This window comes from Schistocerca piceifrons, chromosome 1 (assembly GCF_021461385.2).
Source record: "Schistocerca piceifrons isolate TAMUIC-IGC-003096 chromosome 1, iqSchPice1.1, whole genome shotgun sequence".
NCBI classification, from domain to species: Eukaryota; Metazoa; Arthropoda; class Insecta; order Orthoptera; family Acrididae; genus Schistocerca; species Schistocerca piceifrons.
In genome coordinates, this window is record NC_060138.1 from 470077309 (window position 1) to 470365666 (window position 288358).

At 40.2% G+C, this 288358-nt stretch overlaps 2 protein-coding genes across 4 annotated transcripts; one reads left to right on the forward strand and one right to left on the reverse strand.

Annotated features, from left to right (window-relative positions):
* Positions 1 to 26452: 26452 nt before the first annotated feature.
* Positions 26453 to 156577, reverse strand: LOC124798501 (DNA ligase 1). 3 transcript variants are annotated; one of them, XM_047261959.1, is made up of 18 exons: positions 156490 to 156577; positions 139368 to 139439; positions 138997 to 139107; positions 122226 to 122404; positions 110084 to 110160; positions 97464 to 97725; positions 75624 to 75813; positions 74178 to 74350; positions 55135 to 55358; positions 53882 to 54010; positions 53612 to 53751; positions 40305 to 40506; positions 31492 to 31698; positions 29183 to 29399; positions 28817 to 29052; positions 28521 to 28718; positions 26847 to 26939; positions 26453 to 26757 (listed from the first exon to the last, which is right to left on the reverse strand). In XM_047261959.1, exons 1-18 carry the CDS (start codon positions 156507 to 156509, stop codon positions 26677 to 26679), a joined length of 2811 nt encoding a protein of 936 aa, XP_047117915.1. In that variant the 5' UTR covers positions 156510 to 156577; the 3' UTR covers positions 26453 to 26676. The 3 variants fall into 3 exon arrangements, with proteins under 3 accessions (XP_047117915.1, XP_047117906.1, XP_047117899.1); XM_047261950.1 differs by having other exon boundaries at positions 97464 to 97722; positions 156486 to 156551; XM_047261943.1 differs by having other exon boundaries at positions 156486 to 156551.
* An 82565-nt stretch (positions 156578 to 239142) lies between these two features.
* Positions 239143 to 259018, forward strand: LOC124794354 (holocytochrome c-type synthase-like). Its single transcript, XM_047258089.1, has 6 exons — positions 239143 to 239292; positions 239409 to 239582; positions 239664 to 239729; positions 248579 to 248701; positions 254820 to 255052; positions 257746 to 259018. The coding sequence occupies exons 2-6, from the start codon at positions 239424 to 239426 to the stop codon at positions 257990 to 257992; spliced, it is 828 nt and encodes a 275-aa protein (XP_047114045.1). The 5' UTR covers positions 239143 to 239292; positions 239409 to 239423; the 3' UTR covers positions 257993 to 259018.
* The last annotated feature ends 29340 nt before the right edge of the window (positions 259019 to 288358 follow it).

Here is a 288358-nt window from a genome sequence, read left to right on the forward strand (position 1 = left end):
CTGAGGTCAGAAAAATGTTGGGCAACACTTCTACATTAAAAATAAAATACTTGTATTAGTTTGTGAACACTGTTTGTATGTTTCACAAAATTATGTTTCCACATTTATACCAACAGCACAAATACATATCTCAATAATTACAATATTATCAAAACAACTACGTTCACTAAGCTTACAGCTGCAACCCACAGATGGCATGGGATGGTGGGTAGACTGCGCCATCGATTTTAACTTCTGTGGCCTAACGAACAAAGCATGTCATTCAAAATAAAGATAAAAGTTGCAATGTCACATCATAACCATGGGAGGTAAAAAGTAATGCCTCATTATGGTATATGTAAATGATCTTCTGCTACCAGTGCACATAATTTTGGAAAGAAAAATGTATAATTCTGCCTTCCAAAAGGGCAATTAATGAATTATTGAAAATATCAATATATAGTTCATGGCAAATGTATTATAATTAAAACTTTAACAAGATTCAGTAATTATATTACAACTCCACAACCAATAACAACATTCTAATCACACAATGAAATGTGAAACATATGTGGTGCTCAGACTTGGGGACTACAGATACATTAAAATCTTCATTGACAAACTCCCATTCTAGAATTAAAGAAGACACCCAGCTCATCTACATTTTCAACAGCTTAGTTACAGCTGACTTAAAAATTAAGAAATTCATTTATTCTGCAGGTTTCCATTCACTAAAGAATTTAGCAATATCTTTATGGGGTAACCCTTTGTAGACAGTATTTTCAGAATAAGGACACAAGTCAATTATAGCTGATGATGACGATGAGGTCCCATACTCCGAGGAGTGTAGGGGACGATGCGCGAGACCCACACCGCCGGCTAGGCAAGGTCCTAGCGGAGGTGGTTTGCCATTGCCTTCCTGTGACCATAATGGGGATGAATGATGATGATGATGATGATGCAACAACACCCAGTCATCTCGAGGCAGGGAAAATCCCTGACCCACCGGGAATCGAACCCAGGACCCCGTGCATGGGAAGCGAGAACACTACTGCAAGATCACGAGCTGCAGACAATTATAGCTGATACTCACTCTAAAACATAAGTTGTTGTTTTGACAACTATTTGACAACACAAATATTCTTTCATATCCATCATTGTTAGGAATGTTTCTCTTTTCTCAAGAAATAATGAAAAACATGATAATAATACTAGGATCAAGAACGCCGTTTTTAAGTCTTCAGAGATTTAACAACTCAGTTCCCATCCTGGACTTTCCACTGTTTAAACTTTATCAAGAGTAACATTTAGACAACTCACAAGTTGTGTCAGGCAGACATCAGGAAGTGGGACATTACTCTATATGAACTTGACAGCCTGCTGAGGAAACAGTGGTTCTGTAATGGCTAAGTAAGGACAACACTCTTGGAAACCAAAGTAACTAGCAGATGCTAGCATACAGCCAGAATATTCAAGAATATTCCAACATGTTCTGGAAGAATCTCTGCCCTTAGGAAGACCTTCAGAAGAGTCAGAGGAAAACTTCTCTGAGGGAGAAACTTGCACAAGATTTCCTGAAAAACCAATGTATAAGTGACTAGGACAGAGGGCCAAAAGACAGTCAGCAGTCAATACCTTGAGTTAGAAGAAGAAGAATCTCCTGAAACCAGTCGAGTTAGTAGTCATTGGGAGCAGTAACACTACCAAGCCATAAAGCCACTATAGTAACAACTCAGTGCTGCTGTAGTAAGACACCGTGAAGATGACACATTCAAGTTAAGATAACAGAGAACCCAATAAGTATCCAGCAGCAGTTATTGTCTTGTCTTCTGTCTGTTAAAGAAGAAGCACTGCAGAATTTGCCTATAGCAGCAATGAATAATGGTTGATACTTTCTGTATGTCAGAATATGGGGAGCAGAAAGCACTGTCTCACACTTGTCTCCTAGTGTGAATAAAATAAGTGACTGTGCATTGTCAGAATGAGTTGCAAACAGAGCTCTCATCTGTGATCCAGAATGACAGAATTCATAAACAGAGTTGTTGGACAGACCTAGCATAAAGGAGCGGTAGAGTGTACTCATTTGCAAAGATATAAGCCACTTCAGTGACACTCCTGTGAATAAGGTTGAACTATTGGGAATATAACTGTTCTTAAATTGAATCAGTATGTGTTTGCATCTTGATTCAGTTCCTACATATCAAAACTTCTCCTTTCTCTTCCAAAATAACCGGTGCTAACCATCCTAGGAGATTTCCCCCATCTCACTCCATTACAGATGATACAGTAACCACACTGTCATCAATGTCCTGATTGCCCTACACAGCTCACACCTACGTTCAACTTCGTGATACGACCTGCTCCAGCACGACACAGGCTGCAACACAATTAATAACAAAACTATAATCTTTCATGAGAGAATTTAATTATATTGCAGTTACATAAAATGTACATACTTGATTTCTTGTAAAATCCCAGTAATCTCTCTATGGGATCCATGACTTACACAAGTTCGTAGAACCCTCCAACAGTAATACTGGAATTCAATATGGTGTTGGCCCACCCTTAGCATTGATGACAGCTTCCACTCTAGCAGGCATACATTCAGTCAGGTGCTGGAAGGTTTCTCAGGGAATGGCAGCCCATTCTTCATGGAGTGCTGCACTGAGGAGAGTTATCAATGTCGGTCGGTGAGGTCTGGCATGAAGTTGGCATCCCAAAGGTGATCAATAGGATTTAGGTCAAGGCCAGTCCATTACAGGGATGCTGATTGATTGATTTTAACAGGAGAGCTTAAAGAGCTTAGGTCTAACCCGCCGCTGCCCGCACTGAAACTAGGTTTATTGTGCGGTATCGCTTCCTGTATATCTAGTAAAGCCAACCAGTGCCCTTAAATAGTGCAAGGAGTCCCTCTACCAGTTTTTTGTTAGACACAATTTCTTCAGGTCTAGTTGTCCCGAAGATTCTGTATCTTTTACTCTCCAATGCCATGCATTCAAAAATTAGGTGTGATGCAGTTCCTTCACCCTCATCACAGATCCTACATTTAGGGTCCTCTTCCATTATACCCATTGTGTGTAGGTGTTTTTTGAAGTTCCCATGGCCGGTCATCAGTCCAGTCATGAGTTTGATCTCTTTCCTGTTCAATCCCAGGATCACAGAGCTTCTTTTAAAACACGGCTTGGGCATCATTTCCTTACAATGTTTTTGTTGATGGACGTCGGTCCAATATCCTAAGTGCTGTTTCCTAAGCCAGTTCTGTAGTTCTAATTTGATCATAGCCTTGGTCATTGTCAAGACAGGTTCCGGTCCAATAAATGGAGTTGTTGCTCCCATCCTAGCCAATCTATCGGCTTCTTCATTGCCATAGGCCGGGGACCCACACTAGGTACACCCTATTGCTTCCCCCTAGCTCCACCAGAGCCCTGTGGCAATCTGCAACAATCTTAGATCTTGTTGCAGGAGCTGCCAATGATTTCAGGGCTGCCTAGCTGTCTGAATAGATGTAGATGCTACGGTCATTGTAGCACCTACTCATATTCTTCTCCACACATGCCCTGATTGCAGTAATTTCAGCTTGGAATACAGAGGCCAGTTTCCCTAGAGAGATGCTATTCTACAGTCTTGGCTGAAACCCGTACAACCCTGTCCCAATGCCTTGATCTGTTTTCGACGCATCGGTGAACCAAACGATGTCCCCCATACGGTGTCGAACTGTTTTCTCCCACCGCTCCCTACTTCCAATTATTATGTTGTAAGGCTTGTCGAAGCAGTTGGGAGTTATTATATAGTCGGCGGGCATTTCCCCAGCCATACCTATATTTACCTCACTCACTATGTTAGCGTGTGATTCTGGATATCCAAATGATACCCAGTTTTAAGTCTGTATGCCCCAGTTGCTGCTTCCATCTTAACCCAAAGGTGAAGTGGAGGCATATCCAGCATGGCTTCCATTCCAGTGGTTGGTGTGCTGCTAATTCCGCCCATTATGGCTAAGCAGGCCAATCTCTGCATCTCAGCAAGTTCTTTAGCAGCAACCTGCTGTTCTACCTTCTTCCACCACACTACGGCCCCACAGGAAATCCTAGGTCTAACCACTGTGGTGTATATCCAGTGCATACCCCTGGGGCTTAGGCCCCAGTTTTTGCCACAAGCCCTCCTAGTACTCACTAAAGTGCTTTTTGCCTTGGAGCAGATACTCTTAATATGAGGGGTCCAAGTTAGCTTCTCATCCAGGGTTACCCCTAGATATTTCACTGTCCCCTACACGGGTAGAGTTTCATCGAAGAGCTTTAGATTCCAACTTGCATACTGAATACGTCTCTTCGAAAATGGCACCACAACAGTCTTCTTAGGATTAACTCTCCGATCCCGTTTAATGCACCATTTTTGCACAATGTCCAACCCTCCTTGTGCCATATTCCTGAGTGTGTCAGTGAATTTGCCAAGTACTACTATGACAAGGTCATCTGCGTATCCTTGGTAGAAGCATTGTCTGGAATTTAGTTCCCCAATGAGTTCGTTCACCACTAGATTCCACAATAGAGGAGACAAAACTCCTCCTCGTGGGCAGTCTTTAGTGGTCTTAATTACCATCTTTTCATTCATCATGGTAGCTTCTACCTTCCTTCCACTAAGCAGGGCTCTGGTCCACCCACATATAGTGGTCCCCAGGTCATGTACCTCTGCTACCCTTACCATGGAATCGAAGGTCGTGTTACTAAAGGCCCCTCGATATCCAGGAAGATGCAGAGGGCTATTTCTTGGAAGTGAAGTGGTTTTTTCCACCTTCCCGATGAGTTGGTGGAGAGCTGTCTCACAGGATTTACCTGGTTGGTATGTGTGTTGGTTCAGGTGTAGAGGGACCCTACTTAGCCTCTTCTCCCCAACGTATACATTAACCAGTTTTTCCAATGTTTTGAGAATGAAGGAGGACAGACTGATTGGTCTCGTATCCTTGGCCTTGGTATGATCAATTCTCCCTGGCTTTGGAATGAATACAACCGTCACTGTCCTCCAAACATTGGGAATGATTCCTACTGCTAAGCTAACCCTAAATAGCCTGCATAGGATTCTTATAAGCTTTCCTCCTGCCTGTTGCAGGAGAGCTGGAAAAATTACATGTGGGCCAGGTGACTTGAACGGCTCGAATGTTCCCACCGCCCACTGGATTTTGTTGAAGTTCACACACTCCTTGGCCGATTCCCGGTCCTCTCTTCGAGTATCTGAGAACTGTTGTCTCTCTGGGGTCACATACTGATCTGTGTTTTCTGGCAGAGCATATTGAGGACGTGAGTTTTGAGGAGCAAGTCTAGCGTCTCATGTGCTGTCTTTGTATATTCCCCATCCTCCTTCCTCAATGTACCTCCTGGATTAGTTAGTATTCTTGTGAAAATCTTGTGAAGTCTGGCTTGTGCAGCAGTGCCTTCCACTTCTTCACAGAATGCCTTCAGGGATGCCTTCTTTGCTTGTCTTATTGCAAGCTTGTAACTGAGAAGGGCCTCATGATATTTAGCCCATTGTCCTTTATGTCTCACAATATTAAACAGGCTCTGTACCCGTTTTCTTTGTTTCCAATTTGTTATTCCACCAAGGAACACTCCTATTTGCGCACTTCCTGGTGATCGTGCAGTTGTCCTGATATGAGGTCACTATGGCAGAGGTAACAGCCTCTGCTACTTCCTCGAATTCTAGTGGTTTCCTTATCATGGTTTTAATTTCCGATAAGCCTAAGTCAAGGTCCCTCCTATATGTCTCCCAGTCCGTTTTCCTGGGACTTCTATAAGTCATGGTCTGTCTGATTCCTGTTTCAACCTTGAATTTAATGTACATGTGGTCTGATGAGAATGGCTCCAACACCACATGCCATTGTTTTTACATAGCTACCCATCGTCATGGAACCAAATGTTATGTCAATTACTTCTTCCCTTCTGCTATTCCTGAATGTATTGCCCCTATTCAGGACCTCTAAGTTGTTGTTGTTGTGGTCTTCAGTCCTGAGACTGGTTTGATGTAGGTCTCCATGCTACTCTATCCTGTGGAACCTTCATCTCCCAGTACTTACTGCAACCTAAATCCTTCTGAATCTATCTATTGGTTATGAATTGTAGATTAAAACTGAAGAAACTGCAAAAAGGTGGGAATTTAAGGAGATGGGACCTGATAAACTGACTAACTCAGAAGTTGTACAGAGTTTCAGGGAGAGAATAAGGGAATAATTGACGGGAATGGGGGAAAGAAATACAGTAGAAGAAGAATGGGTAGCTCTGAGGGATGAAGTAGTGAAGGCAGCAGACGATCAAGTAGGTAAAAAGACGAGGGCTAGCAGAAATCCTTGAGTAACAGAAGAAATATTGAATTTAATTGATGAAAGGAGAAAATATAAAAATGCAGTAAATGAAGCAGCCAAAAAGGAATACAAACGTCTCAAAAATGAGATCGACAGGACGTGCAAAATGGCTAAGCAGGGATGGCTAGAGGACAAATGTAAGGATGTAGAGGCTTATCTCACTAGGGGTAAGATAGATACTGCCACTAGGAAAATTAAAGAGACCTTTGGAGAAAAGAGAACCACTTGTATGAATATCAAGAGCTCAGATGGAAACCCAGTTCTAAGCAAAGAAGGGAAAGCAGAAAGGTGGAAGGAGTATATAGAGGGTCTATACAAGGGTGATGTACTTGAGGACAATATTATGGAAATGGAAGAGGAGGTAGACAAAGATGAAATACCCTCAGACTTCAAGAAGAATATAATAATTCCAATCCCAAAGAAAGCAGGTGTTGACAGATGTGAAAATTACCGAACTATCAGTTTAATAAGTCACAGCTGCAAAATACTAATGCAAATTCTGTACAAACGAATGAAAAAACTGGTAGAAGCCGACCTCGGGGAAGATCAGTTTGGATTCCGTAGAAATGTTGGAACACGTGAGGCAATACTGATCCTACGACTTATCTTAGAAAATAGATTAAGGAAAGGCAAACTTACGTTTCTAGCATTTGTAGACTTAGAGAAAGCTTTTGACAATGTTGACTGGAATACCCTCTTTCAAATTCTAAAGATGGCAGGGGTACAATACAGGGAGCGAAAGGCTATTTACAATTTGTACAGAAACCAGATGGCAGTTATAAGAGTCGAGGGGGATGAAAGGGAAGCAGCGGTTGGGAAGGGAGTGAGACATGGTTGTAGCCTCTCCTCGATGTTATTCAATCTAAGTTGTTAGCTAAGAGGAATTCAAGAAGGTACTCACCTCTACCGTTGGTGTCCTTGCTGCTCCACACTAGGTTGTGGGCATTGGTGTCACACACCACCAGCAGTTGGTCACCTTGCGGATGGCATGTCTCTAACAGTCTCCTCACCTCCAAGGGAGGGGGAGAACTGTCTTCATAAGGAAGGTATGCTGAGGCCAAGCCAATTTCCCTGCATTTTGATGGTCACTAAGTCCCTAGAGCAGAAATCCATCACTGGCATGAAAGAAATGCCGTTTCTAACATAGATGCATGTTCTGGAGTTTCTTAGATTCCTAGCATAGATCAGCTTACATCCAGTGCCTCCGAGGCCCGATACACTCCCTTTGTATAAATTGGGTTCTTGAATCAGGGCCACATCCACTTCCTGTCTCCCCAGGCAGCAGCTCAGGGCTACAGAGGCCCCTTTATTGAGCTGCAGATTAATCTGCAGCACCTCCAGGCTCTGTCTTACTGCCATCTTTGAGAACCCCGACGGTGACCTGTGAGAACCATAAAAACAGTTTCAGGTCCTACTCCCGCATCGCCTTCAGGGACTTCTCACCAACCTCCACCACCAGGGATCATCCTTCCAGAGCAACTTTCTGGTTAATCACTCTCCAATCCTCTCAGTCTTCTGTCGGGACTTTTGGGTTCTGGGCCCCCATTTTCCTGAACAGAGTCTTAGGAGAGACTTCCTTAGGATCTTGGGTACCCATAATGATATCTTTGCGGTCTTAAGAAGCTCTGCTGCCGTCTTGACCAGCAGCTTCACATTTTCCTCAAGGGAATATCATGGGCACCTTGTCCTTGAGCCATTCTACTGTGTGCACCCCCTCACAGACAAAAATGAGTGCACCACAATCTAGATAGACCCTCCTGAAGTTGGGACCTGGGCCAGCGTCCCGCCCAATCTTTTCAAAGAGGGCCATCTGTACTAGTTCCTCCCGCTGTGAGGTACTGGCCACCAGTGGATAACCTTCCCAGATAACTGCCATCCTAAAAACCAAGACTGCAGTACTATAGGTCTGTTTCCCTATTTCTTGCCTCAGTTTTTTCGGACACGCTTACCCAGGGAGGAGGGAGTCTTTGATTCCTCCCTTATCCGCTTACTACCTGTCTTTGAATTTGTGGGGGTCTGCGTGTCCCCTTCAACCTGAGACAGTTTTTTCCTGGGGGTCTTGGGTTCTAGTCCCTTTGCTTCCCTCCACTTTTGTTTAGGAAGCCATTCTTATCCTTCCTTTTCCCTCTGTTCCCTGAGTAGCTTCCTCCTTTGGGCCCCAGACAAGCCTTTGATCTTAATCTGGTCTAGCTTCTCGGTTACAGTTCCCACTTCTGGCTCAGGTCTAGACCTTGATTCAGTGGTTGAAATGCCTTCCATCGGTTCAGTACCCGATGTTTGGGTATCTGAGGTCTCAATTTGCCCTCAGTTTCTTTTTCTTTTTCTATAGTTATGTCCATGTTGGTCCCACGAGATTTGGGGATCTGGAAGGTCCACACCACGAATACCCCACACGGTGTAAGGCTAATTACTCAGGGAGGTTGCCCGGTATCCCTGAGGCTCCGTTTGCGACACATCTTCCCACGTGCCACGCACCCCTCACCATGGATCACATCACAGCTTGGGTTGGGTCAGGGAATAGGGTAGGACTAGGAGTGGATAGGGAAGATGGGACGTTGTGGGACACTCTTAGTCTGGTCCATCGGCTGAGGCCTTTCCAGCAGTAGGTCCTCTACCTTCGGCATAGCCCTCAGCTTCCTGCGGATACGCAAACCTCTCCACCTGCACGGACAGTGCTTCATCAAGGTGGTGTCCCCTGGAGACAGCCGGCCAGTGTGGCCGAGCGGTTCTAGGCACTATAGTCTGGAACCACGCAACGCTGCGGTCACAGGTTCGAATCCTGCCTCGGGCATGGATGTGAGTGATGTCCTTAGGTTAGTTAGGTTTAAGTAGTTCAAAGTTCTAGGGGACTGATGACCTCAGTAGTTAAGTCCCGTAATGCTCAGAGCCATTTGAACCCGGAGAGGACAGGGATGTTATTGTCATGTAACCAGTTCGCCACAGGCCGTGCATTATGAACAGGTGCTCAATTGTGTTGAAAGATGCAATTGCCATCCCCAAATTGCTCTTCAACAGCAAGAAGGTGCTTATAACATCAATGTACACCTGTGCTGTGACAGTGTCACGCAAGGTAACAAGGGGTGCAAGCCACCTCCAGAAAAACACGACCATACCATAACACCACCGCCTCCAAATTTTACTGTTGGCACTACACACGCTGGCATATGATGTGCACTGGGCATTCACTATACCCCCAACCTGCCATTGGATCGTCACATTGTGTACTGTGATTCGTCACTCCACACAATGTTTTTCATTGTTCAGTCATCCAATGTTTATGCTCCTTACACCAAGCGAGGCATCGTTTGGCATTTACCGATGTGATGTGTGGCTTACAAGCAGCCGCTTGACCACGAAATCCAAGTTTTCTCACCTCCCGACTAACCGTCATAGTACTTGCAGTGGATCCTGATGCAGTTAGGAATTCCTCTGTGATGATCTGGATAGATGTCTGCCTATTATACATTACGACATTCTTCAACTGTCAGCGTTTTCCGTCAGTCAACAGGTGAAGTCAGCCTGTACGCTTTTGTGCTGTACGTGTCCCTTCACGTTTCCACTTCACTTCACTATCATATCAGAAACAGTGGACCTAGGGATGTTTAGGAGTGTGGAAATCTCACGTACAGACATATGACACAAGTGACACCCAATCACCTGACCACGTTCGAAGTCCGTGAGTTCTGCAGAGTGCCCCATTCTGCTCTCTCACAATGTCTAATGACTACTGACGTCGCTGATACGGAGTACCTGGCAGTAGGTGGAAGCACAATGCACCTAATATGAAAAACATATATTTTTGGAGTTGTCCGGATAGTTTGGAGCACATAGTGTTTGTACATGAGGTTTGGCTGCTTGTGTGAATGTTTCCTTTTCTGAAGGAGGCTTTGGCTGAAAGCTCATGTGTGACAGTCTTTTTGATGTTCCTATCAACAACTCAACATGTCATCTTTATGGTGAGTAGCAACCTATCCTTTTCATAATATTGTTGATATTCCATTTTGTCTTGCTATTGTTAGAAGCCATACTTGGTGTGAAGCAGGGAACAGTATTAAAACCATTAAGATTACATTGTACATTAATAACATAGTAGGTTGTTATAATCAGTATCTGCAGATGATGCACTTATCTATGAGGAGTTTTAGCCATAAAAAATTAGTACTATCGATTTAGAACTTAACAATAACAGCCTAATACAAAAATCGGAAATATCTATTACTGTATATAAATGTGAAATTGTACACTTCATAAAAGAATGTAGCAGCATTTGATCATGCAATTGACAAATAACAACTAGTTAGTCATATCATACAAGCCCTATGATTAACAATGGGTGCAGATACAAAGTGGAATCATAATTTAAGCTCAGTTGAGGTAAAACAAATGGCCGGTATTGGTTTGTTAATAGGATAGTGAAAACCAACGGTTTGTCTACGAAAAAGATAACCTGCAAAACACTTCCATGAACCTTCATAAATATTGCTCGAGTATGGGCTTCATATAAAATCAGACTAACAAGGAGCATCCAATATGCATTAAGGATGGTGCAAGCAACTGGTCTCAAGTTGTTGAGAATTGTGAGTGCCTGCAACAGAAATACCGATAATGGGAACTATTGACATAATACAACAAAAAGTTACCTCTGCTACAAATTTTATGTTGATTCATTGAGTAGAGAATGACATAACTACCTACCCATTCACGAAAGATTGTCCCCTTTGCATCTAACCAAATTCTCTTTGCCCCATTTCTTCTGTACATCAATTGTATGTGCACTTGCATTCTGATCAGGATAGCCATCTCTCATGCAATATTGATTGCTGGTAATCTACAATCGACAACATACGATTGCTATCATACAGTTTTTTACAAACTCTATGTACATAATACAATCATTCACACTCCACAGTTCACTGATAAATGGGTGACAGGAATGAGATCACTTTTATTGTAACATGGGATTTCTGAATCTATGATTTCAACCAATTTCTCACAATTCTAATTTTTATAGGGATACCATACCCTACTATAGATTTGAGAAGTTTTATAATAAAATAATTTTTTTTTAAATTTTTTTTTCAGTTACAGCTTTCTATGGTTTCTTTTGCTCTCTAATTCACCTTCGGGATCCACACACACTGTGATAATGTGCATACTGGGCCACTTTCAAACTGTTAAATGGTGTCTCTATTTTAATGTATTTTATTTACCAATGGTTAAACTACACATTTCCCATTACTTTCTATACTTTGATAAAATTCATATCTTTTAATTTTCTTTTACATCGTGTTCTCTGAATAGTACCTTCAAAAGATTACTCTAGGCTACAATTACAGTGTTTTCTACAGCTTTTCGTAAGTCTAGTGTTCAAAGGTCTTCCCTGCGAACTCTCACACAGAAATTTAGCAAAAATAGATTGTTAAATCACAGCTGGAAGCAGCAGTATTTTTTGTTAACATATTGATTGCCGCACACTGTCGGCAGATGTTTCACTGTCTGGCCAGGTGCCCTGTGTGAGGCTCTGCTACATTTGCCAGCAGCCACATGGCATCAGGCCTGTGGTTCTGCTGTGGCCATCAGCAGCCACGCAATAGTCAAATATGTTACAGAAATTAGTGCTCCTTGGTCTCATGTTACCAGATGCATTCAAGGCGCCACTCAGCTGACGGTAATGATGCCTTCAATACTATTCCTGTGGGAATACAAAAAAACTCTGAAAGATACTTGATGCGTTAACACTGAGGATACAAGGATTAAGCAAGTGAAAATTTTATACTATGGCACTAGGTTGCAGCTGTTGTTGTTGTTGTCTTCAATCCTGAGACTGATTTGATGCAGCTCTCTATGCTACTCTATCCTGTGCAAGCCTCTTCATCTCTGAGTACTTACTGCAGCCTACATCCTTCTGAATCTGCTTGGTGTATTCATCTCTTGGTCTCCCTCTACGATTTTTACCCTCCACACTGCCCTCCAATGCTAAATTGGTGATCCCTTGATGCCTCAGAACATGTCCTACCAACCAGTCGCTTCTTCTAGTCAAGTTGTTCCACAAACTCCTCTTCTCCCCAATTCTATTCAATACCTCCTCATTAGTTATGTGATCTACCCATCTAATCTTCAGCATTCTTCTGTAGCACCACATTTCGAAAGCTTCTATTCTCTTCTTGTCCAAACTATTTATCGTCCATGTTTCACTTCCATACATGGCTACACTCCATACAAATTCTTTCAGAAACGACTTCCTGACACTTAAATCTATACTCGATGTTAACAAATTTCTCTTCTTCAGAAACACTTTCCTTGCCATTGCCAGTCCATATTTTATATCTCTCTACTTTGACCATCATCAGTGATTTTGCTCCCCGAATAGCAAAACTCCTTTACTACTTTAAGTGTTTCATTTCCTAATCTAATCCCCTCAGCATCACCCGACTTAATTCGACTACATTCTGTGGTGTCACCGCCAGACACCACACTTGCTAGGTGGTAGATTAAATCGGCCGCGGTCCATTTAGTACATGTCGGACCCGCGTGTCGCCACTGTGTAATCGCAGACCTAGCGCCACCACAAGGCAGGTCTCGTGATACGAACAAGCACTCGCCCCAGTTGTACGGACGACCTAGCTAGCGACTAGATGTACGAAGCCTTTCTCTCTCATTAGCCGAGAGACAGAATAGCCTTCAGCTAAGTTAATGGCTACGAACTAGCAAGGCGCCATTAGCCTTACAGTGATTGTAATTAAAGTCTCCTGTGTATAGTCAAGAGCGATGTACCACAATGATTGATTAAAGATAAGTATTAATCCAGCTACGTACTTTTCTTCATAGCATTAATTACGTAGCCTGTTCCAGTACTTCACACCCGTCTGCGTTAGTCTAGCGTGCATTTTCAGCCATCTCGATCTACAAGGTGTTGGCCCAGCTGCCGACACATCACATGGCGACGAGTCTACAAAGGATCTTGTGTTTTACTTTGCCGTAATTTATTTGTGTCATGGCTTCGCCAGATGTACTGTCCGAATTTTATCGCTTGCAGAATCAGCAGACGCAGGCGTTATTGGATGCCCTTGGACAGCTCGTCCAGGGTCAACGTGCCATTCAAACCGATGCGGCCGCCGCCGCTTCACCGCTACCGCAGCCACAACTCACAGTTGCACCGCCTTTTAGGCACTACGACCCGAACCACGAGACTTGGCAGGAATGGTCCTGCCAGTTTGCCTTCCACCTCGCCGCCTACAGAATTCAAGGTAATGAGCGGCAGCCGTTTTTGCTTTCTTGTGTCGGTGTGTCCACCTACCGTGTGATAGTGAAATTGTTTCCCCGACGCGACGTAGCAACTCTGTCCTACGAGGAAATTTTGTCTGCTTTAGATGCCTATTTCAAAGAAACAGTTAATGTGGTTGCAAAACGATATAAGTTTTTTCGTACAAAACGCACGGCCGGTCAAACTAATAGGGAGTGGGTAGCAACATTGCAAGGACTTACTAGGGACTGTGCCTTTGACTGTGACTGTGGCCTTTCTTATTCAGATACAATGGTGCGTGATGCAATTGCACAAAACGTTTCTGATGTTCGCATATGGGAGCAAATTTTGAAACTCGTTAATCCCTCCCTACAACAAGTGATAGACATATTGGATAGACAAGACACACTTGACTGTGCTCAGGAATCTTTTGAAACTTCGCCAGCAGTGTGTAACATTAACCGGCCTGCCGGGCGAGCTGCGCGGCCCGGTCAACTGCCATCGCACAAACAAACGCAGCTGCCGCCGTGCTTTAAGCCACGTGTGCCGCGCCAGCCCACAAATGTAGTGAAATCATGCCCGCGGTGTGCTACTAGACATTCGCGTGAACATTGCCCGTCACGCTAAGCTATTTGCTTTTTCTGCAATAGCAAAGGACATGTTCAAAGTGTTTGCCAGAAAAAGCTCCGATCAGACAATCACAATCATTCCAGGCCCTTTGCTTCGCGCCGGAATCGAACCAAGGACACTCAGGATCGTGGACCTTCGCCCATGGGCATTCATGTCGTTAATTCCACTTCGTCCAGTGCTACTTTCTCTAACAGTGACTGTGTTCGTTCCACAAAAACTGTGCGTCGACGTCGCCGGAAATCACGTCAATTAGCAAGTGATTCTGTACAAGTGTCTGTTCCAATTGCACAAAACAGTCGCTCTTGTCGTCAGCAGGACAATAAACTTTTTGTGGACTTAGACTTTGAAGGCAAAGTGATACCATTCCAGCTCGATACCGGAGCTGCAGTTTCATTGCTCAATCACGACACGTACAAACAACTGGGCGCACCTCCGTTGCGTGCCGCAAATGTTAAGTTACGTAGTTATTCAGGACAGACAATACCTGTGTTAGGACAGTGCACTCTTTTTGCAACATATAAAGGACAAACAAAACTTGTGTCGTTTTACGTTCTTCTACTGCAGTGAACTTGTTTGGCTTAGATTTATTTCAGTTGTTTAACATGTCTATTGTAAATCAGGTCCTATCAGTGAATCAGACTGTGCCTTCAGACAGTGTTTCTCGCTTATTGAAGGTCTTCCGCAGACTATTGTTTCCGACAATGGCCCACAATTCATGTCCGCAGAATTTCAGTCGTTCTGCCAGGCCAATGGTATTCAACATCTGACATCCGCGCCGTTTTCGCCTCAGTCAAACGGTGCCGCTGAACGATTGGTCCGGACTTTCAAGTCACAGATGTTGAAATTGAAGGAGTCGCATTCTCGGGAGGACGCATTGTTGCTCTTTTTGTCTTCGTATCGCTCTCAGCCCCGAGATGGTCGCTCGCCGGCTGAGTTGCTCCACGGTCGTCCTCATCGCACCTTGATGTCTTTGCTGCATCCGCCGCATCAGGTTCCTGTGCAGCGGCAGACTCCTGCTTTTGCTCCAGGCGACGTTGTATTTTATCGGAACTATCGAGGTTCACGGCGTTGGCTCGCAGGGCGCATTCTTCGCTGCCTCGGCCGCGCGATGTATTTGGTTTTGGGGGCCTCTGGTGAGGTGCGTCGGCATCTCAATCAGCTGCGCCTCTGTCGTCGCACGGGTTCTGCCGCTCCTCGTCTGCTTTCAGCGACGGTGCCGTCCGGTCAGCACCCTGGGGACCCATCTACTGGCTCGCCTCATCCCCAGGTGTTACCGACGATGCCTTCCATTTTGCCCCATGGTGACGCGCCGCCGCAGCAGCCGCTGCCGTCGCCGGTACTCCGGCCGGCGCCGCCCGCATTCAACGCTTCGCTGCAGCCGCCAAGCGCCTCCCTGGGTCACGCGCCGCCGATTGCTTCCCGTGACCAGCTGTCCTCCGCCATGGAACTCCCGCCCGCTCCGGACCACATGACGTCATCGTGCGTCGGCTACCCCGACGCAATGGAGGTCGACCCTTCGGCCCCTCCTGTTTCTTTACGGGCGCATACACCGCATGTAGACGTGCACCCTGGACTAGGTTTTCAGGCGTTTCCTAGCTCCCCTCGGACCGAATGGCCGGGTGCGGGTGGCACAGCCTCGCCTGTTGTTAGGCTCCCCACCTCATCGCCTACGTCAACATGGGGTCCTCCCCACGGCGGGCGGAAGCCTTATCTCACGACCGTTCGCCGATTTGCGGGGGAGGAATGTGGTGTCACCGCCAGACACCACACTTGCTAGGTGGTAGATTAAATCGGCCGCGGTCCATTTAGTACATGTCGGACCCGCGTGTCGCCACTGTGTAATCGCAGACCTAGCGCCACCACAAGGCAGGTCTCGTGATACGAACAAGCACTTGCCCCAGTTGTACGGACGACCTAGCTAGCGACTAGATGTACAAAGCCTTTCTCTCTCATTAGCCGAGAGACAGAATAAGCTAAGTTAATGGCTACGAACTAGCAAGGCGCCATTAGCCTTACAGTGATTGTAATTAAAGTCTCCTGTGTATAGTCAAGAGCGATGTACCACAATGATTGATTAAAGATAAGTATTAATCCAGCTACGTACTTTTCTTCATAGCATTAATTACGTAGCCTGTTCCAGTACTTCACGCCCGTCTGCGTTAGTCTAGCGTGCATTTTCAGCCATCTCGATCTACAAGGTGTTGGCCCAGCTGCCGACACATCACATTCCATTATCCTCGTTTTGCTTTTGTTGATGTTCATCTTATATCCTCCTTTCAAGACACTGTCCATTCCATTCAACTGCTCTTCCAAGTCCTTTGCTGTCTCTGACAGAATTACAATGTCAACAGCAAACTTCAAAGTTTTTATTTCTTCTCCATGGATTTTAATACCTACTCCAAGTTTTTCTTTTGTTTCCTTTACTGCTTGCTCAATATACAGATTGAATAACATCAGGGAGAGGCTACAACCCTGTCTCACTCCCTTCCCAACCACTGCTTCCCTTTCATGCCCCTTGGCTCTTATAAGTGCCATCTGGTTTCAGTACAAATTGTAAATAGCCTTTCGCTTCCTGTATTTTACCCCTGCCACCTTTAGATTTTGAAAGAGAGTATTCCAGTCAACATTGTCAAAATCTTTCTCTAAGACTACAAATGCTAGAAACATAGGTTTGCCTTTCCTTAATCTTTCTTCTAAGATTAGTCGTAAGGTCATGACTGCCTCACGTGTTCCAACATTTCTACGGAATCCAAACTGATCTTCCCCGAGGTCCGCTTCTACCAGTTTTTCCATTCGTCTGTAAATAACTCGTGTTAGTATTTTGCAGCTGTGACTCATTAAACTGATAGTTCGGTAATTTTCACATTTGTCAACACCTGCTTTCTTTGGGATTGGAATTATTATATTCTTCTTGAAGTCTGAGAGTATTTAGCCTGTCTCATACATCTTGCTCACCAGATGGTAGAGTTTTGTCAGGACTGGCTCTCCCAAGGCTGTCAGTAGTTCTAATGGAATGTTGTCTGCTTCCGGGTCCTTGTTTCGGCTCAGGTCTTTCAGTGCCCTGTCAAACTCTTCACGCAGTATCGTATCTCCCATTTCATCTACCTCCTCTTCTATTTCCATAATATTGTCCTCAAGTACATCACCCTTGTATAGACCCTCTATATACTCCTTCCACCTTTCTGCTTTCCCTTCTTTGCTAGAACTGGGTTTCCATCTGAGCTCTTGATATTCATACAAGTGGTTCTCTTTTCTCCAAAGGTCTGTTTCATTTTCCCGTAGGCAGTATCTCTACATCCTTACATTTGTCCTCTAGCCATCCCTGCTTAGCCATTTTGCACTTCCTGTCGATCTCATTTTTGAGACGTTTGTATTCCTTTTTGGCTGCTTCATTTACTGCATTTTTATATTTTCTCCTTCCATCAATTAAATTCAATATTTCTTCTGTTACCCAAGGATTTCTAATAGCCCTCGTCTTTTTACCTACTTGATCGTCTGCTGCCTTCACTACTTCATCCCACAGAGCTACCCATTCTTCTTCTACTGTATATCTTTCCCCCATTCCCGTCAATTATTCCCTTATGCTCTCCCTGAAACTCTGTACAACTACTGGTACAGTCTGTTTATCCAGGTCCCATCTCCTTAAATTCCCACCTTTTTGCAGATTCTTCAGTTTTAATCTACAGTTCATAACCAATAGATTGTGGCCAGAGTCCACATCTGCCCCTGGAAATGTCTTACAATTTAAAATCTGGTTCCTAAATCTCTGTCTTATCATTATATAGTCTATCTGAAACCTGTCAGTATCTCCAGGCTTCTTCCATGTATACAACCTTCTTTTATGATTCTTGAATCAAGTGTTAGCTATGATTAAGTTATGTTATGTGCAAAATTCTATCAGATGGCTTCCTCTTTCATTTCTTACCCCCAATCCATATTCACCTACTATGTTTCCTTCTCTCCCTTTTCCTACTCTCGAATTCCAGTCACCCATGACTATAAAATTTTCGTCTCCCTTCACTACCTGAATAATTTCTTTTATCTCATCATGCATTTCATCAATTTCTTCATCATATGCAGTTATGATTTTTAATTAATATTTCTCAGCAGCTTCTGTATTTATGTACACTATCATTCTAGCAAGTGGCAACACTAGCAATGGAGAGTATATAAAGTGTGTCAGGGGTGATGGGGAACATGGAAAACAGTGCAGTCATTGCCGTTATGCAGAAGCTGAGTGATTTACCTGACATCCAAAAGAGCATGATCAATGACTCTTGGGGTCAAGGGTGAAGGCATTTCCAAAATTGCTAATTTATAAACTCTTCATGTGGTGCTGTGGTTAAAGGATGCTGCACATGGCAAAATGTTGCTATCCAAAATCAGCATCGAGGCAACTGTGGTGCACCAATGGCCATAGATGACAAGGCTGAACAATGGCTGCAGAGAGTGTATAGGCGAATAGACATGTAACTGTTGAGAAACTGACTGCCCAGATGAACCAACAGTGTCTTCAATGACTGTTCTGTGAATGTTGCTGCATGTGGGCCTCCACAGCAGGCAAATGGTTCATCCACCCATGCTGACTGCCATTCATCAGCCAAGAAGGCTAGAATCTGCATGCCAGTACCACCCTGGATGACCACTGAGTGGCAAGAAATGGCTTTTTTCAGATGGATCATACTTTATGTGCCATCAGACTCAAAACTTTTGAAAGCAAACACCCTGCAACTATCATTGGAAGAGTCCAAGATGGAGACGGAAGCATTATGGTTTGGGGAATGTTTTTGTGGCATTCCCTGGGTGATCTCATCATTCTGAAAGACACTGTGGATCAACACAAGAGGGTCCAGAATGGAAGAGGAAGCATGATGGTTTCGGGAATCTTTTCGTGCCATTCCATGGGTGATCTTGTCATTCTGGAATGCGTAATGGATCAACTAAAGTACTAATCTATCTTTAGGGGTCACGTCCACAGCAAAATGCAGTTTCTTTTCTTTAGCACTATGTCATCTACCAGTACGACAATGCACGGTGTTACACAGTTTGTAGTGTGTGTGCATGGTTCGAAGAGCATCAGGATGAGTTTTCCATACTCTAAAAACAAGATGAAGAGATTAAAACAACAAAGCAGATTACCATGGCTTGCTGACCATGAGAATAAAAGAGAAGTCAGCCACGGTGCAACACATTAAAACCTCCACCCCAGAAGTACTAAGGTGGACACAGAGGGACAAAGGACATGTACTAAAACTTAGATCAAATGATAAAAACACACCCTCGTGAATAAAACATAAAACTAAATCAGCTGATGAGGCGTTGTCAGACAAAACTAGCAGCAATGAGTCCACTAACCCAAGCTTTCATTGCTGGGCAGTCAAAGTGGGACAGTGCACCAGAGTATGGGCCACTCTCAACCGGGTGCCATACCAACACTCAGGTGGTCTTCACAGTGCAGGAGGTAACTGTGGGTTGCCCAAGCATGGCCAACGCGGAGCCGGCAGAGGACAACTGATTCCCTGCGAGAGAACCACATGGAAGACTTCCGCACATTCGCAGTCTCCTTAATGACATGCAGTTTGTTGTGTGTACTGTTACGCTAATCCATCTCCCAAAAGCCGAAAAACCCTATAGCGTAAGTCAGAATGCAGGTCAGGTTCAGAGATGCTCATCTCCAGAAGCAGTTTCCACGTAGCCTGTTTGGTCAGCCTGTCAGCAAGTTCGTTGCCTGGGATGCCGACGTGTCCTGGGGTCCACACAATCACCACTGAATGACGGGACCAGTCCAGGACATAGATGGATGCTACCAAAGGATGGCGAGGGTAGCATTGGTCGATAGCTTGTAGGCTGCTCAAGGAGTCAGTACACAGAAGAAATGATTCCCCAGGGCATGAACGGGTATAGTGAAGTGCACAAGACATGGCAACCAGCTCTGCAGTGAATACACTGCAGCCATTGGGCAAGGAATGCTGTTGAAAATGGCTTCTGTGGACTTAGCGAAGCCAACATGACCATCAGCCATCAAGTCATCAGTGTAAACCACTTCAGAGCCCCGAAACACATCAAGAATCGAGATGAAGTGACAGCGGAGAGCGGCAGGAGTAACTGAGTCCTTAGGTTCATATGAAAGGTCCAGATGAATCTGCGGCCTAGGTGTACACCATGGAGGTGTATGTGGACGGACCTCGATGGGAAGTGGTGAAGGGAAGGACTCCAGGTCAGACAGAAGGGATTGCATGCGAACCGCAATCATTAGCCCTGACCTGGGCTGCCGATGCGAGAGATGAACTGCTGCGGGTGGAAAAAGGGGACAGTAATTCAGATGCTCAGAACTACGCATGTGTGCAACATAAATAGCGAGCAGTTGTGCATATCAGATCCGCAATGGAGGGACTCCGGCGTCCATCAGGACACTCGTCACCGGACTCATTCTAAAAGCTCCTGTCACCAGGTGAACGCCACAATGGTGCACTGGGTCGAGTACATGCAACGCTGAGGGCGCCGTCGAACCATAAATCAGACTCCCACAGTCAAGGCGGGCTTGACTAAGGGCTTTGTAGAGCTGCACCCCAGATGGTGTTGCTCAGGCAATGGAGAGCACTGAGGTCCTGCCAGCACTTAAGCTGACAGAGGTGGGGAAGCCAAGTCAATCGGGTGTCTAAAACCAGTCCTACGAATCAGTATGTCTCCACTACAGTAAGTGGATCATCATGAAGGTAAAGTCCAGTTCTGGATGAACAGTACGACACCGACAGAATTGCACGACACATGACTTAGCGGCTGAAAACTGGAAGCCGTGGGCGAGAGCCCGTGACTGTGCTTTGCGGATGGCTCCCTGTAGGCGCCGCTCAGCAACACCAGTACTGGTGGAGCAGTACAAAATGCAGAAGTTGTCTGCACATAGAGAGGGTGAGACAGACGGCCCTACAGCTGCTGCTAGACCGTTAATCGCCACTAAAAATAGTGATACACTCAATACAGAGGCCTGCGGGACCCCATTCTGCTGGATGTGGGGTGGACAATGGGAGGCACACTTGGACACAGATAGTATGAAGTGACAGGAAATTCTGGATAAAAATCGGGAGCGGGCCTCGGAGACCCCATCCGTATAAGGTGGCAAGGATATGATGTCACCAAGAGGTGTCATATGCTTTGCGTAGAACAAACAAGACGGCAACAAGGTGTTGGGATGGAAGACTCGAGGGACACGAGATTATCAGTGGTAGAGCGACCCTGACAGAAGCCGCGCTGACATGGAGCCAGTAGGCCACACGACTCCAGGACCCAACACAACCGCCAACACACCATACGTTCCAGCAGCCTACAAACAATGTTGGTGAGGCTGATAGCTATCCACAGCAAGCGGGTTTTTGCTGGGTTTCAGCATCAGAACGATTGTGCTCTCCCGCCATTACGATGGAAAGACACCACCTGGTTGAAGATGACAAAGGAGATGGTGCTTGTAGTCAGACAAGGGATGTTTAATCATCTGACTGTGGATCCAATCAGGCCCAGGAGCTGTGTTGCGGCAATGTGCAAGTTCGCTGAGGAGCTCCCACTCTGTAAATGTGGAGTTAGAGGATTTGACGCAGAGGCTCCAGCAAAGTGCTCGGCAATTGCGTTTGCGTCGGTACATACATTGATGGTAATGCCAGGGACACCTGTTGGGGTCTGGTACCCAAAAAGACGTCTGATCTTCGTCCAGACTTGGGAAGGTAATGTATGGCACCCAATGGTCGACATATACCTCTCCCAACACTCCTGTTTTCGTCGTTTTATAAGCTGGCGTACACGGGCAAGGAGCTGATTAAAGACTATCAGATGCTCTAGGAAAGGGTGTCACTTATGTCGCTGTACAGCTCACCGACACTTTGTAATTGCCTCAGCAACTTCCAGCAAACACCAAGGGACTGTCTTTCACCGGGGGGCACCCTAAAGAGCAAGGGATCACGTTTTCTGCTGCAAAAACGACTGTGGTAGTAACCTGCTCAAGCAACACATCGATGTTACTATGTGGGGCAGAGTCAATGGTGACCTCAGAGGTGAAAGCTTCCCAGTCCGCCTTGTTTAAAGCCAATCTGGGCAGTCGTCCGTGGGTCCGACGCCGGGGCAGTAACAGGAAGATGGGGAAGTGGTCACTACCACACAGGTCATCATGTGCTCTCCAGTGGATAGATGGGAGAAATCCTGTGCTTCAAATTGATAAATCAATGGCCGAGTAACTACCTCAAGCCACACTGAAATGTGTAGCGGCCCCAGTACTAAGAGGCAGAGGTCGAACTGAGACAGTAATGTTTCAACACTCGATTATAGTCGCTACGGTTCCTGTAATATCCCTTATAGCTGCGGAGGGCAGGGTTCCGCATTGCCAGGAACCAGGTTTCTTGGAGAGCAATGCAGAAAGCAGGTGTAAAGCTTGACATTTGCTGAAGCTCAGCCAGGCAGTGGAAAAACTGCTGCAATTCCACTGGAGGATGACGTGATTGTGAGGCATGGAACCTTCAACGAGGCCTTACACACAAATATCCCGCACGTCCAGGGCCTTGCTGCGATGGAGCACTTCCTTTCACGCCGATCACCTGCCACCCTACCTAAAACCTCTTTCCTCATTACCTTAGCCAGCTTCATCCTGACCCACAACTTCTTCACTTTTGAAGGCCAGCCATACCAACAATTAAAGGGAACAGCCATGGGTACCAGGATGGCCCCCTCGTACGCCAACATATTCATGGGTCGCTTAGAGGAAGCCTTCTTGGTTACCCAAGCCTGCCAACCCAAAGTTTGGTACAGATTTATTGATGACATCTTCATGATCTGGACTCACAGTGAAGAAGAACTCCTGAATTTCCTCTCCAACCTCAACTCCTTTGGTTCCATCAGATTCACCTGGTCCTACTCCAAATCCCATGCCACTTTCCTTGATGTTGACCTCCACCTGTCCAATGGCCAGCTTAACATGTCCGTCCACATCAAACCCACCAACAAGCAACAGTACCTCCATTATGACAGCTGCCACCCATTCCACATCAAATGGTCCCTTCCCTACAGCCTAGGTCTTCGTGGCAAACAAATCTGCTCCAGTCCGGATTCCCTGAACCATTACACCAACAACCTGACAACAGCTTTCGCATCCCGCAACTACCCTCCCGACCTGGTACAGAAGCAAATAACCAGAGCCACTTCCTCATCCTCTCAAACCCAGAACCTCCCACAGAAGAAACATAAAAGTGCCCCACTTGTGACAGGATACTTTCCGGGACTTGATCAGACTCTGAATGTGGCTCTCCAGCAGGGATACGACTTCCTCAAATCCTGCCCTGAAATGAGATCCATCCTTCATGAAATCCTCCCCACTCCACCAAGAGTGTCTTTCCGCCATCCACCTAACCTTCGTAACCTCTTAGTTCATCCCTATGAAATCCCCAAACCACCTTCCCTACCCTCTGGCTCCTACTCTTGTAACCGCCCCCGGTGTAAAACCTGTCCCATGCACCCTCCCACCACCACCTACTCCAGTCCTGTAACCCGGAAGGTGTACACGATCAAAGGCAGAGCCACGTGTGAAAGCACCTATGTGATTTACCAACTGACCTGCCTACACTGTGACGCATTCTATGTGGGAATGACCAGCAACAAACTGTCCATTCGCATGAATGGACACAGGCAGACAGTGTTTGTTGGTAATGAGGATCACCCTGTGGCTAAACATGCCGTGGTGCACGGCCAGCACATCTTGGCACAGTGTTACACCGTCCGGGTTATCTGGATACTTCCCACTAACACCAACCTATCCGAACTCCGGAGACGGGAACTTGCTCTTCAATATATCCTCTCTTCCCGTTATCCACCAGGCCTCAATCTCCGCTAATTTCAAGTTGCCGCCACTCATACCTCACCTGTCATTCAACAACATCTTTGCCTCGGCACTTCCACCGACTGACATCTCTGCCCAAACTCTTTGCGTCTGTTTATGTGTGTGTCTGCGAGTGTATACCCGTCCTTTTTTCCCCCTAAGGTAAGTCTTTCCGCTCCTGGGATTGGAATGACTCCTTACCCTCTCCCTTAAAACCCACATCCTTTCGTCTTTCCCTCTCCTTCCCTCTTTCCTGACGAAGCAACCGTTGGTTGCGAAAGCTAGAATTTTGTGTGTATGTTTGTGTGTCTATCGACGTGCCAGCGCTTTCGTTTGGTAAGTCACATAATCTTTGTTTATATATATATATTTATTATTTTTTTTGTCACTGTGCTCTTAAAATGCCTCGTTCCTTGAGGTGGTACTTTCATGACCACCATGGGTGAACACATATTATTCTTACTATTTGTTTTTGTGCAATCGGCATGTTCTTTCTAATAAATGGTTTCCCAGAAAATAATTCCGTAAGACATTACTCAACGAAAATATGCAACATATTTCAGGAGGTTGATTTATTTGTTTCCAAGACTAGCAATTATACGAAGAGCAAAAGTAGCTGAACTTATAGATTGACAAGTTCAGTAATATGCTTCTACCAGTTCAAGTTTTCATCAACCTGTACATCCAAAAGTTTGGACCATTGTACCCTACTTGATGACTCTTGTTCAAGTGCTACACCAGTTGGTGGTATGACTTATTTATTGTAAAAAATTGAATATTGTGTGTTTTCTCAAAATTAAGGGAGCCCATTTTCAAAGAACAACTTAATTCTTCGAAAAACATCATTAACAATCTCTTCTGATGCTTTCTCTCTGATGGGATTTATTAGATTTATTAAAACACTAGTATCATCCGCAGGAAGTACCACTTCTGTTTGTTGAATGTCAGGTGGAAGGTTACTCACCTATTTAAGGAACAGGAGTGCACCCAAAATTGAACTCTTTGGGATGCCCTTTGCAATTTCTCCCCAGTCTCTTAAATTTTCTACCTTCCCAACATCATTTGAATTATTCAGCACAACTCTTTGTATTCTGTGCAACTGTGAATAATATTTTCAGAACATATTTCCAAGACTGTAATTTGTCTTCATGTATGAAATTACACTGTCTTTTTGTACAAGGGTATCACCCACAAATTTTTACACTGGCAAGAAAGAGTTATCAGCTCTAGAGATGTGTGATAAATTATGTTCAAAAGGGGAATTCATTAGCTTGCAAGTTCTTGCAAAAAACTGGATAAGGTACCTATCTCTGCAACTTTCTACCCTGTTCTGCAAGTCTACGGGTGTGTGTTGCCATAGAATCACCATCCAGTTCTATGGATAATACAAAGATTGTGAGTTTCACTGAAATATGACAAGTAAAGCTGATTTTTCCCCTCTTCTCCGACCCCTTGGGGGGGGGGGGGGGGGGGGGGGGGGACAAGTACGAGCTGAGGCACTGCTACAAGTACGGCATTTAAAAAAACTGAATGAGTCCTATAGGCATATGCAGTGTGATTACAAGTATCCTGGAGATACCATCTTCTTCCCATTTCTCTAAGGCATGTCGGAGCCCTCTTCTGCACCTGCTTTAAACAGATATGGGATGTTTACAGCCTTCCAATGTGAGTAACAAGTTCGACAGGCTCAGTCCAAGTAGCACTTCATACTTGTTGGTAAGAAGGATGGGAGAGTAGTACTCTGGACTGTCCGCTTACACTGCTTTTTTTTTTTTAAACAGTGTATCTACTCCTGCCACCAACAAGACACTCACAACCAAATGGATTAGTCACTTTCATTGGCAGTAGTAGTAGCAGCAGTATAATGGACAGTACTATGGATAATCTGGGTATCCTAAAAAGTCTGTTCACAACAGCATACTGCAGCAGCTTCCAGCAGATTGACAGCTTTCACCTGTACACAAATTTTAATAAAATTGATCAACCTGGGAATGGTATTCTCAATGACATTCAATTTGGATGAAAATTACATAACTTGTAACCTAAAGTTATATTGTGCATATTCAAAAAGTAAGTGGTTGTTAGCTTATAGGTAGATGTTGTAAGCTCAGAACAAAATTGCAGTTTCAAGATAGTGGTGAACTCAAGACCACCACTGTTAACTGGTTCAGCCACGTGATGCAGAATTTCTATTCAAGTTTATTTGTGAGTTCTAGTCCTGAACTACTCTCAACCTGTGACATCAATATTGTGTATCAATATTACTTTTTCTTCTTCCTCTGTATTCTCATGGATGACAACAGGTTGCTACAATGGGGGAGAGAGAAGTGGAAGGATGTGACAGCAACATCATAGAAACAATATATATGGAAGTATCAATGAGTTTGTCCACATAATATTTCCATTTTCTAAAAAATGTAGTTTCTTAAAATTCTTATACAAAATGTGGTTAAAATAGGAAAGTTGAACTTTCGCATAACTTGTCATTTACAAGTGAGGGAATTTTTGTGTATTATAAAACAGTAATGTAAACTACAAAAATAAAGAAATGTCTCACACAACAGGTACTTTTCATACAATAATACAAAACAATATTATAAAATCTGTTTAGAAATGCTTTCACTAGTAAAAGTCTTCCTCATTTGGTTTTGTAGATCCTCCCTGATTTTTTACTTGGTCTTGATTTCTGTACATCTCGGCAACCTGATGACACAGATAAAGCATCAGGATTAGATTTTCATTGAAAATTGACAATGAGCATATGATCACATGAGGAAAAACAAAGACACTACCTGTGATGCACTGGTGGCCTCCTCCACTGATTTGTCTTCTCGAACCCTAAGGAACCTGGGGAAACGTAATGACACTCCCTTTTCTGGATCAACCTGCAAGAAAAATGCTGTTACCTGGAGACTAAAAATGTATGAACAACAAAAATGCTAATGTTGTCCATTTTTTCTCATAGTGGTAAACTCATGGTGGCATATTTTTGTAGACTATCCTGACAAATTATACAAATTAAGTACTGTTGAAAGCTTCATTCTATCAGAAGTAAATTTTGGGATGCTATTTTCTTACATGTAGCTAGATTCTGCTAAAGCTGAATCACATGAAATGGAAAACATTATTGACAGATTTATGTAAAGTAACAGTCATAACCATCCCAAAAGGAATCATCCCAGCATTCATCTGGAGCACGATATAAAGAAATTAAGTGAGAGTAATCACACTAAATGGCAGATGATCCTCCAGATGTAATCTTTTCACTACAAATTAATAATTTTTATCTTGCCTTCTTGGTAAGTATACTGCCACAAACAAATTACTGCTAATTTCCGTACATCCATCTCCTAATGGATAATGGGACAGCAGCTGTTTTATTTATGTGTAACAACAATAGACTCTGCAGACTAGTATTTTTTAATTGCAACCAGACACACCATACAGGGTAAGGTATGCACATGCCAACTGTTTCTGCTCGTTTTATTAGATATAGTTATGATGTCCATTTCAAGTGTGATTACCCTGTCTTGCAGAGGAACCCGAAGCTAGAAGTTTGTATCACAGAAAATTGCTGCAATTAAATAAAACTAATACATGACAGCTGATGGTGTTATTGTTGCTGTACGTAATTACTGCTACCACTACCAATGAATCACAGGCAGGCACTTATGTGCGATGAAAGATAGCAAGTGGAATGATAAGGAGATTGGTGAAAGAGGAAAGCAAGCATGTGGATTCCTGTAGAGTGTAAGAAGCCTATGTAGAGCAAGGATGTACCACCACAATGCAAACAAATGTTACACCAAGCACATTATGTCCTAGTACCCCCGTGTGCCTTAAAAGTGTTGGTAATGAAGAAAACATTGCTGAGTGGGATAAAAGCTTGCAAAATGAAATTTCAACAATGCAGGGCAGGAGTAAGCAGAATGGATATAGTACGGAGTGAGACAGTGACAAAATAGTGAAAGAAAAGCTCATGTAAGGAAAGATAGGAAAGAGAAGATTAAAGTAACAAGGACATGCTAAAAGAATGGGAGTTGACACAATACCAAGACAGTCTCATGAAATGACAATAGGAGGCAAGAGAACTAGAGGAAGACCGAGAGACAAGTGGAACATAAATAGTGAAGAAGTATGCGAATAAAAGATAAGAATGACACATGGTGGAGAGGGAAATGAGATGGGAGGAGAGGAGAAGCTGGAGAGGCTTGTTTCAAGCAGACACAGCTATGGGTTGCAAACTGCAGACAGTGATGACTTAAAGCATTTAGTTAACCATAAAATATATCATGTTCCCAACTTTCATCGAATTAAATACTTACTCTTCCAACCAAAAGTATACTCCAATTATTTTAAGAGTGCACCATCTTTCTTACAACCCATGAGCATTATTTAGTATAATCCACATTTAACATTTTGTCCACCTGAACATAAAATTTTGATTTAACCATCATATTACTTACAATGCCTAAAGCAGCTCTATGTGCTGGGGAAAGGGAAAGATCTGCACATTTAATTTCCCACACCTGAGATGCATCAAACCAATGGTCAGGTTCATGGCTACTGTCATATCTGTAATATGGGCGTGGCTTATCTATTACATGTTGTTTGAAGAATTCTGTATGCTTCTGTAGATCTTCTTCACTGAAACCAGTTCCAATCTGTAAAGAAGAAATGAAAATTACCCATATCAAGCATACATTGACAAAAAATATACATGGCTAAAATAAAGAAATTACTATTTATATATGAAACATACCTTACAAATACTCTGGTATTCTTCATTTTCTTTGTCATAACACGCCAGCAAAAAACCACCGTAAGTCCCAGTTCTCTTACCCCGCCCAAGGTAACCACCTATGACAACTACATCCAAAGTGTCTCCCACACCTTCAAGATAATCCTTCTTCAATTTTAGCCAGTTCCTTGATCGCTTTGCAATTTCATATGTGGCCTCTTCATCTAATGTTTTTACCATAAGTCCTTCACAATTTCCTGGAAAATGAGATGGGCACACATTTTGACATAGGGAAAGCTACTAAGCAGCTGTCTCTCCAGCTGCTTGTATTTTCGCAACTACGCATATAGTAACAACTACCAGAACTAGGTAAGGAAATTAAAATACCCTTCACAGATTCTTCCAAAAATACTTCCACCTCTTCCATTTTTGTGGTATCCAGATTTGTCGCAAAGAGGAACTCACCCTCAACCTCCTTCATATTGTCTTTCAAAAGCTTACGTCTTTCTGAAAGAGGTTTCCGTACAAGGGCTTCTCCATTTAAGTACAGTAGATCAAACATAAACAAACACACTTGTACTTTGATTTCAGATTCCGTTGCATCCTGGTTTGGGGGAAAAATAAATAAATAAATAAACCTTCCATGCCCTACTTCCTTGATAATGAATAATTTAACCTAAAAGAAACACACAATGTAATAATTGACATCAAGCATGAAATAGTTATAACTGTTCTACTGGGGAAGATGGTAGGCACAGTCAAATTTTAAAATAATCTCAGCCCTCACTATTTGCCACAACGGGGCCAAAATTAATGAACAGTTTTTGACAAGCACTGGAGAGCATATAATGACAAAACATTTGAATTGAAATAAGTAGAACTTTTTTTGTACTTCCAAGTATTTAAGTTTTAATGATGCTTTGTTATTTGAACCTCACAAAACAGAATGGCGGACATGCAAAGTTTATGTTCTCGCACTAAACCAGGGGTTGTAAACCATTTTTACCCACTGCCTACTTTTGTATCTCTGTTAGCAGACAAATTTTCAAACCCAATGTCTCCACAGCAACTGTGGTTTATAAAGTTGGAAAGAAACTTTACTTTATAAGATTTATAAAGTGGAGATACGACAACTTAAAGTACATAACAATAATTATTTACCTAACACGTTATGTCATAATTTTATGAAAACTCAATGAAGATGGTTTTTAAATCCTTACTGACTGCTGCCCACTAGCACGCAATAGGGAGCAGGTTAACACCACTGCACTAAACCAGAGTAATTTAAAGAGTTTTGCTGAGTGAAAGTCCTAACATTTTAGTCAGTGTTAATGTAGTATACAACAAGGCTGGGAGAGCCTCAATGGGAAAACAAATTAGTCATTATGCTTTAATGGTTTGATTGTATCACAACTTAAATAAAAGGCAATCCAAGGGACTGTAAACTTGTATTTTCATTTTCAGTATTTCAGATCTTCCTCAACATTTCCTGAGTTGCTGGTAGTGACGTGACTGAATATCTGGAACCATCACCCGCAAAGCACACTGAGCAGTAATTCAGGTAGATCTTGCAAAGACAAAGGAACTATTTGCAAAGTATATCACTGTGATTGATAAGAATATGAACTAGGATAGATTACTACTCACCACATAGAGGAGTCATTGAGCAGTGGACAAGCACATTTGAAAGTAGATTTAAAAGCAGACTGTTAGACAAAATAAGGCCAAGGCAATAGTGGCCTTGGGTGCGAGTGTTGTGTGTGTATGTAAATATGAGTGTGGGGTTTTACATCTGACAAATGACTTTGTCTGATAGCTTATTCAACACACTACTTGTAAATTGCCTGTCCATTGCTTCACATCTCTTCTCTATGTGTGGTGAGTGGCAATATATCTGAATTCATATTGTTATTCTATCCCAGATTTTCCAATGTTGCACTTGGTAAGAACTACAAAACTCTTGTCTCTTAAGTAAAAGCAAGACAGGTGCACCAAAATAATCTTATTTGTTTTGTTTACTTAATGTATGATGCTTCAATAAAAAATGACGTTGACGGAACAACAATGGTTTATCATATCCTACAGTCTTCCTGGGTCTTATGGTCACAGTAACTGAGAAACAATCTCAGCTGATTTTACAAGGAACTATGTAAGTTATTAGTTATGTACTAAGGTATGTCAGTCATTTAACTTTTCACCAGTGCTGAAGATGTACATGGAACACTAAAGAAGAGAGAGAGAGAGTGAGAGAGAGAGAGAGAGAGAGAGAGAGAGAGAGAGAGAGAGAGAGAAAGTACTGAACTGCAATGCAATTAGTCAAAAGTCTACACAGAATATACAGGGTGCCATACAGAAGGTACTTTATTTTGAATATATCATTTTTTGTGTCAATTTAATGTGAAGCTCATTACACCCTGAAACTGTCTTACATACCACAAACTGAGACACAACCCTAAAGAACTTGAATCACAGTGAATGCAGCTTACAGACATAACTGAACTGCTCTGACAAACGATTCAATGTGCACTAAATGTACTGAACTGAAATACATAGTCAAACTAAAGAATGAGTAATATAATGTCTTCACTATAAATATTCCATGTCATACTCTGATAAGATCAGATATCATAGTTGCCCATGGGCAAAAATTAAGAAGTATTTTACACTGTTGAACTGAACAACCAAAATATACTCACTTTCCTCTTGCGAGTACTAAGAATCTGGAATGGTAAAATCTGCTTTTTTTCTCGATCCCAAGCAACAGCTTCACAGTCTAATATGCAAGATTTAACTCCTTCCGTTAGTATTTTTGGCAACCTGGACAGAACATCTGGATATTTCGTTGTGTTGTTTTCTTGGTTTCGGCTGTATATACTGGGCTTTCCTTCTTCTGGTACATGGATCTGCGGAGAAGAAAATCCTATGCATTTTTTAAATCACATTTTTATGTTGTTAACAAATTGCAAAACAATCTATGCTTTTCACACTAATTAAGACCATGTAAGCATGGTCTTTTTTAAATGTACTTTTGGCCAAAAAGTGATTCTGGTATCTGGAGTCCAGAGTTTTTGTTAATCATACCTTTTGCATTCTTGTGGAGATATTTTCATAGCAACTTTCATCCCCTAAACAATATTTTTTTATATCTAACCAAGGAGTGAAACACCAATTTTCATAAATTTAACTTTAATGAAATGAAATAGTTTCTTAAAAATTTTCATCACTTACCAACTGTCATAGATGTAGCCTTAAAAATCCTTTAGCAGTTCTTTAGTAATTAGTTATTTTCAAAAACGCTTTCACCAACTATTTTCCCCCCCTCGTGGCTGAATTTCCAAAAATTCTGGAACCGGTACTTTTTTTATTTTCCGACTGAGAAACCAAATACCAGTTTTCATAGTTCCGCATTCAATATTCCCTTAATAGCAACATACTTTCACGAAGCCTTTCATCCGCTATTTCACCCCCACAGGAATGGAATCTCCAACAACTCCTTCTTCAATGATGCCTATACTGTAAGATCTACACCCTCTCCAAACTTTAAGGTTCTCGCCTTTGCAGTTTGGGCTGGGCAATGAGGAGTCAGTCACAGTCAGCCAGTCAGGACAAAGCATTTTATATACAGAGATAAGGGGCAGTCAAATGAAAATAAAACTGATGGAAACAAGTAAGTATACTGTTTGTTATTTCAGAAGTAATCACCATAACTATTAACACATTTATTTCACTGCAAGACAAGATGGTTAATGACTTTATGGAAAAATGTTTGCTGTTGCCTATGGGACCAAAGTTGTGCCCACGTGCACACCTCTTCATCCAAAGCAAATCGATGGCTACAAATTTTTTTCGTCAATTCTCCAAAAATATGGATATCAAATGGGGTGAAATCGGGACTTTATGGATGTTGCATAGGGGTTTCCCAGCGAAACTTCTGCAATGCAGTCGAAACAATCTTAGAAACATGTAGTGCCACTGGGAAATTTCGTTGGGAAGCCCTTAAACATCCTCCATACAGTCCCACTCACTTCCCAGGTGATTTCCATATTTTTAGAGCCCTGAAGAAAGGCATTTGAAGCCACTGATTTGCTTCAGATGAAGAGGTGCACACCTGGGTACCATCACAGTTCCATGAAGGCATTGACTGTCTCATCTCTAAGTGGGAGAAATATGTTAATACCCATGGCGATTGCTTTTGAAATAATGATCAGCTTACCTACTCTTTTTTTCCATTGTCTTATTTTCATTTGACTGCCCCTTATATCACAAACTCAAGTCCATCATCACAGACTAGGTAACAGGATGAGATGAGTAAGTTTATGCACTAGAATACAGAAGAAGTAATTATCTCCACTCTTCATTCAATTCTGGTAACACAAAAGACTATAAAACATTCATACAAACAAATTGCTCATACACTACAACAGGCAGTGCACACAAAAACAAAGAAAAGTTGTAGTTTTGCAGAAACTCTCCAGTAAAGGCCATGTTTCATAATAGCTCATGTGGTAGAAGTATGGTTGAAGTGAACAGAATCCAAGTTTCAAGGGGTTTTTAGTTCCACGTACAAACTGTCTTTTCATTTTGCTATGATCATCTACTACTTTAAAAGGGAGAGAGTGGGACAGCAGAGAAAGAGCCTTCCAAGATTGAATGTTCTTATCTACTTCACATGCTTTCCTCATCTTTCACAGCTCATTTCCCTCCTCTGACGGAGGATTCCAGTTCCAAAGCTGGGCTACAATGTTCACTTCCTTGTGTGTGTGTGTGTGTGTGTGTGTGAGTGAGTGCGCACTTCTAATGTTTCAATTAGGTTTACGGGGTGGGGGGGGCCCCCTCACTTTTAACGAATATTTCCTTCAGTCCCAGCGAAACTGCCACAAGAACAATGCCATTCTTCCATGATTTTAACAAACTCTACACTAAGAAAAATTCTGCTTTTAAGGAATAAACATGAAACTTTCTACAAATTAAATTCCAGTTTTCATGTAATTCGTAACATTTCTGAGTGAGTTTCTGATTTCTTTCAGTTTCAAACATGTCTTTCATGTTGTATGACAGCAGTACATAGTAACTGAGTCAGCCAACATGTATCTAGATCAAATTCCATTGTGGTAATATCGGAAAAAATGTTGAAGAAATCCGAAATCGATTTCCTTCCTGCCTGGTATGCCACCTGACACCAGAGTCATCACTGAGTAACGGAATGCAAACTGTGAAGTGCTGTCTTTGTTCCTGTCGAATTCATCAGTCTGACTCCTGTGGGGTTACGGCCTGAAAACATGGAAATCTTACGATTCAGAAAATTTGACAATCACCCAGAATGTTGAAGACGATCACAACATAATACTTTCCGGCATGGCAAAGAAGTATGATTTGGTGCAATCTCCTTTGTGTGGCATTCTCAAAAACAAGGAACCAGTGTTAAATGCAGAAGCTAGCAGTTCCTGTGGATACAAAAGGAATAAAATTAGCATGTTAACGTTCTGTGATGTAGAATCCATTTTTTAAAAATGGTTTCATAGAATGAGAAATGACAGCATTCCTGCAAATTGAAACATACTGCACAAGGAAGTGCAGCAAGCTGCCCTGACAATGTGTGTTGCAGATTTAAGTGTGCAAAACCATAGAAAAAGGCATAATCTCTTATTTCACAGTGCAGATGGGGAGAGTGAAGCTGTGGACAAAGGAAGCGTAAATCATTTGAAGAACATTACATTGCCATAATTAATACAGGATTGAGTCCAGAGAAGCTTTTAACACAGGTTCAAATGGCTTGTTTTACAATTTACTTCCTGCACAGACATAGTCCAATAAGGGAAAAAAAGTAAAGAAAGAAAGGCAGCACTATAGTATGTAAATAAGTGGCAGATGGAGAAGTTGCCTTTACTGATAAAGGGGAAATTTAAATCTCCCATGTGTTTGCAAACACAAAAACTCCACTGAACTGCAGAAGTCATCTACATGCTCCAGACCTGGGCACATTACAGAATGTAAATGTGGAAAAGAAAAAATAATACCTGGATTTCCCGGTTAAAAATACAGCTTTTTCACGTTGAAAATGCACTTTTTCCCAATGAAAATACACAACACCCTGGACGAAATTACATTTTTCCATGTTAATTGACAATATATTTTCCTTTGCAGCTGCAAAACATACCAGTAATTTGAATGGCAATGATTTCATACACTGGCATAGAACTTCCTGGCACTCACGAGGGGGGGGGATTTGGAAGTTTAGCAAATACAGTACGGTAGTTTCTGAACACAGAACACCGACATTTAAGAAGTGCGATGCCCATGCTATGATATGGAAAAAGAGGACATACTAGTTCTCCGAGATGCCTGGCATTAAACTTCGAATTCAGAAAAATATGGCATGATAATATGTATTCTTGCTTCGCGGAATACAACTACCAGATGTATTTTTCATCAAGAAAAGCTAAGCTTTTGCATAGAGTATTGGCCCTCAAAAAAGGTTTGCTGTTTTTTCCGAGCGTGTGGTTAAACAGGATCCTAAGAGCACAGCTTAAGATGCAGCAGCAGAATATTTTTGACAAGCATGATTGTATATTTCACTGATGTGCACCGAACATTTTGTGGGTTACCTGGCTGAATGCATGTTCCATCGTGCACTTCTACTTTCCTGTAGGAAAGGTGATTAAGTGTGAAATTGCTCAAGAATTCACATTGAACTTTAAGTATAATTACACTTTTTGTCATTGTTAGTGTATAATTTGTAACCTATGAAGGTATTACAATAAATATGGAAAACTAACCTTGAAGACTGGTCTTTTTAAGTACCTGTTGCCTTTAAGACAAATCAAACACAAATGTGCCAGCAAAACTTTAAATGACGGCAGAAATAGCTGGTTTGCTAGGAATGAATTTTTTCGAAGTGGTTGATTCTCGTGTGTTAAGTTTTGAAAGAGTCAAACGCTCAATGACTTAAGAAAGTCATCTCACACGTTCTTACAAATAACATAATTCATCTTGCATAAAAGGAAATTTACTGTGAAAGTAACGCTTCTCAAACCATCATTCGTACTATTTTCCCGTGACCTACTAGAAATGTAAACAGTTGGGACACCATGCTCATCGAATGCAGTTTCTTGGTACTTTCTCTTCAAGCCTCTAACAAAATTTGTGTGAAATCCTATGGGACTTAACCGCTAAGGTCATCAGTCCCTAAGCTTACACACTACATAACCTAAATTATCCTAAGGACAAACACACACACCCATGCCTGAGGGAGGACTCGAACCTCCGGCGGGATCAGCCACACAGTCCATGACTGCAGCGCCTTAGACCGCTCGGCTTATCCCGTGCGGAACGCCTCTAACACATTTTACTGTAGGTACATGGTTGTATGTGCACTGTGATTTGTTGTTCTTTGCAACTGAAGTTTTATTTTGTTGTTGTTCTCTCGGTTATGTTTTACTGCAGCAGTATTATTCTGATTGTACGGGCTAGTCATATTATTTGTCACAGTATCAGTTCTTACCAGCAATAATCATGGAAATTTAACATAAAACTAAAGTGGCAAAAAATTCCCAGAATCCTAGAATAATCCCAGGTATTTCCCAGATGAAAAAATTCCTGGGGCGTATACATCCTTTAATAGATTTTGTTAAAGCCAGATACAAAGTAGCAGTTGTCCTGAAGTCAATTACATTCCTTGAAAGGAAAAAAGTATTGAGATTCTACATTCTGCAGGCTATGCATTTGTTTATTACTACCTGGAATTGTGTAACACAACAGACTATGTTAAACTGCTTCACAAAGGCCGGTCATGGTATGTCAGTTGCTGTTGAAGACAATATTCCTCCTAAAGAAGGATGGGAAAGGATCAAAGATGTCCCTGATTATGTGACATTCCTGGATTTTATTGCTTATGATGACAACATTCTGACTTCCACGTCCAAGATGAATGTGTGAGAGATGTGTGAAATGCTAGTTGACGAACATTATGTAGTAGTAGGTGGTGGCGACTAAAATTAAGAAGGGGAGGAGGAGGAGGAGGAGGCCACTAAATTTGTAGCTTATTATAGATGAGTTTGTAATTAAATAGCTCTTGCATCACCTGTACATACTTGAATTATGATTCTTTGTCAGTCCTGTGTATCTATGCAAAACTCCAATTTAAGGAAAAATATTTAGGTCTCCAGGGATTTGTACGTATATAACAGTCTCAAGTCTTCCGATCTTGTGTGTCCTGAGAGCAGAACATTGTAGACCAAATCACACCTTTATTAACCAAACCAACTCTTTGTCTCATTCAATGCTCTTCAAAACTTTTGTCCCTGTGGAAGTTACACACGACAAACACTAGTCAATCGCCACAGTTTGCACCTACTACGATCACAATGTAAACCAGCACCTCTGTCATAGCAGCTTTCCTAATCTTCACAGAAATGTGATAACATTACATGATCATTACCACAGACTACATACAAAGTCTGTTCAAAAAATTCCAGAACTTGTACACAAAATTTTTCTATGCTTACCTTTTACTTATTGTGCATGGTTGCTTTTGAAATACTCTCCTCCACAACTGATAACCGGTCCCAATGCCTAGAATGTTCACAGGAGAGCTTCTGTGAAGTTTGGAAGGTAGGAGACGAGATACTGGCAGAAGCAAGGCTGTGAGGATGGGGTGTGAGGCGTGCTTAGGTACCTTGGGTGGTAGAGCACTTGCCCGCAAAAGGCAAAGGTCCCGAGTTCGAGTCTCGGTCTGGCACATTGTTTCAATCTGCAAGGAAGTTTTGGCCCCCAAGTCGTTTCCACTTCCGGAAGCAGTCTTTGTATGATTCTTGCTGGATCGCATGAAGTGCCGTCTGATGTCTGAGAATTTTCTCTTATCTCGTCTACTGTTGCAAATCTTTGCCCTTCCAATGGGTTTTCAACTTTGGAGAGGGAAGAAAACAAAACACCTAGGGGCCAGATATGGAGAGTATGGAGGATGAGGCAGCACAGTGATTTTGATTTTGTGCAATGATGAATGTTTGGGTGTGTTATCGTGAAAGAAGAGCCATGAATTGTCTAGCCACCTTTCAGGTGGTTTCCTTCTCACATTTTCTTGCAGGCTTCGCAACACATCCCGATAGTACCACTGGTTACCAGTTTGTCCCTGTGGCACAAATCCATGATGAACTAATCCTTCAAAGCCAAAGAAAACTAACAGCATGGCTTTGACATTTGACCTGACCTGATGAGCTTTTATTTAGTCTTGGAGAATCTTTCCCACCCCATTGTGAAGAATGAACCTTTGTCTCGATATCAGAACCATAAACCCATGTCTCATTACCAGTTACGGGTCTCTTACGGAACATCTTGTTCCCATTTGTGTGATCCAAAAGCTCTTCACTGATTGCGAGGTGAATGTCTTTCTGGGCTTAACTCACTGTAGGACGAACTTGGTGGCAACATCATGCATTCCCAGATGCTGTGTGAGTATTTCATGATATGACCCAACTGAAATGTTACATTTTGCAATCTCTCGAACAGCCACTCTTAGACTGGCAAGTACAATTTCATCATTGATAGATGTCGCAGATTCTGAACGAGGGGGATTTGAAAACTGTTTGAACCATTTGTAACACGTGTAAGGCTTAATCACTCATCAATGTATGCTTCCTGCGTTCAGAGACCTGTAAAAGGTGTTCTTTTAGTTTCATGCAAAATTTAATGCAGACATGTTGCTCCTGTAACTCTGCCACCTTGAATTCACAAACTGTTTGATATGACATTCTACTCAATACAGCACTGAACAAAAACTTACAGAAATACAACAATGAAACTCCTGGAAATTACAAATTAAACACAGGCATGTGCAAGGATACCAACCGCATTTCGCTCTAACACACCACTGGTGCAAAATTACAAATGTTCTGGAATTTTTTAAACAGACCCCACATATAATGTCTGCAGTGCCTGAAAATTTCATCCTATTAACCAGAGAGCTATTTTTTTTAACTGTAGGCTATGCACTGGTTGTCATGCAGTTCATGTTGTACCCACCAAGAAAAACCATTTGCCAATATTTTTTACCATCCTGTCCTTTAAACTCTTTTTTAAATAAGCCAAACCTAAATATTTTGTTGCTGCACTGTAAATTGCCTATGTTATGTCTAAGGTGAACAGGATGGTTTTGTCTGATTATAACTACAGAGTGGAGCAAAGCCTGCTGTTCACAAACCACCTGCTTTACCTTAATTCAATCAAAACTTAGGATAGACAGCATAAACAGATGTTACCTCTTATTCCAAAACAACAATTTATGACAATAGGCTACATACTAGCTTCAAGCACTAAAGTGCTATACTAACCATAGTCCTCAGCAGTTATTGGCTGTCACTGAACATACGGAAAGACTTCAGAACCAGTAGTCCGAGGCAAGAGATACAGGGTCCTTATAACAATCAATGAATGGAATTTTTGTGCAATGAATAAATAAGTCAAGTCAGTCATCAAAACTTTGTCCACTCACTGTTTATGAGCAGATAATTTTACACCCTGTCAGTGACATATTCCACAACATATTGTGTGTGCACATGTACCTGTATCTGCAGTTATCCCTTTAGAAAATTCTACACCATTTTGAATTTTCTAAATAATAATAAAAATAAAGAAAAACTTGCAGGTAGACATCCTGAGGACAAATTCTATCAACAACAACAATGAATAACAGAAAAATCAGACTAGGATAGGCTGGAAAGCAATACTACTTGATTAACTTTCCAGTACCCCCCCCCCCCCCCCCCCCCTCCCTCCCTTTCCCCAAAGCTCCTCCTCCTCTTCAAACTCCCTTGTAGGAGGTTCTCAATTGTTATTCATCCTGTATGATCAAATGCTGCATCTGAACTTTTCAAGCAGAAACACTTCTGTTATTGTAACCATTCTCCTGAACCAATGGAAACATTTGCCACTTGAGACAATGCCCAGGTATTCCACATTCGAGTGACCTAGTTGTGTCAATATGCTGTAGCTCTTCTCTTGGCAAAAACTTTTGACACTCTATTCTATAGTGCTCTCATTTACTTTGGAGCCTTGTAACTACACTGGTCTCTTACACTTTTTGTGAACTTAATCGGTGGATTCTTCTGGAGTGTTGAAACTTGTGCTCGTGATAAATTACTAGTTGTGTTATGGACTGTAATATTATGACCTTTACTGAATTATTGTATGTTCATGGTTTCGAGTATTTCAGGCTGTTTCGGCCCATAACTGGCTCATTACTGTTTATGCTGTGTCATTAAATTAGTGTTGATGAAAAAATCACTTGGTATGATACTAAATAGATAACTGTAACTGTTTGTGGCAAGAAAATGAAACAAAAGTGCTAAATTACAGTTGGATTTTATTTGCAATTTAAAGCACTAAAAGAGGACAATAAAAAGGCATGTTCCTGTCTACCAAATTTTAAGGAATATTTAGGGTAAAGTGAAAATGAATTACTTTTTACAATAGCTGATTAAATATTTTCTTTCTTTCTTACAAAAAATGTAAATACCTGTGCACGTTCTCCATCATATTTCCATTCACATGTAAATTTAAGGCCTTCAAAACGCTGCAGAACCTCTTGAACTCCTTTCGTTGGCTGAGCAAGCATGGGCTTCAGAGGCACCCCAGGAGTGATGTGGCAATGATCTGGCAGAGCCTTCACACCTTCTTTTAAGAGTACTGGTACGATTTTGTCATAGTTTGGACATTCACTGAAATTAAAAAGTTTATTTGAAATATAATTTTATAACAAAATGAAAACAAAAGAAAAGAAAAGAAAAACTAATCATACTCATAGCTTTCGTGTTATGTAAAAACAAACTTTCCTCTTTGTAGATTACAGTTTGACTACTTAATAATATTTGCAACACAAACTGAAAAATGAAAAAAACTCCAGTTTCTTAACTGTATTATAGGTAGTTGGGCTCCCACCAATACCACAACAGTAACATTTAACCTTTTCACACTTACTTACTTTATACACGGCATTTAAAAGACCTTATTTAATTAATCTTGTTGATATCATGAATAGGGACTGCAAACAGAGCCTACAAAATGATTTGAACATTTAATTAGTGGCACCTTATCATTACTTCATGTTGTATAAGCATTGTCTTAAGGAATTATTTGAAACTCATCAAGGGAAAGAAACAACCCAGACACATGAAAATTTTCAGATTTAACAGATGTTTTCTACAATTTTTTTTTTTTAAATCTACTACCTCTGTTCAAGAACTATTAAAAATGCATCACAGTGTACTATTCACATATAAATGACATTAAAAATGTTAACTGAGTTTCGCTCTCTTGTACTAGCACAAAGTGAAAGTACATGGGGTAACGTAACACACTTTCTGGAGTTGACAGTAAATAAATGGACAGAAAGAAAATGTACTCGGATTATTCAGTAAAGTGTATTCAGTTGAAAGTTTGTGTGAGTACAACATACACCAATGAAGATGAGGTAGGAATGCAACAATGATAGGACTGTTGTTATTCTTTATATACATGAATGGTTGGACAGGTAGGACGATCAGCAATTCATTGTTGTTTGCTGATGACACTGTGATGTACGGGAAGTGACTGTGGGAAGACACAAGATGACTTAGATAGAATTTCTAGTTCATGGGATGAAAGATTAAAAGAAAATGAATGCAGATGATTTGGAGAAATAATTTTGTAATGTTTGAATACAGTGTTAGTAGTGTACTACTTGACACAGTCACAGCAACTGAATATCTAGGTGCAACGTTACTAAATGATGTGAAATGGTAACAGCACATCAGGATGGTAGTAGGGAAAGCGACTGCTCAACTAAGTTTCATTGGGAGGATTTTGCGAAAGTGTAGCTCATCTATAAAGGAGACGGCATGCAGAATGCTTGTGCAACCTACTGTTGAATAGTGCTCTAGTGTTTGGAATTCCCACCATGTCAGATCAAATGAAGACATAAAAGCAATTCAGATTTGTTACCAATAGGTTCCATCAGCATGCAAGTATTAAGGGAAGCTTGTGAACTCAAATTAGAATCCCCGGAAGGAAAACTGTATCTCTCTTCACGAGGCACTATTATGGAAGTTTAGAGAACCATCATTTGAGGCCAACCGCAGATTGATTATACTGCCACAAACATACATTTTGCCTAAGGTCAATGAAGATAAGATGCGAAAAAATTGGGCTAATACAGAGCTCGTCTTTCCCTTGCTCTATTTGAAGGTGGAACAGGAGAGGAGATTAGCAGTGGTATGTAATACCCTTTGCCAGGCACTGTACGGTGGCATGTGGAGTGTAGATGTAGATGTAGGGTCTTGCCAGGATATCACTCTCTGTACAGCTGCTCTGCCTGAATAGCATTATGCCTACCATAAACCATAATAAAAGTGAAGTTATGAACATGTAGTTTTTAATCAAGGACTGCCTTTACTGTTCATTTCATAATGTCGGAAAGTACTACACTTCTGACCTACAGAACCCGTCTCATAAATAAGAAAATATTATTGTTTTACTTATTGTTAACTCTAGAAAGTGGTACACGAGAGTCAATGTCAGCTTTATGTTGCATTTTTAATAACATCACATTCATGTGATTGGAACACAGTGATATGTTCCAGTGTGGGTCTTGAGGAGAGGAAGTGGATTACTGAATAAAAAATACAGGATGCTACTTAAGAAATTACATACTGCTGTTCATTTGTTCTGTATCCAATTTGCAAGAAAAACAATCTTGAAATTTCCTGGCAGATTAAACCTGTGTGCCAGACCGAGACTCGAACTCGGGACCAAGTTCGAAACTCGGTCCGGCACACAGTTTTAATCTGCCAGAAAGTTTCCTATCAGCACACGCACTGCTGCAGAGTGAAAATCTCATTCCGAAAACAATCTTGTTGCCTAATGTCTCCTTGTAGCTAAACATCTGCTTGATACACTTTTCTTTTTCTTTTTCTTCCCCCCCCCCCCCCCCAGACAAATAAGTTATTTGGGATGGGAATGATAAATGGAACACACTGTATTAAAGTGCTGACAGCATATTGTCCTCAAATTACGAGAATGCTTTCTGAGTGAAACTACTGCTTGAAACCTATATTTGAACATGAAAACCAAACTGTCTTTATTACAACAGCAGATATTTGACAAAGGGCATATTTTCCACTGGCATGAAAACTTGCTATTTCACTAAATTCTGAAAGGATCTGTATCTCTTCAGAGTATCTACACCACAGAGACCTGTCATTCCATGTATATGTAACAAGCTCTTTGCCATACCATCATCAACAGACTTCACCATTACTACCCTGTAATTGTAACGACCTACTGCTGTGAACACAGAAGTTGTCAGGCTAGTTTGAAGCTGCAATGCAATGGCTTTCACTGTTTCCTTCAGTTCTGTCATAGCACCTAATGTTTTCCAAATGTTTGCTAGTTTCATCATTTAAAATATTTTTCCCATAACAATGCACTCATTTCAAATCATTTTAACTTGAAGTAGATGTTACAGTTTTAGCCACTGACATCGTATTTCCTGAAACTTCTGCACAGCAAACCGAACCAAAAATCACGTCTTTTAGAGAGAGATTTAGTCCTGCATATTGATTAAACCACATATTTTCGTAAGTCTTAAGTGTAAATAGCAAACAATCATAGCACAGAACACATGGCATTACACAAACATGTTTCTGGCAGTAGAAGAGAACACTGAAAATGTTTATCGCTGTATTTACTCTACTCAAAAATATTTTTAATATTTTGTGAAGTGACAATAGTCTGAGCAAAACGAGGTGCCCTGTTGATTTATGTGTTTGCAATGCTTAAGTACCGTATTTGGTGGATCTTTTATTTATACGTGCATACTAGGAAAATATGCACCGCACTAAAGATCTCTCCAAAATGCAACATTTACCCTACAATTTGTTGTATGAAAGGGTCAGAAAAGTTGACTTTGTTAGTTAAAGTTGTTACCTGCTGACGTCACACCTACGAAACAGTTTTTTAAACAGGAAATGAACAGTCATTTTCAGTTTATATACATATCTCAGACTTGACAACAAAATCAAGACCCAATGTAAAGATTAAATAACTATTTCAGTAAGAAGTGTACATTTCGTATTATGTCAGTAAAAACTACCGATTACTCGAAATTTACCGGTCGCTAGTAATATAACTACAACTGATTGTATGTTTACCACAAGACAAAATGGTGAAGGAATTCTTCTTTTGCTCACAATTTAACTCTGAAATGAGGACCTGTGTATGCCAAGCAGATCTGCAATAATTCTGGATTTGTGGAAGGCTTGGCTACTGGACAATATGCATGTTTCTACAACTAACTGAATCCTAGACTTTTACACTGTTGTTCCAATGGATGTATCTGATAACTCAATTTCTCCAAAACAAATTTTTACTCTGCTATGAAGTGCACGCTGATTTGAAACTTTGCCCATCACAAAAAGTCCTTTAGAGTTAATGGACTATACTTAAGAATGTTACAAATTTCAAATTTTTACACAGGACAGCTATTAATTTTGCTTTTGACTTTTATTTACATTTTAGATCCTTGCAAAACATTCTGTACCTTACGCGGTGTTATAAAAATTGGATATCATGGAAAGGACTTAGATTTTTATTTTAAAATGTATTAATTTTAAAGTAATAGTATGTAATAATCTTCAATTGTTATGTTTACGAAATAATCTATACAACTGCCATTATGAGAAAACTCTTAATATGAATGGTGTCACCTTCACTAATGAAGAAGTGTTCATCCTGTAATTTATAAATGCTATTTTGTTCTATAGTGTTTGGGTCTGATGTTCCACTGATGGTGAGGCCACAACAGAGTGATTGAAGGGAGATACTGGAAATTTTTACAATGACATCGTTTTAAAAACAAATTAAATTTTGTTATTGATGGGAACTGTTTTTGCACGTTTGGTGAGTTTTCATTCCATTTGCTCTAATAGTCTGTTAATTACCATCATTTAAAGATTCTGTGAGCACCAAACAGTGAATATGACTGCAAAACGTCTCCAGGGTATAATTTCATATGGTTATGAATTGTCATCAATGCCTACACAATGTGAAGATTGGCTTAGAAATGTATATGGCAAAGAACCTCCATCTCAAATAACAATTTTTAATCAGTACAGCGAATTCAAAAGAGGGAAGTTTTTTCTTGGTGATTAATTTCTTGAAGGATGCCAAGGAACTGCTGTTACTGATAAAAATATTACCAATGTTCGAGCAACGCTTGAAGAAGATCAACAGACATCTTATGAATTTATATGGATGACTCTGGGCATTGATTTGAGTCAAATCCAAACATTTTACGTCAACAGTTTCAATTGAGGAAACTTTGCTGTCAATGGATTTCAAAAATCTGACTCCTGAACAAATACAACAATGCATTGATTGGTGCAGAAGAACTATGGAAGAATTCCAATGCAGCACTTCAAATTTGGTTTGTAATATCATTAATGACGGATCACTGATTCAACATTATGATTCTGAAGTCAATTGGCTCAATGGGTCTTTTGAACAGAATTTACACCTGTAAGAATTCGATGACCTCACAGTGCTGGTAAGAAGATAGTTGCTAGAATTTTCTTTCACAAACTGCCCTTAATATTACAATAGCATTAGGAGATACTGTTACCATGTTTAGAACACAAATGATGTCTACTGCGTTAATTTTTGAAAAAGGTTTAGAGGAAAAAGGAAAATAAAGAAATTCATCACAACAATGCATCATCACACACAGCAAAACTAACAACTGGGTATCTGGATGTACTAAAGGTCAGCACCACAGACACTTCACCATAGAGCACTGATTTCTCTTGGTTTTCAAAAATTACAGATAAAATGCATGCAATCACTTTTTCATCATAAGAGGAAGCAGTGGAACATAATAAAAACTTGGATTCTGAAATGCCTCATGAAGAGCTGACCGATTTCATCAAATGAAAAAAATGTACTGATGTTAAAGGGAAATATTTTTGAGTACAATAGTCATTCAATTTTTTTAAGCTGTTCCTTTTTTGTTTTTCTAAAAATTTGTCAGTGATGCCCTAATGTGCTAAGTTTTGACAAAGTAAGTCATCCAACTATCTTCATGGAATGATTCGACAGTTCATAGAAACCTTAATCAGGATGATCAAAAAGTCATTCAGCACTGCATCCAACAAAATACAGCACCAGCATTTTGTTTCTATGCCACATCACATCACTTTGTTATGAATGATATCTTCACATTTTTGATTGGTCTGCAGTAGCATCCTGCAACTACACATACTGCCTTCTATTTGCAATCTCTAGTAGTATGACTTGAGAAGAAATTTCAAACAAAATTGTTTATATCACAAAACCTCCTTTAATGCAACACTGGAAAACAGTGATTCTGCTATTTAAGCAAAACTTATTTACATTTAAATCGCAAAGAGTGGTAATTCCTGACTATTCTACATATACTCAGAGCAAGACTTCTGGAGATGAATACCTCCATGGCCATTACAACAATCTGAATGTTTATTGAATAACTCTCACATCCGTGCTACAGAACACTTTTTGTATGTTTTACTGGGGAAGATTTAAATACAAACTATGCTCTCGGTCCATCCATATGCTGTCAGTTTGATCACTGAAAACACAATGGTCAGTTGAATGGTGGTTGAATGGTCTTCCATTAGGTACAGACAAATGTCATCAGTAGGTAACAAAACCCAGGAGAAAATCACACAATGTGGAGTCGTTGTCAATAGATATGCAAGAGATCATGATGTAAACATTAGCTGGACGACAGACGAGACCACGGCAATGCACAGCAATGCTTAATTCTGCTGCATGTGTTTTAGCACTTCACCTGGTGCCAGCAGATGTATCCTTCCACAATGCACATAATGACCTCGTTGGAGGTACCCATAATTATATAGGATTACAAGATCAAGGAATACTAAAAGGAATGTGGTGTTTCTGCTAAAAACTCCAATAATTTCAAAGATAAACTTCAAATCAAGGGAACATTAACATATGTATGGCAGTGACTGTACCTTGATGTTAACAGGAATGGATGGTACGGTTGATGTCATCTACCACTACTGTCTTTGTAACTGCTTGCAGAACTTCGCGTAGGATACAAAAGTGACATGCCATGTGTCACAAAGACATGCTATCATTACAATGCGGTGCAGACATTTGAGTCAAATGGTACACAATTCTCAGAGTGGGACATTTCAGAAAGGATTTTTCTTCTTTTTCTTTAGAACAGTGGCCTAAATGCATAAAAGATTGATTGAGCAATGGAAAGTCCAGGATGGACTGACAACAATATGGAAAGGACAGATTACTGCTCACATCGAGGGGGTGTTAAACAATGGAAAGTCCAGTGTGGAATATCAACAGTTATGAAAAGGACAGATTGCTACTCACATTATGAAAAGGATAGACTGCTACTCACAGTAAAGGTGACACACTGAGTTGCAGACAGGCGCAAGGAATAGATGTTACACACTTCCGTTTTGGCTAAAGCTTTTTTCAGGAAAGAAAGGAACACACACACACACACACACACACACACACACACACAAGTACTATCTCAAGCCGCTCTGGCCAGCTGGTGTCTCTTCGTTCTGCCTGTCTGCAACTCAAAGTGTGACCTTTAAGGTGAGTAGCAATTTATCCTCCTCATATTTTTACTATATATATATGTAAAGGCCTGCTTGCGTCTGTATATGTGTGGATGGATGTGTGTGTGTGTGTGTGTGTGTGTGTGTGTGTGTGTGTGTGTGTGTGTGTGTGTGTGTGTGTGTGCGCGCGAGTGTATACCTGTCCTTTTTTCCCCCTAAGGTAAGTCTTTCCGCCCCCGGGATTGGAATAACTCCTTATTCTCTCCCTTAAAACCCATATCCTTTCGTCTTTCCCTCTTTCCTGATGAAGCAACCGTGGGTTGCGAAAGCTTGAAATTTTGTGTGTGATGAGTAGCAATCTGTCTTTTCCATACAGTTGTTAAAAGCTGGACTGCATGTGTAAGATCAATAACTGACTAACTTCAGCAAACTGGAATAGCCTTACCTCACAACCTAAGTTTACACAGTATTTAATTTGAATATCAATTGTACATAAGACATGGTTCTGACACCACCATTTGTTTAACAAGAGACACACTAAATTATTAACACAGCAACTTTAAAACTTTTATTACTGCATGATGATTCTTCACTACAAAATTTTATTTCTGAAAACTACCAATATGCAAACAAATTAACTGAATAACATATACAAATATATTATTTTTAGTTTCAGGTTTTCTGGTATATGCAGTTACTTAGAATTTTTAAATACCGTCCTCATTTTGTCTTCTTGTGCCCAACTTCAATCAAACTGCAATAAATAGTGATTACATACCAAAATAACTGGCATTTTGTGAGGGACACTTTAAAATTACCATCTATGTATTTAAGTCTGAATCTGGCCTTTAGCTAAAAATAATGTTACTTAAAATATCTTTTGAACACATATACACTGAAGAGCCAAAGAAACTGGTACACCTGCCTAATATCGTGTACAGCCCTGTGAGCACACAGAAGTGCCACGTGGCATGGACTCGACCAATATCTAAAGTAGTGCTGGAAGGAATTGACACCATGAATCCTGCAGTGCTTTCCATAAATCTGTAAGAGTACGAGGGGGTGGAGATCTTTTCTGAACAGCACATTGCAAAGCATCCCAGATGTGCTAAATAATATTCATGTCTGGGAAGTTTGGTGGCCAGTAGGAGTATTTAGACTCAGAGGAGTGTTCCTGGAGCAACTCAGTAGCAATTCTGGACATGTGGGGTGTCACATTGCCCTGATGGAATTGCCCAAGTCCGTCAGAATGCACAATGGACGTGAATGGATGCAGGTGATCAGACACGATGCTTACATACATGTCACCTATCACAGTCGTATCTAGACATATTAGGGGTCCTGCATCGCTCCACCTGCACAATCCCACGTCATTACAGATCTTATACCAGCTTGAACAGTCCCCTGCTCACATACAGGACATAGGGATTCATGTGGTTGTCTCCATACCCATGCATGTCCATCCGCTCAATACAATTTATTTGAAACTAGACTTGTCCGACCACGCAACATGTTTCCAGTCATCAATAGACCAATGTCGGTGTTCATGGGCCCAGGCGAAGCGTAAAACAATGTGTCGTGCATTTATCAAGGGTACACGAGTGGGCCTTCGGCTCCAAGAGCTCATACCGATTATGTTTCGTTCGACGGTTCACACGCTGACACTTGTTGCTCGCCCAGCATTGAAATCTGCTGCAATTTGTGGACGGGTTACACTTCTGTCACACTGAACAATTCTCTTCGGTTGTCGTTGGTCCCGTTCTTGCAGGATCTTTTTCTGGCCTCAGCAATGTCGAACACCTGATTTTTTTTACCCGATTCCTGATATTCACTGTACACTCGTGAAATGGACGTACGGGAAATCCCCACTTCATCACCCTGGAGATGCTGTGTGTCATTTCTTGTGTGCCAACTATAACACCATGTACAAACTCATTTATATAATCTGCCGACCTAACAACTGCACCAGAGACTTTTCTTATATAGGTGTTGCCGACTGCGACGCCGTATTCTGCCTGGTTACATATCTCTGTATTAGAATATGCATGCCTATACCAGTTTCTTTGGTGCAGCAGTGTATTTTGAAGCAGCGATTATTTTCACTGTTCTATTAAAATGCCTTTTGACATAACTGTTGACAGGGCACACTTTTTCATTATACCTGCTTCAGACAAAATGAGAACTGGTTTCAAGTTCTCTTACAAATCAGATGTGTGTGTGTGTTTATCACTGTAAGAGTGAAATATTTTTAGGAACTTAATGCAGAGTTACATTTGTTTTGTTTACAATAATTGTGTTAACTAGACATTCAAGCAGTTGTGGCATTTGCCAGATATATAGTGACATGTGCCTAAAATGTATCATAACTAGAGGCACCTGTTTTTCGCAAAGTGTGAAATTGCGAAATTTTCACTAAATTTTACACATTTTGCTGAAAACGCGAAACTATTTACTTTTAAGCCAAATCGCGAAATAAATGACAAAACTGTGCAAAATCTCGTCATTTGAACTTAACCGCAGATATTCGATTGGAGTTATGGTAATACAATCTGGATATCAATTTACACAATTTCGATATATATAATATATCGAGTATTCCAAAGACTTTCTACATTGTTTTGGTGGTGTATTCAGTATTGCGTGTTGGAAATCATTGTGGATCGCCGGTGCATTGAGTGTAGTATTTTGTGTTTAGTTTTCGTGTTACAGATGATTAATATGGTAGTGACAGTTTTCGACCGAGAAAAGGAATTTTCGTCAGAAGGATTTTATGTTTTCGACAAAAGTAGGAAGATACTTATGTGCAAATACTGCAATATGGCAGACGAAGGACACGTGCCTGAAACACAGTAACAACAGTTCTTCCCATAAGAAGAACAAGGAGAAGGCGCTAACAACTACTGGTATAAAAAGACAAGACACGCTCACGGAATTCACTGCAGTGGCAAAACGAGTGAAAAATGATAAAGAAGAATTCATTTTATCGACTACTGGAGCTTTCATTGAGGCTAACATTCCGATGGAAAAAGCTGATCATCCAAAGCTAAGAGAATGGATGAACAAATACATACCAGGATTGTGTAATAATTAATTTACCGTCTGCTGATTGCAGCAACGATTAGGTAATCTCGAAAGCCATTAATTTTTGTTGGTCAGAATAGGCCTATATTAAAAATAATTTTTCCTCGAGCACCCTCTTAAAAAAGTCTTACGATTGGGTAATGTGGTAATTTAATTCATTACATAGTACTCCAATAGCAGTTCTATTGACATTTTTAGGGTGCTGGAGACTTACCCTCAGCTGGAAGACTACGGGAAGGTTACATACTTCGAATCATCAAAGTAGAAAAGGAAAGATTAAAAGAAGCCGTGAAATATGAAAGAGTTTCAATTCTTTGTGATGAAACGACAGACAGAAAAGGGCTGTGTGTGTTCGTGGTTCTGATAAAAGTACTTACAAGGGAACCTCCCCATCGCACCCCCCTCAGATTTAGTTATAAGTTGGCACAGTGGATAGGCCTTGAAAAACTGAACACAGATCAATTGAGAAAACAGGAAGAAGTTGTGTGGAACTGTGAAAAAATAAGCAAAATATACAAACTGAGTAGTTCATGGGAAGATAGGCAACATCAAGGACACTGGAAACGCAGGAGCGCAGTGGTCTCTTGGTAACGTGAGCAGCTGCCGAACGGAAGGTCCTTGGTTCAAATCTTCCATCGAGTGAAAAGTTTAATTTTTTATTTTCAGTTTATGTGACAAACTCTTATGTTTTCATCACTTTTTGGGAGTGATTATCACATTCACAAGAAAACCTAAATCGGGCAAGGTAGAAGAAACTTTTTACCCATTCGCCAAGTGTACAAGTTAGGTGGGTCGACAACATATTCCTGTCATGTGACGCACATGCCGTCACCAGTGTCGTATAGAATATATCAGACGTGTTTTCCTGTGGAGGAATCGGTTGACCTATGACCTTGCGATAAAATCTTGTCGGTTCCCATTAGAGAGGCACGTCCTTTCGTCTACTAATCGCACGGTTTTGCGATGCGGTCGCAAAACACAGACACTAAACTTATTACAGTGAACAGAGACGTCAATGAACGAACGGACAGATAATAACTATGCAAAAATAAAGAAAGTAAAATTTTCAATCCAGGGAAGACTTGAACCAAGGACCTCTCCTTCTACAGCTGCTCACGAGACCACGGCGCTCCTGAGTTAACGGTCTCCATGATGTTGCCTATGCCGGCCATGAACTACTCAGTTTGTATATTTTGCTTATTTTTTCACAGTTCCACACAACTTCTTCCTGTTTTCTCAATTGATCTGTGTTCAGTTTATCAAGGCCTATCCACTGTGCCAACTTATAACTAAATCTGAGGGGGGTGCGATGGGGAGGTTCCCTTGTTAGTTGTGGCGATGGTGCAGTTCGGAAATTATTTGTTGGGGGAGTGAAAGTTAATGCAAATGCTACAGAATGTGCGCAAGCAATTATGAGTGTAATACAGAAACTTGAAATTCAGTACAGAAGTGTAGTTTCTATAACTTCAGATTCAGCCCATTATATGGGTAAGTGTATACATGCAGTTAGGGTTTTAGTTTCAGAAGGGTTAGTACACACATAAATGAAATTTGGTTGGCAATGTGTGGGCTGTGGAACTTTGTGACTTGAACCATTGTGTTTTGCAGGCAAAACAGATCTTCCTTAATACCGGAAAGAAAAAGCATGCATACATTCAGTTCTTAGCTCAGAAATATGTAGGTGTACCCACAAAAGCTAAACTTTTTCCTATTCTTGTCATCACGAGGTGGAACTCCTGCTTTGAAATTGTCGAGTACCTTGGAGAATATCTCTGTGATATAGTAGAATTTGTTGAAACTGTTGAAGATGAGAGTGTAGCTGTCGATTATTTTAAAGCTTTGACTTCTGTTGAAGCAAAAAAACTTCAATGCCTAGCTATTTTTCTTGTTGAGCACTGCTCAAAATGTTGCAATTTGCTGCTGACATTAGAGGGCTCCAAGATACTGTTAATTCACCTTCTGCAGTCTAAGCTTGGTGACCTTGCATAGAGCTTTAAGTTACTAGGGGATGCATCCCCCCCTCCCCTAGACAACCACAGAAAAACTTCTTAAACTGCCAGAGCATATGCAAGCACAGTTAACATCACTCTTCCAGTCTGTAGGTAGAGCAAGTCTTACAAAACTAAACCACTTGATGGAGTGTGATACAGGAAAAATTGTCATTTCCTCTATAGGTAAATTTTTTGCTCCGAGAAACATAATAAAAGGCAATTTAGATAGTGCTGTAATCTCTCAGCTGATAAAGAAAATTCCCATTCTACAAGAACTTCAAATGTCAGAATTTCTATACACATTGTTTAGGGATTTAGTAGCTAGTTCTTGTAGAGAAGGTAAAGATGTTGATGTGATTGGTACTCTTCTTTCCCTGAAAGCAGAGTATGGACTTTTTGTGGAAGCTGCACTGAAGGCTTTGTGGATCCCAGTCAGTAATGTTGACAGTGAGAGATCATTTTCTAGATATTGCAATATAATGTCTGACAGAACAGCTCTGACTCCCAGTAATATGGAAGTCATGGTATCCTTGTCTTTCTCAGACAGACTTGTGTGTTGTATACATAGACTAGGACAGGATAAATGTTTTCCAAACTTTCATGATTTGGTATTTGTGTTTTAATAAGATTTATAATTTTTATGCTTTTTCAATTTATGTAAAATAAAAGATTTTTCACTGCAAATGTGGCATAAATGTATTTCCTTTACCTTTTACTGCTGATAAGTGGAAATAAAATTTAGCTAAATTATTGATGAAATGGAAAAAAAAAACTAGCGAAAAATATACCGAAATAACTTTTTAAATATGACGAAATCGGGCAAAAATTTTCACCACAAACAGGTGCCTCTAATCATAACTGGACAGCTAGGTCACATGGTGAGTGCGTATTCTCATATCACCTGAAATTTGGAAACCAGAACTGTTACAACCCAACAACACTTTTCTGTCCAAATATTGTTTCCTAAGCTGCACTTGGTATATATGTAAGTCTCAGCACAGCTGCTTTACGCACAAATCAGTTTGATGATAACAACAGACTGAAGCCACATTCTTCAAATTTTAATGAGCATTTAATGCTGCTGCCATCAGGGACAATTTTATACGTGAAGGTCTAATTTGGCTACTTACCAATAAGTGGTTTTAATAATCGATGCTTCTTCATCCAGGCAATTCTTGAACGTCTGAGATGACATATTTTTTGCAGCATTAATCACTTCAGGTGGGAAGGATTGTCCAGGTGGTGTCAGAACACAGGCCTGTGCCAAAGCCTACGAAAATATGACAGTGAGTCACACCTCTGGAGTAAAGGATTGAGTAACCAAAAGGCAGAGTCAGAAAGAATATGATAAATGTAAAAGGACAAGTTTCAAATACAGTGAGCAATGCAAAACATTTTACCTGCAGAACTGACTGCTCCGCCAATCCAATGCGTAGTTTACCAGCCAAGGAACGAATGAGATAACGAGCTTCACACTGCCGGCAAGCCACAAACATTGACTGAATCTTGTCAACCTTCTTGCTCATGGCCTTAAACAGAAAAGAAGCAAAGACATTAATGGAACCTCACTTATGTAAACACACACACATTCTCTTCTACACTGTACAAAATTCAGTCAATGACAGTACTACATCAACAATATTCATGGCATACATCCAACTCCATAGTAGACCATTGATCCCAACCAAAAATATGAAAACCACAAAACTTTCATATTTCAATCGTGCACATGAAACCAAACAGCCAAGAACAAGTTAGGATCAATATTGACGAAACCATGTCAGGTCTTTGACTCTCAGGGCCAGAACTACTTCAATTCAGACAGAAGGGTAGCTGACGGTTAGGAGAGAGGTGGCAAGTGTGTAAGACAGGAATGTGGCACACAGGTACTGGAGCTGTTGAGTTCATGATGATGATGATATAGAGTGGATTGGGAGAGAGTGACAAGTGAGATTGTTGCATATGAAGGTGTGGACACAGTGGGTTCGTAGAGGCTGATGGCAGAAGATTATTGAAGCAAAAAATTCGTTCCAAGGATAACTCCTGTCTGTGGGGGTGAAAAAGGTGGTGCTCGGAGGAGGGGGGACCAACACGTGAAACAGCCACTGACCTCTAGCATGTTTTGTGCAAGAACATGTTCCACCACTGGATGATCAACTCTGCTCTTGACCAGTTTTACGGTGGCCATTCATTCTGACAGACTGATGGTTGGTGGTCATGAGCATATAAAATTCTGTGCTGAAATTGCAGCAGAGCTGGTATACGACATGGTTCCTTTCACAAGTGACCCTTCCTCTCATGGGATATGATAAGCCTGCAACAGGACTAGGACATTTATATGCTGGGTGGGTGACTCGGGCAGGTCTTCCACCTGGGCCTACTTTTTTTCAGCATAGCAACTTTCTCTTCAAGTTACTAACGTTAAATTTCGCCAGAGCAATAACAAATCGTAAAAGTAGCTTAACAGTAACTGATGTTGCTTCACTATGTTGATGCATGCCACGACTCACTCTATAGCCCTGAAGGCTCTCCCACACAATATGGTCTACAGAAAATGTTGAATGGATGAATGAATCGATTACTCAACTGATCAGTTATATTACATTTATAAACATCAAAACATCAGCAAATAACTCTATAAGGCTTTTCATACCGCTTGACCGGACATCTGCGCAATGTCTTTCAACTTCTCAAATACTCCTCGTACTGTAAGTCTGGCAGGCTGGAACATCATACGCTGGTTGCTTCGGCTTTGTTCTGCTACAATTCCTAAGTCACCCGAAGCAGCAGCATCAGTTTTGATTTGGGCTAGAGTGCGGCCAGTACTCTGGGCTATCGCTTTCATCAATGTTGTTTCTGCAACTCCTAATTCAATTCCTGAAATTAAAAGTGAAAATGTTTAAGGAATGTAATAATTTACTTGGTGGTATGGCTGTAAATACTCTAGGCACAGTCACTGCCCCTCCAGTCCTCTGTACTGATCTTTCATTACAGTCTCTTGTCCTTACATTCATTGAGTGGTACCCGATGATGTTGCGCTTCAGTGACAATTTTCTCAACTGAATACACTTACATATAGAGCTGGCAGCTTTACTTAATGCATTGTAATCTTTTGTAAACAAATTTACAAGCAGAGACTGACCATCACCAACAGCACTCAATCACTGGTTCTCCTAATGCCTATAGATTTATATCACCATATCAAATATTTTGTGCTGCCGGCAGGTATGTTTTTCTGCTGCTAATTTGAAACACTACCTGGAATGGTGTAGTGAAGTGACAGAACTCTTGGATCACCTTTTATTAGTTTTATTATTATAATGTTTTGAACTAGTACATCACAAAAAAATTTCTAATTACATTTGGCAGTAAAAGACCTGCTGAATTTTGTACAGTTACTGCATACAATTTTTTATTTGCAGCACCTTATCAGCAAGAAAGCCATATAGTACAAGAAAACTGTTAGTATTTTGTGAACTCTATTAAGGGAATGTCAATGCACCAACTAGGGAGTAGCTTTAACAAGTGTAAGTTATGTAACAATTGAATAAAATAAACTGAAATCTGTATGGGTGTGAAATGCAAGGCACAGCACAGAAAAATACCATATATGGAAAACCAGTGCTCTCTCTGAACCACTTTGCTCTTTATATTAGGTCTATTGGAATAATCTTCTGTGCACACGCTTGTTTACTGTTTATTAAAAGCTATGTTTGGCCCCTATACTCCCTTTTCTTAGAACAAATTTTTAAACAATTTCTTTTGAAAGAGTTAAGGGTTTTTACCAGCTGATTCTGTTGCCACAAATGGAGATTCTACTGATAAGCAAGTACAGCATTAGCCATTGTTGTGTTTTTAACTTTGTTCTTTCTTGCTCAAGTTGTTGAAATGGTTATGTACTTCCAATATCTCTTAAATTCTTGAGGTAATAGCTGACTTTTAAGCCACAGCTTACAAGTCAAAGAAATGCATGATACAATCACTTAATTCATCTTCAGCCACTGCTGGACTTTTCATAAGTCATCTTGCCAAAGGCTTGTGTGTTGTGAAATGTTAGTAGTTACAGTACGTTCCATCATCCAAACGAAGTGTTTCCTAACAAGTTTGTTGAGATGAATGCTTCTGGAGGTATTTAAATTTGTGAAGTGAATAAACAGTTTACTGCAGATACACAGGACACAATACAGCCCACTACAATAGGATCTTGGTTACAAATCACTGTGCTGAAAATATGAGCAAAAAACTAAAAAAATCCTGCCAGTAGAAGAATGATTAATATTTAAGAGCAAAGAATCAGGGCAGATATGGCAAAGGCATCATCAGGGTTGCCACAAGTTTCCAAAGGTGAAATTCCCTGATATTTCCCTATTTCCAGACAAGTTTTAGCATTTTTCTCTGACAAATTTTGAGATCTCAAGGGTAAGTAAAGACATGCGTTGACAAAAGAAGGACTTCAGTACTTCTCCCTCGTGTGAACACAAATCTTACATCTTTTGTAATGAACTGTTTTTAGATGGAGAAAGCAAGCCCAATGGTATGTGTGTTTCATTGAGACCACTATTGTTATTTTATTTCAATAAAACAAAACACATTTTGTGGCAAAATATGCATTTACTTGGAGTCACAAGACAGATTTAAAATACCTTCACTGATTCCAGATATAATGCCAGAAAAAAGTAGGCCTCTTGAAAGAAGTGTATAAGATAGGGAAGAGTTGTGTAAACCAACACTATAGGTGACCACCAATAAAATGTTGGTTCTACTGTGTTATTATTGTCAGTTGTTATTCACTGTGTTATGTCCATTATTTTACAGGTATTGTGTTATTTTACAGGTACTGTGTTATTTTTGTTTCAAGAAACATATGAGTATATAGCGTACAAACTGCCACAGTCTTTTTCTTATTGTTAATATTTTCTAATACATAAATTATTTTTGAAGCGGCAATATGGCGGCCACTGAGTGACGCGCGTTTCTTCGGCTCGCGAGTTTTTCCGATCATTGAAGGTGTTACAGAGAAGTGCGGCAGTCCACAACGTGTGCATCCAACTAAACAAGTGTTACTTGCCGTGGTGTATTGTTTCTCCCTTGATTACCACAAGTGATAAGTGAGTGAAAAATGGGAAGAGCACGAGTAAGCGGCAGCAGGCGAGGCTACAGGGGCGCAGGCGGTGCGCGTGCCCGGTTTCCTGCGGCAGGTGAGGCCCCGCTTCCCGACATCGGGGAGCTCGTCCGGTCCCAGGTGAGTGTGGCGCTGCACAGCAAAGACACGCTAGACGTAATCGTGCAATCCATCACGGACTCTGTGACGGCCACGGTCATGGACAAACTGCAAGTCTGTCAGGCGCAACAGCACCGAAATCCAGTCTCTTAGAAAGTCCCTGGCCGCACAAGAGAAAAAAGCCGCCGACCTAGTAGCTAAACTGTCTGCTGCCACCGGTGAAATGGAGCAGTATCAGTTAAGGAACAGCTTGCGCTTGTTTGGGGTAGCTGAAAACGAACATGAAAACACCGATGACCTGGCCATTAGCCTCGTGCGTGAGAAACTTGGCGTGCAGATCGACGTGGCCGATATTGACAGGAGCCACCGTGTTGGGCGCAGGATACCAGGTGCCATGAAACCCAGGCCCATAATTATTAAATTTGTGTCATACCGGAAAAGAGCTGAAGTGTTTGCTCAGAAAAGAAAACTCGCCAAGAGTGGGGTTACCCTGAGGGAAGATCTGACGCGCGAAAGACTAAAAGTTTTGAACGCTACGATCACACAGTTCGGCCTTCAAAATGTATGGACCCAGGATGGCAGGATCGTAGTCAAGACGGAAGGAGGGAGGAAAACGGTGAAGAACATGTTTGAACTGAAAGACTGAGCGAAATCACGTGAGACACAAGGTCTCATATTGTACTCTGTCTAATATAAGTTAATTTTTGTTCTTTCTTTTCATTTTTTAGCTTAAATATTGCTCCGTTATTTCTGTAAGTACCATAAGTACTCTATTTAAAATCAGTCAATTGTGTCACATAAATTGTGGTGTCACCGCCAGACACCACACTTGCTAGGTGGTAGCTTTAAATCGGCCGCGGTCCATTAGTACATGTCGGACCCGCGTGTCGCCACTGTCAGTGATCGAAGACCGAGCGCCACCACACGGCAGGTCTCGAGAGACTTACTAGCACTCGCCCCAGTTGTACGGACGACTTAGCTAGCGATGCAACACTGACGAAGCCTCGTTTATTTGCAGAGGAGATAGTTAGAATAGCCTTCAGCTAAGTCAATGGCTACGACCTAGCAAGGCGCCATAGCAATTGATAGTTATCGTATGAAGCATGTCTCATCAAGAACGATGTATACAAATGATGGATTAAAGTTAAGTATTCCAGAAGCTACGTACTTTTCTTTATAGCATTCATTACGTATCCTGTTTCAGACCTCACGCCATCCTGCGTGAGCTTATAGTGTGCATTTCGGCCTTCTCTAGCAATATAACAAGTGGCGACGAGGCTTAAAAGAGGATTTCGCGTTCGTATTGCTCTAATTTACTTGTGTCATGGCTTCGCCACAATCTCCAGATGTACTGTCCGAATTTTATCGCTTGCAGCATCAGCAGACGCAGGCGTTATTGGATGCCCTTGGACAGCTCGTCCAGGGTCAACATGCAATGCAAACCGATGCGGCAGCCGCCGCTTCACCGCTACCGCAGCCACAACATGCTGTTGCACCCCCGTTTCGGCACTACGATGCGGAGGTGGAAACCTGGACGGAGTGGTCACGCCAGTTTGGATTTCATCTCGCCGCCTACAGAATTCAAGGTAGCGAGCGGCAGCCTCATTTCTTGGCGCATGTAGGGGTGCAAACGTACCGTGTGATAGTGAAATTATTTCCCCGACGCGACGTAGCAACTCTGTCCTACGAAGAAATTTTGTCTGCTTTAGATGCCTATTTCAAAGAAACAGTCAATGTCGTTGCAAAAAGGTATACGTTCTTTCGTACAAAACGTACGGCCGGTCAAACTAATCTGGAGTGGGTTGCAACTTTGCAAGGCCTTACAAGGGATTGTGCTTTTGAGTGTGAATGTGAACTCCCTTATTCAGATACTATGGTGCGTGATGCAATTGCACAGAACGTTTCTGATGTTCGTATACGGGAGCAAATTTTGAAACTAGTCAATCCCTCCCTTCAACAAGTGATAGACATAATGGATAGGCAAGACACACTTGACTTTGCTCAGGACTCATTTGCAACTTCGCCCGCTGTGTGTCACATTAACCGGCCCGCCGGGCGAGCTGCACGGAACGGTATACAGCCCTCGCGCACGTCCGCGCAGCCACGTGTCCTGCGTAAGCAGGCAAATGCAGTGCTAAAATCATGCCCGCGGTGTGCTACTAGACATTCGCGTGAGAATTGCCCGTCGCGCCAAGCTATTTGCTTTTTCTGTAATGAAAAAGGACATGTTCAGAGTGTTTGCCAGAAAAAGCTCAGATCAGACACTCACAACGATTCCAGGCCCTTTGCTTCGCGCCGGAATCGTACCAAGAATACTCAGGCTCGTGAACCTTCACCCATGAACATTCATGTAGTTAATTCCACTCCGCCCAGTGCCACTCTCTCTACCAGTGACTGTGTTCGTCCCACAAAAATTGTGCGTCGACATCGACAGAAATCACGTCAATTAGCAAGTGATTCTGTACCAGTGTCTGTTCAAGTTGCACGAGACAGTCGCACTTGTCGTCAGCAGGACAATAAACTTTTTGTAGATTTGGTCGTAAATGGCAACGTAATACCATTCCAGCTCGATACCGGAGCTGCAGTTTCATTGATCAATAAAGTCACGTACAACCAACTGGGCACTCCTCCGTTGCATGCCGCAAATGTTAAGCTAACTACATATTCAGGTCACACGATCCCTGTGTTAGGACAGTGCAGCCTTCTTGCAACATACAAGGGACAACAAAACTGGTGTCATTCTACGTCCTTCGTTCTTCTTCTGCAGTGAACTTGTTTGGTTTAGATTTATTTCAGTTGTTTAACTTGTCTATAGTCAATCAGGCCCTATCAGTGAACCAGACTGTGCCATAGAAGACTTGCCTTCGCCGCAGAATTTGAAGCAGCTACAGAGTGTGTTGGGAAAAATTAACTATTGCAATAAATTTGTGCCGCGCGCTTCTTCCATTTCAGCTCCGCTTCATCGTTTACGCCGTAAAGGTGTTCCGTTTGTCGGTTACGCCGTAAAGGTGTTCCGTTTGTGTGGACGACGGAATGCAAACGCGCCTTTCGCCAGTTGAAATCGGCGTTGCTTTCAAATACTTGCCTTAAGCCATTCGATCCCCAGAAACCCCTTTTGTTGATGGTAGATGCATCGGATTTCGGGATCAGTGCTGTGCTTGCGCACAAAGATGGCTCGCATGATCGCCCTATTGCCTTTGCGTCCAAATTGCTGTCGTCTGCACAAAGAAATTATTCACAGATCGAGAAAGAAGCTTTGGCTCTCGTGTTTGGTGTTACAAAGTTACATGATTTCTTGTATGGTCGTCACTTTACCATCATCACAGACCACAAACCTTTGACATTGCTTTTTCATCCGAACAAGCCTGTACCTCCACGTACAGCGCAGAAATTCACTCGCTGGTCTATTTTCCTCTCACAGTACCGCTACGGTATCTTGTATTGGTCCACTGTTAAGCACGGAAACGCCGATGCGTTGTCCCGTTTGCCTGTTGCTGAGGATAGAGCATTCGATTCTTCCGAACTTGCTTGCATGTTCCTTGATTCGGAAACCGATGACGTGGTCGAATCGTTTCCGATTGATTTTCGTCGTGTAGCTACAGCCACAGCTGCTGACCCTGTCCTTGCTACGGTTTTGCGTTTTGTTGCTACGCAATGGCCCTTGTCAAAGTCACGGATCGAGGATCCGTTGGTTCGCAGATTTTTTGCTCACAAGGAGAGACTTTTTGTACGACGTGGTGTTTTGCTGTTGCGTTCTGATAATGATCAGTCCAGAGTCGTGTTCCCACGTTCGTTACGGTCCTCTGTCTTACGGCTTCTCCAACAAGGACATTGGGGTATAGTGCGAACGAAACAACTTGCTCGTCAGCACTGTACTTGGTTCGGAATCGATGCTGCGATTACGAATATGTGCTCTTCTTGCATGGCGTGTGCCGAACAACAATCTACACCGCCGCGGAAATTCTTTGCATGGCCGAAAGCCACTTCCCCTTGGCAACCCTTGCACATCAATTTTGCTGGTCCATTCTGGAATGGTCAATGGTTGGTTGTTGTCGATTCCTTCAGTAATTTTCCTTTGGTTGTCCAGATGTCTTCCACGACGACATCTGCCACCATCCAAACGTTATCCGCTATCTTTTGTATTGAAGGTCTTCCACAGACTATTGTTTCCGACAATGGCCCACAATTCATGTCCGCCAAATTTCAGTCATTCTGCAAGGCCAATGGTATTCAACATCTGACATCCGCACCATTTTCGCCTCAGTCAAACGGTGCCGCTGAACGATTGGTCCGGACTTTCAAGTCACAGATGTTGAAGTTGAAAGAGTCGCATTCTCAGAAGGAAGCGTTGTTGCTCTTTTTGTCTTCGTATCGCTCTCAGCCCCAAGATGGTCGCTCGCCGGCTGAGTTGCTACACGGTCGTCCTCATCGAACCTCGATGTCTTTGCTGCATCCGCCGCATCAGGTTCCAGTGCAGCGGCAGACTCCTGCTTTTGCTCCAGGCGACATTGTATTCTATCGCAACTATCGAGGTTCACGGCGTTGGCTCGCGGGGCGCATTCTTCGCTGCCTTGGCCGCGCGATGTATTTGGTTTTGGGGGCCTCTGGTGAGGTGCGTCGGCATCTCAATCAGCTGCGCCTCTGTCGTCGCCTGGGTTCTGCCGTTCCCCGTCTGCTTTCAGCGACGGTGCCGTCCGGTCAGTGCCCTGGGGACCCATCTACTGGCTCGCCTCATCCCCAGGTGTTACCGACGCTGCCTTCCATTTTGCCCCATGGCGACGCGACGCCGCCGCCTGTTCTCCCGCCGGCGCCGCCCGCAGTGGACGCGCCGCTGCAACCGCCAAGCGCCTCCCTGGGTCACGCGCCGCCGATCGCTTCCCGTGACCAGCAGTCCTCCGCCATGGAACTCTTGCCCGCTCCGGACCATCTGTCGTCTTCGCCAGTCGGGTGCTCCGACTCGATGGCGGTCGACCCGTCGGCCCCTCCTGACTATCTACGGGCGCATACACCGCATGTTGGCGTGCACCCTGGACTAGGTTTTCAGGCGTTTCCCAGGTCCCCTCGGACCGAATGGCCGGGTGCGGGTGGCACAGCCTCGCCTGTTGTTAGGCTCCCCACCTCATCGCATACGCCAACATGGGGTCCTCCCCACGGCGGGCGGAAGCCTTATAACACGACCGTTCACCGATTTGCGGGGGAGGAATGTGGTGTCACCGCCAGACACCACACTTGCTAGGTGGTAGCTTTAAATCGGCCGCGGTCCATTAGTACATGTCGGACCCGCGTGTCGCCACTGTCAGTGATCGAAGACCGAGCGCCACCACACGGCAGGTCTCGAGAGACTTACTAGCACTCACCCTAGTTGTACGGACGACTTAGCTAGCGATGCAACACTGACGAAGCCTCGTTTATTTGCAGAGAAGATAGTTAGAATAGCCTTCAGCTAAGTCAATGGCTACGACCTAGCAAGGCGCCATAGCAATTGATAGTTATCGTATGAAGCATGTCTCATCAAGAACGATGTATACAAATGATGGATTAAAGTTAAGTATTCCAGAAGCTACGTACTTTTCCTTATAGCATTCATTACGTATCCTGTTTCAGACCTCACGCCATCCTGCGTGAGCTTATAGCGTGCATTTCGGCCTTCTCTAGCAATATAACATAAATATTGCTTCTTTATTTGTCTATCGTAAGTGCTCATGTATATTCATATTGTCAGTCAAACGGGAATCAACATTCTCCATTAACAGGAATCTCCTTACAACCGTCTTTCTATATCTGTTATTTTCATCCTCGTCACTACCACTACCACTACTACTATTATCTTTTTCGTAACCACTACTGCCACTTTCCATCTTTCTTTTCGCTCCCTTCTCCGATACTTCCAGGCTGTTTTTCACCTTTAGCCCACAGACGCTTGAGTCAGCCACGACCTTGGACACACCTGTAAATATGTCTTCCCCCGCGAAATACAGCTTTTGTCCTTCTTCTGGCCAGCAGGTAAACGGAGCGCACTCGGTCCTACAGGCGGCCACAATGGGACGGACCGGTTCCAGCGGCGGGCTCTTTGTGGCCCACGCGAACGCGCAGTCGCTAACGGCTCACTTCGACGAGTTCTGTGACCTGTTCTGCCAATCGCTGTTCCATATTATCCTCGTCTCTGAAACTTGGTTGAAACCAAACATTTCTTCCGATGCTATCTGAATCACTGGTTACTCTCTCCTAAGAGCAGATCGTGAAACACGACGCGGGGGTGGTGTGGGTGCCTATGTTCGCACTGATCTGACACCTACTGTACTATGCACATCGGATGCAAAGGGCGAAGGAGAAGCAGAGTTCTTGTTTTTCGAAATAAATACATCAAATCAGAAACTGCTAGTTGGAGTAGTCTATAAACCCCCAAACGTCGGTGCCATGTCCTCCTTTCAGTCTGCCCTGTCCTCACTCGTGACACAGTATGAACACATAATCATTATGGGCGACACAAACATCGACTTACAGTTAAAATCTCCCTCTGCAGAAAAACTAAGGCAACTGTTCCACTCCAATGATATGAGTTTAACACCGCTGGACCCAACTCATTACACGCCACACAGCCACACACTCATAGACATAATAGCAACAAAGCGACCAGATAAAATAATTCGCGCCAGTCAGACATCCGCTCCGGGACTCTCTGCTCATGACGTGATATTCTTAAATTACTCAATGCATACTACCAAAGAAAGATCTCACCTGGTAACCTACAGAAACTTAAAAAATGTTAACCATGACGCTCTTCGAAAGGATTGCTCAGACATCCCTTGGCATGATATAAGCAATGAACCGACTTTAGATGGAAAAATTCGGCAATTATGTCACAAAATTATTGCACTGTATGATAAACATGCTCCTCAACGCACTGTCAAGGTAAAGAGAGCTCCCACTCAGTGGCTCACCACTGCATTACGCCAGTTAATGAATAAACGTGATGCTGCACATAGGGCCTTCAAGCGTAACCCAACTCCCGAGGCGTACAAAGCTTATAGGAAACTCCGAAACAAAACCAAGCAAAGCGTGAGGAATGCCAAAATCGGACATGCCCGCTCTGTCGTATGCGGCATACCAACACCTGCTGCACTGTGGAAAAAGCTGCGCAGTTTCGGTATAGGGAAGCGAAGATCTGACGCTGTTTATCAAGCGTCTGCAGAAGAATTAAATGATTTCTTCTCAACAGCTGTAAACTGCCACGCAGCAACAAATTACCAGCCCCAACATATCAATCTCTCGAGACAAGTGTTTCCTAAAACATGTCACTACCGGCACTGTACACAAGGCAATTATGAGAATCTCTTCCAAGGCAGTAGGAAATGATGGAGTGAGCATTGGCATGATTAAGAACATTGTAGACACTATTATTCCAGTTATCACAGACATCTTCAACCTGTCTCTTGTCAGTAGTACATATCCTACTGAGTGGAAGCAAAGTTTAATTCAACCTATACCCAAGACTGACAACCCTAAGTCGCCAGGTGACTACAGGCCGATCAGCATACTACCTGCAATATCTAAAGCCCTAGAAAACATCGTCCATGAACAGCTGACGGATTACCTCAAAACTCATAACATCCATGACGAATATCAGTCAGGCTTTCGAAATCACCATAGTACAGCAACTGCATTAATCAAAGTAACTGATGACATTAAACATGCTATGGACAGACGTGAAGCTACCATCCTAACACTGCTTGACTTTAGCAAGGCTTTTGACACAGTTGACTTTGATATATTACTAATTAAAATGAAACAGCTGAATTTCTCAAACAGCGCAATACAATGGTTCGACAGCTACCTCAAAAACAGAAGTCAACAAGTCATTTGTGGGTCAGAAAAGTCATCATGGAAAAACATGCGCTCTGGAGTTCCCCAAGGCTCCGTCCTTGGTCCATTACACTTCTCACTGTACATTAATGATATTTCTTCAGTGATTCACTCCTGCAACTACCATCTATATGCCGACAACATCCAACTGTACATAAGTGCAAGCCCCAAGAACATTGCTGATGCAGTAGCGAGTACGAACGCAGTCCCTCAAATACTCCTCAATGGTACCCAACTACCATACCAAATAACAGTAAAAGACCTTGGAATAATCTTGGATGAACACCTAAACTGGGAAGAACAAACAGTCACAGCTTGCCGGAAATTGCTCTCCTCCCTACATGCAATTCAAAAATTTAGAAAAATATTTCCAACCCATGTTAAACAAAAATTAGTCCAAAAACTAGTCTTGCCTAATCTTTACTACTGTGATGTAGTTCAACACGGCACAAATAGTGAAAATTCTAGATGCCTCGAGCTGGTGATGAATGCTTGCGTTAGATACGTGTGCAATATTCGGTTGTATGATCATATCAGTCCTTCATACTCCCAGCTAGGGTGGATACGCCCACATAAGGCACGCGATCTCCACACAATGTGCTTACTTCATCGATTTCTTAGCCACTGGTGCCCCCAATACTTATCTTCTCACATTAAACACCTATCATCATTCCACAACTGCAATACCAGATCGGATACGTCTAGCGTCTTGGCTGTACCTTTACATAATACAAAATCTTTCTCCGTGTCATTCTCCATCTCAGCCATACAACTATGGAACGCACTCCCCTGTGATCTGCGTCTTATCCAGAACCAATCAACATTCAAGAGGGAACTCAAAACTTACATATTAGGGATGGTATAGCCACCATTGTTGTGCCCCTCTCATCTCTTTCTTTCTCCTCTCCATCACAGCTTCGAATTTTACCATTCTATTTCTCTTCCTCTAACCTATCTACCTCTTCTACATCTCTTTCACCCCATTCTATCGTCTTACGTCTCTGCTCGATGAGAATAACTCACAAGCTGCAAGAACGTAACGAGAAAATTCCCAACTAACAATAGGACTGACATTCAGAAAAGAAAAGTATGTTTACTTTCATATACATAGTCATTACTATTATTATTATTATTATTATTATTATTATTATTATCATTATTATTCTTGATTGTTATAATTATTTTTTGATTGTTATAATTATCATTGTACTACTGTTATAATCTCTATTTTTTTCTTTAACGTCAATACTGTATAATACGTTATATGTCCTTAATGTTCTGTAGAAACTGTAACTCGTTCAATCTGAGTATGCCTGGTTAGGTGTAAGAGAGGGCCTGAAGGCCCTAATCTTGCCAGGTAAAATAAATGCATAAATAAATAAATATGTACCAGAATAAATAAAATGTCTATAAAATGCTGCACTGTACAATGTCCTTGCAGTGTGACAGTCACAATTCATTAAATCCATTGCTCGGGGCCTCTGGCCTGCTGAGGAGTGCCGCAGTTCTGGGTCCTTGGATAAACCACGAAAATCCACCTCATTATGGCACACACAAACAGACCCGACCTGCAGCAGATCAGTGAGAGTGGATCCGATGGGCAGGGCTTGCACATTAGTGGGAAACAATGGGCTTTAGATTGGCAGGCCCAATTTGTTAGAGGTACCTACAGAAATGGCCTGTGGTTTTGGCCCATCATGGCGGTCCCCTCGTGTGGCCGGCTATTAACGTGTCACAGAAGCATGTTGATGGAATCACACCACAGCGATCAATCCATGCAAGAGATAACTTGCACAAATATTCTGTAAATCAATACTAATGAAGATAGGTAGCAACTGACCGTAAAGATGATCACTGAGTCACAGACAGGCACACAGAAAAGACAATCACCCTCTCTCAACTATATTTTCGACCATAGCCTTTGTCAGAAAACAATAACATTTGCACATTCAGTCACTCAGACATAACTCGTGCACACATGACGCGTATTTTCACTCTGTTTACAATATTTTAAAAATTTAGGAGGGCGGTCTCTAGCTCGATCTAGTTTTGATGTCTCACAGATTGACCGTAACCTAAAACTGTGTGCAATCGCTAACCAAGACGCCACTGCCTGGCAAAGTCATTACAGAAGAGGAACAGGAACAGGCAAACAGAGTCAATGCTACTGCGCCTGCGCCCCCTGGTTGGCTCTGAGCACTATGGGACTTAGAATGAGGTCACCAGTCCCCTATAACTTAGAACTACTTAAACCTAACTAACCTAAGGATCTCACACACATCCATGCCCGAGGCAGGATTCGAACCTGCGACCGTAGCGGTCGTGCGGTTCCAGACTGTAGTGCCTAGAACCGCTCGGTCATCCCGGCCGGCTGCGCTCCCTCCACTGTCATACCGTATGCGTGGGCAATAATTAAATTAAACTATGCAAGCTTTTAGATGCACGTACATTGTTTCGGTTTAGCTTTCTATTTACTTGTACACAGTTGAACGTGTTTACAACATGTAGTGTGCAACGTGTTGTGCGCAATGCCGCCCGAAAAAATAAACATTGTTTCGTGGATAGCTGACCATCCTGGAACATTTACGTATGACGGAACTGTTTTATATTGTCAAGATTGCGAGAAAAACAAGTCTGCAGGAATGCAGAAGAAAGGACCATGACAACAACTGACAACAGCAAGTTGCAGTAGCATGAATGTGTCCAAAGGTAACCAAAAAGTCGGTGTAACATGAATCTATGTGAAGCATTCATTGCAAGCAATATTCCCCTTCACAAACTTACAAATCCAATCCTCAAAGGTGTCTTGCACAAATATTGTTTAAATCAAAACATACCAGATGAATCAACATTGCATAAAAATTACATACTGACAATTTACATGAATGTTCTGGAAGAAATACGCAATGAACTCAAGGACAGCATTATCTGGATTTCAGTTGACAAAACTACTGGCACGTGTGGTCATTACACTGCAAATTTAATTCTTGGTGCTTTAAAAGAAGAGCTTTCTTCTTCCTATTTAGTGGCCTGCAAAGAACTTTAAAAAGTAAATCATTCTACGATTGCCAGATTTGTGAATGAGAGTACTAGAAAAATACTTCCAGTACCTTCTACAGACGAAGGGACATTTGTGTTTATTTTATATGCTGCTCCCTATACGATCAAAGCAGGAAAAGCCCTCAGAGTATTTTATCCCAATTTGATTCATGCGACATGCTTTGCTCATGGGGTACATAACCTTGCTGCAGAAGTACATTCCACATTTGTGAATGTAAATAAACTGATTTCATCCACCAAGAAAGTGTTTCTAAAGGCTCCTGCTCACATCAAAACTTACACAGAAAAAACTACCAAATGTGCCAAATGAACAAGTGGTAACCTGTTGGGGTCCATGGGTTGAAGTTGTGTTGTTTTACGACGAACATTTCCAGGCCACTAGAGGAGCAGTAAGTGACTTCAATAGTGCAGAGGGTTTGCCAGTTTGCCAGTGAAAGGAAGCATTTTATGATCCCGGTATTACGAAAGACACTGCTGTGATTAGCACTCATTTTTCCCCACATACTTGCAAGTATTAAAAAGTTTGAAACTGAAGGTTTAGTGTTGACAATGAATCGATTCAGTTAATGAATAAAATTATTCTAGTGAACTCCTCATTGTCTCAGGTATTCCCAAGAAAACTTAAAAGGAAAGTATGAAAACATTTGAAACAATAATCCAGGCTTTGAACCCTTGAGCCAAATTGATACTTTTATTAATGGGATGGGAGAACTTTTACCGGAAACAATAACTGTCAAAGTTCCTGGCAGATTAAAACTGTGTGCTGGACCGAGACTCGAACTTGGGACCTTTGCCTTTCGCGGGCAAGTGCTTTACTATCTGAGCTACCCAAGCATGACTCACGACCCATCCTCATAGCTTCAATTCTGCCAGTACCTCGTCTCCTACCTTCCAAACTTCACAGAAGCTCTCCTGCGAACCCCACGCTGTGTCTAAGCCATGTCTCCGCAATATCCTTTCTTCCAGGAGTCTTAGTTCTGCAAGGTTCGCAGAAGAGTTTCTGTGAAGTTTGGAAGGTACGAGATGAGGTACTGGCAGAATTGAAGCTGTGAGGACAGGTCATGAATCGTGCTTGGGTAGCTCAGATCGTACAGCACTTGTCCGCGAAAGGCAAAGGTCTCAAGTTTGTGTCTCAGTCCGGCACACAGTTTTTATCTACGAAGAAGTTTCGTATCAGTGCACACTTCACTGCAGAGTAAAAATTTCATTCTGGAAATAACGGCCAACATAGCACCCAAATTCAAATACTGCCCAATTACCTCAGTTGATGTAGAACAGTCCTTTCTGCTTACAAAAGTGCTTTGAGTGATCGAAGACACAATCTTATTACCGAACATTTGGGACAGTACTTGGTCATTTATGTTTAAAATAGTAGAGAAATGTAAAATAAATTTTAAACGGTGCTTTGGTCCAACAGTATTGATTAAAAGTTAATGCTGTTCAAAAAAGTTCATTACTGCATGATTTGTTTTTTAAATAAAATATTACGGAGTTTTTGAGAGTGCCCCTATGCGTGCAATATATCTCGAAGTTGGTGCTGTAAATATTGAATGTTTTGCTGTGACTCCCTCGCATTGCAACCGCTTGTTACCGACAACAACAGTAAAGAAGGTCCAATTCTTGAAACATGGTATGCGTCCCCATTTCGCAAGTTTTTAAAAAATAATCCCAAAATGGCCCCCTTCCTAACCTCTACCAGAAAGTATTCAGAAAAAGGTATCATCGTTCTAAATGAACTGATCTTTTGCGTGGCTGGCCCTCTTCCTCGTAATTGATAATTACAGGTTCAACTTTTGAGACATAATGCACGCAGTAACTACCATGTTTTTTAAATTATAATTTGATCTTGCATATTATGACAGTTTTCATGCATTTTTAAGCATTTTTCACGCATGTTTGCGTGCATATTATAAGGTTTTTATGGTGCATACAATCCAGTCTCCAGTTATAACATTAGTTGACATGCAATCCACATGCCTTGAAAGGAAAAAAAAGAGTAATGGCATTCAATGTTAACCATATGTCTTCTGGTAATTCTACAATAGTTTTAAAACTACTACAGAAAAGCAGTTAAAGGGTTCTTCCATGACCATCATGGATTTTGGATAAGTTTCATATGAACATTCACATGTGTTCCCAATAAACATACTTCTGGAGGTATACTCATTTTTTTGACTCCACAGTGCAGCTATCAACAGTGCTCCTATGAGTTTTCAGCCACTTTGAGACATAATATCTCCAGCAATATTTTCACATAAGAAACAAAATTAGACCGAATTGTGCAATTTTTTGTATTTTCTTAAGCAAAATGGTAAAAAAGGCTTCATGAGCAATTTTCATATGGATAATTTGCAGCAAAAATAGACGCTACAAAATAAGGTAACATTTAGCTTTTTATATCTCAGGAAGTAATTGCAAGATAAATCTAAAACATTGCATGTCTTAACTTACAAATACGAGGTATTACAATATAAAATTTCATTCTCCTAGAGAAAGTGGTTCGGGAGAGTAATTTACATCTATACAATGGTCTCCGATTCGAACAGAGTGAGGTAAAACTCCTGGCTTATGCAGATGATATAGTGTTGCTGAGTGAAACTGAAGAAGAACTGAAAGACATGTACAGATCTCTCAGGCAGAGTGCCAGCAAAATCGGGCTCTTGATTAACCAAGAGAAAACTGAATATATGGAAATAGGTCAAGTCATAAACCCAAATCCTTACTTTGAAATTGACCAACATTCTAAATTCAGAAAAGTTCTCCAGTTTAAATACCTTGGATCATGTTTCAACAGTAAAAATATCATAACAATGGATATAAATGAAAGAATAGCCTCAGGGTCAAGATGTCTATACTCACTAATCAGCCTACTCAAAAGTAAAGCTTTGTCAATCACCACAAAGATGAAGATATACAAAACTATTATCTGCCCCATAGTACTGTACGGTTCAGAAATCTGGACACTTACAAAGAATGAAAGAGAAAAATTGAATGTTTTTTAAAGAAAAGTAATGAGAAAAATCTGGGGACCTTTGTTGGAGAATGACGTATGGAGAACTCGAAAGAACAATGAAATTTATCAGTTAATGAAGCAACCCTCTATCATCCAGAAATTAAAAAGTAGGAGACTGCAATGGGCTGGACATGTGGCCAGAATGGAAAACAACAAAATCACCAAGAAAGCATTTGAAGGAACTCTCCAGGCAACAAGACTATTGGGCCGACCTCGTACAAGGTGGAAAGACGACATAGAGAAGGACATCGCAGCATTAGGAATTTCCACAGGGTGGAGAGAGGCTGCGAGAGATAGAAGGCAGTGGAAGCAGATCGTTGATGCAGCGCGTGGTCATAGGGTCTGTGATCGCTGAGAAGAGAGAGAGAGAGAGAGAGAGAGAGAGAGAGAGAGAGAGAGAGAGAGAGTTTTTCAGTAGTTTACAAGCTGAGGATAAAATTAAAGATTTCTTCTAAAAATGGCAAAAATGGCTATCTATCGTCCGCTTTGAAAAAGTCTTCTGTAAACTTTTTAAAACCATTTTCATTAGAAAGACCACGCCTTAAACCATCTGAAAACTAGATTTGGTTTTGCAATGTGAGCATATTCAGCCCTAAAAAACATCAAGCTGGAGATGCATTGAAAATGGGCCCATATTCAAATGGTACTCACAGCTGACATCTCTTATTGTATTCTACAATTTTTTATTACTCTCTACGAAAGGCGATATCGGAAGTCTTAAGGGTCAGGAAGTGCGATAAAGTCCAAATAAATAGAAAACCTTCATAAAAGAGGGGTCTCTTGTCATGAATCATCACGATATATTTCAGTCAGTTTTTCTACTATCACTACAGAATTAAACAGCTTATAAACTTCACAGGTTAACTAAGAATTACCAAGGCAGTGGAGGAAACCATTGCAGCAAAATTGTTGCACAACTGACAACTGCTGCAGTACACACTGTATAAATAGTCTTCATGTTTTACATCACTGTCACAATGTGAAATTATGGTAAAGTTCACAGCAGTCTTCTGTACATTTTTTGGAATGAATTCACTTTATCGAGGATTATTTGTATGTCCGTTTATTGTGCAATGCTACTGAAGTGCTAGCTGAATTCCAGTTTAAGATACAGCGTACTTTGTGTAAGCACAGTATGCAGTTTTATGTGGATTATTAGTGTACTGATGGAAATAATAGCAACGTGTTGCTACGGTAGCTTAACCACTGCTGGTTCCCTTTCAGGTGAGAAAACGAGCACTCCATTTACTCTCGGGTCCATGCCCGACAGCTGTGCAACAGCAGCCGTGGGTGGGTTAGTTTACTAGAAGTTCCAAATCCTGATAATGGTTTCTCTATGCAGGCTCTCAAGCCCAGACGCTAAAGTTAGAAGCGATCTCTTTTAGGATCTTAAGCTTATGTTCACTTCAAGCCACTTAAAATTTTTACAGGTTTCATTAATTTGCTGTAGAATGTCATGAGGAAAAATCTAATACCAGCCAGATGTGTCACTGATGGAATAGTTTGAGAAGAAATTTTGATAAGACATAATCTAAACAATTAAATTTATCTATTGTGACTGCCTCAAATTATTACAGCCAGAAAAAGAGAAAAACTATTGTTTTAAGGGATCCTTTATTCCTTTTCATTTTTTATACAAAATAATTTTGTGGAGTTAAATGCTGTGAAGATGTCTAAAAAACCACTTATTTGCAGTTCTTCTGACTGAAGTTCATATCCTAGTGATAATAACTTTTGATGTTACCTTCCACAGAGAGGGTGTTACCTTCCACAGAGAGTACTAAAGAATTGTAGAACATATGTTAGATTTGAGTATAAATGGAATATGGGCCCATTCTCAATGCGCCTCCATCATGTCATCATTTTTTAGGGCCTTATATGCTCGCATCCAACACCAAATCTAGTTTTTACGTGGTTTAGGACATGGTCTTTCTAGTAAAAAAATAGCCACTTTTGGCACTTTTCGAAGAAGTTGTCAGCTTTAACTTGAACTTGTAAGCTATAGTAAGTCAATAGGAGAATGAAATTTTATGATGTAAGTCCTTGTATTGCTAATTTATTACATGCAAGGTTTCAAGTTCATCCCACAATTATTTCCAGAGATATAAAAAATTAAACTTTAAATTTTTTTCCGAGCATCTATTTTTTGGCCAACTTTGTTTAAAATTAAACACATGGAAATTGATCAGGAAATCTATTATTATTATTATTATTCTTTCACTTACAAGAGAGCAAAAAGTTGTACAAGATGGCCTAGTTTTGTTTCTTTGAAGAAAATACTGCCAGAGGTATTATGTCTCAAAGCTGCCGAAAACTGACAGGTACACTGTTGATAGCTGCGCAACCAGGTCAAACAAATGACTTCATCCCCACAAGTATGGAATTGGTGATCCTGAAACTTTACCAATGTTTACTGGGAACATGTATGGATGTTCACACAAAATTTCAGTGAAATCTGTGGAGGTCATGTAGGAACTTTTCCCGAAATTAGACCATTTGACCTGGAATCGACCAGCTGTGTACAGTTAAATGAACATACCTTCATATGCTGGAGCCAGCTTGTTCAAACACAGATAAATACTTGGAAGTAGATCTTCTGGACTCAGAACTATTACAGACCGAAAATAGTTAGCAAGGATCTCAATGATTTTAAGCCTTGCTGAAATGTTCTCAATTGATTCAAAAGTTTTTGCAAGTGCAAGGTATGGGACCCTGGAAATGGGAAAAAAGTCATTAGCTTATACTGTTTCATACAGAAGAGGAGCATCTAGTCATCAGTTGCGGAAAGGTGGAAACAAATATAACATAGCAGCTCACATTACAACACTGCATCAAGAAACCACCTCTTCTTGAATGAACTTTAACCTTGCGTTAACTCTCAAAATCCAGAATTTCCGTGGTTGCAAACATTTTCATCGAGCAATATCTCACATCTTTCTAGCAAAAGATTTTAACTATCAACTCATATCCTACTAATCAGTTATGTGACAATTCACTGAATATGAGTGACAAACGAAATTTATCATTATTTCTTGATAGAAACACTTAAACATAGAAAACAATATGCCAAGCTTCTGGAACTGTATGTTCCTTCTTCAGGAAGGAAAGAGGCACGGGAAATGTTGCTGCTGCTGCTGCTCTGTGTGTGTGTGTGTGTGTGTGTGTGTGTGTGCGCGCGCGCATGCGTAGGAGGGTGGGGGTCGTGTCAGACCTTAAACTGAGGACCCATCTACTGACGACAAAAACTTGCCCCAATGAAATTGTCTTTCCTCCCAGAAGGACAAAGGTATAGTTTCGAAAGCCAGGAGAATCAATTTCTACTGATAATTCTGTTGGAAATACTAGGAGTTGAATCTCCTGACATACTGGCAATTCTATTGTCTAATTGCAATTTTCATAATTTTTTTCAAATGAATTTTTCATTTTACACCAATATTTATCAAGACTGTTTATTGATACCTGGCTAACATGATGAGAAATTACAATGTAAAATGTATTGACTTCATTTATGCCTTTGCTGATGCAATTTCAACTCTTAGTGAAGACAAAAGGCTTCACAACAGATATCAAAAGTTTAGTGAATGAACTTTAGGCACTAACTTCACAATCCTCAGTCTATATTCATATTAGCTTCACAAGTATGACATACATCCTTAGTTACACAATTTCAGATAAAATAGTTCATTGCTCTTCGTTTCCTACAATAAAATATAATGAAACTGGATAGATAAAAAAAAATCTTTTCACCAAGCAACAGCATGAAAACACACATTAAAAAAAAAAGTTTTATGTATGCAAGCTTTCTCAGACAGTGGTTGCTTCCTCCAGCAGAAGGGTTGAAGGGGAAGGAAGAGGAGTGAAGTAAAAGGACGGGAGAGATTTAGGAAAAAGGTTATAGTTTGGGAAAGTCACCCAGGACCCTGGTTGAGGGGAGACTTGCCGGACAGGATGAGAAGGGAAGTTTTTCCATTTTCAATATACTCACTTTTCTCCTTGTTTCCAGAATGCATCTTCGATAGGGTGATAATCATTTTTTGTGGGTTCATAATCTGACACAGACTCAGATTTTAATCCAATCATAGGTGTACCTTTTTTGCTTCCAGTTTCACTTTTTTCTTCTGTAACTGGACTGCTCTGTTTTGTTTCATCAGTTTTTGCTTTCGCTTTTGTGGGAGCTATAGAAAACATTACATGTGAGTCACAAATGCCATTGATCACAGAAATAAATATGACAAAGTTGTTCCAGAACATTTCAAAAGAAAAGAGAGTATCGTAAACACAAGAAAAACTGTTTTAAAACAGTTTACACAATTATATGTGGATATTTTTATCATAAAAGACTGGAATGAGAAATCAGAGGCAGCAAACAGTATTACAGGGCACCCAGACACCACTCTCAGCTCATCTTATTTTCACTCTTCTTTCGTATTTGCAATAAGTCTGCTGTACAGTCATCTATAAGCAGCCCAGTATGAACTGCACTATAGTGATACAAACATGTGGGAACCTGAACATCTGTTGGCATATATGAGTAATCTGAGTGCAACACAAACAACATTAAGCTTTAGGTTAAAGCCTTCTCCAGAAAAGGAAACAAACACACAGTCATTCACAGAAATACACACACCTCACTCACATGACCACTATCTGTGGTTGCTACAACCAGAATGAAACTGTTGCGTTGGACAACAGTAGGGTGAGACCAGGAAAATTTCTATAGTAGAGAGTGAGCTGTAAGGACAACTCCTGTCTGCGCAATTCAGAAAAATATGGGGGGGGGGGGGGGGGGGGGGATCCAGACGGCAGCCAATAAATCATGCATGCCATGTTCAGCTGCATGTTGTGCCACAGGGTGGTCTAATTTGTTCTTGGCCACAGTTCGGAAGTGGCCATTCATTCTGGTGAACAGCTGGTTGGAGGTCAAACCAATGTAAAAAGCTGTCTTCACATGTGGTCCAGCCTCTGATGGCGTAGGAACGCCTGTGACATGACTGGATTATGAAGTGCTAGGTGGGTGGATTGGGCAGGTCTTGTGCCTGGGTCATCCACAGGAATCATAACCCTGTGGCAAGGGATTGACCATGAAGTGCCATAGAGATGGGCTGGGATGTTGTGGAGTTTGGGTGGGCGATGGAACATCACTTTAGAAGGGGTGGGAACGACCTTGGGTAGTATGTCCCTCAGACCAGGACGTGATGATAAATAACCAATGCCCTGAAGAAGGATGTTGTTCAGTTGCTCCAGTCTGGGATGGTACTGGGTGATGAAGGAGGCACTCCTTCAAAGGTGGTTCTTGGGGGTGGTGGGAGGATTGTGGGTGTTTGGGGATGTGGCACAGGAAATCTATTTGCAGACTAGGTGCCTGTATATAAGGCCTCTGTCAGATCCTCAGCATACTGGACAACGGAGTTCTTATCATTGCAAGTAGTCATCCATGGGTGCCCACACTGTGGGAGGGATTTTTTGGTGTGTAAGGGATGGCAGCTGTCAAAATGCAGATACTGCTGGTGGTTTTAATGTGGACAGAGGTGTGGATGGAGCCACCATAGAAGTGGTCATTGTCTAGGAAGGTGGCACACTGGGTTGAGGAGGGCCATGTGAAGTGGACAGGAGAGAAAGTGTTGAAGTTGTGAAGCAATAAGGCTAGACTGTCTTGGTCCTGAGTCAAGATAATGAAGATATCATCAATGAACCTGAACCAGAGCAAGGATTTGGAGTTTTTGTAAAGCTATGAAGGTTTCCTCTAGATGGCCCATAAACAGGTTTGCATAGAAAGTTGCCACGGAGGTGACCACGGATATGCTGTGGATTTGTTTCTATACCAGTAGTTGGGTGTTATGATACATTAGTAAGATAAATGAGCAGTGTTTTTGAAGTCTGAAGACGCTGGGAGAGGTAGTGTTCCACAGCAGTGAGACCGTGGGCTGAGGGATGTTGACGTACAGGGAAGTGGCATCAACAGCAACACGTAGTGATCCAGGAGGCAAAGGAATGGAAGTGGTTGGTGTCTTTGATGTGGAAGGCTAGATTTTGAGCAACTGCTTGGAAGTGTTGGTCAATGAGGACTTAAATTGATACTATCTCCCAGACATAGTCTACAAACAGATTACTTATGCCATATCGCCAAACACCCCTAATCCTCCCACCATCCTCAGGAACCAGTTACGAAGGAGTGACCCCTGACTGAAACAACTGAATATCCCTTGTCAGGGCTTTGATTATCTATCACCCTGCCCTGAAATGAGGGGTATACTACCCAAGATTCCTCCTATCCCTCCTGAAGTGGTGTTCTGTCACCCATCCAACCTCCATAACATCCCAGTCCATCCATATAGTAGTTCCAATCCCAACCCCTTGCCACAGGGATTATATTCCTTTGGAAGACCCAGGTGCAAGACCTGCCTATCCATCTACCCAGAACTTCCTGTTCCAGTCCTGTCACAGGTTTATCCTATCCAATAAAAGGGTGGGCCATGTCGTGTTACATCTCAGCTGCAATCACTGCACAGCTTTTTCTGTTGGTTTGACCACCAACTAGGTGATCACCAGGATGAATGGCCACTGACAAACTGACCAAAAGCAAAGTGATCCACCCTGTCCCAGCAAAACATACAGCTAAACACAATGTGCTTGATTTCAATGGCTGCTTCACAGCCCAAGCCATATGAATCCTCTCGCCTGCCACCAGCTTTTCTGAGCTCTATATATGGGACTTATCCTTACAACACATTCTGCACTCTTGAAATTACACTGACCTCAGCCTATGGTAACCTACTATCCCCCAACTTCCAGCCAATAGTTTCTGCCCATCACCTCCTCCCAATTCATGTTCCCTCACCCTCATTGTGTGCTGCTCTCTGGTAATGCACCCCTTCTCTGCTCCTCTCCTGTTCCACTGCCCACTCCACGTCCTCCCCCACAGCCTCCCAACACTTTGCCCGGCACGGTTGTCCTGGTCCCATCTAGTCCCTGGATACATCCCCCCCCCCCCCCCCAAACTGTATCCTGCTATCCCTCCCCTACGCTGTCCTACTCTGGATTGCTGATTTCATTCTGGTCACAACAGCTGGAGATAGAGGTTACATGTGACTGCTTGTGTGAATGTGTGTGTGTTTTTTTAAAGAAGGCTTTGGCCAACAGCTCAATGTGTAACAGTCGTTTCGATTGCCTGTCTGCAACTCAAGAGTGTCATCTTTATGGTGAGTACCAACCTATTCTTTGTATGATATTGTTGATATTCCAACCTAGACTTTCCACTGTTTGATTCATCCAAAGGAAAAATCAGAAAAATGTTGCACAGCATGAATACCATACCAGACCAAGAGGGTCCAGCAGTTGGAAGGAATTTAAAGTCCTTCTAAACTCAACCACAAACATAGAAGCAAGATTCAGGCTTGTGATATTTCCTACGTCTTGACTGACAACAGTCAAACCTCTCTACACTGACAGCCGAATAGCCACCCACAGTTTAGCTCAAATAGCTAAATTTACTTCAAGATTTCACTGGGAAAAAATTACAGGAGTATTATTTAACTTATTACTGTTGCTATATTGAGGAAAAATTCTCTTCGTCGTTATCCTAAGATCTCAGAGAATAGTCAATGGTCTATGAAAATCAAGTTAGTGCAGTCATACTTTGGTTAATCATGTTACAAAAATTAAAAAAAGTGAATTTGTCATGTGTTCTAACAGAGGAATGTCTGTATGGAATTTTCAGTTTCTCTAACAAACACCAAAAACTCTTCCGCACACTCAAGAGAAGCATCAACATCGTCCCTTTAGAAATGGGAGAAGAGCAGGTTATTTTTGAGGAGCTATTACCCATTTTTTTCAATTCGCTTGTCCACATTCTCATTTTTATTATATACTACAGTGTAAGTCCAACATCGTTTTATGGCCACGACTCTCTCTCACATCCAATGGACAACGCTGAACTATTGAAAGGCTTCTAGAATAACTGACTGCAGAACACAAGACTAATTTCTAGACTGATGTAGTCTTGCCAAGAAAGAAAACCTGTGGATAATGTCTAAGAAAACTTAACAAAAACATAAGCCCCAAACAAACAGTTCAGTGCTAAGTCTAAAATCACATCCAGTCAGCTCCTTGTGAAATGTTGGGAAGTTCTGGTCCTATGAACAAAGTCAATGACAGGTTTTAAACCTTCCATTCAGACTGTATTAAATGAGTTTGGTCACCAATGGCAACAGACAAAAATACACTGCAGTGCCAAGAAAACTGGTATAGGCATGCATACCGAAATACAGAGAGAGGTAAACAGGCAGAATACGGAGCTGTGGTCACAACGCCTATATAAGACAAGTGTCTGGCACAGTTGTTAGATTAGTTATTGCTGCTACAATGACAGGTTATCAAGATTTAAAAGATTTAAGGGTGTGTGAATGTGGTGTTGCTGTCAACACACAAGCGATGGGACACAGCATCTCCGAGGTAGGGATGAGGTGGAAATTTTCCTGTACAACTATCATCAAATCTCTGACATTGCTGCGGTCGGAAAAAGATCCTGCAAGAATGGGACCAACAATGACTGAAGAGAATTGTTCAAAACGACACAAAGCTTTATGCCTCGCCTGGGCCAATCAACACCGACACTGGAATGTTGATGACTGGAAACATGTTGCCTGGTCAGGCAAGTCTGGTTTCAAATTGTATCAAGTGGATGGACATGCATGGGTGTGGAGACAACCTCATGGGTCCATGGGCACTGTATGTCAGTAGGGGAATGTTCAAGCTGGTAGCAACTATGTAATGATGTAGGGCGCGTGCAGTTGGAGTGATATGGGACCCTGAATATGTCTCGATACGACTCTTGACAGGTGAGTGAAACGTACGTAAGCATCCTGTCTGATCACCTGCATCCATTCATGTCCACTGAGCATTCCGACGGACTTTGGCAATTCCAGTAGGACAATGTGACACCCCACACATCCAGAATTACTACAGAGTGGATCCAGGAACACTTGTCCGAGTTTAAACACAGCCCCTGGCCACCAAACTCCCCCGGCATTATTGGGCATATCTGGGATGCCTTGCAAAGTGCTGTTCACAAGAGATCTCCACTCCATCATACTCTTACGCATTTATTGACAGCACTGCAGGATTCATGATGTCAATTCCCTCCAGCACTACTTCAGACATTGACTGAGTCCATGCCATGTCATGCTGCGGATCCTTCAGCATGCTCATGGGGACCATACACGATATTAGGCAGGTGTAACAATTTCTTTGGCTCTTCTGTGTATAAAGGCTTTTACCATGCCCTCACTGCAGCTCTCAAATATTGAGGGATAGACATTTTAACTGTTTACACCAAAGCTGCTAATTATGTATTAACTGACAAGATACAGGCTTTGTCCATTTTCATAAGCCACCTATTACGAAGAATGAAGTTTTTTACAAATGGATGCATCGATTGTGGATACTAAAAGTATTGAGATGGTAATTATTTATGTAATTTGTATCTGGGACATACTAGGTGTGGACAGTTCTATTAATGTCATCACACTTTATATGTCATTCAGTTCTGTGTTAAAGTATGTCACAATTGTAGCTGTAGTACGTCACTGTATGAGTATAACATATATTTGTTTTAATTGTGGCACTTTCAATATCCAGCAAGATGTGATCCATGTGATAATGATATTTCATATATAATGGAGAATTTGTTCTTGTTGGGAGTCCACTGTGTGTCATGCTGATTTATTTTTGTGTTATCATAATTTTGACAGCTGCTGATGCAAAAATTTTTATTATATTGTCTTGTGTAATCACTGACATATTCAATTTACTCTGTGATTGCATTACAGGGTGTATACATGAATGAATAAAGAAAAAAAAAATATATTCGATTTTCCCTGGATTTTCCAGTTATAGATGCACTTTTCCCCATTTGAAAATACACTTCTTCCAAGGTGAAAAATATACTTTTACCATGATAAGTGACAGTATACTTTCCCTCGGGGGTGTAAAAATATCAATACCTTGAATGGTAAAGGTTTTATACACCAGTGTGGAACTTTAGCGAAGAAAAACTCGGCAGAAAAAAAGTTTTGGAGAGATCTATGATGTGTTGCAAAATTCATGTTGCATATTTTCATATTACGACATGCTGCATATTTTTGTATTTGTATTACAAAAATATAGATTCGAAATAGCATGTTAGTTTCCGAAGCACTGATATCAAGATTGAAGTGTGCTTTTGTAAGTGAATCACAGCTCATATCATGTGATTTCCACCAGCCAATGACAGCAGATATTCAGAGCATAGGACACGTGATGCAGTCAGCCAATAGCAACATCACTGTTAAATAGTGTGAACACACAAATAGGAAAAAAATTGTTTAAATTAACGTATGTAGTGTAGCTACAAGGAAAGTTAAGCTTTTACATATAATATTGGTCTTTTTTGCGTGTGTTACACTTTAAGATACATTACACAAATATGCCAGTAAAGTTTTAAATGACGATATTAACGTCTGATCTTCTGGGCTCAAAATTCTTCCAAGTGGCTAGTCCTCAATTTGTTAAGTTTTAAATGAAAGTCAAATGCTCTGTGATTTAAGAAATTCATTGCACATTCGCACATGTAACATACATCTTGTGTAAAAGGAGATTTACTTTGAAACTAATGGTTTTCAAAGCACCATTCACAATATTAGAAATAGCTTCGTTTCAGCAGTTGCCAACGAGCACCAGAAAACACGCGTTACTGTGCATGGGCAGCTATGACGATGTAGGAAGTCCATATGTTCGTACATGTATAGAATTACGAGATCTTACATGATTGGGGAAAAAAAAATTACTCCCAAGAGCATTGAAATTTTGTAACACACACAAAACGCATGATTTGGCTTGAAGTGCACACTCATATGTCCAAATTAAAATTGAAATAGGCCCCAACCTAATATTAAGCTTTTCAGTATGGTTTTCAGGATGCAAATTTCCTTGAAGTACCAGTACTGTATTACCTCATATTTGGTTCTTTATAATGGAGTAATGCCATATGTGCCAGAAGATGAAACCGTGCACTTGAAATTCAGTGAACAGTTGAATCTAGCCAAGTGTGGAACAAAAACTTGGTTTCTAATAAACTGACTGCCTCTGGGGAAAAGGTTAATAAAAGCCACATTTACTGAGCAAACCGACAAAAATAACTTCATTGTTCTGCAAGGCAATTGCCAAAAACAAGGAAATAAAATGAAATCAGAAAACTGAAACTAATAACATAGGTTAGTCTTTCGTACTTATGTGAATGTATTTTAATTCACTTGGTGGGAATGTATTTTAATTCACTTGATAGCTCCCAACCACAGAAATTAGTTTTGTTTTCATTTGATGTGAGAAGTGTAAACAAAGAGGAAACAGCAAAATCACTAATTGTATACATGGCTTACAAGGAGACTAACACCCTCCCCACTACAATCCAGACTGCTATGCCCGTGTGCGAATATGGCAGCTTGGGCATGCCAGAAGTTTTTTTCTGAGCAGCACCTGGCTGCTTGTTGCTATTGCTGATACAACTAACATCCACACTTCCAAGTACCCACAACTCAACTGCGCATGCGCATGAGCGCACGGACAACTGCTCAAACGAACTTAATGTAAACAGTTGTAATGTCATGCTCGTCAGCAGCAGTTTATTGTTATGAAGTTTCCACAGTCTTCGTCCTAAAGCCTTTGAAACATTTTGCTGAAGACTAAAATGACAAAAAATTCCTAGAATTCTAAAAAATTCCCGGGTGTTTCCCGGTTTTCTCCCAGATGAAAAAATTTCAGGGTTTTTCCCAGATTTCCCAGTTGTCCCGTAGCATATGTAACCTGCATTAACATCACTGACTATATTCAGTGTGAGAGACTGTGTTATCTTACATTACAGTTGTACAATAAATTTTCATTTCTATGAATTGCTTTGAATCTAGTATTTGGTGATTAATGAAGAATGGAGTCGTTAAGCTGCTACTGAAATTTTCTATGAATTTTTTGTTGCACAATTCTGTTTGTTTAACATTTGTTCTGTGAACTTGGTCGTGCAAATGTAAATTTCTCTCTCTTCCAAATCGTCCACGTCACCTGTGAACCATACTTCTGATCAGCGGTAGATCAAATCAGCAAATACCCCCTCAGCTACACAAATATTAAACCAGAACTAAATATGTTCACGACTGGCAATCAGTAATGGCTGTAAACCAGAGCTAGTCAACAAACCACATAAAGAGAAAAGCATTATAGTAAGAGTCATGTTGATAAAGATTAAAATAAGCAACAATAATAAATTTGTACTACTTCCATACTGGAGACTTTAATCACGCAGGACAAATTTTGCTTTAAAGAAAGCAACTCCTAAAACAGGGTTCTATACCAGAAACACTTTAGGAGCTAACATCATTCATAAAACAGGCAAAGCACAATGATATAATCATTCTGGTGTTTACTAAGTTGAATGCAGTGAATGTCATAAAGTCTATATCGAACAAACAAATCATAGAGAGTACATAAATGTTTGTGAAAATAATCTTTCAGCTTTTGGCAGACACCTCAGAGAAAATAAACACTCCACTGAAAACATAAAGAGAAACTATTTCACATTATGCTTCCAGTGGCCAACTAATCGACATTTTGGAAGAAACGAAAATCTACATTCAAACAACTACACATTCAAAACAAATGTTGAAGAAACAACCAGGCTCGTACAACAAAAAAATTCACAGAAGATTTCAGTAGCCGCTTTATCAACATATGAAACGCACTTGATCTTACAATGATCACCAAACACGTGACTACAAACAATTCACAGAAATTAAAATCTGTTGTACAACTGTAAAGTAGTAAAACACTGTTCTGACACTTAATATAGTCAGTGACATTAATGTGGTCACATAGTACATTGGATATTTCAGAGATTGTATAAGACCACATAATGAAATTCTGTGTGTTTTTTGCGGGTTTAATAAATCAATGCATGGAGTAATCATTAACATGTGCAGCACTGCACTGCCTTTAATGCTGGAATTCACCACTCCCCCTTTAGTGTCAATGATATTTCTTGTTGAATCAGACATGCAGTCCAGCCTAGGTCACAACGGGTCTTGTGCAGGCTGCAGCCAACCACCATCATTCATCGTGGTTTATCTGTGTCGGGCAGTGGAGCGGCTGTTATGTTTGAGTAAGTGTTGGGTGTGTCTGTGGATGAGACCAACCAGTGAAGAGTGTGCTGAAATCTCGTTTGGGCTTGCCAATGGTGGTGATCATTGGGTGCCCACCATGCCAATCTTGAATGTCTTTTCCCCCCTGCTGATAAAGTGGTACAGTCTGTCGTAAGGTGACTACAGTGGTTTATGCTCTGCATCATGCCATACAAAAAAATAATCATATCTCTGTAGCTCGTTGAAAACAAAGGGGCAACAGGTCTGCTGCTCCCTCAGAGCAAATGGACGTAGCTGCCGGACTTCTGTACACAGATCATGCACAGAGTCTTGATGATACAATGTGGTCATCTGACAAGTCAAAGAACTCGCCACGAGGTTGTATTGGCTAGCCATATACAAGTTCTGCAGTCATGGATTTCAGATTTTCTTTTACTGATGCACAGAGACCCAGAGGACAAAGAGGAACGTCTCTGTCCACCACTATGATTTGTGGCACCAAAGAGCACTTTCAGTTGGCAGTGCATTTGCTCAACTAAACCATTCACTGCCAGGTGGTAAGCTGTGGTTCTTATGCACTTCATACCCAATAGGATGGTGAGTGCTTTGAACAAGTTATAACTTGAATTGCTTTCCTTGACCTGTCGCAACGTGTAGTGGTATAACGAAAGGGTGATCTATCCTCAGAAGAATGTGGTCACGATGATTTTGGTAGTAATGTCGAACACAGAGAACACCTCCAGCCAGCATGTGGAATGGTCAATGGCTGTAAGACAGTTGGTGTACTGTTCCGATGCCAGGAGCAGTCCGATGATGTTCAGATGCACATGCTCATAACTTTGGCTCAGTGGAACAAATGTGCCAAGAGGTGCCCCAACATACCGGCTAACTTTTTGCAGGCCATACACTGGCACTCTTATTACTTACAATCATTGTCCACATTTGGCTACACAAAAGCTCGCTTCACCATGTTCTTAGTGCCCCATACTCCAAGTTGTGACAGGTCATGTGAGGAGGTGACTTGTTGCTGCCGAAAGTCAACCGTCACAAAGAGTCACAGTTGGCAATTGTGACATCACAATGCATCAGTGCGTTTAACAGCGGTACTGTAACATGACAGAGCTATAGACCTCACGGTTGTATCAAAAATTATTGCAGCTTGCTGTCTGCTTGTTGCACTGCAGCGAGAGTTTCAAAATCAACTGTATCGGCAATCACTTTGACCCAAGGGAGAGTGTCCATTGATACATTCAGATCTTTCTCGGTACGGACTACGTGGGTGGTGAATTGTCCAATATAGTCTAGATGGCGCAGCTGATAAGGCAATGCATTTCTCTGGATGCTGGTAGAAAGTGTGTGTCAGCAGCTTGTTGTCCGTGATTTGGCAGAAATGCGGTCCCTCTAGCACGTGGCAAAACTTGTTAATGGAGACATACACAGCATGCAGTTCACAGTCGTGTGTGGACCGGTTGCACTGTTATGGTGATAGCTTCTGACTGAAAAAGGCCAAGAACTGCCAGTGTTCACCTGTTGCAGTGCAGCACCAACTGCAGTGGTAGACATGGCAAGAATTAGGGCGAGAGGCACTTGTGGAACTGGCTGCACTAAGAGAGTAGCTTCTGTTACGGATATCTTCACCTTGGTGAACACCAACTTGATCTCGGTATTCCATGACAGTTTGTCCTTTGGTCTCTGTGCTTCATGCAAGGATTCATTCAATTGTGCAGCCAGGACGGCACAGTTGAGAATGGAATGGCAATAGAAATAGGCGACACCAATTAATCACCCTAATTCTTTGTCACAGTATGGGGAAATCAACTACAGCTTCGACTTTCACCTAGCATGGCTGAATACTTTCAGCACTGATAGTATAGCCTAGGAACTGAACCTCAGCTGCGTCCAAGATGCACTCCGGTGGGTTGATAAGGAGGCCATATGCACGAAGACAAGTGAAAATCTGTCACGAGTGTGGCACATGTTCTGCCTCAGAACTCAACATGATCGAAACATTGTCAATATACACACAGCAAAAGTCTACGTCGAGTGTATCTTCATCCATGAATTGCTGCAACATTTGGACCACATTACGAAGTCCAAAAGGCATTCTAGTGAACTCAACTGTCTGCACGGTGTGGTCTTAACAATGTTGTCTGGTGTCAAGAGATATTTGGTACAACACTTACACTAAATCCAGTGTAGTAAAAATGCGCTTACCTTGAATGTCGAAAGCAAAATCTTTACAATATGTGGTATTGGACCAGTCGGGAATAATTCTGACGTCGAGTTGTCTAATCTCCACACAGGCGCCATCCATTGTTCTTATTTGGGACCACACGCTGTGGATGCGACCAACTACTGCTCGATAGATGGCACATTCCCTGTGCAAACATTAATGAGAATACCTGCTTCGCTACCTTCAGTTTCTCCCGTGTCAGGCAGCACGAACGAGCACGATGTAGAGGTTCTGATGTAGTTAATACATAGTGTTTAGTCAAATGCTGCTCAGGTGCTACTGTGGGTGGCTGGTGTGTAATCTCTGGGAACTGCTTGAAGAGCTCTACGAGTGAAGAGTCACCAGTTAATACAGGCCCGGCAGTGTCATCAACACGACACACTCACCTTTGGCTTAACAGTTTGGCAGTGGTATCAAGAAGGTACTGATGATGGGCACCGATGACAGGTCAGGCAGGAGTCCCTACAACGAAAGGAAGTCAGTTCCGAGTATGTGGTGTGATATGTCCGCTATGACGAATTGTCAATCAAATTTGCATCGCAGACCTAATTTTAATGTTAATGTGACTCAACCGTATTTTGAGATTGTGAAATCAAAGCTTGCAAAAAGGTGCCAGTCATTACATTTGCAGCACAACAGACAGGCAGGTGGATAAACTAACTTTCTGCATATAAACTGACACATCAGCACCCACGTCTACCAGAAACAGCAGCTTCATAGTGAGTTCTGTCACGAACAGTCAAGGACTGATATCTGGAGAGCCACTAGTCATCATCACCTGATTTCCAGTTGAGTGATTCTCACTTCAGCATCAACATCTGTCAAAATTACACCTACGAAAAAGTCGGCTTCACACACAATAAACTCCATCGAAAGCAAATTCTCAGTTATATGAAATATTGCTGTCACATGGATCATATCTTGCTGGATAACAAAGGCACCACATGGGAAAGAACTATGTATTATGCTCATATACTGACATACTACAGTAAAGTGTAACTACAACTGTGACACATTTTAACTCAGATCTGAGCTACATTTGAAGTATAATGGCGTACATAGAACTGCATTGCATATACAAAATACTTAAGTAGTTACCATGTGGGCCATATTATTACTGATACTTTTATATCCCATTTGCCGCACACACACATTCACATAAAATCTGGGGTCTCTTATAACAGGTGGCTTGCGAAAGTGGCCATGCCTGAAACTAGCCAGCCAATAAATAATTATAAGCTTTGGTTTAAAAATTTAAATATGTCTTTTCTTCAAGAAAGAAATCCAAAATATTAAATTCTGCATTTAAATATTCTTTCACTTATCAGCTCCCAACTACGGTATCATCGCGAACAAAGTCATCATTTTGAAAAACAGTAAAGAACACAACGAGCAATCCATCAGACCCTGACAGAATTACAATTAGATTTTGACAATGAATATGTTGAGGAATTGGCCCCTCTCTCAAACTTACAGATGCTCTATGCCAAAGTTATCAGCTCCCTTAAACGCACTGAAAGAAATGAATGTGGATAAAATACCTAAAATTGTTGTCACACAATGAGGAGGATACCTATGACACTCACTCACTCACACCCACCTCATTCACTCACACCCACCCCACTTGCATTGATCCACAAATCTCACTACCTCAGAGGCCTCAATACAACGGAGAAGGCTGAAAGATGCTATTTCTGAGATTAAAACAAAAGTAAAATCATAGAAGAGCTGAAAGAATAGCACAAGGAGCTGTGACTGGCTGACCACTTACAAAAAACATGGGTGATCCAGTCACCCTGTTAACACATTAAGTACATCTTCCTAAAATTTTTGGAAACAAGTTGGACAAATTAAAAAAAATCTTAAAAGTCTAACCACATTCATTTCAAATTCACTTAAAATACAGTGTAGATTGCTGGAAAATCTGCCGCTGCCCTTTGGTTCAAAAATAAAACACAGTCTAGTAAAATGTGGTACACACTGCTCTGTACGCCACAAGCACCACACATGGGAGAATCCTCTTGCTGGTGCAAGAAGCCATGTGACCAAGGACTGTGGCCTTCATGAAGACAAACAAGCAGGATCTCACCCCGTCTTCAAGGCTGAAAGGAGGTATGCCCATGTAATGGGCTTTACTAGACACAGCCTATTATCTGTCACTTCCGGCCACTTGTCTTCTGATCGACATATGACTCTGTACTTCATCAGTGAAATGATTGCATGTAGGGGGATAACACATTGAAATAACTGATGATCACTACATGCCTTCTTGGCTGCTACATCTACCTCTCATTCCCTGCAATACCCATGTGTCCTGGTACCCAGCAGCAGAAAGACACCTCCTTCCCCAGCCATTGTAGTTGAAGGAGGGTGTGCCGGATACCTGAATTACTTTATCTGCTGGGTACAAGCATTGCAGAGGGCAAAGGGCACTCAGAGAATCAGAACAAACACAGAACTTAGCACTCAAAGCATGCTTCACCTGCTCAGTGCCCACAAGATCACATCCAGTTCTGCATCAGAGACAGTAAAGTCATGAGGCAGTTGAACCTTGAGGTAGTGATTGGGTAAACAACAGAGCAACCAATAGAGTCCCCATTTCACCCCATCCGAAAGGACAGCTGTAGGGTTGTGGTTTCCAGTTAAAAACACAGATAAATAAAGTATTAAAAACATGCAACAACGGGCCTATGCAGTAACCGTGGTGGCAAGCTGTTAAAACACTAGAATTGGGGTTGTATGTATTCCACACCGAGTAACTCCTGCACCCATTGCAAGGAGATCCCAAGCGGCATTGTTGTTCATGGACAATTGGAGAAAAGGCGTTTCGAAGATGGACAAACAGCAGCATGATATGCAGGTGAATTCAGAGCTGCGTGGAACTTGCATGCCTCACGCACCATGAGCAGCAGTCACTAGATGTTGAGTGACAGTTCCCCAGCCTCAGCACAGAGACTGTGTACACTGCTTGTCCTGTAAGCACCTGTGGCCAGCAGGATCCCCTCATGATGGACAACATCAATAATCTTAAGGTAAGAAGGCCTCACTGCCCCATACACTGTGCATCCACTGTCCAGCCATGAATGCACAAAAGCACTATAAAACTGGAGCACATGTGCCCTGACAGCTCCCCAAGATCTGTGGCTGGGGCACTTTATTACATTCAGTGCCTTCTGGGTTCTGGACATCAGGTTTCTCAGCTGTGGTAACGACGACAATTTGGAGTAAAAAATGAGACTCGTAAAACTCACTGATTGTTTAAAATTAAAATGGTATCCCTCATATGCAAGTCAGTTACATTAGAAATATGACGAGGATGATTAAAATGACGCACACACTTTTTCTGCAGAAAACGGAAAACCCATCTTTGCAGCCCACTCCTGTATCCTCTGCACTGTCAGTTGCAACTGACAGATCACTGTTTCAACACTGGAGGAGAAACAGAAAACAGCAAAGTCATCCACAGATAAGGAGCACTGTACAGAACTCCTTACCATAGGCATGATACTGTTCATAGTTATAGCAAATATGGGAAAAACTTAAAACACTGCCCTAAGGAACACCATTCTGCTGCTCAAAACAATGCATCAGCATGTCACCAACTTGACACCTAAAAAAGAGCTTAGCAGTCCATTGGCTGTGAAGCAGAAGCAGCACAATGACGTCAACATGGTCTGATGGTTTATCACCTGTTTTCGTCCATCATGGAAGCTTCCCATTTGCTTTTTTTGGTCTGGGAGGGCTCTGTAGGAGCTACCACTGGTACGGTCAAGGCAGTGCTAGCTTTTTTTAGCAGGCACTGCCTTGGGATATACCGGGTGCTCCGCAATGGTGGCAACTGTGGCTTTGTCTGATGTTCTCAGGAGGGCTATGGGCTCTGAAACAACTGCCACTTGACAAGTGCACTGACAAACACAGGTACTAGTGGTGACACTAGGAACTTCTGTTTGTGTAGAAGTGTTGGCTGCCAAAATTGACTTTTTAAGGGCTGGAGTAAAAGATTCAGTAACTGGGGGAGGCTGTATGCTCTTTTAGAGCTTCTTGGTCTCACCATACAAGTACCGGATGTGTTTCATTCAAAGTTTTAATTTCCCGTATCTTCCTTTCTTCGAGGAAGACACTGCAGTCCCAACTCCGTTACATACAGCTTTCTCATATCTGCCGCAAGTGGCTTCATTCTCACATACATAGGTGGAGCCCAAAGTGCTGGCATTTAAAACAGTGCATTGGGTTGGGGACATACGGCCATACACTTGAACAAAGGAAACCTGCCTTGACATGCTCTGGCAGTTTCGTGCTATTGAAAGTAAAGATTAAGGAGTAAGATTTTATGATACCCCTTCCATCATTTTTAATATATGTTACACATCAACGATCTCTTCTTGAGCCCATTCATCTTTCACACTTCCTCCTTCGTAATGCTGACTAGATCTCTGCACAGCACAACACCTTTGATGTAATTCAAGATGTTGTGGAGTTCCATTTCTGTGGCATATTCCCTGAAGCATTTAGCTTTCCGGAGGTTTGTCACTTGCTGGAAACTAGCAGTTTCAACTAACAGTCTTCCACTACAAAATCCTTGACAGGTTTTAATGTTCCTGCGATGCCCTGTAAACCATTTTTAAAATAAAAAGATGAAACTCTCTCAAAGCTGGCGTCCTTAAGTTTCACAATCAAAAACACATTATTATCAGTAGCATGCGTTCTGTTACTATTGCTAGAACTCTATGGAAGTCATGAGTCTGGAGGACTGGCTACATGTACCCTCTTACTAGAACGGGTGTTGGTACATACCAGTAGTCCACCCTTTCCGCTGGGAGGAGGAAGAGGAATTTTCAAAGGATTCATCTCAATCTCACAAGCAGCTAGGAAAATAAATAGATAGTGTGTCACGTGCCTAGGTAAGCCTTACACAACTGTGGTGCAGCAGGTTCCCCAGAGGCTGCCCGCTAATTACTGTTTCACCCTAAAAGTCACGCATTTCATCACTGTGCAGAGCATCTTAAGATTGATATTTTTTTTATAGACGTTTTTATCATCCTCACAATCTGGGCAGTCAAGTGAAGATACCCATCCTCTGTGGCACACAACATTCCACTGCCGCAACACACAGTAGTCACTCAAGTATGGCCAGTGCTTGCGGTGACAGAGGAATGGCGATGCTTAACAATCCCCTGCTCAGGAACCCCCAGGATCGCCATGCCCGTACCCTGCAAACAAATGCTGAGCCCCAAGGGAGCCTCTATTATTGCTCATATTTATGAAAAAAATCTTTTTTTTGAAAGATCCACATGGGTTCAGGAAAAGCTGCACATAAATATTGCTTGCTTTATTCATACACTATATCTCGCAACAGTAAATTTAGGAAAATGGCTAGATTTGTGAATGACAACATTTTCCCTAGGTGACTGCCTGTGGTGTGATACCAAATTTATTCAGGGTGTATACACAGACAAGGAAAATTAATTCCTGGACTTTCCAATTAAAAATAAATTTTTTTCAGTGCGAAAGTACAATTTTTTTCCCCGAGTGAAAATACACTTTTTCCATGTCAAATGACAGTATACTTTCTGTTGGAATTGTAAAACTTATATATCCTTTAAATAGTAAAGATTCCAGACAGTGGTATACAACTTCCCAGCGTCACAGTGCTTGCACAGCTACGATGACGCAAGAAGCCCACACGTTCATATGTGTAAAACATTAAAAGATCATACATTATGGCATAAAAGAAACAAGACATCACAGGATACTCCAAGAGCATCAGAATTTTGTGAACCATACTAAAATGCATAATTCAGCTTAAGTGCACATTCATGTCCTGATACGGATGTAAATTTTCTTGGAGTACCAATACTGTATCATCTCATGTTTGGTTCTTTATTATGGCATAATGTCATGCATGCTGGATGATGAAAACATACACTTTTGAAATGAAGCGAATAGTTGAAACTAGCCAACAGTGTGGAATTAAATACGTTGTTTCAAATAAAATGACTGCCTCAGTGGAAAAGATTAATAAAAGCCAAATTTCTTTAGCAAACCAACAAAAATAACTTTACTGTTCTGCAAGGCGATTAATGCTTGATTGTCAGAAAGGTGGAAATAAAATAAAATCTTAAGCTGATGACATATTTTAGGCTTCCGTAATTATGTGAATGTATTTTAATTCACTTGATAGCTCCTGGCCACAGAAATCCGTTTTCATTAGACATGAAGAGGAAACAGCAAAATCACTAAACGCAAACACAGGACACGTGGAGACTAACCACCTCTCCACAGCAACTCAGACTGCTCAGTGTATCAGCCCAGGATCAACAATATTCCTGAACCACTGCAGTACTAGACAGTGGTGCTTCCCCCCACCCCGAGCATTTGATTTAGGACACCAAAAATTTAAAAAATTGACTTTTCAAAAATACGTTCACTTTGCAGCACACATCTTTCTGAAGAGTCTGATATATAAAACATATGTGTTCGAGGAAATGTCAGACATGTTATTTGGATTTCAGTGTGCCAAAGTGCAGTGCCACGCCTCTTCACACAGCATTCTTCTATCGCATGTCACTATATTTCGCTATGTGGAACTCAAATGTGTAATATTTTGTAAGGGACAGGACAGTGGAGATAAAAATGTCCTGGGTTTCCTCTCCTGCTCGGCCAGTTTGATATCCAACTCCTCCTCTTTTTTTAAAAAAAACTCGCAATTAATATTGCAGGAAAGTTTACTTCTAGATGCAACAGGGATTCCCCTGTAGAGACATGACGCACACTATGCACACATTCAAAAATCAACTTACAATTCATTCAGAAATAAACTTACAATATGTTCAAAAACCAACAGGGATGAGCTTCAAAATTATATGAATAACCAATAGATCAACATGCGCTGGATACTAGGCGCTTTGTGAAACAAGATTTTTCTCCTCAAGAATATGAATTTGTCGCGGAGGAGGAGGAGGAGAAAAACACCACGGCGGATAATTTAGTAAAGAGAGGCTAACTTTTTATTATGGTGTAATGAAAGTGGAACATAAAAGTTGGTGACATTAATAACTGGAAAAGCGAAGAGTCCACAATGCTTTATAAATGTGAGGACATTTCCATCCAAATATACAGCTGATGCAAACACATGGGTAAAAATGACCATACTCTAACAATTCTTGTGTGCCTGGGATGCAAGGTTGGGTGTTAGAAACATGAAAGTCCTCCTATTTATTGTCCAGTGTGCAATGCAGTCCCCAAGATGTCATATCCACAAAAAATAAATGTATTGTTTTTTCCTCCTAATTGTACAAGCCATCTTCACCCACTTGACCAAGGCATTACAAATGCCCGAAACAAAAATACAGGATGATTCTAACACGGAAGAGGCTGGAATGTCTTGACACTATGACAAGCAAGGTTACATGTAAGAAAGCACCATCCTGTCAAAAATGTGCTAACAAGATTCCACTGTTATATTCTTCCTGAAGTGCTTCAAAGCTGGCTGGCTTTAATCAGGTGCTTATAGAAGCCATCACGCCAGAAAATGAAGGAATAGCAACTGAATAACAGCAGCAAATAACGGAGTAAGAAGAATATGCCATCTTAGCTTCAACAAATACGTTGAATGTGACAAAGGTGCTACCATTCTCAGTCCTATTGGTAACTGGTGAAGTCTTGCAATAACAGATGGCACAGAAACAAGGAGAAAGTGAACATAAGAATGAACCAGAACTTTTGTTGCTTCCTACTGTGTCAAGAGCTACTGAAACAACGGACACAGTTACATGTTATGTTTCAAGTTCTGATGTCGATGAAGAAGTGATGAATGCGTTAATTAAGATGAGCAATACAATATTAAAATGGACAAAAAAGCAGTCAACTATTAACATGTTTTTCAAACCTTCGTGAAAATAGGTCATAGTGTGGTTAGGATAAAAAGATTATGCTATGTTGAAATGGTAACCCCTTTTCAACTAATGGCTGGAATTCACTAATGAAGAGATGCAAAACAGCATTCATCTGTTTTTGGAGATGTTTTATACATGTAAGCTGAGTGATGGGTGGATATTCAAACAATAGGCTATAATACCTCTAGATATTTGCCTACATCCAACTCAGGACAGAACTGCTTTTAGTCTTGTGAAATAGTATTGAGGCAAATGCCACGAATAAGAATCAGGCTACTGACTATTGATTTTCAGAAAGTTTTCCAACATCTAAGATAGCTAATAAAGTTGTGCTCTATATAACAATACCTTGGGTGCACAACTTTGAAATCCACATAGGTAACAATAATAATGGTGTTTTTATATGTGCTCTGGAAATATGGTTTCTGGTGGTGTTACAGAATTCACACTTTGTTTGTATAGACATCTAAGTGTCCCACAAAACACACTGAAAAAAAAGAAATTTGTGTTTTTTGGTGAACAAGAATAATAATTGTATCTGATGCACTACATTCTTGCACTGGCTGGACTTTTGATTTCGCAGAACGTTATTACTCAGTTCCAGGACATACCTTTTGTCTTCCAACAGTGACTCTGTTGTAATTGAGAAAGAGATTACAAAAACAGGCTATGTCTTTAAACCGGAGGACTATTACAGTGTGGAAGAGAAGCCCCAAGTGAAGAACCACTTCCTTGTGCACAGGATGACAAAGAAAGATTTATAAAATTTTTAAGCAGCAGCTTCAAATCTAACTAGGAAACAGCCATGCACATCTGAGCAGAAGGCGGAATTCCGAAAAATTTGGGCCATGGAGAGCAAAGCCAGGAAACCTGGCATTATCGAATTTAAATAAAACGACTCTCCATTGGCTTTTTGGGAGGAAGATGAGGTTTTTCACAAAAGCAGTGGATGACCTTGTTAACACGGAACATTAACAGATTTCATCCCCATCACAGCTTATTCACACTTACAAGCTGTGTGAGTACTTTTGTCCAGGTGGCAGAAAGATTGCTGTTGCAAAACACAAGGACTTTATCTCCTGGCTCTCTTAAATGCCTGAAAAATATTCTCTTCAACCAGACACTCGTGGTGAAAACAGCGAGAAGGAGGGGGAACCATACCGATAAAAGTACGGATTTTGATGCAGATGCATACTTAGAGCCAGTGTGACTTGAACCCCAGACACTACTAGTAATTCTTAAATGCAACAAGGAACTCATGTCCAAGTAAATCTGAACCTAATTGCATTTTAACAACTTAGTAATGAAAATTGAGCTGTCATAAAAGTTAGCCTTTCTTTTAATTTCATTATTCATATTTGGTAACATTTTACAATAGATATTAGAAGCCGATTTTAATTTTCCTGTAAATAACTGCTTATGAACTAAAAAGATGACTGTTAATGTGCTCAATTTCATATGAAAAAGATAAATGAAAGTGCAATTCCATACTTTTGTAATTCAGATTCCTCTCACACTCTAGCAATCAAATGCAGTGACTGTGATAGTAGCTGAAGGAGTGTACGTTTCATTTTAAATGCCTCAATGTTAATCAAATCAGATGTTTGGAAAAAGAAATACATTTATTAAACACAGGCATCGCCTGCTGGGGACACAGTAATTAATGTACAGATAAACTGCCATAGATTGGGTATTACCTGATTTGATTGATTCAGCATTGGTGATGATGATAATGATAAGCAGTACATCAAACAGCTAACATGAATATCTGAGGATGCTCACGTCTGAGAGCAAAACTTTTTCAAATAAATAATAATGACATGTAGCATTTTACCTATATATTAAAAATTAAAATAGTTCATTATACAACACTGTGCACAATATCATTCTGGCAAGAGTGTTTAAAAATTAAATGTTATATTACCTCCAACACGACCATGAGAGATGTTCAAATAAATAAACAAGATGAAAATTGATTTATGATTTTCCAGCTGAAATTCATCCTCACCTTTTAGACACAATAAAAATAACACACTTTACAATGAAATAGCCTGTGGTTGAAAATATGCAATTCCCCCCCCCCCCCCCCCCCCTCCACCTTCCAATGGGCCTTTTGTTCCTAACGTAATAACTTTAATTTCAGCCTCCTCTCCCAACCACTTATCATTGATGTGTTTAATTATCTACTTTTGTATTTTACGTAAATAATTACAGAACACAAATTTATTTTTAACATTACTGCACATCACTGTTCTATTTGAATCAACACTGAACGAAAACTTCAAGCATGTATGTAAGTATTATGTTACTGTTAATGTTTCATCAGCAACATATGCAATGGAAAACTTTGATTTCCTTTTTTCTTCTTTATAACTCAAGTTACATTTCAATCAACTATAAACCATATGTGTTGCTGTCAGTGATTAATTTGTGCTTTCCTTCAATTTCTTCTACAATGTGAATGATAATCCTCCTATTATGTAAGATATGGCATGAAGGAAGATACATAACTCACAATCAAAAACTTAACTTACCGAAAAAACTGTGTATTTTCTTTGATGGGGAATCCTTTGTTGGAGAATCCTTTGCTGGAGAGCTTTTTGTTGGTGAACTCTTTGTCGGGGACTTTGCGCCATCTTCTTCTTCCTTTCCACTGTCACTATCCTTTGCTAAAGATTTTGCAGTCGTGGATTCTTTTGAGCTTTTGTTTTCCTTGTTGGTATCTTGCCTCTTCTTTTTCCCTTTTTGTTCTTTACTCTTTCTGGATGGAATACTCTTTTCACTTTTGTCTCTCTGCTGAGAAAGGAAAAGCATATAACAACACAAATAACCCAAGCTTCCTTTACATGTCATATATAAGAATACATCACTCTCAGATGGAATCAAACAATCTGATTTACTGTGGCAGCTATGGACCCATATACTTCATGGTAACAAAATTTTCCCCAGCCAAAAATATAGGTAAAAAGCACGTGTTAAGAGGAAAGATAAAGTTATTCATAACAATGTGACATTTCACTTGAGAAAAATGAGATATTACAAGGAAATCGAACAGCGCAACACATCAATAGTGGCAGCACTAAAATGAGCGTAGTTTGAACATATTATTTGAAGCCTTGTCTAAAACCAGTTTGAAGTAAATGATAGGTTACATGTAATTTTCGTTTCACATCCAGCATGTCAGAAAAATGAGATGATGACAAAAATTTACAAAGAAAAACTAGTACACTAATTTACCTTCCAAAGACATCAAGTGAAATGGTCCTCATGAACATAAATAGATCTTAAACATATTTTCATTTAAAAGATAATAAATAATTTACCACAAAACATGTAAATGTTCAATACACTGAGATACCTAGGATAATTCTTAAGCTATTGTAGTCATCACGTATCATCAAATAGAAAACTCAATTTACAACACTTACTTTCAATGATCACATTACAGCACTGAATTTGTACGGAGATCAGATTGATTTGTACGGAGGTCAGATTGTACAAATACTCACATTACTTGATATTATTAGTAGCATATACTGTCAGTCAGTTCTACTAAGAAGTTTATCACTGGAGCAGGGGGTGGCAAATAATAAATCCTTACAGCTCCTCTTGGTTATGACTGCTGGCTAGTTAAAGAAAATGTGTGTTCCTGAGTAACTGACTCCTTTCTGGACCAAAGTTAAGAGACTTTAGATCTTTGTAAAGTTTATTCCTATTTTTAGTATTAATTCCATGAACTAAACTGTTGGTTAAAAATAACTACTGTATTTACCCGATTATAAGACGAGCCTTTTTCTCAAATTTGTCATTCAAACGATACACCCGAGAAAGGCAAAAGTCCTGAGGTTGAGTCTCGATCCGGCACACAGTTTTAATCTGCCAGGAAGTTTCATATCAGCGCACACTCTGCTGTAGGGTGAAAATTTCATTCTAGAAACATCCCCCAGGCTGTGGCTAAGCCATGTCTCCGCAATATCCTTTCTTTCAGGAGTGCTAGTTCTGCAAGGTTCGCAGGAGAGCTTCTGTATAGTTTGGAAGGTAGGAGACAAGGTACTGGCAGAAGTAAAGCTGTGAGGACGGGGTGTGAGTCGTGCTTGGGTAGCTCAGTTGGTAGAGCACTTGCCCACGAAAGGCAAAGGTCCCGAGTTCGAGTCTCGGTCAGGCACACAGTTTTAATCTGCCAGGAAGTTTCATATCAGCGCACACTCCGCTGTAGAGTGAAAATTTCATTCTAGAAACATCCCCCAGGCTGTGGCTAAGCCATGTCTCCGCAATATCCTTTCTTTCAGGAGTGCTAGTTCTGCAAGGTTCGCAGGAGAGCTTCTGTAAAGTTTGGAAGGTAGGAGACGAGGTACCGACAGAAGTAAAGCTGTGAGGATGGGGCGTGAGGCATCCTTGGGTAGCTCAGTTGGTAGAGCACTTGCCCGTGAAAGGCAAAGGTCCCGAGTTCGAGTCTCGGTCTGGCACACAGTTTTAATCTGCCAGGAAGTTCCTTATCTTGAAGAGTTCTGAAGGGTAGAGCTTAGAAAACAGTACTTTCATCCAAATAGGCTAGAGTTTTCCCAACACGCAGTACCACTCAACACAGTATCGATCTTGCTCTATCAATCACGTTACATTTGACTTGCAGCATTAGTGTGACTGGATACATGAGAAACTATGAATTGGGCACTATGACAGTCTAATGCTCCACTTAAAAAACTGACAATTTTGCGAAACACAGGAGGAAAGAGCATGAAATAGCTTTAAATTCTATCAACTCACAAGCTTTTGTTGTATTTGAATACGTCTGCAATAGAAGTTATCATATATATCATACACTAGTTATGCTGGTGTATACACACTTATGCTACTTTTTAAGTAAAGGTAACATTCAAAGTTGAAAATTTTGTCCTTCAAAAAACATTACATTATTCTGAACCCAAATCAGTATTTTATTTGGTCATGAGAAACTGATGATTTATGAACTGCATTGCAAATGAAAATTTGGTAGCTGTTCACATGTTCCAATACCATGGGAAAATGTTACTACCTTTTAATCGGTTTTAGAACAAGACAGTGATATTCAGAAGAAATGAGAAAGAAAATTAATACAGAATTAAATGTCTAACAAATACTACAAATCACATTAAACTGACTGCAATTGTTATTGCAAGCATAGGTTAAAGCGGAAAGACTCATGGTAGGGGTAGCACCAACAGGTGATATTAAATCGTGGTACGAACGAAGTTTGAGAATTAGACTCAGTCATTATTGCAATCTTTTACTTATGTATTATTTGCTATTGTTACATATGACCTGCACCTTAGAAGACAGCGCTGTCCATGTTCCACTGTTGCACAAGCACAACACTATGGAAGGCTTAGTGGCGAACAGTGACATGAGCTTACCTGGGAATTATAAGCATTTGGGAGGGGGGGGGGGGGGGGGTGTAGCTGGCAGCAAATTTCATCTTGCCGCCAACCATGGGACTCTATACTGTGTACTTTGGCTTTTTATGAATGTCTGCCATGTCTATGAATTTGTACTTGGAATTGAACTGACTTTAAAATGGGACAAATACTCAACAATGGCATGTGATTCTGCAAGAGATGCAAGAGTCTAGAATGGGGGCAGTGGCTTGCTTACCTGTTTTGTGCAGCAATGTTGTTGATGCTCACTGTGTGGCATGATGCAACTGACTGGGATTGGAGTAGCTTGTTCTATACAGCCAATGAGAGAGCAGTGGGCGGACAATATGTTTTTGTAGCAAAAGATATAACATTCTCACATTAGTATAGAAGCAAAATCCGCTATGTGATAAAAAAGTTGCAACATACACGGAAGAAACAGCTAAATATTTGTGACAAAGAAGATATGTTTCACAGTTGCCCTGTTAGGATGACAACAATGATGATTAAAAATATAGTGGTACCACAGTTGACAGGCTAAAAAAAGCAGTGAAGATAAAAATTAATGCAAACAAATTATTTTCGTTTATTTTCATATTCCTATTACTATCAAAATGGAGACAACTAATAAATGACGTAAGTTTACAATACATGTAATGGTAACTTTTTAGGCAGATACCCTACACCAATAAAAGTTTGTAATTTTGATTAGTCAAATTATCAAATTATGTTAAAAAATAAACTTTTCTCAAGGAGCATCTTTAAAAAAGGGATCACCTTACATTCAGGGTTGTCTTATACCCAGGTAAATATGCTACATTTTTATGACACACTAAATTTATTCAGGAGCAGTAGCTAGTATCTGGACGTTCGAGTTCACGCCATGAATAATTTGTATTATGTTTTTGGACTCACAAAACTTTAGCTTGGCTTGATGAGTTAAGCCATGACATTATAAAATGAAATCAAACACAGCAAGCTAGCTTGTTTTACTTTTAAATCATATATGCCTGACAATGTTTGCATTGCAAATAAACATTTGTTCACGCACTTCAGCAGATTTGTGGTATACTCTAATTGAACTTACTACTTGTATTAATCCCAAGACATAACACTGTAAGCTAATTCTATCCGTTTGTTGTCATATTTTAGGATATATTGCTGGGAAACTTATTGCAAGTTCTAGATTACATGTAGTGTGTGTTTTCATAGTTTAGTGGGTAAGAATGGGCTACTAACCATTCAATAACGTCCATGACAATTTATCTAATACTACTTACTGCAATGTTTGTATCATTTGAAAAGAGAATAAACTTGGCATCTGGTAATGTTACAGATGAAAGTCACTGACATATGCAAGGAAAATTAAGGACACTAAAATGGACACTTGTGGGAGAGTCAAGGTTTCAAAATGCCATTCAATGAGAATTAAAACTGCTAGACAAAATCTGTTGCTACATTGCAAGACCAGGACACCCACTTCAACAACTGCAGTCAATAAAGGAAAAACTCTCTATAACTTTCTGTATCAGTTTTCAGCTAAGGCATGACAGTCTTTTTCTTCTTTTTCCTAAACTAAATGATGGATTTGTGAACACCACAATGACGCCAATGCAGAAATCCAGACAGCCGTCAGAACACAGTTCAGGAGTACTAGCTGGATTTTTTCCCATATCACCTTCAATAAATCATTCCAGCAGTGAGAGAAATAACATCAGTTACTTAGTAAGTGTGAAACTAAAGAAGGTGTGCTACAACAAATATCAAATGTGTGTAAGGGTCAACTGCTTGCACGCAGCCGTACAATACGTTAACACACGCTTGCCAGCCGATCTGTCTGGAATGCTGACGATTCGCTTGGTCAGTAGACGTGCATCCGGCCACACTGTGATGGGGAGTATGCAACTGGCCGCTGTCCACAGCGCGCTGTATTAACTAGCGCAGCCTCAGGTGTGAATATTTCACTTTTCTTAGCTCACCATGGAGCCTTTCGATACAACCGTAATTCGCCGGTGTTAGACACAGTGATGATGGGTGCGCATAGCGTGCATGTTTTATAATCCGCCTTTGTTAATAAAACTGTTGCAACAAGCAGAAAGGTAAAGCGAACAACAGACAATCTGCCAGATCTTTAAATGAGTACGGGGATGTATGGGCCACCGCTCCGTCCACCCCTTGTCAGAGACAGTGATTCCTGTTAGTTCCAGGGAAAATCAGACCGAAAATGACTTTGTGATAGGTGCTGTATATCGTGGGAGAAACATCAAACTACTTATTGACACAGGAGCACAGACTTCATTAATGTGGTGTTGCATAGATAAACGGGATAAATTGAAACTGCCGCTATTAAAACTGAGGGGGTTAAATGGAGGAAAGCTATGTAACTATGGGGAAATTGACGTAGAGTTAATTCTTGGCCAAGGACAAGATGAAGGTGAAAATAAAGATAAAGATAAATACACAACAAGGGTGCAAGTAGTTTCAAATAACGGAATGCGTTATGACGGTGTACTTGGATTTGATTTCTTGTCCGCTAACGAGGCAAAGATATTTGTTGCAGAAAGAAGGATCAGACTAGGCCGTAGTAACTACAATCTAGGAAATCGTTCTTCAGATCGTACTCAAAGGAGCAGCAATACTGACATCACGGGAATAGACCGCCCAAACGATGCATTGGTTCAAAGCGTCCAAGTCGATGTTCAAATTAATCAGCCTCAGCAAATTCCCAAGGGAGCAGGAAAGACAATCTACGTTGAAGTTAAGTCACCCCGAAGCAAGGAAGGAACTCTGTAATTGGCTCTGAGCACTATGCGACTTAACTTCTTAGGTCATCAGTCGCCTAGAACTTAGAACTAATTAAACCTAACTAACCTAAGGACATCACACACATCCATGCCCGAGGCAGGATTCGAACCTGCGACCGTAGCGGTCGCTCAGCTCCAGACTGTAGCGCCTAGAACCGCATGGCCACTCTGGCCGGCAACTCTGTTATTAATTGAGCGATCCGAGAAAAGTGAGTTATTGGATACAATGCATTGTTATGTTGCTAGAAGTGTAGGTGTCACTACAATGGTGAGAGAGAATGTCACAAAAGTCCCGGTTACAATAGCAAATATGAGCAATGAGGATATTGTTTTGCCACGAGGAATGAAATTTGCTAAAGTGTCGAATGTAAAGTGAGGTAATACAGCTTCCAGATGAGATAACAAATACTGCAGTTATAAATAGATTTCTGTAACAGTACCGCAAAATTACAATGAGGAGACGATGTTAATAATGAACTGAAGTGCAAGATTTGGAAGAAGATAGAACATTTGACAGCTGATGAACAGAAGATTTTAGCGCCTGTTTTGTTGGAGTACGCAGATTTATTCTGAAAACGTGCAGCCCCAATCACAGAGCAACCTTACCAAATACAATTCAGTCGAAGAGAGTCAGTAGAAGACATGGTCAAAGAACAATTAGAAGCTGGAATTATAAAACCAAGAGATCCTTCAGACCCATCATGGAGTTTGCCTGTTGTAACTGTAAAGAAGAAATCAATTTCTGGAGAACCACATTTCTGTTTTTGTGTTGATTACCAATCTCTGAATGCTATGACCACACCCAAAATTTACTCCTTACCAAATTTAGTGGAAACCTTGGATTACTTGGGCAGATGTCGAATTTTTTCAGTATGTGATTTAACAAGTGGTTATCACCAGTTAACAGTGCATCCAGATGATCAAGCAAAAACTTCATTTGTAACAGCAACAGGAGTATACAAGTATCTTCGTATATCATTTGGACTTCGTAATGCTCCAGCTACATTTCAACACCTGATGGGTTCAGTTTTACGAGGGCTCACCCCAACACAAGCTCTTGTTTACCTTGATGATGTAATAATTTTTGGTGAAAACATGAAGCAGCACACTGAGATACTACAAGCTGTTTTTGAGTGCATAAGAAGTGCAAACCTGTCTTTATCAATAGATAAATGTCATTTAGCACAAAGTAAAGTTAACTATCTTGGTCATGTTATAACCAGTCAAGGTGTTTGACCTGATCCAAAATTAATTGAAGACTTCAAGAATTTTCCTGACCCACAGAATTTGAAAGAACTACAATCATTCTTGGGATTGTCAAATTTCTACAGGTGATTTATAGCCGGTTATGCGAATATAGCATGTCCAATGACACAGCTACTGAAGAAAGGAGCCACATTTAATTGGTCAACAGAATGCAATAAGGCAATGGAAGAACTTAAAACTGCTCTAACCACAGCATCAGTGTTAGCCTATCCAGATTTCAGTACACCTTTTATTCTTTCAACAGATGCATCCAATTTTGCCACAGGTGCAATCTTGTCTCAAGAAGTTGATGGTCATGAACATCCAATCTCATTTGCTTCCAGACAATTAAACAAAGCAGAATGTAATTATACACTACCATTGAGAAGGAGCTTTGTGCTTTGGTTTTTGGTATAACACATAACAGATGTTTCTTAACAGGAAGAGATTTTACAGTTACTACAGATCATGCCGCACTTAAATGGTTATTGAGCTCAGAGGATCCAAGTTCCAGATTAACAACATGGGCATTAAGACTGAGTGAGTATCAATTTAAGGTTATTCACTGACTTGGTAAACAACATGTGAATGCTGATGCAATGAGTCGAAAAGTCAATGTTTGTGTTATAATAAGTCGAGAAGAAGAGTTAAAGGCAGTTTAGGAAGAAGATCCACAATGCAAATTATGGATAAATGATCAACGTTTTGTCCAAATAGATGGATTATTGTATAAAATCACTTGTAAAGGAAACCACCTAGTTATTCCAGAAAGCATGAAAGAGCAAATCATGAGAGAACAACAGAATTCTTTATTATCAGGACATTGCGGTAAAAAAGCAACAAACATTAAAATAGCTCAAATGTTTTGGTGGCCGACCCACAAAGCTGACGTTTTCAAGTTTGTTTCACAATGTGATTCCTGTAACAGATTGAATAATGTAGGAAAAGTAGAGCACCATTGCAAGAACTGCCAGACAAGTGAACAATTTGAACGAGTAAGACTAGGTGTCTAAGACTAAAGATGGAAACAAACACACATTGACAATTTTAGATCATTTCTCTAGATACCTTCTCATGATACCAATAGCTGATCAGAGTGCTGAGACTATAGCTAAAGCTTTTGAAAAAGAATGGATTCTTAAGCTTGGATCACCATTAAGTATAAATAGTGAAATAGTGATCAAGGAACGAATTTTATGAGTGAATTACTTATAAACAGACTTGTAAGCTCAAGCAAATAACTCAGTTAAGGACAACACCAACACACCCTTAAGGAAATGGAAGAGTCAAGCAAGTCCACAGAACAATTATTAAAATGGTTAGCCATTACGTGAGCAGCAAACACGACAATTGGGATGTCTGTTTACTGTACTTGGTAAGTTGTTACAATGTCAAAATGCACAGCTCAACTGGCCTAAGTCCATATGAGATCGTCTACGGACTTTGCACGATCGACTGCCGGAATCAGCAAGGAACACGTAAGGGATCTAGCACGCAAGCTAAAGGAAGCATGGCGGGGAGTGAAACAGCAGAATCATCAATCCTTCCTTCAGCAAGCAAGACAACATGACCACCAAGCAGCAGTGCCACAGTATCGAGTTTGAGATCTTGTGTATCTGAGCAACATGGTGCTAAAGAAGAGTCAAGTCAAAAAGTTTAAGAAGTTTTGGAAAGGACCATATACAATCTTGGAGGTGTTGTCGCCAGTAACTCTTAAGCTCCAACCGCCTTCTCATTCGATTGTCGTTCATGTCAATCATGTAAAGCCATTTCTGGGTAGATTACCAGTAGTATCGCAAGACGACGAGGACCGACCAAGAGGCAGACCTGCTGTTCTCAAACCCAGGAAGCAAGAATCGCGAGGTTGCAGTCCAGACTTCGAGGCCGAGGCATCGCCACATTCCGAGCGATCTTGTTCCAGACACCACTAGTGTGTGAGAGTGCAATGCGTGTGTTTATTTTAGCCTTGTGCTTATGTGAATGTGTTGTGAAAATTTAGTATTGAAGCTATTGCACGAGTGCACAAGTGAAACTAAACCTTTTATTCCACAGGTTACCACAAGAAACTCATTTTTTTTTCATTGTTAACTCTAGTATTTAGAACTAATTAACCATGTTCATTTTTATTCTAATGCTGGCTATGATAGCGTATTCTACTAATGCTGTAGTAATAGTACCACAGAATACAGGTGTTTTGTTTGAACCACGATCAGACATGGTAGTTTCAACAACTAATGCAAAACTTGTCCTCAAGTACAATCTGAGTGAAATCCGGCAGCAGTTCAATTCTGTAAAGAAGCAAATTGACCTAATTTGTTCTATTAAGGGTAATGATAAAATTTTGGAAATGGGTACATCTTGGTATAATAACTGGATCACAGCCAAAGTGCAGGTAGTCTACATTTGCTAATTATGAGCAAGAGATTTACTGTATTTTAAAGCTTTTGCCACATGAAACTTTAATTAGGGATAAACGTGTCTGGTTTGATTTTGGAAGGAGTATCCTTCGTACTGAATTTGGTACTTTAACTAGTCGAGATCTACTGGAAGTTAAAGGCAAAATATTAGCTCTTGAACAACAGTCCAGTAGAGATTCAACTAACCTCTCTCGTGAAATTATTGTAGTAAAGAGTATGCAAAGAACCATTAATAACCACAGTTTTCATTGAACAGATAGTAAAGCAATTTAGCTCACATTTCCACGTACTTCGTAATGAAACAAATGCAAATATCCAATAGCTATTCCAAGGATTAAATGCTGTAAGTGAACACTTAGATTTAAACACTCTTTTGTTAAGGATTACTTACGTTTATCAAATGCTAGAATTGATGCCATTAACTTAAGAACAGCCTTAGAAAGTAGTTCAAATGATTGATTGAGCAGTGTACTACTACACATCCAGAACAATATTTACAGATCCTACTACCAACTGAACGTAAGCTAGATGCAACATATACTATGATTTACCCTGTTAACTCTTACAATTTATATGCTTATCACAAGTTAACCACCACACACTCTTTGATGATTAAAGATGAATTAACTGTTACTGTTTCTATTACCATTGCTAGATCAAAGCATAATTTTGAAATGTAAAAGATTTATACTTACCCTGTGAAATGGAGACAGGCAGGTATTCATGTAAAGTATGTACTGAATGATTATCTACTGATCAGCATGGATCGAAGATATTTTGTGTCCTTAAATGAAAATGACTTGCATATGTGTAAACGTAGTCATAAGTTTATTTGCCCTGAATCGGCAGTTTTCTTAGACAGAAGAGTGTACAGCTGTGAGAAAGAATTATTTATGAATCATCCCCCAAGAGATGATTGCCCTAGAATTTTAACGTATCTTTATCATCACTTTCTTAAACGATGTTCTGAAGGTATAATTTTCTCATTTAACTCCACCCTTGATGTCACATTTACATGTAAAAACTATGATACACCAGAGCTACCCTTTATACTAAAATTGAACAATGGTGGATTAATCTTGACTGCCACACATTGTGATTTATCATGTGAACTATTTGATATGCCTAGTGTGTTGCCAACTACATTTCATGCAACTGGACATTTGACATTAACTAGAATGTTATCTGTTTATTACAATGATTCATATCTACTAACATATGGAAAACATTCCTTATCAAGTTTTTCTGAAGACAATAATTTAATTAAGGACAGCCATGAAAATGTAATCTCTTCCAATGAGTTAAATTTCATTGAAGCAGCAAATAGAATTAAGTCCTTCGATTCCTCCAGTAATGTTAATGCATACTTGATTGTCAGTATTGTGTTTTTATTGCTTTTAATAATTTGTCTTTTGTCAACAGCATTTGTCATGTATGAAATTGTCATCTTGAAGGCACACTTCTCTGTACCAAGCGTTACTGTGTCTGCAAATGAAATACATGTTGCACTGCCTTCTGATGCCACAAATGGAGAAATAGATTCATAACGCCCAGGTCGTTTTGAGCCACCTATGGTTGCTCTTTTTCTCTGGGGAGAGTGATGTAAGGGTCAACGGGTTGCGCGCAGCTGTACAATACGTTAACATGCACTCACCAGCCGATCTGTCTGGAATGCTGACCCCGATTCGCTTGGTCAGTAGACGCGCGTCCAGTCGCACTGTGACGGGGAGTACGCGACTGGCCGCCGTCCACAGAGCGCCGTATTAACTAACGTAGCCTCGGGCATGTCTCTTTTCTTAGCTCACCATGGAGCCTTTCGTTACAACCGTAATTAGCCGGTGTTAAGATGTCAGACACAGTGATGATGGGTGCGCGTAGCGTGCATGTTTTGTAATCCGCCTTTGTTAATAAAACTGTTTAAACTTACTTCTCGTGTTCGCATACTGCCGTACCTAAAGGACCCACCACTTACAAATTCTGACAAAATATTCATGTAATCATCATCCGGGGCAACAACACAAGCTATACCCCCTTATATGTGGTTCGATTATGAAGTAATTCTCACACAGTCAAATAACACGTAACAACTTACGTGTAACTTATCAGTTCCATTACATCAACTGTTACCTCTAATTCTCCACACAATTTTCTCTACACATCCTCAATTTACAGTCAAATTCCTCTTATTCATTTCACATCTGCAATCTGTAACAGTGATCGAGTGGAGAAAAATAAAAAAATGAATAAGGCAATAGAAATTACCTTATGTCTACATTACTTTCGTCATTACAAATGTTTCATTTCCCCATACAGTACGTTAATTTATGAGCATCATCTGTTACGAAAGACACAACTGTGGTACAAGAAACAGAACATTCTCAATAGAGCACTGGTCCTAGGATTACGCAATTACGAGAACCTTGTGAACATTTATCAGTAGGAAAAGAATGGGTTTCAAATTACAGTTCTCTGGGAAAAGAATCTGGTATGCGAAAACAATATATGAGGGTTGTCCAGAAAGTAAATTCCGATCGGTCGTGAAATGAAAACCACTGGGAAAATCCAGTAAAGCTTTGCACAGATGTGTTGGGCAGTGTGTCTAGTATGCTCATCAATCGTGTCATGTTGCTCTTTTCAGTTTTGAGTGAACAGTGAGCACATAAAGATGCGTAGGGAATAGCGTCTCCCACTAAGTATGAGGGCCTGGTTAGAGATTTTGCCTGTGTCATGGAGCCCACATAACACAACTGTCGAGCAGTTCCTTCTTCATGCCAATTCTCGACCGCACATTGCAGGGGCAATGAAGACACTCCTGCAGTGTTTCCGATGAGAAGTGTTTGATCACCCACAATACAGTCCGTAACTGGCTCCCCCTGAGTCTCATCTCTGCTCACAAGAACCACAGGCTATGAAAACAAAATTTGTTCACAGAAGAGCTGCAGACCAGTCCAGATAACTGGCCAAAAGCACAGGCAGCTGCTTTCTATGATGAGGATATTGGAAAGTTGATAAAACACTACGACAAAACTTGAAGTTGGAGCAGCGAGTACATAGAGAAGTAGGTGGAAGGTGTACGTAGCTGTTGCAAATAAAACGTTTCTGGTTTTCACTGTGGTTTCCATTTCGTAACTGATCGGAACTTACTTTCTGGACAACCCTAGTACTATGAGTCTTGCTACAGAAAGAAAACAATGACATTTTTGTGATCTCTAAAATTAGAGCTTCAGTTGCAAGATTTAGTGTAAATATTTACTGAACTGTCAAACTTTATAGAACAGTCTCGTAACTCTGTCCTTACATTTGCTTCTGGGGTAGATGCTTTAATAGATGCATCAGTAGCACTGTTCTTGGTAGTACTTCCAACAGACTCTGCATCTGAAAACAACAGTATTTTGCTTTAATTTTATGGAAAAGTTCATTAAAAACATAAAAAGCCATCAATTTCATGACAATATCATCTACCTTTTACTGTTTTGCAATTAGTTCAGTATTTGCAATTAGTTCATTGCTCATATCTCTCACTTGCAAGAGATGGATACATGTAGTGAATACAATATTTTTGTGTGTTATTGCAGTCATCATAACTAGTCACTTTCATTTTTCCTCATTTCTTTAAAATCATAATTTCTTTTTAATGAATAAACATTCATCCTGAAATTGCTGTAACATGCAACAATGCATACCTACTACTAGCCATCAACTGTGTAGCATAATTAGCAACCTGAACAAACGTCACAAGTAAAAGGGCTGTGAATGTGATATGCATATTATGGCTCGGCCATCAGAACATGGCCTGCATAGACTGAGGCATTTGGTAGTAGAGGAGGCCATTATGAGAGTGGATGGCTTCAACAAGTGTCGATAGTTGTGTCATTTGTGGAATTTTCGTGACAGCAGATGATTTTGCAATAAGACATAGGAGATGGTATCTTTATGTGAGTGATTCTGTCTGCTTGATTTCTTCTGGAAAATAGGTTGTGACAGTTATCATGCAATGTAATTACATTTCATTTTCTGTTACAGGGTACAAATTTCATAGAGAAATGAGCAGCTCATATTAAAGCTTCAACACTCTACAAAGAAAGATAATGTCTGGTCCATGAAGTCAATATGAAGTAAAAAAATCAAATGTGTTTACAACCTTGTGTATCACATGAAAACAGCTCTTTTATAGCATTATTATATGTCACAAGAAAGTTTTGAGAAACCACTTCACATAATAATTGGGAGCACTGAGAAGCACTCAACAAACAAGAAAACCAACTGAGACAAACAAAAGACCTACGACTTGCTTGAGGCAAGTTTCACCCTTTACAATCTCCTGAGCCTCACACAAAAGTCAATTTTTCCCATTTAATTTTTACTGCAGCTGAGTGACAATACCTCTCCCTGCAGCAGATTCCTTTGAAACATTCTTGTAGTTTAAATCATCTTTGCTAGACAAGATGTACTATTTGATAAGCTTGTTGGTTCGCATATTTCCACAGCGTGCACTATACAATGACTTTCATGGCAAATCCATCGTTCAATAAAGTTCCCACATCTGGCAGCAGTAAGTACGTGGCAACATTAAATGCACCCTCCTTGTGATTGACCCAATACAACAAAATGCACTTAAAAGGCAGCTTTACTGCTGTAACCTTCTGCTGCAGGCCGGATTCTGTGTAATTAAGTCTTTACAACTTGTTTAGGTGATGGCAACAGCATGTACAAATTTTAAACAATGAGTCACTCCACATCAAGGGTGACCAGGGATCCCCCACTCGACCATCTCCAAGTCTAATGAAATTTGGCGTTCTATATGGTCATTGATGGTCGTATACCAAATTTCAGTCCAGTATCTTCAGTGGTTGAATTTTTAGGGGCTTTTAAAGAGAGGCTACTCATCTTCACATCACATACGAACTTGAAAATGTGCTAAGTTTGCCTGGGTTTTTTAGAAGTTCTAGGAAACATTTGATCATTTGCTTTAATGCACATAGACATCTTTTTATGCTGGATCACGCCATGGAAAAAATTAGGGATTTAGTCACACTTCAAAATGTATACAAGCCTCTAAAGTGGCTAAAAAGTTTGTCACGCTATTCTGAGACCCAAGGTTTGATCGAACATTACTACTTTTAATATGAATGAACCAATCACACCAAAACTTCAGGGAGTTATTCTTATCTGTGATGTCTATATATGGATCACATTTAATTAACATTGGGTGACTAAATGAAAAGATATGCATCTGTCAATTTGGTCAAAATTTTCCATGTGCGAATTATTATTCAATGTGTCTTGTCCCATCCATTTTTTCTTCCCACGGCCTGAAACAGCATGCTTTAAGCTTTCAGAGCTATATTGTTTAATTTCTGGATCTTGTATACTGATGAGTAAGAATACATTTCATAAATTATTATTTTAGCATTTCAAGAAGATAGAAAAGTGAAATATTTTGCTCATTAAGCATTAAGTCTCATAATGAACTTTTTTTATCCTGCTATATAAATCAGTTTCAAACATTAATTTAACAGATGGCATAAAAACAAATGTAATACACAACACACCAAATTTGCAAAACAAAATAGTAACAAGTCAATTCCAATCTTGGTTAAACAGTTCTACAATATTGTCAAGGTCAGATTGTGAATACCTGTATTGTCTTCCTGACGATGATGATGATCATGCTTCAACAGTCATGAAAATATGTTGCTCAGGAATCCAGCAGGTGTCTTTAGCAGTTGGCCAGTGAAGGGAACGAGCAGAACCATGTGGGTGCATAAAGCTGATTAGGACATCATCTTGTTCATGTGAAACTTTCCACACACTGCCAACCCACCAGATTTGTCATACATACATGCAACATATTGTCCTGGTTGTAAACTTGCAATTGAGATTGTTCAAATTAATTTCGAAGGCATGAACTTGAATGCTGTAGCATCACTGGAAACTGTGTTTGCTCTGAACTGATTACAACTAATTTTCTTAAACTGACGACTCTCTCTTGTTCCAGATATTGTACATCCCATGGCAACCTTGTTTCTTGACCAGGCTTGTTTCTTTCCAATATTTTCGTTTGGTACATAAAAAAACTTTATGCCTGGAATATTATCATCACAGAATTTGAACAAATCATATGGAGTCAATATTTGCCTAAGGGGCTCTGCAGACTAAAACAGGCCGCTAGTATTTTTACCATTCCTCCAATGCCATCACAAGGCAATTTACCGTGGCTTGTTCCAAAAAAATTCCATTCAGCTGTGATGCCAAAATCCTTTTCATGACGACATAAATTGATTAATTTTTTAAATTCTTATACTGAGCAGCTGAACCATCACTAAAGTAATAAATGTTCTTAATATTTTTAACATTTGTCTTTAAATACACTATTAACTTTATTTGGAAGGCATGAACAGCAATGGTACCATGACGGAGACAATTAGTGATCATGCAAATGCGAATACTCTGACATTCCTTGCCACCAAAATAGACAACAAACAGATGTATTGTGCCCTGCCTACTCTCCCAATAAAATCCTTGAACAACAAATAAATAATTCTCAGCAAACTCAATCAATATAATTAATTCATTTTCTGCAAGAGTTCTTTTTAGCTGCTTAAAGTACAAACTTTGGAGTTTTCACAAGAAGTGATGGCGCCTTAAACAGGTAATTTTCAAAATCAGTGCCTCCATAAAATCTTCAACAGTTCTCTGACATGTCTCTAATGTGTTACTGTCAGTATGGACCACAGCTTGTATTCCATTGTTTCTTCAGAGTCATCTTCTTTAAAAGCATCTTCAAGAAAAAGCCTCTAGTTGCATTTATCCTGGACATTCCTCACAATGTTGCAGCAAACAAACTTTTGATTCCAAACTGCATACAGCTTTTTTCATCAAATTCTTGTAGTCATCTTGGATGGATGTTGCTGAAGCCAACATTAATTTGACATTGATGAATTGCACATACACATACAGAATGTGATCCACAAATACCAACTGCAGTACAACATTTCGGCCTAAGCTCACAAAATTTAGAGGATCTCAGTTGATTTCCATATTGCTTGCAATAAAAAATGAACATTTCTTTCAGGTTATAAAGGAGCAGGAATTTCTGCTTGGGAATCTTTTCCCCATTTATTCTTACTGCAACACAATCCTTTTTGCCTGAACATAAATGAGAAAACTCATCTTCAAAAAGATGAGGACATTTTGTTTTACTTCAACGCTGACCTTTTCACTTTTCAGTTTGCAGGTGTTGCCAAAAGTCCACCTTCCATCTTTACTTTCCTAGCCTTCATCACCATTTTAGTTGAAACAGCAAATTCTTTAGCCTTTTTTCAATAGGCCAGCCATTTGGGGCGAGGGTCAAAATTTGAACTTTGCTGCAATTGCCTGAAGTTTGAAGCTTAATCTGAAGTTGTTCAATTAAGATGATCATGTCTTTAAATTTTTTTGGCAGTCTTCCGTTTGCATATGAGCAACATCTACTTGGCTCACACTAGCAGCTGTGGCAGCTACTTTAGCAATGCTGCCTTGGGCTTTCAGAACTTTGCTCTTTATATATCCCATAGAATCCCTTTTGCTGATCCGTTGAAGCTTTAATGGTGACACTCCAATTGATGATAATGAAGTATTAGCAGTAAAGCAAGCATCAACAACATCCATGTCTTCACTTGGCGGCGATTCTTGCTTATCCTGGTGGGATGATTCTTTTTGGGCCACTTCATGTTTACATTTTGTACAAATTTTCCAACCAGATTTAAAAACTTCATTAGTCAGTAACTTCAAACTGTCAAGACATTGCAATGGTTACTGATGTTAAAGCATTCTTCATCACATGTTTTTCTTTACGAAATAGGTTGCAGCAATTCACTTGCAGAAACTGAGATTTTGTCATCAACAAGGCATTATGGTATGGACAAATTTGGCCACCTTCAGTAAAATCAAGCCCAAACCTATGTCATAGAAGCTCCTTGTCCACTGAGAACATTTCCTTAACTGACTGCAGTTGACTTTGCCCATAACAGAAAGGTTATGACTTATGACAATCAGCTCCGACTGATCCATCAAAGTAACAGGGTGCAAGGGTCTCTTGGTTCATTTTATACAATAGTTTATTAACCTATAACACGCAATTCTGAAAGCTCATGAATATCTTGGTTTGGAGTATAGCAGATTCAGACTTGTTCGTATATAAAATATACAAATTAGCATATCAAAACAAACTGTTTTAGTGCTTACCTTCAGCTACAACAATGATTATTGATTATTCAAACACTCAGTACTAAACACTAAGATTGTACAATGTCAACACCAAAGATTACATCGCACAGAAGACTGACATTATGAGACTGGGAATATTGACGGCAACAATTCAAAATGGTGATTCAGCAATGTAGCACTGCTGCGAGGACAGAGCCTTAAAAACCTATTGCTGCTTTATAATGGCGATGGAAACTAAGTGACAATGCATACCATCCATTGTAAAACATTCTAAAGCAACATGCGTTCCATTATGATCTAGATTTTATAATCTTAAGAGCATTTTTTTAAGTTTTATTATATTTATTTGTATACTGTAAAATAATGTAAAAACACTTCTTATTAGCATAGTTGCATTCCCTAAACCAAAGGCTAATCTTATACTACTAAAAGACGCTACAATTATACATCTGACATACAACTTCAAATTGTATTAATTTTTTGTATTTATCAATAATCCATTTTTCTTAGTTTTGATAGGTAGCCTTACTAATCAGTACACAATATCAAGAAATTAAACAAAATAGTTTTGAAGGTTTAGGCATGCTATTTCAAGCTTTTGGCAACGTGTGTGTGTGTGTGTGTGTGTGTGTGTGTGTGTGGGAGGGGGGGGGGGGGGGGGGGAGGGATTGAACAAGACACAGTTGAGATATTGCCCCTCAAAAATACCCTAAAATTTACAAGCAGAAAATTTTGGAAGCCTTGGCTCTCAGAATAGTTTGACTAATTTTTTACCACTTTAGAGGCTTGTATCTATATTTAGGCGTGGCTAAATACCTAATTTTTGTCGTGGTGTGATTCATCATAAAGCACTGTCTATGTAGATTTAAGCAAATGAAGAAATGACTGCTAGAACCGAGCGAACTTGGAACAGTTGTACCTTCATATGTGATGCTATGTTTAAGAGCCCCTAAAAATTGAACCACTGAAGATACTGGTCTGAAATTTGATATATAACCATCAAAGAGCATATAGAACCTTCACACCAAATTATTAGATTTGGAGATGGTCGAGTGGGGACACTTTTTAATATTGCCCCTTTGAAGTGGAATGGCCCAGAATACGTTTCCAGTATGACACTATTTCAGCGACTCAGCAATACTGACAGGAATTTGCATGAACAATTGGCAATCAAAACTACAAACCTCCTAGTGTATGCATGACATATTATGAGTCCACAAATATTAGTGACACAGGTCAATTACCCTTTTTTTGTGTGGCATGGAAGAAGACCTACATATAATGGAAGAGCTCCTGGATATGATTTCGATGAAGGGCACTGCTGTTGGTGTGGATATTTTAGAATCAGTTGGAATGGTAATTGAATAGGACTCACTTGGGAAAAGCTGTTTTACGTAACCAAAATCCAGCACGATGCAGTAGAGTAAAAGTGTTTATTGACCTACTTCAGGAAATGTTTAACATGCTGAATTTACCTTTCGCTCATTGTTTTGAACAACAAGGGCCTCTTTATGCAAAAGTTATTGATTATCAAGATGTGATGAACTTAGTGGTGCAATTCATGAACTATACTCATCCTCATAGGCTCATTCATTGTCAGTTCACAGAATTTTTTATTTCATTTGAAGAGGATTAATGAGATATCCCCTACCACGCTGAGGTACGCTGGTTGAGCAAAGGAAAAGTGACTTCTCGAGGTTTTAGATTGTGCGACACTGTGGTTCTGTTTTTGGAGGACTTTTGCATGAATCTGAATGGGTAGCTGATTTAGGCTTTTTAGCAGTCATTGTTGTTCTTTGTTGTGGTCTTCAGTCCTGAGACTGGTTTGATGCAGCTCTCCATGCTACTCTATCCTGTGCAAGCTTTTTCATCTCCCAGTACCTACTGCAACCTACATCCTTCTGAATCTGCTTAGTGTATTCATCTCTTGGTCTCCCTCTACGATTTTTACCCTTCACGCTGCCCTCCAATACTAAATTGGTGATCCCTTGATGCCTCAGAACATGTCCTACCAACCGATCCCTTCTTCTGGTCAAGTTGTGCCACAAACTTCTCTTCTCCCCAATCCTATTCAATACTTCTTCATTAGTTATGTGATCTACCCATCTAATCTTCAGCATTCTTCTGTAGCACCACATTTCGAAAGCTTCTATTCTCTTCTTGTCCAAACTATTTATCGTCCATGTTTCACTTCCATACATGGCTACACTCCATACGAATACTTTCAGAAATGACTTCCTGACACTTAAATCAATACTGGATGTTAACAAATTTCTCTTCTTCAGAAACGCTTTCCTTGCCATTGCCAGCCTACATTTTATATCCTCTCTACTTCGACCATCATCAGTTATTTTGCTCCCCAAATAGCAAAACTCCTTTACTACTTTAAGTGTCTCATTTCCTAATCTAATTCCCTCAGCATCACCCGACTTAATTAGACTACATTCCATTATCCTTGTTTTGCTTTTGTTGATGTTCATCTTATATCCTCCTTTCAAGACACTGTCCATTCCGTTCAACTGCTCTTGCAAGTCCTTTGCTGTCTCTGACAGAATTACAATGTCATCGGCGAACCTCAAAGTTTTTATTTCTTCTCCATGAATTTTAATACCTACTCCGAATTTTTCTTTTGTTTCCTTTACTGCTTGCTCAATATACAGATTGAACAACATCGGGGAGAGGCTACAACCCTGTCTTACTCCCTTCCCAACCAGTGCTTCCCTTTCATGTCCCTCGACTCTTATAACTGCCATCTGGTTTCTGTACAAATTGTAAATAGCCTTTCGCTCCCTGTATTTTACCCCTGCCACCTTTAGAATTTGAAAGAGAGTATTCCAGTCAACATTGTCAAAAGCTTTCTCTAAGTCTACAAATGCTAGAAACGTAGGTTTGCCTTTCCTTAATCTTTCTTCTAAGATAAGTCGTAAGGTCAGTATTGCCTCACGTGTTCCAGTGTTTCTACGGAATCCAAATTGATCTTCCCCGATGTTGGCTTCTACTAGTTTTTCCATTCGTCTGTAAAGAATTCGTGTTAGTATTTTGCAGCTGTGACTTATTAAGCTGATAGTTCGGTAATTTTCACATCTGTCAACACCTGCTTTCTTTGGGATTGGAATTATTATATTCTTCTTGAAGTCTGAGGGTATTTCGCCTGTTTCATACATCTTGCTCACCAGATGGTAGAGTTTTGTCAGGACTGGCTCTCCCAAGGCCGTCAGTAGTTCCAATGGAATATTGTCTACTCCGGGGGCCTTGTTTCGACTCAGGTCTTTCAGTGCTCTGTCGAACTCTTCACGCAGTATCGTATCTCCCATTTCATCTTCATCTACATCCTCTTCCATTTCCATAATATTGTCCTCAAGTACATCGCCCTTGTATAGACCCTCTATATACTCCTTCCACCTTTCTGCTTTCCCTTCTTTGCTTAGAACTGGGTTTCCATCTGAGCTCTTGATATTCATACAAGTCGTTCTCTTATCTCCAAAGGTCTCTTTAATTTTCCTGTAGGCGGTATCTATCTTACCCCTAGTGAGATAGGCCTCTACATCCTTACATTTGTCCTCTAGCCATCCCTGCTTAGCCATTTTGCACTTCCTGTCGATCTCATTTTTGAGACGTTTGTATTCCTTTTTGCCTGTTTCACTTACTGCATTTTTATATTTTCTCCTTTCATCAATTAAATTCAATATTTCTTCTGTTACCCAAGGATTTCTAATAGCCCTCGTCTTTTTACCAACTTGATCCTCTGCTGCCTTCACTACTTCATCCCTCAAAGCTATCCATTCTTCTTCTACTGTATTTATTTCCCCCATTCCTGTCAATTGCTCCCTTATGCTCTCCCTGAATCTCTGTACAACCTCTGGTTCTTTTAGTTTATCCAGGTCCCATCTCCGTAAATTCCCACCTTTTTGCAGTTTCTTCAGTTTTAATCTACAGGTCATAACCAATAGATTGTGGTCAGAGTCCACATCTGCCCCTGTAAATGTCTTACAATTTAAAACCTGGTTCCTAAATCTCTGTCTTACCATTATATAATCTATCTGAAACCTTTTAGTATCTCCAGGGTTCTTCCATGTATACAACCTTCTTTCATGATTCTTAAACCAGCAGTCATTATGGCTCTCCTAAATAATTTAAGTCTCAAACTCCAAAAAGAAAATAATCTCATCAATGACATAGTAACTGATATATAAATTTTATGTTAATACGGCAACAGGATTTTTAAAAGTGATTTGTTCAAAATGATTCTAAGGTTTTGCTTGACAGCATCTGTGTGAGAAGAAATACACTTTGAAAAAGAAGTCAGTGTATTACAACCCTTTGAAAACGAATTGAAACGACTTTAGTGACCGATTCCAGGTGCTGTACCGGTGTATCACTAACAGCAAAATAAAGTTGGTTTTGTTAAATGTACAAGGGATGTTACATAAAAAACAATAGTCTGCAGACCTGCATATTAAAACATATCACCTTTTAATACTTCAATGCAATTTTATCCATTACTTTCATCTATTAACATTTGGTTATGTTTTTGTTACAGGAAATTACTAACGTACAGCCAATACCTGATGTATTTGTAAGTCCCTTTTCAATGACAATTGACATTGTGTCTCACGATTTACATTTTGAACAAATCAATTTGCAATTGGATGATCACTGAAAGATTTATTTTACAATACCAAAAATTCGCTCAAATTCTACCAGAATTTGTCAATGCAAGAATTTTCTAAGCTGCACAGAGAAGCAGCAAAGATTATTTCCATGTGTGGTTCCACACATGTATGTGAAAGGTTATTTTGTTTTGTCTTATACAAAAACTAAACTGCAATGCAAGTATTTTTGAATGTAAGTAAAAAAAAAAAAGCTCTAAGAATTGCTGTCAGCAGAGTCCTTGCTCCAGATCTTAGTAGCATAATTTAGAAAAATTAAAAATTATTATTAATATTATTATTTAAATCTCTCTTGCACTGGTCCATCTTGTTCCACCAAACTAAGTTCTCCACCCAGTGCACATAAATATTTGGCAATGATGAAGAAAACAGAGGTAAATCTTAGAAAAGGTCAAGACAGGCAGAGTGAGCTAGACAAGCATAGGAAAAAGAGAGGGGTAGTGCTATTGCACAGAGTGAAGGAATGGTGGTTTGCACGATCATCAACGTAGTGAAGCCATCTTCTGTACTCTGCATGGTGTGATGCACTGTGCAAACACCTTGAGAAGCCCTGCTCTAGTGGATTACAAGAAATTCTGAAACTCTTTATTGTCAATTACTCTCAAATGAGGGGTCACCAGTGTGAATGGCTACAGGGAGCGTCACCTGGGACCCTAACCTGCAACACTGTATAGGTGGTTTCAAATAATCAACCCCATCCCTGGGAGCTTCTCCAAGCATGTATTTTAATAATATGGCTAGTAAAAGTGCTGAAGCCACAGAGCAACTGTATTCTCTTAACAACCAAGCTCTAAGCTTCAAGCAGTTAGGTTCATTTAAGTCACAACTAAGAAAAGGGAGGATGAAGGGGTGGGGGACAATTCACGTTTAATCTGTAAATACTGGATGTATTTATGAGGTTTCTTTAGGAAGGATGCACATTACAGATGATCTAATTATACATTATTTAGTTAGCACAAAATTAACTTGAAATTCATGTGATTTGAAGAGGTTTGTCGATCAGTTACACAGTTTGATATGACGCAACATTTTTACTATTTTTGTCATCATTAAGTGATGTATTTGTATCTAAAGTAAAATGTGATTATCTGGTAAGTACACTTGTTAAGGAAATGCAGAAAACCTTTGTTGATTGTGTGGTGTCACCGCCAGACACCACACTTGCTAGGTGGTAACCTTTAAATCGGCCGCGGTCCGTTAGTATACGTCGGACCCGCGTGTCGCCACTGTCAGTGATTGCAGACCAAGCGCCGCCACACGGCAGGTCTAGAGAGACTTCCTAGCACTCGCCCCAGTTGTACAGCCGACTTTGCTAGTGATGGTTCACTGACAAATTACGCTCTCATTTGCCAAGACGATAGTTAGCATAGCCTTCAGCTACGTCATTAGCTACGACCTAGCAAGGCGCCATTATTATTTGTTATTTATCTTGGGATGCATGTACAGTCAGACCGATGCTAACCAATTATGGATTAAAGTTAAGTATTCCAGCAGCTACGTACTTTTCTTGATAGTATAATTACTTTATCTGTTCCAGACCTCACGCCAGCCTGCGTGAGCTTAAACGCGTGCCTTTCGGCTTCCTCCAAACCCCGTGAATTGGCTCCTGCCAATTCACAACAGATTGTTTGTACAAAAAGTTAATAATCAACATAAATGTGTCTGACTTTTCACATTGAAAACAGCAACAATGAAGTATGTGTACATTAAAGTTAGTTTTTCAAGCTTCCAGTTGTTGAGACATTGTCATAAGACGGACTTACAAATCACATAAAGCAAAACTTAGTTTTTCAAGCTTCCAGTTGTTGAGACATTGTCATAAGATGGACTTACAAATCACATAAAGCAAAACTTCACTAATTTCTAATAAACTATTACAACTGAGGGAATGTGAAGTAAGGAGCTAGGAAGATTAAGACTTAAAGTCCTGATGACAGAGACACTGATCTAATGCTTCAACTAGATAAGGAAAGGGTAGGAAATTGTTCATGTCCTTTTCAAAGGATTCAACCAAGCAATTGTCTTCTAGAATTTATGGATACAATGGAAAATTTAAATCTACATGGCCAGACAGAGATTTGTCCTCTGCAGCTTCTCAACCAAATCCAGTGTATTAAAGCACCACCTCACTCAGTTGAATTGGAAGATTTAATTTTGATAACTTCAAGATGGATAGTAAGGGATTGCACTGAAAACAAGTGTCAAAGAGCCACTGCTCCCAAAAGGAAACAATCAAACACAGAATGCTTGCACCCCAGTCGCAATGTGCAGGCTGAACCAAAGATGCAACACTACACAAATAGAAAGAAATCAGAACATGAGAAATACTAGGTTTTTTTTTTTTTGTCATTAATGTGGTTGACTGGCAGACCTGTCAGTGATGAGAAAGATGAGAAACACCCAACATCGAAATAATGTTGGTCAATTCAATTTAATACACCTTGTATGTCTTCTATGATAGGAAATAATTACTTTGTGATTTTACCCAAAGTATAACCAAGTGATTATGTATGTATTTATTTTATTTTCCTTCCAGTGCAAAATACTTTATGCAATACTCACCATCATCAGTACTGGCATCTCTCTCTGCTGTTTCAGCACCACCATTCTCAATAGGTTTCTGTTTTTCATTTTTCTTATCAAGTGACACACCTTTATTACCTTTGGTGGCTGTTTTTTCACCGTTGAGAATCTGATCTGATTTGTCACTTAAAGCTGCCTTCTTTGTGGTTGGGGGTGACCTTGATTATGAAAATAATTAAAAGAGTTAACTGAACAATCTGACCAAAGTTGTTATTAAATCTGAAGGAACAAACTACAGGAAAATAGGAGAAGAAGACAACAACACATTTTTAAATACAACAAACAATTTTTCAAGAGAAACGACAATTTCGATCATGCTGACGAAAAGTCGTACTGCATCTCAGGTAGGTAAAAAACAATGGAAGTATGTGATATTCTTTAATATATTAAAAAAAAGGCACCGGGATGAGAAGGGCTTGTCTGTTATGAGGATGAAGGGAGATGACGAGGGAAAGGGGTTAGCACAGAGAGAGAGAGAGAGCAGTAGATGAAAGTTTAAGTTACGTCCTACTCTCTCTGACACTACACCGGCCTTCCTCATCTTTCTCTCTCCTCACTCCACAACAGGTGGGTCTCTCTCACACTGGCATCTAAGTGACCTCCCAAAACTGACCCTCATTTCTCCGCAAAGAAGGACCTATTAGTTCCAAAAGCTATGATGGTGTTTGTACTTCAGGGTGAAAAAAAATTCCTGAGCTTCCAGGTTAAAAATACACTTTTTCCAGGTGAATATATACTATACCCCATGTGGAAGTATATTTTTTCCACATTAAGTGACAACATACTCTCCCTCAAAGCTGTAAAACTTTCTAATCTTTTGAATAGTAAAGATTTTGTACATTGGCTTAGAACTTCCTGACACTTTACGTCACGAAACCTAGCAAAAACTCAAAGCTTTTAGAAGATATCTTTGACACGTGGTAGCATGTGTATCGAATATCACAAAAGCATAAATACGGATTTCACCAAATATAGCAAGGCTGCTTCCGAAGTACTAAATGGAGATCACGTTATGTGAAGCCCTTTTGTCAGCCAATCATAGCTCATGTCAAGTAATCTCACCAGCCAATTACATCAGGTATTCAGGGCATAGGAAATGTGATGTACTCAGCTGACAGCAACATCAGTGTTAAGTAGCGCAAACACAAAAATACAAAAAGTTCATGGTTTAAATTAATATACAAACAGTATAGCTTGACAAAAAGCTAAGCTTTCACATATAATGCTGGTCATCAAAAATGGTTTGCAGTTTTTTTCTGAGGGTGCGGTTAGGCAGTATCCTTACATCACACCTTAAATTGCTGCAGCTGAATTTTTCTGACAAGCACAATTATAAATTTCACCAAACATTACACGGGTTACCTGGCTATATATATGTTCCACCGAGCACTTCATTTTTTTTCACAGCAAGCCAATTACATGTGTAATTGCTCCAGAATTCACATCACACTTATTTTCGAAAGATAATTACAGTTTTTGCCAACATTATTGCATAATTTGTAAGTTATGAAAGAACTAAACAAAATATGAAAAACACCTTCCTTGATGCTTGGTCTTTTTTTAACACGTGTTACCCTTAAAGATATACCAAACACAGATGTACCAGTAAAATTGTAAATAATGGCATAAACGGCTAGTCTTCTGTGCCCGAAATTTTTCTATGCGGCTGGTCCTCAAACTGTTAAGTCTTGACTAAGAGTAAAAAACTCCATGATTTAAAAAATTCAACGCACCTTCTCAAATCTAACATAACTCATCTTGCATAAATGGAAATTTGCTTTGAAAGTAACACTTCTCAAACCACCATACGCACTATTTACTGGCAACCAATTAGAAACATAAACAATTGTGATGCCACACTCATCGATGGCAGTTTATTGTTACAAAGTATTGCATAGTATTTGTCCTAACCCATGCAGGTGGGCCCGGGTTCGATTCCCGGCTAGGTTGGTGATTTTCTCTGCTCGGGGACTGGGTTCTGTGTTGTCCTCATCATCATTTCATCCCCATCACCAGCGCACAAGTCACCCAATGTGGCGTCAAATGAAATAAGACTTGCACTTGGTGGCTGAAGTTCATCGGATGCGGCCTCCCGCCCAACGATGTCATACGCTCATTCCCATTTTTTTCTTTTTTGTCCTGAAGCCGTTGACACATTTGGCTGTCGGCAAACACTTGTGTGTGTGTGTGTGTGTGGTGTGTTTTGTCGTTGTAAATGGCAAATTTTCTTTGCAACGGAAGTTTTATTTCAGTGTTATTCTCTCTCTGTTATTGTCTCATTTATCTTTTATTGCTGCAGAATTATCCTGCAGTAGCAGACTAAGGTAAAAATCAGTTCGCACCAGTCAAAATTGCATATAGTAAATGATGAAAAATTCCTTGAATTCTAAAAGTTCCTGGGGTTTATCCAGATTTTTCACAGATGAAAAAATTTCCTGATCATCCTGGGGCATATAAACTCTGTACTTTTATTTGTGTCTGTCAGCACCTCTTGAAGATTAGTACTGGTTAGCAATTTCATCTCATAATTTTATAGTTAGTTTAAGAAAGTTAGTTTTTTTTATACAATTAACACGTATTACCTATAATAATCACACAACCATTCTAGTTGGGAGAGAGGAACAAAGAAAAAAATTTCAGAAAGACTGAAATCCCACTAAACGTAAGACTTAATAACTTGATACCTCATGTCTAGATGATTCAGCTGACTCTGAATACTAAGAAATTAATATTTGAAACATGGTAAATCTAAACCATAGATGATTGGTTGATTCGGGGGAATGGAGCAAGCAGTTAGGTCATCGTACCCACCGGATTAGGGAAGGGTGGTGAAGGAAGTCAGACGTGCCTTTCAAAGGAACCATCCCGGCATTTACCAGATACGATTTAGGGAAATCACGAAAAACCTAACTCAGGATAGCCAGACGCGAGTTTGAGCCATCGTCCTTCCAAAGGCGAGTCCAGTGTGCGAACCAATGAGCCACCTCACCCGGTTTAAATCACAAATAAAATCCTGTATCAAGGAGTCAAAATGATAATACTACACCTACATCCACATTCATAATGTGCAAGCCACTGTACGGTGCATGGCGGCAGGTACCCTGTACCACTACTAGTTATTTCCTTTCCTGTTGCACTTCCAAATAGTGAGGGAAAAATGGCTGTCTGCAGGCCTCCATACAATCCTAATTTCTCTTATCTTATATTTGTGGTCCTCAAGCAAAATGTACATTGGCAGCAGTACAATATTCTGCCATCAGCTTGAAATGCCAGCTTTCTAAATTTCCTCGGCAGTGTTCCTGGAAAATAACATCACCTTATCTCCACAGATTCTGTTTTAAGTTCCATAAGCATCTTTGCAATACCTGAGTTTTGTTCACACTTATTTGTAACAAATCTAGCCTCTTTAATCTGACCCGGCACAGATCCCATACACTCGAGCAATATTCTTCGCCTACAATCATTACATGCTTGTTCCGTTTCATATTGTTACAAAATGTCACTCCTAGATATTTAAGCTATGTGGTTATCACGCACCACATTAATATTCGTATTTGTTAATTATGGGTTGTTTTTCCTACTTATCTCCATTAACTTATATTTTTCTATGTTTAGATCTGGCTTCCACTCATCACACAAACTACAAATTTTGTCTAAGTTGTCTTATATCCTGTTACAGTCATTCAACCATGACAATTTCCCATACACCACAACTTTATCAGCAAACATCTGCAGATTGCTGCTCACTCCATTCATCGGACCATTTACATATATAGAAAATAACAGCAGTCCTATCACACTTCCTTGGGGCACTCCCAACAATACCATCATCTCTAACAAACACTCACTGTTAAGGATTATGTACTGGGTTCTGCTTCTTACAAAGTCTTCAAGCCATTCAAATGTCTGTGAACCTACTCCATATGCTTGTACCTTCATTAACAGTCTCAAATGAGGCATAGTATCAAATGCTTTTCATAAACCTAGAAATATGGAGTATGCTTGTTGCCCTTCATCCGGAGTTCACAGGATATCGTGTGAGAAAAGGGCAAGCTGAGTTTCGCATGAGCGATGTTTTCTAAAACCACACTGATTCGTGGACAGAAGCTCTTCTATCTCTCAAACATTTATTATATTCTAACTGAGAACATGTTCCAACAATTCTGCAGCAAACCGATGTCAAGGATACTGGTGTGTAATTTTGCGAGTCCATTCTTTTACCCTTCCTATATAAAAGAAGTCACCTGTGCTTTCTCCAGACACTTGGGACTTTGTGCTGGGCGAGAGATTAACAATAACTGCAAACTATGTAAGGAGCCAATGCCACCGAGTACTCTTTGTAAAACTGAAGTGGGATTCCACCCACACCAGGTGACTAACTTGATTTCAGCTCTTTCAGTTGTTCCTCTATGTCACAGACGCCTGTTCCTATGTCCTCCATACGGGGTTCTGTGCGATGGTGAAATGACCATATGCCTGTACAATTCTCCTATGTCAACGATTTTTAAAAAGCAAAATTTATAACTTTGACTTTCCTTTTGCTACTTCCTATTGTCACACCACACTGTTCAACAAGTGACTGGATAGAAGCCTTAGAACTGCTTAGCAATTTATGACCAGAATTTTCTCGGGTTCTCAGAAAGATCTTTTGCTGGGGTATGATGGTGGTAATTGTATGCTTCATGCCTTGATCTTTTTACAGATGCACAAATCTCTAATAACTTTACTGTGTCATCACTTTCAAATTCTCTTTTGAACCAAGAGGGCAACAGCCTTTGCTTTCTCAGCATTTTCCTGATTTGACTGTTAAACCCTGGTGGGTCTTTTCCATCCTTAATCAACTTCCTCAGCACATACTTCTCCAGAGCAAGATTTACAATCTGTTTAAACTTTGTCCATAATTCTTCCCTCTATGTCCATCATACTGAAACAAAATCGTGAAAATTTAGTATCTAAGTAGGTTGCTAATAACTGCTTATTTTCTCTTTCTAGAATATCTGTAATCATTGTTACATGAAAAATAATTGTTCAAATTTGTACAGCTACTTACACATTTACTGATCACATCACCTTAGCTAACAAATATTGTTAGAGAAATCTTTATTCATGTGTGTTAAATGTTTTACTGTGTCACTAACAATATTCTTTTCAGAACCCACTGGATCTAATGGCATAATGAGTAATGGCGAAAGGCAAGTACCTTTTCTGGGCATGGGAGGAGTAATGTAGAGAAAGACAGAAAGAAAATGTAGTATTAAGGGCAAGAAACTGGAAAGGACACTGGAGGAGACCTAAGCCAGCGTGAATGTCAACACTATTGATATGCTGGATAGCCACTTTTCCTTATGCTGGGATGGAGGATCCATGTGTGAAAGATACTCGTATTATTGTGTTTCCTCATTTGTCATTTACCACAACACTCCTCCGCAGTCCAAACTTTGTACGTACTATAAATGCGTGCTTACTTTTCCCCGCCAACCAGTCATAACAAGGGCACAGAATTACTAACGAAATTTCATACAAGGAAACATTTAATAACATTACACAGTGAGATGATAGCAATGTGAAGAAGAATGAACAAATTATTCATTGCAAACTGTGGTAAAAAAAGGAAATATGAAAACAATTTCACTATGCATCAATATGAGAAGAGATCAAGTTGTGGGAAGTAATACTAGGAAGATGGCTATAAGCGGAAAGTTTGGAAAATAACTGAGAAGTTACATGGTGTTACATAGAGTGATTTTCAAATAACATGATTAATCTACTTTAGAGGTTCACAACAGATTCAAAGCTAGTCATAACAGGACAATAGTAGTGCTATGTGGTGTTAAAATTCAGATGTTAGCAATGATGCTTGGTATTTCCAAGAAAAAACTGCAGCAAGTAAACTGAAACAAAATGTTAAGTAAAGACAAGAGCCAACTGTGATCAACTAAGATCAATTGCAATTACTTTATAATGATATTGAACTACTAACTAAAAAAATGCCAAAAATAATTTAAACAAAATTCAAAGTTATCTCTTGTAAAATTAATATGCAGAAAAGTGATAGTAATAACAATACAGCCAACTACAAAGACACAGAATTAATATTATTAACTACAATCAAACTGTATTGTAAGCCAGACAGCAAAAATAATTAAGACATTGTTATGGATATACATTTCACATAATTCTGAATTGAGAACTGTAGTATTTCGACATGCTAACTGTTTCAGACTCATTGCAATGAACTGTAAAACCAAATTTCATAACCACATTTGTAAAAGCATTGAAATGTTAATGCAAATTCAAATAACTTTTGACTGAAACAATGTACAATGTAATTTTGCAATTGATGGTATTTATGTGAGGAGTAAAGACAGTAACCATGGAACATGAGTTCTACATCATGTTTTAGGCACAAAACCTGTGTCACTTTTATGAGTTTTGTGAGGCAATAAACTTATTTTAAGAGTATTTCGACAGTTTCAGCTACATTATTTATTTCATTAACCCAACAAAAATTGCTTGACATACAGAAATTGGACCCAGATGTTATTGCAGGTGGAGGAAATGTACAGACCTAAATCAAGATTGTTCATCAACAAGTTAAGTAGTTGAATTATAACCTGAAAGCTGGCCACTTATTATACTGACATATCAGACTATCTAGTGCTAGTTATGAAGTACTCTTGTAAGGCAAAACTATACACAGTTACAAACATACATGTTGCATGCCAACTCCTGCAACAGTGTAAATCTGCAAGACTGAATAAGGTTGGTTGGTTGGTTGGTTTGTGGGATTAAAGGGACCAGACTGCTATGGTCATCGGTCCCTTTCTCCAAATACTAAAAACACCCACAGAGAATAAAAAACGATCAACAGAAAAGATGACAGACGACACAGAACAAGAGAAACTAAGACAAAAACCAGACAAAACAAATTAAGTTCACAAAGAGTGTGACGGTGGTTGGCAGACCATAGAAACAAAAAAAAGGAGAAGCCAACCACCGAAAGAAACATTAGAAACTCAGTTTAAAACCGTACGCCAAAGGCCAGAATCAACACAAAAAAACAAACACTCAAATTAACTGATAAAAACCACCCGCCCGAATAAAACGCAAAACTAAGCCTGCTATGGCAGAGTCATCAGTTAAAAGGGCAGGGAGCGTATCAGGCAGCGCATATGTCTGCCTGAGCACAGCAAAAGGGGACAGGCCAACAAAATGTGGGCCACTGTCAAAGCCGCCCCATTGCGACATAGAGGAGGGTCCTCCCAACGCAGTAAATAACTGTGTGTCAGCCGTGTGTTGCCAATGCGGAGCCGACAAAGGACATCTGACTCTCTGCGATTGGCTCGCATGGATGACCGCCACACAGTCGTCGTCTCCTTAATAGCATGGAGTTTATTGGGTGTGGTCAGATTGCACCATTCAGCGTCCCATAGTGCAAAAACTTGGCGGCGTAAGAAGGCTCACAGATCAGTCTCCGGGAGGCCAACGTCCAGCGATGGTTTACTGGTGGTCTCTTTCACCAGGCAGTCAACATTTTCATTGCCGGAATGGTCCCCTAGAGTTAGAGCATAGCCGACCCGACCAGCAACCATCGGACCGTCAGTGTACACAACGCCCGAGCCCTGATAGGTGGCTAGGATGGAAAAAAAGAGGTGGCAGAAGGCCTCCGGAGGGACAGAGTCATTCGGGCCCTGTGCCAGTTCGAGCCGAAGGCAAGGGCGAGGCACACACCACGAGGGTGTATGCAGAGGGGCCCGAAAAGGAGGTGGAACAGGGAAAACCCCAAGCCCAGAGAGAAGCTCTCGGACACGGACGGCAATCGTACAACCCGACCGGGGCCGACATTCTGGGAGATGGATGACTGACTGCGGGAACAGGAGATGATAATTTGGATGCCCGGGCAAGCTACAAACATGGGCAGCATAAGTGGCCAGTAAATGTTGGCGCCGTAACCGTAGTGGAGGGACACCTGCCTCCACAAGTATGCTGTCCACAGGGCTGGTCCAGAAGGCACCAGTGGCAAGTCGTATTCCGCTGTGTAGGATTGGGTCCAGCACCCGCAACGCAGATGAGGATGCTGAGCCATAAGCCAGGCTCCCATAATCCAGACGGGACTGGATTAACGCCTGGTAGAGCTGTAAGAGGGTAGATCGGTCGGCGCCCCAGCTGGTGTGGCTCAAGCATGGCAGCGCATTTAGATGCCGCCAACACATCTGTTTAAGCTGCCGAATATGAGGCAGCCAAGTCAACCGGGCATCAAAAACCACACCCAAAAACCTATGTGACTCCATCACAGCAAGAAGTTCGCCGTCAAGATAAAGCCGCGGCTCCGGGTGAACAGTGTGTCGCCGGCAGAAATGCATAATGCAGGTCTTGGCAGCCAAAAAATGGAAGCCATGCGCTACAGCCCAAGACTGCGCCTTGCAGATAGCGCCCTGCAGCTGACGTTCAGCAGCTGCAATGCCAACGGAGCTATAGTAAAGGCAGAAGTCGTCAGCATACAAGGACGCTGAGAGAGACATTCCCACCGCCGCTGCGAGATCGTTAATTGCTATTAAAAACAGGCAGACACTTAAAACAGATCCCTGTGGCACCCCGTTCTCCTGAACTCAGGAGGAACTATGGGAGGCCGCGACGTGCACACGGAAGGTTTGATGCGACAGAAAATTTCAGATGAAAATCGGCAGTGGACCCCAAAGACCCCAACCATGAAGCGTAGAGAGGATGTGACGACACCATGTCGTATCGTACGCCTTCCGCATGTCGAAAAGACAGCGACCAGGTGCTGACGGCGGGCAAAGGTTGTACGGCTGACTCAAGGCTCACCAAATTGTCGGCGGCAGAGTGGCCTTTACGGAACCCACCTTGAGACGGAGCCAGAAGGCCCCGAGACTTGAGTACCCAACTCAACTGCCGGCTCACCATCCGTTCAAGCAACTTGCAAAGAGCACTGGTGAGGCTAATGGAGCAGTAGCTGTCCACCTCCAAAGGGTTCTTGCCAGCTTTCAAAACGGGGATGACAATGCTTTCCCGCCATTGCGATGGAAATTCACCCTCGACCCAAATACGGTTGTAAAGGTCGAGGAGGCGTCGCTGGCAGTCCACTGAAATGTGTTTCAGCATCTGACAGTGGATGTGATCTGGCCCAGGAGCTATATCAGGGCAAGCAGCTAGGGCACTGTGAAATTCCCACTCACTGAATGGAACATTGTAGGATTCAACATGGTGGGCACGAAAGGAAAGGCTCCGACATTCCATCAGCTCTTTAATGGAGCGGAAGGCCAGTGGATACTCCACAGAAGCGGAACTCAGAGCAAAATGCTCTGCCAAGCGGTTTGCAATTACTTCGGCATCAGTACAAACTGCTCCATTCAGTGAGAGCGCAGGGACGCTGACAGGGGTCCGATAGCCATAGAGGCGTCTAATCTTGGCCCAGACCTGCGATGGAGAGACATGGAGGCCAATGGTGGACACACACCGCTCCCAGCACTCCTGCTTGTGTTGGCGGATAAGGCGGCGGGCCCGCGCACGGAGCCGTTTAAAGGTGACGAGGTTTTCCAAAGAGGGATGCCGCTTGTGACGCTGGAGCGCCCACCGGCGATCGCAGGCAACCACCAAGGCACAGTCCCCCGCCGAGGGGACCCAGAAGAATGGGGAATGGCAGATTCTGCGGCAGTAACGATGCCGGTGGTGACCGAGTGAACCACCGCATCAATGGCATCATTAGAGAGAGGCTCAATAGCGGCAATGGAGGAAAACAAGTCCCAGTCAGCCTTATTCATAGCCCATCTGCTAGGGTGCCCAGAAGAGTGACGTTGTGGCAGTGACAGAAAGATCGGAAAGTGGTCACTACCACACAGGTCGTCATGCACACTCCATTGGACAGACGGTAAGAGGCTAGGGCTGCAGATCGAAAGGTCGATGGCGGAGTACGTGCCATGCGCCACACTGAAGTGTGTGAAGGCACCATCATTTAAAATCAAAAGATCGAGCTGTGCCAATAAATGCTCAATGGTGGCGCCTCGACCTGTTGCCACTGACCCATCCCACAGAGGATTATGGGTGTTGAAGTCGCCCAGTAACAAGAAATGTGGCAGCAACTGGGCTATCAGCGCAGCCAGGACATGCTGCACGACATCACCATCCCGTGGAATGTAAAGACTGCAGACAGTAACAGCCCGTGGCGTCCACACCCGAACAGCGACAGCCTCTAAAGGTGTTTGTTGAGGGACAGACTCGCTGTGAAGAGAGTGAAGGACATAGATGCAGACGCCACCAGACACCCTTCCATAAGCTGCCCGGTTCCTATAATAACCCCGATAGCCACGGAGGGCGGGGGTTCGCATTGCTGAAAACCAAGTTTCCTGAAGAGCAATGCAGAAGAAAGGGTGTAGGCTGATAAGTTGTCGGAGCTCAGCTAGATAGTGGCAGAAACTGCTGCAGTTCCAATGGAGGATGATGATGTCCATGGCTGAGAAAGGCGTGAAGGAACTGGGAAGGCAGATTACGCCGCTGGGTCACATGCTGCCTCCGATTGAGTACCTGTGCTAGTGCTATCCATGATGTCTGAGGAACCGGCGAGATCGAGGTCCTCAGTGGACGCCAGAATCTCCTCCTCGTCCTCAGACGCAGAGCTTGTAGGAAGCGGTGGGACCGGTGCCACCGCAATGTCGTTATTCTTGGGACTTTCTTCTTTTTCTGCTTCTCTCGCTGTGCCTGCAGTGGTTCAGGCTTGGAGGGCTTCACTTGGTCAGTCTCAGGGATGGACAATGACCATAAGGCCCTACGACCAGGGACTGGTGGTTGTTTCAGCCACTTGCGCGTGTCTGCTTTTCCGTTGGTCGGAACTTGCGAAGGGAGGTCCCCAAGGGACCCCTTCCTGGCGAGAGTAGCCAAAGAAGTCTTACTCTTCTCCGGCTGGGAAGGGGGAACTGATGTCCCCGATGGGTGGGGGGGAGGGGGGGGTGATGTTCCTGAAGTAGATGGAGCAGGAGCAATCAAGGGGGCTGGTGGATTCTGACTGATCACAGATCCAACCGTACAGGACGACACAGGAGATGGGAGAACAGTCGTTGCAGCAGCGGCATAGGTCGACGTCATTGGCACAGGATGGAGCCTCTCATATTTCCGCCTAGCCTCGGAGTAGGTCTGGTGGTCCAGGGTCTTATATTCAATTATCTTCCGTTCTTTCTGGAATATCCTACAGTCCGGCGAGCAGGAGGAATGGTGTTCTCCGCAGTTAACAAAGATGGGAGGCGAAGCACATGGAGTATTGAGATGCGAAGGACGTCCACAATCTCGACATGTGATGCCGGAAGTACAGCAGGATGACATGTGCCCAAACTTCCAGCATTTAAAACACCACATCGGAGGAGGGATATATGGTTTCACATCACAGTGGTAAACCATCACCTTGACCTTTTCGGGTAAGACGTCACCCTCGAAGGCCAAGATGAAGGCACCGGTGTTGTTGTTGTTGTTGTTGTTGTGGTCTTCAGTCCTGAGACTGGTTTGATGCAGCTCTCCATGCTACTCTATCCTGTGCAAGCTGCTTCATCTCCCAGTACCTACTGCAACTCACATCCTTCTGAATCTGTTTAGTGTATTCATCTCTTGGCCTCCCTCTACGATTTTTACCCTCCATGCTGCCCTCCAGTACGAAATTGGTGATCCCTTGATCCCTCAGAACATGTCCTGCCAACCGATCCCTTCTTCTAGTCAAGTTGTGCCACAAACTCCTCTTCTCCCCAATTCTATTCCATACCTCCTCATTAGTTATGTGATCTACCCATCTAATCTTCAGCATTCTTCTGTAGCACCACATTTCGAAAGCTTCTATTCTCTTCTTGTCTAAACTATTTACTGTCCATGTTTCACTTCCATACATGGCTACACTCCATACAAATACTTTCAGAAACGACTTCCTGACACTTAAATCAATACTGGATGTTTACAAATTTCTCTTCTTCAGAAATGCTTTCCTTGCCATTGCCAGTCTACATTTTATATCCTCTCTACTTCGACCATCATCAGTTACTTTGCTCCCCAAATAGCAAAACTCATCTACTACTTTAAGCATCTCATTTCCTAATCTAATTCCCGCAGCCCCCGACTTAATTCGACTTCATTCCATTATCCTCGTTTTGCTTTTGTAGATGTTCATCTTATATCTTCCTTTCAAGATACTGTCCATTCCGTTCAACTGCTCTTCCAAGTCCTTTGCTGTCTCTGACAGAATTACAATATCATCGGCGAACCTCAAAGTTTTTATTTCTTCTCCGTGGATTTTAATACCTACTCCGAACTTTCCTTTCGTTTCCTTTACTGCTTGCTCAATATAAAGATTGAATAGCAACGGGGAGAGGCTACAACCCTGTGTCACTCCCTTCCCAACCACTGCTTCCCTTTCATGTCCCTCGACTCTTATAACTGCCATTTGCTTTCTGTACAAGTTCTAAATAGCCTTTCGCTCCATGTGTTTTACCCCTCCCACCTTTAGAATTTGAAAGAGAGTATTCCAGTCAACATTGTCAAAAGCTTTCTCTAAGTCTACAAATGCTAGAAACGTAGGTTTGCCTTTCCTTAATCTTTCTTCTACGATAAGTCGTGGGGTCAGTACCGCCTCACGTGTTCCAATACTTCTACGCAATCCAAACTGATCTTCCCCGAGGTCGGCTTCTACCAGTTTTTCCATTCGTCTGTAAAGAATTCGTGTTATTATTTTGCAGCTGTGACTTATGAAACTGATAGTTTGGTAATTTTCACATCTGTCAACACCTGCTTTCTTTGGGATTGGAATTATTATATTCTTCTTGAAGTCTGAGGGTATTTGTCTCATACATCTTGCTCACCAGATGGTAGAGTTTTGTCAGGACTGGCTCTCTCAAGGCTGTCAGTAGTTCTAATGGAATGTTGTCTACTCCCGGGGCCTTGTTTCGGCTTAGGTCTTTCAATGCTCTGTCAAACTCTTCATGCAGTATCATATCTCCCATTTCATCTTCATCTACCTCCTCTTCCATTTCTATAATATTGTCCTCAAGAACATCACCACTGTATAGACCCTCTATATACTCCTTCCACCTTTCTGCTTTCCCTTCGTTGCTTTGAACTGGGTTTCCATCTGAGCTCTTGATATTCATGCAAGTGGTTCTCTTTTCTCCAAAGGTCTCTTTTAATTTTCCTGTAGGCAGTATCTATCTTACCCCTCATGAGATAAGCCTCTACATCCTTACATTTGTCATCTAGCCATCCCTGCTTAGCCATTTTGCACTTCCTGTCGATCTCATTTTTGAGACATTTGTATTCCTTTTTGCCTGCTTCACTTGCTGCATTTTTGTATTTTCTCCTTTCATCAATTAAATACAGTATCTCTTCTGTTACCCAAGAATTTCTACTAGCCCTCGTCTTTTTACCTACTTGATCCTCTGCTGCTTTCACTATTTCATTCCTCAAAGCTACCCATTCTTCTTCTACTGTATTTCTTTCCTCCATTCCTGTCAATTGTTGCCTTATGCTCTCCTTGAAACTCTTTACAATCTCTGGTTTAGTCAGTTTATCCAGGTCCCATCCCCTTAAATTCCCACCTTTTTGCAGTTTCTTCAGTTTTAATCTACAGTTCATAACCAATAGATTGTGGTCAGAGTGTCTTACAATTTAAAATCTGGTTCCTAAATCTCTGTCTTACCATTATATAATCTATCCGAAACCTTTTAGTATCTCCAGGGTTCTTCCATGTATACAACCTCCTTTCACGATTCTTGAACCAAGTGTTAGCTATGATTAAGTTATGCTCTGTGCAAAATTCTACCAGGCAGCTTCCTCTTTCACCTCTTAGCCCCAATCCATATTCACCAACTACGTTTCCTTCTCTTCCTTTTCCTACTGTCGAATTCCATTCACCCATGACTATTAAATTTTTATCTCCCTTCACTACCTGGATAATTTCTTTTATCTCATCATACATTTCATCAATTTCTTCATCATCTGCAGAGCTAGTTGGCATATAAACTTGTACTACTGTAGTAGACGTGGGCTTCATGTCTATCTTGGCCACAATAATGCGTTCACTATGCTGTTTGTAGTAGCTTACCCGCATTCCTATTTTTTTTATTCATTATTAAACCTACTCCTGCATTACCCCTGTTTGATTTTGTATTTATAACCCTGTATTCACCTGAACAAAAGTCTTGTTCATTCTGCCACATAACCCTGTATTCACCTGACCAAAAGTCTTGTTCCTCTTGCCACCGAACTTCACTAATTCCCACTATATCTAACTTTAACCTATCCGTTTCCCTTTTTAAATTTTCTAATCTACCTGCCCGATTAAGGGATCTGACATTCCATGCTCTGATCAGTAGAACGCCAGTTTTCTTTCTCCTGATAACGATGTACTCTTGAGTAGTCCCTGCCCAGAGATCCAAATGGGGGACTATTTTACCTCCGAAATATTTTACCCAAGAGGACGCCATCATCATTTAACTACACAGTAAAGCTGCATGCCCTTGGGAAAAATTACGGCTGTAGTTTCCCCTTGCTTTCAGCCGTTCGCAGTACCAGAACAGCAAGGCAGTTTTGGTTAGTGTTACAGGGCCAGATCAGTCAATCATCCAGACTGTTGCCCCTGCAACTACTGAAAAGGCTGCTGCCCCTCTTCAGGAACCACACTTTTGTCTGTCCTCTCAACAGATACCCCCCAGTTGTGGTTGCACCTACGGTACGTCTATCTGTATCGTTGAGGCACGCAAGCCTCCCCACCAACAGCAAGGTCCATGGTTCATAGGGGGAAGGCACTGGTGGCTACCTGATTATCCCTTGGACCCCGATGGACGCGCCGGACAAAGTGAACACCTCGTTGTTCTAGGTTAGCGCGTAGTTCATCGTCCGACTGCAGGAGAAGATCCCTGTGGAATATAATACCCTGGACCATGTTTAAACTCTTATGGGGCGTGATGCTAACTGAAACGTCCCCTAACTTATCACAAGTGAGCAACCTCCGTGACTGGGTAGAGGATGCTGTCTTGATTAGAACTGAACCAGAGCGCATTTTGGATAATACCTCCACCTCCCCGAACTTGTCCTCTATATGCTCCACAAAAAACTGGGGCTTGGATGACATAAATGATTCACCATCAACTTGCGTACAGACTACGTACCGGGGAGAATAATCTGCACTGCCTTCTTTAGCCATACATTCCTCCCATGGAGTGGCCAGGGAGGGAAATGATCTCGGATCAAATTTCTTCCCGTTGAGGTTAGACCTCGATCGCTTAGAGACTGCTTGTGGAGGCCCACCAGCGAGAGATGATGTACCACACTTCATTGCGGGTCATCTGCCCTGATGCCACCCACTCCGACCAGGGGCTCTCCCCACAGGCGCCACCCAGCCACAGCAAAGACCACCTGGCAGGATGGCCTTTGCTGTGAGTCCTGATGCCCCAGAGGGATAGGCATCTACTCCTCGGCATACGTGGGGAGGTAGCAGCTCAGGCATCAGCAGTGCGATCCCTGTGTAGTCAGGGAGCTACCACCAAGAGCGTACATGACGACCCCACCATACCGGACTGGCTACCGTGCTGGTTGTCAGGTGTCGAATATCCATTAATAAAGGGAGCAAAGATGGAAGTGCGCAATGGAGAGAATGTAGGCTACCTGGAACACACTGCAGCCGATGTGGCCGGAAGCTCAGTGTAAGTCCAACTCCATGAGAAAAACGAATATGCCAGATCTTAGGGTAAAATTATATATAAATACAAAGATGAGGTGACTTACCGAACAAAAACGCTGGCAGGTCGATAGACACACAAACAAACACAAACATACACACAAAATTCAAACTTTCGCAACAAATTGTTGCCTCACCAGGAAAGAGGGAAGGAGAGGGGAAGACGAAAGGAAGTGGGTTTTAAAGGAGAGGGTAAGGAGTCATTCCAATCCCGGGAGCGGAAAGACTTACCTTAGGGGGAAAAAAGGACAGGTATACACTCGCACACACGCACATATCCATCCACACATGTCTGTATGTGTGGATGGATATGTGCGTGTGTGCGAGTGTATACCTGTCCTTTTTTCCCCCTAAGGTAAGTCTTTCCGCTCCCGGGATTGGAATGACTCCTTACCCTCTCCTTTAAAACCCACTTCCTTTCGTCTTCCCCTCTCCTTCCCTCTTTCCTGATGAGGCAACAATTTGTTGCGAAAGTTTGAATTTTGTGTGTATGTTTGTGTTTGTTTGTGTGTCTATCGACCTGCCAGCGTTTTTGTTCGGTAAGTCACCTCATCTTTGTATTTATATATAATTTTTCCCACGTGGAATGTTTCCTTCCATTATATTGAGATCTTAAAGTAAGATGGATATAGAATGCATCACATAAGGCGTCCTTCCCAAAATGGTACGCACTAACGGAAAAATTTGGAAATGGAGTGTTAAAAGCCCTTAGGGGACCATCACATTAAAGGCCGAAACAGCTGAGACTCCTTTTAGTCGCCTCTTACGACAGGGAGGAATACCGCGGGCCTATTCGAACCCCCGAACCCGCAGAGGGGAGCAGACTGAATAAATACACCAATGATATGAATAGGAGAGTTATATGCTCCCATCAAGAAACTTTCAACATTTGGTGTAACCAAAACTACAATAATTTTGTATGCCATTTTCTAAATCTCACAGTACAAAATAATAGTGTCTATGGAAACATAAGTTTAAATGAGTTCAGTATAAATGACAGAGATCATAAATAACAGAAACACTTACCGTTCAGTTTCTCCTCCACTACCTTCACTATCACTCTCAATTCTACATCTTTTCTTTGTTCTTGTTGCCTTTACTGGTGAGTCAATATTGTCTCCAGGTTTTTCTTCGACACTGGGCAAGAAGATGCATAGATATCGATTTGTATTATTAAAAATTATTTTTGTTTCAACATGTTGCAAACTACATTTACAGTTTACAAAACTGTAATTAAAATTAAATTTGCAGAATGGCTTAATGGAGGCTGAGAGTAATCTGTGTTGCCCACAACAGATATGTTGTAGCTGGTATACTCTCCTTCCATATTTCAAACAATTTTGCATCTTTACTGCATATGTGTTTATTAATACCACAATGTGTATACCATTACATACCAGTTCTTTTCATCTGGTACGTCTTCATGTTTTTCACTGTCTACCTGTTGAGGTTTGACCTTGAAAAATGATCTGTAAAAAGTTGTTTACAGTATTAATAGACATTAATCTCTGAAAGAAACTGCACACATTAGAAATATATGTTTTAAAAACTATATTTTATAATTAGAAATTTAACATCAGAGTGCAAAAAAGTATGATTATCATTACACATGACACAAAACAATATTGAACAACTTGCTCAGGAAATTCAATGTGCCAATGAAAAAAATTAAAAAGAAAACCAAAATCTTTCCACTTCTCAGCTCCCTCTATCCAATAAACAATTTTCAGAATAGATTTTATCTACACACCAAGAATAAAACTGAATATGAATACTATTCATATCAATTTTCAGTATGCAGTCACATAACAATCCAATGTGATGTTTTATTTTACTAAAATCAATTTGTATATACGAAATGGAAGTATGAGAAAATGAGGAAGTACACAAAAATGATTTGGCAACAAAATACATCGATTACTTTTATGCACACAGTTCTGACAATGTCGTCCATGTATGACATCAAGGCACGACTAGCAATGATGGCTTCATATTCAAGTACTCGGTATGATCATCAGCATTACATACAATGACAACTATCTGAACATTCCAAATGCTTTCAAAAACAAAGTCCACATAACCACAAATTTTCATTTATAATATACTGCAACTTCAAAACTGCTACTGTTAAAGTGTACGAAATGGAGGAATTGGAAGGGAGTTTAAGGATTAACTGGAGCATTCGATACTGCTGCATCAAATCACAACCAAACTGTCACCTTCAACCTAACTTACACCTTCACCTTCATTACTGATCAGTAAGTCGTCATATATAAAATCTCACATTGACATTTACTGGCTTCGCCAACTCTTAACCAACCTGCAACCTTCTAATGAAAGACAGTCAAATGAAATATAGACCTCAAGCGATGCTGCAGATCAGTCTGTCACAGCAGCCTACATTTCAAAAACTAATATACACGTAACAGAAATATTGTCAGTGCTCTGACATCACACGCCAAATAACCATTACATTACAGGGCTGACAAGCATTTCTATTTTATGCAATGAGTGGCAGTATCCCTTAACTGTGCAAACACAAGTCAACAAATATTATGATGATGATGATGACGACGGCGACGACGTTTGGTTTGTGGGACACTCAACTGCGTGGTTATCAGCGCCCGTACAAATTCCCACCCTTTGCTCAGTCCAGTCTCACCACTTTCATGAATGATGATGAAATGATGAGAACAGCACAAACACCCAGTCATCTCGAGGGAGGTGAAAATCCCTGACCCTGCCGGGAATCGAACCTGGGACCCCGTGCTCCAGAAGTGAGAACGCGACCACAAGCTGCAGATTCAACAAATATGAGTAGGAAAAACAATTCTGTAATGTTTGAATACAGTAATAATGGTGTGCTGCTTGACACTGTCATGTTGATTAAATATTTAGGCCTAATATTGCAAAGTGATATGAAATGGAACAAGCACACAAGCACAGTAACATAGAAGGCGAATGCTCAACTTCAGTGTATTGGGAGAATTTGACGAAAATGTAGCTCATCTATAAAGAAAATTATGTATTGAACATTTGTGCAACCCACTCTTCAGTACTGCTGAAGCATTTGGGATTGATATCAGGTTGAATTAAAGGAAGACATCAATGCTATTCAGATGTGTGCTGCTAGATTTTTTACTGGTGGTTTCAATCAACATGCAAGTATTGTGGAGGTGCTTCAAGAACTCAAATGGGAATCCCTGGAGGGGAGACGTTTTTTTCGTGAAACAATACTGACAAAATTTAGAGTGCTGGCGTTTGCAGGCTCTGACTGCAGAATGACTCTACTGTCATTTTTAACTTCCTCTTTTGTGAGTGGAAAGGAAAAAGAAATTATTAAAATGATTAGTAGTGCTACAAAGTACCCTCTGCTATGCACCTTACACTGGCTTGTGGATTATGTCTGTAGATGTAGAGGCTGGCATCCAGTACCGTTAGGTTCAGTTGACCCGAGTTTAAAATGCCAATGCAGTTGAACATGGCTTATCGTGTAGAATTAAGGATGAATGAGCAACCCTGATGCCAACAGAAATCTCTGTCCTGTCAACTGTTAATGTACCTTGGCTTCCAAACACATGATGAGAAAAAATATACGGGAAGCACATGTTACCCCTGTTTAGACCCATTATATGAACAAATGTAAATTCATGGTACAAATAAATGTATATAGTAGGGGAACACAATAAAATGTATACACAGATGTCCCAGTAAAGAAGCAAAACTTCTAGCACCTGACCTGCTCATTCCTCTAGCTTCTTAAACATTGGCTGCAATTAACAATCAATAGTCACAGACAAGGGTAGAAGATAAAAGCTAATAAACAATCCACATATAAGTAACAATAAAAAGGTATTCACATTGTGCCAAAATACTGTCAGTACTTTAGAAGACTGATATTTTAGATTATACCTGGTGGCATGCCATTCTACTGACACACTAGCTGGTTGACAGAGAAAGAGGCGAAGGTAACAGCAGAGGCATACAATAGCCAGTTGACTCTTTAAGTACCAAATGTAGTAACTGGTCCAGCGGGCAGTGTCAAGGAAGCAATAGGATCACCAGAAAGTAATCACTGTCACAATGATTGTCAAGTGCGGTAGTGCACACTTAAGTACCCATCTCCAAGTAGGAGAAAAGAGAAGGGGGAGGGAACTGTTGGATTGAGGTGCTCAACTCAATGTAAGTAAATAGCTTGTCTGTTACAAATGGTGGTTACTGTGGTCATTCAAAACTGCAATGCTATTACTTCAAACTTGGTTGGTTGGTTGATTAGGGTTGAAGGGACCAAACAGCAAGGTCATCAGTCCCTTGTTTCAAAGGTGGTCCATTAGGATGGATTTACATCTCAGAAGTAAGGTAAGAGGCTAAAAAAAATGTAAAAGTGCAGTCGTGTTGTCAATGGTAAAAACAAACGGAGGGAAGTGGGGAACCCCAAGGCTATGCTGGAGGCAGGAAATATCCCATCTCTGATGCAGTACATGCAAGACCACCTGCTATTCAAAAGCGTTCAACCTCTACAACGTAAAAGTGGGTATTATAAAAGGAGACTAACAAAATCTAAAAAGTGATAAAAACACAGTAAAAGGGAGAGAAAAGAGGATCTTGGCCATGGAAGGGAGTCAGGAATCTCCAAATACAGCTTACTGTGGGAGACACCCCAACCCTCACTGCCCTGCCCCTACTCAAGAGGGAGATTAAAAACCTTAGAACTGAAAATAAAAACCACTTTCACGGAGGAAACTGAGAACCAGTTCAACCATCCGGGAATCGTCAGCCAACATTAAAGGTAAAGTGCGGGGAAGTCTGTACATAGCACGCAGAGCCAAAAGGGGGCATTCCACGAAAATGTGGGCTACTAAGTGGAAGGCTCCACAACCACAAAGTGGGGATGGCTCATTACACAAAAGAAAACCAGGGGTCAGCCCAGTATGGCCGATGCAGAGACGACACAGGGTGGTCCTTTCGGGAGAGGTGGAAGGAAGAATGCCACGGGGCAGGTGTCACCTTAATCGCATGAAGTTTATTACACAGGGAGGTAGCCTCCCAAGAGTTGCCACCTTGATTGTGTGAAGTGGAATTTGATATGAAGCCATAAATCCGCCTCAGGCAGGGATACAGAGAAGTGGGGTAAGTGACTGCTCCCCCAGCTAAACAATAAGCAAGCTTATTACCTGGGATACCCACATGGCCAGCGACCCAAAGGAAATTAACGGGACAAGCAGCATGGTGAAGATCAGCGAGACGGTCATGGATGGCCGACACCAAGCGATGTCAGCAAAAACACCGATCAGTAGCCTGAAGGTCACTCTTTGAGTCCGTACATAACAAAACGTGGTTGAGTTGGGACTGTTTCATAAAGGTGCGGGCCTGGGAAATGGCCATCAATTCCACAGTAAACAACCCACATACAGTTGGCAGGAGGTGATTTTCCATGCAAACAGAGGGCGTGAAGGCATATCCCGCACGATCAGCAGATTTAGAGCCATCAGTGTAAAAGAACAACAGCATCCCCAAAATTCGGCCGGAGGGGGGGGGGGGGGGGGGGGGGGGGGGCAGAACACCATCGGGGAAACGTAATCTTTTGGACCTCGGTGGAGATCCATCCAAATCCGGGGCTGAGGAATGAACCAAGGAGGGGGGGGGGGGGGGGGGGGGGGACGTGGGAGACAGGACAAAGCAAGCCGAAAATCACGGGAAGAGACACAAGGCGGAGCCCAACCGGTAAACCCGCCAGGTGGGCGACATCCTTGGTCTGGGAACAGGATAGAATATAGGAAGTATGAGTGGGAGAGGAACAGACAGTGACTGCATAAGAAACCAGAAGCTGGGACTGCCAAATAGAAGGGGGGGGGGGGGGGGGGGCATCCCAGCTTCAACCAGGAGAATATCAACAGAGCTAGTAGGGAAGGCACCGGTGACCAAACGGATACCACGATGGTGTATCGGATCCAGGAGGTGCAGTGTGGAAGGAGCAGCCAAACCATAAACCTGACAACCATAATCCACGTAAGACAGCACTGAAGCCCAAAAAAGCGGAGAAGAGTGGAACGATCTACACCCCAAGAGGTGTGGGCAAGGAAGCAAAGGACACTGAGTTACGGAAACATCCTATCTTCAGGAAGTCTGATATGAGGCAACCAAGTGAGCTTGTTGCCGAAAAAAAGACACTTGAAACGAAACTGTGGTACCACATGTAATCGTTGTGCATTGAGATAGAGCTCCGGATCGGGATGGACTGTAGTACGGCGACAGAAGTGGACCACCCGCGATTTTAAAGGAGAGAATTGAAACCCATGTGAGAGGGTCCATGCAGAGGCACGCCATAAAGCACCCTAGAGCTGCCACTCTGCAGAGGCCATCGAAGAGGAACTAACCCAAATGCAGAAACCATCCACATACAGAGCAGGGGTGACCAAAGGACCAACAGAGGCCACAAGTCCATCCATAGCAATGAGGAAAAGAAATACACTCAGTACGGAACCTTGTGGGATGCCATTATCCTGGGGCCATGGAGAACTAAAAACAGTACCAACCCCAACCCTGAACGACAGATGGAACTGGAACTGGTGGATAAAAATCGGGAGTGGGCCCCGAAGACCCCACTCATGAAGTGTAAGAAAGATATGAGGGCGCCAAGCCGTGTCATACGCCTTGCAAAGGTCGAAAAATGCTGCAACCAAATTGCTGAACTGCGGATTCCAAGCGAAGTAAATGATCCATCGGAGGCCGTCCCTCTCGGAAGCCACACTGGTAAGGGGACAATAGAGGACCCAATTGTGCCAACGGGCAACCATCCATTCAAGTAACTTGCAACCAACATTTGTCAGACTAATTGGCCGATAGCTTTTGACAAACGGGGTTCTTACCAAGCTTAAGTACGGGAACCACAATGCTATCCCTCCATCGGGAGAGGAAGTCACACTGGAGGCAAATACGGTTAAGCACCCAGAGAAAATGTTGTCGTTGTGGAGCATTGAGATGCCGAAGCAATTGGTTATGAATGGAGTCTGGGCCAGGGGCCGTATCATGATAAGAAGAAAGTGCAGAAAGAAGTTCCCATTCAGTAAAAGGTTCGTTGTAAGATTCTCACTGACAAGGGGTAAAACATAAGGTGGAAGCTTCGGTTTGCTGTTTCTAGTGAAGGAAAGCAGCCGGATAGGAGGTTGATGCTGATGCTGTTGCAAAATGGGTCGCAAGCTGTTTCGCGAGAATCAACGGGTCCGTGCAAAGGCCATCCGGGAGGGCAAGGCCTGGGAGGGTAATAAACTGCCGATGGCAACCTTGGAGAGAACGAAGTGTAGCCCATACCTGTGACAGAGGGACAAAGCATTCCCAACACACCCGTTTGCTCCATGTGATTAAGTAACGAGCTTTGGAGCGAAGGCATTTAAAGGTAATACGATTGACAGCAGAATGGTGCCTCTTAAGGTGTCGCAAAGCTCGACGGCAATCACAGATTGCAATGGCAATGGCTGCACTCCACCACGGGACTTGCGGGCGGCAAAATGACCCAGATGAGTGTGGGATAGCAAGGCTAGCAGCGCGAACAATCGCAGCAGACATGTCACGTAGGACATCATCAATACAACCCGACAAAGAGGGAGAAAAAACGACCTCTGCAGTATATAGAGGCCAATCGGCGCGTTCGAAAGTTGAACGAGGTAACCTGTCCATCAGGGAGCGGGAAGGTAGCGAGAGAATCAACGGGAAATGGTCACTATCGCAAAGGTCGTCGTGTGGCGACCAGTGTAATGAAGGGAGGAGGGAGGGAGAAGAAAGAGAAAGGTCAATGGCAGAAAAGGTACCATGACCGGCAGGGAAATGGGTAGGGGAGCCATCATTAAGAAGGCACAAGTCATGGTCTGCAAGAAACTGGTCTATGGTAAGACCCTGACTACATGGAAATACACTGCCCCACAAGGGGTGATGAGCATTAAAATGCCCATGAAGGAGGAGGGGAGGAGGAAGTTGCTGGAGAAGGGCAGTTAAGGCAGCAGGTGTAAGAGTCCTGTCAGGAGGGAGATAAAGATCGCAAACTGTGACCCCAGAGTCCAGATGGACCCTAACAGCAACCACTTCCAGTGTTGTTTGAAGAGGAATCCATGTGCTATCAATGTCCAGACAGACCAACATACAAACGCCAGCCGCATGGGGCCGACCCGATTTCGGCAGAAAGCACAGAACCCACTGAGGGTCGGATCAGTAAAATGAGATTCCTGTAGAACCACACAAGATGCAGAGTAAAATAAAATGAGGGACTTCAACTCCGAAAGGTGACAGTAATATCCATTACAATTCCATTGGATAAGAACAGAATGATGATTCAAATGGGAAGTGAACAGGCTAAAGCCAGGTCAGAGTAAAATCGCGAAGGTGGGGACAGGAACTCTGGCGACACCAGAGGCTCCTTGTCCTGGGACTTATGAACGGAGCCAGCTGCAGCAAGATCTGGATCAAAAAGAGAGTGAGCAACCCAGGGGCCAACAGACCGTGGTTCTCGTGGTCGTCGTGTGGCAGCAGACCTTCGGTCTGGAAGGTGCCGGGAAGAGGGGTCCCGGGAGGGGCGCCCTTGACTGGCAGACGCCGAAGAAGTGGGACACTTCTCCGGCTGGGGAGGGGGAGCGGCACCCTGAGGGGAGGGTGTGGGAACCGCAGGGGGGGGGGGGGGCAAGGAGAGGGGTTCGGGACTGGGGTAAGGAAGAGGAGGAAGGGGTGAAGATGTAACTAAAGCATAGCTAGACGTCATTGACAGAGGATGAAGACGGGCATGCTTCTTACGAGCCACAGTGTAGGTTAGACGATCAAGGGACTTATACTCCTGTATCTTCTTTTCCGTCTTATAAGCCGGGCAATCCGGTGAACATGGAGAATGACTGCCATGACAATTAAAACACACAGGAGGAGGAACACAGGAACTCCCCTCATTGAGTGGACACCCACAGTCACCACAGAGAGGGGTCTGCGAACAGTGGGAAGACGTGTGTCCAAACCGCAAACACTTAAAACATCTCTTAGGTGGTGGGATGTAGGCTTCAGGTCACATCAATAAATGATAATCTTGACCTTCTCAGGGAGAGTATCCCCTTCAAAGGCCTGGATAAAGGCACCAGTATCAATGTGTCCTTCGGGCTCTTCCGAACACACCGAACAATGTGAACACCCACCGAACAAAGTGAACACCCCGCCGTCCTAGATTGTCCCTAAGTTACTCATCAGTTTGAAGGATGAGGTCTCTGTGAAAATTTACACCTCGAACCACATTCAAAGACTGGTGGGGGGTAATGAACACAGGAATTGTGCCAAGATAGTCACAGGCACGAAGGACCACAGACTGGGCAGCTGAAGCAGCTTTGAACAACAACGAACCCAACCGCACCTTGGTCAGTGTGTCCACTTCGCGAAACTTGCCTTCAATGTGTTCCACAAAAATTAAAGGCTTGGTATTGGTGAATGTATCCTTATCAGTCCTGGTGGAAACCAGATAGCAGGGGAAAGGTTTCACCCCTAGCCGATGAGCCTGACCCTCCTCCCAGTGGGTAGCCACTTAAGGGAAGGCTGAAGGAGCAGGAGAAGCAGCACTAAAAGAATCAGTTCCATTCAAAGAGACGGCTGTAGAAGAACGGCCAGAGTTCTGGACCCGTATGCATTCAATTTGCATGGCATCCACCTCGATACCACCCACTCCGATCAGGGGCTCTCCCCACGGGTACCACCGAGCCACAGCAAGGGCCATCTGGCACGGCGGCCACTGCCGGGAGTTCCGATGCTCCAGGATGACAAGCAACCACTCCTAGTAGGTCACAGCTCAGGTATCAGAAGTGTGATCCCTGTGTGTTCAGGGGGCTCAAACAAAAGGGTATATAGTGACCCCATCACACGAGCTTGCTACCATGCTGGCTATGTACCCTAGCATCAGACAACAACTTGAAAGAAAAGATGGAAGGAACTAGGAGGGCACACACCGGAGACACTAGATAAGGTGCTACTGTCCAAATGGCTCACACTATGGAATAGAAATTTAGTAATGGAGTTCCCCAGAGGGGGCCAGAGGATGCCAAAAGGATGAGGTAATTACTCAACAAAACCAAATCGCAAAGCCAACATAACCAGGAGGATAGCAAGGGCAACATAAACAAGGACACCAAGAGAAGGAGAGGAGAGGGCAGAGGGGAAGGAGCAAGGACAGGAAAGGAGGGGAAGGGAAGGGAAAGGAAACACAGCCTGGGAAAGAAGGAAGGCTGCAATAGCTCAGGGGCCCGTGCTCACAACGCATATATTCACGAAAGGACCATGTGCCCCCTGGTGGTGTTCAAACTTGGTAGACACTCACTGATGACATCTGTGTGAACCAATGTACAGACCCCTCCAGGCGAATCTTGGGGTCAGCACAGTTCCTACAGATGCATAATAACCATGGAGCATTGGGGGATAGTCATCAGTGAAGTACTTTTCTTGCAGAGCAATGCAAACTACAGTTAAAAGGAAATAATGTGTTGTTCCAGAATGTGGCAGTAATATATGTTAAAGTATTATTGAATGATCATGTTGTGGGTGTGCAGGTTAGGGGTGAAGGGATGAGCAGAACTGGTCAGGCCTCAGGATCACTGCCTGTCACCAGTGGGGATGGTACCACATCAATGAACATTGGTTCATAATGCGACTGTATTGGGGGTATCTGGTGCCTCCAAGGTCACACGAGTAGCTGTGTCCCATTTGATGTTGTTTTCATCCTCCTCATCTCCCTTCTTTGCAATATTGGTGGCCAAGATTCTTTCAAGGCCCTTTTTGCAGTGGGTATGGGAATGGAAGAAGACTGTGCAGCTCTGGACCTAAAGGCAGTAGCTCCTTACGCGATTAGCTGGTGTCTGGCATCTGATCTGTTGGTTTCCAGTGAGAAGGATCCCAAGATGGAGCCCTGTCACTGGTGGATGTCAGAGGAGGAAGCTGATCTATGGTAGGGTGTAGGAATTGGTTCCCAAAGACGATGCTGCAGGAATCATCAAACAGGAGGGCAATGGGAAACCTGGTTTGGAAAAAACTGAGGTGGGGGGATAATGGCGGTGACTTCTGCATAATTGAGTGTCATGTCAACAGGATGAAAGCATTCATATATTTTTTCGCATGTCAATATATGACATGTATTCAATAGATTTATATTCCTGTCCCTTCCTTTTTTCTTTAAGACTATGCAAACTGATGCATCTGAAGGGTGGTGTTCCTTTCAACTGACAACTAAGGTGGTTGTGTGTAAGGAGTGATGGTCCACAGTTCCCACACTTACGATCCATGGCGCAGCAGGATGATCTATGACCAAAGCATAAACATTGGAAACGCCTTATGGGTCGTGGGACGTCAGGTTTCACGTCACACCTGTACACCATGGCTTTAACTTTTTGTGGGAGGCCTTTCCTTCAAAGAAAGTGCCTGTATCTGTTTCATCACGTGTGGGATCTTTTTGTATGCACCAGACAAAATATACACCTCACCATTGGAGATTAGCTTGTAGCTCCTCGTCTGTCTGGAGTGTAAGGTCTCTGTGAAAGATGACTCCTTCGACCATAACACAAGTTTTATGTCAAGCAATGGTCACTGGTATGTTATCCAGACATTCACAAGTCTGAAGAACTGTAGACTGTACAGCGGAGATGGGATTACTCAGCAGCAATCCATTGTGCAATTTTTTCACCTATGATTCAACTTACTCACATTTATCTTCAACCTGTTCCACAAAAAATAATGGTTTCATCGTGGTAAACGTGTCATCATCTACTCGGGTACTCAGTTTTGGTTAAAAAAGTGATTCATTGTTTTAGCATCCAGAGTACTCTGCTAGTCCACAAAGAGTTACTCTACAACTGACATTGCAGTTGGCAATGAATAAGTTTCAACCCTATTTATATAGCAGCCCATTCACTGTTGTAGCTGACCACAGTTCTTTGTGATGGTTAACATCATCAGGATGACTGGCAACATGAACTTTGAAGCTTCAGGAGTATGAAGCCATAGTAGTACAATAAAAGGGAAACAAGCACAAGGATGTCAACTGCCTGATTCACTGGACAAAACTTACAGCACTGGTGATATTCTACTCGCCAACAACCGCTACAGCCGAACAATGGAAGGTCCGGCATAACTGAATCCCACAGGTGCCTTGAAATGAAGAAGCAGTTAAATCTGAATTCAGACTAATATATGGAACATCGTATACATTGGATTATGACCGAATGTGATGGAAATGGCTGCTCATCACCCCAGTTCCTTTACAACCAGCCACACTGTCGTATTTTCACAATGCTCCAAAATCAAACCATCCAGGATTTGGGAACAGCCTAGATATAATCATGAGAATAGAAGGCGCATTGTGTTCACCAACTGCCTCACTTGCTACACTATCATCAAGGCTGTACTTACTGCTGGACACAAGAAACTGTATATCCGAACATACAAAAGTGTTTCTGTCAAAATTGGTGTCATAAATGGCTTCACGGTGCAACATCATCCACAGAATGACAACAGTCAACCACCAAAAGGCAAGTAGCCACATGGAAAATTTTAACAAAATGATATATATGTTCTTCATGTACAATGATATCAAAATATACAGGGCAAGGTACTACCCATCATGCATTCATATACAACACAGCAAAGAAGTCACTACAGGTTTCATGCCACATTTCGCAAACTATGGGCGAGAAGCTGAAAGAACAATTGTTCAAAATGGATGATGCAGAGTATTAATGTATCAAACAAGCTCATCACTACAACTGCAATGGCAGGATAAGGACATGAATGTTATAAAGCCAAAGACTAACCAATAAGCTACAACCCAGTACATTTTTAAGCCCCCCTAAAAGGTAAAAGAATCAGAAAAATATTTCAAGTCCTCACAAAATTATATGTCGCTCGTCAAGCATCACTTATGAAGTTGAGAATGATCCTACAACAAGGACACACAAGCACAGAGATATCATCACCCTTATATTAGGTGCAGATTAATGATAAGAGGGAACATGAAGATCAGCCTGTCAATAGCAACGCCACCATGGAGATAACCCCATCTGAGTGTCACAGTGATCATAAGGACATGACAACATGACTAGAATGGGAGCACGTATCATCGCCACGATAAGAAGGATCACTGACCACACAAGAAAGCCACAGTTTACTCTGGAACAGCGAGGCACTGTTTTGAGAGGAGTGGGAGGAATGGCGTTGGCTAAACATTGACCAATGAGCTGTAGTGGGGTCTCTAGTTACGACTCATTAATCCTGTAACCACAGAAAGCCATACTATTGCATTTTGTGAATTTGACAATTTGCACTTCTCTACATTAACAGCTAGTTGCCAGTCTTCAACTATGTTGATGTTTTCATGATCTAATGGGCTACTACAGTTACTCAGGAGAATTTCATCAGTTAAAAATATGAAATCGTGACTGATTTATTAGTATATGTAACATGAAAAACAATGGTCCCATTACCTTCCCATGGAGCACACCTGTCAACTATTCATTTGAATTTGAGTCATACATCCACAAGTTTTCTATCCAAAACAAATGATTCGATATTCCCATTAGAAAATGTTATAACCCTTCCTTATCCATTTTGTGAATATGTTGACTTTTCTGTTTACCATTCTTGCCCTTTTTATCTTTGCGTCCATTGTCGTTACAGCTGAATCACGATAAATGGTTGTAAGATACCACGGGTCTGCTTTAACTTGTGACGCAGTTGCACTACGCCTCGATGTGTTGTGTGTCACCATAGAGAAACAGTGTATTTGTTTTGGAGTCGAAGTGAAATGTTTTTGCGGAGGGCACAGGGTATCAAGAGGTGACATGCTCTAGTGGTCTAATCATGTGATGGCAGTATGTTCGTGAGGTATATTATTGTGTTCCATTTAATACACTACAGTCGTCATGTGGCGGAGTGTACCAAAGTATGTGTTGTCGCAATGGAATATATTGTACAGACTGTTGTCATATAAAACAGATTATGTTGCAAAACTTAACCTGCACTCTTAGGTGGCCGCATAACCACTGTGTACTGGATCACTATTTTTAATTAAAGCATGGGAGAAGGTAGATGGATCAATGTTTATTAATATATCAAACATGTAACACTTATCATCTACCTTCTTCCACAATTTAATTAAAAAACACTGGTCCACTTACGACAGTTTTCAAAAACTATTTTCTCATGGGATCCCGGCTCATCCTAACCGACTCCTCATTTGTCACGTTCACTCCCCATCATTCATCGCAAATACACAAACTACTGCAGCAAGCAACACAAAAGCCTCTGACACCACAAATTGGTATTTTGATCTAGGACTGAGGTATGATATGTTCTGCTCTAGTAGTTGTGATGGCGGTTACTGGTACTGTGGTCTAGGGTTGAGTTATATACACTGAAGAGCCAGAGAAACTGATACACCCACCTAATATTGTATAGGGCCCCTGCGAGCATGCAGATGTGCCACAACACAACGTGGCATGGACTCAACTAATGTCTGAAGTAGTACTGGAGGGAACTGACACCATGAATCCTGCAAAGCTGACCATAAATCCATAACAGTATGAGGGGGTGGAGATCTCTTCTGAACAGCACGTTGCAAGGCAGACCAGATGTGCTCAATAGTGTTCATGTCTGCGGAGTTTGGTAGCCACAGAAGTGTTTAAACGCAGAACAGTGTACCAGAAGCCACTCTGTAGCAATTCTGGACACGTGGGGGTGTCAAATTGTCGGGTTGGAATTGCCCAAATCCATTTGAATGCACAATGGATATGAACGGATGCAGGTGACCAGACACGATCTTAAGTAGGTGCCCCCTGTCAGAGTCGTATCTAGATGTACCTAGGGTCCCATGTCACTCCAACTGCAAACACCACACACCACTGCAGAGACTCCAGCAGCTTCAACAGCCCTTGCTGATATGCAGGGTCTCCATACCCGTACACGTCCATCCGTTCGACACAATCTGAAATGAGACTCATCCAAGCACACAACATGTTTCCACTCATTAACAGTCCAACATCGGTGCTGACGGGCACAGGCGGGATCTTTTACCAGCCACAGTGATATCGGAAATTTGATTTTTTACCAGACTCTTGATATTCACAGTACATTTGTGAAACAGTCGTATGGGAAAATCCCCATTTCATCGATACCTTGGAGACGGTGTGTCCCACCGCCCGTGCGCTTACTATAACACCACATTCAAACTCACTTTATTCTTGATAACCTGCCCTGTAGCAGCAGTAACTGATCTAACAACTGCATCAGACACTTGTCTTATGTAGGTGCCGCTGGGCCCAGCACAGTATTCTGCCTGTTTACACATGTCTGTATTTGAATGTGCATGCCCATACCAGTTTCTTTGGCACTTCAGTGTAGGTTAACTGGAGATTTGGATACCTTGATCTTATTGAGCGCTTTGTTGGATTTCATTTTTCAGTGCTTTTGAGTGTGCCCCTTCCTGAGTGCTGTGTCTTAAGAGTGTTGTTGTTTTTATTACTGAATTTTTAGTTTGTCTACACCCAAACCCCCTTTGCTCCGCAGATGCCCTGCTAATTTTATTGATGGTTCAATTGGTATTTGTATTTCTGCAGGTGTTATGATTGATGTTTTCGTGAGCAAGTTGGACACACTCGAAATGGGTGTTCGGCATGGTGATGACATCATTGCTCAAAGCAAATGGGTGGAATCCCAGCCTCCAGTAATTCCCACAACTGCTACCCAATGGAGACTTTATATTATGTGTACAAGTAGCTTTGCCCGAAAGGTCACATTCCCAACAATGTCTGATTTTGGATTAAATCTTGGTAAAGCATATTACATGAGTTTCATAATTGTCCGATTGTGCTGCAAGCTCTGGCACTTTTTTCTAAATGCCACAAGTTATCAATAATCTCTCGATATTCTCATTTGCGGGAGAGGGAGGAGGGGGATTTCTCGAAGTGTGATATGAGAATTTCGGAAGTCTCAGCAGCAAAGTTTATTCTATCTGGACATAACATCACTTGTTCCCAAAAAAATTTTGTGAATACCACACAATTGCTCAATGCTGTGGCACAATTTTATCAAGTCATCAAACTCTCATTTGGGCATAACAGTTACCCCCAAACCAGAAGTCCACGGCCACACTACTACAGACTTCACAGCTTCGCCGGAACACCAGAAGCAAGGCTGGTTGCTTTCACTTTTTCTCTCATTCATTGAAACGATACAATTCCATAAAACTCTTTAAATAAATCTGCCTGGCGTCAACATCCCTCCCTCCACTAACACCTAACAAAGACACCAAACTAACACCTAACAAAAACGCTAAACATGTAAACAAAAAAAATTAATTCATAACTCACTGAAGAAACTTGCAAACCTTACACCCTGAACTACAAACACTGCCAATGATGCATCCACTGACCTCACAGAAGGATCCTATCCTTCCTTGAAGTACATCAGATGCTACATTCACTTCCAAATTACTCAATTATATTTGTCAGTCAGTCTTCAATGCATTTACATCTATATGACTACTTTGCAGCTCACACCTGCCCTCATGTTTACTAGGCAATAGTGTGGACCTGCTCAGCAGGGAATTACGGAAGTGTCCGATTACACCCGTCTGCTTTGACCCATGACGTCATGAATATGGTGGAAATAGCTAGCCTATTCCAAGTGCCTCTAATATGGTGCCTATGATGTAGCTACATACACACGGCAAAAACATGATAATACGTACAAATAAGACAATAACATCTCCCTCCAAAAATACAATCAAACTAACGGGATAACTGCGGGAAATTGGTGGTTTTTGGGAGGGGACAAGCTAAATATAACAGTAAAGAAAAACACACCACGATCCCAAAACATACAAAATGGCGGAAAAAAAATTATTAGAAATCTACAGGAATCACACACTTCCCTTGGCCTATATAGGTCAACCACAGCTGACGTTACCAAAACACCAACGCCTGCAGGAAAAACTATGCAAATTTGAATCAGACATTTCCCTTGACCACAGCTGATGATACCAAAACGCCAATACTTACACATAAAACTATGCAAACTGTAATCGGTCATTTCCCTTGACCTATATAGGTCAACCATAACTATTGATATGAAGAAAGCAACACCTACAACTACGTAAAACAGAACCAAAGTCACAACACCTCAAAAATTCAAAAGTCAAACATCCCTGCGTAAATTAAAACACTTTCAATACACAATAAATACACAAAACATTACAACCCGAGTAAAAGAGTCCCAAAAAAATTTACCACCAACAAATTCGCCCTCCCCCCCCACACACACAGGGCCCCATCAAACACAACAAACCCACATCTACAAATACAACCAACTCATAAACTCCCAGCCGTAATGACGTCACACACAACACCCTTACGTCATGGGGCAAAGCAGACGCGTGGAATCGGACGCTTCCGTTGGCCTCTGTTGAAGAGTTGATCTTGTTATCTCAACACTGAGGTGAATGCTAATCAGCGATACTGACTGACCTTGGAATCCAGCTTGGTCCATGGCTTTTGAACACTGGTGGTAAATAGTGTGTCTACAGACTTCTGTGTTGTAATTTTCAATAATGAAAGACTACAAATATCAATGAAGCCTCTGTTGCGTATAGGCTCAAAACTATAAGTAGTAACGCAATGGTAGGTGAAAATTACAGTATTTTAATCTTGATACTGTGCCTACAAATTTCCAAACACAAAACAAGTGATAAACGTTAGAAAAATGTAGTGAAGCTATGGCACATTTAACGAAAACGGTTTATAACTGACATAATTAAGGACTGACTGTATCTCCCTAAATACAAACGCACCGAGTATCTTATATACAAAAGTACAAGGCTGAGTTCAATCAACAAGGGAGCTAACACTCCCGCTGTTGAATATCCGAAACCCGCAAACGGTGTTTCAACAATATAAATCATTGGCCATACGAACGATTGTATTACATTAAGAAGTAGTGAATATTTGAACGTATCACACATACATAATCATGACACCCCAAACAGTATGCAAACCTCTGCACAGGAAAACACACACTACTCTAAACGAAAAACTTAGGTTAAAATAACTGGTTGTCTTGACAGACTGATCTGTAACATTGCTGGAGGTCCCGGTTAGAATGGAAGGTAACAGTCTGGTTGAGAGTTGCCGAAGTCAACGAAAATGATACTACAAAAAACCTACTTGTGGTGGTATGCACCTTAACCCCTTTTAAAAAATCGTCATTAACAACACGTTACTGTCGCCGTATTGTTTACTTGTCACATGCTTCCTACGTCACTAGTCAAAGCATAAGACTCGTATCGAACATTCTTCTATATCGGGACATATATGTCAAGAAAACAATTTCACAAACAGCCTTCTGGCACAATGAAATATCAAACACTAATCAAGCTAAGCATCAACAATACTAATCTTCAATGGCACAAGTGTGAAAAACACCACTGAAAAGTGTGATAAATATTTATTTATGCAACGTACTTACGTAATTGATTTTTGAGACATTTTGCTTTCACTACCTTTTCCCGCCACATCAAAACACACGCATTACTGAGATCATCAACATGAAAGATGTAAATACTATGTTTGCGCCAGACAATACAAAACTTCATCTTTGGTTAGCAATCGATAAACTCAAGGTACGCGTATAATTTAGAAGCTAGAAATGAGACAATTACTTATATTTTGAACTCTAAAGAACTGTAGTGGCTGCTCCGCTATGGACAGCGGAGTCTTAATCAAAAATATTAAAACATTGGCGACTATCGCCAATGTTGCACATAGCCCATAACAGGCGGCTATGTAAAGGCTAAATGGAGGGGGACTGTCTCACGCAGTAAAACGCCAGGTTGAACTAACGTTTCGGACCGGAAATAGACATCACGTGCTTGTACCCAACCCGCTACAGAGAACACAAGGCTGCGCGTGTTCTACCATTCTCAACGTAGCCGCTAACACGTATGCTACTCTTGCCTAATGTCATATCACCTGCTTATTCTGGTTTCTCTTGTTTTCTTTCTTTTTTTGCTAGTTGTTTTATATTTGCTGTTGCAATTTACAAATTTTTGTACAGTTTACAACATCAAAGAGATAAATACAGTAGGCAGGTTCAAAATGATGTAGGTCGCAGTAGTTATTCGGAGCTGAAGAGGCTTGCACTGAATAGCGTGGACAGATGCATCAAACCAGCCTTCGAACTAAAGATCGCAACACCGCTTGTTAGGGCCATAATTGTCACTGTTTAAATAGTCTGCTATCCATTGCCTATAACGTCAGTTTTAAAAAAAGGAAGTCTTCATAACGTAACAGACAATGAACGTAGAATACCTAAACCCTTAAGTAGGCGATTACATGAATTTCTAAGTTTGCGCTCTTTATGATCTTTTTCTGTATTCTGAAAACTTGTTTAGCTGCTGCTAAATCACCTCAGCGAATGACCCCACATTTGAGGTGGGAAATAAAACAAGCATAATAGAAATTCTTATTTGTTTTTCCACATGATATCTGTACTCTAAATTACACTGAAGCTGATGCTGTTTACATTTTCCATCAAAAAACTCAGTGACAGTATTAATAAATATGTTCACTCAGACAGCTAGTCATATACCTAGATCTCAAACTGAAATCGTTGGCACACACTTAGCAGGTCTATAGGAGACTATTAAAGGTGGGTTCATCCTTCACAAATTAGGAACATTTGTAAGAGAAAAAGTGTTACTTACATGCTACACTTTCTTCTGTTAAAATTTTATCCTTTGTATTGGTACCTGTTAACCATTTGGATTTTGTAGAGATGAAAGTGCAAATCTTGGAGTAAAATTCTTCTAAACTTTCTGTTTGAAATCACAAGAGTAGCGCGGTGCCGACGAGCTGAGCGACAGTGGTTTCTCTCAATGGCAACTCTTACACATTCGATGTTTTCAGGTATGTGCACAGTTTTGGGTCTCCCAGTTTCCTTCTTCGCCATTGACGCCATCTCCTCAAAGTTCTCAACCCACTTTTCAATCGCACAGGCAGACGGCACCGGCCGATTCCGTTTAATGTTGAAGTGGTTGCGGAATGCACGATGTACTAGCTGGTACGAACTATCGTTTTGATAAAATGTTTTGACAGCATACGTACGATGCTGTGGGGTCCAGCGCTCCATTATAACTACATGCTACTTCGCGCCAAACGTAACTGATGCTATCCTCTCCACCTCTCTCCGATGCAGATTGATTCACGGTCTTTTTAAAATCGCTCGATATTATGCATCACCCTATATAACCACTCGAGAGAAATCTAAGAAAATATTGATGCCTTTCTCTTTCACATATATTTCTACTGTGTGATAAATCTGTATGTCATTCGCACTTACTAGGGCAGTAATACAGTCAGTTGGTTCTAGTTATGATATAATTTCATTTGCTGCATCTGGTATTTGCATGTTAGTATTACATGATATACGTCAGCTTTTTCTTCACTGTATGACTGTTCGTTAGTGAACCGGAACTTTAATTTTGTAAACATGACTGGGGTAACCGCCATGTTCTAATCGTATTCCTGTTATGGAGTTCTGGTGCTGTTTACTCTCTCTGATTTCATTAAACTCCCTCAGGAGTTCCAACTAAACACAGGCATAAAATCTTTCTTTGTTCATTTGGGTAATCGTCCACTTTCTCCTTTTTTCTTCCTCTGCTTGGAGGTGGAATGTGCCGTGAGTTGTACTTTCTTTGCTATATCTGTCGGATGTTTTGTTTCCAACGTCATTTGATCTGCAAGACGTTTACATCAACATCAATTTTTCTTGCAGTATGAATCATACTCAATATACACTGGCAGAAAAAAATCGAATACAAAAAAATTATTAGTGCAGAGTAATGAAATTTCGGGAATACATTTGTCTAGGTAACATATTTATGTGATTAATATTGCAAGATCACAGGCTAATGCCATGCTGGTATATCAGTCTAACGTCCAGAATGTTGAATGAAAGCATGCAAACGTGCATGAATTGTGTTGTATGGGTGCCAGATGTCAGTTTCTAGGATGGAGTCCCATGCCTGTTGCAGTTGGTTGGTCAATGCAGGGATGGTTAATGCTATTAGTGGATGATGCTGGAATTGTTGTCCGATAATACCCAATATGTGCTAGACTGAAGACAGATCTGGTGGTCAGGCAGACCAAGGGACATGTCGACACTCTGTAGAGCATGTTGGGTTACAATAGCGGTTTGAAGGAGAACGTTATCCCGTTGGCAAACACCCCATAGAATGCTGTTCATGAATGACAGCACAACAAGTCGAATGACCAGACTGACATACAAATTAGCAGCAGGGTGCGTGGGATAACCACAGGAGTACTCCTGTTGTCATACGAAATCGCACCCATGACTACAAACCCAGGTGCAGGCCGTCACTGACACCGAGACAGAATCAGATTTCATTTTCAAAATAACAACAGACCTCCACACTGCCCTCCGTTGAGCTCTGGCTTGTCACCACTGAAGTCGCAAATGGTGCTGGTTTGGGGTCAGTAGAATGGACGCCACAGGACATCGGACTAAGAGCTGTCCTTGAAGTAACCGATATGTAACAGTTTGTTGTGTCACTGTGATGCCAACTGCTACTCAGATTGCTGCTGCAGATGCAGTACCGTGTGCCAGAGCCAAATGCCAAACACGATGGTCATCCTTCTCGGTTGTGCTACATGGCCGTCTGGAACCAGTCTTCTCCCGACAGACATTCTCTTGAACACTGCTGCCAGCTGTCATGTACAGCAGCCACATTCCTACCATGCCGTTATGCAACGTTGCGGCAACATATAGCTTCTCGTAGCCCTATTACACGACCTACGTCAAACTCAGTGAGATACTGATAATGGCTCTTTGCTGTCTTGACGAACATCAGCTCACCACATCCAACATCACAACCGTTACAGCGTGTGTTTAAAGAAAACCTGATTTGCATTATCATAGTGGTGGCGCTACGAGAGCCACTTTTACATGACTTGCACTAAATATGAATAGACATCAACTTTAAGAAGTCTAAATACGCTCACTAACTTTTGTTTATATCACACAATTCCTTCTTGGAGTTGAGATTTTTTTTCCCGTCTGTGTATGTTGTACATAACCAGGAGTAGTTGCGTTCTGATATGAAGTTCGCATCCTCAAGAGAGCACTTTTAGAATCTTTTCAAATAAAAACTTTTTGAAATTCATTCCTTATTGAGTAGGTGGCTGCCTCACAAATTGCTAGTATTTCCACAGTATAGATGTATGTTTCATTGGATATATCATACTTCCCCATTAAGGGTTTAATGGCTGGAGCTGACTATAGCGTGGTGTACGAAAATTTGTTCTGTGATTATGTTTTGTATCTTTGTGTCACATGATTTGATATAACCATTGTTTTTTCCTGATCGTCATCTTACTGGATTTGGTGTCGCTTTAGTAAGTATTTCTCTGCTAGTAATTGTCATCGAATGTAGAGTGCATTTGCTTCCCCTTTTACAAGGACTGTCTGGTTGGTGATAACATAGCCCTTATACACATTCATGCTGATCAGTATTGTAGTTTGTCCAATTCCTTTAATTCTTATTTTGGAGCATTCCCATAGGACACACATCCATAATCTAGTACAGAAAGTATTAACAACCTGTGGGGAATCACAAGAGTCTTTTTCCCAGCTCCCCACTACATGTGTGTGGCAGATTAGAGCACGTCCAGTGTTTGATTAATTTTTGACATTACATGGTCCATACTTCTATGTCAATATAATCTGCTGTCTAGATATAGCCCTAAGAACGTGACTGATAGTTTATTGGGAAAAAAATGTGGACACAATAGCATATCATCTGGTGTTGATATCAGCATTTTCCTTGTGATTTCTCTGCTGATAGTATGAGCCCATCGTTTGGTGACTGTTTGTGTAATGCTCTTATTGCATCATTAAGCCTCAAATAATTGTCCCTTAAATATGATGAGTTCACAAATGCAGGTACCATCTACGTAGGCAACACTTTTGTATTAGAAGAAAATATATTTTTGGGGCCAGCTATATCCAACATAAACAATATAGGGCTAAGAATACCACCTCTGAAATTGTCCTTCAGTAGAATTGCGAGGACCAAAAAGTGTTTAATCCTGCTGTCGTACATACTGTATCCATTTCTACAGTATGACATAGATACTGTGGTACATATTTTTGACTCAAATGTAATTTTGAGTTTTTGCGTAAGGACTGGAATCTCCACACTGTCAAATGCTCCGCTTACATCAAGGAAAGCTCTTGGTAAATCTTTTTGTTCCAGAAATGTCTGTTCAATGTCTAGTTCAGGACACTGAGATTATCCATAGCGTTTCCCTTTTTCCGAAAACCATATTCTGCTTGTGGTGTCTGGGTGTTTTTCTAACCAGCATTCCAAATACTGATAATCCATTCAGACATCTTACACAGGTGCGACAGCAAGGAAATCGGCGATAGGGAGAGGCAGAAGTGGATCCTTTACCAGTTTTAGGATAAGGGTGACTATACAGGGTGATTTACGAAGATATGAAAATGTTTTAATATGTTATTCCACAAGTAAAACTAAAGAAAAAAGTTCATATAAATATAGTTCCGCAATTGTTTAGCTACGGAGTTATCGCTAACAAAAGATTTTGACTGAAATTTAGCAACATCGCTAATACGAAGCCATTACAAAACTGTACATGGTTAAAGTAAAGCATGATTCCCATTTATTTTGTTATTGTTGGTCTGGTGAATCTAATAAAACATGTCAAAGACATGTATCTGCAGTAGTTTTCCAGAACATCCAGACAAGCAAAGGTTATTATACAAGTAAACTCGTTTACATTCCATTAAGAATGTAGAAACGTTTATGTCATTGTTGGCAACTGTTAGTGAGTTATTCCAGTCATTTCCTAACCTTGGAACAAGTTGGTATTCTGTATTGTTCAGTGAAAGAACATAATAACAACACTGTATTTAAGTGTAACCACATAGTAACTGTTGTAGTCTGTAGATTATTTATGAAATAGGGATGCCTTTCAAATTTACGAAAGAGGAATATGCTGATATGGTGTTTGTTTATGGCAAATGTGATGGTAATGCTACAGCTGTATTTAAGTGGAATTAAAAAAACAAATAGTTGTAAGTAGCTAATAAAGTAAAAATTTTCCGAAATTACTTCTTTGATTCCCTCGATATTCTGAAAAATTACCGCAGATACACGTCTGGGACATATGTTATTAGATTAACCACAACAATAACAATAAAATAAAAGGAAATCATGCTTTACTTTAACCTTGTACAGTTTTGCGGTGGCTTCATATTACCGAAGTTGCTAAATTTCAGGCAAAATCTTTTACTAGCCATAACTCAGTAACTAAACATTTGTGGACCTATGTTTGTACTAACTTCCTTCTTGAGTTTTATTTCTAGAATAACATATTAAAATATCTATATAGCTTTGCGAATCACCCTCTATGTGTGATCTCCTCTGACGGAAAAGTAGTGGTACTCCACAGCACATTGGAGATCTCAATGAGCAGCTTTTTAGTAGACCTCAACCGTCTAAGAATCACTGAGCAGTTTAGATGATCGATTCTCGGTGCAGTATGGGCCCTTGACTTCAGCCCTTGTTCCAACTCTGCTACAGCAAATGGGTTTTTCTAATATTTGTGCTGGTTGTCTATGGGTCGACGGCTCAAATGCAGCATCCTATAGGTGATAATTACAGGTGCGAGTCTGTCTGTGAATCACCCAATGAAATATGTCAATGAACTATGTTTATTTGGTGTTGTCTTCACATATTTGACCATACAGCAGATAAAGGAGTGTCTTTATTGATTTTCTGACAAAATCACGCCAACTACTTCGCTTTAGTTACTTGATTGTGCGTTTCGCTAGTATAGCTGCTTGTTTGTATGTAATAAAGTTTTCCCACATAGAAATTTTGTTTGAATGTTTCAGAGGCTTCATTCCACTTTCTAATAACGATGTCGCAATCTTTATTCCATGAGGGTAACGATGTTCCTCTCGGTACGTGGGCTGGATTGATTGTAGGACTAGGTACGGTCACTGCAAATTTATGTCAACTTTCCATCGGTAAGAACGAAATGATTAGCGTATTAATCTGGTCTCTAGTATTCCATGGTATTTCCCCAGGTCTACTTTCGCTGATGTCCCAGTTTCTTGGAGTGTTAGTGGATGTTGATTTCTGTACTGTAGTGACCTGATCCCATGGGATAGTCGATGATATTACACTGGAGATGTAGCGAAGTTTGGTGAATACAAAGTTACGTCGACTGCAGACAGTCGTTTATCCAGCTTCGAAATCAATGTTGGCAGTTCATCATGCAAGCCATCCACAACTTCAAGTGCAGCTACTCCACAACTTACCAAGTTTATGACGAAATAGACTCTGTTCAAGATACCCACTGTTATGACAAGTAGAACAGCTAGGTGTTAGGAATACTGAGGAGAGAGACCTGTGGGACTAGAGCTGTCATCCTACTGAAAATCCTGAAGAGCGTGAGTGGTATCAAAAGTATAACTGTGATCTGCTGTCACAGAACTCGACAGCAATCTATGGGTGAAATTGAACAGAGCTCAGACTGGGCATTGCCGATGCGAAGACTCTCTTTGAAAATGGGGTTCTACAGAGTCTCTGGTTTATGACTGTTGGGCTTCAAACTAGACACTCAAGCACATTAGAGATGAATAATCCTTGGATTTCTACCCGGGGAGTTGGAGCGACGCCATGAAAGCTGATGACATAGCTCTTATATGGATTAGGAACCTAGATATTGACATTTTGTTTGTTTTATGTGTAGTTTTATATTTTCATATTCATATTCATAGTATTACTAATGTTGTATATCTCCAAATTTAAACTGCATGTGAGCCATGTGAATAAGTAATTAAGGAAGAGATACTTGTAATTTTTAATTAATTGAGAATAATTAATATTCTGATGCATGTGAGAGGAGGCAGGCAATTCTCGCCAGGGATCCCTCAATTTTACCTGTTGTTCGTGAGATTCTCAGACAGGTTAACTTTAATTTAATATTATGTTTTGTTCGATCTATCAATTTCAATGACAACGATGAATGTACTAGGAATTTAGATTAAAAACTTCTTTTTTTCTCGTTGTACGATCAAACTTACTACAGTCATTGCCTTCATATTATTCACACACTAGCTGCATTTTTTGGAGTCAAATATGTGAAGAGGTTCTGCAGACATGTGTCTTGGTGAGTTCTGAGCACCCACAATGGTCTGCTGGCTCAAAGCCCACCAGAGTATCATATTGGACATCCCATTAAGCAGGAACTGCTGCCCTGGGAAATTGGTATCTGGAAAATGGGACAATATCTTTCAGAACATTCTTGGTAAATACAGCAAAAGTCTTCCACTTACTTCTTACTCTCTTGTTTTGCAAGCTCAGGACATTCCTTAGCATGTCACAACAAAGTTTCAGGGCTCTTTCCATGCATGCTAGACTGTAGATTGGCCAACCCATATTTTGCAAACTATAATTATGTGGCATCTAGGAAGCCTGCTTGCTGGGGTCGCTAGACAAACATTCAAACAACTCGTATTAATGAGTTTTCTTACAAAATGAAAATGACGGTACTTAACTTTAGCAATTACACAGTTGGCTGTAGTGGCAGGGAGAGAGCTCCTCAACAAAGTTCAGGAGGGAAGTTAAGGGAAATTCGAAAGGATTCTCTTTGTTCAGACTTTGTTCAGTTAACACACTGTTATTCTATGCTTAGTCTGGAGCCAGCACCACATTTGCCCTGGATTCGGAGTCCTGTGACTTAGCCGAATTTCACTGATGAGTCGCAGAGGCATGGGGTGCAGTACGTCTGCTGCCACAAACAGCTGCCCAGCTTGTCCCTGGCATGATTTTGTCGTTTCTAGGTTATTAGAAACGTAGGATCTTGTGAGAATCATTGGAGGACTTTTTCTTTATCATTAATTTGTGGGAAATTTTATTTTTATCTCAATGTTGGTTAAAACCGAGACCAATGTTTGAATCTAAGTTTTAGGGAATATGTTAAAATACTTTATTTTTGCGTATTGCAATAAGTTGCTTGCGCTTTTCCTAACCCATGTGTTTAGTTTCAGCTCGTGGATCTGGTCCACTTTGTTGTCGCATTCTGCGTCGTGTACACAGGGGCGTGAGAGTTTTCATAGTTGAGACATTGAAGAAACTTGCAGGGTTCAGTAGTGACTTAGTAGATTTTGTGTGAGTGTTGACTAGGAGCCATATTCGAAGTATGGCAGAATCATATAACAATGCTCAAGCATGCAGAGGCAGACGATAGTGTGGAGGAACTAATCGTAGAGGAAAGGTGAAAGCTGATAGATGCAGATAGCGATGGCACTGAGTAAGCTACAGGGAATGTCGAAAGGAGAGGAACAAATATGAAAGGATTAATTATTAAAATCTCATATATATGTGTTTTTGGTTGTTTAATATTTCGTGGCGGCCATAAACGTTTTTCCTTATTTGTTGAACCTCAGTGGGGAAATAATAATAATAAAATGATGAGGTTCAGAGTAACTTTAGAAGGGATTGGAGGCAATGAATCGCTCCTGTCCTATTGAACTGGGGCACAGGCATCACTGTGCAGAACTAAGTCTTTCTAATTTTTAAATACTTTATTTGCAAGCTTTGTGTATGCAGTGTCCAATGCCATCTCCTGAAGGCAGTTAACCACCTTTTTTTGCCTGATGCTTACAGGTCAGGTGTAAAGGATGATGAATGCTTGAAAGCTGAAAGGGGTGTAATTATTTGTCACAGCCTTGGTAATGAGATACGTGAGACCGTAAATCAACAAGGAGGTTAGCTAGCAGGTTATAATGTTAATGAGAGTGGTGGCAGAGACGAGGCAGTAACGGAAGTGCAGTAAAAACTGGTAGATTCAGTAATGAAAAGAATGGATTAAGTAGAGGGAATCGTGAACCAAATTCTGGATAATGCGGAAAGGCAACTAGCAGAATTTGCGGCACAATTCAGTATTAGTTATTCAGGAAAGAACAACTTCTGCAGTAATGATGTCAGAGACCCACGAGGGTCTTAAGGAGAATCAAGAATGAGTAAATAGGCAGAAAAAGCAAAGAGTAGATGAAATTGATACAAAATTGGGCCGCATTAAAGCTAGAGTGTCAGGAGCCTTAAGAGACGAAAGTAAGATTGCGGAAGATGAGTGTCACTATAGGATCGGACAGGCTCATTCTGTGGGTGGCCAGGGGCCCTGTTCTGAGTTTTTACTGCCAATCGGTTCGGTACACGAGCGCACCGAACGGTCTTGTCATCGAAGGAGAGCCCCAACATTACTCTATAAGCATTTCGGAAGCGATGCCGTACGGTCATAGCGAACCGAAACGCTGTGGTCAGTTCTCCTTGCGCCATCCAGTCAAAATCAATCTGCCTAAGATTCACACATGCGCCACAGAGACTGAACCCGAAGCGGCTAGCAGCCGACACAGGCACGCTGTTCTTCACAGTACCGAAAAGTGTGGTTAGAGTACATAATACTGTTCAAATATCGCTGACCACAGTCTTCCATGAATGCATGATAACGATAGACTATTGACTGTGTTCAGAAACTGTCATAAATGTCACATTATGTCATTTTATTCTCATTCACATCGATGTCTTGTTTTGAATTTTACGTTTCGGAATATGAGTTTGGAATGGATTGTAGTACCACATTGTACAAATGCATCCATAGAAACATTCGAAAAATTAGTCATTTCCTGTTTTCCGTCGTTCCTTACTTGCTTCGGAATTCATGGAGGTACGTTCCATATATGCAAGTAATTGAAGGCAGTTTGTTTATTGCCATATGCGTTTCGCTTCTTTTATTCAGCCGGTTGTGGTGTCCGAGCGGTTCCAGGCGCTTCAGTCCAGAACCGCGCGACTGCTACTGTCGCAGGTTAGAATCCTGCCTCGGGCATGGATGTGTGTGATGTCTTTAGGTTAGTTAGGTTTAAGTAGTTCTAAGCTATAGCGGACTAATGACCTCAGATGTTAAGTCCCATAGTGCTCAGAGCCATCTGAACCATTTTCTTTTATTCATGAAGATTGCCATAAGCGTTTTGTTTACGAATAAACGATGCGAAACGCGTATGACAACAAACAAAGTGCCTTCAATTAGTTGCATAGACAGAACACATCTCCACAAACCTGAAAAATTGTTTAAGACAGTGTTAAAGAATAAGAAGATGCATAGAATGTGTTTGTAATTCGCTCCTTGAGATCCAAATGATGAAGTAGCCTACTCCCCTATATGATACATCAACGATTTGGTTTATAAAAACAAAATTTTAAAAAACGCCTTTTCGAGAGCGTGAGGTGAGTGCAGCTACAGAAGTTTGTTGTAGTTCATAACCTGTATCTGATGAATCAAAATATTTCATGTATGGTCTATACAGTCAAAAAATATTGCGGCAGCAATCTTTCATTTCTGTCTACTGTTGTTGAGGATTCGATTGCAGATAAATACTTGTGACAAGCTAAAGTATAAAGACAATTGCTGCTAATGCCATTTGCAGTAATTTAAGTTGTGGTCTTATATTTGTGTCTGACCACACACTCGGAAATCACTGCGTATTCAAAGAAATATGGCGAATTATTTCTGACAAGAAAAAGTAGAAGTGTCACTGCCAGTTGTTCACACACACACCCATTTCATCCTTTATTTCTCATACATATGAAGGGCTTATTTCAATAGTGATACAAGTCCATTACCTCCACTTTTCTGTCTATAATGCTTCTGTGGTTAATGGTCCAAACAAACAGAAAGAAAGGTTCATCTCTAGCAGGAAGCCATATGCTTGAATATTTCTGGTGTCTCAACGGCAGATTTTTCAGCGCTCATTTAACTTTAGGACTCTATATCTCAGAATGAACAAAAGTGGACTTGTACCACTATCGAAATAAGCCCTCCATATGAAAGTCGCGAAATCGACGATACTCGTTACTGAGAAAGCGCGCTCTTACGTGTAAATAACAACGAATATTTCAGAAAAATGCCTAACTTGGCCCATTAACGAAGTCTCAGAATGTGTTACAAACACGAAGAGAAAGAAAATGTGTTCGCAACCAGTGGTATGCGAACTTAAGACCTTTGTTACAGCAATGAGTTGCCTTACCAACTTCGCTACTATGACACGCCTGGCTTCAGCCCTTTAAGCACACGTAATTACATTCGAGAGAGATGAAGGTGGCCATTGCTGAATGATGCGGGTGTAAGCCATAAATGCATGAAATTTTGGAAGGCTTCCTATATCAGGCTTCACAAAATTCCTTAGCATTGTTACTTAAAAGCTTTAAAAGCGTTTCGAAAATTAATAAGTCAACCATTTTCGGAAAACAGTATGCAAAGTCACTAGTAATTTCAGATAACACTCATGTGGTATACGTAAGCAGAGCCAACCTTTTGAAATTTAATGATTTTTAAACTCTTATTTACGTTAAAATAACAGGTATTTTGTGAGAATATTGACCCAAACTTTTTTATGTTATAATCATTCACAGTAAGAATAATGCAAACCACATTTCTAACAAAGGAAAATAGTCTATTACGAACTCAATTTCCACCCGGATGAGTCCTGGTGATTCTTCAGTAACACAATCACTAAATCCGAAGCTAAAAACTGCTCAATATGTTTGAAATAACAAATTCTAGGTGTAAATGCACCACAGCGAATCGAACAAGAGGGCCATATCGAAATTCAAAACCTCTCGGTACAGTTGTCGAAAAATCGGCAGGAGGATCGATCGGTAACAGGTCTCAGAAACTTACTGAATAGGAACTTCGGATAAAGAACAGAAAGTAATGTCACTACCAAGGTTAACCTACTGCACCGATCGGTACGAATGATGCAGAATAGGGCCCCTGGCCGCTGCTCAGCAAAATGAGCCAAGTGTTGGAGGACAGAACTTGTGACCATAAACTGTTTTTGAAGATCTGTAAATTCCAAGACCGTAGGGAAGATAACAGTTCTTTACATCCCATGGTTCTGATCCAACAATTCAACCATAGCTTTCCATGCATACAGTCAGCACAAAATAGGTTGGATTTTGCATGCAGTTACCTCAAAGTAGAAGCATAAAACAGCCTCCACCCTACTATTCATTGATGTTCGTCGTTTACGGTATTTAGAGAGATGTTTCTAATAATACATTGGTCAGTGGGGACACAAGTATGCATAAAAGATGAGTTGTTGTTTGGTCGAACTTCGTGGAAACTTGGGTCGAAAATCTTCAAGTTTATGTCTCAGAAAAATCTGTTCTTAGTCGCGCCATTCAGCGACGCAGAGCTGATAAGATACTGCTACATGAAGCTACCTTCAAACTTCGAGCCGGCACTTGCGGACAGGCGTTCTGACAGCGAGGAAACTTTCAAATCTCCGGAACAGGGCCTGAAATATCGCAATAGCGAGAGCAATGTGAGCAACTAGGAAAGCGAGAGTAAGTGCCCAGTTCGAGTGTATCAGAGAATCTATCATAAGCCCCAATTCACCGGACATTAAGGACTTCAGTATAAACTAAGCACAAATCAAATGTTGTTACATGTCATGTGGGGAGTTTCAGAGGAGAAGTTGTTCTTTACATATTTGTAATGCTTTATTACAATAGTATGGATGATAGTTGTTTTAAGTGTCCAGCAGAGCTCCATGGATGAGTGTGCAAAAACAGTGAATCTCCTGCAGTGGGCAAGCACTGCAACTCAAGGGTGACCAGCCAGCTGGATGTGTCATCAGCGGGTATGGAGTAACCATTCAGTTCCTTGAGGTCTGAAGACCCTGGGGACCTATCTCCCCAGGCTGTTGACAATTGACGTGTGAGCTGCATGGGGTAGCCGAGCAGTCTAGGGGCACCTAGTCACGGTTTGCGCGGCTCCCCCTTCTTCCCCCCGCCCCCCCCCCCCCCCCGCCCCAGTTGAAGGTTCGAGTCCTCCCTCGGCCATGGTTGTGTTTGTTGTCAGCGTAAGTTAGTTTAAGTTAGATTAAGTAGTGTGTAAGCCTGGGGACTGATGACCTCTAGTTTGGTCCCATACGGTTCAAATGGTTCAAATGACTCTGAGCGCTATGGGACTTAACGTCTGAGGTCATCAGTCCCCTAGAAATTAGAACTACTTAAACCTAACTAACCTAAGGACATCACACACATCCATGCCCGAGGCAGGATTCGAACCTGCGACTGTAGTGGTCGCAAGGTTCCAGACTGAAGCGTCTAGAACTGCTCGGTCCCATGGGGACGTACCACAAATTTCCAAATACGTTCACTGTGGCGACAGCTCAAAGTAGGTGCCTCGTCCTGGGAGCCACATGCAGTGCCCCTGGTCATGTAGAACGACCATGTACTAGTCACAGAACCTTTTTTAGTGAGAGAAACTACCATTTTCTGAGGCTGATAGACTTATCATCGACGTATTACCTTTGAAGTCTCCTTGTGAGGCACACCCAAATACTTCGAGTGATGTCGTCCAAGCACTTTCTGATCCCGGCGGAGGTTCGATTCCTCCCTCGAGCATGGGTGTGTGTGTTTGTCCTTAGGATAATTTAGGTTAAGTAGTGTGTCAGCTTAGGGACTGATTACCTTAGCAGTTAAATCCCATAAGATTTCACACACATTTGAACATTTTGAACAAGCACTTTCATCTTTGTATACCTTACGCAAATGTATTGAGAAAAGCATGAACTACTGTGTAAAACCATCATTACTGACACTACCAAATACCCATTCTCTTACCAGAACAACAAGCCCTGCCATGACTGAGAAAGCATATATAATGTTGGAGGTGTCACAACCACCACTCTCACAGATAATGCATGTTTCGTTTATGTTACACCCATCCTACAAAAGAACTTTATCAGGACGAATATTATATGCAACGACTTCACGGTCAAACATTGTGTAAAATCTGCGTGCAGTTATGTATATATTTGCGAGGAGGAAGTCACAAATTTGTTGCAAGGACCTCACAGCAAGGCAATGTTTTGTAATTGATCTTTTTATGTCTCTTTCCAGAAGACATTTCAGTTGTATTGACATAATGAAACACTTAAGACTACTGATGTGTACTCGGTAAAGGTTTCAGTATAACATGCAAGAGATCACTGATCAAGTTTTGTTTGTGTAATTTTCTGTGTTGTATGTTCTATTTGAGGATTTCTTTCGATTTTAAGTTTAACTTTTGCAGACGTGTTAGTCAGCAAATTTCAGTTGTTTTCAAATACTTAGTATTGATCTTTAACTATTCTAGGAACAGACCAAATTTTTCTTTCTTCTACTTGTTTGACCTTTTACTTTTCTTCAACTTTGGAAATTGACTGGAAAACATCATGCTGTGTTCATAATGCAATCTTGTCTGACAATAATTTCGTTTCCGAATGGGATGCGATAAGAGGTGCCAACCACCTCCCATTTTTACCTTTTCTCCATTTGTTTGTCAGACAGGTAAATTCTCATTTAATTTTCTACTTCATCTGATATGTCTACTTGAAAGACCGCAGAATGTATGTACTAGTAATTTAGATTAAAAACTTCTTATTTTTCTTTCTCATTATCCATTTACATTTACTACAGTCATCAGAAATTGATTTGAGAGCTGAAAGTGAAGTAGTTAATCCTACAGTAAATTCTATAATTAATCCTGTACAAGATACAAGTACTGCTCAGCTTTCTGGTTTAGTGAATATCTTGAAACAATTGACATTTCAATTATCTACTAGTAATTGTAATTCATCCTGCTTAGGTAATGAAATGTGTATTAAAATGAAATGACCACTTGATGTAATGAAATGTCTACAGAGGTTTCTACTAAACTGCCTGCTGATATATCAACTAGATGTGACAAACTGTGTGCAAAATTATTGGATGAAATTCCCACAAAAAATAATAAGGTATCAGGTCAGTTAACACCTAAAATGAGAGATAAAATTTGAACTGAAATAAATAATGAATTTCTAACCAAATGCAAGGAAATGCCATCTATTTCAGCTAATTTGTTGGCAAAATGTGTTGCCCACGAAGTTAAAATGTCAAATTAGTTGTCATCTAATTTGTCATCTGGGAAACCAACTTAACCAAAAAAAGGCTGTTAACTAAAGATAGGGAAAAATCTACTAACATTAATAAAATTTATTGCATATGGCAAAATATATGCCAACATTAGAAACATGTATGCTATGCATAATAAAATGACATCTAACATAAGAGAAATGACTTGTAACCTCCCTACAAAATATATTAAATGAAAATGGAAATGGAGCCAAGTGTAACCTCCCCCCAAAATATTGTTAAATGGAAATGTGCCAAGTGTAGCCTCGCCACAAAAAATAGTAATTAAATGAATTTTTCGAATATTGTAACCTCTGAACAAAATAGGCTCCTATTTATAGTCTGTGCGCATAAATGCATTCACACTTACTATTCCCACAAAATTCTTTTCTCATTTAATGTCAAGTTCGAAATAGAAAATTTCCTAAACACAAAAATAATAAAAAAGTTTAGTAACCTGATAAATTTGTAAGGACAGCAGCGCTGACCCTCGGCCCTGTATTCTGAATAAAAAAGGCAAAAATTTCTTACCTCAATAAAACTGCAATTATATCTGCTCTTAATTAGTCATTTTTTTTGACACAGCTTCATGCAATGCTAGCCTATATTTATTTGATTCTTGGATGCAATGATAATGCATTGGAAAAATTCTTTAAATTGAAATGAATGTTTTCTTTAAAAGAGTTGCTTTATATTATAAAAATTATTATTGGGGCATTTCTTTGAACAAATTAAATTACAATTAACATACATTATTAAATATGCGCAAGGCTGCTTCTTTACCTTCTACAACAATACTCATCCTCCAGAGTCCTGACCAGAGTCACGAGCAGAGCACACAGCCGACGCATGCCGACTCCCGCAGACTCACGCGGACTACTACCGACTCGCTACTAAAGCCAACCGACAGCTACTGTCGACTCGCGCAGTCAAGCGCAGACTAGCGACAAGCAACAACTAACGATAAACTACTCTCTGGTCAGAGATTCTGTCATGCCTCGCCCATCGCCGGCAAAGCATACGTCTTACATAATCCTCCACTGGGGGGCAAAAATTTGGCAGCGATGGTGAGTCAATTGGACTTGCCATGAGCAACAAATTTTTCTTAATTAACTAACTTTACAATCACAGAATACATATATATATATATATATATATATATATATATATAGGTGCAGAACATGAAATAAAATATAGTGTACATGCACTGAGTACAGAACATATCAGGCAATGACAAAATGTATGCACAATGAGTACAAAACATATTAACAAATGGCAAAAGTGCACACGCACTGTAATACAGAACATATCTGTGAATCACAAAAATGTATACGTAATGAATACAAATTATGTTAACAAAATGACGAAAGTGCACACGCACTGTAGTTCAGAACATATCAGCAAATCACAAAAATGTGTATGCAATGAATACAAATCATGTTAACAAAATGACGAAAGTGCACACGCACTGTAGTACAGAACATATCTGGGAATCATAAAATGTATACATAATGAGTACAAATGGCATAAAGTGCACACGCACTCTAAAAACATAATAAGTACAAATCATATTGACAAGTGACAAAAGTGCACACGTACTGTAGTTCAGGACATATCAGCAAATCACAAAAATGTATATGCAATGAATACAAATCATGTGAACAAAATGACAAAAGTGCACACGCACTGTAAAACTCTTTATCATTTTACAAGAATTAGGAAAGGAATGGGAAGGATTGTGTCGTGGTTGTAGCACTTTAGGTTGCACTCAGTTCCACTGAAAGTCCATATCTTTCTATACAAGCACAACACCAAATGAGACAATCTGTAGTTCTTTTCCTTGAAGTATTAATCAATGTAGCCAAGACACTGAAATGTTGTAAAAATATTCCATGTTATTGTTTTAGTAGTACACTAGGTACACCAAACAGTGGGACCATAATAATATCTCCATCGCTCAAGGTGGTGGACAGCATGTCGTGTCAACACAGCTCTTGTAAAGTAGACCAATGTAGAATTAGTGCAAAAACCAAATATAGTGCTCCATGATCATGAGGATAGACAGGACAAACGGATATTGCAGTAATCTCTGCTAATTAGGTCAGAAGGTAAAGGACATTAAGGCACATAGTAGTCTTCATTGAGAATTACACTAGTCTAACAACTGATTTGAGTAATTGGTGGCACTCATCGCCCAATTACTGAACATTTCTGTACCATGTATGTAGTATTACAGAATAATGTTCATAAATTATCTGTTTACAGAGAACATTGGCACTCATTGCCCAGATACAAACCACCAGAAGTCATCATTCAAAACAGGAGCTAATCAATGGCATAGTATTAACATAATTCACTTAATTATAGTAATCATTGGCATCATAGGTCATCTTATTACAGTAATCAGTAGCATTCATTGGCCAGTTACAAAGCAATTTTTTCGCATTATTCAGAAGTGATCATTCAAAATGAGTTAATTATTGGCATAGCATTTATACATAATTAATCTAATTATAGTAATCATTGGCATCATAGGTCATCTTACTACAGTAATCAGTGGCATTCATTGGCCAGCTACAAGGCATTTTTTTTGTGCTAGCAATGCATTGCGTTGGGATCGATAATTAATTACTGGGGGGATAACAATATTTGCTTTTGAGTTATTGCTGCAAATGAAGATCTGTAACGTCATTCATCATGAGTCAGCTGTAGAAAGGTTATAAAACAAGTAGAGTATATGTGATCACATTCATAAATGACATAGGTTTAATGAACAACACATTAATTTCATGAATAATTTCTCCTGCAAAATATACAAAATGGATTATTAAACTGAAAGAAGAAACGCATATTATGCTGAAAAGTAGTGAACTTCGAATTAACAGGTAGTGAAATGTGTTTAAAAATATATATATGTTCTCTAGCTGTCCTTTCCAAAACCTTCAGTCATCATACCATGCGATATAAGACATACTGTCAAAACGAACTGCAACAAATACTTAAATATCTACATAACATCTCTTAACTAACAGTAAATATATAAACTTCATCATTATCCTCATCTGTAAAGAAAAACTTCATTATTCATATTATCATAACTCCATTATTATCATCACCTGTAAAGAAAAACTTCATTATCCATAATAGCATATTCTTCATCATTATTCATCATCATTCGTTATCATCTGCAAAAAAGTCGCTTCATTATTCATTATACAACTATTCCTTATTCGTAGCATATTTCATCACTAAAACTAAGATGTGTAGTTCTGTGTGACAGCCTTCATCAATTGCCTCGTATTCTGAAAGAAAAAATTAGTTAAGACTGCTATCATACGATGTGTATAGTATATTCTTGTTAACGCTTGTTAATTCTGATCCATTTACTCTTCGTCATGAGGTATTGTATCGTCTTTCGTTCATTCCGAAGGTGAAATTCCCATTTCTGTTTAATTTATTTCGTTTACACATTATTTCTTTCTGAAAATGATGAACAAAGATTATTGTCTTGCATTTAATTCATATACCCATTAAATAAAAACTGGTTTATAGTAACATAATTGAGCATACAGCATAGCATGACAGAAAACGTAATATGCCAAAAACATCGACAGTGTTCAGAAGCAAAAATGTACACAGTGTATCACAATGTAGCAGCAAAAAAAAAAAAAATGTAAAGTAGTCACAATGTTGAGATATCATATGGCAAAAATGTTAAAGTCAACTGGTGTTTGTTATATCTTAACTATTTCATAGTGCATACAAACAAAACAGGAAAACAATCATACATACATGAAAAATGGAAAATATGCACGGTCTGATGTGTAACGACAAGAAGAGCGACCTGCTAACCTTACCTTGCCGGGCACCTGCTAAGAAAAAATACGACAATCATCAGTAAGTAGTCTCATAAATATAATTGCATAAGTGGTCATACAAAATGTGTAAGTTCATCTGGAAAAATATGCACGGTCTGATGTGTAACGACAAGAAGAGCGACCTGCTAACTTTACCTTGCCGGGCACTTGCCAAGAAAAAATACGATAATCATCAGTAAGTAGTCACATAAATATAATTGCATAAGTGGTCAAAAAAATTAGGAAATGGCATTACAGTGTGATAAATCATAAAGTATGTTCATTCAGTAAAAGGTCTGATGTTCGATATGTGGTGGTTCCCTTTGGTTTTTCTGGTTCTCAAAGTTTCGACGTGTACTACATTGGGGTGAGGAATGCTGCGAATCCGATATGGACCTGCGTATAGAAGTTCAAATTTACTGCACCTACCTTGTCCTCTGTTGGATAAATAGTGTGTACGTACTAATATCTTCTGTCCAATGTGAAAGTCACGACGTGTACAAACCTGTTTTTGCTGTCTTCTCCGGCGCTCTGCGGCACATTTGATGTTGTTCAGCGCAATGTCAGTTATTTCATGGTGTCGTAGTCGACAAGATGTAGGAAGGGTTACCAATTCTTTAATTTTGTTAGGTGGTTCAACATTTTTCAGTATAACAGACAGAGATAGCATAGTAGATTCATTTGGTATGGAATTAATTACATCTTGGAATGAGAGTATGTGTGTGTCCCAATCAATATGTTTTTTATGGCAGTATATTCTACACAGTTTACCAATTTCTTTCATTAATCGTTCACAAGGGTTCGAAGAAGCATGGTACCTGGATATATAGATCGGAGAAATGTTTCTAGCTCGTAACATACGTGTCCATATAGCAGATAGAAACTGTGGTCCATTGTCGGAAATTACTTTCAACACATGCCCTACATGAAATAGAAAATGTTTTACAAATGCTTTCAAAACAGTTTTAGCAGTAGCTTTGCGTAACGGAGTGAAGGTAACAAATTTTGAAGTGAGTTCAACAGCGACAAAGATGTAGCAAAAACCTCTATTAGTTCTGGGAATCGGACCAAAAATGTCTACAGCGGCCATATGTCTCAATTTAACAGGTACAATGGGATGTAATGGAGGAATATGTGAAGTCGTGTCCGATTTAGCTTTCTGGCAGATTTTACATGACGCTAAAACTCGTCGAATACGTTTCTCCATGTTGGTAAAATAACAGTTCTGTCTTAGTATAAGAAAACGTTTTCTGGCTCCGTAGTGTGCGTAACTTAAATGAGTATACCAGATTAATTTGTTAACAAGTTCGTCAGGAATGCATAATAACCAATTTCTGCTGTCAGGATGAGAGAGGCGAAACAGAATGTCATTGCGTACAGTGTAATGATTTCTAACGGTAACATTATTCCTATCTTGCCAAAAGTGTTTAATTTCTTTCCATACGTTGTCTTTACTCTGCTCTTGTGCTATGTCTTGTAATGACGACGAAATGAAATTTTCAAATGCAACTTGTTGAATGTACATGGCGCTGAAATTTGCTTTGCAGAAGTTGGTTGCGATGTCTTGCTGATTGTTGCTGAGAGAACGGGATAGTGCGTCTGCTACAATATTTTGTGTGCCGTGAATGTGAACAATTGTAAAATTAAATTCCTGCAAATAAAGTTCCATCTACTTAATCTGTCGTGTGTAAATTTAGCGCAAAGTAAAAACTGTATCGCTCTTTGGTCTGTGTAAACGGTAGTGTGTCTTCCATAAAGAAAATGCTTAAATCTGGTAAAAGCCCATACAACACATAATGTTTCAAGTTCTGTAACAGAATAATTTTGTTCAGCAGGTGACAGAATGCGACTTGCAAAAGCGATGTTTTTAATTACTGTACAACCGTCTTCTTCAATTTCCTGAAAAATATGTACACCTAAAGCGGTGTTAGAACTGTCGGTGGCAATGGAAAAATTTCTGGTAAGATCTGGATGCGATAAAAGTGGTGCATTCAACAAAGCTTCTTTCAGGTTCACAAATTCAGAATGTGCTTGCCTATCCCAGGACCAAATACTGTTTTTACCTGTCAATTGACATAATCTAGGGGTGTCTAAAGCAGAGTAATGAATAAATTTAAGAAAAAAGTTAATTAAACCCAAAAACCTGCGTAGTTGTTTCTTCGTCGTAGGAACAGTAATGTCACGTAAAGCTTGAAGTTTTTCCGGGTCAGGCATAATGCCCTCTGCTGAAATTACATGTCCAAGAAATTTTATAGAAGTTTTACCAAAGTGCGATTTACTGAGATTAACTGTGAGTCCTTGTGCACGAAAAGTTTGCAATAGTCGTTCAAGAATCAGATTGTGTTCAGACCAATTAGCTTCTGCAATAAGAATGTCGTCTACGTATGTTGTGATTCTGTCTTTAAGTTCTGTCGGAAGTATAGTATTCAAACCGCGAACAAAAGCTGCTGAAGAAATTGTTAAGCCGAACGGTAATTTACAAAATTGATAACAGTCACCAAAACAGAGAAATGCTGTGTACTTTCTGCAGTTCGGATGGAGCTGAATTTGCCAAAATCCCGATTTCAAATCTAATGTGGAATAAATAGCAGTACCATGAAATTTCTGTAGAAGTTCTTCTAGTGTCTGTGGGCGATCTGTTTCATTAATAATAATGTCATTGATGTGACGCGAATCCAGTACGAGGCGAAGTGAACCATCTTTTTTCTTAACAATATGGAGCGGGTTTATGTTCGGACTAACTGCCGGTTCAATAATTCCTTGGTCAAGCATAGCTTGCAATTCTTTCTTAACTTGTTCTCTGTGAATATACGGAATGGGATAATGTTTGGCTTTAAATGTGTCGTGCTGTTTAACTTGAAATTCATACATAAAACCGGACATAGTACCAGGAAAGTTGTCAAAAACTGGAGGTTGCTGTAAAAGAATATTGCGTAGTTGCGAGCGTTCGTCGTCTGTATTTGCACTGCTCTGTTTAACTTTATCAGAAATCGTCTCTATAACGTCATAGTCGGTTTCGTTTGGAGTATTATAGTTGTGTACGTACGTATCTGTGAACAATGTGGAATTACAGTCTATGTTACGTGATGCGGAAATGTCCTCTGTACGATTAATTGTTTGTTCTTCTGCAGATAAAGAGTGCTGAAATTCTAAAGCCAGTTGTACATTTTCATCCTTCAACATTAAATAGGAATTTTGAAAGTCAATAATGGCATCATGTTGTACCAGAAAATTCGTACCTAAAATAATGTCTGTCGTCAATAACGGAATAATCCAAAAATTTGTGTGAAATGTATGACCTGCAATACAAAATGATAAATGTGTCTGTAATTTTACATTTACTCCTTTACTCGATACTGCTCCTTTTACTTTCGTTTTGCCTAATGGTAACGTAGGATAGGTATTCTCTTTGTTACACTCGTTGAAAGTTTCTTCATTTATAACTGACAGGTGATCCAGAATCGATTACTGCTGAAAATTTCGATGATCCAATTTTAACTTCGATGACTGGGTGTGAAATGGTTTTTTGAACAACTGGTTTTTCCTGAAAAAGAGTGTTTCGGATGTCGTCAAAAGTAATAACATTTTCATGAACAACATTCTGTGTATCTGAAGTATTGCTTACGTTGCTGGAAGATGCAACCTGTACTGTATCTAGTCAAATTCTATCTGACGTGTTATTATTTTCAGGAGGATGCTGTGGCATTTCGACTATTTGAACTGTTCTGTTATTTCTTCCAGACGTATTACGTTCTGGATGATACCTACTATCTGGTTCATTCATGATAATATGTTGTTGCTGATCTTCTTGCTGCTCATAAGATCGACTGTTATTAAATGTACGCTGAAAATTTTGCTCATTATTTTTTCGTCTGTCATGATAGTCATTTCTATACGGCGCATTGCGATAGGAATTGAAGTAGTGTGTTTTCTGTACGTAGTTATTTCCTTGTTGCTGTGCGTTGCTATTTGTTGGAGCTGAGACTATATTTGCACGCGGCGAAACATTAAAGCCTGGTTGACCTTGTAGACTGCATTGTTGGTTAGGTATGCTAACCGGTTGGTTTTGTTGTTGTTGTTGGGAAAAACGTCTATTGTTACCAAAATGTGGTTCTTCTTGCTGATAATTTTGTTGATACTGATAATTAAAATTTTGTCTGTTATTAAAGTTCTGGTGGTTATCGTTCCTGAAGCGTCTATTAGCTTTGCTATTGAAATTACGTGGCTGATCGTAATTGCTGTATGTTTGTTGACCTTGGTTATTATATGAAAAATTTTTGTTTATAAATGAATAATCCGATTGCTGCACTTCCAAAAGCTGTAACAGATCTCTGAATGCAGAAATATTTTCTTTCTGCTGACCCGTTAAAAGTGACACTCTTAATGATCGTGGTAATTTAGAAATACATAACTGAATAAGTGCAAATTCACTATATGGTTCACTTAAGTACTGGTTTTGTTGGACCATGTGTTCAAAAAGTTGCGTGACAGTGGAAAAATTTGAGTTCTCATAATTTGGTAAACTAATTAGTTGATCCAATACGCTGACAGAAAAGCATTCTGAAATTCTTCTACCAAGTAGCATTGTCTCGCGATCGGTCTCATACGAGTTGCCGGTTCACCTTCCAAAAAACTGCAAATAAATTCAAGTTTGTGCGTTACAGGCCAAGTCGGTGGAAAAGCAAAGCTAAATTGTTGTATCCAATCCAAGGGGTGAATCTGTGTTCTGTCATTTTTAAATACTTTAAATTTTCTCAGTGATAGAAAATGTTTATAATCAACATTATCGTCTCTGTATGTCTGAACAGGTTCACGATTGTATGAGAATCTATTTGTCTGTGACTGTTCGGAATCTAACTCACGTACTCTCTGTAAATTATCTAAACTATACTGGCTGTGTGAGTCTGACAAATGTTCGCAAAGTGGCGTCTGCTGTGATGTGTTAAACGCTGAAACATTTTTCATCTCTGTTACCTCTTGCTGTAAAGTTGACAATTTTCTACGTAATGTATTATTAGACGAATCTATCTCACTGATTGTCTGCCGTAGATTTTGGAATTCAGGTGTTTGATTTAACGAAATCGGTGAAGTATCGTCTGATTTGGTGTCATTATTACTTTCAATAACGTCAATACGACTCGCCAATTCGTCATATTTTTCAGTCAGTATTTTTATCTGATCATCGTTTTTAGTGTCAGAAGCATTAATTTGTTTTTGTATTTTACGTGTGGTTTCGTTCAATTTTTTAACGTCGGCTTTGATGACATCGGAATCCTGTGTTATTTCTAATTGTTCGAGTCTGTCGGTCACTGTCTGAAAGTCTACTGTGTGTGTATCTGTTTTTGTTTTAGGATCGGAAATTTCATCACGCAATTCTGTGTTCAACTGTTTGATTGTATTAATTTCGTCTGATACAGTAGCAATATTGTTGTCTACGTATGTTTTTGTTTTCGTAAACAATTTACGTTTATCTTCCTGTCTCTGAGCGGTAATTGTTTCCATGACTTGTCGTTTTACTTTATTCCTGTATAAATTTACGGAAACGCGTTTCACTGTTTTGTAGGTGGTGATTAAAACGTTCGTCAATTTGATTGTTCTGTTGGTCGAATTTCGCGTCTACTTTTGCATCCAGTGTTCGCGACAGTTCTGCTGTCATTAATTTAAACTCGTCGTGTAACTGTGTTGCTTTTTCAGAGCATTGTTTACCGACTGCACTAATTTCGTCTCTAAGTGAGTCTGTTGCAGCTGTTTGCATATCCCTTAATTCTTGAGCAACAGATCTAATTTTATCACTACTTTTCCTAGCACAAGCCTCAATTTCCTCAAGTAATTGTTCTTTAGTATCATGACATTGCGCAGCAACAGCTGTAATCTGTTCACTAAGCTGTTTGGAATTGTTATCTAGTTTTTCATTAAGTTGTTTGTTCTGTTCACTAAGTTGTTTGAAATTTTCATTAAACTGTTTGTTATTATAGTCTTGTCTTTCATTCTGTTGTATAGAATTTTCATTAAGTTGTTGTTTGAAATTTTCACTAAGTTGTTTGGAATTGTTGTCTAATTTTTCATTAAGGCTGTCATATTTTTCACTCTGTTGTTTGAAATTTTCACTAAATTTTTGTCTGAGATTCTCGTTAAGTTGTTCGAAATATGCACTATGTTGTAGCAATACTGCCATAACTTGATCCAAGCCAATACTACCTTCTCTATTCTCTGTGCTGTTTGATGGCATACCTGCAATTGTCACGTTTTGTGTAACGATTTGGTTATTCTGTGATTCTTGAAAATGTTTGCCAATCGGATGTGCACTGTTAATCACTACACCGGAATCTAATAAATGCCACACTGTTCATTTTCGTTAGAAATAATTATCTGTTTGTTACGTACATTTTGCAAACCGGGTGTGTCAAGCTGGGCAGCGTTCATTGTAACAGAATGTCCCGTGTCATCAATTGTCGTTATATTAACAAACGACACAATTGAATTCGTTTGTGCATCATTAGGATAAAAATCATTACAAGTGGTTGGTACGCAGTGATTGTCTGTAAATGGAGGATTGTCATCATTACACTGCGTGTCGCAAGTACTATTGGTCAAATTATTCGAGTCAGTTATTTCACTCATTACACATCGCGATGTACTGTTAACAGTTTTTCGTGGCATTTCCACTAATCAAAATTATTCACAAATGAAACAAAGACAATTCAAAATGCAACAAACACAATCAACAAAGAGCAACAAATTGCCGATGATCTGTGAAAGAAAGAGTGACAAATTAGTAAATGCGTTGCGCCAGATGCAAACTACATTAAGTAAATAAGAGCAGATATATGACTACTTCTCAGAAGATTCACAAAGAAATACGATCCTGACACAGATTTCGCCAAGTGTAACCTCCCTACAAAATATATTAAATGAAAATGGAAATGGAGCCAGGTGTAACCTCCCCTCAAAATATTGTTAAATGGAAATGTGCCAAGTGTAGCCTCGCCACAAAAAATAGTAATTAAATGAATTTTTCGAATATTGTAACCTCTGAACAAAATAGGCTCCTATTTATAGTCTGTGTGCATAAATGCATTCACACTTACTATTCCCACAAAATTCTTTTCTCATTTAATGTCAAGTTCGAAATAGAAAAATTCCTAAACACAAAAATAATAAAAAAGTTTAGTAACCTGATAAATTTATAAGGACAGCAGTGCTGACCTTCGGCCCTGTATTCTGAATAAAAAAGGCAAAAATTTCTTACCTCAATAAAACTGCAATTATATCTGCTCTTAATTAGTCATTTTTTTTGACACAGCTTCGTGCAATGCTAGCCTATATTTTTTTGATTCTTGGATGCAATGATAACGCATTGGAAAAATTCTTTAAATTGAAATGAATGTTTTTCTTTAAAAGAGTTGCTTTATATTATAAAAATTATTATTGGGGCATTTCTTTGAACAAATTAAATTACAATTAACATACATTATTAAATATGCACAAGGCTGCTTCTTCACCTTCTACAACAATACTCATCCTCCAGAGTCCTGACCAGAGTCACGAGCAGAGCACACAGCCGACGCATGCCGACTCCTGCAGACTCACGTAGACTACTACCGACTCGCTACTAAAGCCGACCGACAGCTACTGTCGACTCGCGCAGTCAAGCGCAGACTAGTGACAAGCAACAACTAACGATAAACTACTCTCTGGTCAGAGATTCTGTCATGCCTCGCCCATCGCCAGCAAAGCATGCGTCTTACAGACTTCTGGAATAAACACATTGATGAATTATGTGAGTGATGGGATTGAAAAGTGAGAAGTAACATTCAATGAACTGTTAATGAATCACAAAATAAATGTTGATTCAGAAATGACACACATAGTACAGACATCAACTACTGAACTGAGTGTGATCACTAATGATAACAATGGAATGGTTTGGGGATGACATGGAAAATTCAATAAAGATGCTATGTTATAATTATGGTAAAGATATGAGGTAAGAATTAGCTACAAATCAGTTTAAAAATAGTAAGCCAAGCAAAGAGATTGTACAGGTTACCATACAAGTAGTGGTAGGAGGTATAGCAACTGATGTTGTGGTTGATATAGGGTCTATGGTAAGTATAATGTTAACTAGTTTCATAAGTAAAGTACCCGTGGTTACTAAGGCACTTATGTATCCTGCACAGACCTGTAGAATCCTGAGATCGGCATTAAATCGCGAAGTGTAAGATTAAAAGCGCAGGTAGAAGTAAGGTTAGTAAATGGAGTAATGGAAAGGCCACTCTTAATCACAAATGGATGGTTGATAGTCAGTGTATTTTGGGCCTAGATATTTTACAAGAGAGGGACACAATAATCGACTTCTCTGTGGGTAAATTCTATTTGAATGTTGATACCCAAGGAATCATAATAGATCTAATAAAGACATTAGTAAACTATGCCTAGTACTGATAAGGGCTAAAACCAAGATAGCAGACAGCCTCCACCCCTTAATATATCTACATGAAGTAATCAAGCTGCAGCTATTGAGCTCCAGATAAGGATCAAAGTAGTGATGTCTACCAGTCTACCACCACTGATTCATCACAAGGAACCAAGTTACAAAATTTGTTATTAATACATGTACATGTATTTATCAAAAATCCTGGTATTTTAAACACTTATCAGTATCATATGGAAGTATTCCCCCAAGAGATTTATTGCTACAATACCTATTCAATCCCATGGTATAAGAAAGCAACAGTTAATGGGGAAATAGAAAAGATACTTGAGTGGCATATAATAGAACCATCTTAGTGGCCCTATTGTAGTCCACTGTTGGCTGTTACAAAATCTGGCAGCGATGGTCATTTGGCCTTGGTTGTGAGAATAATTAACAAGAGTATTGTTCCTGCATGAACCTCATCAAGAGAGTCTGAAAGAACAATTATAAAAATTTCTTTTGTTTAAATTTCTCGCTACTATCGATATATAAAGTTTGTATTGGCAAGTAAAACTCACTGAAGAATCTAGGAAATAAACTGCCTTTATTGTTAGTGGAAGAAGCTATCAGTTACGTGTACTGGCTTAAATGTGAGTTTGGGAGTACTTGTCACTGCTCTGGATACTCTTTTAGGATCTGAACCACTTGACCAAGTTACACTACATCTTCGTGATATTCTAATAGTTACACACACATTGGAGAAACACACACAACTATTAGAAGCAACACTACACAAATTCTCTGTGGCAGGAGTGTCAGCGAATTTACAAAAATATAAATTTGTCATAGAGAAGGTTAAATTTCATTGTCACATCATCACCTATACTGAAATAATATCTGGCCCTGATAAGATTAATGGCTTCAAAAAAATTGCATATAGCAACTTAAAGCATTCTTAGGCTTATGCTCATTTTTTAGTCAAATGGTATCCAGCCAGCTTTTAAACGGTGAACTTGCTAAGTATTTTGAAGAACAGTGCACAACAGATAGGGCAAATGATTGCAAGAATGATTTTAATCCAGTAAGAAAGATTTCAATAAATTTCGACATTCTGAATCATCTCACTATGAATAAATATTTCTGTTTGGTTAATGAGGCCTCATTCTCTTATTAGGAACCTACCTATTTCAGATACCTTAGGAAGAGGACAGATGAGAAATTCAAGTCATAAGTTTTGCTAGTTGCATCTTAAATCAGTGCAAAAACTCGTACTTTGCTACTAATCTAGAAACTTTAACAGTAATTTGAGGATTTAGAAAGTTCAGCTGTTACATTTATGGAAATAAAATAAAACTCTCTTGTGAACATTAGGCACTGAACTGCCTGATGTAATGTAAATTGCTACACTACTGCTTATCATGATGGATTAACTGAACAAATCACTGACTATCGAGCACTGTTAAAGCAAGACTTGTATTAATGCGAAATTTACTTACAAAGGGGAGGCCACGACGTTGGGATTATGGATTTACCTCGAACTTCATACACCTTTAACGGGTCATTAAAACAATATAATGTGCAACTAGTAAGGTCCATCACATTGACAAATCTGAGAAAATAGCAAGAGACGTTTTACACGTCTATTATGTGGCTTATGTATCTGTGCATAGGTGCTGAACATTCCTGGTAGTCAAGTGATTAGGGTTCGCGCTCTGCAAGACGTTCGTGGACGAGGCAATGGTTCGAGTCTGCTAAAACTTATTTTACAATGTATATTTCTTTCATCACTGATCACTTTATTTAATTTATATGACATTTGGGAGGTAATATAATGGAAAAAAGCCCATGTGCATTTTCATGAAGTTTTAGTGAATTTCATACATTATTTGAGTGTTTACTATTTCTAATTCAATTTTCAAGGACGAGGGACAGGCTTCGAAAGCCCAAGTCAAACGCTATTAAATAATGATGTAAATAACATTATTCACAATCAGTGACATAGTAAATCATAGTGTTCCAGAGCACAAGAGTAATGTACAATTACTCATCAGAGGTGCTCTCGGCATTAAACGTTGCAGGACGTTATTTGTCATATAGACATAGAAAACGTAAATTGAAACTTCATACAAATACACATGGTTTTCTCCATAATATTAACTCCCAAATCTGATATAGAGTAAATAATATGACCAGTAATTAAAAAAATATCAATAATTAAGTTTGAGTGAGAGTCAAACCATCTCCTCATACATGTTTGTCTTACAAAGCTCGAGTGGCTAACACTTGACCACCAAGAACCCTAATATCCAGTGTTTATGCATATATACATCAGTTACATAATAGACATGTAATACTTATATTGCGGTTTCTTCGAAATAACCAAAGCAGTGCTCCTTACTACTTGCACATAGTGCTGTTTTAATGACCTACTAAAGGTATACAAAGTTTGGGGTAAATCTGTGATCCCAATGTCATGGACTCAACTTGTCAAACATATGTAGGAACATGGCTGATTTACAAAATGCAGATAGTTGGTGGCAGAAGATAAAAATATGATTTTAACAAAATCCATTAAACAAACTGATCCAGCACTACATGATACAGAATTATGTCGTGTTCTATAGACGAAATCCTAAATCTGATGCTTGATGTGTTTGCATTCCTAGCAAATATGGTATGTGGATAATGCTTGGTGTCATTTTGGTGCATCTAAGTGTGTACAGAAAATTAACTTATACTGTTACATTATAAACATGAGAGAATGAACACAATTATTAAAAATTCAAACCCACCAATAAACCATGTCACACAGAGTTACATCCTAACATATCAAAGCAACCACATCAAATGGTCTGTTCGGACATTACAGGTCCTCTCCCCTCTGTAAAGGTTGGGGTTAAATACATTGTAACCTTATATGATATATTCACCAAGTATCTTAAGTTGTAAGCTACATACTAGACAGCAGCAGTTCCAATCATCAGGCCCCACTGCTTCTGCGGCGCGCTCCCAATAGTGACCTCACCTGCAAGAAACACATGAAAAATAAATCACAAGAATATGACAGCAAACATCTTGTGTCTGTTATAAAGGATGATCTTGAACTGCCTAAGGATGCATTTAGCAGTCTGAAACTGACAAAAAATAACAAGGCAGTGACAGAATTTGTAATGTCGATGTTCGGGACTGTTCTTCTGTCCACATAATTTACCCTGGAAGGAACACACAACAAGGATTTAGTTAATGGTTAATTCGGATCTGGGAAATGAGGATGAGGAACCTCAGGCTGCAGAAGAAGAAAATGTGCATGCTGAACTGCCACCAGCTGAAGGTGACAGTGGAGATGCTAAATGTGTGCTACTGCTAAAGACTGAATATCATTCCTCATTCTATGAATGCTGTAATTTATGACTGCAATTATCTGTCACATTTTTATGTTATATCACTGAAAGCTAGCCATATTTGCTACTGTTTTTGTGGAATAAAAAAAAAATACTGGGTACCAATATATTTTTTCCCCTCTTCGTGTTTGTAACACATTCTGTGACTTCGTTAATCGTCCAAGTTAAGCATTTTTCTTGTGTATTCGTAAGAGCACGCTCTCTCAGGAGTGAGTGAATTTGAATTCGTAACTTCCATTTGTTTAAGAAGTGAAAGATGAATTTGCTGTGCGTGAAACAACTGACAGTGACATTTATACATTTCTTGTCACAAATAATTCACCATTTTTTTCTGAATACGTAGCGATTTCCGAGTATTTGGTCAGACACGAATCTAAGATCACAACTAAAATTACTACGAATGAAACTTGCAACAATCGCCTTTATACTTTAGCTTGTTACAAGTATTTATCCGCGACGAATCCTTAATGACAGTAGACAAGAGAAGAAAAAATCCTGCTACAATATTTTTTGACTGTACCACCATATACGAAACATTTTGATTCATCAGATGTATGTTATAAACTACAACGAACTTCTATAGCTGCACTCACCTCACGCTCTCGAAAAGGCGTTTTTTTTTAATTTTGTGTTTATGAACCCAATCGTTGATGTATCATGTAGGGAAGGAGGCTACTTCATCATTTGGATCTCTAGTAGCGAGTTAAAACCACATCCTATTCATGTTCTTGTTCTTTAACACTCTCTTAAACAATTTTTCATGTTCATGGAGATGTGTTTTATTTGTGAAGCATCTTCACGAAAAAAAGAAACGAAACGCATATGGGAATAAACAAAGTGCCTTCAATTACTTGCGTTGACGGAACGTACCTCCATGAATTTTGAAGCAACTAAGGGACATCAGAAAACAGAAAAAATGACAATTTTTTGGGGTGTTTCTATAGACGCATTTGTACAATGTGGTGCTGCAATCCATTCCTAACTCATATTCCGAAAAGTAAAATCATAACAAGACGCCGATGTGAATGAGAATAAAACGACATAATGAGATATTTATGACAGTTTCCGAACACTGCCAGTGTTCTTCGTTATCATGCATTCATGGAAGACTGTGGTCAGCGAAATTTGAACAGTATTACATACTCTAATCACACTTTTCGGTGCTGTGAAGAACGGCATGCCTGTGTCGTCTGCTAGCCGCTTCCTATTCAGCCTTTGTGGCGCATGCATGAATCTGAGGCAGATTGCTTTTGATTGGGTGGCGCAAGGAGAACTGACAACAGTGTTTCGGTTTGCTAGGACCGTATGGCATCGCTTCCGAAATGCTTCTAGAGTAATGTTGGGGCTCTCCTTCGATGACAAGACGGTTCCGCGCTCTCACGTACCGAACCGATCGGCAAAAATGGCGGAAGGGCACAGAATAGAGCCCCCGGCCACCCACAGAATGAGCCTGGCTGATCGTGCAGTAACATTAAACTTCAGAAATTTTATTTTCATCTCTTAAGGCTCCTGCTCCTCTCGCTTTAACGAGGCTCAGTTTCGAATCAATTTCATCTTCTCTTTGCTTTTTCTGTCTATTGACTCATCCTTGATTCTCCTTAAGTTGTACCAGTTACTGTACTTCGTGGGTCTCTGATACCATTACTGCAGATGTTGTTCTTTCCTGAATTACTAATTCTGAATCATGCTGCAAATTCTGCTAGTTCCCTTTACATATTATCCAGAATGTGGTTCAAGATTCCCTCTGCCTAATCCATTCTTTTCAATACTGAATCTACCAGTTTTCACTGCACTTCAGTTACTGCATCGTCTCCACCATCACTCTCATTCACATTATGACCTGCTAGCTCATCTGCTTGTTGATTGTCTCGTGTGTCTCATTACCAAGGCTGTGACTAATGATTACACGCCATTCAGCTTTCATGCGCTGAGCATCCTTTCACATAACCTGTAAGCACCAGGCACAAAAAGGTGGTTAACTTCCTTCAGGAGAAGGCATTTGACACTGCATACACAAAGCTTGCAAATAAAGTATTTAAAAATTAGAAAGATTTAGTCCTGTGTGGCGATGCTTGTGGCCCAGTTTAATAGGACAGGAGTGATTCATTGCCTCTGATCCCTTTTAAAGTTAATCCTGACTTCATCATTTTATTATTATTATTATTTCCCCACTGAAGTTAAAAATAAAAAAAGGGAATAAAGTTTATGGCCCCCACGAAATTTTAAGCAACCAAAAACACGTATATATGGGACTTCAATAATTAATCCCTTCACATTTGTTCCTCTCATTTCGACATTCCCAATAGCTTACTCAATGCCATCGCTATCTGTATCTATCAGTTTTCAGCTTTTGTCTCTGACTGGGTCTGCCTCTGCATGTTTGAGGATCGTTATACGATTATGCCTTACTTCGACTATGACTCCTAGTCAACATTCGCGCAAAATGTACTATGTCACCCCTGAACTCTGCAAATTTCTTCAACGTCTCAGCTATGAAAATTCTCACGTCCTTTTGTACACAATGCACAATGTGATAACAAAGTGGACCAGATCCACGAGCTGAAACTAAACGTATGGGTTAGGAAAAGCGCAAGCAACTCATTGCAATACGCAAAAATAAAATATTTTAACATATCCCCTAAAACTTAGATTCATACAGTGGTCTCGGTTTTAACTAACATTGAGATAAAAATAAAATTGGCCACAAATTAATGATAAAGAAAAAGTCCTCCAATGATTCTCACAAGATCCTACGTTTCGAATAACCTAGAAACGACAAAATCATGGCAGGGACAAGCCATTTATACGAGACGCTGGGCAGCTGTTTGTGGCAGCAGAACTAATGCACCCCATGCCTCTGCGACTCATCAGTGAAATTCGGCTAAGTCACAGGACTCCGAATCCAGGGCAAATGTGGTGCTGGCTCCAGACTAAGCATAGAATAACAGTGTGTTAACTGAACAAAGTCTGAACAAAGAGAATCCTTTCGAATTTCCCTTAACTTCCCTCCTGAACTTTGTTGAGGAGCTCTCTCCCTGCCACTACAGGCAACTGTAGGGCAGGGCCCAAACGCCCCTGCAATAATAGAATTGTTATGGTGTAAAGTCAAGTGCTGGCACGCCAGTCGGGAACGATAGAGAAGAGATGGCAGTGAGAAGACATCAGCCAATCACACACTGACCTACCCTTCTCCAGTATGACAACGCAGCAGCAGCGGCTCCTATGTGAAGAGGACATAAACACCGTGACCAACTGGTGACGGACCAGTTCAATAGCAGCTTCTGTATTAGGCACTTGTATAGCAAGTCAACTCTGTTCACTTCGCTTGTGTCAGCGGCTCGTGGTCCTTCAGTAGCGTTCTTGCTTCCCGCGCACGGGGTCCCAGGTACGATTCCCGGCGGGGTCAGGGATTTTCTCTGCCTCGAGATGACTGGGTGTTGTGTGTCTTTCATCATCATTTCATCCTCATTCACTCGCAAGTCGCCGTAACGGCGTTAAAGAACTTGTGGAGCGGCGGCTGAACCGCCCCGCGAAGGGTCTCCCAGCCACCAATGCCATACGCTCATTATTATTACTTCGCTTGTACTCTGTTTCTAGCACAGACTTGGATTTGTTCATACTGAAGATTTTTGATTATTTCGTATATCGCCCTTTGCTTGCGACACATCTGTGTAATTGCTAAAGTTAAGTACCGTCATTTTCATTTTGTAAGAAAACTCATTAATACGAGTTGTTTGAATGTTTGTCTAGCGATCCTAGCAAGCAGGCTTCCTAGATACCACATAATTATAGTTTGCAAAATATGGGTTGGCCAATCTACAGTCTAGCACGCATGGAAAGAGCCCTGAAACTTTGTTGTGACATGCTAAGGAATGTCCTGAGCTTGCAAAACAAGAGAGTAAGAAGTAAGAGGAAGACTTTTGCTGTAATTCCCAAGAATGTTCTGAAAGATGTTGTCCCATTTTCCAGACACCAATTTCCCAGGGCAGCAGTTCCTGCTTAATGGCATGTCCAATATGATACTCTGGTGGTCTTTGAGCCAGGAGACCATTGTAAGAGGATTGGTGCTGATCACCACATAGGGTAGCTTCCTTTATTGGCATAGCAATTGGTGCTCGGGACTCACCAGGACACCTGTCCGCAGAACCTCTTCACATATTTGACTCCAAAAAATGCAGTTAGTGTATGAATAATATGAAGGTAATGACTGTAGTAAGTTTGATCGTACAATGAGAAAAAAAGAATTTTTTAATCTAAATTCCTAGTACAGTCATCGTTGTCATTCAAATTGATAGATCGAACAAAACATAATATTAAATTAAAGTTAACCTGTCTGAGAATCTCACGAACAACAGGTAAAATTGAGAGATCCCTGGCGAGAATGGCCAGCCTCCTCTCACACACATTAGAATTTTTATTACTCTCAATTAAGTTAAAATTACAAATTTTTCTTCCTTTTTTTGTTTATTTATTCATATGCCTCACGTGTGGTTTAAAATTACAGATATATGACATTAATAATGCTACATATAACACAAATATGAAAATATGAAACTACATATAAAACTAAATAACTGTCAATATCTAGATTCTTAATCCATATAAGAGCCATATCATCAGCTTTCATGAAGTCACTCCAACTCCCTGGGTAGCAACGCAAGGAGTATTCATCTCTAATGTGCTTGATTGTTTAGTTTGGAGCCCCACAGTCATAAACCAGAGAATCTGTAGCACCCCACTTGTAAGGAGAGTCTGTGCATCGGCAATGCTCAGTTCGAGCTCTGTTCAATTTGACCCATAGTTTTCTGTCGAGTTCTGTGACAGGAGTATCACAGTTATACTTTCGGAACCACTCACGCTCTTCAGGATTTTCAGTAAGTTGACAGCTCTGGTCCCACAGGTCTCTCACCAAGTATGACTGGCATCTGCTTGTCATAATGGTGGGTTTCTTGAACAGAGTCTATTTCGTTGTAAACTTGATATTCACACATATCCATACCCGAGGCAGGATTCGAACCTGCGACCGTGGCGGTCGCGCGGTTCCAGACGGTAGCGCCTAGAACCGCTGGCCAACCCGGCCGGCGTGCTGCAGAGAAATGAAATACATCGCATAAATCTTCGTTTGTCTAAAGGAGGGTGCCGAAACAGGTTTTCTATTAATGGGCATATTTCATCACACATGCATTGGAAGTTCTTTGCTGTTGCGGTAAGTGGAGGTTCGCTGTTAACTATCACAGGCAGATAGTGCTGCCGCGCGCGGTAGCCGCTTGGCCTTAGGCGTCTTGTAACGGTTCGCGCGGCTCCACCTGTCGGAGGTTCGAGTCCTCTCCCGGGCATGGGTGTGTGTTGTCCTTAGCATAAGCTTGTTTAAGTTAGATTAAATAGTGCGTAAGCCTAGGGACTGATGACCTCAGCAGTTTGGTCCTATAGTCCTTACCACAAATTTACAAATTTCCAAATATCCAGATAGTGCTCCAAGTCACACACAGAACACGCAGTTGTATAAGAGTCAAATGTACGTTACACCACAAATCGATACTCCCTGAGAGAACAACACAAAACATTGGTTAAATGCGCAATAAAAGACCTGCAGGAACCTTTCCCTCCCTCTACAATCCATCAACGGTCTACCATAACATCCTGTGTCGTTACAACCCAATCTCAACCGATTTTTCCATCCACTTTCTATCATCCGTTAACGCAGATGCAAATCACCTTAGAGGCAGATGGTTTGCTTTTCCAGGAAATCATCAAAGACAGCACTCAACTTGCATGTATCACTATTACCTCAATAGATGCATGCACTGGACCCGTCCCCCGCCCAAGCCGAATGCCATTTAGCTACAGAGAATACTTTTATTTAACGTCAACACACCTCCTATAAGCTAGCATCTATTACAAAGAAAAAAATAAATATAACACAATTGCTGCGATACTTAATGTCCTCTATCCACAAAAATAGGCGCAGTCCATTTTCTTCTAGTTTTATGAGCAAAATCAGTATAGCTTTTACGTTCGACTCAGGATAAAATTCACGTCTCTCTCTACCCCCCGCCTTCCGCCATTTTGCGACATCCAGCTAAGTGAAAAAAAAAAATTATTACAGCACTGGCGCCAATTACAGATGACCGAACTGCGGAGGTCGGAGTGATTTCTTTGATTTTGATGGACGAAATTGTATGGCTTGAGAACATGCCTCACATTCAGATCAGTGTCTACAAAGAAACTGTCATGCGTATGTGTATTACAAACATTTCAGAGATGTGAAATAACGTCACAGAATATAGTCTTTTATGCCATTTACTCACATGTGGGAAAAAACACAACAATTCCACGTTCGACAACAAGCTATAATTCAAGAGGACGTTACTGTTTTGTACACTATGGCAGGTCCCGTTTTACTAGTGCAACGCTATATTGCATAGGCGTTTACGAAACAAATCGTGAGAGCTTGTCTTGTAACAGAACCTCCTAATGTCACCTAGCAGAGAACCATATAAAATTCCTCCGATACATCGAAAATAAGTACTGCATGTGTAACGACATCTGACATTTTCTGCTCTATAGCTCGCCTCTAGCGACTTGGGCGCAAATTCTCTGTCATCCAGCTGACAAACACTTGCAATAGTTGCACATTCCTGTCTTCTAGTTTCATAAGCAATTTGATTAGTACAGAAAAGCCCGGTGTAGTTTGAGAGCACTACGTGTGTTCAAATTACAAATTGTCATGCGCAACGGCATATCATTCATACCGATACAGATCAGCATCTCTACAGTCATTCAGTATCTTTGAGAACACTCATCGTCGTTATTTTGTAACATTCAGAGTAAGTAAAATGCATTGTTAATGGATTTTATCTCTGCTTCTTCGAAAGCATTGAATAATTGGTTAAGTACTGGTTGACAACACTACATGACTGTTTCTTGCTTTTTGGAAGCAATTCTACTGAAATGATAAAATGTAGCAAGAAAAAATTTACTCTCTTTTCTAATTAAGCTGAACTCTGCCTTCCAGCATCACCTTGACCTGTTCTATATTTTAAATTGCGTGCACAAAAATGTGAAACTTACTAAACTTTTAAAATTCATTCAAGTTGTGTTGTAAAATTGTCTCTTATACAGAGAATTTATTCAGTCCCCAAAGTGAAATTAAATCTCACAGTCTTGCATGACTATGGCAAAACTTCAAAACCATATATACTCACCGTAAAAAATACATAAAACATAAAGGGAATTGCTTAGTCATCTTCAGCACACATTCTCACTGAATATACTTCTTACGATCTTGTTGATGATAAAAGCTCTTTAATTTTCATTGACTCAGGATAAGACAGCAAGTAACTCCCTTCATATGATATTCTTATAATTTTATATGGACCTGCATACAATAACTGCCATTTCTTTCTTTTTTTTCAGAAGGGAGAAGTTGTAATATGTTCGCTGTACCTTTCCTAGTTTCTTCTCATAAGCTGTTTTTCTAACAATTCCAGTCTGGCTTTCACCAGAACAATTATTTTGTTCATATATCTCGCGCCGAACACAAAGCCCACACCACCGCCCGCTTTGGTCACAGCCAATAAGGGGTTACTGCAGGGCGAAAGGGAAGGGTCTGTAATGCGCCACTGTCGCTTCTTTTGATAGCCTCCCTCTTCGACCACGGGACGGAATCGGTAGCATGGCAATATGTTTCTGTGGTACTACTGTCATCCTGTATACATAGTGTCTTATCATGCCAGGATATTGTGAAAATACTGTGGCATATTGGCTCTGAGCACTATGGGACTCAACTGCTGAGGTCATTAGTCCCCTAGAACTTAGAACTAGTTAAACCTAACTAACCTAAGGACATCACAAACATCCATACCCGAGGCAGGATTCGAACCTGCGACCGTAGCGGTCTTGCGGTTCCAGACTGCAGCGCCTTTAACCGCACGGCCACTTCGGCCGGCACTGTGGCATATTCTGCGAGTAGTATGTACAATTCATCTCAATGTTCTTCTGACAAAGTTTTCGCCTCAGCGGGTTTACTTTGAACAAGAGAAGAGTTTATTTCATCTGGGCAATTGTTTTGCAGTCCAGGTGCAAGCTCTGTGTACTGTGAATGATCCTGCATCCACAGTACTCATTCCTAATAATCTTATCTGGTATACATTGACAGAATCTGCCAGGTTTCGATTTGGTTTTTATAAGGTTCAAAACAAATTCTTCATCTCCTGACTTTAAACATCACTTCCCACGCTAGAGGTCGATCTTTATGTCCCTTTCCCGCATGAACTCCATGCCTACGTGGGAGGGCACTGTCAAATTTTTAACAACGGCAAATGTGCATACTCTCCTCCGCTCTCGAACTTAGTAATTATCTGCGCCTGCACGGTTATGTACGGTTTGGCCTCTGGCACCAGTTTTGGACTGTTAGCGTAGGAATTATGACAGACGTAACAATCTTTTAAAAGAAATTAGCTTCAATAACATTTACACTTGGACCTGTGAGTAATGGGACAAACTATGTAACACTCCACTCTGCATTGTTGCCAGATGTATCCAATATGGCGGCGATGACGTCATCCAAGATGGCGGTGTGTAGACTTGGCAACAGTACATGTCATCCAGTATGGCTGCCATGACATCATTCAAATTGGCGGATTTTGGCGGGAAGTTTGAATTTTGGCAGGAAAGTGCCACACCCCCCTCCCCCACAAAAATGGCGGGAAATTCAAATTCCAACAGGATAATGGGTTGTTTTCGGAAGGAGACCAGACAGTGAGGTCATCGGTCTCATTGGATTAGGGAAGGATGGGGAAGGAAGTCGGCCGTGCTCTTTCAAAGGAACCATCCCGGCATTTGCCTGGAGCGATTTAGGAAAATCACGCAAAACCTAAATCAGGATTGCCAGATGCGGGATTGAACCGTCGTCCTCCCGAATGCGAGTCCAGTGTCTAACCACTGCGCCACCTCGCTCGGTCCAACAGGATAATGCATCACACAACGGTTATCTCTTATAACCTAAGAAATTGCAGGAAGATAGGCCGCTTGGGCTACCTCCACTAATCTAAATCACCTGACTGCCACTTCTTCCTATGAACTGGTGCCAAGTTTGAATTTTGGCTCTAAACAAAGGTCAATTCGCATATCTCTACTAAGCTAAGAAAATGGCGCAAAAGAAAGGACACTTTACTACCCTCAGTCATCCGACCGCCACCTCCTCCTAAGGATTCGTGGGAAAAGGACTTGGACATAAGTCTTTATTTAATCATTTTCATGCAGTATGGCCATCCAGTGTATTCACCACAAGTTCCGGACTCCAACTGACTTGGTACACATTGCCACCACCAGAGGGCGCTCTCATCTGTGAAGTAATCCAATATGGCGGCAAAGATTGTGTTAACCATGAGGTCTAGGCCTAGTACCCGGTACTGGCGCGAGAGGGTGCTGTCGTGACATCAGGTGATGACACAAGTACCGTTATCCAAGATGGCGGCATACAATGTGCTGTCATACGTGACATCATCTGATGATGCGACTACCGTTTTTCGAGATGGTGGCATACATTGTGTTCACCACGAGGCCTAGTACATATTGACACCACCAGAGAGCGCTACTGTGGACATGGAATGAATTTTCGCGAATGCCACACCCACCTGGACTTGGAAGGAAATAGTTAAAGTCTCCACCACGATCCTCGACCGACCACCATGTCCCCTCTCCAGCCCATGTTGTCGGGCTGATGTGCACTAATGTGTACTAACGTGCACAGTGCATGATGTAATCCAATATGGTTGGGGGAAATGGCGGGAAAACGACTCTGCCTATGATGGACATAAGTTTTTATTTTGCAAGCAATGTAAACAACACAAGATCTAGACTCAAATTGACCTAGTACACATTACTGGCACTATAGAATTATCTAGCTGGGACGGCGTGAGGGAGTAGTAAATACCGTTTACATACCACGTTCCTTAGCCGACTCACTTTCAGAATGTGGTAATTTTATCACGAGGTTGCATCGTGGGCTAATAATACACATTCCTACGATCAACGTCACGGTATCTGTGCGGAAAAAAATCCACCTCATTCAGAAGTAATGTCATACCTCGATTCGTAAAGCGGGTATGGCTTTTAACATGGATACTTGTGTGCACTTGTAGAGCCAAGATCGCTTGTGACAGAAACATGTAGTAGTTGTTGCGATCGGGTTTTATTAACATCTGGTTGATTACGTCTCTCTTTCTAAGACACTCGCAGGAAGAAATGTAAGAGACATGCGCACCCATCGTTGATTTTTGGTCAGTATTATTTTGTATGGTAGGCAATCGGCTATTGACGAAGTATTATACTTAGTAGTAGGGGATGCGTGATATGTTCGCATTTGAGCATGCGGTTTATTAAGTATGTGTTTGTGTAAAGGAAATGACTATGTCCAGTCGTAAGGAAGGTACATATATTTCCATTTCCAGAGCCACAGCCTTCAGCAGCGTGTATTTCTGATACTTCGCTCATTGTCGAATGCCGTTCAATTGAGACCGCAATCATAACATTTAATTGTAAGTATAATTATAAGAAATATATGTAACCGGTTTTCTAGAGTGATTCAGTGCATGCATGGCCTGTTGTGGGAATGATTCACGTTTCCCATTAACGGCAGCATACTTCCGAATGCGAAGGCCTGTTGGAGTGTAGGAATGTATCTGAGTTAACTTTGCCATCCTCTAGACGACCAAATAGCGAACCAATACCTAGTATGTGTCGGATAGCTTTCATGATCAAGTGGAAATTTGAGAATTAATATGGAGGTGCGTTTGCATTGGATTGTTATTGCCTTCAATGTAAATTGTTCGGTTGACTGCTTCTGAAAATTTCGCTCCATTATTTAGTTGAGAGAAAATCGATTATGGGATGTGCATCTAGCAGGTGAAAGAGACATTTCCTTGTTCTCTTGACATGAGAAAAAGCTTATTTTGCTTGTAAATTATAGGTATGATTTGGAATTTGTTACATCACCCAGATCAATATTTGCAGGTGGAAATATCATTTTTCATGTGTTTGCTTCTAGTTACTCCGTGGTCTAGAGCACACTCCACCTAGGTAAAGTTTCAGGTTTGTAAAGAAATAATTTCCAGTGTATATGTTCGGAATTATGGTGCGTGAGCCATTGGGAGGCTACTACTTATGCTTGATATGGAGAAGTAACGCGAAAATGATATAAAATTATGGTAAACCATGCGAAAATACTTGTGTTCTTGTATTCGAGCTATTATCATCAGTGGGAGAGCTGTGTAATTGAGTAAGGGTCTCTCCGCATTTGACGATGTGTATGGCACTTTGCGAGGTTTAGTTGTCGCTGCAATATGGTGATCAGTGTAAAATAGTTTACTGCCGCTGAAAGTCTCGTCTGTAGAAAGAAATAAAAGGTGGACGGTGCTTCCCTAGAACTGAGGACCATCGTGAGATATAGCGGTGTGAGTGTAGGTATACCACAATTTTTTCGGGTGCTGTACAGATATAAAAGATAACTGCACTGTTCGTGTAAAATGTGTATATATTGCATTGTAAAGTTAATGTGGCTTATATTGTGTAAAATGTGTGTATATTGCATTGTAAAGTTACTGTGGTTTATGTTGTGGCATGAGTAGAGAGGATGACTGTGTGTCCTATCGTGAGGTACGTATAGATTCAGCACATCAATAACCGTGAGAGATTTTTTACATGGAAAATTATGTGCGCTATAGAGAGTGAGATTCGTTCCAGAAGCACAGCCGTCAAAAGGAGACATTACATGTACATCGATCGGTGTCAGACTGTAGCAGCCCTTGTAAGATTTAATTGTAGTTACACTGGTAAATATGTACCTGGCCTCCAATATCCTTGTGAGTCTCCTATGTATTTGATGATCTATAGACAACTTTAAGGATTTAACTGTCAATGCACTTTAGCGATCTGTGCAAAATAATTTTACCGCTGAAAGTCCTGTCTACAGAAAGAAAGAAAAGGTGGATGGTGCTTCGATACCGACGACAACAGTAATTCAGAGGGTAAATTCGATAAGAGCTAGTCATAATGCTCGATTCATTCAGATCTTTGTGTTGGGATATAGGAGCGTCTACATAGCGGTGAGAACATTTGCGTAAGTTGAGAGCACGAAGGGTAACACGTGATGGAGTGGGTACCACGTTAGGAGCTCTGGGAAGAGTTCGCTCGACGTTATTCTGCGCTATTTTCGTAAACAGGTTCTGTTAGGGCAAGAATTTTCGTGCATATAAGCTGAGACATCAAGAAAGCGAGCGTTAACTGTTTCTGGGACACTATACAATTTTTCGCGAGGTCGAGTCAGTTCTTGTTTCTTACATAGACACGTCACATGAGTATAAGATTGAGAACCTTTTAGATGGCGAGTCGCCATGCGGACGTTTCGCAGGGAGGTGTCAGTCATGCTGGGCTCTTTAAGCAGGGTTAAACAGGTGTGTCATGTTGCGCTAGGAGCAATGCGTCCTGTGTTACTCTGTCATCAACGGTAAAGACAAGTACTGTCCTGAGATGTCTCGCATATAGGGACTGCGCCTTGGAGTTCTGTGACATCAGTACAACAGTGGCTGTATACTCGAAAAGCGGTCTAAGGCGCTGCAGTCATGGACTGTGTGGCTGGTCCCGGCAGATGTTCGAGTCCTCCCTTGGGCATGGGTGTGTGTGTGTTTGTACTCAGGATAATTTAGGTTAAGTAGTGTGTAAGCTTAGGGACAGATGACCTTAGCAGTTAAGTCCCATTAGATTTCACATACATTTGAACATTTTATACTCGAAAAGAGAGGCAACTTTCACCTGTGTCGGGCGGTGGCTCGCGGCTACACTCCCAACCGATCACGTCAGCACTAGTGTCTAGGTGCACACATATTGTGATAGGAATTTCTCTGGTGTCAAGTTCGAAAGGGATGTCACCACCTCATGCCTGAGGGTACCTGTGTGTAGTTTCACAGCTGACGGCCGCATCAATTGGTAGGGTTGCCGCTAACCTCCTGCGCGCTCTACTGGACAGGGGGTGGCGGACGGTGCTTGTGCATGTCTTCGTTGTATTATTTCCCAAGCAGGTCTGTAAGCTGCGCTGTGCATTATTTGGACAGTTTACGAGTTGATTTCGTGTCTGCACATCTATGTACTGCATTATTTAGGAGGAGTCTACATGTCTGTACTGAAACTATTTCGCAAAATTAGGAGTTGTTTGAGTGTCTGCAGACTGTGTATTGTGATACCAGCACATCAAGGAGAGTGCTTTGTGTCAGTGTGATAAATATGCTCCATCCCTAAATAAAATGTTCCAAAATAAATAGAGTGCACTCCTTCCTTACTGTCCCCAGCTGCCCAGTGCCGCCTGAGTCATTTTCGCGCTATTTTCCCCCTACAGACCACCATCTGGGATTAGGTCAGAGGAGGGATGACAGTACCCTCCAGTGGCAGTAATGTGTACTAGGTCAGTTCGAGTCTAGATCTCGTGGCGGAGACATTGCTTGCAAAATAAAAACTTATGTCCATCATAGGCAGAGTCGTTTTCCCGGCATTTCCCCCCACCATCTTTGATTACGTCATGCACTGTGCACATTAGTACACGTTAGCCTGACGACATGGGCTGGTAAGGGGACGTGGCAGTCGATTGAAGATCATGGCGGAGATTTTTAACTATTTCCTTCCAAGTTCAGGTGGGCGTGGCATTCGCGAAAATTCATGCCAAGTCCACAGTAGCGCTCTCTGGTGGCGCCAATATGTACTAGGCCTCGTGGTGAACGCAATGTATGCCACCATCTTGAATAATGGTAGTCGCATAATCAGATTGATGTCATGGTGCCGGTACTGTGCACTGTCAGTTGGAGTCTGGAGCTATTGGTGAACAGCATGTATGCCATCATCTTGGATAACAGTACTTGTGTCATCACCTGACATCACGACAGCGCCCTCTGGTGCCAGTACTGGGTATTAGGTCTAGACCTCATGGTGAACACAATCCTTGCCGCCATATTGGATTACTTCACAGATGAGAGCGCCCTCTGGTGGTGGCGATGTGTACTAAGTCAGTTGGAGTCCGGAACTCTTGGTGAATACACTGGATGGCCGTACTGCATGAAAATGATTAAATAAAGACTTACGTCCAAGTCTGCTTCCCACGATTCCTTAGGAGGAGGTAGCAGTCGGGTGACTGGGTTAGGACAAGTGTCCTTTCTTTCGCGCCATTTTCTTAGCTTAGTGGAGATATGCGAATTGACCTTTGTTTAGTGCCAAAATTCAAACTTGGCACCAGTTCATAGGAAGAAGTGGCGGTCAGGTTACTTACATTAGTGGAGGTAGGCCAAGTGAGCTATCTTCTCGCGATTTTCTTAGCTTAGTAGAGATAACCGCAGTGTGATGCATTATCCTGTTGCGGCCACATGTAGTAAGCGTTGCATCACACCTGGCGACCGAGGCGTTGCAAAGTAGGCAGGAACAAATAGCCTTGCTGACAGCAGTAGTCTACCAACAGACTGACGCAACGACTTATGTGGGATACCACAATGGGTTAATGGATGCTACTACGTTCACAGAGTTGGCTGAGGGATTATTGCAAAGGTTTAGGAAACAAAACAGTGCCAGATCTTTTAGAAATAAATTGGGGAGGATGATGCAAAAAACGGGTGAAACAGTACTAGAATTTTCAGATAGGATTAGGGGAACGAATGCACACACATATGAGTTAACGCAAGATACGAGTGCAAATGAAGTTCTATTGAAAGAAGCAGAGAATAGAGTTTTAGACGCATTTTTGCGAGGGGTCTCGCCGGATTTTTCACGCCGGATACGGATGGAAAATCCAAGCAACTTAGCAGCAGCATTGCGCGTAGCTACACATTTGCAGGAAGTGGACAGCGCCACTAGAAGTCGCAATGACAAGAAAATTTTTTCGTCTTCCAAAGAGTGTTACCGTTGTGGGAAACAAGGTCATTTTAAGGAACAATGTCGAGAACCGCAGTGTTTCAATTGTCAGAAAATAGGGCATAAGGCATGGCAGTGTAAAGCCAAGAAATGAGTTAATGATACAGCAGGTTGTTGTTGTGGTCTTCATTCCTGAGACTGGTTTGATGCAACTCTCTCTGCTACTCTATCCTGTGCAAGCTTCTTCATCTCCCAGTACCTAATGCAACCTACATCCTTCTGTATCTGTTAGTGTATTCATCTCTTGGTCTCCCTCTACGATTTTTACCCTCCACGCTGCTCTCCAATACTAAATTGGTGATCCCTTGATGCCTCAGAACATGTCCTACCAACCGATCCCTTCTTCTGGTCAAGTTGTGCCACAAATTTCTCTTCTCCCCAATCCTATTCAGTACCTCCTCATTAGTTATATGATCTACCCATCTAATCTTCAGCATTCTTCTGTAGCACCACATTTCGAAAGCTTCTATTCTCTTCTTGTCCAAACAAGTTATCGTCCATGTTTCACTTCCATACATGGCTACACTCCATACAAATACTTTCAGAAACGACTTCCTGACACTTACATCTATACTCGATGTTAACAAATTTCTCTTCTTCAGAAACACTTTCCTTGCCATTACCAGTCTACATTTTATATCCTCTCTACTTCGATCATCATCAGTTATTTTGCTCCCCAAATAGGAAAACTCCTTTACTACCTTAAGCATCTCATTTCCTAATCTAATTCCCTCAGCATCACCCGACTTAATTCGACTACATTCCATTATCCTCGTTTTGCTTTTGTTGATGCTCATCTTATATCCTCCTTTCAAGACACTTTCCATTCCGTTCAACTGCTCTTCCAAGTCCTTTGCGATCTCTGACAGAATTACAATGTCATCGGCAAACCTCATAATTTTTATTTCTTCCCCAAGGATTTTAATTCCTACTCCAAATTTTTCTTTTGTTGCGTGCTCAATATACAGATTGAATAACATTGGGGAGAGGCTACAACCCTGTCTCACTTTCTTCCCAACCACTGCTTCCCTTTCATGTCCCTCGACTCTTATAACTGCCATATGGTCTCTGTACAAATTGTAAACAGCCCTTCGCTCCCTGTATTTTACCCCTGCCACCTTCAGAATTTGAAAGAGAGTATTCCAGTCAACATTGTCAGAAGCTTTCTCTAAGTCTACAAATGCTAGAAACGTAGGTTTGCCTTTCCTTAATCTTTCTTCTAAGATAAGTCGTAAGGTCAGTATTGCCTCACGTATTCCAATATTTCTACGGAATCCAAACTGATCTCCCCCGAGGTCGGCTTCTACCAGTTTTTCCATTCGTCTGTAAAGAATTCGCGTTAGTATTTTGCAGCTGTGACTTACTAAACTGATAGTTCGGTGATTTTCACATCTGTCAACACCTGCTTTCTTTGGGATTGGAATTATTATATTCTTCTTGAAGTCTGAGGGTATTTCGCCTGTCTCATACATCTTGCTGACCAGATGCTAGAGTTTTGTCAGGACTGGCTCTCCCAAGGCCGTCAGTAGTTCTAATGGAATGTTGTCTACTCCCGGGGCCCTGTTTCGACTCAGGTCTTTCAGTGCTCTGTCATACTCTTCACGCAGTATCATATCTCCCATTTCATCTTCATCTACATCTTCTTTCATTTCCATAACATTGTCCTCAAGCACATCGCCCTTGTATAGACCCTCTATATACTCCTTCCACCTTTCTGCTTTCCCTTCTTTGTTTAGAACTGGGTTTCCATCTGAGCTCTTGATATTCATGCAAGTGGTTCTCTTTTCTCCAAAGGTCTCTTTAATTTTCCTGTAGGCAGTATCTATCTTACTCCTCGTGAGATAAGCCTCTACATCCTTACATTTGTCCTCTAGCCATCCCTGCTTAGCCATTTTGCACTTCCTGTCGATCTCATTTTTGAGTCGTTTGTATTCCTTTTTGCCTGCTTCATTTACTGCATTTTTATATTTTATCCTTCCATCAATTAAATTCAATATTTCTTCTGTTACCCAAGGATTTCTACTAATCCTCGTCTTTTTACCTACATGGTCCTCTGCTGCTTTCACTATTTCATTCCTCAAAGCTACCCATTCTTCTTCTACTGTATTTCTTTCCCCCATTCCTGTCAATTGTTCCCTCATGCTCTCCCTGAAACTCCGTACCTCCTCTGGTTCTTTCAGTTTTTCCAGGTCGCATCCCACCTTTTTGCATTTTCTTCAGTTTTAATCTACAGTTCATAACCAATAGATTGTGGTCAGAGTCCACATCTGCCCCTGGAAATGTCTTACAATTTAAAACCTGGTTCCTAAATCTCTGTTTTACCATTATATAATCTATCTGAAACCTGTCAGCATATCCAGGCTTCTTTCATGTATACAGCCTTCTTTTGTGGTTCTTGAACCAAGTGTTAGCTATGATTAAGTTGTGCTCTGTGCAAACCTCTACCAGGCGGCTTCCTCTTTCATTTCTTAGCCCCAATACATATTCACCTACTACGTTTCCTTCTCTCCCTTTTCCTACTACCGAATTCCAGTCACCAAAGACTATTAAATTTTCGTCTCCCTTCACTATCTGAATAATTTCTTTTATTTCCTCATACATTTCCTCAATTTCTTCGTCATCTGCAGAGCTAGTTGGCATATAAACTTGTACTACTGTTGTAGGCTGGACTTCGTGCCTATCTTGGCCACAATAACGCGCTCACTATGCTGTTTGTAGTAGCTTACGGCACTCCTATTTTTTTATTCGTCATTAAACCGACTCCTGCAATACCCCTATTTGATTTTGTATTTATAACCCTGTATTCGCCTGACCAAAAGTCTTGTTCCTCCTGCCACCGAACTTCACTAATTCCTACTATATCTAACTTAACCTATCCGTTTCCCTTTTTAAATTTTCTAACCTACCTGCTCGATTAAGGTATCTGACATCACACGCTCCGATCCATAGAACGCCAGTTTTCCTTCTACTGATAACCACATCCTCTTGAGTAGTCCCCGCCCGGAGATCCGAATGGGGGACTATTTTACCTCCGGAATATTTTACCCAAGAGGACGCCATCATCATTTATCCATACAGTAAAGCTGCATGCCCTCGGCAAAAATTACGGCTGTAGTTTCCCCTTGCTTTCAGCCGTTCGCAGTAACAGCACAGCAAGGCCGTTTTGGTTAGTGTTACAAGGCCAGTTCAGTCAATCATCCAGGCTGTTGTCCCTGCAACTACTGAAGAGGCTGCTGCCCCTCTTCAGGAACCACACGTTTGTCTGACCTCTCAACAGATACCCCTCCGTTGTGGTGGCACCTACAGTATGCCTATCTGTATCGTTGAGGCACGCAAGCCTCCCCACCAACGGCGAGGTCCATGGTTCTTGGGGGGGATACAGCAGGTAAAAAACTGTTAAACGAAAAATGGAGTGTTCTTGCCGTCGGGAGACATTCCCAGTAAAGAGAGGTACTCAGAGAGTGCACGAAGAGGCGGATTGTAGTTTGAAGGTCTGGATAAAAGATAAGTGGCGAAGAGTTTTGGTGTATACTGGAGCACACGTATCAGTTGTGAGTGTGGACCTCGTGGGCAAGAAAGGATTGGAAGCTCCGAGATACAGATTGCGCTCAGTAGGTGATAAAAAATTAGATGCACTAGGGTCAGCACAGCTCAAGTTTATGATAGGGAACGTGTGGTTCTGGGAGCGAATGGAGGTGTTGTCAACTGTGGGACAGGGATTTTCAGCGATACTTGAGTTGGACTTCCTGATAAAACATCACGCCAAAATTGACCTTTTGCAACATATGCTGGAACTCGATGGGAACTTGTTCTCAATGGGTACAGCTGTTGCAAATGTTTCAGAGTCGCAAGGTGCAACGATAGCTAAGGTGATACCAACTAAACTGCGTGCAAGTGATTTAAGGTGATTTCGTTTGACAAAGTACGAACAGATACAGGGAAGTAGATCTGGGTACCGGTGGATGTCGGTGTGCCACAGCAGGGGTTATTCTTGGTAGAGCCACTAATGAGTAATGAGGTTTTAGACGAAAAGCATTGCTTTATTCGTAGGAGTGCATCACAGGTAACGGACATAAACGGCCAGTTTATGGTTCCGGTGAGTTTAGATAACTTAGGGCGTGATGATATCGATCTGCCGAAGGGATTAGTAATAGCCACAGTAGAGTTAATGGACGATGAGGACATCGATAGTTCGAGGCTAGACTATGATAAAAAGCAAACCGTCAGCATGTCTGCACTTCGTGACAAGGTAAATCATTTGAGAGGAAATGATCGTTCGGATATGGAAGCATTGTTACTAAAGTATAAAGCATTGTTTGAAGCACAGGGTACGTTACCTGCTACACCAATAACACAGCATCGTATTCCGACAGGGAATCACGCTCCTGTGTAGAGATGGGCAAACTGAGACACTTAACTGTTTCGAAACAAATGAAACAGTACAATGCAATGTTTCGATACGCTGTTTCGAAACAGTGAAACAGATTGTGTTTTGTAATCTAATAAACCTACACATTTTATCATCTTGAATGTCTACTGTATAAGTATGTCCGTATAAACACAAATGAGGTGCGAGAGCGCTAATCATATCGCAGAAAGTATGAAACTATCACTTAGGCGTATTGGCAGTTTCGTATTTCCTGCAGCAAACGCACTGCTTTAGTGTCGTGTGACTTTCATACTTTTCAATTGGCTGAGGACAGCCATAGCTGAAGACAGAAGAACCACCACGAACGGAACTGGAGGTGGGAGCAAACTGCAGAAATTACGGATATACTACTGGGATTCCCACATTCCGTTAGTATGGGTAATTTACCCATCCTGCTAATTTCCATGCGCACAAAGGGAATCATTGTGGATAATAGGCACATTGACTATAGACTCACAAATAACGCTAAATAATTCGAATAAATAACAAAATACAATAGAAAAATTTTTTGTCTTTCAAGGTGTTTCGAACCGTTACTATAAATTCACCATGCTCCCCAGCACTTCCCGTTCACCATTACACTATAAGTGATATGTCAGACAGATTGATTGCAATTATACCTACATCAAATTTATGTATATGTCTAATAACTGTCACTCTACGCCTTTTTTTATTCAAAATGTTGTAGGCTTGCTTGCGTTTCTTAATACGATTACTGTACATGAACGGAGAAGCGTATGTTATAAAAAAAGTGTAATTTATTTGAACGATTTTCACATATTTATTATTTTGAATGTGAATAGTATGCGTTGTTTTATTGTTTGGTTAGTGTTTATAAAGCAGATGTTACGCCATTTCGGAATAGGACAGTCAGCTAGAAACGAAGCTTTATTTTCGGATATCTTAAGCTTCATGCTATTGCCTGTCAAAAAGATTTCGACACTCATTGAAAGTGTTTCATGAAGTGGTATGTTGTGTTTCAGTACCTGTGCCGAGCCCGAATCTCGTCCGACACAGAGCGGAATGAAACATCACTGTTTCGATACAATTAGTCCGTTCCAAGCACAGGTGGACTGAAACAGCCTTATTTTGAAACAACGATACAGTTTCTGTGTCTCGCTCGAGATCGAATCCGAGACAGGGACGGAATGAAACACCATTGTTTCGAAACAGTGAACCACAGCCGTTCCGAAACACTGAAACAGTTGCACGTATCGATACACTGTATCGAAACATAGAAACAGTGGCCAAGTCTACTCCTGTATATTGTTAGCCATACAGACTACCGAAACAATTACTACCAGTAGTAGAGCAAATAGTAGAGCAAAAACTGGAAGGTGGTATAATCCAGTACAGTAATAGTCCTTGGTCTAGTAGCGTGGTCCTAGTTCCGAAAAAGACACCGGACGGGTCGAAAAAATTTCGCTTTTGTTGCGATTATAGACATTTGAATGAACGGACGTATACCCGATTCCGAATAGGGCAGTGTAAATTTTTCTCCACTATGGATTTGCGAAGCGGTTATCACCAGATTGAAGTATGTCCGGAGGACAGGCCAAAAGCAGCATTACGACGCATTGTGGCCACTTCGAGTATAAAGGAATGCCGTTTGGACTAAAAAACGCTCCAGCAACATTTGAGAGGTTTTGGACGGAGTCCTTCGCGAGTTGAAACTGAAAAAATGCATGGTGTATCTGGATGACATAGTTTTTTCAAGAGATATAGAGCAGCATGTGGAACGGTTAGAGGAGGTGTTTAAAAGATTAGAGGCAGCACGGCTAACATTAAGTTTGGACAAATGCCATTTTGTGCAAGCACAAGTAAATTATCTCGGGCATGTTATCAGTCAGGACGGGGTACGGACAGATCCTCGTCTCACTTCTGCAGTACGAGATTTTCCGGTTCCGCAAACGGTTAAACAACTACAATCGTATATTGGTCTTGCGAACTATTATCGAAAATTCGTACAGGGGTTCGCAGAAATAGCGAGGCCACTTACTAAGTTGCTAAGAAAAGGTGTTACCTTCCAGTGGACGTCAGAGTGCGAGAAAGCATTGCAAGAGTTGAAACGGATACTGACATCAGATCCAGTTTTGAAGTTTCCAGACTTTTCGAAGGAGTTTATACTACAATGTGACGCGTCTAATCACGCGGGAGAAGAGCTACGGATAGGCAGATAGCGGAGAAGTTTTGCTGGAGGACACGACGTCAAGACGTGAACGAGTACTTCAGGAATTGTGTGCCATGCGCACAGCGTGCGGACTTGAGCCATCAAAAGGTTCAGCTTCAGAGATTACCAGAGGCAGACAGACCTTTCCAACAAATCGGAATTGATGTATTAGGCCCATGTAATAGGAGTGCAGCAGGGAATAAGTATGTGTTAACAGTGATTGACCACTTTTCTAGGTATTTAGTCATGGTCGCATTACCAGATCAGAAAGCAAGTTCGGTGGCACAAGCTTTAGTTAATAATTGGTTACTCAGGTATGGGATACCTCAGTCCTTAATCTCGGGTCAAGGTACTAATTTCACATCTGATCTGATGAAGCAACTGTGTAAGTTACTGAAGGTAAAGAAATTACGGACTAGTCCATTCCATCCGCAAGCAAACGGAAGAACGGAGAGAGTGCATCGCACTATCGCTAAGATGTTGAGTCACTACGTAAATAGTCAACACACCGCCTGGGATGTGTACTGGCAATTCGTAACCAGTGCATATAGTAAGGTACATACGTCAACAGGATTGTCGCCGTACGAAGTGGTGTATGGGCGGAAGATGCCATCACCTTTAGACATGCTTCGTCCAAGGCTGGGAGTGGAGGGCGAGCATGTAAGGCAATTTGCGAGAACCATTAAGGAAGTATGGCAGAGAGTTAGACGAGCTAACACGAAAGCGTTGGAACGACAAGAACGGATGGGAGGTACAACGAGGAAGTTGCCACAGTACAGAGTAGGCCAATGAGCGCTACTAAGTAGTCCGTATGTTCCAAAAGGGAGAACCAAGAAGTTCACAAACAAGTTCCAGGGACCGTACCAGGTAGTGGAAATGACCTTACCCGTCAATGTAAAATTACAATTGCCTACCAAGACAACGGTGGTTCACGTTAGTCGTGTTAAGCCGTTCCAGGGAGTAGTAGATCCGTGTATATGTACTTCTCCTTCTGACAGAAAGCGAAAGGAAGCGCCAGAAGCAGACAGTAAACCGGTTATTAAGTATAAGTTGCGTTCGAGGGATGTGTAGTTAGCAGTAATTATCATGTGTGTATTATTTTTGTGCACGGACTAGGGCTATTTTATTGGTATTAAGGGGTAGTGATGGGAGTTTTTTCCTTCTCTCTCCATTCTGTAGGTGACGCAGGATGGGGTACAAGTGGATAGTATGGGGCGTAGTCCTCTAGCAGCTGACACAAGCTGGCCAGGTACAGGATATGCCGTTGCGAAGTGGGGTGTAGTCCAGGAAACAACCGGATGTGGTCCTCTAGAGTCACGAGTGGACGCTTCGGCTGGCACTCAATACCCTGCAGGTAAGGAACGAGATGTGGCAGCTACAGGAGGTGGTGTCGAGTGTGGAAACGGTTGCATATAAGAACGGAATATTACGGGACATGCAAGAAGAGTACGAGGCTTTGGATAGGTCATGTAAGGAAATAAGGGAACAACTGCGCCAAGTCGTGAACATGATTCCAGGGAGGAGAAAGAGAGTAAAAAGGTGTTGGTTGAATGCAGGTGGGAAGCTGCTAAAAAAAATTTTTGGAACAGCGGATAGAGGCGATATTGAGGATCTGAATAATTCTTTAACAGTTACTCGCGACAGGGAGGAAAGCATAGGGAAGTTAGTGGATATACACACAACAGAGATACGCGGATTAGGTACAGAGTTGTTGAATGTCACACGTGTGGTGCGTGGGATAGCTACAGGGTTACGAGCATATGTAGAACAAACACAGAAATTATTGAATACGGATCTGGAACAGGTACAAGCGCGATTGGATATAGAGGAAAGGAAGCTGGAAATGACTACATTGCTGTGGGAAGTGGTTAACAGCATTGGTGATGCACGAGTGAGGATGGATGAATTACAAGAGGCAGTACATCACGCATTGCACAGGCAGGTGAGTGTGACGTTGATGTCACCAGAAAAATTCAGACGGTCTGAAGCAGGGAGAGGGAGAGTTTCCAGAGGGGGTAGAGCACTTGGAGCCGATAATTGAAGCGAATTGTCACTTTTTTATCATATGTCTAGGATTAAGGTAACAACGGATCTAGTTAAGATGTATATAGATATTAGATTTCTAGTAACTAGTGTGGGGAGACAGTATCACTGTTTCACAGTGCATCCTTATCCGGTCAGATGGGAGTACATGGGGCAGGGTGTACAGTTCAGGACACAGGAGGTTTTATTAATTTCTAAGGAGGGGGATACTCATGCTACAATGTCGAGTTTAGAGTTGAGTAGATGTCTAACGGAGCCAGTTTCCATTTGTCCATCACAGGTTGTTTTCTCGGGCAAGGGATCGTGTGAGATCCAGTTATTTAGAGCAGAAGCAGAAGCTTCGGAGTGTCGGAGAATAATTGTGAAGCCTACGCCACATTTTCAGCAAGTTGGGAGGCATTGGTTGTATTCAGTATTTGCTACGGAGAGGATATCAGCCAAGTGTTATGACAATGGGAATTGGACAGCAACCACGGAGATGGAATTACAGGACAGTGGTTTGCTAATCAACGGGACAAATTGTGAAATAGTAGGGGATCGTTTCAGCTTACCAGCGACAGTCACGGGTGTCACCAAGGTTACAGATACTCATCTGACGTTGTACTGGCCAGATGCGTCATTCAGCATCGCTCCAGGAGAAAATTTGACATATATTAACAACACCTTGGATGCTACACTATTGCAAACGATAGATAAACTCGTAGATTCAGAGAAAGGTCAAATTTCAATGCAGCAATTATCAAGGCATGTGGAGGAGTACAATACCTGGCGGAAACGTAGCATAGTGACCATTGGTATTTCAACCAGTACTATTACCAGGTTGATTGTATTTATTGGTGTGGAATATGTCTTATTAAAACGGAGGATTCAGCGTGTTAATGCAAGACCGCTCCATGAGATTCCTGTAGAATGGATTACCAGTAGGGCATTAGTCAGGGCAACCTGGATGTATATAGGGAAGAAGTAGAATATACGATAGAACTAGAGTTAACGTATAGGGTAAATTCGGGGACGAATTCAATTTTTAGGAGGAGGCAGTGTTGCAGCCACATGTAGTAAGCGTTGCTTCAGGCAGTGGAGAATGGCAAAACAGAGGCACGCTGGCAACCGAGGCATTACGAAGTAGGCAGGCACAGACAGCCTTGCTGACAGCAGCAGTCAACCAACAGACTGACGCAAGGACGCACACAGACCGAGCGCCGAGCAAAGCCTGGAGAGTGCTGAGTAAGGAGAAGTGAGGCCAGTACGGTAAGTTACACTGCAGTATACTGCGGGAGTAATAACAAAAGCTGTCACCGAGGGTGGCATATCCTGCCAGATATAAATAGTGGAGCGCAGGCAGCAACGGACAGAAGCAATTAGGAAGCAGTTTAGATCTGAGGACAGACGTGGTCCGTGTCCGAATGTTCAGTCTTCATAGGTGACGATTCCAGAAGTCTGTTCCAGCTCACAGGAGTCATCCGTTCGCCGCCAGATGTCAACTTCAGCTCTGGAGGTCGGCCCGAGTTTGGTCAGCACCATGGCAGACTAACTACAGCGAGAACTTCTAGCAGGACCAGCCGCAGCGCGGTCTTGGTCACAGGCGCCGCCGGGGCTGACGCCCGGACTTCACGGCAACCCAGCCCCACGACGCGTGGTCCGTCCATGACAGGACCTTGTGGACATTGCCGCCGGTGCAGCAGGCGTTGGCAGCTGACCTAACGGCGACTCGGCTCCATGGGGCTCCGTGCGGCGACAAGTTCATCTCAACCACAGGGCATCCTTGCTTCAGCGGAGCACTAGTGGCCTGAGGCTCCCGAGTGCGATCAGCGGCGCGCGTTACGTGCATTGTCAGAGAATCTACACAGCAGCAACCAGGCGGAGGGATCCGCAGGGCTGGGCAGCGACGACGAGGGAGAAATTGTAAAGGAAGTTCAATGAATAATTGTAAAACTCCACGCCGTCTCAGTCTTTGGCTCAGCCACAGTGTCTGCTGCTAACAAGTGGTGCAGAAGTCATAACAATCCTGTTGGAATTTAAACTTCCCGCCATTTTTCTGGGTCGAGGTGGCAGTCGAGGGACTGAGGTTAGTACAAGTGTCCTTTCTTTCACGCTATTTTCTTAACTTAGTAGAGATACTCAAATTGACCTTTGTTTACCACCAAAATTCAAACTTGTGCCAGTTCATAGGAGGAAGTGGCAGTCAGGTGACTTAGGTTAGTGGAGGTAGGCCAAGTGGCCTATCTTCCTGCAATTTTCTTTGGTTAGTAGAGATCACCATGGTGTGATGCATTATCCTTTTGGAATTTGAACTTCCCGCCATTTTTGTGGGGGAGGGGGGCGTGTCACTTTCCCGCCAAAATCCACCATCTTCAATGACGTCATTGCAGCCATATTGGATGACGTCATGCGCTGTTGCCAAGTCTACACGCTGGCATTTTGGATGACGTCATCGCCACCATCTTGGATACATCTGGCAACAATGCAGAGTGGGGTGGTACATACTTTGTCCCAGTACTCCTGTGTCTAGAAACAGAGTGGCATGTATACCACCCGCAACTGAATGAACAGCAGCCTGTACGTATTCTGAGGGATTTTCTGTATCATTGGCTACCTCATTAAGCAGCTCCTGACCGTTATCAGTATCATCATTGTACCTGAGCATATGCATTTGCTCGTTACAAATATTGCCCCCATTCTGCCCCAGGACTGTCATCAGGGAGCTCGATGATGTCGCGTCTAGGCTGATGCCCTGGAACTCAGCAATTGTTGCACTTCAGCCACCTCGACTATCCGTATGTCGTGACTGTTACTTCTATTCCAGTCATGTGGTGGTGTATCATTATTTCGTGATCCAGTGTTTCTTTCATGATTTGTGGGTGGACTTTGACCTTGGAAATTCTTCAGCCACTGGTCATTGTGATCTTGTTGTCTGTGGTTCCTGTTATTTTGGTGCTGGTTCCTGTTCCCATTGCCTTGATATCTGGGATGATACCGATTATTGTTATTGAAGCGCTAACATAGAAAAAAATGGTTGTTCGCCTTGCATATTTCCATTATTGTTTTCATTAATTTGGCCGGCTTATGGCGTGGCTCTGTTCTTCCGAGACCCGCCGTTGTGGCTATTATTGTGCGAACTGTGGCGCATTGTTGCCAGCACTGCTTTTTGCGTCTTCCTGAATGAAGTCATTTGTGTCTAGCACTGAGAGGAAATATTCAAGATTATATCCGGTACAGTGATCAGCTTTCCTCGTGTGTTTACAGGCAGTTTCGCCTTTAAGATATCCAGCACTTCTTTTTGAGTGTCAGGTTCATCCCTGTACCTTGTTGATATACTTTTCGAAGTGTTTTCTCAGTCTACTCTGTTTCGGATTCTAGACCTCTGGGCTGAACGCCTTTTTTCGTATGCACTCTTGTACATCAACTGACCAATATTTTGCCACAAAGACTTTCTCAGATTGGTCATAGGTTACGCAATTTTCGACCTCGGTTGCCCATAAGGCACGTCTCCTTGTATGTGAGAAGCCACAAATTGGATCCTTTGCCTCTCATTCCAAGATCTATGCAGTACATTCCGGAATGAACGGACAAATATCACTGGGTGGACATGTTTCTTGTCCAGTATGAAAACCTGAAACTGAGGTGTTTTAGCAGACTTCGTTCGAGAAAATTTCCTGTTAAGGTTGGAGCTGCTCCCTTCGCCTCATGCGAGTGTGGCACTTTGGGACCAGCTGGTTGATAGGCTCCGTAATATGGTCCAGAACTTTGTGTACTGCATTTTGTGTATCTAATGTAGGAGTGTTGCGTTGCAGCTGCTGTATTCTTTCAGAGGCGCGACACCCTTTCATGACTTGTGTCAAAACTTTGTATCGCCATTCGGGAAGATCGTGTTGTAGCATATGTTTTATGCTGTCTGTTTCAGAACGGAGGGTTTTCTTTGCTGTGCCGAGTTCGGCAACTGCTTCACTCCCTGCGCGTTGAATAGCTCCTTTACATTCTAAATTAATTTTGCTTTTGAGCATTTCGTCCTTTTGCTGTAACCACTTAGTAATTTCATTGTTTAGTCTCTCACCACGCTCATTTAGCCGGTTTTACAATACTGTCTCCGGTTATAGGGACGAATTTTCAGCATGTTGAGTTAGTTGCGTCACAGTGTTTTCCATCGTCTTTTGTGCAGTTTGTGAAGTTTTAATATATTTAGCTAATTGTGAAACAACTTCTGATAGACCTTCATATGCCTCTTTCAAAGTAGTAATTTATGAGGCTGCTCTAAATAGACCAGTATTTCCTTTTGTGGCTAAGGTATTGTTTATAAGAGAAGCAAGGGCTTCATCACATGCATTCATCATATCAGCACTACCACAAAGAGATCTATTGTTGTTGGAGGAATTTGTTCCTCTGCATGTCCTTGAATATTAGCTTCTGCCTCCAAAATTGTATCGACTGATTCTGAGTTAGTCCGATAGGTGATATTATTACAGCCGTCTACATTTGTCTCTACATTATTACCATCTGTGGAATGCATATTGTCAAATTTTCCTATTTTCGTCATAACAAATTTTGTAACTATGTTTAGGCGTAAAACACGCGCCAACACACAATAAATAATTTACGTAAATTATGCAGAGGTCAATTGTTGGAGTAGCGAGATGACGAGATAGATGCTCAAAACTAAAACAGTACCGATACACTATCACTCGTTTCCATCTTGTGCAGACATAGCTTAAAACTAGCCATTTCGTTTCAGCTAAACTACAGGTTTGCAAACTACATAATATATGGAAAAAGTGAAGTTTGATCATGAATTATTCAATCAATGTCTTGCAGACTACAAAAGCAAAAGCAATAGATATCATGGTGCTAACCGGATATTATTTCCGTTTTTCAGCTTCGTGTCTGTTTTCTCGCCAGTCACATCAATTATTGTACTATAGTTCCATTTCCGTCCACAGTTTATTTTTCCCTTGGAGCTCTCCAAAATCTGCAATTCTTTTGGTAATAAGGAGAAAAATCAACTGTGGTTGGAAACCAGCATCAGAAACCATCACCCATCAAGGCAACAGAGCATTGAATTCACAGGAGACAAGGCCTTTCTATGTAACAGTGTCACTGAATGGCGTTTCCAAGCACAGGTTCCTAAACTCAATTTGTTCCTCAAGACATCCTCTACAACTCGAAGTTTGTCGATATTGTTTTTTAGTACCCTGTATGTAACAGAAGAAGAGCAATATGCCATAGTGGAAAGAATGTGTCATGAATACTGCCCACAAAATAACTTTAGTAACTTTATAATTGTTATCACTGGAAATAAGCTGAGGGATGTTTACCTGTTTTTAAAATTTATAGAGAAATTAGCAGTATGCAGGGCTGTGTGATTTAATTTCCTTTAATGCTTCAATTGCATTACTGCAAATAGAGCAAAAGGATGTTTAATTCTTTTCTGAAGTTGGTATTTGTAAAGAAACTAATGGAAATTTTAAAATTTGTTATAATAATTGTTGTATTAGGACAATTCAGTTGTCGGTCTGGTTGCGAAAATTGTGCAGTCACGAGCATGGAGCTAGGATGAGATGGAGACTTGGCCAGGGAGTGAAGAGAGATGGACCCACGTGTTGGCAATGGCCGCCAACATACTGACAGTGGGGCAGAAGGTCATCAGATGGCAATTAGTTACAGTGGCTCATTCACTTTTGCTGTCAACTGAAGAATGAAAGGTGGAACAGCGGGACACTGGCTCATATGGTGGATTGTCCCAGGGTTCTGGAGTTGGAGAACCGCACAGCACAAGGCTTGCTTTTCCATCAAAGCACAGTCATACCATAAGTTGAGATGCTGCAGGTGTTGATGCTTAAACGAGAAATCTCTTGTTACTTGTCATGTCCACTTTCTGGACACTAGAAAATATAGTTTCTCTAGAGCCCTTCTTACACAAAGGGACTACGTTAAAATTTGATGAACTGATACATTTTTCCTCCTCATGAGAGATTTACAACACAGCCAGTCTGTACCACTTTGCAGTACTGTGCTACATGTCCAGTGTTCATTTATAATTTCTTCTCGTAGGAAGAACACCCAGATGCTATCATCCATAGCAGTTGGTATTGATCAACGTATCCACATCGGTCTAAACACATGGACAGCAGTATATACACATTCCTGCTATACCACAATTAAAATCTATTCAGCTCTTGATGGAGCCATTAGGACCTCCCTGTCATCGTACAATCGATTTGACAACCACAGAATGACAAACATCCATTAGTAGTACACTGACCTCTGGGTGGAGCTACAAACACTCCATTTTGACCATAAGCATATGTTACCTTCAAACCTATACCTAAGAGAAGAGAACCCACAGACCTGTCATCATTTGAATACTTGTAGCAGTGATCCACGCCTTTCTCCAGAACGTTTGGTGACAATGTGAAAGCTCCCCTCCCCTCTCGTGTTACAAAGTGAATGCCTCACAGTTCTCATGTGTCAATGTAGAATCTTCATTCTCAACCCAGATTCATGTTCAGTATCGTTTGTATTTTGCTCTAGCAGACTTCCATTTTTCTATCACTAATTTGTCATTTTTTACATGATGCGTGTACTTAAGTTTCTCTTTCTGTGGTAGCAATGATTTATGGCTTATACTCAACAATTGTCATTACGATATCAAATATATGCACTAAGTTTGGACTCAGAGCTATGGAACTGCAAAGATAAGAATGAGAGCATAGATTTGTTTCTTTTGTTTTATGCTTATACTTAATATCACAGTATAGAATGTTAGTTTATCCTAGGAATATTACACAACGTTTGCAAGTAATAACACATTATGTTTAATGCTGGTTATCTTTTGCTGTCATTATTAAAGCAGATTAATTTACACATTCAGTGGTTTCAGATACCTCTTATTAGATTTATGTGTTTCATTAGTTTTCAGGTATTGTGTTTATTATTTGTAGAGAGCTGAAAATATGAATAGATATAAGCATACAACTGAAGAATTTTTATACAAGAGTCAAAGTGATGGGTTTATGTATTTTGAGTTAAGTTATGTATGACACACAGTATTTGTATAGAACATCTTTTCAGTTTCATCCTGGTTATGATTACTTAAATATTCAGCTAGTAGATCTTTGACGATCTTTACACTTTTATTCTGAGACATAATATCAGAAATAATAAAGTTCTATTTTTCTATGGTTTCCCTGTGGATGAATGTGTTTTCTTTAGATTTATAGAACCTTTATTTCCGTGTAGTTGTTAGCAAGGATACCTACTTGCTTTGCCCATTGTTCTGCCAATGATATTGGTTGTCATCTATACAAACTTCCAGACCTCACAGGGTACAGCTCATCTAAAATTTGCGTTTGAAGCCTATTACCGTTCCTTAGACGGACCCTGCCTGCACAAAATTTTTGTGCTAGTAAGAGGTGCTGAAAAGTAGTAAGCATGTGGCTCATCTCTTTTCATTTATTTATGGTTAGTAGAGTGACTGGAAGAGAGTTGAACTAGTTTAGATGGATTAATGAGATTACAGTAACTGTTTTAATTTCCTCTTTCTAAATTCATTACTCTAATATAGTACTGAATATATAAGTCGTACAGTGGCCAATGCGAAGTGACTGGTTTGCGTCCAAAGCGCTGAGTGGGTTCATTCGTTTGTTCAGAAGGGGGGACCAATAAGTGTTTTCCACCTTTTGGCAGTCAGCAATGACAGAATCGCGACTGCACCCTGCAGTCCTTCTCAAACGATTTTACAGAAACTATTCGGTAAAAAATTTCATTTTTCCTTTACTGATAGTTTAATGTGTTAGGTTCAAGATGACTTGCCCATCATTCCTTTAATGGTCATAGATATTGTGATACTTACATAAAAGTAAATACTGCCCGAAATTTGAAAAAATGTGCAATGAAAAATAGAGGCTGTTGTGCTTTTCCATTTGGTGCATAATATATTGTTGAGTATGAAATTTAGCTAACATGTAGAATTTCTCTTTGAACTTTGGTAGAGGTATCAATCTGTCACCTATGTCGAGAAAATTAATCTGAACTAGCAAACTCATTTGCGATCGCGCCACACAAGCGATAAAGCCAGAGTGAAATATCCACAACATTCCTTGTGCCTCACAAACGGTTTCAGATATCGAAATGTGATTTTGGCAAATGGTAGCATGCAACAAGGAGAGTATTTTACCATTATCTAATTGTTTAAAACTTCATTATCTACCATGTTATTCTAATAACTACATACTTTTCCAGTGAAAGTATGTAATTTTTAAGGACCATCAATATACGTGAAGACATTAGGCACAAACCACAGTTTCAGAATTCTCTCGCAGCACAACATGTTAGTGAACTAAGACAGTGTCAACTCCGCTTTTTTTTTGGCAAAAGAAGTAAATTTGACATGTCAGCCAGGGAAATGTGTAGGTTTTACTCAAAATTCGCCTCTCATGGCGCTTCTCTGAAAGTTACAAATGGTTAACAAGCCAGGCAAAAATAAATTGCTGCGTTTTCGGCGGAATTCTTTTTAGATACTAACGAAAGCAGAGGTGACAGTAGATATTTTTGGTCACCATTCATATGTGGGTGTGGAGGGACCCCACTTAATATTTACAAAAAATATAACCATACGCTTCAAGCTTAGAATGGCACTTCCCCTCCAGCACTACCACTACCACTACCACTGCCACTCTCCCCATGCTTCCCCATCCGACTGCGCATCTAGCGGCCACGGCATTTTGCGTGCACCATATTAATTGGTTTTCTGGGTGGGCTGTGGAAGAGAGGAGCGAGACAGGTATGGAGCAGGCGATGTGTAGAGAGACTCAGCTAAACGAATCGAGGTATGTTGAAAGAACACTACCTGTGGACAGGGGATTGCCAGGTGTAGCTGCTCTAGGATTGTCTTGAGGGAAGCTGCCTCAGCCAGCATCAAGCTAGTGCTAGCCTGTTCTGCAATTTATCCACTTTGGATGGCCAAACTGAAGGCATTCGTTCCAGATGACAAAACTATACTAGCAGGAAGTACGTGGTCAGACCTTATTAAGGACAATGCTTTCAGCAGATGACTATCTCACAGCTTTCCAAAACACATGGCAAAACAGCTCTCATGTACTACAGGTTCAGAAGATGGTGCAGAGTTGGTGGCTAGCGTCGATCACAGCTTTTTAACTCTCCTCAAGACTAGTAATGTGAGCCCAGCTGATGGCTGAGGGTGCACTGATTGGTGAAATAGAAGTGGTGTTAGGAGGATGTAACACATAGTGGGAAGTTTTTTAGTAAAGAGGGGAGGAAACTGAGATCATTGGTCTTTTCACAGCTCACCTCTGCTTGGTTGGATATTTTGTTAAAGAAACAATTACTCAATTGGTGGACCAATGTAACTTTAGACAGGATTGGTGGTTGAGTTTTTTTATGGGAAGATGAGAGCAATTAGTTATTTACTGAACTAGAAAGAAGGACTTCGTCTCTGGTCTTGGCGCTGAACACGTCGCTAGTCCACAGACTGCACTCTCAGCTGGAGGAGCCAACAGGGGTCCAATGTTCGAGGCTTCAGCAGAGTGATGCTCATGTCGAACTTCATGGCAGCAAGATACAATGTCTCCACTCTGCTTATATTACAGCCAAAATTATGCTGAGCGTAGCTCTCAGCTCTAGCATGTTAGGGCAGTCAAGAGTTTGAAGTTCAGATTCCGATAGAGTTCACTGTCCCATGTTCATAAATGCATCCTTGTATCTATGGGTTTCTTCGGTTCTCTATTCAGACAGTCACTGTAATCATTATGTAGTCAGGTTGAGATACATTTCACAAAGTCAGATGTAATATTACTAAGCACTTCCAATGTCATCAAGCAACTTTGCCAACCATTAATTCCAGTTTTGTGTTGTTGTGATTAATTCTGTGATTGTAACTTTAGTAATTTAATGATTGCTTTGGATGCTTTGTGATTCAAACACAGAGTTCATTTAAATCTTGAGTTTCTTACCACAATTAATGTTTTTAAATGATAAAATGCAAATTCCCTGCTAGGGCCAAAATATTTCATAGAGGTAATCATTTCACTGCATATATTAATCCCAGCATTGGGTCTCAATGGTGTGCCTGTATTACGAATAATTCTGATTCAGTAAAATTCACTTATACACATCATTCTTTGCAAGTGTTTTACTGTATCATAAAACATTAACAAATCCTGCAGATTACTAAATGATGACAGTGGAAGAACCTCAAAGTGTGAGTGCCACGTGATTGGTTCTAATGATTATTGTCGATTGGTGGGATAATGAGACTTCTTTTTATGATGTACAAGCTTGCATAGGATTTCTAAATCTTTTTCTGATTACTGTTAATATCATTCCTTCAACAAGGGTCAATATGCTTGAAGTGTTCTGCCTGTGAAGTTTACGAGTGTCTGGAGATGAATGGGGAAGTGACAGAGCACGAAAAAGTGTTGGAATTTTGACTGCTTTGAGGGATATCGAAATATGTTCTACTGTAATAAAATATTTCTAACACTCATAGAACTTAGAACTATTACAGCTTGTGGGGAGTCTGATTTTAAGAAGGCTGCTGTAAAATATTTCACATGAATTTCAGGCTTTGGATATGTTACATGATTCGGGATTGTGGGGGAAATTCACCAATGTACCTGTTGATCAAAGGAACCACGTAACACCTAATCTTTTACAAAACTCCCCATTTTACAGAAATAATTGTAGCAAAACACATGATGTTACAGCTGAATTGTAACAAAATTCCCGATGCCAAAGTGAATTGTAACAAAAACCTTCTATCACAACAAAAATCGTAACAAAACCCCTCATGTTAGTGCTGAGTTGTAACAATCTGAGTCATGTTATTGTAAAATTGTAACAAAATGCCCAAAGCTACAGTAAAATTGTAACAAATGGCTCTATGTTACAGTGAAATTGTAACGAACTATTCTATGTTTTAGCAAAAACTGTAATAAAATACCCCTTTAAAGTAAAAATTGTAACAAATTGCGCATGTTACAGCAAAAATTATAACAAATAACCTAATACAACACTATGTTACAGTAAAATTCACCAAATACCTGCGAACTGTGGATTTCCATGAGAGCTTTAGCACAGAGCTAGTACAACAGGTCGGTACAAGATCAGTGGTACCCACATATTACTTATACTGACATGGCGCTATTAATAGAGACAATGTCATAGTTTCACAAGTGACTGGTGCTATCACCAAAGACCTCTATAGTTCCAACACAATTGTATTCTACTTGGTTTTTCCATGCTGCATCAGTGGAAATTGTCACGTGCATAAATCCAAGATTACAATCCATGATGACAGACCTATGAGATCACAGTGCAATATGATGATCCAGGACATCGTAAGTTATGGCAGAACTCAGGACTGTGATCAGGATGGCTGACCCGGGGAAAGTCTGTAATGTTACCAGTTTCCCTGTTACTGTAGTTGTATACCCCCTACCACTCATATACAGTGTCTAGGCTTACTAACCCTAATGCGGACTCAATGAGTGTGTTCAATACACCCTAGTGAAAGGCAGACAACCATTTGTCAGAGATCCAAAACCCTCAAGCTGAATAAAAACAAGTGCATATAGGTGAATGTAGGTATTAATACCTTTCAGCGTTTTATTATTATTATTACTGTTATTATTATTATCTTTATCGAATATGTGTATATAGATATGTGTATGTGTTTTTATGATTCTTGTTCATTATTCCATTTTGAGCATGACTGCTCCCTGACAGTGCAGTGTGATACATTTGAGCAGCAGCAGAAATCAACTCAACATGCTGACCAACTCCCTGATTTATCACAGCAAGATACAGAATTATTACCAGAATTCGAGTTTCCTTTATATCCAACGTATGCACCAATCATCGAGTTAACAGAATCACATAGTACAGCTGACACACTGGAGCAAAGCAAAAATGAAGTCAGCATCCAGAATTGTTGCCAGACTTTGAGTTTGCTCTATCACTAACATCAGCACTATGAGCAGTGGCTAGAGCATGTAAGACTGTGGTGTTATTCGCAGCAACATACAAGGTGAATGAGAGTGACACTAAATGTGTTGTTGTAGGCTTAGCATCAGATCATGAATTTAGTGTGGTGGTAATTACTGAATGTCCATAATTTAATGATATGAAAGTTGCACTTTCAGACTAAAAATGGTATCAATTACTTCTGAATTCAATACAGATAACAGCAATGTTGAATGTCCATATGCCAGCAGTGTTATTGGATTTCTGTACAGTATGTGTTGGGGGCTACCTAGAAACAATGAAAATTTTCAACAGTGAGAATGCCATGCAGTGCACTCATTTCATGAATTTGCATTCAGACCCTTGATGTTTGTATACTAGCTCAGTTAACCAGTATATGGTGTATGATCCTCTTTGGTGGTAGCCTTATGTGTATGGATTTTATTGAAATGTCAGACTGCTACAAATTTCGATGGGTGTTGTGCTTCAGTACACAGTATGTGTAACACATCAGCATCACTACCTGATATTGGTGAAGATTAATGTGAATATTTGCGTTTATTTGTATATCTCACTAGGTTATCCCAAACTTAAAAAAGTGAAAAGAAATGATTATTTATTTGTCTCAACTGTGTTTCATTAGACCAAATGACCTCATACATGTTGACTGAAATGTGCAGTTAAGATTACTAATATACAAATGGCAACTAGAATGATTTACATGATCAGAATCTAGACGAAGAGGCAGTCCAGACATGTCTCAAGGAAGAACTCGAAATGTTTACCTATGGGCAGGAGCATGTAGAAGAATTGTAGCTCAAGTTTAAACGAATAACTGTCCATGCACAGGAGACATATGTACTTACTAGAACAGTTCTTCACGTGACAGAACATGACCTTACAGTCCATTTATTGCTATTTACTTTTACAGTGTTTTGCTGTAATAAGATGTTTTGTTACAACTGTTATGATCCTCTCATTCTCTGACAATGAAATAGCTGAAGTCTTAAGTTTCATGTTTGGTAAAAATGAGCTAAGTTCCTTTGACACAACAACTGTTCCACTAGATGTGTATGTATGCTGTGCATGGACAACTGATAGTTCTTCCACATGCTCCTGGCCACAGATAAATGTTTACATTTCTCCTTAAGATACCAAGTAGTGATGCTGATGCATTGTAAGCATTGTGTGTTGAAGCAAATCATGCATCAGAAATCGTGGCAAAGATTTCTTCTGAAGTTTTTTGATGGGTAAGCCTTCTAAGTCAATGCAAGACAATTTCCATGGAGACCATTCACATGAGCCACCACCAAGGACACCTATACAGTCCCCACTGGATGGATCAGCTAGCATATGTCAAGTTACTGGATGTAGATTCCTGAAGGTGAGTAGACTGTGTAGTATTCTCATTGCTGTAAATTTTCTCTTTTCTTGGGTAGTCTCCAACAGATATTGTATGGCAGTCCAGTAACACTGCACGTGTTTGAGCATTGAACATTGCAGTTATCTCTGTAGATTTCTAACATAACTGATGCAATTCACAATCTGAAAGCACTAGTTTAACGTTACTGAATCATGGATTTTCAAAAAGTACAACTATGTTGAACATATGGTCTGATGCCAAGCCAACAACAACATATTTACTGCTAGTTGCATTCATCTTGTATGTTGCAGTAACACCACTTTCATAGATGCACTGTGCCATGCTAGCAGCTCAATGAATAGTGCAAATGTTGCTGATAGAGAGACATTTTAAGTCTCAAAACAATTTTGTGTCCTGCTTGGAGGTCTCAATTGTCCCACTTATAGGGAGGATGATTGGATTTTAACTTATCATCTACATCAATATCCGTCACATTAAGGTCGAAACATAGCGAGATTCAGTGTTCATTAAAAAATAATACTTCCAGCTATCAAACCAATGTGTTGTGATAGTGGCGCATGTGGCTAAGAATCTATGGTTTAGATCTCTTACTCTTTCTACTACTGCTACTATGACTACTACTACTACCACTGTCACTGAAAATACATATAGTTGCAAATCTATCTGAATATATAGTCTAAATCTACTTGCGCTAGCTTACTGAATCTGCCTTGCTACCTTCCTGCACAACCACCCTTATAATTAACTCTAGTATAAGTCATAAAATGTGCTACAGTGGCTTAAAGAGAGCTCACGATGATGGCTTAGCTATCAGATTCGTCTGATCTGAATGCCTCTGTTGGATATTAGTCTACAAGTGAAGTTCAAGGGATTTGTGTAAACATGTAATGTTAGATACCTCTGGAAGCCTAAGAGATTAATCTGAATCGCTACTTCATCTGCTGAAAATTGTACACCTGCATGTGGAATCCAGTGTAAGTCACAACAACAGACTTCTTCATCATGACCATCCATACCCTTGGCCAGCCAAAGTCTTACCTTGTTGAAGGATGCATACCTGGATTCATTCGAAATTCTTTAGAAATCGTGAGGAAACGTGATGTTTATATTGCACTTACAGATGTGTATCCACCAGATCAAAGCTTCTAATACCAGTACTCATCATAAATGTGTATGTAACTTCCACCTTCCTAATGGTGATGATTTTGAGTCTGTGATAGAAACAGGGACATCCTTAATCCTCAAGCATGTGCGCCATTTTTCATAACACGAGCAAATGCGTGACACGTTTTGTACATATGTAAAGAGTAGCAGACTTTATGTTACCAAAGTACTCATGTATGAACTAAGTTACAGTTTAATTTTAGTTTAATTAAACGACAATAAAATAAACTGACTTTGTTTGAGCTAAATCACAGTTTAACCAAACAAAAAAATAAACCTTTCGTTGTATCATTCTGTTGCCACACACAAATGTTACTTCACAGTAATGACCAACTTGAAACATTAAATGGCACAGTTGTATCAAATCAATACCAATCGCTTGTTTGGCTACAAATTATCTCTTAGACAGCTGACTCACTAAGGGGTTGTGCTGCTAACTCGGAATCTGGGTGATTTTTTGCATGGGTCGTAAATTTTTTCTTACCTAACTTGCCATTTATTTTGTATTACTGCTGCTCAGTTGCATGTATGACAACACAACTTGTTATTGTCTTAACTGAGGCAAAAATTAAGGAACAGGTACTGCCACACAATTGTAAAACAACGATCGAATTGTCCAAAAACATTATTTGTGATTGGCGCACTTTATACACAGGCACGTCCTCTTGAGTGTTAACACGATGATTCAATGGGTGGTACTGCCACTTGTCAGAACTACACCATCTAATTTCTTCCTTTTCTACTATATGTGCTGCTCTCAAAGAAATACATTTCACTGACATCCATGCCCAACTTTTCAGGGATACTATGCATTTGTCTGAATGATTTAAAATCATAATTGCCAAAACAAAATGTAATGAGGTTATCATAAACTTGCCACATATCTCCAGAAATCTATTATGGGCTTGTGTCATGCTGAATCGTCACTGTACAGTATGTAAAATGTATATGAAAATGTAATTAAGCCAGTGGGTATAGTGTTTTGGCTGCTCTCCATTGATGCTCATGAAGTGTCCACTTTCATCTTGACCATCTTGACTGCATGTTAATCAGCTGGACTTTTGGATCCCTCAGATGCCTGTAATGTCGCCTAACTCCAACACAAAGTTGGACTCTTTACCACCTATTCAAACAAAGCATTTCGCTAAATGATGCAAAAACTAAACTACATTTCTTGGTTATGTTTGTGACAATTTGGTGAGAAAATTGTGTTTCATTCAGTAGTAGTTAGACAGTAAACAAGTAAAAATTAGCAATATGCCGTAATATTATACGCAGCTAGGAAGACAGGACTACAACAGTTGAAGATATATTCTGGATTGTCCCATTTTGTGTTTTCCTGTCTTTTATTTTCAGTAAGGTTCATTTCAGAAACATTAACAATCAATTGTATCATTGTAAGTACCATAGAATGTTTTTTGGAGTATGTATGAGATTTTTTCAGCGTTTATAAGGTTTAACCACTCAAGATTATGGGCTGTAGAAGTATCGTTACTCTGTACCTAGCTGGATTGCGGCAGCACTGCATGAGACAAGTTGGCAGAGAGCATACCTGTACCGTAGAGCACCTTTGGCAGATACATGGAGCTAACCCAAGAGTTGATATGCGTGAGTCGTGTATCAGGAATCTGTTTACAGATGTACTGCAGACTACTGTGAAACAGTATGTTAAACATCTCTTCACCAGCTGATGGTAGATGACTTCATGTCACGAAGTGTCTAGCAGCCCATTGTAACCGAGCTCCATTCTCGTGTAATTGTTATTCTTTGAGAGGTCTATATTTGTATAGGTTTGATGTCATCTATCGACTTGTCACTTCAGAAAAACGTATTTTGTTCTTGATGTGCCTAATACATGTATGAGGTGTATAACTTCACATCTGCGAGGAATGGCTAGTGACGTAGCGGTCACCAATCTTTCATATTAATTTTTTGTGGCGAATTTTCCATGTGTAATACCTGAATGTATTTTTCTTGGCTCCTGAGCCATATGTCAATTTGTCTGAGAGGGCTAATGTGCCTGAATTTTTGAATTTCCCTACAGAACGTCTGCGTAGGGTATTGGTTATTTTAAATTTTCTGCAATTTTAAACATAGGACATATTGCCTTTTGGATTCTAAACTTGAGGATTTGTCATTTGTCTAGAGACAGAGTTGGTGTTGACAGTGGTACAGAGAGGGAATTTCCCGCCAATTTACGTTTAGCATAAGTGTGGTCTTGGGTTCTAAACTTAGGAGTCGGTTTTTGTGGTCTGCAGGGGCATCTGAGGTGGTGGATTTGGTGTGGCTGCCGGTTGTGGCATCATCTTGTAAAGGGGTCTCATGTGTAAACTTACTGGTGATGGTGTGTGCAGGTAGGCTGTCGCTGACCCAGTACAGCTCAACAGCTACTAGTGGTGTGTGCAGATGGAGGAAAACCAATGTTTTTTTTTTGTAATTTCCCTCCATTCTAAATTTAGGACTGGATTCTGTACTTAGCACAAGTGACACAGCAACCTTGCTAGGTGTGCATTGACCTGAGAAATCTGACATCCATGCCGATCCAATATCTTTAATTGTACTGAACTGTTGTGATAATCATGCGGACTGTGCTAGTATCCAACGAGTCACTATCTTGGCTTTTATACTTAGCACAAACAAACTGACAACCAATCAGGCTGTACCAGTATCCAACAAATCACAGTATTGGTTTCAATACTTGGCAGAAGTGATCTGACAGCCATGAAAGCTGTGCCAATTAGTCCACCAACTTGTATTCTGATGTCATAGGGTTTGGGGAAGATATGACGATCATGCAGGCTGTATCAGTAATTAAAGGTCTGCCATCTTGAATCAACATCTTCGATTACGACGGCACAGAGCTGTGCCAGTATCACTAGGTCTACCATTTCGGATGAATAAATACAAAAATAAATAACTCAAGACAGAGAAAACTGAAATTCCTGCAAATATCTTTTCCCAGTACCTCCCAGCTTCTTTGCAATGCTTTGACAAACACACAGCTGCAAGATATTATGAATTTTCTCCCCTTTGCGTTGTAGGACTGTCAGATGAATTTTTACCCAGATGTATTCACTTATTGTGAATGAACATCTATGCAACCATTGGTCTAAAGCACTATGATAACTAAGATCCTCTGTTTCCATCTTCGAAAAAAGGGAATCCGTTGCCCCTAGCATTGGCAGTGACTGGAATCCAGTCATGAGTGATGTACTGGCAGGGATTTCTGTTTCTCATTGTAAGCACAAAGACCATATCACACTCTAGGAAACTATGCCCTATAGCGAAGAATTTCTGGTCTAAAACAATGAAATATTTACAGATGACCAACTTATGGAAAGGGAACCATCCACCATGTGTAGTTCTGCCCAGTATTGCAGTCAGTACAGATTACCAGATTCTGAACCTCATCATCACTGAGCGGATTGAAATATATGAGACCTTACTTCAGAAAGTATGAAAATATCACCACTAAGCCTCTCCTGGCATTTTTTGGTCAGAAACACCTGAAAGTCGAGTTGCTATCAGTATTACACATTTTCAGGTTGTAAAAAGGTCACTGCAGTTGACAAAGTGCGGCAGAATCATGCGACAGTGTTACAGAAGAGTATTTTATGAGGATCAGTACAAAAAGTCACGATATTATGCATTGTTAAGCTTCTTGTAGTATCAGCAACATATGGTTCATATGCTGCTTCAGCATTAGCATGGTGAACTGCACTTTCCATTTCAGCTTTTATAATTCCTTCAGCAAAATCTGCACTAGCCATCTACATAAAAAATTGTGTAACAGGAATGTAAATCCAACCTTGGCACACCAAATGTTAATTTCAAATAACATCTCTGTACATATGTTTACTGATTTTAATGTCAGGGTACTTCTACCGGAAAAAGAGTTTCTGCTAGCTCAGATCTTAACTTCGTTGCGCGGTTATTAAGTTCGATCAACACAGTTTGGTTTAAGAACGGTTTATTCCATATTCTATTCTACCATTTATTCACAAGATATGAACTACTCAGCAACAAAACGTATTACAAAGAGTTCTTATAAACATCAGTTTACAGTGAACCTTTAAAAGTTTTTCCTTTTATTGCTACACTTCCTTCAAAAGAAAAAAATCAACCAAATAAACAAATGAATAATTACTGTTTCACTTCCTGCACGTAGTGAATTAAATATAATCTTTCAAGTGGCTTCTTCAGAAGATCATCCAACTGGTTCATTCCATCGATTTGTTCGAACATAGTACATGGTCACAATGCTGGTTGTTGAACATCTTGTCCACTTGTCACCAACAAAATCAGCAGAAACTGTAGGATAGGAAAAACTTTTAATGCAGTAAATCTTGTTTATGAACATCTGTGTGAGAAAGGTGAGCAGGAAGAGGAATGTTGTAATGTGGTCAGCTTGTTCGCCTGATTTAACTCTACTTCATTTCTACTTGCAGAACTATGTTGAAAACCTTGTTTATGGAACACCTTTCGAGACTGAAGACACTGACTATGACAGTGATCGAATTTGAATAAGTATGACAAAACCCTTTGTGTCTTTCTTTGTAACTGGGGATGACAATTTTAAGTCTTATTGTGAATGTAATTTCTTGTGCCAATTGTGGAGATAAATGAAGTTATTATATATATATATGTATACACTTGCATTTTGATGTAGTGTCAGGGAAGAGATTTGGATGGATTTGTTATGTGATGTATACTGATATTTCACAGCATAAGGAAATTAGTTACTTATTGCATTTACACATTCAAAATATTCAGTGTATGGAGTTATTAAATTTAATACAGTCATTCTTGAAAGGACCTTACTCCAAAATCTTATGTTTTCAGGAACTAAGGAAAACATTCTGTGAGTGTATGAAATGTAACAGGATGGGTTTTTCCATGTTTAAACAACAAAATAAAACGGGTATTTTGCCTTTACTGCAGTTGCTAATTTTTGCAATATCTTTTGGAAGAAAATCAAACTCTTGGTATAAGGTCCTTTCGTTAAGGAAGTAATTCATTCACGTGGTCAAGTTACATTTTTAGTAGCGTTTCAAGTTTTTTTTACTCATGCATTTCAACAGTATTGTAACTCTAATCGAAGGGTACATATAAAATGGTTTCACTGATCATATCAGCACCAACAGAAGCCATTTCATCAAACCATCAAAAAATAACTGTATTCGTGTGGAACATACTTAAATAAACATAGTATGTCTTGCATTTTGTTCCTGTTAATAACCGCTGGGCCAATGTAAGCCTTTTCAAAATTAAAAACAACAGACAATTAGAGGAATAAAAGATTCCCAGTACTCTCATTGCATTCCAACTCAATACTTGACGCTATTTTACATTTCAGAGACTATTCAGAAATAACACGTGAACAACTAAAAGTGTATAGTGAACTAGGTATGCAAAAATGATCACCATTGAAAGGGTGTTATTTCAGGAGTAACCTTTCGAAAATCATCTCAATGATGTAGCAGTTTCAAAGTCGCAAAAACACGTGTACAATACGTGGAATAAAGCCCTTTTAATGCAGAAACATGTATTTGTGTGTACAGAATCTGAGACCATTCTTAATGACATTTTGTCAGAATTAGCAGAAAGCCCATTTCAAAAATGACTGTACAGTTTGTAATGTAAGTATTCTGTATCATTGTAGCAAATGAGGAATCAGAAATAAATATGTTTATAATGCTATGTTTTCATCAGTCTAATGTTCGCAATTATTTGTTATATGTATTCTAATCTTCGCCTTCCTCCACCAATTTTGGTCTGTAGTACCATGAAGGTGAGTTCTTGATGTCTTAATAAATGTACTATACTCATATTCTCAGCTTCTAATATGTGTTTATCACTGTTTCTGCAGAGAATTTGTCATTTCTTAATTGATTAGTCCACTTAACCTTTAGCATCCTCCTCTGACATCACATTTCAAATGCTTCATCCTCTTCTTTTCCATTTTTCTGACAGTCTATTATTCACTTTTGTACTATACAGTAGTCCAGATGTAAATTCTCAGAAATTTATTCCTCAAATTAATGCATATCTTTGACAATAGCACCACTTCTTGTGGAGAATAATAGTCTCTTTGCCTTTGTAGGTTGTTTCTTATGTCTATCTTGCTTCATCCATCAACTGTTATTTTGCTTACAAGGTATCATAATTTCTCTACTAAGTCTATTAATCTGCAATTTTTATGTTAAGTTTATTGAAATTCTCATTTCTGCTGTTCTTAAAAATTTTCATCTTACTTTGGTTTTCTGAAAGGTAAGTCTGTGCTCAATGTACTGTTGTGCTCAACATACTGTTCAACTCATTCAGTGAGTGCTGGAACTTTTCCTTACTGTCACAGGGGACAGTAATGGCAATAGTAAGTAATGTCACTGATATACTATCAACCTGGACGTTAGTCCAACTTTTAATGTTACATAATATTAAATGATCGCTAGACAGCTGAAGAAATTGGCACCTTACATTGGTTCCGCTAGTGCTTTTCAAATATTTCACAAGCTTACTGCTTTTGAGATAATTTATGACGCTTGATAAAATTTGAGTGCTGCGACAAGACAAAAAGTGAACAAACTGGTTTTGTGTTAGCACTGATCTCGTTTATGAATTCATAGAGTTTTGTATAGTTCTGTCAACAACTGTGGTTTGTCCTTAAATAAACAAGCATTTCTACAACAGATGAGACAACATTTGAGACTGACCATTCAGGTTATTCTGATCAAAACTAACGTATTGGAGATTTAAATCATTGTACGATTACACTTATTATAGTGTTTTCATCACTTTCAAATAATTATTTTTATGCAAAAAATAATTTTAAAGCCAAAATATGTTATTAAAATGTACTAGTAACCATTTAAAAATATTTGTGCACCTTACATGCAACCTACAATTTCTTGACGGAATTTAACTACACAACATTTTGATGCTATAACATTTAGCTTGATTTTTGTTTATTGATGAAAAAAGTTTCTTTCTATTAATTTTATGTCCTATAAATTCACAGTATTGTGGTTTTTGTTTTTAGGTTGTAAGATTACAAGCAGTTACTTGGGGAACAGTTATAAATTCGATGATAAATACAGTAGTAGTCCTGCTGTGTGACTGTGTTAAAAAATGACTACAAACAGGCAAACGTTTAGCCCTCTGCACAATCTGAAAAGCGCAAGATATGTTCTGTGTTTAATACTCGAGGATCCTGTTACTCAAGCTATTTGCCAGTTAGCTTTTCTTGTACTTTGATGTGTTACTCTTGTGGATCTATGCTGATTATAAATGTAACATCAATGCAGGTAACTTTTGCTGGCAGTAAGAAAAACGGCAGATACTAAAATGTGAATGTAAAGTCTAATTTTCGTTGTTTGCATGATTTCGCATCTCGGAGTTTGGAAGATATTTAAATAAGTTTCAGATTCAGCACGAGTTGCCTCAGTCTTCGCTTTTATCCCTTCAGTGAAGCCCCATAATGCAATTTATTTGTGTTTTTATTCACCCAGAGATCAACTCACAACGATACAGGATTCGTCATTATAATACCATGAAAATTCATAGCTCACAATATAAATACACAAACATGTTTTTTGAGGACACGCGTCTGGTCAGCTGTGGCCTTGATCCAAGAAGTGTGCCACCAGTTGCGTAAAATGATTTAAGAAAGCCATGGAAAACATGATCAGGATGGAGCAAATTCTGTTCTCTCGAATCTGAAGTCATGTCTTGACAACTGCACTGCCTAATTCTGGTGGTTACTGTTGTATAGGTGATACAATTATATATAAAAATTCAAATTGTTGTTGTTGTTGTCTTCAGTCCAGAGACTGGTTTGATGCAGCTTTCCATGCAACTCTATCCTGTGCAAGGTTCTTCATCTCCCAGTACCTACTGCAACCTACATCCTTCTGAATCTGTTTAGTGTATTCATCTCCTGGTCTCCCTGTATGATTTTTACCCACCACGCTTCCCTCCAATACTAAATTGGTGATCCCTTGATGTCTCAGAATATGCCCTACCAGCCAATCCCTTCTTCTAGTCAAGTTGTGCCACAAACTTCTCTTCTCCCCAATCTTCTCTCCAATTCTATTCAATACCGCCTCATTAGTTATGTGATCTACCCATCTAATCTTCAGCATTCTTCTGTAACACCACATTTCGAAAGCTTCTATTCTCTTCTTGTCTAAACTATTTATCGTCCACGTTTCACTCCCATACAAGGCTACACTCCATACAAATACTTTCAGAAACGACTTCTTGACACTTAAATCGAAACTTGATGCTAACAAATTTCTCTTCTTGAGAAACGCTTTCCTTGCCATTGCCAGTCTACATTTTATATCCTCTCTACTTCGACCATCATCAGTTATTTTGCTCCCCAAATAGCAAAACTCATCTACTACTTTAAGCATCTCATTTCCTAATCTAATTCCCGCAGCACCCGAATTAATTCGACTTCATTCCATTATCCTCGTATTGCTTTTGTAGATGTTCATCTTATATCTTCCTTTCAAGATACTGTCCATTCGGTTCAGCTGCTCTTCCAGGTCCTTTGCTGTATCTGACAGAATTACAATGTCATCGGCGAACCTCAAAGTTTTTATTTCTTCTCCATGGATTTTAATTCCTAATCCGATTTTTTTTGTTTCCTTCACTGCTTTCTCAATATACAGATTGAATAACATCGGCGATAGGCTACAACCCTGTCTCACTCCCTTCCCAACCACTGCTTCCCTTTTGTGCCTCTCAACTCGTATAACTGCCATCTTTTTCTGTACAAATTGTAAATAGCCTTTCGTTCCCTGTATTTTACCCCTGCCACCTTAAGAATTTGAAAGAGAGTATTCCAGTCAACGTTGTCAAAAGCTTTCTCTAAGTCTACAAATGATAGAAACGTAGGCTTGCCTTTCCTTAATCTATCTTCTAAGATAAGTCATAGGGTCAGTATTGCCTCACGTGTTCCAACATTTCTACGGAATCCAAACTGATCTTCCCTGAGGTCGGCTTCTACCAGTTATTCCATTCGTCTGTAAAGAATTTGTGTTAGTATTTTGCAGCCGTGCGTTATTAAACTGATACTAAAATAATTTTCACATCTTTCAACTCTTGGTTTCTTTGGGATTGGAATTATTATATTTCTCATGAAGTCTGAGGGTATTTAGCCTGTCTCATACATCTTGCTCACCAGATGGTAGAGTTTTGTCAGGAATGGCTCTCCCAAGGCCGTCAGTAGTTCTAATGGAATGTTGTCTACTCCCAGGCCCTTGTTTCGACTCAGGTCTTTCAGTGCTCTGTCAAACACTTCACGCAGTATCGTATTTCCCATTTCATCTTCATCTACATCCTCTTCCATTTCTACAATATTGTCCTCAAGAACTTCGCCCTTGTATAGACACTCTATATACTCCTTCCACATTTCTGCTTTCCATTCTTTGCTTAGAATTGGGTTTCCATCTGATCTCTTGATATTCATGCAAGTGCTTCTCTTTTCTCCAAAGGTCTCTTTAATTTTCCTATAGGCAGTATCTATCTTACCCCTAGTGATATGCGCCTCTACATACTTACATTTGTCCACTAGCCATCCCTGCTTAGCCAGTTTGCACTTCCTGTCGATCTCATTTTTGATACGTTTGTATTCCTTTTTGCCTTCTTTAATCTACAGTTCATAACCAATAGATTGTGATAAGAGTTCACATCTGCCCCTGGAAATGTCTTACAACTTAAAACTTGGTTCCTGAATCTCTGTCTTACCATTACATAATCTATCTGAGAGCTTCCAGTATCTCCAGGCTTCTTCCATGTATACAACATTCTTTAATGATATTTGAACAAAGTGTTAGCTATGATTAAGTTATGGTAAATTCTACCAGGTGGCTTCCTCTTTCATTCCTTAATCCCAATCCATATTCACCTACTACGTTTCCTTCTCTTTCTTCTCCTACTGTCGAGTTCCAGTCACCCATGACAATTAAATTTTCGTCTCCCTTCACTATCTGAATAATTCCTTTTATTTCATCATACATTTCTTCAATTTCTTCGTCATCTGCAGAGCTAGTTGGCATATAAGCTTGTACTACTGAGGTAGGCGTGGGCTTCGTGTCTGTCTTGGCCACAATAATGCGTTCACTATGCTGTTTGACGTAGCTTACTCGCATTCCTATTTTCCTATTCATTATTAAACCTACTCCTGCATAACTCCTATTTGATTTTGTATTTATAACCCTGTATTCACCTGACCAAAAATCTTGTTCCTCCTGCCACCGAACTTCACTAATTCCCACTATATCTAACATTAACCTATCCATTTCCCTTTTTAAAGTTTCTAACCTACCTGCCCGATTAAGAGGTCTGACATTCCACGCTCCGATCTGTAGAACGCCGGTTTTCTTTCCCTTGCTAATGACATCCTCCTGAGTAGTCCCCACCCAGAGATCTGAATGGGGGACTATTTTACCTCCAGAATATTTTACCCAAGAGGATGCCATCATCATTTAACCATACAGTAAAGCTGCATGCCCTCGGGAGAAATTACGGCTGTAGTTTCCCCTTGCTTTCAGCCGTTCGCAGTACCAGCACAGCAAGGCCGTTTTGGTTAGTGTTACAAGGCCAGATCAGTGAATCATCCAGACTGTAGTCCCTGCAACTACTGAAAAGGCTGCTGCCCATCTTCTGGAACCACTCGTTTGTCTGGCCTCTTAACAGATACCCCTCCATTGTGGTTGCACCTATGGTACGGCTATCTGTATCACTGAAGCACGCAAGCCTCCCCACCAATGGCAAGGTCCATGGTTCATGGGGGGAAATTAAAATTATACAAAATATTAACAACAGTTTCACGTGAGAGCGTGCAGCTGAAAAGTACAATCAGTTGTTTTTCTACTATTATACCTTCATGAACGTCCCTTACCGACATGAAATCACTAGTTACAACAGGAGTATCTTGTGCCAGTAAAACGCCTGGCTGCCCTGACGTTTTAGACCAGAAATTGATATCACATGACCCCACCCACTGCAATTGTATACTCTTGTATCACTTCCTTATTCTCGTTGCACTTGGTTTGTTTATTATCTTTAGGGTTCCATACCTCAGTCAGTAAAAATAGAACCCCTATAGGATCACATTGGTGTACGTCTGCCTGTCTGTCTTTCTTTTTTCTCAGGAACCAGTAGACATATCAAGTTTTAATTCTAAATACTAAAGCCTGCAGAGCCTTGGCGGTAAAAATCGAAGCTTCTAAGTCGATGTAACCAAAACATGTGGCCACTTAGGTCATATATTTTGATATTCGCATACTCACTCATCAAAACCTATAGGTTACTTCCTGTTGACCTAGAATCATGAAATTTGGCAAGAAGCAGCTTTCACAGTGCAAGGAAAAGGAAAAATCCGAAATTGTTAATTTGCAATTATATCATACAAAAATATTTTAGTCATTTGTCTGTCTGAATTGTCAGACTTCAATGTCTTGAAATCCCTGGAGCTTATATCTTGCCAGTATCAATGTCACTAATGACCAAAAATAGTCGAGTCTCGATTCCCAAAATGCATGAGGAGTCTTTGTATGTAATTTTGTACAGGACGCTCAGTGCACAAGCACTACTCACACGTGGTCAGTTTTTTGTTTTTCTTCCTGTTGATTCATATTTGTTGCTCGAATTTACTTATGTCTTATATAGGTTATGCTGTTGAAGAGATGAAGGATATAAGTTGCAGTAGTTATTCAGAGATGAAGAGACTTGCACAGGATAGAGTGGCGTGGAGTGCTGCATCTAACCAGACTTCAGTCTGAAGATGACAATAGCAACAACATTGTTAACGTGATGACTGTCACTGTTTAAATAGTCTGCTAAGCATTGCCTATTACCTTAGTTTTAAGAAAATGAGAGTCTCTGTAATGTCATTACATAATAGAGGTAGAATAAGGCATAATAGATATACTCAATTGTTTTTTTTTACATGTCATTCACATTTGAAAAAACACTGAAGTTGATGATATTTACAACCTTCCATCACAAACTCATTGACAGAGTTAATAAGTATGCTGTCAGCCATATGACTAGTCATACACTTAGATTTCAAATTGGCATGCTAAGCACACACTCCCTAGGTATATAGCAAGGTATTGAAAGTGATCCATCCTTCACAAATTAGAAGCCATTGTAAGAGAAAAACAGTTGCTTTCAGTGAAAAATAATTGCTTATGTGCTACACTTTCTTCTGTTAACATCTTGTTCTCTGTGTTGTTTCTGTGGAAACAATACTGTACACAAACAGTATTGATGTGGAGAAAAAGAAAACAGAACTATCAAAGAAGTGTTTAATACCATACATAACTGAGTCATATATACCATCCTTCTCAGTGAATTACAAAATTAATTCTACTACCACCACATGCTAAAAAATGCCTTATTACAAAAGTAAACAAAAGTAGGGTGAGTCATTATCATTAAGTTGTGATGCACACAAGGAAGACCCTGTGTATGATAATAATCTAGATGACGCTTTTAGGCGAAATATATGTTAATAGTTTTAAACTCGCTAGGAGGAAGATGTCAATGAACTACTTTTACCTGTAGTAGATACACCTAGAAAAAAATGAGAGGTTGACATGCAACACCGAGCACCAACATAAAAGCGTTTGTGAAATTTGAAGGCTTTTTTTGCTTGGCTTAGACAATCAATTATACAACATTAAAGTAATTTAAGGGCATTGAGTAATAAATAAATTTAAAGTACATGTATAAATGTATTTATAGTAATCCCAAGAGTGTCAGTAGTGTATGTATGGTCTTGCTTTATTTATTTTGCCTGGAAAGCTTTAGTATCGTAATATGTGTCTGAATATTTAATACACGATGATAGTTGATGTAACTACGTAACAACAAATGTTAACTAATGTTTAATCACGAGTCTACATCTACATCGGGATCACACACATGTGTTACAAAAACAGCAATGTTATGCTTTCTTTCTGTCAGGCGAAAGCTATTAAGCGCAACCGAAATGTAACTGGCTCCATATTTTTCACCTTAACAGCAGTTATACTCGCAATTTCTTTCGTGCATGTAGATAACTGACAGATGAAACTAAGGATAAGTACTTACACGAAGTTTACGGTTATGAATATACAATAACATTCACTTGAGCATAGAGTTCCGCGTCAAGCGTTCATCTCTCGTGTCAGCCAGAACTGTACTGCAGCTAGTCACGTAATGCTGGTTTCCGGTACGAAACGTGAACGCAGCCATGCGTTTTACTGGCGCGAGACACTTCCTAGTTACGGCGAGACTATTATTGTATGTCTCTGGGTATGGTAGAGTAATGTCTTTGCGCTGAAGTAAAGTTTCCTTGGTCGTCTGCAGTGGTCTAAGTGTTTCGTTTCGTATTGTTGTTGATTTGTTTCTTAATCAATTTGTTGTAACCTTCAGGTATGCTTTTTAATCCCGAAAAAGCGTGTTTAAGATATTTTACGTAATATTGCTTAGATAGTTTGGTTCATGTTGTAACAATTTCACTTCTCTTATTGAATGTTACACTATTTAAGCCTGTTAATTTGGGAATGGGAAACACTGTAACAGCCGCCCAGGTGGCGGCTTCCCAAATAACTGGGCCATACGACACAAAGGGTTCAGTACAGTCAGATGGTTTCAATAAATCTGCAAGGATGAATGGCAATCCGCCGGCAGGCTGCCCCATGCACAAGGAAGAAGAGGCAAAGGTATGTAGTACTGCGATGCTACCCTGCGTTAATTATCAGGTAATTTAAAGCTGTCACTGAAATGTCGTATGTGGGTTTCAGGCAACAGTATCCGAGTGCCCCGTGAATCATGGCGATTTCGAAAACACTGTCAACCCACTCAACATGGTGAGTACACAAAAAGGATAATGAGGGTCGTGGCATGCAACATTACCATCCCCACGTAGATCATTAAGTACGTCTCAATTTGATATTCTATGCGCTACAGGTTTCACAAGGAATGTGTTTCAGATTTGTTCCTGCCTTTTTTTATTTTATTTTATATTTTTAAATGATTTTTGATTATGTTGCGTAGAATGCCTTAATTTTTTTGTTACATGATTTAACCACTAGTCCTGGAATTATACTTTACGGTCCAAATATTATGTATAATATACCGTTTATTATCTGTTGCGCCAGTCAGTGTGCATTGTGGAAGAATTAGTTGTTACGTTTGCTTTGTCGTGACATACACAGTATGGTATTTACTTTGTCCGTGTTGATCTGTTGTAGTTATTTGTGCTTGCTTGCTCTCCTCTTCCTGATAATTTACTCATTGTCTAGTTCATTTCATTCTGTAATCGTACCACCTGTGGTCTACTTGCTTGGAATGTAGGATATGGTGGAAGTAGGATGACTTTGGAGTGGTTCGGTTTTTTCCTGCTTCTTGCTCTTATTTGGGTAGGAAGCAATACAGCATGCTGTAGCAATGTAGCAAGGTATGGATTGTGATTGCTGCATTGGTTACACTGCTCTGCCTACCCTGTAAATATGATGCGAGTCTTTTTTCCCCCGCGTCTTTCCTTTGCTGGCAGCAGCCTACGCGCTAGATGGCAGTCACATGCTTACACTCCCAGATCCATCAAGTTCCAAGTGGCATTATGTGCGTAGTACATGAGTATGCTATGAATTTACATCTGGGGATAAAACTCAATTTCTTGTTTATCATACTCTTAATTTCAGTGTTTTGTGATGATATAATTAATTGATTTCATTTTTGTGCTTGTAATTAATTTTGTATCCCCGCTGGTCTACCAAGTGATAATTTCCTCTGAGGGAACGTAGTAGAATTCATTTTCTGTTACTTAAAGTACTGTGGAGTATCATACACATGTCAGTTGTACCACCATTGTAGTGTTCCAGCAGCTTCTGTTTGCGTGTTGTTTATAGCATATTCAGTAACGTCTGTATTATAATTCACACTTAAAGATAAGTTATCTAGGTTATTGTAGTTGGCAAACACCTCATGTAACCTCAGGGCTGTGCAGTCAAAGCTGGTTATATTATAATTAAAATTACTTTGTGAATAACATTTCAGTGAGTTGAGTGCTATGGGCCATCCACCATCCATGATGCCTATTGTGTTGTCTGTTTGATAGATATGTGCATTGCCGTGTGAAGCTCGGCTGGCTGCATGCTTGCAACACTGCCCCTCATCGCTTTCTCTGCAACCTGCCCATCACTAAGTAATTGTATTTGGAATATAACACTTTCACTTTAATAATGAAGTATTTGATGCAATTATATGTGGTAAAGAAAATCGTCCAATATGAGGAGAGGGGAAGGTGCAGCATAGGGGACTAACTCAAGTATTCACAATAAGACTGTCACCTTTCAACTTAACCTAGACATCAGGCTATTTTACAGATAAGTCTGTCACAACAACTTGCATTTAAAAAGAAACAATAGTTGTCAGTGTTCTGTTATCTTTCTGTTTGCGCACTATGAAGTCACAAATTACATCATTGGATTGAGAGAGATGAAGCTGACATCTGGTGTTGGTAGATTCAGTCAACCCATTTTAGGCCGTCTGAATTCCTGTTCGGGTGTTACTACGAGGGTGACTCAGACGAAAATCTAAAATATTTTTTTTAAATATTATTTATTGTGCAGTAGTGGTACAAAGCTGTATCACTTTTCAATGTAATCTCCCCCATGTTCAATGCAAGTCCTCCAGCACTTACAAAGTGCATAAATTCCTTTCGAAAAAAATTCTTTTGGTAGTCTGCGCAACCACTCATGCGCTGCATGGCGTACCTCTTCATCAGAGTGGAACTTCTTTCCTCCCATTGCGTCTTTGAGTGGTCCAAACATATGGAAATCACTTGGCGCAAGGTCTGTTGAGTATAGTGGATGAGGAAGACACTCAAAATGCGGGTCTGTGATTGTTGTAACTGTTGTACAGGCAGTGTGGGGCCTTGCATTGCAAAAGGACACCTACTGACGGAAATCCACATTGCTTTGATTTGATTGCAGGCTGCATATTATTTTTTAGGAGATCTGTGTATGATGCACTGGTGACAGTGGTCCCTTTAGGCATGTAAAGTGGTGTCACCGCCAGACACCACACTTGCTATGTGGTAGCCTTTCAATCGGCCGCGGTCCATTAGTATACGTCGGACCCGCGTGTCGCCACTATCAGAGGTTGCAGACCGAGCGCCGCCACACGGCAGGTCTAGAGAGACTTCGTAGCACTCGCCCCAGTTGTACAGCCGACTTTGCTAGCGATGGTTCACTGACAAATTACGGTCTCATTTGCCGAGACGATAGTTAGCATAGCCTTCAGCTACGTCATTTGCTACGACCTAGCAAGGCGCCATGTTGTTACTATTGATATTGTAAATAATGTACAGAAAAGAGCTACGTTCAACATTAATGGATTAAAGTTAAGTATTCCACCAGTTACCTCCTTTTTTTCTGAAGTCTAAATTCCTTGTCCTGTTCCAGACCTCACGCCAGCCTGCGTGAGCTTAAACGCGTGCCTTTCGGCTTCCTCTATTAATACGGGTTGGCTCTCCTGCCAGCCCACAACATATAATGCTCCAAAATGACACCTTTTTTTGGCCCGAAAGAGAGTCAGCATATCCTTCCCTGCTGATGATTCTGTTCGAAACTTCTTTGGTTTTGGTGATGTGGAATGGCACCATTCCTTGCTCGCTATCTTCGTTTCTGGTTGGTGGAAGTGAACCCAGATTTCGTCCGCAGTAACGATTCTTGCAAGGAAGCCATCACCTTCTCGTTCGAAGTGCCGGAGAAGTTCTTCAAAAGCATTAACACGTTGTTCTCTCATCTTGCAGACTTTGTGGAACTGGAGCACATCATGCACAATGGGGTGTGCTGACCCGTGACTAATCTGTAAACATGCTCCAATGTCATTCAGTGTCACTCAGCAGTTTTCCTGCAATGTTCTGTGGAGTCACAACTCATTGTGCCTGACCTGGACGAGGAGCATCTTTCACTGAAGTCACACCATTTGCGAACTTCCTACTCCATTCATAGACTTGCTGCTGTGACAAACATGCATCACCGTACTGAACCTTCATTCGTTGATGAATTTCAATAGGTTTCACACCTTCACTATGCAAAAAACGAATAACAGAATGCTGTTCTTCCCTGGTGCAAGTTGCAAATGGGGCAGCCATCTTTACACTGATACTGCGACAGTGCGTGTGCATCTGCACTATGCTGCCACATACAGGCCATTCTGCACGCTGTTTGTGTAGCACTCTGGCCGTGGAAGCCTATGCAATTATATGAGTTATCAGTTGGTTTTAATGTTCTGACCCCGTACCAAAAAGAAGCTACACAGATCTTTAAGTCAGACTTGCAGTGTTAGGAGTTTTACTGCTAATGTTTTCTGACACCATATCATACTGTCTGAGAAAAAAAAGACTATTGTAAATACAGTATGATGCAATTATTGTGTGGTAAATGTGCAACATTTGTGATCTGAAATTGAGATCTTTTTTCCACTGTTGATTAGGGATGCCACCTATCAAGAAACTCTGGGCTAGACTTCAACTTCTTGATGATAGGGAATGGAGAAAATGCTGATAGCTTACTGCAAATATGATAATATAATGAATTTGTTGTACCTATAATTTCTAAACATGTCAAAATTTATTTGTAATGCTGCATTAACACAAGAATAAAAAATAAAGTTGTCTTCTTTTCATTCTTATCTGTAGTGTGTGAATTTGCCATTTAAACACGAAATTAATTTCTAAGTGAACATTTACGAGCAATATAATAAGTTAAATTCAAAGTTCAGATAAGAGGGAGATAAAAAAATCTCGAAGAAAATGACCAACAGTAACATCACTGTATTTTTCAGTGCATATTTGATGTTGCTCTTTGCTGCTTTCAGCCGTCCATCACTTTTACTTGAAGTTTTATTTTCTCTAAGGCCATGACACCCATCATACTGAGGATATGAGTTATTGATAAGAAATGAAAATACCTGCGATATAAGACTAATCAGTTGGGAGTGGGAGACGCCAATTGTGGTTTGCTGCTTCGAGAAATCTACCCTAATCTGGTCTCCTGCTCTACTTTTAACAAGTCCAGCATATTCATTCCGAAAATGGCAGAGTCCATTGTATAACTGATACTCATCCAGGCTGACATTCAGTTTGTTGGTAACCTGGAAAACATAATGCCGTTACAGGTGAAAATCTTGTTCTTTAAGTGAAAAACGTGTATGCAGACTCAACATATTGTTCTCAGAAAAGTAACTTCTGGAAAATTAATCAATACAGTGTGACTAGAAAGATTGTGCATCATTTTCAAAACTTGGCCTCTGTGATTTTGATAGTTATTCCAGAATTTCGTAAACTTCCTTTCCCAAGAATTTATTTTGTTTCCTTCTCTGTAGTTTGCTCTTACGGTCCATTATTATTATGTCCAGCTCAACAGAAGGAACTGAGTTGTTTTCTGATTCAAGTTTCAGGTAGGGGCAAAATGTGCTGCAGAAAACTTAGATAGCTTTCAGGAAGTGAATGTTCAGTATCTTCAGCATCATGCTCCCCATATGATGTCACAAACTGCCAAATCAATCTTGAACAATCTTCCTCAACCTTTGAATAAAATATGACTTTATAGCATGCCAGCAGTAAACAATTCTGTCAACTGCAGGAAGAAGCGAGTGCCATATTGCAAGGACACGCTGTACTGTTTCCTTAAACCGTATCTCTACAAACTGTGAAAATTCTGTGACTGAACATTTGATGCAGAGAAACCAGATCCCTTGTAGATTTTGAGAACTATTCCCTCTGCACTAGAATGAAATTTTTATGACCATGTGTTGCAGTATTATGGCAGTTGCAGTTTGCTCTCAAAATGGATAGATTTTCGTTTTTCAGTTAGACAAGAACCAAATTGTTTTTGCTGTAGTTCATTGGAACATTGTCAGCACTGTATGCACTTACTGGATTCAGATGAAAGCCTTTAGATACTGTAACATTCTTTATTGCATGCAAAATGTCTTTGTCGGTATTTTGGAGTCTTCATAGAAACATGGCAGTCTCTGAATAAGGAAAGCAAATTTGTATTTCATCAGTTCCTAGCATCCGAAGACCTCGTATGACTACATCTTGACTGTAAAGGCCAAGTACATTTATCCATTGCCTTAGTTATTTCACATGAAATTTTAGATGCACTACTATTTCTCTGGAAACTAGGCATGACACAATTTCATTTGGCAGTGCAATGACTTGTAACTAAAACCATGTTTTACAATTGATAAACAAATGCAACTTTTGCGTATATCATGGCATCTTCTTCAGGCATATGTTTCTTCCCAAAAAATTTTGCAGTTGTTTTATTTTTACAATACTGCTGTTTTGCCAGAATGTGTTTTTGCATCATCTGATGATGCAGAAAGAAAGGAGACCTTATAAGTAAGGTTAATTTTCAGAGACTCCACCAGATTTTGCTGGTCAAATTAACAATCTACCTTAGTCAAATGTCTCAACAGGACAGCCTTAACATACTAGGTGCTAGAGTACACTCAAACTGAATTTACAGAAAAAATGCTTTGTTTGCTTAGACCAATACACACTACCATGCAATACAGAGCAGGAATATCAGTTTGACCTCCTTTAACCATTTGGAGATTGTAATATTTTACACAGTAATTGTCTCAGCCATTTTTATGAAGTACTCAGCCAGTCACATTATCAACATCATTTATCACATAAATAAAAAATCAACAGTGCACTACTGGCTAAATTTCACAATGGGCTGTCCGTGCACTACTCGTTTGCATATGGAGCGGATGTTGGAAATGCCTGTGCTAGTCAGGCTGGTGGCACTCAGTTACAGGGTAATATGTAGTAGCCAATGATGAGCTGTACAAGGCGAGCTACTCACATTATTTCTTTACCTACTGCTTTGGCCACATGTTACCATTTCTGATATGCAGGACGTTCAATTTATTTCATGACTGCATGCCATAGGCTATGTTTGCCGTCCACTAGAGCCACACAGGCAAGTCAGATGGGTCCCATGTCTCCCTAATGAGGCAGCACTACGTGCCTGTTTGGCCAGTGTTATTCCAATGGTGAAACAGACATCATGAATAAAACAGTAAAGTCTGCGAATGCAACAATGGCAAGATCAAGTTACTCCATTCCACAACAAATGTCTATGTTTCGTATGTGCTCGCAGAGTCCACTCATATTGTCCAGAGATTGTTCAAGCAGAAGTTTCCAGGTGTTTAGTCATGATGCTTTCCCCAAATTAGTGAACAAAATTTTGTGAAACAGTAAGTGTACATGACAAAAAGCATAAATGAGGACATACAGTGCTCACAGAAGCTCATGTCAGAGACATTGCACCATGCATGGAAAATTCTTGTAAAAAGTCTGACATCTTTCACAGTGAATGCAAATTTCTTGCACCTCTCTACAAAGTGTGCTAAGTTAATTGGGCAAAGTAACAGTGGAGCAAGAACTTAAGCCTGGTGATAGTGCATACAGGGTTATGTTTGCTATTGAGTTTTGAAAGAAGTGCATGGTGGTGAACTGGATCCTCATTCTATTTTCAGAAGATGCTTGGTTCTGTTTTCATAGGTATGTTAATCCTCAAAACTGTCAACACTGAAGCCGTGGGACATGGCCTCTGATCCGTTAGTCAATGGAGTGCTCGTTGCCCACCGTCTACTGTGCCGTGCATGTGCTCAGCTGATAAATGGAACACTATGTGTATCTGTATAAAGATTCCTTCTGGGTATTTCTGTAGTTAATGTGTACATGACTTTTATGATTTTGATTTGAAACTAGCGAACCTTCACAATTGCTAAATATGTGTGGGTATTAAATATACATAATAAACTCCCCCTGCCCCCGTGCTATTGAATTTCTTCCAACTACCATCAATCAATTCAATTTTCTGAGTCAGTGCCAGTATCATAAGCACATTTATTACTGTGAGGAAGTTTTTTCAAAACAACTGTAGTTAAGGCAGTTTTGCACAGTAATTTTCTCTTCCATATTGTAAAGCAGCAAACCATTTCCGTAGAAAGAATAGTTAGAGATTGAACTTTGCAAATTTATTTGAAATCTTGTGGTACAGCATCAAAGAATGTCATTAATAATGTCAAATTAAGGACCATTCAGCCACTCCGGGATCAGAAAGAGCTGGTAGTTGAGAGGGGTCAGGTCTAGTTAATAGGGGGATAAGTGTGTCAAATTGGAAATTCAGGGCAAACACAACTGGGGATGTGTGTGAAGGTGCGTTGTCTTACAATTAAAGGATCATTTGGTCAACTTACCATTGTTTTTCATCTTAATTGCTGGATGAGGCGGCTAGTGTAGTGTTGTCTAGTTATACCGCATTCCTGAGGTAGGTGGTCTGCTTTTTGATATTGTCTTCTTCCTAGAAAGTGGACATTCTGAATTTTTCGTCCTGTTCATAGTTACAGGACTTGTGGGACCAACTATAGTGCCATTCCTTTGACTGATCATCAGCTTTTTGATCAAAATGTGGAGTCAGAAGTCACCCTCTGTCACTAACCTAGCAAAAAAATCCTTTGTAACATTGAAACGCTCCCAAATATCTCAGAGTGTCACAGGTTGTGGCTTATTCGGTTTGCTGTTCAAACATTTTGGCATCTGCTTCACAGAAAGCTTTCTAATGTCTAGACCATTGGTAATAGTGAAACTAGTATGCTCCCAGGAGGTATCTAGTATGTCATCTTCCTTTTGGTGGTTATTCACGGGTCCTCAAAACTCATCAGTCTTGAAATGAGACACTCAGTTTTTGCCAGTGCTGTTGGAAGAACACTTCTGTCCAAGTGTTTTTGATATCCCACTGTGCATGTTATATACAGATTTTTCTTGGAGAAACAAAAACTTTGACACCCTGTAACTACATAGATATGATGCTTAAGTTTATGGCATCTCATGTTCTACTTGAGATAAGATGTAGTTATGAAAATAAGGGACATGTGATAGTGCAGTTACACTTAATAAGACATCAATGTTTCATATAATACCAAATTCAATTTTGGTTCCAAGTGGAAGGGGACAAAGCCAGAGACTTTTCATTGTGTGCGTCGTCCCTTTCATAATTTGATATTAGTCTTGTTGGATATAATACGCTCATTCATTCATCATGTTTTCTCGATCCCATGTACAAGGAGAACCTTCAGGAATGTGAAACAAATAACGGTATTTGACTTCTTTTGACATGTGCTGCAGAATACAAGCACTGGTATGGGGAAAGACAGAGGGTTAACATTATAGATTATGTATTCAGTATGTGACAGATATCTGTCTGCTTGTTAGTGCTTCTTGTTCTCATCTTAGTGAATTCTGTTTGTAAATTTCAATGTAGATATTTTGGACTGTTTGTTGTTTTTTGAGATCTTAACTCCTGTTTAAAAAATCTTTCTAGGATAGTCTTTAATAAATTATTAGTTGCTTGTCCCATCAGAACGTCTCTTACTTATAAATCTGTTCAGAAAGGAAACATGCTGTATAAATTTAGATTTCCATGTTATTCTTTGTATTAGTGAATAAAAAATGTTGTATTTTATAAAAAGTTGAGAAATGCAATGTGGGTCAACATATTGAGGCTAAACACACAGTAGAATATTACTGAATGTCTAAGCACATTAGAGTCTGTTTGTTCACAGCATATATAAATTGTTAAAACAGTTAAATAATACTGTCCACCTGGCTTTTTAATATTTTCAGATGCCCGCACCAAATCAGCACCCAGCACCAGATCAGCCATTCCCGCTTTCAACACAGAGGCAGACTTCATCTATACCTAAAGCAGGCTCTGAAAATGAATATTGGGTCTATCCATCAGCCCAGGTATTTGCTCCCTATTCCTCTTAAGGTACTCTATATAATTACAGTGAAACCCCCTTTTAACAAATCTGAGGATCCAAAAATTTTCCCCTTAAATAGGGGTTTAGCCAGAATGTAAATTAGAACTTCTTAGGTGATGTAAATGTTATTATCCACGAGCTCTCATGTATTGGAAACTAGACTGTAGCTTAGCATGGACTCAGTGGATTTCCACATTTAAATTGCCATGTAAAGCCATCAGTTTTTAGTAGAGTAATAACAATATTATGAAAAGGATAGATTGCTACTCACACATAGAGAATGTGTTGAGCTGCAGACAAGCAGAATTAGACTGCTAAACATTTAAGCTTTCAGACAAAAGGTCATTCTTCCAAAATAACACGCACATTATCTCTCTCTCTCTCTCTCTCTCTCTCTCTCTCTCTCTCTCTCTCTCTCTCTCTCTCACACACACACACACACACACACACACACACACACACAAATGGCTACTGTCTCTGGCCGCTGGGAGCTGACAGTGAACCATGCCTGTGACTACTGAGATATGTAGCAATCTGGGATGGATGGTGGGGCAAGGAGAAGGCTTGGGACGAGGAATGGGAGAGGTAGCAGATAAGGAGTGGGAGATGATTTGCTGCTTGTGGGAGCCTGCAGGGACACCGTGGAGAAGGGGCTGCCAGATGCAGAGTAGGGAGGCTGTTTATGGAAGGGAAGGGGGAGGAGTGAAGGGAGACACGTAGGGGGAAAAATGTAGGTTTGTTGGTGGACTATTTAATGCTGGAAAAGAAGCAGGGAACGGAATAGGTAGGGAGAGGACAGGGGCTAGCGAAGGTTGAGGCCAGGGAGACTATGAGAGAAAAAAGAATGTTGTTGGCTAAGTTCCCATCAGTGCAATTCCGGAAAGTCAGTGTTTTTAAGAAGGATCCAGATGGCACAGACTATGAAGCAGTCATTGAAGTGAAGCACATCATGTTGTGCAGTATGTTCAGCAACTGGGTGGTCTAGCTGTGGCCGTTCATGCAGACAAACAGCTTGTTAAATGTCATACTCACATAGAAAGCAGCACTGTGGTTGCAGCTTAGTTTGTAGATCACATGACAGCTTTCACAGATAGCCCTACCTTTGATAGGATAGGAGATGTCTTTGACAGGAATGGAGTAGCTGATAGGATGTGTGGGACAGTAGTGGGTAGGATATTCCTTTCAGTGTTCGACAAGAGGTAAAAAAAATCCTGGCAGAGAATGTGATTCAGTTGCTCCAGTCATAGGTGGTACTGAGTCACCAGAGGCATTCTCTTTTGTTGCTGGACAGTGGTTATTTGGTAGGTAGCTGGAGAGACAAGGCAAGGGAGATCTTTTTTCTGGAAAAGGTTGAGAGGGTAATTTCGGTCTGTGAAGGCCTCATTGAGACTCCTAGTACATTTGGAGAGGTACTACTCATCATTGTAGACCAGATGAGTACACATGACTAGGCTATGTGGAAGGGATTCGTTAGTATGGAAGCTATTGAGGTGGAGGTATTGGTGATTGTAGGTGTGATATGGAAGGAGGTAGCTTTCCTTGAGGTGATGGGGGTCAACATTGGAGGTGGCTTGTTGGTCTGAGGAGGACCATATTAAATGAATGGAAGAGAAGGTGTTGAGGGTCTGGAGGAATGTGGATAGGATGTCCTCACACTCGGTCCAGGTCATGAAGATGTCATTATTGAAACTGTATCAGGGGATGGGATTGTACATGGCTAGGCAGGATTCCTGTAGATGTGCATGAATAGGTAGGTATAGGAAAGTACCATGTGGTTGCCCATTGGTGTTCAACGGATTTGTTTGTCAGTGATGCCTTCAAAAGGAGAAATAATTGTGCGTGAGGATATAGTTGGTCATGGTGATGAGGAAGGTGGTAGGTTTGGAGTCAGTTCGGTGTTGATAAAGGTAAAGTTCAGTAGTGGCAAGGCCATGGACATTCGGAATGTGTGAGATAGCATCAACAGTGACAAGCAGAGTGCTAGCTAGTAAAGGAAGAGCAACTGTGGAAAGTTGTTGAAGGAAACAGTTGGTGTCTTATATAGAAGGGTAGGTTATGGGTAATAGGCTGAAGGTGTTTATCCATGTCAGCAGAGATTCTCTCAGTGGCCACACAGTAAACAGCCACAATAAAGCACCTTCAGGAAACATGTAGAAGTTGGAGTGTGGGGAATGGTTGGGCTGGGAATGAGAGTGAGGGGAGAGGAAAGAGATTAGATTAGATTTGATTCAGTTTTTGTTCCATAGACCCCCCTCACTCACAAATAAAAAGATGATTCTCGTGGGTGTGGAACATATCAGATAGTATAACATTAAAACATTTGGATATAATATTTAATACCCTGATCATTTGTCAGGAGATTGTTGAAATAGGTGAACACAATGCGGTAAACTGGAACAGCTAATATTTACAGAATTAACACGCTGTCTGAATCAAACATTGTTATGCACTATTAATCAATTTATCATACACAAAATATCTAATGTTGACCGTAGTGACAGTGTTGTCAAAACTGAAATCTAACAGACATTTTTACTTAAGTTGGCTTGACAGTCTCTGTTAAGATATTCATCTGTAGAGGAGGAGGAGTTTGCACTGTGCTTAATCTGAAACCTAGTTTTTAATGGTTGCTAGCAATTTATTGAAATTGGACCCCTTTTCGGACCAAGGTAAGTGATTTTAGGTCTTCATGTAGATTGTGCATTTTCAGCTTCTTGCGGCGTAATGAATAATCCATTAAACTTCGGGCACGCAGCTGTGCAAATAAAATTTTCTCCACTGATATTTCGGCCGCGTATCGTCCGGCCATCCTCAGAGTGAGTCACAAGACTGATGAGAAGATGCCAAGCGTGGCCTTATATGCTCCACCGCGGCGGTACTGTGCATGCGGCGGGTCACAGGTGCTGGTCGGCGGCATAGACATATGCTTACACATGCGCTGCCTGTGGCGAAGGCGTACAGACATTCGTTTCTCTTATCGATGTATGATCATCGGCGGTAAATTAAAATCATTATCTCTATTTATTAGATTGTCAGCTAATCTAATTTCTATAGCTTCCTTGAAGACAGAATTCCAAAGGGAAGGGGTGGATGTTAAAATCTTCACATCAGTGTAATCAATGGAATGCCCTGTATCAATACAATGTTCAGCCACAGCTGACTTGTCTGGCTGTAATAAGTGTGTGTATCTTCGATGCACCACACACCTCTCATGAACGGTGCGTGTAGTTTTACCTATGTATGACGTCTCACAATTTCCACAAGGAATCTGATACACACCCACTTTACGGAGCTGTGAATCGTCCTTCACAGAGCCGAGTAAAGCTGCAATCTTCGTGGGGGGCCAGAAGATCACCTTAACACAGTGTTTCTCAAGAATACGGCCTATCTTTGAGGAAAGAGCACCCACATAGGGCAAAAACGCACTAGATCTGAAGGAATTACTATCTTCTTCCCCATCACATATTTGATTGTAACTTACAGACCAGAGTTGTGCAGAGTTGATGGTTATGCTTTTGTTAGTACAGTGACCAGGTAGCTACAGTTTCCTTTTGTTCTACTACAGATATGTGATTATTGAATTTAATTTATGCTGTGAATTTCAGAACTCATTGAATATTTTGAAGTATCTCATCCTCAGCTTTGAAAACTAAACAACATTACTGCATGAACCAGCTAGACAAACACACCGAAGAATCTTATTGAGTGAATTTACTGCAGTTAATCCTGATATTCAGGGCACTGTAGCAGATGAGATGCGATCATATGACAAAGTTCCTCAGCTATTGGATCCCTGCACCCAGCAAAGTATGCAGGACTCCCTTCTCTGCATGTAAAGGCATTGGATTTACATGCCACCCAGCTGTCTCTTAGGCAGTTTAACAATTGAACTTCATGTTGCTGCCGTTAGGAAGACCACTAAATGGAATACTGTAACAAACAGTGGAAAGTCCAGGTTGAAATATCAACAGTTATGAAAAGGATAGATTGCCGCTCGTCATAAAGCTGGCATGTCAAGACTGTTATTGAGCTCTCCACCAAATCCTCCTCCAGAAAAGAAAGGAAAACACACATGTTCACATCAGCAGGCATATGTGCCCCCCCCCCCCCCCCCATATACACGCGCACATATACACGCGCACACACACACGACACTGCTACATCTGGCAACTCTGGGCAGACTGCAGCTGTTGCGTTAAATGAGAGCAGCAATCTAGAGTGGGGCAGGGAAGGGGAAAAGATAGCAAGGTAGCACGATATGGGTTGGTGGAGAGAAGAGTGCTGTCTGGCAGAGCATGCAGGGACTATAAAGCAGCAGGACAAAGCTGCCAGATGTAGTATCGGAAGGTTGTGGGGGGAGGAGGCAAATGCAGAGAGGAAAAAGAGAGGAAGAGGAGCAGAGAGGGTGGTATGTTCACAGAGAGCAATGCACAATGAGGGTGAGTGGATGTGGATTGGGAGGATATAGTAGGACAGAGGATGGAGAAGCTGTTGAGTGGAGGGTGTGGGGACAGAAGATTATTGTAAGTTTAGGCCAGGATAATTTCAGGACTGGAGAATGTGTTGTCAGGATGAGCCTCATCTCCAAAGTTTAGAAAAGCTGATGGTGGAAGGGAGGATCCAGAATGGTCCAGGTTATGAAGCAGCCATTGTAGCCTAGCATGGTATGTTCAACTGCATGCTGTGCCACAAGGCTTGTCCACTTTGCTCTTGGCTACAGTTTGACGATGGCCATTCTTCCTTGTGAACATTTGTTTAGTAGTGATAGTTTTATAAAAGGCTGTGCAATGATTGCAGCCGAGCTGGTATATGACATGTCTGCTTTCACAGGAGGCCCGGCCCGGAAGGGCTAGGATAAGCTTGTGACAGGACTGGTATAGGAAGTGCTTCGTGGGTGGATTGGACAGGTCTTGCCCCTGGGTCTTCCACAGGGAGGTTGGGTCGGTGATGGAGTACAGCTTTTGGGGAGGGGGGGGAGGAGAATCTTGGGTAATATGTCTCATTTCAGCATGTGATGATAGATTATCAAAGCCCCGATTAACCACCACCACCACCAGCAGCTTTTCTGAACTGCACAGATATGAGTTATCCATACAACAGATTCTACGCTCATGAAAATCTTGGCCTCAGCCTGCGATAACCTACTGTCCCCATACTCAACAGTTTCTGCCTGCTCCATTCTATCACATCATTCCGATTCACGTCTCATCACACTTATTGTGGGCAGTTCTCTCTGCTCCTCCTCCTCTCCTTTCCCATTCCCATTCTGGTCCTCCCCACAGCCTCTTGATACTGTGCCTGGCGGCTTTGTCATGCCACTTTCTAGTTCTTGCATATTCCATCAGACAACACTTACTCTGCTATCCCTCCCCTTCCCTGCACCACCCCAGACTGCTGCTCTCTTTCAGCACTTACAGTCTGCCCAGTGTGGCCGGTGATAGTGAGTGTGTGTGTGTGTGTGTGTGTGTGTGTGTGTGTGTGTGTGTGTGTGTGTGTGTGTGTTTTAATTCCTTTCTTTTTCGAATAAGCTATGGCTGGAAATTTTGTGTGAAACAGTCTTTTTGTGAAAAGCAATGTATTTATAGTGAGAAGTAATGTATCATTTTCATAGTTTTTGAATATTGTAACAAGATATGCTGTTTCACCTAATCCACTAGTGAATAAGATGTCTTGTAACAGAGGGAGGAAGAATATATGGTGGTGCAGCTAATTACTATGTGGCCACTAAAACTCACAGCTCCATATCATGATGTACCTATAGATTCCTTCTCCAGTGCAAGGGCCTGTTGTTACAAATTGTCCATGGTAACTTGATGATATTACTGGTGTTACCTGAAATGGAGCAAATGAGCACTAGTTGAAAGATATCCATTTGTCTCAGAGTGCTGCCATCACTAAGCTGCAGACATATTTTCTTCATTTTTTAAAATATGAATTTTATACGCACTCCAGCATCAATCAGTTGTTGCTGTAATGTAACATTTTGTAGCTGGATTTTAAGTTTTAACTTGGTATGAATAATTGAATACCGTTGGCAAAACTGTTATTCTGGTTGAATTTGTGTCTTATATGTTAATGGAGAAATGTACCTTGCTTTACAGATGTTTTGGAATGCTATGCTGCGCAAAGGATGGCGATGGAGAGAAGAGGATATCTCGGAGAAAGATATGAATGATATTATTCGTATCCACAATGCCAATAATGAACATGCTTGGCTGGAAGTTTTGAAGTGGGAAGCTCTGCATGCTCATGAATGTGGTAAACCAAAGTTAAAGAGCTTTGGTGGACGAGCCAAAGATTACTCTCCACGTGCTCGTATACGAAGCTGGCTTGGGTAATAATTTTTTTAAACATGTCTTATGTTAACTGTGTACATAATTAATAATAAGCACAATGTAGATGGTCAATATTACTGTCGGAAAACATTGCACAATATTGCTGTAGTTCTCTGTAGACTCGTCAATAAAAATATGCAATATTTAGTCTGGTTCAAAATAGTGGGTATTGAGATGTTGCCAAAATTGAACAAAGCTCCAGGACCCAATCGAATTCCTACCAGATTATGTACCGTATTTGTGGATGTCACTTCCTGTTCTAACTATAATATACTGCAGATCCATTGAACAAAAAACGGTCACAACTGACTAAGTGAAGAGTTGTAGAAGTGCTCCACAAAACTACCATCAAAGTTCCTCGACATCCATTTTCTTGCAGAATTTCATAACATATTCTGATCGCAAATGTAGTGAGGTCTCTTGAAGACAGTGATGTCCTTCATGCAATAGCATGAATTTAGAAAACATCGACTAGCCAATTTTCACCTTTCTCATAACATCCTGAAAGCCATCGATCCCATAGAGCAGCCAGTTAGATGCAGTATTTCTTGAATTCCAAAAAGAATTTGACCCACACTTACATTTACTATTGAAAGTACAATTGTATAGGGCATCAAGCAAAATTTGTGACTGGTTTGGAGATTTCTTGGTAAGGAGGATGCAGCATGCATTATGGGATGGAGGGTCATCAGCTTATGTAGAAGTAACTTCAGGTGCACGCAAGGGAAGTGTTTTGGAACCCTTACTGTTCATGTCATAAAGTAATGACCTTGAAGACAATGTTAATAGTAACCTTGGACTTCCTCCAGGTGATGTGTCATCTGTAACGAAGTACTGTCTGAAAAAGACTGCACAAGTTTTCAGTCAGGTCTTAATTTCAAAGTGATGCAAAGATGGACAACTTGCTTGAGATGTTCAGAAATGCAAAATAGTGCACTTCACAAAACTAAAAAGCATTTCAACCTCCTTAGGGTTGAATGTTGAAAAATATTGAAACATGTAATTTTTTTTTTACTTGTAACTGAGAAGTCAAATACCAGCTTTCATAGATGTGATACTTCAGTGGTTCTTTATTATTCATTTACTTTCAGAATAATTTTCTCCCACTTTTTCATCCCCATAGGGACTAAATGTTCTAAAATGGTGAAACACTTGTCTCTATTTCTGACCAAGAAACCAAATACCAGTTTTCGTAGGTACAGCTTCAAAATTACCTAAATAGCATTAATTTTCAAAATATCTTCAGCACCTGTTTCAACACCTTGAGGGTGAATTTCCAAAAATCCCTCCTTAAATGATGGCTACAGCATAAGATCAATGTCATCTGCAAATTTCAAGTTCCTATCCTTGGTGGTTTGGGCTGAATGATGGTGAGTGAGTGTCAGTTAGTTAGTCAGGACATTGCTTATTATATATGAGAGATTAGCCACTTGCTGTTGCACTGTAACTAAGGTTGTGTGACATATTTCCTCATGGCAGCAGCCATGCCACTTTGGAATGTCACAGGATTCAGTGCAATGGAATGCTGAAATAAATTTACAAAAATCAATTTTAATTGGAAAGGACTTCGTAGATTAGGTCAGAACACTACTAAATGATAAGAATTTAAAAATCACTTTTATGTTTCCCTAGACATATGTTTACCGATTATAACAGAGCAATCATATTAGCGATCTATCTAATTACATTCTTAATATGAATTACAATACTGACCTATATTTTGGAAAGAACAGAAGATAAATTCTATTTATGTCTACCACTTTCACTACCAAACAAAATATATTCACATAGATAAGACATGTACTGCTATCAAATGACAGCTTTTCAAAACTAGTATGTCCCAGGCTCATCAAAATACTGTGCCTAACTGATAGTAATTACGGTTCTTGTTTCTATTACATTGCTATTACAGAAGCCAGCTACTTCTGCGGCAAAAACACTAGGCTACATCTTTTGTCAAACATGTGAACTTCCCCAAGACAGACCAGTGAAAGAAATGAGGATGGTTTTTCATGCAGTAGTGTCAGTAAATTCTTCTTGACTTAATGTTGCCAGTTCCCTTCTATTTTCCAGTGATGTGTTGGCTCCTTTGTGATGCTTGTGCTATGCTCAAATGTAGCCAGTGTGTACCAGATGCCGCTTAGATTGTCCAGATTCCCTGGTCCACCTGCTGTCATATATACGCTCTTGTGCTTCTGCTGTGTGCCATTTTTTCTCAATTACTTTTTGTGAAACATAAGAAATTAAACTCTTTTTACTACACTATGGTATTACAAAGACATCCAAATTTTAAGCTGAAAAAATAACAAATATACTCATTTTTACAGTACAAATTATTATTTTGTAGCATGATAGATCAGTGTGAAGCCTTGTGACTGATGCTCCCAAAACAGGATGTTACTAGGCTTCCATTAGAAACAGAACAAATACAACTGCATTTGGTGTGAAGGGCTGCTTGTTAAATTTTCATAGAGGTATGACAGAGCCATTAAAACAGAAAAAAGCCGCCTGCCGCCTAGCAATTTTAAAGAATGACCCTTTATTCTTTGGCCATTACAATTTGACACCCCACTGAAGAAAATAGTTTCAATATGAATAAGGAGTCCACACAGCCCATTATAGATTTCATTTATTTTTATTTCATTGCATTCCCTTTTCAGTTTATTTATTCCATGTGCTCTCTTTGTTTTAGGTATGAGCTTCCTTTTGACCGACATGACTGGATTGTTGATCGCTGTGGAAAAGAAGTCCGATATGTTATAGATTATTATGATGGTGGGTCTGTCAATCCAAAGGATTATACATTTGCTCTCCTTGATGTCCGTCCTGCAATGGACTCGTGGGAGAACATCTGGGATCGTATGAGGGTGGCGTACTGGCGATGGATGTATAGCAGTGAAGAAACTGTCACTGAAGGGGCATCCAAAGTTGGAAACTGATGTTAGTTAAAGAGCGTTCAGTGATTTAGTATAAACTGTCTGTACACTTGTACTTACTAACTGTTAGTCAGTTTTGTGTGTTTGAACAGCACTCAACTGGCATCATAGGTATTTTGCCACTGGCAGACACAAGCAGTATTCGTTGTGGATTAATATTTTGCAGTTATGGGTCACACATTTTTGTGATTTATTCTTTAATGTAGCAATGGATCTTTTTACAGTAAATTCATTAGTTGACAATTTTATGTAAAATGATGGTTTTTTATCAACATGATTTATTCTACTGGATCCACTTGATGCTGTTCTCATTATTTAAAATAAATTGTTCTAAATGGATTATGATAACACAGCTAAAATAACTGAACAGAACTGCATAATGTTACGAACATATTGCAATGAGAATCTCCATGACTCTTCGGGCTCAGTTAACTAATAAGGTAACTGAAAAGGAGACAAAAAGAACTTTAGCAAAATACATACTATAAACTAGGTGTTTGATTGATTGAATGTACGTCATGAGAGAGAGAGAGAGAGAGAGAGAGAGAGAGAGATTAATGTTTATCAAAGAATTATAATGACTTTATTCATGTAGGTGATAAAGTTTGTATTTCATTCTTCTCAGTTTTAAAATAAACATGTTTGTTTTCATGTTAAAATTTTGCAACACATGAATTTTTAGATTTATATAGAGTTTAATGTTGTTTCTGGCAAATGGAATTAAATTATGGTATTGTAAGAAAATGACTGTGGTTACAGTTAAATATAACATGCAAGTGTATTCTCTAAATCATAAATGCTGTTAATTATGATGTTCTGTCACTTCTGTGAATGGAAACATTGTTATTTAAGCAACAGCTTGAGTAACACTTTGTTGGTTCTCTTTTGTGTGACCCCCTTACAGGTCAGTCATAAATGATTCTGTGGTGTCTGCACCTGGTTTACAAGCCATCTCAATTATTCCATTTCTAGTCTTGTACAATTATAATCAGTGGCATAACTTTTCAAATAAAAAGTACAGTTATCATTTGTATGTCTTTCCAATAACTCCTAAGTGCTGCCTTACAAAACAGATTTCCCAATACAAGCACAAAATGCAGTGTTTCCAAATTCCATCAAGACAACTGATTCATACAAGAGCTTCACTATATAAGGATGATTGAAAAGTTCTCGGCCATGCCCAGAAATCGCAGCACTACACATGTGATCCCCCCCACCCCACCCCTATGTTGGTACACATATTAGTCGATGCCACATAAAATTGCAAGACATTCCAGGTAGCAGTTGACTGTAGACAGTTATTTGAATCAGGTGTGGTGCACATGGTGTTGAAAATGAAAAAAAAAAAAAAAAAAAAAAAAAAAAAAAAAAAAATTGAGTACCTTGCAGTGATCAGATTCACTGTAAAAGGAGGTTTAATACTGAATGAAATCCATTTGTGATTTGTCAATACGTATCTCAGCTCTTCACCCTCAGTTTCTGCTGTGAAGAAATGGCAGGCGAGTTTAAAACATGGCAGTGAAAGCATCAAAGATGATCCATGAAAAGAACGTCCACAAGTTTAAGCATACCAGAAATCATTGACAAAGTCTATGATATGATTTTGGAAGATTGGCGTATAAAGGTGCGTGAAATTGCGAATTCTCCAAGAATGTGAAAGGAAAGCTTTGTGCAAGGTGGGTGTCATGTCTACTCCCTATGGATTACATATGCATTTGTACAACACTTCCCAGAAAGTGTTTGGTGCATTTTAAGAAAAATAAGACTTTCTGCATTGATACATGTCAATGGATGAAACATGGGTTTACCATTACACACCTGAATACAAATAGCAGTCTATGCAGATTCTTCAGCTCCAAAGAAGGCAAGGACTGTGCCATTGACAGGAAAGATCATGGTGTCAGTGTTTTGAGATGCAAAAGGAATTTCATTGATTATCTTGAAAAAGGTAAAACCATAATTGGAGAATACTACTCTCAACTTCTAACAAAACTGAACATGAGCATTTGTGAAAACAAACCTGGCATAAACAAGGAAAACAAAAACATCTATCAGGACAACGCCCTGCCCACAAGTGTCTTGGCAATGGGGAAGTTGAGGAATTGGCACTATGAAGTGCTGGAACATCCACTGTTTTCCCAGAGTCGGCCTCCTTGGACTTCCATCTGTTTTGAAAAACTGAAGAAATTCCTTGCTGTTCAGCACTTTGTCCAATAGAGAAGCCATAGTGCCTGTGAATGTATTGATATTGAAGGACATCGTTACAAAAATTTCAAAAGCATAGATCATCGTTTTCACTACCAGGACAAGAACTTTACAGACTGCCCCCATACATTGTAGTTACTATCAACTTCATGTAATTGAAAAGTGTAAACTTCAGCATTCATAAGAAAGTATTATGCCAGGGATGTTCCAGAAACTTCTGGAATAGTAGTGCCATGGACAGGGCTTGCATTATTACATATTGCTGTCACTGAGGGTGTGTTAAGCAACTCTTTACAGTGTCTGGCCGTAGTCAATTTTTGTTTGGCGCCTCATCATTTTTCCATTAGTGTGTGTAAATGGACAATGTGAAGCTCCTAGACTTTGCATCTTGGTTGAGAAATAGTCACAAAATGTTCAAAAACAGCTAACCAAGATACCACTGTGGAGGACAGCTCAATTGCAAGAATTGTTCTCTCTTTGACCCCTATTGCTAGTGATTAATCAGTTTCGTGTTTACAACTCCAAAACCAAGCAACAATCAAGTCAATGTAAGATATTTTAACTGCATGCTTCCCCCTCCCCCACCGACAACCGCCCTCTTCCCCACACATGAACACCTTGCTTGCCTGATGCGCCATGTGATTTTGTCTTATTTCTGTGCGTAAATGAGACACGAAAGGACACCCTCAAGTGACAGTAGAGAAAGGAGAGAAGTAAATCTTACCTGCTGAATATTACCAAAACTTAAGGTCTTGTATGATATTCCTAAGTAATTTTTGAGAATTATTATTTCCGTAAACCTTTTGTATCTTTTACTAGATGAAGGAACCTGTTTACAGAAAATAATGAAATTTTGATTACATGTGACTGTCATGGAAGTCGGACTGTAAGGAGAAGTTGTTTTCAGTCTATATTGAAAATAGTTTCATCTTGATGCCATTTTTCTTAGAGATGTCTACACACAGAATGATTCGTCAGAAAAAGTAACGTGCAACCACTCATTTTCCAAGAATTGTGAACAACACACAAGCACAGTTAAGACTCTGACTGCCACAAAACCGCCAGGAGCGACAGCAGATTCTTGTGCCTGATGCCAAGTGTCCACTGGCAGCCATAGCAGAGCCTCATGCCTGACGGTATGGCACCTTGCATGCAGCAGTCACAATGTTAACATAAGCTAGTTGTAAATGCTTGTGTGTGGGGTGGGGCAAGGCAATGGTATGATTAATGCAGTTGTTTGATCTATAAGTATGCTGTACAAATCACTATTCATTAGCAGGTGAATGAGTGTCTGTGCAATGTTGAATGATATGCAGGGTATTTTAAGATTTTGGTATGTTATGGTAAGAGCCATTTTACTTGTCATGAATGCTCAGTAATCAATGGCATATACTGTATTCCTATTGAAATGTATTTCTCAGTCCTTATTGGCTGCATTTGTCTTTATGCACAGCCATTTGAATGTGGTTCTGTCTAGCACTTTGAACTGAGCCCAATATGGGTTGTGGTCTTCAGTCCGAAGACTGGTTTGATGCAGCTCTCCACACTATTATGTTCTGGGCAAGCCGCCTCCTAGTCCCTCCATAACTACTGCAATCTACACCTAGTCGAATCTCATTAATAGTTCTCGTCTCTTAGTCTCCCTCTACAGTTTTTACTCCCCACACTTTCTCCACTACCAAACTGACAATTCCTTGATCCCTCATGATACAACCTTATCAACTGATCCCTTTTTTTAAGCAAGTTGTGCCATAATTTGTTTCTCCATTTTGATTTAGTACCATCTATGAGTTATGCAATCTACCCATCTCTTCTTCGGCACTCTTCTATAGCAACAAAGTTTCAAATCTTTTATTCCCTTCTCTGAACTATTTATCACACAAATTCCACTTCTATAGAAGACTACACACCAGATCAGGCCCGTCCAAACCACGACCCGAGGGCTGCATGTAACCCAAAGCGTGTATCAAAGTGACTCAAGAAGCGAGCATCTATCATAGGATTGGAAAAAAAAATCCAAAAAACTTTGATGATGTAAAGTTATTACAAATTGAGCATTTTCAATATGAAAATCCTGCTATATGATGCTTATCTCGCATTGGTCCATTCCAGTTTTTTTCTACTCCACTCAGTGGTTGTTGTTAGTGTTAGGTTATTATCCTTTGTGCAGCCCAACAATACTTTTCTTCCAGTATGGTCCAGGTAAGCTAAAAGGTTGGAAACTTGCTTAAGTCAAATACTTTTAGAACAGAATTATTAACATACACATTTATATTCTATGTTGACAAAATCCTCTTTTCCAGAAACTGTTTTTCATACAATTTCCAGTCTGCATTTTATATCCCGCTTGCTTTGGTATTCATCCTGTAATCTCTCTTCAAAATACTATACATTCCATTCCACTGCTCTTTTAAGCCCTTTGCCACTCTGACAGTCATCAGCAAACCACAAAATTTTTATTTCTTCTTCCTGAACTTTGATTCCCTTTCCAAATTTCTCCTTGGTTTCTTAGCTCAGTGGACAGATTGAATAAAATTGGGAGTAGACTACAAACCTGTCCCATACCCTCCTCTGTTACTGCTTCCTTTTTATGTCCTTTGACTCTTATAATTGCAGTCTGGTTTCTATACAAGTTGTAGATAAACTTTCACTCTCTGTATTTTATACCCCCCCCCCCCCTTTTCGAGAATTTTTAAGATTGTATCATGAACTACTTTCTCCACATCTACAAATGCTGTAAACATAAGTTTGCTTTTCTTTGGTGTCTGTTCTAAGCTAAGTCTTAGGGTCAGTATCTCTTCACACGTTCCTGCACTTCTGCGGAAACGAAACCTATCTTCCCCCGAAGTCAGCTTCTACCAGTTTTTCCATTACTTCACAAGTAATTCATTTGAGTATTTTACAACACTGTCTTATTACATATATGGTTTGCTAGCATTCACACCAATCCCCCTTCGGACTGAAATTATTATGTTTTTATTATAGTCTGATGTGTTATTTCACCTGTCTCACTTGTCTTGCAAGCAAATAGTGTTGTCATTCTACCTCATTTCAAGAATATCAATAATTCTGAGGGAATGTCATCAATTCCAGGTGCATTGTTTCACCATAGGTGCTTCAGTGCTCTGTCAAATTACTCTTGCAATATCGTGTGTCTTATCTCCTATTCATCTACTTCCATTTCCCTTTCTGTACACTTTCACCAGTTTTGCTTCCCTTCTATCTGTTCCTTCTGCCATTCAGACTTCCCTTCTTTGCGTAGTACTGGCTTGCCATCTAAGCTTTCTATGTTCATACAGCAGCTTTTCCAATTTTTCCCCAATGGTGTTTTTATATTCCTATTGGTGGCAGATACCATTCCACAGCCAATCATGCTTCTACAGCTTCGCATTACTCTACTTGTCATTCCTGCTTTACTACTTTGAAATAACTTTGTCTCATTTTTCAGATGTTTGTATTTCCATTTGTCTACTTTGTTTGCTGTGTTTTAGTAATTTCTATTTGTGAAGTATCTTGTGCCATTGAAGGATTTATACTGGTTCTTGGATTTTTCCCTATGTGATCCTCTGCTATCCTCACTCTTTCATTTCTCAGAACTAACTGTTCTTTTTTAATTGAATTCTTTTCTCCTTTACCAAGTAACTGTTCCCTAATGCTGCCTCTGAAACACTCAGTGACCTCTTGTTCTTTCAAATTTTCCTTTATTTTTTACGTTTTTGCAGTTTCTTCAGTTTTAACCTGCAGTTCATAACCAATAAATTATGGTTAGTGCTCATCTATATCTGGAAATGTCTTACAGTTTAAAATATGGTTTCAAAAATCTCTGTTTTATCATTATCTAACTGATCTGAAATATTCTGGTGTCTTTAGGTCTCTTCCATGTATACATCCTTCTTTCATGCTTCTCAAGAACCAACTGTTAGCAGTAATTAACTTATGCAATGTGTGAAAATCTATGAGCTGGCTTCCCTTTTCATTCTGTTCCCTAGTCCAATTTTTCCTACTATTTTTTCTTCTCTTACTTTCCTACTATCATATTCCAGTCCCTCATCACAATTAAATGTTCGGACTCCCTTAACTATCATCTGAATAATTTCTTTTATCAAACAATGGAATATCCAGGATGGAATGTAACAATATTATGAGAAGGAAAGTTGCTACTCACCACATAGCAGAGATGCTGAGTCGCAGATAGGCACAACAGAAAGATTTACACACTTAAAGCTTTTGGCCAATGGTCTTTATCAACAATAGACACACATGCGCACAAAAACACTCACCCAAACCCAACCCACACACACTACCGCAGTCTCAGGCAACTGGCAGTGTGGTTTCAGTTGCCTGAGACTGCAGCTGTTTGTGTGATCTGCGACTCAGCGTTTCCGCTAAATGGTGAGTAGCAACTTTCCTTCTCATAATAGAATTTATTTTATCTCGCCTTGGATGCTTTAAGTCTCTTCATCTGGTGAGCTAGTTGTTGGCATACAGACTTGTGCTACTGTGCTGGGTGTTGGTCTTCATCTCTGTCTTCGCTACGATAATGTGTTCACAATACTGTTCGTAGTAGCTGCCCCGCATTACTATGTTGTTCATCATCAGACCAGCTACTGCACTAGTCCTATTTGACATCTGACCTTAAAATATCCAATCTATTTTTAAATTCCATAACCTATGTACATCTACGTAAATACTCAAGCCATGGCATGGTGCATGGTGGAGAGTACTGGGTATCACTATTAGCCATTTCCTTTCCTATTCCACTTGCAAATAGACTGAGGGAAAAAGGACTTATCCACACCCCTCCACATGAGCCCAAATTTCTTTTATATTTGTGGTCCTACACAATTAAGAGACCTATAGTTCCATGATATGTCCTGTAAACACCATTTTTGTTTTCCCAGATGATGGTATCCTTTTGATTAGTTAACATCTGGAAATCTGGAACTGGGGCTAGTTAAGCTCCAATATATTTTACCTAAGACAATGCCATCATCGTTAAGCCGTAACGTAGAGCTGCATGCACTAGGGAAATAGGATAACAGTAATGTCTACTTGGTTTCTGCCATTTGCAGTACGAAGATAACAATGCCATATGGGCTTCTGTTATAAGGATAGATCCAGACTTATGCCCCTGCAACTATCGAAAAGGCTGTAGCCTCTCTTTAGGCACCATATGTTAAGTCCTGACTCTCCACAGATACCACTTCATTGTAGATGCACCTATGGCATGGGTGTCTGTAACGAGGCTCATTTAATGCGTATTTCATTGTAAAGGTTGTTAATGAACATAGATTTGATACTTTATGATTTATTTACATTTACTTTAATATTTCTTTTTTTTATTATTTGTGTTTTGATTAGAGTAGCTTATTTAACTTCAGTACAGCAAAGGTTTTTGATTAGGCCTACATCCAAACTCATAAAGGTTCTATTAAGGCACGGTTCACTGCTGTTCCTCAACCTTTTATTGGTGCAATTATATTAGTTTGTAAAGAACAGCTAATTCTTATATTGTCAAATAATGTAAGGTACTTTATTATTTTTCTCGTATTTTGATTTAATGATGTATTTAGCACTATGAGTCATTTTTCCTTATTTGGCCTCTATATGTCCCCTCATTTTTTATGTACTAAATTAGGTGTTTATGCTGTAATAATTATCCTCTACTTTCAATTATTTCTTATTAGGCTGTCTGTGTCCTGTTGCTTGAACTATTTCATAGGGTTTTAATTTTATTGTCCTTTATTATTTTAGTTGGTAGGTATAATTATAAACTGCCAACTTCACGGTTTATTTGATGTTATTTTTTTCCCTTTATCTTCAGCCAAATCGAAATATTTTCAACTTTGCTGAAGAAAAATCTTAATTAGTTTTAGAGCTGAACACTGAGTTTGCTGCTGTTGGTTTCACTGTTCACTTTTACATTTTTTAGTAACCTTGCTATTGTATCTTTAGGATTTGGATTCATGAGATTTTACAATGTTTCCGTTAAGATAATCCTATATATTTAGCTTGAAAAGTTTTGTTCCTTCCATTCACTTTCTTTATTGGTTTAAAGATGTTATTGATTTCATTTATTTAGTGAAATTTTTGAGAATGAAATACTTAATAGAGGAGTTAAATTTTATATTTTCAAAGCATGTGCTTTTCATAAGGCAATTAATTATTATTTAAATGTAGTTTTTAATTAACTTATGTCATGCATTTGCTGCATGAACATTAAGTAGAAAACGGGAAAAGTAAATGATAGTTAAAATTTTTCTTATTGTAACATGAGGTTCTCTTCCAGTAATCGCTTTACAATTTGTCTTAACAAAACAACAATTAGCACAATTGAGAATAAAATTCGGCTACTGGGGTAAAATTGAAGATGTCAAAATTGTGTTTTATTATAAAAGGGCAAAGCCATAATTAATAAAAATTAAACAATAACTGCTCCTAGCGTTTTTAGAATTGACCATAAAATTGCATTGGCAAATAAGGAGTATTTATTATTCTGGTTGAATATGCACTAGATTGACAAGAGAATATGTTGGTACGAAATTATCTGTATCTCCGTAAAGATTAATTAGACATAACGATATTTGTAACATACATATGATTCAATCCTTAAATTTAAACTAAGGGTGAAATGAAAGTCTCTTTAGTGGGATTAAAGGGACCAGACTGCTATGGTCATCGGTCAAAAGTCTCTTTAGTATTTCTGTTAAGACCTAATGTGTTATTTGATCATGTTTGATGTAAGAAGAATAAATCGATTGCAGCCATAGCTGTAATAACAAATAACACAAAATGGAAAGTGATAAAATGATTCAGGGTGGCATTATTGAACTAAATCTGTTACTAATAAGGAAATACTGATAGGTTTGTAATTATTGTTGCCCCTCAAAATGATATTTGACCTCAAGGTAGAACACCTGTACTAATATAACAAACGTGATAGTAACTTCATCTGCTATGTTTTCATGACTGTAGTGCTGAGTCGTTTTTGATGTAGTTGGTATGGAAATAGGGTTGAACCCTAAGGAAGAACATATAGGCCACTTTTGGGGATCGACCCATCTAAGGGTGAAATAGTGATACAGACAACACTTGAGCAAAGGTCAGAGACTTGGAGTGCTTAAAAAGTATTCTGTGGCAGTGCAGATCCAAAGTTTATTCATGCATGCAGTTTCTCAAATTTGAAAAAAATTGTTGCGGCATCTGGCAAAGCTTATCCTGAACTGCAAATGAATATGAGAAATAAAGAATGATGATGTGAAAGGGCATTTTGGTGCCAACTATTGAATTTGTAGGATGGATGAATGAAAAAGTTGTCACAATAGAAGGAGAAATTGTAGGATATCTATCTGCTGATAATAACAGTTTTACAGACACTGAATAAGTCACCTCATAATGTACAGAGTTTCTTAAACTCTCTGGACTTGTCAGGAGTGCCTTCTCGTAATCTGAGGTTATAGGTTGGCTCTACAGTTCTCTTACTGCACAGTTCTCTTAATGCATAGTCTTGGTATGATCAGATTATATAATGATACATGCTTATAAATTGGACAACCACGGCAAAATATTGTTAAGGGTATTATAATTAGTGGCAAGCTGCAAGAGAAAGTTTTGACATTCCATAAATTCAAATTATGTTGATGGGTTTGCCTTTCAGGTTAAAAGACTGCAGTTCACACTAAAAATTACTGAAGGTCAAACACTCAAAGTGGCTAGTGTGCTTTTAGAGAAACCATGTTTTTCTCATGGACAACTCTATGTGGAATTCTTGCATGTGTCTAACCCATAAATTCCTTAAGTACTTGGAAAAGAAGGCAAGACCAAAAACGTAGTTCATAGAACTGTGTGTGTTAAGATCATTAAATAAATAATTGATATGAAAGAAAAAATGTTGTAGTTTCAATAATATCTAACCGTGATTCGACCTACAGCAAAATAATAGAAACACATCCATCTACACTTCTAAATGCTATCTCAGTATTTGAAGTTTAATGTACAGCTAAAAATAATCCAGTTAAGATTTGTATCAGTAAATGTAATCATAACAGCAATTCAAAATGTCATTAAAATGAAACATTTGTGAGTGCTGGTAAATCAATTAGAAATTACTAATACTTTTAAATAAGAGGCCAACAGAGCATACAATTGATAAGAGACGTACAAGCTCAGCTGCTATTAATGTTTAAAGATTCACATATCACAAACAGGAAGAAATTTCAATATACTATTCTCTGAACTCATGGGTGCTCTTTGCTTATATGTTGCTGAAGACAGACATCCAGTGACAGACATAGCATACAATCTACAAGTATTACACATTGCTACGGAGCCATAAGATAAACCTGTTTGAAGAAATATAACTCTGTTTCCACATGAACACATTCCCAAGTGATCAGAGTTACCCAACAAAATTTCTACGAAATTTCCATAAATTAATGATACAACCTATACATAAAGTGGTCAGGACATACTTCATTATGAAACAACTACATCCAATGTATTTTTTCTATTTCTTTTCTTTCCTCCAGCATATTTTGTAATGAAAAGGGAATGAGTTATGAATAAATACTCTAAAATATTATAAATAAGATAAGGTCCTAAAATTATTTGTTTTCTTTGAGGTTTAACTACAAGGGCATGACTGCCTGAAAGATACATTATTGTGTGCTGGAGTTGCACTATGTAGACAATGTGATAAAAGAGTGCCTTGGATCTGATCAGTGACAGTAAGTATGGTCTCAGAAAAATCCCATTACAGGTGGACTGTGAAGAAAGTGTGATCACCTTGCACCCTTGTGGTGGAAAATTTGAAGCTTAATATGACAAACTAAGTGAAGGAAACTTCTTGGGAATTCTTGAAAATATACTAAATTTATGGAGAACTGAGATTCTTCTGTGACATATTCAAATACAAAAAAGTATTACCTGTACCTACATAAGTACTATCACAAACAAAAAATCTGAGTTTCTTTGTTGTTGAACTTGCCCATGTTGAGGTTTAGTTTAAAACAGGAAGGTGTTTAAATAGCATTTGAATTGTTTGATCATTAAAATTGCTTCTAAATTTGCAAGTAGGAATCTAGAAAGAGTAGTTAATTTTTTTTAACAAATTCCAAATAGCTTCAGAATTTTGATAAACAGTAATATGATATTGAAACATTAATACAAGTTTTATTCACATTTTATGAAGGGGTCACTACAACATGAAAAGAATATAAGTATTGTATACATTCTTAGTTACGTTTTATGATTTAGTCATGTAAAATAGAATAGCCAACAGTTCTAAACAAAGCGACATACTTCATTATATACTGTTTTCAGTTTTCCTTGGATTGAGTAATTAGTGGTGGGTAAACAGTTACTAGCAGACTTTCCAGTGGCTGTGAAATGTACAATAAGCATGACACTACGTTTCCAGACTCGAATAGAAAGTCTCTTAAAACACTGTTTGGAATTCTATGAAACTATGGAACCAATAGAAGTACTTTGACAAAAATAATAGGCTAACTAGAACAGCGATAATTTATTTTATAGTTTGTCTGGGTTGTGCAATTGATGTAATGTTTTCACAGAACACAGAGACTGAGAAAGTTAATCGACAGTGATAAAGGTAATGATTAATACCACTAAATCTTCATTTCTTAAATTGTACAATTGCTGCTTTTACTATACATGTCATGCAACTGTCTATGTTTAGATCATTACAGACAGAGCACTAGCACTGACTGGAAAATGCTTGGGCACAGAAGTGGCCATGTTGAACAAAAATGAATTGAGTCGTGGGCCTCGTGTAGAACTAAAAATAGAATAGTTGGATGAGCATCTGAATTTCACTGATTTGATTTTTTATTGGTCCAGTTGTATCATACAGCACAAATTGTAAAACTGATATTGGACAGGTCAAAGATAGATAAAAGTCAGTTACCCTACCAGTACTATCTAAGCTTCCAAGGTTGATACATGGAGTTTTTTACTTGTAGATAGAGACAGAAATTGAGGTTGTATGTAGGATTGCTTGGGCAAGATTCAGTATCAGGGGTGGGCATAAAGTGATAATTGGATCCTTCTATCACCCACCAGACTCATCTCCTGATGTAACCGAGAACTTCAGAGGAAACCTCAGTTCACTTGTACATAAGTTCCCCAATCATACTGTAATCATTGCTGGAGACTTCAATCATTTAACAATAAATTGCGAAAATTGCAGTTTTGTTATTGGTGGGCATAAGACATCCTGTGAAACTTTACTAAATGCCTTGTCTGAAAACTACCTAGAATAAATAGTTAGGAATCTAGCTCATGACGGAAATATATTGGATCTAATGGCAACAAATACACCAGCTGTCTTTGAGGATGTCCACATCGAAACGGGTATCAGCGACCATGATGCGGTTGTGCCAACAATGATTACCAAAGTACAAAGGACAACTAAAACAAGCAGAAAGATGTGTGTTCAGTAAACTAGATTAAAAATCTGTAGTGTCGTACCTCAGTGAGGAACTTGAAACTTTCAGTACAGGTCAGGTGTATGTAAAGGAACACCTGCTCAAGTTTAAAAGAATAGTTGACCACACACTGGACAGATACATGCCCAGTAGAACATTTCATAATGGGAGGGATCCTCCATGGTATACAGTCACTGTAAAGAAACTTCTAAATAAACAGAAGTTACTGCATAATAGTTGTAAAATAAAGCATAGGTCTATAGATAGATGCTGAATTACGCATTTGGCTGTCATGAGAGAAAGGCATAATACCTTCAATGTCTACCATAGCAGAATATTGTCAAATGACATTAAAAAAAAAAAAAAAAAAAAAAAAAAAAAAAAAAAAAAAAAAAAATGGTTGTATGTAAAGGTTGTTAGTGCCACAAAGTTAGTGTCCAGTCCCTAGTCAATGAGACAGGAACTGAAATTGAGGGTAGCAAATTAAAAATTGAAATGCTTAACTCCATTTCCAAATGCTCCTTTACAAAGGAAAAACCAATGAGAATTGCACCAGTTTAATCCTCTTAGCACTGTAAAGATGAATGGAATAAGTATTAGTGTCAGTGCTGTTGTGAAACAGCTGAAACCATTAAAACTGAACAAAACTCCAGGCCCACATGGAATCCTCATCAGATTCTGTACTGAATTTTCGGCTGAGCTAGCCCCAGCTTCTAACTATAATCTATCGCAGCTCCCTCAAACAAAAAACTGTGTCCAGTTCTTGAAAGGCACAGGTCAAATCTGTCTACTAGAAGGGTAGTAGAAGTGATCCACAGAACTATTCTCCAGTATCTTTGACACTGATTTGTTGTAGAATCTTAGAACATATTCTGAGCTCAAACACAATGAGGTATCTTGAACAGAATGACCTTCTCAGTGCCAATTATCATGGATTTCAAAAACATCGATCACGTGAACCCAAATCACACTTTTCTCACATAACATACTGAAGGCTTTTTTTTGGATCGAGGCAACCAGGCAGATACAGTATTTCTTGATTAGCGAAAAGCATTTGACTCCAGTACCACTTCTATACCTATTGTCAAAAATTTGGTCATACGCAGTATTAAGTGAAATTTGTGACTGGATTGAGGACTTTTTGTTAGGAAGAACACGCCATGTTATCTTAAATGGAAAGTCATCGTCAGATGCACAAGTAACTGTGAACATGTACCAGGGAAGTGTGTTGGGACCCTTGTTCATATTGTATATTAATGACCTTGCAGACAATGACAATACTAAAATCAGGGTTTTTGCAGATGATGCAGTTATCTATAATGAATACTACATGCGAGAAGCTGCATACATATTCAGTCAGATCTTGATCAGATTTCAACGTGCTCTACACTTAAGAAAACGAAAAAAAAAAAAAAAAAAAACCATAGTATCCTATGACTATAATATCAATGAGTCCTGTTGGAATCGGCCAACTCGTACAAATACTTGGGTGTAGAACTTCATAGGGATATGAAATGGAATGATTACATAGGTTCATTCGTGGGTATAATGAGTTGTAGACTTTGGTTTCTTGGTATGATGCTGGGGGAGTGCAATCAGTCTGTAAAATTGATTGCTTACGCATCACTCGTGCGACCTTTCCTAGAATGTTGCTCAACTGTGTGGTATCCGTAGCAGGTAGGACTAAAAGGGGATACTGAACGGATACAGAGGAGGGCAGCACGAATGGTCACAGGTTTGTTTAATCTGTGGGAGAATGTCACAGAGATACTGAAGGAACTGAACTGGAAGACCCTTTTCACAGAGATACTGAAGGAACTGAACTGGAAGACTCTTGAAGACAGGCGTAAACTATACCGAGAAAGTCGATTAACAAAGTTTCAAGAACAGGCTTTAAATGATAACTAGGAATATATGACCATCTACGTACCGCTCACTTGAGGATATGATTAGAATAATTAGAGCACGCACAGACGCATTCAAACACCCATTCTTTCCGTGCTCCATACGTGAATGGAACATGAAGAAACCCTAATAACTGGTACATTAGGACGTACCCGCTGCCACGCACCTCACGGTGGTTTGCTCAGTACAGATGTTCATGTAGGTACCGGTAATTGCATTTGTCTTTAGTGATGTACAAATACAGCACAATGTAGATAAGTATAAAATTATCACGCATGTCACCAAACATTAGCACTTCTTCGGAATTTTATTTATTTCTCCGGGCATGTGTTTACATTTCTCTAGATACTGGTTCACCATCGCACTGCGCTTCATTACTCTATCCGAGTTTGTCAGTGATGCGTATTTTCCTTAAGCATTTGGTAGCTTTAACATTAAAAGTATATGGTAAATACTATGACGAGTTATAATTTCTTAAAACTCGTATAGTTTTCAATATTTTACACTTACAAATACAGCTCTGTTTGCGATCCACAGATAACATTGTTCGTATGGGACTAGCACTGAACTTGAATAATATACTTGATATTGTTATGTAACATGTTAAAGCTGTTTGATAAATGCGTAACTTTTCGTTACAGTATATAATGCAGGAAATAACTGTAGCCTTCTCGTTCCTTATAATGACGAAATTTATTTCTGAAGTACTGTCATAATTAAGAGTTGGCCATATTGGATTGTCGCCAGACCACTTGTTGTATCGTCAGTGACAGCGCGTTACTTGTACGAAATAAACCGTGAGGCGGGGCACCAAGTATTGTTCTATATCTTCACCATGAACGGGTAATTAGCACGGCTTTCCTCAAGCAGTAGGAATTTGGACGACGAAAAGGCTTTCAACAGCGCTCGGGAATTTTTTTTCTCGATTACATAGTTTTTAAAATTTCAGTAAATCCCTCCTGACAATATGTTACCAGAGGTTCTCACAAGAAGTCGAGAGGCAAAAGATTCTTCTTCGCAAAAGCAATTTGTGATATTGTTGAAACAGAGAAAGTCGACTTAGGCATGCATGATTTCATGTATCAGCTGTCGTAGTTAAGGTTATGTTTCAACTGGGAAAATTGACGAGGTTTAAGGTGTACTGTCATTTTAAGTTTTGCCGTGATGTTTTGTCTGCATAATTTTACGGTTTTCGTGTAATGACGTAACGTTGTGCTTAACAAGACTACTGCTAAAGTGCGTGTCAACCATGACATTCAAAAGACGTTGTTTACGATCGTCCAGCAGTGTAAACTTTTTATTTATTTTTATTAACATATATGTTACTTGCTTTTGACAGCAGCTAACATTCCGAAATTCACGTGCCAAGTGAGGAGAAGAAAATATTTATTCGGTATCTACTATACAAAAATGTTTTCATCTAGGTGAAGTGTCATTTTACATTCAGAATTTTCTGATTAACGTGTGTAGCATCTTTTGCGGGAGTAGGACTTGTTGACGTGGAGTACTATTTGTAAACTTTTGCCATTGGCCATTGAATAATACGTGGTGCTTGTAAATGTTTGGTGCCTCTCAACAACCGAGGGAGAATAAAAGTTACATTGGGGTGATGAAAGGAATGGGTTAATATTGGCATCGGGTCATGATTTTGAGTGTGATCAGTGCTGACATGTTTTAAAGTCATTGAAATGTGTTTATTCAGTGCATACTGAGGGAGAGCACAGGAATGTGGCGACTGTCCTTTCACAATTCCTTTTTTTTTTCTTCCAGGTAAGTCAATCCACAAATTAGTGTGACAGAAGGCGAAATCTGTTGCTGTGGTGCTTTTGTGTGGGCCACTGAGGTATGTGTGAAGAATATATATATATATATATATATATGCAGCTTTCTTCTGCTGTGGTGTATCATATAATGCCATTAATAATGAAATTATCTTTTCATATGTAACGATGAGCTTGGAAGGTTAATATGGATGTTTAGGTGCATGTATTTGCTGTTTTAACAAGTGAAGTGCACATATTGCTTTCTTTAGTAATTTTACTGTTAATAGTGTTTGTAATGTAGTTGTATGGTATGAATGAGAGGGCTGTACATGAAGTTCATTAATTCGATTTCATTAAAGTAAATTGGAGCTCTGTATATCAAACATTTGTCTATCTGCTATTAGCTGCTGTAAGGAATTTCTTATTTGGGAGTAGTGTTTAGGAGCTACAGGGTTTTTATGGGAAAATTTTGAATGGGATTTTTTTTTCCCGTATAGTGTCACAAAATAGAGACTGAGTTATTTATCATTCTAAATCTTTTAAGTGAAATAAGTTAACTTCATGTACTGGTCTCAGGAACTGGTGTAGAGAGCATGTTCTGTGCACATGCTTTGCAAATTCCAAATGCATGTTGTTTCTCTTCTGTGTATATTACATAGCTTCTAAGACTGTGATTCTATTGTATAGGTGATCCAAAGAATCAGAATTCCAGAAAATAGGGGAAATTGTATTGAACCTTCCATGTCAATTTCAAAGAATATTGTTTGATAATGGCTTATTGTTTGAATAAATACACGATTACATTTACGGTTTTCTGAATATTCTGGCACTTAAAATTTGTTAAAGACAGTTTTCATGATTTATTCTCCAGTACAAACTATTGAGCAGATGTAAGGTCTTCTCACTTTCTGCTTACGTGCACAAATGAAAAACTTGACATTGTCATTGGTTTGCTAAGTGGTACAGGTGTTGGATTATTTGCTCCTGTTAGATGTCCATAAAGCCATAGTTTATTGATTCTTCAAATATTCCCATCACTTGGAAGAAATGGAAATTAAATCAGCTCTATACTGCCAAGGCAGCTGTAAATGGGCATACAAAACACACGGACAAATAATCAGTGTGATGTGGCATTGAAATTGTTATTAAATCTGTTGTCACCATCCTGTTATACTTTCCATTGTGTACAGTAACAAAATTTGGTTTCTGTTAATCATTATCATGCGTAGGATCTTCCATTGCTTAACCTGGTATCGTTTCTGTTAGTTTTGTACAATTATTGGGGGTCCATTTCTTTGTCTTTAAAAACTTCATGCTTTTATATGATTTGATAGTAGAATATTTTGTTTGTGGAGATGCAAATATTGGTGTTGGGGGAAAATCTATTTCAGTTTGCTCATTACAAACATGAACAACTTCCAGGGACCTATTGGTGGTGGGATTTGCAATCATTAGTGCATCTAAGCTGTAACAAAATAGTTTATTGCTATATCTGTTTGCATTTGATTTTTGTTGATGTCATCTGCTGAATATCTTTCCAGAAAGCAGGTATCTGTGTGGTAGTTGTCATCATTTCTAAAGACCAAATTTTTCAGAGGGGAGTGTTTATTCATGAACTCATGTAAAAGATGTTAATTTAGGGTGTATGGTGATGACTCAGTTGTGTGAAAAGATCGATGGCCTATAAGGTAGATCTGTTTACTATAGCAGATTACTGAAGTGCATTCACTGCAAAGCACAACTTCAACTGTTTCTACACTCTGTTGATGTAGGTCATGTGTGCACATAGTTAATTTTAGTGAGTGACATACTAGTATGAAAGTTAATAAAAATGTTTTCATGATGGAAACTTTCTAATGAGTTAAGTTTTATGTTGGTAACATTTGAGCTAGATGCTACTTACTAGTGTCAGTAGTAATCTCAGTGACTAGAATTGTGTTCATTGGATTGGTGGATATCATTTTTTTGTATTTCTGATGTTTCTTTTACTGCAGTTGGTTTTTTGGTAGATATTTGCTCTTTCAATCTCTAAGAGTAATTCTTTATTATTTGCCTATGTTATAACTCATGTTATGCATCCCTTACTAATTATCTCACTTCACATAGATATTTATAGCTTGATAATAAATGTGATATTGTTAATGTGAGTACATGGAAACTACCTTCTGCCTGTGTAAGTTTTTATACTGTTATGCTTGAAGTTTCATGCTCACGTTTCAGTTGTGTTACTGTCTTGCTTTGATCTTTGAAGCTGATGTGGCCTTTCTTCTGTCCTATTGTCTTTGCTGTATTTATTTTAATTACTGCTAATATAATCAGTCAGTGGTTCATTTTGTAGTCAAGTGTTATGCAGGCTTGAAACTTACAGCTGAACCAACACAGTATATGCATCTTTAATTTTTTATTGTGATGTGATAGGATGGGAAGGAAATCTCGGGTGTTACTTAGTGGATCAGCTGATTTTGTATCCTGCACTGGTTTGTGTGTCCATTTCATTTAATAGTAGGTAGCTGTGCAGTTTGTTTGTTGCATTGTCTTTCCATGTACATTACTATTTACATGTGACTTATTCTTCCTCTTCTTTTTCTTCTTCTTCTTCTTCTTCTTCTTCTTCGGAGTCTTCTGTTTAACTTTTCTTTTTCTGACTTAACAGCCGTCTCTTTCACTCTTTATTCGTTGGTCTTCTTATACTGTCCTTTCATGTTTTAGATAAGTCATGTTAACATGGTTATAATTCTTCTATAATATTATGTAAAAGAGAGAATCTTTAGTGATCAGTGTTTTTCTCTGAACTTTCCGTTTGCAAGATTCCAATAGGTCCATTGCTCAAGTGGAAAAGAGTGGAAAAGCTGTTGAATGGTGACATCAAGTAGAATGGTATGGTGCAGCCCATGCCGCTAATCGTGAAAACGAGAATCATCATTGCTCATCCTGTCAAGACATCTACTTGCACTTTGCTAAAGAAAGAACAAGATATGTTTTACATGTCACTGACAAGAGATCTTAACACTTATTTATTAGTTTTAGTAAGAAATATGAGGTGTGATCATAACATATCATGGTTCATGATAAATTTTGATACTTGAAGTTGTTCCAGGTAGTGGCATTGTGCTAATAACTAATGTACTGAGGTAGTGAAAATGTTTGTTAGATAATAGCTCCTTCAATGTTGCTGATTGATGAAGCAGTCTCATTTTAAAAAACTGCATTGTGTAATTGTTACATGTTGTTTATGAGGATGGTTGTTGTAGATCTCTTGGGAATTGCTGAGAAAATGTTGGGTTAATGAATTTATGCACATATTATTTGGACATGAGTGATGATCATCTTTTGAGAGTCTTAATGCTTTTAGTATCAATCATTTCAATTCAAGGCACAGGTGATAAAACAAATTGATGGGTAGATTCTTGAAGATAAACTGACAGAACATAAATAATGCTGTTGAAATAGAAAATCACTTTGTGCAGTTGTTCAGAATCGGTATTTTGCACTTTGTTTAAAGGTCTGGCAACAGTTACTGCTATTATCTGTAGGCAAGTTGTGCAACTTTATTTCAGCTGTTGTATTTATTTCAACCATGTGGTAACATTACACACAGCCAACGTTTTATCACTTATGTTTTGAAGAGTTATTTTTGGTTAATGCACAGTCCTACTTGGAGATTGCCATGAAAATAGCACAAGGCTTGGCTGATTGTGAATGGCCTGTCTTCCTGGTAGCATTCCCATGAGCCTTATGAAAGGCAGCATTCAAGTATGCCACAAGATTTTGTAGAATTTTCACTTCTCCTGTCCAAGATGACTTTGAATGTAGATGATCATACTTGCATTGATAAATGTTATGACTTGTTCTGAAACTGAAAAGATTCATAAATTAAAAGGAAATGTGCCAACACAGCTGTTGACTGTGCCTGTGAGCAACATGAGAACCCTCTGTCAATACTGCAGGAACTTCTAAGTACTTCTTTATAAGCTCTTTTGCAGGGGAATATTATGCAGCCTTGATACTGTTTGGTCACACCTTGTTGGACAGATCTTTATGTAAGTGTACGTTGGAAACAAACTTCCTCTATGAAAATAACTTGTATAAAAATCTGTATGAATGTTGCACTGTTCTTGAACATTTTTTTAATTTGGGAACAGTAGGATAAAGGTTTGAAAGTATTTTGATAGTATGAAGTCCTTAGGTTGTATAAGCATGCAAATTTAATGGAAAACTAGCTACCAGAAATGTTTCTCAGTTTACATTGTAAATAATTTGGAATAGTGAAATGAACGTGCATTTGAGTCAATGGTCATGTAAAATCTTGGCATAATAAATTTGATAAAGGAAGTGATAAGAATATCTTGTAAGCCAATGGCATAAAAACAGTAATTTGCGTACTTCCCCTACCAGGTGTTTGTCATCCTGGTTTCGTAAACATAGTGCCGAGCTTTGAACTGTTAGCGTTGGTAGCAGTTGTATGCATGTTATTGAAGTCAAATTCCTAATATACATTAAGCATGTTAAATACATTCACTGCCACATGCTGTATTACAAAGTATAAGGAATACCTGATAAATGAGCTTGTAGTGCTTTATTTTTTAGCATTTTGATACTTTACTTTTGCAGTTATTTTTAATACATGTATTTATGCTGTTACATTGCTGATTTGGTGCTATCAGTGAACAATATTTAGCTGTTTTTTGCTTACAAGATAATGTGTTACAAGCAGAACTCAAATAATTGTATAGTGTTTTACTGTACAATATTTACACAATAAATATATTAATTTTGTATGTATTAATATTGTAACATCATTGCTTTTATAAGTTCAGTATTGGTTACTAGCTTATAACATGATAATAAATTTTTTTGAGTTGTCATTGCTTTGCAACTCTACTCATTACACAATTTTGACTGTAAATAATTATTGATTTGACCCATCCAGAAACATGGTAGCCCAATTTGGCATTTTATGATCATATTAACCAAGTAATTGTTCATAGTGAGAGGTGAAGTACTGTTACATTCTTCCTTGTAGTTTTTACACATAAAGTGAATCCAAAAACTCCGTGATTGTTGTGGTGACATATTGGAATTATGTCAAGTTGAGTAGCTAAGAGAAAGATTGTCATTTCTTGTGTATGGAAGAAGTTTTTATTCGTTTCTCTTAAATGCCACAAAGTAAAATTGACAGGTCTGCTTTACTTCAGTCAGCAAAAAATTGTTGGTGGGTGGTGGTGGTGGTGGCGGCGAGGTGATAATGAACATCGTAATAATGGTTTGAGCAGTCCCCTTCATTCTGCCTGCCTTTTGTGGAACTTCACATTCAGCAGGTTTTTGATGTGTTATGGTATGCAAGTCTATTTTATTTTGGTGGTGAGTTGCTGTGATGTAAACCAGTTGGCCTTCACAAAGTGCCATTAACAGTACTCATCATATACACAAATTACAGTGGGAGCTTCTTGATTTAAACAATTATTCATGATGGTGTTATTAGTCTGATAAAGAGACAGTTAATACAGAGACAAGTAAACATCTCACTAACATAGCTGTTTCAGAAACATTGGCACTCTTAGTTCAAAAGTAACTGGGATGAATTGCCTTATTTACCTATGTCATCAGTGCAATTCACATTTTATGAAGTGCTGTGCACTGGATTTGTAACATCTGCAAAATTTTCCTTAAAAAAAAAAAACCCACAGTATAAATAAATGGAGACAAGCTTTTCATCATTAACATTTCCATAACAAGGCATGATAATGGCAAGTTAGATTAAGAAGGTTGATAGGCTTGCGATAACTACTAGAAAATGGGTCGTTTTTCATTTCATGACCTGCGATTATTCTTGGAGTTGACAGTGTGGGCTTAAAAATAACTGTAGTATATCCTCTTTACTACTACTACTACTGCACAAATACCTGTATGCTGTGCTGTCCAGGTAACTTACCCAGGCGCATTCACATGTACTGTGTACGAAACAATGGGTTGTGTGCCTCCATACGTCCCCTAAATTGATCATTGTTTTTTTTCCATATTATATATTTGTAGGGCAGAGAAATAATTTCCCAGAACCATCCTTTTAAACATACAATTAATTGTACTTATTTGAGAGCTATCTGGAAAGTAAATTCAATTTCATATATCGTAGAAAGTAGTAGGGGAAACAGAATGGTCGCTTCACTACCTCCCACAGTAGATCACTTTCCTTAGAGCTGCAGTAGTGAGAAAACCAAATTGCTTCTGATTAATTATTCAAAATGGTCATCGCAACTGAAAATTCCATCAAATGTAAAATTCGTTCTGTAGTAGCTTTTATAGTGGTAAGAAATAACAAAGCTGTGACATTAATTGTGTATTATGTTCTGTATATGGACCATATGTAATTAGTGAAGGTGTTGCACATTCATATGAATATTCATGCAAAGGTATTGAACAACTATAGTCAGTAACAAAATGGAGCAAAAATAGCAGAAAAATCAGTGAAAAGGTGCATTTAATGACCTCTCAGTTGTTTTACAATTTTCCAGATATTTTTGGGAGTAATTTGTGGTCAGTGGATTCCAGGACTCATTTCTGAGGACCACAACAGATGACTGCTTCTCTGGATTTAACTGTTAAAATGTAAAATGAAAAGGCCTACTGAACAGAATCATGACTGGTTACTTGTTATAAAGTTCCCATGCTCACATAGAGACAAAACAGTGGGCAATAGATTGAAGGGCATTAAAGGAACATCTGCCACAGCCCAAATGTGGTTCAAAGTGATTTCCACCTCTTCAGGCACAAAAAAAGTGGCATGGCTCTAAACACTGTTATTCCAACAAATAACATAAAGATAATGGCACTAGCTGGCTGAAATCTCAAGTGGCAGAATTTCAAGTGGAGAGAATTTGGCACATCATTAAGACATAAAATGAATTCTTAAATTTCAGTGGTGATTATGCAGAGGGGTAATATAGAGGTGAAATATTAAGATTCTTGTAATAAATTCACTGTAGCTACTACAGCATTTTATTTATTGGTTAATGGTAGTTACTCTCCGGATACTGCGTCCAGGAAATCATCTGCCTATTACACTGTGATAAACCTGAAAAATTCAAGCCCTACAGTTAGTTATGTGTGAAGGGTTACAAGTGGTCATTCATACATATATTGCTTCAGTATTTATTCTGAAGTTTCTTTACTGAGCTCTAATGATTTATGATGCAATAGCGAAAGAACATAGTTTTTTCGTGTATGTTGACTCATTACTTTCATTTTGATACTGTCAGTGCACTTTTTATAAGCCTGCATGTTTTTGTCAACAGTAAAGTGACCATACTTTCGGAATCGGCAGTCTCATTGTTGAATAAATGTGAAAGTGATTGAAGTTATGTAATACATATTTAATGTGTATCCAATCAATCCTGTAAGATTATTCTGGGTATGAGCTGCAGGGGCTCTATTTCATAGTATTTGGAGTGTAGGGGAGAAGTTCAGGTTATTTGCAGCTTGGAGTTGAGCTGCGGGGTGTAATTAGGTCGCTTGGGCAGTGAGAACTTGACACATAGAGGAAAGAAGTCTCAACTTTGCTCACAGTTTCAAACCATCTCAAAGTTCAAATAGACTGATCACCCACAACATTATGACTACCGTAAAGATTTAAACATGGCTACTCAGTTCAGTGACTGTTTACAAATTAAAGCAATTAGAGTCCTTGGTCACAAAATTTAAGTCTTTTGACCAGGTTTCAACACTTCTATGAGTGCCTTCATTAGAAATTAAATATTCAAATTGGCCTATAACATAAGTACAAATTTACGGGATTTTTTTTTATATAAATAAGTGTTAGTACTGACTAAAAGTACAAGAAAGAAACAGTACTTACATGTCATGTATAAGATAAATATCAAGTGAGAAAGGCTTTAGTACAAAAATTTAAAAAGAATACTTGGAAGGCAAGCCACTATGGGCTGCTCATACCTGTAAAGCCACAGGTAGCAACAACTGAACATTACACCAAGAGTGCCATCTAGTAGCCGTCAATATAAGAAGGCTACTTAACATTTAAAATATAGACAGCTGAATATTAAGAGGAACAGTATTTAGTACATGAACTAAGAGGCAAAGTTTTATTTGACAACAGCAGACATGGTAACTTTTTATTTATGTAAAAGCTTAGAAATAGTTTGAAGACTGAAAACTGATTAACAGTACAAAAGGATGCAGCATATACAACTCACATATAAAATAAATATTAACTGAAAAAGCTTTAGTCACAATCGTGAAAAAAAAGTGACTAAAGCTTTTTCGCTTAGTATTTATTTTACAAGTGATGTGTAAGTACTGCTTCTTTTTATACTGTTAATCAGTTTTCGGTCTTCAAACTGTATTTCTAAGCTTTTTTGTAAACAAAAAGTTTCCATCTCTGCTGTTGTCAAATAAAACTTCGTCTATTAGATCATGTACTAAATACTGTTCATCTTAATATTCAGCTGTCTATATTTTAAATGCTAAGTAGCCTACTTATATTTACAGCTACTAGGTGGCACTCTACATGTAATGTTCATCTGCCCGCACTTGCTAATGCGGGCACTTCAGTCTGTTGCTACCTGTGGCTTTATAGGTATGAGCAACCCATAGTGGCTCGCCTTCCATGAATTCTTTTTAAATTTTTGTGACTAAAGCCTTTTTCAATCGATACTTATCTTATACATGACGTGTAAGTATTGTTTCTTTCTTGTATTGTTAGTCAGTACTTACACTTCTATATAAAAAATTTTTCCCATAAATTTGTGCTTATGTTACAGGCCAATTTGAATATTTAATTTCTGATGAAGGCACTCACAGAAGTGTTGAAACCTGGCCAAAAGACTTAAATTTTGTGACCAAGGGCTGTAATTGCTTTAACTTTAATTATGACTACCTATCCAATAGTGTGTTGGTGCCTCCAGAATGCAATGTATTTACAATTGTATTTGGCATGGATTCAATAAGTCTAACATTTCATATAAATTACAGGCCAGTGGTTTGTGGGTGTGGAATTAGTGCTTAGTAGTCACCCAGATGTGTTTCGTCGGGTCTTATGATGCATTTAGTTCCTGTCCCAACTCCCATGGAAGCCCAGATAAATGTTCCCTGTAGCATAGTACCACCCCCACCAGCCTGCATACAAGATGCGAAGCATGTCTCTGAGCGGCAGGCATGTAGGACACAGCCATAAATCCAGTGTAATAAGAAACTTAATTCAACTAACCAGGTGACATGTTTCCATTGATCTATGGTCTAATGTAAGTGACACACCATTTGGTCGGCTTGGGAGCACTATGTTCGACAATGTGTGCTTCAAAACACTTGTTCCTGCACCAGCACTACTGTGTCTTCAGATCTGCCACGGATTGTCACGTATCCTGCTCAACAGACCAAACAAGCTTCCTACTGCCACATTCTAAGAGGCATGGACACTGAACACCTTATCACCAGCTCATTTTTCGCTGTCTTTCAGCCACTTTCCATAGGTACTAAATGGCTATAGCGTTTGTACAGCCGACCATCTTTCCATGCACTGGGCTGTAACAATCTATCCTGTGTCAAAGTCGCTTATGTCAATGGATTTCCATATTTCCAGCCCATATTGTTGTTAGAATGAGTCCCGAGACACCTTTTCTCTGCTTACAGTTGTATTGTATGATAACCGGGGACCTAGAAACGACGGAGAGGGTCCATCCCTGCCACAGCCGCAGTGGTCCACAACCCCACTACAACTACTGCAGTCCACTTCATCTCTCTGCTGCCCCACACCAAACCACTCTTTCAGGGTTATTGTGTGGTACGGCCCCCACCCCACCCCCCTCCTGACCCAGGGAACATCTTACACCAGACGAGTGTAACCCCTATGTTTGCGTGGTAGAGTAATGGTGGTGTACGCGTATGTGGAGAACTTGTTTGCGCAGCATTCATTGAGGTGGAATGAGGGGAACCAGCCCGCTTTCCCCTAGGCAGATGGAAAACTGCCTAAAAACCATCCCCACAGACTGAAAGGGTCACCGGACCTCGACACAAGTCCGCCGGGTGGTTTTGTGCCAGGGACCAGGCGCTCCTTCCCACTCTGGAAAGCCTTTGTTAGACTGCATGCTGCTTACAGTTACTTACTATGACACTTGCCTATGCAATGCCACCAAGCTGATTCAATCTCATGATGGGCAGTCAGTGATGGTAATATTTTGGCTCATTAGTGTATGTAGTAATTGGCAGAGAATCTTCTTTCAAGTATTAGTTAGGACTGAGTGACATTTAGATGCACACTTTGAGGATAGATGCAGTTGTATTTAGCATAATAAACGTACTGAAAAGCAGATGAAGTTGAAAGACTGCAGACACGCATTTTTGAGGAGTAACTTATAGGGAACCTTGTTGATTTGTTTTGGGAGCTTTGTGACTGAGAACTTCGAGGGACACTTATTTACCTACTAAAATACTTGTTTGAACCCATTTTTTGTCAATATCCACTATCATTTTCTTAGATGTGTGGGCAAATCAATAATTTCTGTGAATTAATTGTCTCACCACACCTCAGCAGCTATTGAGCATGAATGTGATGGAGAATAGAGAAGGTACACTAACATATTTAATCTGTTATCAGTCATTGGATAATTGTTTGCCAGTAGGCGTTCAGTGTGAAGTGAAAAGGTAGTACTGCAAGATTCTCCTCAGGTGCATATGCAAAACATTGCAGTAAGGCTTTTACTGAATTGTAATGTGTAATGCAGACATTCATTTCTGTGCACTCCATAGCAGAATGTGATTTAAACAATATTCAGTATCCCTTGGAGTCCTTGAAAAACTTTTGCTATTGAAATATGATAACTATAAAATTCAAACTTCTGTTGTAAAGGAGTGATGAAATGAAAAGTTTTAAAAACTGGATTCTTGTGGAGGGTGATAAATTTGCAGACATTGCAATCATGAGGAGTAGGGATTCAGTCAATGCATTAACTGTTACACACAGAGTGATAGATATTTCACTGCCAAGCTGGGACACTGCATCAGGAATAAGCACAGTGCAAGGCTTTGCTGTAGCTGCTGGTAACCTTCTGGCAGTCAGTGTGTCAAGAAGGGTCATTTGAGTGATGTGGTAACAGGAGTACTAACCAGCTGAAACAGAAATAACAGTTACTGAAAGAACCTTGAGAGGGAGGAAAGAAATGTGATGGAAGTGAAATGAAAGAGGAAATTTTAGTCATTGTGTTAAATGAGGCATGTCCTCCAAAGGGGGAAAAATATAATTCTGCACAAATGAAATAATGAAAGGGAATGATAGTGTTATAACAAACAAGGGGTATGTAGAAAATAATGAGTATGAATGTGGCATGAACAAAATTAATCTGAACTAAATTAGAAGACTGGTTGGAGATTTGGGTCAGAACCATTGCATAATAAAATTATAAATAAAGTTAGGTGTGTCGAAGAGTACTGAAGGAATACTTTTGTATTCAATAGACTGTTTATGTGGGTGAAAATTCCAGATAGCATGTGTGCAGTGTAACTTGGCATGTGTGTACACAAATGATGGTTTGACAGAATGGGAGACAGTAGTACTTTGGTTTCTGTTGCATGCAGACAATGTGCAATTGGAGAAGTGCTGAACTCTCAAATGCCTCTTGTGAAATGAAAGTAATAACATTACACACAGCCTGATATGCCTATCTTTCAACTTCTGTCTCTATGTCTGACATGTGTGGAGTCCTTTATGCCATACTGTGGAGCGTAGAGGTAGCAGTAACTGAAACACAATGGCTGATCCTTCAGTAGTAAGAGACGCATTTACCTGCAGGGAGTAATTGAGTCTTACATGCATAAACTGTCTTTTTTGTGTGTTATCTATTTGGTTCTTTATCTTGTTTACTCTGTTTACATCACAACTATTCTATAGTGGTTCATAACTAAGCAGTTTGGTTAACTCGTAGCTCTGTTATTTGGTATTTGGTCAGTGGTACCAATTCTGCTACTTCCACCACTTCCATTTTGTTAAGCTTCAGTAAAAGCCCTGACTGTTAGTAATGGATTAAAACAGTTTCTTTGCTGTAACATTTAGTTTGCCTTCCTATATCTATGACCATTTCTTCTGTACTTGTAACAAGCAGCTGTGCATCCTCATTTACAAAATAGGATTTGCTGATTGTCAGTTTTTACTACATAATTATAGATGTTCTAAGGAAAAATGGAGCACTTTGTAAAGAATATCTTGCTGCAGATGCTGACAATTAGTTGTACGAACATGTAAACTTTCTGTATAACATCAGTGAGACAGTAGGCTGAGTGCATGAAAATTGAATTGTTTTTAGAGTATGGTAGTTAAATTGTGTGTACTTTAGAGTACTGTAGTTGGGTTACCCATGAAAGAGTGAGCAACTAAGGTTATATATGAACCTCTCTCTAAAATTTAACGAGGGTCTGAATATTTTAATCTCTTGGAAGCAGGTTGGAATGGCCTATAGCAAAATTATGTGAGAACTGTTGTGTGAGTTATTTTATACTGCTTTTTCTACATCATTTGCTCTAAACCCATAAAAGTGTATTCTCATTCCGAAAATTAGAGAATGAATATTTTGAGAAGTAACAGAACATCTGCACAGTTCTATAAATGAGATCAAATGATTAGCTAATGTATCTTTCATAAGGAGAATCTTGGTTCATCATCCTCAAAGTAATATACCTTTCATCTAGATTGGTACAGCAGGACAAATGTTGCAACTGAGGTGTTACTTAATGAGGTAAGTCAAAAGAACACAAAGATTCTAGACTTAATAAATTGGTTTGCAGATCACAAAGTTTTCCACAAAAACATCATGTCCAAAATCTTACAGCAACAGCAGAACAAAAACAGCTTTACAACTGCATTACTACTATTGGCTCACTTGAATTTAATGTTAAGTTGGTAATATCATATGATGTAGATATATTTTAGAAAATATTCACAATGTAAGTATGTCAGCTAGTCAGGCATTCCTTGTGTGTTACTGGTAACCATCTTTGTGATTGTGATGTTCTACAGTTGAAGAAATGTTCATGATTGAGTCATTTCTCATATTTGAGAGCTGCACTGGTCTGAAGGCAACAACTGAACAATGAGCAATCTGGAAGGTGTTTCTTCTAATGCTAGTTCATAATTGGATTTGACAATGGCTCAAAGGTGGTTGTTGGAAATTTATAATGTTGAAAGTCAAATTTAGAGAAGATGACACTTTACTAGAGAGTCGATTCTCATCGACTGAAGTATACTATATTGTAGCACTGAACAAAATATGAAGGCAGAAAAAAAAGGTCACACTTTTGTAAAACCATAGCCTAGACTGTAGATGATGAACATGAAAGCTGTCATTAATATTAATGTAGCAGTGTAGCTTAGTGTAATACATACTGTAACAGTGAAGAAATGAATTGATCCCATCACTACACTCATTTCTGCAGCCACAAATTATCACGTGAGTGCCAGCCCACCATTACATTACAGAGATCTTCATTAAATTTGCTTATCCTTGGAATGCTATATTTGATGACCTGATATAAAGTGGCGTTCATGTAATAAGGCAAATAATGGGGTGAGTTGAAGGAGGAAGAGACAGTGTACAACACGAGACAACATCCAATAATATTACTGTTTCATCTGCTTGTGGTTTGCACCTTTCGGTCGGTGTGGTGAACAGAGTTATCTACTATTTCTCATGTAAAATAATAATAATAAACTTTGCTCTTTATCTGTAGCTCATGATTGACAAGTCAACAGAAATAAAAATAATAAAGTCACATGTAATATGTTCACTTAAAGATTTCATGGAGCTGTCTCATCCAGACAAAGTGCATTGATCACAAAATGATAGAAACCTGTCAGTGAAAGAGGGTAGTAACTCCGTATACAGCTGGCTTCCTCATTTGGCTGGCAGCACTACTTGGTGAATGTCAGTGAGTGAATGCCACATACTTTCTGTCATACGTAAGTTTCAGAAGTGCTGTTGTATCGGCACATAGCGTACCCAGCACTGCAAGAATTTTTCTTTTCTGGGAGGCTTATTACGTAGGAATTTTCA

Coding starts and splice junctions, on each gene's coding strand:
- LOC124798501 (XM_047261943.1), bottom strand. CDS start 156,538: ATGTGGCGGGAAAAGGTAGTGAAAGCAAAATGTCTCAAAAATCAATTA. Junction 74,351..75,623: donor TTCTGGAAACAAGGAGAAAA/GTGAGTATATTG, acceptor TCCCATTTCCAG/GGTCCCATACCTTGCACTTG. Junction 31,699..40,304: donor ATGATGGAGAACGTGCACAG/GTATTTACATTT, acceptor TCTTCTCCGCAG/ATCCATGTACCAGAAGAAGG.
- LOC124794354 (XM_047258089.1), top strand. CDS start 239,424: ATGGGAAACACTGTAACAGCCGCCCAGGTGGCGGCTTCCCAAATAACT. Junction 248,702..254,819: donor GGGTCTATCCATCAGCCCAG/GTATTTGCTCCC, acceptor CTTGCTTTACAG/ATGTTTTGGAATGCTATGCT. Junction 255,053..257,745: donor CGTATACGAAGCTGGCTTGG/GTAATAATTTTT, acceptor TCTTTGTTTTAG/GTATGAGCTTCCTTTTGACC.